This window comes from Lynx rufus, unplaced genomic scaffold (genome assembly GCF_022079265.1).
Source record: "Lynx rufus isolate CCGP_SWC_20201006 ecotype Redwood Valley unplaced genomic scaffold, mLynRuf1.p SCAF_6, whole genome shotgun sequence".
Classification (NCBI taxonomy): Eukaryota; Metazoa; Chordata; class Mammalia; order Carnivora; family Felidae; genus Lynx; species Lynx rufus.
Genome location: NW_025814878.1, coordinates 129728413 through 130016770, shown reverse-complemented (window position 1 = coordinate 130016770; position 288358 = coordinate 129728413). Strand labels below are relative to the sequence as shown.

The 288358-nt window shown below is 43.2% G+C and overlaps 2 protein-coding genes and 1 long non-coding RNA gene across 9 annotated transcripts in view; all 3 read right to left on the bottom strand.

The window, feature by feature from the left end:
* The window catches only part of EDN1 (endothelin 1), a 6652-nt gene extending 114 nt beyond the window's left edge, over positions 1-6538 (bottom strand). Inside the window, exons 1-5 of the mRNA XM_047102887.1 lie at positions 6160-6538; positions 4464-4632; positions 2905-3063; positions 2634-2747; positions 1-1029 (exon numbers count right to left, since the gene is read on the bottom strand). The exon at positions 1-1029 is cut by the window's left edge and continues 114 nt beyond it. Of these exons, the coding sequence (XP_046958843.1) occupies positions 927-1029; positions 2634-2747; positions 2905-3063; positions 4464-4632; positions 6160-6223 (609 nt within the window). The 5' untranslated portion in view covers positions 6224-6538 and the 3' untranslated portion in view covers positions 1-926. The remainder of the gene's footprint in view (positions 1030-2633; positions 2748-2904; positions 3064-4463; positions 4633-6159) is intronic.
* A 97032-nt stretch (positions 6539-103570) lies between these two features.
* Positions 103571-117217, bottom strand: LOC124529415 (uncharacterized). 2 transcript variants are annotated; one of them, XR_006966327.1, is made up of 4 exons: positions 116880-117217; positions 109475-109667; positions 104333-104494; positions 103571-104203 (listed from the first exon to the last, which is right to left on the bottom strand). It is a non-coding gene; the product is annotated as an uncharacterized LOC124529415 (long non-coding RNA). The 2 variants fall into 2 exon arrangements; XR_006966326.1 differs by having other exon boundaries at positions 103571-104494.
* Positions 117218-120473: 3256 nt separating this feature from the next.
* HIVEP1 (HIVEP zinc finger 1) lies at positions 120474-268428 on the bottom strand. 6 transcript variants are annotated; one of them, XM_047103126.1, is made up of 9 exons: positions 268343-268428; positions 261296-261438; positions 191322-191375; positions 154003-159956; positions 150572-150705; positions 149681-149856; positions 144964-145065; positions 123540-124051; positions 120474-122269 (listed from the first exon to the last, which is right to left on the bottom strand). In XM_047103126.1, exons 2-9 carry the CDS (start codon positions 261333-261335, stop codon positions 121091-121093), a joined length of 8151 nt encoding a protein of 2716 aa, XP_046959082.1. In that variant the 5' UTR covers positions 261336-261438; positions 268343-268428; the 3' UTR covers positions 120474-121090. The 6 variants fall into 6 exon arrangements, with proteins under 6 accessions (XP_046959082.1, XP_046959085.1, XP_046959083.1 ...); XM_047103129.1 differs by lacking the exon at positions 268343-268428 and adding an exon at positions 265102-265260; XM_047103127.1 differs by lacking the exon at positions 268343-268428 and adding an exon at positions 264572-264813.
* Positions 268429-288358: the final 19930 nt, after the last annotated feature.

Here is a 288358-nt window from a genome sequence, read left to right as displayed (position 1 = left end):
GAAAATAATTTCACTGCTTTAAAGCATAACCAAATGTTTACTTTTCAATGTCTTCCATAAACAATTCTATACCATTGTGTTTCCAAAGATCAAGGCAAGGGAACCTCCTGTTTCAATGATCTTTTTTCTTGTGGATCAGAGCTAGTAGATTACCATGAAACGTTACATCTACTACTGACGTGTTAGACTAGACATCTATGAGGCCAAGATTTACAACGGGGGTTTTGGGGGGAGGGGAGGGCAGGAGGGGGAAGAGCGAAGGGAGGCAATAATTAAAGGTGGGGAAATACTTCTTGCCAGAGTGCAATATAGGTGAGGTAGACTCATATTCATCAAACCCATCCTGATTTTACAGTAGTAACAGTGTCTTTCAGTTTGCATTTTTGTGAATTAAAAAAATAATAATAAAAGTCTTTTGCTTTTTTTCTTTTTTTTTTCACTTGAGTGTCCTTCGAGTGTGTTTTCAATTTGTGCATTCCTTAGAAAATCTTTGCATGGACTTTGGAGCTTCTCCCTGAAACGTGCCAGGCGCCTGAGTGAGACACAAACACTCCCTTCGGACCCTCTTCAGAAATTCCACCGCGTGTGGAATCTCCTGTCCTCCCTCTGGAGGATGCCACCCTAATCCACAAGTCACTGTGTCTCTCTGCTTTCTGCGTGGTCCAACTATCACCCCAGATGAGGAAAGACGGAAGCGGTCACCACTGATGGAAGCAAATGAAGACAGATTGGGGGGACTCCTTAACCTTCCCTGGAATGTTTACAGTGAGGACACTGGCCTGTTGCCAGTCTGGAGCAAGAAACGGTCTAAGCAGGGAGGATGCTCTGGCTCTGATCCCAGCCATGTGGAGAGAGTGCAGAATCAGCCACAGGGTTCCCTCCGGGGAGGAGATGGCATGTGACAGGCCCCGGCCACCTGCCATCAATCAGTGCGTTCGGTTGTGGGTCACTTTCTTCTCTCTGTAGACCTCCGCTTTCAGCTTTGCAACACGGAAAGCTGTTTTGATGCTATTCCTGATGGCGTCCAACCTATTAAACAAGACAAGAGAAAACAAATGTTATTTTCTTAAAAATCATTGCCGGGCAAAAGAGGCATCTAAAATTAGAATCTAAGTCCAGTGCCTGAACTTTCGCCGCCGACCGCAACAGCATGCTTCCCTTTGTTAACCTCAAGTGAAAATAAAGCCTGCCCCTTATGCTTGGAATAGGGGGGAGAGGAAGGGAGCAGCGGTCATATCTAAAGGGAACTGGGCATTAAATACAAATTTAAAGTACAATTTCAAGGTAAGCTAGAGATATCGTCTTGTCTCCTGTGCTCCGTCCGAACTACGACCACCACGGGACGCTACAGAGAAACTGACTCAACGTAGGCTTCAAATAATCATGGATATCTGCTTTGTCACGTAAAGAAATTAAAGGTAACTTGATGGGAAAGAAACTTTAAAAAGAGAGGAGGAATATATAGCTTTGCTCCAAGCAAATATGGTACCGCAAATAAAAACCACATATATATACACACACACATATATATATATACGTATATGTGTATATATATGTGTATATATATGTGCATATATGTATATGTGTGTATATATATATATATACATATATTGCATTGACATGAGTTGCTATAATAGAAACTAATAGAAAAACAATAATAATTTCCAAGTCTGTTTACCTAACCCTGTGATCTGGGGGAGGAGCATCAGTGGCCTGAGATTATAAATATGGAAAGTGCAATGGCAAAGTGAGAAGTCACAGACAGCTAAGGATGTCCCACACACCAGCAGTAAACCCCTCAGAAGTAGTTCATGGCTGTCAGGACTGTGCTCAGAACACTTTGAGCATAGAACCTCCTGCCACTGGATTTCTAGGAAAAGTGCCCGCGGACCACGATGGGGAAATGTTGAACACGTGACAGATCTGAATGCAGGTTTCTCCCCTCCAGCTTGTGAATGCTGACATGTCTGGGATATGGAAGGGTCATCACTCAAGAGGTCGAGAGCCATCACAACCCTACGGTGTTGCCTGATCTACGTTCTTTCTCTGCCCCAGCTCACGACCTACTAGAAAATGGGAGAGCTTTTCAGAAAGACATTGGCTTTCCACCGAATGCACTTCCCTGTTTAAAAAAAAATAAATAAATAACCCCCCAACACAGCTCGTTCTAATTCTCACCAACCCTACCTAATGACTTTATTCTCCCTTGGGCCATTGGAATAACTGCTACAACTTTTGGAAACCTTAATTATGTGGGACACCTTGATTTAAAAATAAAATAAAATAAGCAACCAAAAAAAAAAAAAAAAAAAAAACAACCCCAAAACAAAAACCCTCTCCCTGAAAGGACCGTTAATTTCTCAAGCAAAGCGGTAAATACACTGATGCAGAAAAGCAAGGACTAGCTATGACCAAATGACAAAGGTGTCTGTAGATGTATTCTGTTTGGACAATCTACCTTCAGACTGGGCGGCATGTGCTTAAGATCACCAAAGTGCGTAGGGGGCAAAGGTCTGCATTCAAGGTCTTCAAAAAAACATCTGGGAGGGATTCCTCTGCTCTTTTTAATCCACAGACTACGAAAATCTGTGTTCTCTTCTTCCAAGCCTTTCTCCTATTTGCGAGTCTCTTACCTTCTTATTTTTCTTCCCGCCACCAGCTGGTGATGAGTACACTTTTCTCCAAGCTCAGAACAGTCTTTTCCCTTCTTCTGGTCATCCCAGCCCTTCTCCATACTGTCTTGACCCCTGTTACAAGACAGATGGGGAAATGTACTTCAGCAATGGGACTCTCCTTCCTCACAAAGTCTCTGTTAATTTCTCTTAAGCAAAAAGGCAGCAACATCATGACAGGACGATCGGGAGGCCATAAAACTGATCGAAAGCAAAGGTGTTTCTACCTCACCTGAGCTCTTTTCCCACTTGGCAAAAAGTCCAGCACTTCTTGTCTTTCTGGCTGGCACACTGACATCTGTTCCTGTGGTCTGTTGCCTTCGTGGCAAATAAGTCCTTTAAGGATCGCTTAGACCTAGAAGGGCTTCCAAGTCCATACGGGACGATGTGCCTGTTATCAAAAAAGAGGAATACAAGATATTAGCATGATTAACAGTCTTCAAAACGACGCATTCTGTGGCGCAAACTCATTGCAGCGGGGCACAAGGCTCTCACCACACAGCTCCCGGTAGCCCAACTTAGGAGGGTCAAGTGTGAAGGTAGTCAGGGTCCCACACCCATCAATGGCCCTGAGCACGTGTACCCCTCCAGGAGAAAACCATCTAACTCGACGAAATTCCATTTTAATTTCTAACAACGTTCTCTTTGGGGTGTTTCGTTTTTTGTTTTGTTTTTTTTGTTTTTGTTTTATTTGTTTTGCTTTGGTATCTATTTCTTTTTTTTTTTTTTTTTCCTTTTTACTTTTCTAACTTTCCATCTAGTTAACAGTTCTTGGGAGGGGGGGCGGGGGGCAGAATTCAATGCAAAATCATGACTCACAAGATTTTGAAAATCTCTTTCCAGTTCAAGTCACGTGATAATGCTAAAAGTGCCCCCTGCCGGGGGCCGGGGAGGACACACTGCTGCACCCACGTTTGCACATCTCCTGCAATTGGTGACACCAGGTGACTAGTAGAAGGACTCGTTTGCCAGAAGGCTCTCTAGTAATTTCCAAAGTGTCCCTTTTGAGTCTCACCTAAAAGGGATAAAGTCATCCCCTTGGAAGGATCACCTTTTAAGTTATTAGGGTCACTGTGGGTTTTGTTTGATTTGATTTTGTTTGGACTCTGGTCATGCCTCGCCAAAATGGGACCCGGCGTGTTTTTGTTTACGGCTGCTTCTGACGGGTGAGCTAGTTTCCAGGGTGAAGGGATGGGAGACTGTTTTCTTCGAGCTGGAGGCAGAAGAGAAATCTATGGGCCCTGTTTCTATTGCTGTCTTGAAATAGGCTTTTCTAAAGGGAAAGCACAGAGGGGTCAGGACATCCACCTTCTGGGTCCAGCCCTGCCACGGACTCACTCCTTGGGTTTTTGCTTTTCCCTAGGTAAAAGGAAGGGATTGATGATCACTCTCTACCACCCTTTCTGCCTCAAGAGTAGCACAGGTTAGACTAACCCACATGCCCTCAGTAGCTTATTCCCGAAGCGCGGTCAGACACCACCAGAACATCCCCCTCCGAAATGCGTGGCAATGACCTGCCTGTCACCACCATTTTCCGTCTCTCCTGTCATGAGTGTTTGAGCCACAGGGTCTCAGAAGACCCCCCCCCCTTCCCTGGCTGTTGCAAAGACCCAACCTGCCTGGGAATTCTCAGGAATAGAGGGGCACTGTCCCCACCCCCCGAGGCACCTTCACGTCCTTCAGAATCCAGACCAGGGGCTCCCCGCAAAGCGACTAGCAGGAAGTGGGCTCCAGGCTGGAGCGGCCAGAGGTGAGGGATAGCTAGCGTTCCGACGCCCTCTAGAGACTCACTCGGGAGTGTTGACCCAGATGATGTCCAGGTGGCAGAAGTAGACACACTCCTTATCCAACAGGGAAGAGCAGGAGCAGCGCTTGGACCGTCGGGGCCGCCAGGGCGCACTGGGAGCCGGCTTCTCCCCTCCGCTGTCCAGGCCAGTGCTGAGCTCCGCGCCCAAGACCGCTGGGGAGAGAAAAAAGCCGGTCAGCCGGGCACTTCCCCGGGGATCTAGCCGGGCAGATCAAAGCCCACCTTCAGCCGGCCTTCGGCAAGAAACACAGAGCGGAAAGGGCTCTTTATGTGACTTCATCTTTGCCCCCACTGGCTTACCCACTTTCAGGGAGATGACACGTGTGCAGGGGAAACAGCCACCAGAAAAGGGGACCGGCCCCCATGAAGCAGCCCCCAGAGGAACGCCCAGACATGCTGCCGGTGGCAAATCTGGGTGGCTTCTGCATGGGATTCAGGAGGACGGTGCCTTCAAGTTGGCCGATGACCAAAGAGCTAAAGTTGAATAAATCGTCTGCCTCTTCCTCGGTTGGGAGCCACGTCCCCATGCAGGTGAGGGGAGTACCGACCACTTCACGCCTGGTGGAGGGCAGGGACTAGCCCAGGTGATACGCAGCCCTCAAAATTAGGTGGAGGTCAAGAGCTTTCGGGGGGTGAGTGGAGAGAAAGAAGAGAAACCGGCTGTACGATACTCATCGCAGGTGGTAAACTCTGAGGAAACCCCTGATCTCGGGTGAGACTGAGCAGCAGCTTGGGGACCTAATCAAGGTTCTGTGGGCTTCGAATTGGGAACCCCGGGAGAAGGATGGCACGTGTCGGATTCACCACCTCCCCCTTCCCCACCGAAGAATCGCCTCTTCTCACTGACAAGTTAGCCATGTGGCTTATCTGCCCAATTTTGTACATTTCAAATGATCAGACACATTCCAGGATTTTCATTCCCTTGACATCTTTTCTCTTTAGTCAGGGTCATGAAAAGACACACACAAAAAAGGGCATTGACCCTCAGAAGGGGGAAACAGGCAGATGCACACAGACTATCTAAACCCTTAAGCAGCCAGCCTTTATCCTAGCTCCCCTCCCACGACAGGTGAATACAACTGAAAATAGACCTCACGCTGTTTTGGGTGCCAAAAACCTGCCAAAAAGGCCTAAAGTCAATAACGACAAATTTTAAAGAAAACATCTGCTTCACCCTGAAACTGCCCCGGGGGGTTGTTCAGCAGACCGTTCGGCAGGTGATTTTACTGCTCATATATTGCTCGAATGACTGGAATAAAATTCCTTGGCTCTGAGCTGAAATGTTTAAATATTTTACACCTTCACTCGCTATTTAAACGGTCTTGAAATAAAATACAGAAGTTCCTACATGTGCTGTTACCTGTACGAACACCTACACCGCGAATATACCTCCGGCGAAATTGTATCTTGTCTTTACTTTTCTTGAATTGTATTTTTAAAAGCCAAGGAAGGATACTACACAAGAATAGTATGTTACTTTAACGCCATAGGAGCAATTGTTTTCAGCAGAGGGATTTTTTCCCCCCACTAAAAAAAACTGAAGTAACTTTAGGCAGTTATTGCCAGGCACTTGATATCTGACCTGCCGTAATAAAAAGAACGGGAAAACAGAAGCAGGAAAAACACGAAGGTGGACAAGAAGACATTAACATTCAGAGATTTACAAGTCGCCGTGCCTACCTGCTTCTGGAGCTCCTTGGAAAGCCACAAACAGCAGAGAGAAAATCACGGGGAAATAATCCATTGTGGTGCAAAAAAAAAATTAAAAAAAAAAAAGGGGGGGGGGGCGCGGATCAAAATCCTCCCCTGCCAACGAAACCCAGAGGAAAACGAAGAAAAAGAGCTTCAGTTGCCTCAAAGCGCTTCTGGTTATTCAGATCTCAACGCGATCCTTCAGCCTCAGGGCGCTTTTAACGGGCAGCAAAAGAAGTTTCTGCCAGGAGGGCCGGCAGTGGGAGCGGTCTGAAGACGCACGCGGCGGTGGCGTGCGGGGGGGACCCGGCAGCGCGACCGAGGACCCTCTGCGCGCTCGCCGCAGCGCCAATGCAGAAGCGCGTCTGACTAGGACAGCTCTCCGCCGGCTTTTTATATTGAACCCCTATAGAGTGGGGGTAAACAGCTCCAACTTTATTCCAGCCCCAGACAATGTTATTGTGTTATTAGTCACCAGCAGGCAACGTGCAGCCGGAGATAAGGCCGGGCTCTAAAGGAAATCACTGCTAACTTCAGAGGCAGACGCCCGCCGTCTGACAATTCAGGGGCAGGGCTAAGAAAAAGAAAATACCCATTAGAGAGACCTTTGGTAAACCTGCCCGTGCAGTGCTTGAGTCTGCTTCCCCTTTGCGAGCTGCCAGCCCCAGAGTTCAAGAATCAGAAGAGGGACTCCAGAAAAGTCATACCATTGGTATGAAAAGTATGAGCTACAGTTTAAATAGATTGTATTGTTGTGCGCGGGGTTTTTTTTTTTTAATTGTTGTTCCCTGCATTCTCCTTTTATGTCGCCCGATTCCTTAGCGTTGATCACACAAGGGAACGCTCTCCCCCTTCACCCCACCCCACCCCCACCCCCGCCCACCACTGGGGGTCACATTATTGTGGCAGATCAACATATTTGTCCCTTACTCCCGGCCCCCTCTCCCCCCTCCCCCCCCCCCACCCAAGTCTTTTTTGCTGAAGTTCTTTGCGTGCGCAGTGAAAAAGATCCGTGGAGGAACAGCAAGGAAACGACGTTAAAAAAACAATTAGAGTCCTTGCGGGCACGCAGCCCGGTGGCATGGAGTACAAGCCCCCGTAAGTTTTCTTCTGTGCCCCCACCCTCTTTCCGCTTCCCCCCCCCAACGCCCCAGGTTCGGTAGCACCCACCGGTGTTAAGAAATAGCGGGAGAGGACCGCCAGGGGGCGATGCAGAGCCACAGGGGCTGATGTTTCTTGAGAACAAAAAGTAAAAACCTTGGCTCCCAGATAACAGAGGGAAGGCAGCCCAGATGACCGCTCAGGAGTGGCAAGGAATAGAAGGGGCTGCCTCTCGGAATATGTGCTTACTGCCAGCGCGGGGACATCTTCCCTGGATCGTCCTCTCCCCCCACCCCCCTCGGGTTCTTCATTTAGGGCAAAGGGGCGTTCTTGTAGGGGGGGTAGGTGAATGTGCGATGAGGGTGGTGTTTGGGAAGGAGGAAACGGCCATGCCGAATATGGAGATCAAATAACAAATGCCTCACATTTCAATAATGGGTTACATTTTCCAAGCGAGGTCTATTTGCCCTCGAAATGCCCCCTGAAGTACCCACCGGGCAGCCTTGAACGTTTGGTAGTACACAAAGCAAACCGTAAATGGAAGACGTTGGCTTTCTCAGGTAGCCTCGCTTTGCAGGTGGGTAAACCGAGGCACCCAGGGTTTCGATGCTCTACCCAAGTTCCTGCCGTGCCCTGAGTGAGTTCGGAGCGTCTCCCCTGCCCAGGAGGAAGATGTGTCTACACCTAGCACTTCGGGACGCCATCAGAGAGATGCTTCCTCCAGTTCCTCACCCTGTTTAACCCCAATCCCCTCCCCTCCCCAGGGTGGACGAGGGAGGGGTAGTCACATATACCCAGGAGGATCCCGTCAAACCCTTCCCTCCTCCCCCCTGCTCACCCGTCACCTCTAGAACCAAAAGGAGATTTTATCCCAGCACGAAAGCTGTGGACCTGGGCACACGTGGGAAGTGTGGGCCTCCCTGGAAGTTACAGCTGGGGAGACAGTTACAGTAGCCGTGTCAGGCCTGTAAGGAGATCTGTCCCCTAAAAGGGACGCTGCAGCAGAGCTGGAGATGGGGGAGAGGCAGGTACCCTCCCGCCCACACCCACACCGGAGAGGCCTCCACCCAGGCCCCAGGGGACTCTGCCTGGGCCTTCTGCCTCTTCATAGGCTTACCTCAGCCCAGCCCTGGGGGGCTGGGGAGGGCACAGCTCCCCCTAGAACGGGGGGGGGGGGGAGGGAGGTGACATCAAGCCGGAAGCCAGCTTTGCCCACCTCAGCTCTGGCCCGTGTGTCCCCACCTCCTCCCCCCACCCCCCCACCCAGCAGACAGGGAGAGCAGAGGAGGGACAATGACAATGATGTCATTGTCACAGGATCCAAGCTCCCCCTCCCACCCCCCCCACCCCCGGGTGAGGGAAAGGAGGCCTGGGATCCCTCTCACCCCTTCTTTAACTTCTTGGCAACTTTGCCAGAAGCCTGGCAGCAGTCAGGACCAACCTGTCCTAAGCTCCTCGAGGGGAAACGACCGCCCCCGCCCTCCCCAGTCTCTGCAGGTGGAGCCCGGGTTACCCTCCAGGAAGCCCCTCTCCCCACCACCCCCGCCTGAGTGAGGCTGCCCCTGGGGGTTGCCAGGGGCACCCAGCAATCAGGTGGAAAGGAAGCAAAATCAAACTGCCCACACGCCTTCCCACAGTCCCCCGTCCCCTCCTCTCCTGCATGGGTCACCCTGGGAACATATTTGAATTATAAATACAGGGATCCGCCCCCCCTTCCCCCCAGGCCCTCTAGGGCTCTGTAAAGTAAATGCACCGGGGGGTTTCAGATCTGGGAGAGTCCCACTGTTCCCCTGTACAGTCTCGCCCCCATCTCTGAATTCCGAGTTTCCAAGATGCTCATGGGCAGGCACGCGTGTGTGTTTCCATTTCTCTTTCCTTCTGCGGGAGGAAGGGGAAAGCCCCTTGCAAGCTCAGTGAAGGCAGCTATGGGCACGGCCTGGCAAGACATTTTCCCAAGAAGCAAGACCTGGAGGGAGAAAGAACCCCAACAAACCAGTTTTACAAGCTCCATGTTCCCACCTCTCCACATACAGCATTGCTAGAGAGGGAGATGGGAGAGGCGGAGGCTTAAAAAGCTGGACAGAGTAATACGTGAGGACATCCCGCACCCCCCACCCCACCCCTCCAAGATCTAGGAGGGTGTAGGCTCTTTGTGGCCGCGGTCCTCAGGGAGGGAAGGGAAGGGAAGGGAGAGAAAGCACAAGAACACGACTTTTTTCTTCCACAGACCAGTTTGCCGTCGCTGTTCTTGCTTTGGCCCTTACACTTGAACGCTGGAAACTATTTGATAAAGCCGTTTTTTTCTGTACTTCTTCTGTATCTCTTGCTATGTATTAATAGATATCTATAAATAAATGCTGTACTACACAGTAGCAAAGTGTACTGTTTTTAGCACTCCTCAGCTTTGCTCTTTCTCAACTTTGGCGTAATAAAATTTGCAACTTTGCCAAGCCCAATAAATCTGGCGTGAGATGTTGCATTTAGCTCAGCAAAGAGAACAGCCGTTAGGTTGCTGGATGACAGCACAGGGGATGGGAAACACGTTTATCACAGGCACGGTGAAGCCCTCCGGGTCACTAGACTCGCTTCAATCGTAGACGGTTGACTGTTTCACATTTTCAGGCCGCAGAGCGCGTTTGTGAAAGATGGTGCCCTGCAGACGTTACCCCCCGGTTACGGTACGCCCCTCCAGGAGTCATGAACAACACTGCTCCTTCCTAAGGCCCAGAATATAATGGTGATGATTCAGCCCAGGAAACAGCATGACGGTCAGGAGAGACTCATCGCATGCCTTTTACAATCATGGAAGGCATGCGACTCAATTCCCTTGACACTCTCATCCATGAGACAATGACAGCAAGTCTTTAGTTTAATGGAATAGGCGCAGTCCTTGAACCTGGCACTCCCCAAGCCTCAGTCGTTCATAAACGTCTTTCACAATGTTGCCGTATTCGTGTGCCTTCTGTGCATTTTTCCTGAATATTCTCCGTTGCCTCACTAATTTCTTTTCCTTGATTAATTTTAAGGCAGCTTACTATTGCGGCCATAATGGACATGAAGTCATGGTTTGCATGGGTGAATAATGTACATGAAATCATAGTTTAATACATGTTAAAATAAACATAATTATTGTGTGTTCATTAAGCTATTGGGAAAAATTACTCAGCCATGTGCTATCACCTTACGTATGAACACCCCTGCCCACGGTTCCCGTGCCCATGACGGTGTCTTATACTTTATTATGTTAAGAATGAAACACTGGTTTAATTCAGCTCTCTTGGGGACACCTGGGTGGCTCAATCGGTTAAGCGTCATGAGTCGGCTCAGTTCATGAGTTCCCGGTTCGTGGGTTCGAGCCCCGTGTCGGGCTCTGTGCTGATAGCTCAGAGCCTGCATCCTGCTTCAGATTCTCTCTCTGTCTCTCTCTCTGTCTCTCTGTGCTTCCCCCATGCATGCTCTGTTTCCCTCTGTCTCAAAAATAAACATTGAAAATATTAAAAAAAAAAAATCTACAAAAACAGAGTTCACATCCAAAAAAGTTCCTAGTTGCTATTTCCCCTTTTGCTTACCGCTTTAGTCTTTGGGCATCTATTTTATTTTTGACCCTCTATCCTGAAGTTAAATACCCTCTTTGAGTGTTTTCCCTGGCATCTCGCATGCACGCACACACGCACACACACACACACACACACCCCACATATGGACCTGTAAATTGGAATGGGAGAGTAATTGTAATATTTCACACATCAGAGAGACCAAAACAAAAAAATGTGTCTGCCGGTGGCTGCCACCCCATCTTTTTCTTTTTAATTTTAATTCTGTGTAATTTGTGACATGTGGAACTAATGAGATTCTGATGCAGAGGTTAAAAAAGAACACCACTTGAGAGTGAGTGGAGTAGAATCAAGTCACTTTATTAAACCCGATTTATGTAGTCATTCTAGGCAAGCTTTGCTTCCACAGTTTTGAATGAAATGGTAAAAGAAACTAATTCTGGAGGCAGGTTCCATAAATATGGTGGCTTCATGTTTTCTTAGGCCGACTGCTTTCGTGGGAGAGTCAATAGGCTGTATCTTGTTATGTGTTGTCATAACTCCTGTTCATTAGTGATTGTGCATTCCTTTTTTGTGTTTTAAGATTTTTTTTTTTTTTTTTGGTAGAATGGTGGTTACCAGGGGTTGGAGGGTAATAGACACGGGGAGAGTAGGTCAAGGGGTATAAACTTCCAATTATAAGATGAACAAGTTCTGGGGATATAATGTACAACATCGTGTCACAGTGGACTATACTATTATATTACATACTTGAAAGTTGCGAAATGAGTAGATTTAAATGTTCTCACTATAAAAAAGAAATGGTCATTTTTTAGAAGTTTATTTATTTTGAGTGAGAGAGAGAGAGAGAGAGAGAGAGAGAGAAAAGCAGGGGTAGGGGCGGAGAGAGAGGGAGAGAATCCCAAGCAGGCTCTGCACGGTCAGTGGAGAGCCTGATGCGGGGCTTGAACTCACGGACCGTGAGATCGCGACCTGAGCCGGAAATCAACAGTCAGACGCTCAACTGACTGAGCCACCCAGGTGCTCCTAAAGAAGAATGATATTTATGTGATAGGACAGAGGTGTTAGCAAACGCTACAGTGGTAAGCAGGCTTAACATAAGCCACCAGGTAGGGGCACCTGGGCGGCTCAGTCGGTTAAGCATCTGACTTCAGCTCAGGTCATGATCTCTCAGCTCATGAGTTTGAGCCCTGCGTCAGGCTCTGTGCTGACAACTCAGAGTCTGGGACCTGCTCTGAGACCAGATTTGGTCTCTCTCTCTCTGCCCCTACCCCACTTGCACTCTGTCTCTCTCTTTCTCAAAAATTAAAAAAAAAAAAATTTTTTTTAAAGCCACTGGGTGAAAAGCAAAACTGTGGATGGGTGGGGAGGCCAATCATTGAGGTGGGAAAAGGGAAGGTATTTATAAAGAAGCAAGGCTGTGAGGATACTAGGCACAAAATGATTCGAGAATAAGCACGGAGGGGCACCTGGGTGGCTCATTTGGTCGGGTGACCAACTCTTAATTTCAGCTCCGGTCGTGATCCCAAGGTCGTGGGATCAAGCCTTGTGTCTGGCTGCATGCTGAGCATGGAATCTGCTTAAGACTCTCCCTCTCTCTCTCTGTCTCTCTGTCTCTTTGTTTCTCTCTCTCTCTCCTCCCTGCCTTGTGTGCTCCCTCTCTCTCTAAAAAATCATCATCATCATCACCATGGGATGAAGGAGGCAGAATGGAGGTTCTAAAAGATTACAGGAAAGATCTCCAAAGATGAGAGGATTTGGGAGCTGGGACAAAGGACAGGAAATAGCTAAGAAGGGGCAGGGAGTTTTAATAAGGTGGTTATTGGATTTACAGTTTCGGTACGACCAGATGGTTGATGATGAAAGAGAGAAAGACTGTGTAGGTGACATATGTCGTCAATGTTTCCAATATCCCTATAACGTACCAGTAGAATGTAGAATGTCTACAGTTTTCACACTGGGGTTTCCGAAGTCCTGATGGACGTTGGCCACGAAAAGAAAAAGCCACAGGAACCAAGAAGAGCTCCTTCCTGGTACACAAGCTCAAACGACGTTGACAGTTCATTGTGCAGACAATGTCGCATTAGAAGGCCTGGATTCCATTTGTATTAGAAAATATTAAATGAGTTAAAATTATTCCCACATTTTGCAGTTCTCCTTTTTTGGACTCAGTTATTTTCCAGGGGAAAGAAGTGTCCAATGTGGAGTTCTAGAAAGGGTCTCTGACTTCCTATATTTCTTCTTGATTCCACTCCTTCGGCGAGAAAAAAAAAAAAAATCAACACAAGGATTATTTTTGTTTTCCTTATCTGCTGTCTACCTACAAGTAATAATTCGAACCTCACTGTCTAAACTATACCTCTGATAAAAGTAAATTTCTCTCCAAATAATAATCTTTTTCCCAAGTATGAAGACGCAGTGAAAAGGGGAACAATATTTATCACCCGTTGTCATCATAGGAAAAAAAAAATGAGGGAAAAAGTGGGTTAGGTTTTTAAAGGGGCATTTGGATCCATTTAAACATGCAAATTTAATTTCACAAGCTCCAGAATATATTTAACGCTAAGGGTTTTGTTTTATTTGGCATTGGCACTTTTTCCATTTGTTCTTTTGATGAAGAAAAAAAAAAACAACTTTTGGAGTGGTTACAAGAATAATTTTCCTGGAAATCGATGTCTTTGCTTTTTTTTTGTTTCTGTGAAACTTAAAAAAAAAAAAAAACTCCTGCATACTTTTTGTTTTAATATTATTTAACGTTTATTGATTAACTGTCTTTCCCTAAGTGTAGTTTTTATTAAGGACAGCAAGCGAAGCCAAAAGACCTTGAAGTACGTGTCTTTCCTACATATGACTCACAAGAGCAAAAAACGCAGTGCGGGGACATGGTGTTTGTTACCACCTTAGATTGCTTTACTTTAGAGAAATATGGAGAAAAGAAGACTGGAATAAAATGAAGGAATATGGGAGGTGTCTGCTTATAGCTGAATTTTAGGCCAGTGGAGGTCCTCAGGGAAAGCAGTGTTGAAGGTTCGCTTTAATGGGGCGGGTGGGGAAGGTAAGGGGAATTGCACGGGAGGGGGGGAGGGAGGGGAGGTGGGGAGGGGGTGGGGGGGGAAGGTCAGGCACTGAGCTGTGCCTCAGTTCTCCGTCCCCCTCCTTCCTTGGAAATGAGGGAAGCAGAGAATTTGGAAACTGATAATGTTCACGTAAAGCGCATTATCTTGCTACAAAGTGGAAAAGATTTTGCGAGCTGCAAAGTAGCTTGTTTAAAGATTTTTTTTTCCCCCCAAGTCGTTTCAAGACGAGTCGGGGAGGGCTAACATTTTCTAGATAAAGCATTTTAACAGCATTGTTTCTTTCTGGCTCTTTCTCCCCCAACATCCATTCTATTTTTGTACGTTATCTCGAAGAAACTATCTTTTGGGACTAATGACCAGGTCTCTGCACCAGCGGCCTCCTTCTCCCCACTTCGTTTCCAATACCCCTCACCCTTATGAGGAGCATTTTGTTACTTTATGGTGACTTGGACCCAACAAAATGGGACAAAGAACACAGGTTCCCAACATGCACAGAGATTTCAACCCGTCTCCCTTCCTTGACTGGTTAACATCTTTTTCTATGTACGGACATAGAGCTATGGGCTGTTCATTTCCTGCTCTCAAAGGATGGCAGGGTAACATATAGGACATTTTAAGCCTGATTCTGTTTTCACTTTCTTTCAGTCAAATCTATTCTGACTTCATTCTTTCGTTTTATGAAACATAACATGATGTCACTTCAAAACCCTAGATACATAACGTAGGAAGTGGTAACTAAGGAATAAATTCTCAATAATTTTTCAAGGGCTTCCAAGGAACACCATCTGAAAAGGGCAACCACTCCGCCAACGGAAGGATAACATTCGGAGAGGAAAGCTTCACCCGGGGAAAGTGGCCCAATCTCTCATTTCATCAGAGCGCCAAATTATGAGAACACCCAGTTCTTAGGAAAGTGAAACTCCTAATGGTGACGTGGTCCACATATAAGTTCTACAACTCAGTAGGAACCAGTGTGAGCTAACTGAACAACCCCTCACTTGCACAAAGCATTTAACCTCTCCGTTTTCTCCCATGGTGAAAGGAGAACATATCATCTGCTGCTTAGCTCAAGACGGCTAAATAACACAGTCAAGTTGAGCTGTCTGTCAAAGAAGGCAGACAACCATACAGACTGGAAGGGTTTAACTGGTGAAGTATATGAAGAGATACACTTGTGATTCTTTTCTTAAGTCAGGGGTCCACTAAAAGAGGAAAGAGCAAGACTCCCCCGTGCATAATGGAAATAAAACAGGCGTCAAGAAGGACGGAGGAAGACCAGTGTTATCTCCGGCCATTACTGGATGTTGACTGGGCGGGCGTGGGGACGCTTATTATCAGAATCGTAATGGCAGAGATCCTCAGTTTGCAAAGGCAAAACACCTGAAACACAAGAGACTGTGCACAAGCACAAGTGTCCGAAAGGCCGGGGCATTCTCAGGAAGATACAGTTTGGACACGGAGCGTGTGAGGTCCTCCGCATTTTAGCAGAAAATAGAGGATTTGCGCTATGAGGTGGCAGTAGAGAAAACAGTTTGTAAATATGTAAAGAGGGGAAAACTTACTCTGAGGGGAAAATCCCTTTCATTTTAATTACCTATAATTGTTTCTTTTTTTTTTTAAGTTTATTTATTTTGAGAGAGAGACAGTGGGGGAAGGGCAGAGAGAGAGAGGGGGGGAGAGAGAGAATCCCAAGCAGGCTCCACACTGTCGTCTCGGAGCCTCACATGAGGCTCGAACTCACGAACCGTGAGAGCATGACCTAGGCCAAAATCAAGAGTCGGTCGCTCAACCCACCGAGCCACCCAGGTGCCCCTTGCCTATGAGCATTTCTTGATCTGGGATGAAATTTGTTATAGGAATTTTCAGCGGGGCTGCAGAGACGCTAAACTAATCACGGATAAGGCAAAGCACTAAAAGGCCTTAGGTGGGAAGATAGAGAACGAAGAAGTTCGATTTTCCGATTTATGACGGTGTTAGGAGAAAATAGTCACGTCTTATTCAATGCAACTGTGCGTGCGAAAGGTTATTGTGGGGTATGAAGTTCTTATTAATAACAGAAGAACATGCTATTAAGAAGATTAAGTTATCACAGACTATAAAGGAAGACATTTTCTTTCCTGGTCTGACATTTTTTGTATCATTACAATTCGTGCCAAGGCCGAGAAAGCAGACTTGGTGGGCTGTGCTGAGAACGTAAGGACCCTTTTATTGTTCTACTTAAGTTTTGTTTTGTTTTCTTTGGGTTTTTTTGTTTTTGGGGGTTTTGTTTTTGTTTTTGTTTTTTTGTTTTTTGTTTTTTTTTTGCAAGCTCTAGTTCACTCCAAGAAACGAACTTTTCTCTTGCCTTATTTCGTGGCAGAATTATTTTTTCACAAATAGATTAAAGCCATCTTTACATCTGTCCTTGGTTATAGTCTCCTTGCATTTTTTATGTAGGCTTTTTATGAGCGATTCCAATAAGCCTTCTTCCTGTTTAGTTACACAGATTTCTACCCTTTTCCTTATTCATCCAAATTACTTGTGACTGGATTTCTTCTAGTGATGTATTTTTTTTTTGAGTCATATTTCTATCTCCCCATTCTTCTTGAACGCTTTCTCTTCGAACAACAACTGCAGGTTTACACCCAATGTTTGCCGTGGGTTTTGAGATCTCCTTTCCAGGAACCCACAGGATCTGTCTGCCCCCATTCTGGCGTTTCCTTCTTTCACTGTTGAAATGAATAAGAAGTCATCAGTTTCACTTAAGGTTCTTACCATTTTCGTTTAACCGGATTTTCCTCTTCCGTTCAGACTTTGCCGCGTGACATCTTTCTGAGAGATGGGTGTGCGAGGAAATGCAGAGAGACAGCACGTGAGATGGGCTCACAAAGGGAAATCTGTTCTCAGATGCCCTCGCTTAACAAAATTTACCCAGAACTCGCCTGATTCTGATCTCTCTGTGACCCCTGACCTCATCCTTCCAGCTTCTCTTTTGTGTCTGGGAGTAGCCGGTTGGCATCCTGGCTTATAGACCTCTTTCTCCTCCACCCCGCCACTCTGCCATATACTCCCAGCTCAGCTCTGGGCTGAGCTCCCCTCCCTCCAACTGACTCCCCAACAGCGCACTGCCCTGGACAACGTCAGGAGACAGAGCTCCTGGCCTTCGTGTCTCATTTTCTAGGAGCCATGCTTGTAGGCTGTATCTCCCCTTCTTGCCCCTGGTCCCAGTGTGTGGTAGTGAAAAAAACAAAACAAAAACAAAAACAAACAAACAAAAACAAGCAAAACAAACAACAACAAAACAAACTGAGCTTGGATTGTAAAGAGAATCTGCATTGCTGAGTGAAAAAAAGGAACCATTCCTGTCTCCTTGGATCCTCAAGGCAGCGAGAGAGACAGCCAAACAAGTAAATGGACAAATAAACAAAAATGGCCACGCAGCACGGACTATGACGATTTTATGGGTACTATCTTGAGAGGTTAGCCTCAAACCCTGCCAGAAGGGGGGTCAAGGGGGATTAAAAATACAAAAATTCAGATGGAAAGGCAGTATTCTTTCAAAAACTAGGCCAAGTACCAAGCTTTATAAACGACTCAAGCATTCAAGCTGGCTGTTGCAAGAGATTTTTGAAGTATAGAATTTAAAGGAGAAGTAAATACAATACATGGCATATATAAAAAGGCATATGTGGCTGTGACTGTCTTAAGAAGGGAGAGTGTCCGGGGAATCAGAGTTTTAAGACCCTGGAGAACCTTCAGGGGATGCCCCGGGAATATTTTTGCAAGGACAGAGACCACCATCAAGCATTTCCTTGAGCTGACACATCTCAAGAAGAGGAAAGGAAAGGACTGGCTAACCAGTGGCCTGAGGGAAGCACAGATTTCTGAGACTTCCTGTGATTTGCTAGATTTTCATTTGCAGAAAATAGTTCAGTAAGTTACCTTACTGATCATTATAAGTAGTAAGGGTTGCCAACAAACTTGGGAAGCTGGAAGCTATTGAGGTCAACCATACCAACGATGAGTATGTGGGGGATAACTGGTTCCCAGTAAGTGGACCCCAGTTGGGGTCTTCTGCTTCTCCTCCTTGATACTTTCTAGCTAGTTCTTATTGGAGAGAAAAGAAGAGATAGATTTAAAAAAATTTTTTTTCAACGTTTATTTATTTTTGGGACAGAGAGAGACAGAGCATGAACGGGGGAGGGGCAGAGAGAGAGGGAGACACAGAATCGGAAGCAGGCTCCAGGCTCTGAGCCATCAGCCCAGGGCCCGACACGGGGCTCGAACTCACGGACCGCGAGATCGTGACCTGGCTGAAGTCGGACGCTTAACCGACTGCGCCACCCAGGTGCCCCAAGAAGAGATAGATTTTAAATGAGTTGATTTTCTAACTCATGAAATGTCCCGGCAAAAGAGTTCATACACAGGAAACTAGACGAACAACAGGCATTATAATAAGGGAATAATCTGAATTTTAATTCATAACCAAGTCCCAATCTTTCATTCCTTATCATTCCAGATAACCAAGAGTCCAAAAATAAAAATCATGTGCCTGTCCTCCAAAGGCCACCTTATGTCACGAGGGGACCTGGAGCAGTGGGGGGAGGACGGTGTGGAGGACCGCGGTGACGCCCAGAGTGCATGTTCCCACCTGGAAAAGGCATGTGGCAAGGCAAGGGCCCAACCTGGAGGCCCTTGGCGTCTATCGAACCATTGTCTTCGGAGCTCTCGCACCTCTTGGGCTGGTCCAATTCCATCTCTCTCAGACGCGTCTCTTCCTTTGCCAACTCCTGAAATAATGGAATTTCCCGGGGTTCTGCCCTTGACTTTTTCCTTTCTTCGCCTTTCTGGGTCATTCTATCCATGTTCTTTTGCCTACAGGACCTCTAAATGAACTGACCACTCCTAAATCTGGTTCTTACTAATGACCAAACCTTGGACAAGCTACTTACCCTTGTTCTGGGTTTCCGTTTCCTCATCGGTAAAATGTGAAAAGGGTCGTGTTCACACCACTCATTGTGGTAAGCACTAAGTGAGTTCATTTAGGTAAGGCCTGTAGAATAGTTAGCACATAGTTAGTGCTCAAGAAATGTTAGCTATTGTTTGGTCTGAGTTGCCCAAGCCAGACACTTGGTTCCCTTCCCACCCCTCCTTTCCAGCTGTATCAATTCCATCTCCTGGTAAGATTTCCACTTGTTGGATTGCCCAAGAACCTTGTGGCTGACTCTTGCTGCCCGTCTCCACCATTCTCTATGAGGCATTCACCACCTCCGAGACAATGAACTTAAACCGATGTATTTTATAACTTACTAGAGGCTTCAAAACAAGTGTCCTGGGGAGAACATTAGCCTAACCACCAGCCTAATAATCAGGAGATCATATGAATTTTTATTTATAGCAAGGTCCCCTCCCTCCTTCCTTATCATTCCAGATAATCGAAAGTACAAAAACAAACCAAAATAATCCTATGCCTTGATTCAAGATGCTGACAGATTGATTTTTTAAAAAAATGCAAAACTGGTTCTATTTTGTTTTCCCCCACGTTAAATCCTTCACTGATCTCCTCACAGTCCTAAACTCAGGAATCTTGCTCTAAAATGGCCTTGTCTCCCAGCCATGGGTATGCAAGCAGCGTCCTTGACCGGGTCAGGCTCGCTCTAGAAGGCAGCGGCTTCTTTGTCTGTGTGTGTGTGTGTGTGTGTGTGTGTGTGTGTGTGTGTGTTTCTCTTGCCAGCAGCGATGCTCCTCTTCTGCACCAGGGTTTCCAGAGCCAGAGTGGATGCCACCTCCTTGGGGAAGTCTTCCCTAAAACCCCTCCACGCACATATTTACCAAGCCGATACTGAAGCTTGTCATTCTCCGGCTGAGACTAAGCCTCTCCTAAGCGCTCCTGTAGGATGACTCAGTACAGATGTCTTGCACAACACTTCCTACACCTGATTATAGCCACCAATTACTCTCCCACCTCACCTTCCAGACTGTACATTCCTTAGTGTGAAGGAATGCCCTGTATTCATCTCTGTTTCCTAGCTTTTACACAGTCGCTTACTTTTCGAAGGCAGTTGGTAGAACATATTTTTAAATACAAACCGAATTCATAATGAGCACAAAGTTCCCAGCACGGGTCTGGGCTAACCTTCACATAGTTCCCTTCTCTTTCCCCTGGTAGAAAATGCCAGCTGGAGGGGCGCTCAGTCGGTTAAGCGTCCGGCTTTGGCTCAGGTCACGATCTCACAGTTTGTGAGTTCGAGCCCCGCGTCGGGCTCTGGGCTGATGGCTCAGAGCCTGGAGCCTGCTTCCGATTCTGTGTCTCCCTCTCGCCCTGCCCCTCCTTCATCTGTGCTCTGTCTCTCTCTGTCTCTCAAAGATAAATAAATGTAAAAAGAAAACATTAAAAAAAAATGCCAGCTGGAGAAAAGTTCTCATTCCCGAGACTGTCCTGAAACCATCAACATCTTTGTGTGTTAGGATTCTTATTTTTTTCCACTTGCACGCATAGACACACAGGCTTGCCCGTGTGCACCTACACACCAAACACACACGCTCTGCCCCTTTCGCGGCCAAGATTTGATTTGACACTTCAACCAGATAATTAAGAAGGGAGATTTGGATGTCAGGCCTCTGCCCTTAAAATGTCCCCTATGATGATTCCAAAAATAGTGTTTGTGTAGCTTACCTGAAAGTGTCTGCCCTGGATCCTGTTATAAAGAAAGGGGGAGATTTTAGATTCATGTGATGAGGTGTCGTCTTCACGGTCAAGTCCAAAGGTTGGGGGAAAAGTGAATTTTGGTTACGGTAGCAAAGAAAAATATGAACTGCAGATCTGCTGTGTCAGGTGAAAGATGTCTGTTTTAATCAGGATTTTATAACAAAAGAGATACGTGTAACCAGGCCAAGTCTCCCTCTTCAAGAACTCATGCCAAGACTCCTTCCCATCCCTCTCTTGCCTCCTTAGTGAGAAGTGGCTTCAGGGCCAAAAATGACTCATCAGGACAATACTCTTTGTCCATGTGACTCTTAAGGAAGCATGTGTGCTAAGGAAGGAGCGGGGATGCCAGCAACAAGCAGCCAAGTGAGGGACCCTGGGGCCATACAACCAACGTAGGAGCAAGAGCCCCTTGGGAGACCCCATGGGGCACACTGGAGGTGCCCTTGGGCTCAAAGTTTTTTGAGGTTGCAAGTGTCCTGGTATATCGCTAAACACTTGGATCTACAAGGATATAGGCTGGTAATTTATCTAATTCACATTACAGGTGTTTGGGGATGTGTACCAGGAGAAAGAAGAAAAACTTCAAAAAATTTTCAAGCAGGCAGAACTCAGTCCTCCCACCAAAGAGGCAGAATTATTCCCTAAACCCAAGATAAACGGAGACATTACTGAGAATGAAGTTAGAACGCCTGCATCAAATCCCGGACCTGACACTAACTAGCCTCTCATCTTATAGTTAGCCTCTCTGAGCCTCAGTTTACACATGGGCCAACAGCATGTCAAATAAGACAACGATCTTAAAGCAACCAAAACAGCGCCTGATTCAAAGGAGGTGTGGAAATATTTATGGACAGGCTGTGATGGACAGGCTGTGTTCTAGACGCTGGCATTACCGTCACGAGCAACAGAGCCACTGATCCCATGCCCTTTCATCCTAACTGGGGAAAAAACACAAGAAACGAGAATCTGGGCTGAACTGCAAAACTAACACTTTGAAAATAAATTGCCACTTTTTCCCATCAGAAGCTATGTTCTTTTGCTGGGGACTTTGCATGATTTATTAAATATTCCCAATGTTATTTTGATGGCATGATAGGGTTCTGGGCTAATATGCAGCCAATCTGCTCTTGAAGTCATGGGGCCTTTTATTTTTATAAACTCTTAAATAAAGGGGGCACCTGGCTGCCTCAGTTGGTAGAGCCTGCAGCTCTTGATCTCGGGGTTGGGAGTTTGAGCCCGGCATTGGGTTTAGAGATTACTTTAAAAAATCTTAAAAAAAATATTTTTTAACGTTTATTTATTTTCGAGAGAGAGAGAGAGAGACAGAGTGCAGGGAGGGGCAGAGAGAGAGCCACACACAGAATCCAAAGCAGGCTCCAAGCTCTGAGCTGTCAGCACAGAGCCCGGCATGGGGCCTGAACCCATGAGCCGTGAGATCATGACCTGGGCCAAAATCGAGAGTCGGCCACTTGTTCTTGACCGAAAAAAAAAGGCACTTACTGGGATTCAAAGATAGCACAAGACTCTCACTTGAACTGTGAGTCCATTGACATCGTTCCTACCATCTGATGAGTTGGGATGCTTACTCAGACCCCTGCAACTTGCAGGTTCCTGAGCTATTGTTAGAACCGGGAGCTTTTCAGGGAAGCCTTAGCCTTCACACATACAGTCCTGCCCACCATTCCAGTCGCCGTCTCTCATCGGTGTTTAAACATATCCCTTTAAAAAAAAAAAAAAAAAAGATATTGCTAAATTTGGTGTTGACCTAAGTTATCTTTATTGTAATAGTCCTTGCATATGCAAATCATCCAGATGATTCATCGTATTCATACATTTATTTACATTATTAAGATGAAGACATTTTTGAGTTCTGAGGGGGGACACTGGGTCTTTTCTCTTGCCCTCCCTTCCCACCACTGAGAAAAGACTGAGATTCAGAAATATTGTTTTATGCCCCCACTATAACCTACTTGTATTTGCATGAGCGAGGCATGTTCTCCCAACTTTACACAGTGCCTGAAATGCACTTCACCTCTCTGTTTCCCTACCCCCCCTACTTTCTCCTAGGACTTGGCTTAGGAGGCTGTGAAGCCCTCCTCTGACTATCCCCTTCCCCCACCCCCCCACGAGCAAGTTGCCCCTTCCTCTGTGCTTTCAATGCATACTATTGTGTTCCCCCCTTAGCACTTGTAACACTGTAGTATATTCCTAATTTATATTCCCAATTGATTATTTATACATCTCCCACTGGACTGGGAGATCCTTGAGAGGTTGGGCCATATCTTTCATGACTGGATCCCCATTAAATTAATGAAAGCAATTCAAGAGCACTTAATAAAAACTGGAATAGCACCCATAACATTCTGCCCTCCACACCCTTTCTCCGTCTCCCAAAACCCCCATGGGCCACCCTTGACATTCAATTTAGAGCTTCTGGGGTATCTTCTCCCCACTTCTTTGCCCTCTCGAGGCTCTCTTTGACAACACATTCTAAGAAGAGCTGAGGTCAATAATTATGAGCTCCCTCTTCCTCGATGTTTGTCCTACATTATGTTGCAGATATGAAAATGTGACAGTCACATGATTGATTTTCTCTGACCCAAGCTCTTCCTCAGTTCTCCTTATTTGCCTACCCAAGCCCAAATTCCAGTTTCTCCTCCTCGTGACATTCCAACCACCCCATCTGGAATCTGAAAGAGGAAGCTAAGGAGATGGCCCTGATTTCTGCCTCCTCTTTGAATCCTGATGAATTCTTCAGGCAAGTATTCTGCCAAGCAGTGACCAGTCTCTGAGTCACTGGAAAGAGGTGGCGAGATTCCCTCAACCTTATATCATGTTGGCCTTGTAGCATCTCAACTGCGATTTTCACATCCCTTTGTTTCAGCTTTCCATCTACGCCTGTTCCTATTTCTTCAAGTTAGTTTTCTTCTCTTGCCCTAGCTTAGTCATTTAAGACATTAAAAAAGAATGAGTGGCTACCATGGGGATAGACAACAAATATAACAAAGGCACAATTGTCATCTGAAGAGATATTAAAGTGAGAAGTATAGTATATTCGTTTGTTAAGACCGCCATGACCGATTACCACAGACTGAGTGGCTTGAAAAACATAAGTTTATTGTCTCACAGTTCTAGAGTCTAGATCAAGATGTCAGGAGGATTATTTTTTTCTGAGGCCTCTCTTCGTAGCTTGTAGATGGCTATCTTCTCGCTGTGTTCCCACATGGTCATCTCTGTGTGCATGCACATGTTTGGTGTCTCTCTGTGTGTCCTAATCTCCTCTTCTTATAAGGACACCAGTCCCTGGATTAAGACCCACCATAAAGACCCTACTTTATGTTAATTGCCTCTTTAAAAGTCTTATGTCCAAATATCGTCACATTCTGAGATAGTGGGTGTTCGGGCTTCAACGTATGAATTCGGATGGGACACAACTCAACCCTTAACAGGGAAATTTGCATTTGCTTAACAAATTCAGAAATCTTTATGTGTTAGTTCAGGCCCCTCGCTGGGCCCTGGACAAGGTCTGCTACAAAGCGTCCTACAAGCAGGGAAGACCTAACATCAAGACGCTCCACTGCTGTTGGCATTCAGGAAGCTTCCTTCAAAGTTTTTTCCTCCTTGGAATCTTCTACAATCCTCAATTTCATGTTCATCTGTGACTCAGCATTTCTATCCACTTACAGTGAGTCTCAGTGGTCTAGCCCTTTACTCTCTCCATGTTCTTTGGGTGTTGAACTTGTCACTTCAGGCAAGTGAAGTAGAGAGAGAGCAAAGTTGAGGTTAGGTTTATAAAGGGAATCCCTTATTAAGAAATCAACACTCTCTGATATAAAACTGTACTAAAAAGATACCATTGTTAATATTATGGAACACATGTGGGCAGAAAAGACTGCCTTGGTCACTGTTCACTTTCCTCATCTCCTCTCACCCCCAGCTGATCGTCCCTCTACTTCTCCCATCTTCCATCCCGGAAGACGCCATGATGCCATGTCTTATCTTTAGAACATCCTTTCTTCAGCGCTCTCCCTTCCAACCTGGTTGATGAATTTAAACAAGAAACTCAAATCATGTCCCTTTTTCTATATTCTTCCCTCATCTTAAGAAAAATGGTTATCCTGTCCCTCGGGACCATTACTTGAAATCCACTTGACCGCACCTCCATCTATCACCTACACACATTGAAGTGAAAGAGGTTTAGAAAGTTTTTCAAGTTTTTACAGTGATTAGAGCAATGGATTTAAGCCCCAGTTGCTCTATTCTAAACCCCAGGCTCCTAATCATGAGCCCCTACTCCAAACGACAATCTTCTGGGTTTCTTCTCTCAGCAGAGTCCTTGGAGTCTTGATGAGCAAAGACCTAGCCATAAGAAAGATCAGAATAATCATACTCTTATCAGAGCTTGCATGCATCTTAGTTTTCCATTAGATAGTACTCTTTATTCTTTACTCATTAGAAACTCTTGAGTGTTACAGGTAAAAATAGTTATGTAGGATCTGTTGGTAAATTACATTTCGTTTCCCAGTGAAAATTAAATCAGATGTTTCAGTGAGGTTCAAAACAAAAAGTAGTTTACTGAGTTCAGTGCTGAGTTTAGGGAGAGTTAGACCTACAGGATCACAGCCCCTTCCATTCTCTTTAGAAATCAAGACAATGAAGCTGTAGTTTGAAATGCAAAGATCAGTTCACAAAGACAATTTCTAAGAAACGCATTCCTTTCTTTTGTTAACAAGAAACTGGAAAGGAGAGAGAAAATGATTCTAATGAAATTAAGAAGCCGCTCAGAAAAGGAAAACACAGCAAAGAAATGCGAGGAGGATGTAACTAACTCTCATTGAAGATGGCCAAAATAATCCATTTAACCCCCTCTTTCAAGATCTCATGGTGTTTGTCTAACTTTGGGCCAAGCATCAATAATGGCCAAGTTGATTTATGGTGGTGAAAGATCTTTCTGTGAGCACTCTGATGATGGAAATCAAGTATTAGGAAGTTAGAAGCCTCTTTGCAAACCCAGAGTGGTGGACTGGACAATGTCAAAGGGGTGAAAAATGAGCCCTCTTTGTGAATGCCCAGGATCTTGGATGAGGACCGAGGTAACAAATGGAACTTGGATGTGTTTTTGTTCCCCATCAATAACTGGCATCTGTACGTCCTTTGGAACAGATTCTTTTTGTGCTAAGCCCTCAAGGAAATTGCTTCCATTGGTTTTGGTAGATGTGGCTGTGGGTATATAATACAGACTAAGATTTCTGTTGGAGACTGCACAGACTATGTTTCTTAGATTTACCAAACAATTGTATATTTTACAGGGAAAATGCAGAAATGCAAGTGTGGCTTGCTTAGAAATCTGGAATGAGGTCACAGGCTGGTTTGAAAGTGAGTTATTCTGAGTCTTCTTTGTCAGAAAATGCATTACATTAGCTATTATCTACATAAACCATTTCTCAAAATTTGGGCCATGGAATCATTAAAAATGCCAAAGATTCTAAGAGGTCCGGACTGTCTTCTTCACAGTTCTTCGGTCTGCTCTAAAAAGGGTGGTGCACATTGGCTGCTGATAATTTCCAAGAAATAAGAAAGTACATGTAAAAATACTCACCTCCCACAATTCCACCCACTTTGACTTGTGCCCTATGTTACAACTAAACATTTAGGGAAATGGGAGAGCAAAAACATCACCAGGTGGTTAACTGAAGCATTTCATGTGTCTACTTAAGAATCTTTTTCATTCCCAGGGCGCCTGGGTGGCTCAGTCTGTTAAGCGTCCGACTTCAGCTCAGGTCATGATCTCACAGTCCGAGAGTTCGAGTCCCGCGACAGCTCAGAGCCTGGATCCTGCTTTAGATTCTGTGTCTCCCCCTCTCTCTGCCCCTCCCCTGCTCGTGCTCTGTCTCTGTCTCAAAAATAAATTTAAAAAAAAATTTAAAAAAAATCTTTTTCATTCCTTCTGTTGGTCTTCCTTACCAATTGACTCTTTACCCCTTCCTTTAGTCCAAACGCAGGGCCATTTCTGACAGATTTTTGCCCCAACAAGAGAGTGAGGTCCATTCTGCTCGGAAGCCAGATCCACACCTTGACTCTCCCGGACCTAAAATTTAGCCAGGGTTCACACAGTCCCAGAGCACCCCCGGGCAATCCACCTGTTCCCTCTGGGTACTCAGCCCGTCCCGGCTCTCTTGAACCAATACTGGATTTTCGGCCTTTGATTTGTGCACCTCAAGCCCTGTCTCGTATGTGTTTTTCGCTCTAGTGAACAAATAATCCTAAATCTAAACTCGCTAACGTTTCATCCTCTTGCCAAGTATTCAAACTACTTAGCCATAGGATTCTCCCTGAAATCTTTGTGCATGTGGCCAACCTTGAAAAACCTGGTAAGCCCAAGGCAATTAGGTGGACTTGAAGCAGCTGAGACAACGGTTTGTGGAGGCATTTTCACAAGCTCAGTCCACTTTCTGTTGCAATCCTAGGGCTGTAGGTCCCATTCTACTGATGCTGTTAATGCTGTCCATCTTCAGCCCTCAACCCCCAGAATTTCTCATACTGGGGATCCCTAAGGGGCCACATTCTGTTGGCCCACCTTTGGGAGAGAGTCTGTTCTCTCCATTCCATTCAGAATGGCCTCACCCTTCTCTGGAACATTCTTCCCCTCTGACCCTCCCTCAACCCCCCGGCCATGACGTTCCCCTGTCGGCCTACTCTGCTGCCGAGAAGATTTCAGAAATGTGGAACCTCCTTATCAAATACACCCTTCTCTGCCTCATCCCAGCTGAAACCTGGATTTCCCCTGATGACCTCATTTTCCCTACAATCTGCAAGGTGAGCCTTCACATTCCCCGCACACACCCTTTCCCCAGTCAGTGTCTCGGGGCGAGGATGACTGTGGCTGCCTTGGGAACTCTGCGGGCCTTTCTCCAAGGACATCTCCGCTCCTTGCCAGTTTCTAACTCCTAACCCACCTAACTCCTGACACCCTTTCACTCAGAGCTGTCCGCTGCATGGCTTCAGAGCATCACTACCATCGTGAACTTCTGGAATAAAGCCCCCGCCACCCACCTGGAGCCTGCGTGCTGCCCAGAGCTGCCCATGTGGAGACCCACTCCAGAGGGATTAGCACTTGGGACTTGGTAGTGTGCGTACCATCCGATTCGCACATCGCTTTGAAAGCCGCCTTCGCTTGTCTCCGTCTTCTCAGTGTGCGTAACATGGCTCAGTTGGTTGACCATCACCTCGGTTTTAGCTCCCTGAAGACAGCCACTTGTCCCTTTGAGGTGTGGCCCCAAGGCAGAATTCTAAAAGCACTCCACCCATGAAGTTTAACGAATCCAGGCTACTCCATAATCTGGGAGCAGCTACCCAGGAAGTGGACACTTAAGTCGCTTCCCATCTTTCACGGAAACACGGTCCTCGCGATCATAATCATCGCTGAGCATGACTTTGTCTAATGTCTCTGGCGATTGTCTTAGGAGAAATTTCCAGAAGTAAGCCCTGGGGTCAAAGTCTTTGAATGTTTATAGTTTTTGACAAATATTGACAGTTTGCTGTCTGGAGTGGTTGTAAACACAGTTTACACTCCACCGGCCCTGGTGGAGTGTCTCACCACACCCCTTTTTTCTACATAATCTTTTAAACAAATCTTTGCAGGGCAACTACCCCAGACCGGAGCAAAAAAGATCTAGGATTCTGGGAGGGTGGTCTAAGTCCAAGTGAGGATTTGCTAGCGTGCCTGGTGTGATAAAGAGTTTGAAAAGAACTTGACAATGTGGTAAAGACAATTGGCGTTATAAAAAAATAAAGGTAAGCAGAAACTCCAGGGCATGAGGGAGCAAAAGACTGTAAAAGGTATATAACCATAAAACATGACCTGGCTTTGAAGGAAACAGTATTTACATGGTTCCAGTAATGTAATAATTTAACTTTAAAACATGATATAATTGCATGGGTAGAAGGGAGAGGAGAGGAAGGTGTGTTGCAAGAGAGCTGAAATTTTATTTGTCACCTTAGACATCAATAATTAAGGTATAAAAGCGACGGAAAACAAGGAAAGCAATGTACGCTTATCAGTAAGAGATATGAAAACAAACATGAGAAGAAACAAAGAAGTAAGTGCTTGCCTTCAAGAGAGTGGGACTTGAAGTAGAGAGAAGGGAAGGAAACCTACGGATTTTCCTCACAAGACCCTTTTCACCATGAGCTCTGGTAAAAGATATTTTAATAATATTCTGAGACGTTAAGTTGATTTGAAGTCTCTGTTGATTTTTAAAATTGTTATTATTTTGAATTACTATTTTTCTAAGTCAGAATTTCACACTGCTCTTGTAACTCGTGTGTTCATGACCCTTATCAAGAAGTGTTACTGGCTTTCTTATTGATTTGCAGAAACTTTTTATATATTTGCCTACCACATTTGCCAGAAATATTTTACCCAGGTTGTTGTTTACTTTGTATTTTCTTTCTGGTGTTGGACAGAATGTAGACAAATATAATTTTTTTTTTTTGCCTTTCTATAGAAATTTCAGATTCACCTGTATTTTATTTCTAAAGATTTGATTTTTTACTTTAGGTTCGTCATTTCTCTTGATATCTTGTGTCTTATTTATTTACTAAACACTTAAATGGAGTTTAGTATGTGCCAGACGCTAATATAATCTCTTCTGAAATATTAACCCAATTCATCAGAGAGGTAGGCACCTCTCTTGATTGTTTCTCTCCAAAGAGCTCAAAATCACATGATTTTACATACTGTTACTTTATAATATAATTTATATATGAAAGAGCAGTACTCTATCTAATTTTAATTTAAAAAAAGTCTTAGCCACTTTCACTCACTGATTCCTCTAGACGACCTTTTGACATTTTTAAAGATTTTATTTTATTTCATTGCATTTTATCTTTTTTTATGTTATTTTAGAGACAGAGAGAGAGAGAGAGAGAGAGAGCGCACAAGCCGGGGGAGGGGCAGAGAGAGGGGGGAAGAATTCTGGTGCGGGGCTCAATCCCATGACCCTGGATTCATGACCTGAGCTGAAATCAAGAGTCAGATGCTCAACCGACTGAGCTACCCAGGCACCCCTCTTTCAACATTTTAAGTTAAGCTCCAAAAACAATTCTGGAATTGTGACCAGAAGTTAAGCCAACAAATTAATTGAGAAGTATTTACATCTTTACACTTAATTTATCTCCCTACTGAAAGTTGTATCTTTCGATTTATTTAAATCTTATTTTAAAACTCCGAGCCGCCAAAATTTGGGTTGCTAAAGAAGTCTCATTAACTCTAAGAATATTTCAGTGGATGCTCTTAAGTTTTCAAGCTTATATTTTTGTCATCTGCAAATAGTGGCAATTTTATCTCCTGTCCTTCAGGAATTAGACTTCATTTCCATTTCATGATTTCATACATTAGCCAGTGTTTTCAAAACAGTATTAAGCATAGAGAAGCTGATGAAACATTTTGAAGGAACAGCAAAAGACCAAATGTTAAAAATTAGTATTGAGCCAAAGACAAAGCCATCTATCATCAACAAAATAAATTGCAGGAATAGAAAATTACTCTGAAATTTTATTTAACATTGTTATTAAAATTTTACCGTTTAACTTTATAGCAGTTAATGTTTTTAAGTTGACAAGTATGAGAATATTTACTCCGTTTCAGCAAGGTTGGTAAAGGGGAGAGATTTTCCGGATGGTTTTACCAGAATAGGAACTGCTGATAGACATGCTGCTACCAAGCTTTTTTTCTTCTCTGACAGTAACAAAGAAGGGAAATTACCTCCCGTTCAACTCCCGGCCGTGAAGATTTGGTTGGCGGTGACGATGTCGTTTCAATGAAACAAACCATCTTACCAACTGAAGTTTTGCGCTCTGCCGGAGGAAGATGCTTTCTCTACACTTTCAGGATCACATTTGGGATTTTTACATTCACTTATGCTTTTACTTTAATACATTTTGCATTCAAACAAATCATCTGATTAAAAAAAAAAATCCCTCCTTGAGGCTTGGATCTAAAAATGTTGCAATGGAATGCAATCAGCTCTCAGGGTAACAGAATAATCTCTGATTTTCCCTCCACATCTCAGCTTCCACTGCCCATAAAGTAATTATAGCATCTTTTCTGGAATGAATTGATAAGAGAATTTTTATAGCAGGAATCATGCAAGAAATATGTGCACTCTTCAGACTCATCAGTTTGATTATTTCTTGAGCAGACTCCACTGGACAAACTACTTTTTCTGGAAGAAAAAAAAAAAAAGTTCGTGGCTAGTATGTCTCCCAAGTCTGGTACCATTATCTGTAACATGCAGAGCATTGGGGCTTTATTTGATTCAAGCAGCCTTTTTACACATTATAGCTGGATTACCACCTTTTTAAAACATGGCAGACCAGTCTCCAAATCTCCTGAAGACCATGTAGTTTGTCTTTGATCAAAGAATGAGAAGAGTCCTGTGATCTTTCTTCTCGGGTAGGTAATCCTGTTAAACTACTCTGTACTAGAATTAGTCTTCAATGACAACAGAAAGGAATGGTTAAAACAGTGTATGCGCATGATTCCTAAGTGTTTGCCCATTGTTGATAATTATCTTTACTGATGTTCCATTCTATAAATATTTCCTCAATCAAATTCATTGTCTTGTTAGCTAGGTATCCTCAAACCTTTCATTCAGCACCTTAAAGACAAACGTAGCTAATGCTCCATAACCCCACCAGGCTGTCAAACTTAAGAGAACTTCTAGTGGGTTTGCATCTCCCAACAAATGAGACGCGAAATACAGAAGCAGCACATCTTATAACACGAATGGCTTTTTCTGCATAGTAAAATGGAATGCAGGAAAATATTTTTTAGTACTATGTATACAAAGAATGGACTTTGTAGCTAGGATTTATAGATCGGGCAACTCTGAATAATACTTCATTTTCAACTACTGAAAATTGCCGTCGGTAGCAATCATTGCGACCAATTTTTTAGTAAAAATTTTTGACCTCGGAGGACTCAGAAATATAAATGATCATCTTCTTAGAGCGTTCTTGTTAAATCTATTTTTTTTTTTTTTTTAGTGTAGGCTGGCAACATCCAACTGTGTTTTTGGTTTCTCATTTTTCTCTTACACGCTTGTAAAAATACTCTTCATCATATAAATATAAATCATCAAGATTGTTGCACACGATTTTAGAGTTTTACCTCCTTATGAAAATTGAAGGTAGCAGAGTAGACATTCTGCTGCTAACGCATCCTCACAGGATGTAAAGGGTTCTCAACCAGCACATTTTCTGGAAATACCCAAGGTTTAAGCGAAGTAAAATTAAATACAGCTCTTAATGATTATTTTATTTCATGATATGAAGACCAGTACGCAAACAATCCTATGATTGTTAGGTAATTAACAATTAGGTAATTAGGTAATCTAATTCTTTTATTCCCCTTATATTGTGATTTAAGGTCTTTTATTAACTTCACTTGGTTCAAGATGGGTATTGTTACGTCACAGACTCAGGCACACTGCAACCAAGGTCTCCTGGTTCAGGATGAAGCTCCCAGGGAGTAAGTCAGCTTTTTCTCACCCTTTCTTTGGCATCTTGGGTGGGGGAGGGGCCATGCTGTCCCCAGTCAGAGCCACATGCACCCGGGATTACCTGCCAGCCGAGGGACCCCCTATTGTTGCTTTCCCGTTGCTACCGTGAGGGTTCCTTGGGGAGTAGGGGCAAGTGGTATGGAAGAATATTTTGAATTCGGGTGCCAAGAAGTCTCATTCTGTGCCAGCTTTTTAGGAAAGTGCTGGGAAACAAGGGTTCCTAAGCACTGCGTAAGGGAAGTTGAGTTTCGATTGAGACCCTCCTTTCTGTGCACCTTATAACAATTTCTGGCTCATTCATGAGACGTGGCTGTTTATCTCTACAGGTGCAACGCCCTCCCTCAAGTTATTTAGCAAACCTACTGTCTCTCAGTTCTTGCGCCACCCAGGCGCCCCAATAAGAAATATTTTTCAAAACAAGCAAACATTTAACCGAAAAACTTAGAAAAGGGAAGGACAAGCCAAAGTAAACCGTAAGAAATGGCTGATCTCTGATCCTTTGGCCCTACAAAAATGAAACTCTCATAGGGTTTAGGGCAAATTCATTGTCAATCATCACTGATTAGATGTAAGGGTCATCTACATAACAGCATGATCTTTGATCAGGCAGGCTCTCAGGATACCAGAAACCTAGTGAAACAGATGTTTGTCTCTGCAGTCTTCCATAGCCAAAACCAAAGCAGAAACATGCCCGCAAATTTTGGTCAATGATAAGCCAAACCTGAGGTTCAGAGCTTTCCTACAAATAGTGATGGTGATATTGGGAGTTTTAGTTCGACTCCTAGTTTTAACGAGCGTACTTCGGCTGGGTAGCCGTTGATTTTTATAAGCGATTTGAATAAATGTCCCTTGTGTTTTCGTTTCTAAGAATTTTTATCCAGAATGTGTTGAAATGGCTTTATAATCTTAATTTCTTTTTAAATTACATCCATTTATGTAATGTGCTAACCTATATCTCTCACTAAGTCATTCTTGAATTCCAGGAATAACTCCTATTTGGACGCAGTGGGTTATTTATTAAGGCGCTGCTGCATTTGGAATTCCATTATCTTAAGGATTTTTGCAGCTATATTCAGAGATGAGATTGCTGTTCAGTTTAGGACTTTTGAGTTTTTTCTTCAGCCTTTTGAAGCAATTTCATGTACACGAAATTAATTTGAAAGATTCAAAAATCTTATTCTATTCCATGGAACAATGCATCTATCAGAAATGATCTGCTTCTTGAGAATGTGAAAACTGTAAAGTTTGTCCAGCTTAGGTTTTTTTTTTTTTTTTACAAAATTATTTAAGACCTTTTTTTCATTTCTTCCATAATTACTGGAGTTTTCAGGCTTCTTAATTATTGAGACAAGTTTGGTTATTCATATTTATTCAGGAAATTTGCATGTAAAAGGATGTTCTAAATTACACTCACAATTTTAAACATCTTGATGTATGTTGTTCTTTCTCGTACCAATTTTTCAATTGCGTGTGTGCTTTTCCTTTTCGTTATATTTGCCAGATTTATGCATTTTATTTTGTGCATATTTCTTTTCAAAGAAGTACTGTTTTTTCTGCTTTCTGATTTTGGGGGTTTGTTTTTGTTTTTGTTTTTATCTCGGTTGGGTGCTTCTATTGATTTACTTTGGCTTGTCCTTCCCTTTTCTAAGTTTTTCGGTTAAATGTTTGCTTGTTTTGAAAAATATTTCTTACTGGGGCGCCTGGGTGGCGCAGTCGGTTAAGCGTCCGACTTCAGCTCAGGTCACGATCTCGCGGTCCATGAGTTCGGGCCCCGCGTCGGGCTCTGGGCTGATGGCTCAGAGCCTGGAGCCTGCCTCCGATTCTGTGTCTCCTTCTCTCTCTGCCCCTCCCCCCTTCATGCTCTGTCTCTCTCTGTCTTAAAAATAAATAAACGTTAAAAAAAATTTTTTTAAAAGAAAAAGAAAAATATTTCTTATTCAATAATAAAAGCCCTTTTGGGTAGAACTCTGGCCTGGAAATATGGCCTAGAGCTTCATGGGGTTTACAATCCGGTTGGTTTGCAGACAAATTCAACAGGTGCTCTGATAGAGAGTTCAAGTTTCTGATGAAGCCCTTAGAAGGGGAACTCAACCAAATCTGGTAGAGATGAGAGTCCAGAGAGGTTTACAAGTAGAAGCGATGTTCAAGCTCACACTAGTTAAGTGGCCAGCCAAAGGAAGATAGAAGAAAAGGGAAGGTTCCAGACAGAGGGAAACAGCCTATGCAGGCCCGCGGGATGAGAGAGCCGGATACAGGGGCAGGCAATCGCAAATTTCACGTGGCGAGATATAAAGGCAACAAGATCGATATCAGCCAGGGAGGAGATCATCAGGAGTCAGGCTACAAAGGGTGATATGAAGGAGTTTGGACAATGGAATGCCACTGGTGTTTTATGCAGAAAGAAATGACACAATCATTTTTTGAAATGGTTTTCCACTTCAGAAATTTTTGAAAGGCTACTTTGATCTCTCTGTGGAGAAAGATGACTTTGAAAGATTGCTTTGATCTCCCCGTGAAGAATAGATTTGAAGGCAACAAGACAAGAGGCAAGGAAAGTCGTTTCGAGGTTGCAGTAAAAAGACAGTTAAGAGATGCCGATGTCATACAGAAGCAGGGCAGTGGTAAGAGAGGTGGAAAAAACAGAATTAGGAGAGTGATGGATCGTAGGGAGGCTGGGTGGCTCAGTTAAGCGTCCGACTTCAGCTCAGGTCATGATCTCATGGCTCGTGGGTTCGAGCCCCACATGGGGCTCTGTGCTGACAGCTCAGAGCCTGGAGCCTGCTTCGGATTCTGTGTCTTCCTCTCCTAGCCTCTTCCCCACTCATGCCCTCTCTCTCTCTCTCTCTCTCTCTCAGAAATAAACATTAAAAATTTAAAAAAGAAAAAGAAAAGAAAAAAGAAACTGAGCCAGATGAAGAATAAGAAGAATGTCTATGGATTGGCTGATTTTTATACTATTACTGTCATTAATAAATTGTTCTTCTGGTCCTGTATAATGCTATTTACTTTAATTTCTATATTATTAAAATTTTTTTTTTCAACGTGTATATATTTTTGGGACAGAGAGAGACAGAGCATGAACAGGGGAGGGGCAGAGAGAGAGGGAGACACAGTATCGGAAACAGGCTCCAGGCTCTGAGCCATCAGCCCAGAGCCCGACGCGGGGCTCGAACTCACGGACCGCGAGATCGTGACCTGGCTGAAGTCGGACGCTTAACCGACTGCGCCACCCAGGCGCCCCTAATTTCTATATTATTGAAGAAAAAAATGTTTCTACCTTTTGTTGGGTGGGTGCACATGTGTGCAAATCCCCGAAAATTATCAAGCCCTTTTTTCTTGTTTCTACATAAGGAATTTATTTCTCTTTTACTCACTTATATCCTTTCCTATCCAAACTCCAAATTGTGTTAATAAAATCTGAGATACTGTGCCCAAATAAATGATATTGGGTTACTTCATATTATGCATTTCATTTATTTTATCTTATTCATTTAAAAAAATTTTTTTCAATGTTTTTATTTTGTTTTTGAGAGAGACAGAGCGCAAGTGGGGGAGAGGCAGAGAGAGGGGGAGACACAGAATCCCAAGCAGGCTCCAGGCTCTGAGCTGTCAGCCCAGAGCCCGAAGTGGGGCTCGAACCCATGAACCATGAGATCATGACCTGAGCCGAAGTTGGACACTTAACCGACTGAGCCACCCAGGCGCCCCTATCTTGTTTGTTTTCTGATTCCTCTGCTAAAATATAAGTTCCCTGAGGGAGGGTGTATATTCTATTTACTTTTATCTGCTTCATTTTGTGCTATAATCTCACTGTGTTGGACAGTGCCTGGTGTATCAGAGGAGCCTGATAAACGTACCTTGGGGAAAAAAAAGATCATTTTTACATTATGTATTCTCTCTCCCTTTTGGACAGCCACCAGCAGTTTTGAAATCACTCATTTCATTGCTCATTGATAGTCTGTTTCTAACACAACTTCAGGTACCAAGTTTATTCGATTTGTGATCGGCTCTAGCGTGTGTTCAAGCATTTTCTCCCTTGAAGGAGTATGTGGGGGTATATTTTCTGTTCTCCATCCTGGAGACTACCAGTAGAGTATGGACTGGTCACAAACCCTCCCCCTCAGTTCCATAAGCTGCCCCATTGCCTTCGGCATTTCGAGTTTTGAAGATATCTGAGGTTATCTGGATTTCATGTCTTTACAGGTTTTCCGTTCTTTTCTTCTTTATGCAAATTGGGGATTTTTCTTTATCTTTTAACTTGAAAATTACTTGTTCCTTGGGGACACGTTTATTCATCTTCGTATACCCAATACCTCACAGAGCACATGGCTTATAGTAGGCATGGAGTGAATACTGGATGAATAAATACATAAACACACAAGTTAAGGTTAGCTAAGCTTAAAACTGAACACCGCGTCTCTCCCTTTCCATCAATCCCAAGGTCATTTTAATTCACTTGATGCACTTCATGAGAAGTCAGGCATGCTGCCTCATATTTCTCCAGAATTCTCAGGACCTGAAAGTTTGGAAAGTCATTATGACCATTCAGAAAGCTTAGAACCCAATCCGAATTAGTCCCTCTTTCAATTCCTGTATTATCTAGTCAACTTCAGAGCTAGTCACGATGAGGAACAAAGATGGAAACTAATTTTTCATGTCTTTTATGGTTTGGAGGAAAGACACAAATCATGCGTGAAATTAAAATCTCTCTCTTTTTCTTAATTCATCCTGTGGCTACCTCGAAGTTGGTTTCTGTCAGTAGGAACAGAATCCTATCAAAATTTTAGCAGCGATCGTTTATGTTTGCTGAAAATTTCTATTCATGGATAATGTCAAGGAAACCAGAACTTTGTTATTTGGGCAAAGAGTTGAAGTGAATTCATCCTAAGATACCTGCTCTGAGTCAGTTACCCCGCCAAGTTTTTAGCTGATTTTAACATGAGCAATAGTCATTGAGAGCTGCTAAAAGAATGCCAATTCAAGGGTCAAGTGTAACTTAGGAAAGAAAGGGAACAAACAAACAAAAATACCAAAAAAAAAAAGCATACCCCTTTTACCCAACTCAGGCCATTGACAACTAAAGTGACACCATATTATTTCCAACCGTCAGTAAACACACTTACGAACGACTCTGTGAAGTTGAATTCTCTTGCATACTTCTGAGGGATCTAATTCAGTAAGATTGGGTGAATAAAGCACTTTTTTTTTAAGTTTATGTATTTACGGGGCGCCTGGGTGGCTCAGTCGGTTAAGCGTCCCACTTCAGCTCAGGTCATGATCTCACAGTTCGTGGGTTCGAGCCCCGCGTGGGGCTCTGTGCTGACCGCTCAGAGCCTGGAGCCTGTTTCAGATTCTGTGTCTCCCCCTCTCTCTGCCCCTCCCCCGTTCACGCTCTGTCTCTGTCTCAAAAATAAATAAACATTGACAAAAAAAAAGTTTATTTATTTACTTTTTGAGACAGGCAGAGAGAGAGGAAGAGAGACGATCCCACCAAGCAGCCTCCGTGCTATCAGCTCAGAGCCTTCGTCGGGATTCAATCTCACGAACCGTGAGGTCATCACCTGAGCCAAGATGAAGAGTCAGACGTTCAACCAGCTGAGCCATCCAGGTGCCCCAAAGCACATTTTTAAAGTAAAAAAAAAAAAAAAAAAAAAATGCTCTTGAATTTCAATGTACTTTACTAATTACAATCTCCTACCTCATATTCATAGATGTGTGTGTATTTACACGTAGTAAGTGATCACTTCAGGTAGGAGTTTTAGCCTTCCCTTGACCCCTGGGAATTTCCTAGTTCCACCACAGGCGGACCCGGTTCTGGCAGTCTCTGGCGTCTGGAGGGAGAGCAATCCTGAGCAGGCCAGGGAGGGATAATTAGCAAAAGGAATTTGCTTGTCATAAATCACAAAGAAGTAAACAACGGCACACCCACATACTTACCAAGTCTCGCAAAAAAGGACTCCGGAGAGCCCTGCTCTCACCAGCCCTTGCGATGCTTTTCCTTCACTCCAGGAGGTACCCAGGCATAAAATGATGGAACAAAGCCTCCTTCCCATTTCCCAAACCAATTCCTCACCCCCCCCCCCAGAGCGCCTGTTTACAAAGCTCTGATCCGGTCTCATATTAGCCGGGCTCCCCTCACTGGCTCTGATGCTATTTATTCCGTCCCGTCCCCAAATGCACCAAAATTCAAGATCTCCTACTTAGGGGTGTATCATTTTGTATCCCTGGCAGACATTTGTCCTACATCTCTGAAGACCCACCTTCCAGACCAACCACCTAACCAAGCAGCATTAAGCACATATTCATGTCAAGCAGCTGCTGCCAGAATGATTTTATGATCCCTAGTTCTTCTAAGTGCAAGGTTTTGAAGCATTTGCGGGGGAGGAATTCCGAAGCGTTGCAAAATAAAGCAGCAACGGAATCTTGCATGGTGTTTTGTCCATGGAGAGGTCATCGGTCTAACGCACAGTATACCAGACCCTCGATAGATCAGTAGCCTCATTACAAGCTGACCTTGTGAAATGCAGAATCTGGATAAGGGGCCTGGGTGGCTCAGTCGGTTGAGCGTCCGACTTCGACTCAGGTCATGATCTTGCGGTCTGTGAGTTTGAGCCCCGCGTCGGGCTCTGTGCTGACAGCCCGGAGCCTGGAGCCTGCTTCGGATTCTGTGTCTCCCTCTCTCTCTGCCCCTCCCCCACATATACTGTGTCTTTCTCTGTCTCTCAACAATGAATAAACATTAAAAAAAAATGTTTAAAAAAAAATAAAGAGATGCAGAATCCGGGGCTCCATCCCAAACCCACTGGATCAAAATCTGTGCTTTAACAGGCTCTTCAGGTGATTTGCAGAAACATTGAAGTTGGAGAAGCTGTGATCGTCCAACTTTGACTCATTTATGTCAAATCATTATAATCTTTGTGCTTAAATAATGAGAAGACCGTAGCCCCAATCTTTCAAAAAAATGAGAGGTCGAGAATGAAACCTGAGATTTCCAAATTCAGCCTTCAGTCTTGTTCTGTCACCATGTTGTATGAAACACGGTTTTTCCACTCTCCCAAAGAGTCATTTCCCTGTGCGCGCCTGCTGGCAATATCACTTAGGTGGGGCTTCAAGCAGCAGTAACAGCGGTGCGGGCAAAGTTGTTTTGCCATAACTAACTCTGGAAAGGTCGCTTTAATAAAACCTGGCACAACAAAAAGTCACAGACCGTATCCGTGCGGTTTGCAAAAAATTCCGTAGGCTGGCTGAAATAACCTATACCTTTTCACTTCCAGAAGTTTAATGGAATATGCCAAAATTATCTCGGGCCAGACAGGTAACAGAGCTGCTCGCCACCATCCATTGTCATTCAGTGGGTTGTAGCTGTTCTTTTCTCTTCTTTTCCGCCATGCTCGGATCACGGGGATATTCAAACACAGACACCCAGGCCATTCCTGGGCTGCAACGTGCCTTTGCACGTAGGATGGAGACAGAGGAAAGGATATCAGTGGAACTACCCACAAGAGAGCCTGACAAACAGAGAGGACAAGAGAGTTTGACTAGTCATCTGGGGCGCCCATAACAAAATACTATCAACTGGGTGGCTTCAACAACAGAGATTTATTTTCTCAGGGTTGCAATCCCAGATCAAAAGATGCCTGCCAATGAGATCCTGGTGAGAACTCTCTTCCTAGCTTGCAGACAGACACCTTCTTGGTCCATCCGCACGCACATGGCCTTTTTCCATGGCACATGGGGGGTAGGAGAGAGGATTGGAGACAGAGAGAGAGAGGGAGACATCTGGTGTCTCTTCCTCCTCTAATTAGATTGCCAGTCCCATCAGATTAAGGCCCCAAACCTTATGACATCACTTAACTTTTCTTATTACCTCCTTACAGGCATTGTCTCCAAATACAGTCACATATGAATTTGAGGGTAACACAATTCAATTCATTATATTCTACCCTCTGACCCCCCAGATTCACGGTTTGTTTCACATGCAAAAGGTATGAGTGAAACTCATGCTGAGGCAAAATACCTCTCTGGTTGTAAACATGTGAAACCAGATAAGTTATGCGTTTCCGAGATCTGATGGTGGGACAGCCATAGGATAGACATTCCCATTCCAAAAGGGAGAAATCAGAACTAAGCGGGGTGCCTGGATGGCTCAGTTGGTTAAGTGTCCGGCTTCAGCTCAGGTCATGATCTTGCGGTTTGTGAGTTCGAGCCCCGCGTTGGGCTCTGTGCTGACAGCTGGGAGTCTGGAGCTTGCTTCGGATTCTGTGTCTCCTTCTCTCTCTGCCCCTCCTCCCCTCTCAAAAATAAATAAACATCGAAAAAAAATTAAAAAAAAGAAAAAAAGAAATTGGGAAGAAGAAAAGGAGTGTCAGGTCCCAGGAAAGTCCAAAACCTAGCAAAGTCAATTTCATGGAATCTTAAAAAAAGCTCAAGAAGAATCCTCTTTGGCTCAATGCTCCTCCTGCAGGACTATCGGGGTGGCAGTGTCACCCCGTGGTGGCCTTGCTGCTCAGGCTCTGGGCAGGGGTAGCCTGGACTGCTGATACCTAAGAGATGGCCCTCCACCCTTTGAAACCAATAAGGAGGCAGCCCTGCCCCTGAGTCTATGGTGGGAGTGATGTAACCCGAATGATATCTGAGTCCCCCTTGGGGTCCTTCTCTTTTTTTGAAGGATAACACATGTTTATAGTTGAATAGCTCTGTTGTCCCATCCTATAGGATCCCAGAACTCTGGCAGTCTTCCTTCATTCTGCTTTATTTTCTTTGTTCCCTTTAACCCCGGATGGCTGCGCTTCTGATGGTATAATCCCATCCCTGTACTAGGCTTTTCCACCTTGACTGATTAAATCTGTGTTCACACCCATCTCATCTCCTTATCCAACGATTGTTCAGCTACTCCCTCAGTGTTCTCTTCAGAACACCTTCTTCATGTTTTGCAATGTGGACTGGTTCAGAATTTCCCAAATCTTCACCTCCTAATGCCCTTTTGCTTGACAATTCCTTCAATTTATCACTCCTTTTGCATTTTAGCGTAAGTGGTAAAGAGAAACCCAGCGCCTCCTTTGACACTTTGCCTAGAAATATCCTCAGCTAGGGGCGTCTGGGTGGCTCCGTCGGTTGAGCATCTGACTCTTGATCTCGGCTCCCGTCACGATCTCCTGGTTCACCAGTTCGAGCCCCTCATCTGACTTTGTGCTGACAGGGTGAAGCCTGCTTGGGACAGCAAGGCGTCGGCTTGGAATCCTCTCTCCCTCTCTCTCTCTGCTCTTACCTCACTCATGCTCTCTTTCTCAAACTAAATAAAAACTTAAAAAAAAAAAGTCCTCCGCTAAATTTAAATTTGCATCACTCGCAAGTTCGACCTTCCACAGAGCACTAGAACACAAATGCAATTCAGCCAAGTCCTTTGCCACTGTGTGACAAGGCCCGCCTTTCCCCCAGTTTGCAATCACTTCCTCCTCCTTTCCGTCTGATATTTCCACAGAATGGCCTCGAAAGTGCCTATTTCTGCCAACGTTTTCTCGCGATGGTACGTATCCTCTCAGGTAATAGAGACTTTCTCCGTAGCTCTCCTCTTTTCTTCCTGAGCCCTCCCCAGAATTGCCATTGGTGTCCACATTTCTCCCAACGGTCCTTTCCAGGCAATCTAAGCGCTTTTCCGCCATGCACCTCAAAACTCTTCCGGCCTTGGAGTGCCTGGGTGGTTCGGTTGGCTAAGCGTCTGACTTTGGTTCAGGTCACGATCTCACTGTTCCTGAGTTCCAGCCCCACACGGGGCTCCCTGCTGTCAGCGCAGAGTCCCCTTGGGATCCTCTGTCTCCCTCTCTCTGCCCCTGTCTCTCTCAAAATAAATACACACATAAAAAAGAAACAGAACCTCTTTCGGCCTCTTTTCAGCACCCACCTCCACATTTTCAGGTATCTGTTATAGGAGCACCCCGCTTCTCTGTACCAAAGTTTCCGTCTGCGCAGGTCGCCATAACAAAGCACCATAGACTGGTTGCTCAAAACAATGGAAATTCGTTTTCTAGAAGTCCAAGGTGAAGGTGGCAGCCAGTTGGGCTCCTGGTGAGAGCTTTCTTCCTGGCTCACACACAGACACCTTCTTTATCCGTCCTCCTGTGGCCTTTCCTCTGCGGCCCAGGGAGGGAGTGGGGAGTGGGACGGCCACTCTGGGGTCTCGTCCTCTTCTTGGAAGGATACCAGTCCCATCAGATGAGGGTTCCAGCCTTATTACCTCAGCTAACCTTCATTCCCCTCTTACAGGCCCTATCTCCAAATACAGTCACTTTGGGATTTAGGGTTTCACCATAGAAATTTGTGGGGGACACGGTTCACTCCACGACCAGGGTATAAATAGAAATTCCCCTTAAGAATGTTTCCAAAATGATTTCTTGGGCCATAATACTCTACTAAGTGCGGCCCCTCGTTTGATCTGGAACTCCCTTGAGATTTTCCAGACCGGTAAAATACCCAAGGCCAGTATCTATGTCATTCGTGGCATATGAAAGGGTGTTAATGAATTCCTAAGGCCAGCCCTCTGGGGACCAACATTTGCCCTCCCGCCATCGCAATTACACACCAACGTCCCTTTAGCGCAACCTCCGGGCAGCAGGTGGGATCCGCCCAAGGAAACGGGATCGCAGAGACCAAGCAGATGCTGTGGCCTGGAAGAAGGTTCACCGTCAACCCTAGTGAGGACAAGACGTGGCCTGCTTATACACCGCACACAATAGGCGCCGGGGCCTGAAGCGCTGACTGCTACCTGTGTCATCCGTGAGAAGTCTAACAAAAACATTTGTACAGTGCTTTTACAGTTCGCAAAACATTTCCCAATACAGCCACCCATGTAACAAATGTTTATTGAGCAACTTCTGCACACAGCACTCACTGTTCGAGGCACTGGGATGAGGTACCTAATACAATAGTGCCACATGATAGCACCTGATGCTTCCAAGGATCTCGCACAGGGGACAGAATAAGTATTGTTACTCCCAGCTTAAGACAGAAAACTCAGGCAGGGAGAAGTTAGTGGCTTGGGCAAAGCTAACAAATGACCATGTAAAGCTGGTCTAGGTCTGGTGGTCTGGTGCTTCTCAATCCTGCCCAGGTTTTATATCACCTTTCATCCCACATGGCTCATACTCTTAAGCAGTAAGTATAGAAACAAAAAGGATTGGGCGTGGCGGTGGGGGGTCGGGGGAAGTCCAGAGATCATGTCAAAGGGGCCTGGGTGAGCGGGAGAGATAGGAAAACCAGAGTGTGACAGAGAAAGCAACACTCAGCCTTGACATTTACGCGAGCCCCGATCAGCAGGCTTACAAATTCTCCTTGCCCGTGCATGCCCCGCATCTCACCAATGGCTCACGGGAGAGGGACTTTAGACTGATATTCTTGGCACACAGAAAAACATTGTCATTGCAACTCCCAGGCAAATTGCTGTCTGAGGAAACGCTTTTCCACCCAGCAGGTTTCTGCTTCCCGATGGTAAGAAGTGATTGTCTCTGGACAATGTGAGTCTTGTGCTCTCTTTGACCCTGAGGCGTGGGGTGCAGAAGTGAGCCTTTGAGATGCTGCCCTGACCTCCAGGTGGCTTGGGTCAGGCACACTCACCAAGAAACGCATGACCCGTGCTTTCCATTGAAATCCCGTGCCAGGACTTAAAGACTGGAGGGCACAGTGGCAATGACAAGAAGTAAAAAAGAACATTTTCGGGAGGGGATGCCTGGGTGGCTCGGTCGGTTAAGTGTCTGACTCTTGATCTCAGCTCGGGTCTTGATGTCAGGGTCATGAGTTCAAGCCCTATGTTGAGCTCCAAGAGCATTTTCACAAGGAAAGGGTTGCGTGACACAGGAGGGGAGGGAAAAGAGTTGCCCTTCTGCACGTATTAACTGGGGGCCTATATGTTTAAAGATCTCCCTCTGCCTTGGGGAGGTGAAATACGGCTCACATAAATGCAACGGTGGTATGGCAATTACTCACCGGTGACAGGTAGAGAAGATTCTGTCACCTGTAACAGGCTGGTGAGTAAAGATAGGACATTTTAAAAACTGCTTCTGTGTATAGGACCAGGGGTCACATAATCCCTCTCTTCCGCTCATCCCCGGTACCCACCCACTCCCTCCTGCCCTTCAACACGTTCTGCCTAAATCTCCAAATAACATCCCAGTCACTTACAACAGGCAGCCAACTCCTTAGCCAAGTTTCCCCTCTGGCTCCAAAGGGGAAGGAAAAACTGTATCTGTACTTTCAGAATGAGCCCCAGGACACGGGGATTGAAAGTCTCGGTGGCTCCAGGGTGTTTCTCTAATGTGGAATTCCAAATTTAGCAAGTGGCGTGGCCCCGGGGCGGAGAGAATTTCTTCTTTTCTAAGACCTTCCACCCATCAGCAAAAGGAACAGGGAGAAGCTGGGCAGAGTCACACTTTCCCTGCAGGTTTTCAGTTTTTCTGCAGACTCCTCCACCTTCCGGATTTCCACAGCCTCTGAGCTCACTGCGATCTTCTCTTTTGTTGTTGTTGTTTTCTGGTTTTTGTTTGGGTTTTTTGGTTTTTTGTTGTGTGTTTGTTTGTTTGTTTGTTTTTGTTATCGGGGTTGGTGTTGTTTTGTTTTTTGTTTTTGTCTTTTTCGTTCAAGTGAAACACGTTTGCTGAGGTTGGACAGATCAAGTGATTCGGATGGCAGAAAGGGAAAGGCATTGAAAGGTTAATCAGGGGGGTAGCCCTGTCCCCATGGGTGAGTCTTCTCTTCTCAGATTCCCCGCTAAAATGAAAATGCTGTCAAGCCCTGTGCAGCTGTATCACGGAGATGTTTTCAAGTCACAAGAAAGTAGTGCGAGATGAAACCTTAGGGGAAAAGCCACTGAAAGGGCATGCAGAGGGGATTTTGTAATTAATCACTGTAATTACGACTGCCACCTATTAAAAGGCTGAGATGTTTTCAGGGATACGAATTTTTAAAAAGACATTCTGAGACTTCTTTTTTACATTAATGATTAGTTTAAAGACATTTCTTTTTGTGTGTTTGTTTTTCATTTTAAATGTTTATTTCTTTATTTTGAGAGAGTGTTCGAGCAGGGGAGGGGCAGAGAGAGAGGGAGAGAGAGAGAGAGAGAGAGAGAGAGAGAGAGAATCCCAAGCAGGCCCCACTCTGTCAGTGCAGAGCCTGATCGGGGTGGGGGAGTGGGGGTTGGGGCTCAGTCCCACAAACCATGAGATCATGACCTGAGCCGAAATCAAGAGTTGGATGCTTAACCGACTTGAGCCACCCAGGCGCCCCTTAAAGACATTCCTTGAATGTCGGTCTAAAACCCAGTCATTATAAACTTTTGTAACATTTTGTTCTCGGTTTATTTGTTCTTGACAGTGGAGGGAGTGCAGAATAGATGCTTAATTAAAAGATCATATTGGTGTAAATGTCATCCGTGTGATGTTGATGAGTCTTAATTTAGTATTAGAACACCCGACCACAGTGATTCTCAAAGCATAGTCTGTTGCCCTCGGGATTCCCTGAGACCCTTTCGTGGCTCCATGAGATCAAAACTATTTGATTAATGGTACTCAGATGTTCTTTGCCTTTTTCACTGTGTTGACATTTGCACTAATTGTGCAAAAGCAAAAGTGGCTAAAACAAGGGCCACCTTGGTACGAAGCCAGGCAAAGGCTCTGACTGCATTAATAGTCACTGTGTTCTTTCTTTCTTTTCTTCTTTTTTATTTAGAGAGAGAGAGAGAGAGAGAGAGAAGAGGAGGAGGGGGGACAGAGAGAGAATCCCAAGCAGTCTCCACACTAAGTGTGGACTCCAGCACAAGGCTCCATCCCACAATCCTGGGATCACGACCTGAGCCGAAATCAAGAGTCCGTCGCTGAACTGACTGAGCCACCCAGGTGCCCCTTCTCTGTGTTCTTTATCACCAGAAAGAAAAGGGGACACGGTTTCATGTCCTAAACAAACAAACAAAAACAAAACAAAAAACCCCAGACGAAATAATAATTTTAATTAATCTCAACCCTTAACTAGATGCCTTTTCAATTTTCTATGTGATGAAATAGGAAGGCTGCATAAAGCAGTTGGACACTTTACTCTCACAACGTACACAATTGTTTGAGTTGCAAGTTGAAATCGCTTCTTTTTTCGTGGAACATCATCTTTGCTAGACAGACAACTGGCAGCAAACGATTACTATTTGAACTTGGCTCTTTGACATACTTCTTGAGATTGAATACAGAGAGCTTGCCACTTCAAGGAAAACGGCAGACGTTATTTGTTGCCCCGGATAAAATGTGAACCTTTAAGGAAAAATTAAAAATTGGAGGCAACTTGTATCTGCTGATGCAAACCTGATAGCCTCCTGGTGCTTACAGACTTTTTTAAGGAGATTAATAATATTAACAAGTGTGATTGTTAGATATCGGTAGCCAGTATTTTAAAGATTGAGTCTTCGAATATTCACTCAGTGAAGCAGTATTTGGCAAAAGTCACACGTGGGCAAAAGATATGTTAGAAAAATATAATTAATTTCACTAAAATTAGTTCTTTTTTGTTCATGTGTGCTGAGTTTCTCCTTGTTGTTGTATACAAATAAATACCTTAATTGTTTCAGCATTCCTTGCATAAAACCTATTTTATGTTAATATGTATTGAACTTCTCATTGTCACTTTAAACAAAGAAATAAATATTGTACATATTCTTCAGTCTTATCTTCTAATATATCCCCTATAACCCACCTAAACAAAAGCTTCTTGGGATCCTCAATAATTTTTAGGGGTCCAAAGGGATTCTGAGATCAAAAGCCTTTGGAACCACTATCCTACAGACCTTAGTCTTATATACTTGGCAGTGAGATATTCCTGATATAAGGAGAGAGGAATTTTCCATCACAAGTTAGTACATACTTTCCTTTTTTTTTTATTATTTTTTTTAATGTTTTATTTATTTTTGAGACAGAGAGAGCGTGAGCACGGGAGGGTCAGAGAGAGAGGGAGACACAGAATCCGAAGCAGGCTCCAGGCTCTGAGCTGTCAGCCTCAGAGCCCGACGCGGGGCTCGAACTCATGGACCGTGAGATCATGACCTGAGCCGAAGTCGGACGCTCAACCGACTGAGCCGCCCAGACGCCCCAGTGCATACTTTCTTGATGAAGAGAGGCAAAAAGACAGCATCTGTATAGATGAGGTTATATTCAATAAAAGCCTCTCCGAGGAGACGATGGACGGAGCTCACAGTTTCTAGGCCAGCAGAAGAGGAAACTCTGCTCGCACTCGTTTTATGTATCTGTGTACTTGTTCAGCAGATATTGTCTACTCTGAGCCAGACACAAGTATAGATACCGGACTGACCGACCGACACGGGCTCTGTTACCCTTTCCCAGAGCTCAGCGTCTCTCAGCAAAGCTCGGGACCATTGCACAAATGGATGTTTCACCGCGATCATGGAGAGCGCTCTGGAGGAGAGATACAGAGCGTTCTGGGAGATACGTCGGCAACTGAACCTGGGCTGGGAGGATAGAAATGGCCCTCCTCAGGAAGTGACTTTTGATAATAAGAGTTAATAAAGAGCATCCCAACCAGGGGAAGTATTATATACAGGCTATGAAGAGGGCTACAGAAACCAGAAGAAGGTCTCTGCCGTCAAAGCATGGACAGCCAGGGGCGCCTGGGTAAGTTCGGTCAGTTAAGCCTCCGGCTCTTGCTCTCAGCTCAGGTCATGATCTCCGGTTCACGGGACCCAGCCCCGTGTCAGGCTCCGTGCGGACAGCTTGGAGCCTGCTTGGGATTCCCTCTCTCTCCGTCTCTCTCTCTCTCTGCCCCTTCCCTGCTTGTACGTGCTCTTTCTCTCACAATAAGTTAATTACTTAAAAAGAAAAAAATCATGGACAGCCAGTGGCAAATAAAGAACAGGGGCCGACAGGGTCAGCAGAGATCCAAGGTCAACTAGTTAGTAAAAGTAGCAAGGCTGAGATCCAAAGCTACATCTTCCTCTTCACAGGGTTTAACCAACACCTCACTGACTTCACTTAAAGGCGTAAATGATAATTTAGGATTTACAACGTGCCATATGCCGTGGGGTACACTTTACAATACGTCTGCACGAGCGTCTCACTTCCACTCTCTGAGTTCGGGGCACATAAACCCCCCCTTTTAGAGATGAAATGACTCGGGCACAGAGAGGTAAAATAACATGGCCGAAGCTTGGGGTCGGAGTTCGAACTCTGTCTCTCTCTCTCTCTCTCTCTTCGCCTTCTCACAGTCCACACACTTAGCTGGCGCAAGACCCAGTCCTCACAACCGGGTCTGGGTTAAGTCAGGGCCCCTCACTGCTCTTCTGCGTGGCCATTTCCTGGATTGGAAACCAGCTGGGTGAGGACTGGCCGTGAGATTGTGCTGTCTACTGAGCAACACCCTCAAGGGCCCCGATGACTGCACACCTCCAGGGAGCCAGTGACACGGGACGGTTGAGGGATTCCAGGCTTCTTCCTGTGTCTCACCTGACATTCCAAGGACAGCTTTGCAGCAGAGAGGAATATGCTGTTGAGGAAAATCTTTCAAAGCGGAATCTGCCTTCCTCGTTCCAGATAAATTATGTGAATGCATAGTCCATTACCTAACAGAGCTGCGGTTTAACTTCCTTCTCTCAAGCCTTTTATGGAAAAGCAGTAAAGATGGGGGAAGCCCACACAGTCTATACTCGACTGTTTCAGGAGAAATTCCCACCACCACATCCCTGCTTTCTTTGGTTTTATTGAGTTTAAATTTGCAATCAGCCGTGTGTGTTGATGCAATTTGCGAAAGTTGCTTAAGATAAAGCGATTGCTGGGGAATAGACTGGAAACAATGACTAAGTCTTCAAAAACAAGTGTTCCACATGTGACCGCCTCCTATTCAAATGAGTAAGACGAGAAAAAGGACTGCTTTCAATTCTAGACTGCATTTCATTTCCAAAGAACAGAAACACGTGAGCGATCCCACCGTTGTTCTGCTGACCGTAGAGCAACGGGCAATCTCACCGGGCAAGAATGTAAGATCCGTGCTCTTTTGCAAATAGTTTTTATAAAGCAAGGGGTGGGCTCGTGGACGCCACAGTGCGCTAACGTCTTTCTTCCTCTCCTCGGGCCATCTCTCCTACCACGATGTCTTCAGGTGCCTCCTTGCAGATGTACGTCTTTAACTCTCCGTGGTGACAATGTCTTCTTAGAGCCGTTACAGCCGGGAGCATCCGGGAGCGACTGAAAACTCAGAACGGAAGGGGCTTAAACTGGGTGGAAACTGATGTCATCTGTCACGTGAATGTAGTTGATCCAGGACTAGAGGGATGGCCCCGCGGTGGCCAGGGCCTCCAGCGCTTTCTACCTTCATGTTTCATATTCTCAGAACAACCAGCCGCCGCAGGATACAAAAAAAGGGAGGCAGGACAAGGCCACGTTGTCTCCTTTAGTGACTCTTCCTAGATAAAACGTACACGCCACTGCTACTTACCGCCCTTATTTCTTTCACTGAGAGGGGAGCATAGATGCTGGAGGGCGCGTGGGTCTCTGGTCATCCAAGCATCTCTGTGTACCTTTCCATTTCTACGTTTAAGACACATTCAACTCCTCTCCCTCAGACAAAGGACCCCTAGTTCCGCGAGGTTCAAGTACCTAAGTCCAGGGCTTTCACATAACCCTTAATGCTCTTCATCATGTCTGGGCCTCGCTCTTCATGTTTTGGGGGCCTATTAAAAAACCTAAGTTGGGGCGCCTGGGTGGCTCCGTCGGTTGGGTGTCCGACTTCGGCTCGGGTCACGATCTCACAGTCCGTGAGTTCGTGCCCCGCGTCTGTGTCCCTCTCCCTCTGCCCCTCCCCTGCTCGCACTCTGTCTCTCTCTCTCTCTCCGTCTCTCTCAAAAATAAATAAACATTAAAAAAATTTTTTTAAAACCTAAGTTATCTGAGGTAACTCACCCAGTAGTGCAGTAAGAACAGGATAAAGAACAAGCAAACATTTCTTCCATTTAGAAAAAGAGGGTAAGAATTATGTGATGGTCACTTATCCTTAAAATTGGTCAGATCCCTCTGGGCAGAAAAAGAAACAATGTATAGTCTTTTGGCGAATGCTCGTTCTTACTGGGAAGGACTCCCTGCCCACTGTTATGTGTGGATCCTGGCTGTCCTCCTTGGGAAATACTTCCACCTCCGTGATCCTCTAAAGCACACGCCCTTCTCAAAGCCCCACAGATTTCATGGCGTCCCTCTTGGTGCTGGCTGGATCATCTCACGTGTTGAGGGGTTTGTAAGCAGGGTTGTGGCCTCTCAGTATAAAACTCAGTGGGTTCTGCCCATTTGAACGCGATCAATTCTGCTTCTAAGCAACCACAAAGATCTCATCTGAACATAAAATTTATGTCTGATATTTTTGTTTTATTTTACTTCATAACCTCTATAGTCTCGCTCAACCTAGGCTCCTCTTATGATGTCGTTCCGCCTATTTTCTTTTATTTACGTCTTAAAAAAATTTTAATGCTTATTCGTTTTTGAGACAGAGAGAGAGAGAGAGAGAGAGAGAGAAATCGTGAGCAGGGGAGGGGCAGAGAGAGACAGAGACACAGAATCCGAAGCAAGCTCCAGGCTCTGAGCTGTCAGCACAGAGCCCGACACGGGGCTCGAACTCACGAGCCGTGAGGTCATGACCTGAGCCAAAGTCGGACGTTCAACCAACTGAGCCCCCCAGGCACCCCATTCCACCTGTTTTCAACAGAGTTTCTACCTTGTGGTCCAAGATGGCTCCTCTGGTCTCAGCCATCCTCATTTGGGCTCTCGCCAGCAGGCAGGAGGAGAGAGGAAGGAAGAGGGCCGGCCCGCACCTGGGGAGCTGGACACACACCTTCTGTTTATGTCTGTTAACAATATCTCAGTCGCCCGGCCACATTTATCTGCAAGGGGGGAGTCAGGGAAATGTGGCTTTTCTTCTAGGTGGCCATGACTCTGGCTTTATTACTGAGGAAGAGGGGACACATGAATGTTCCAGAATAACTAGCAATCCTGCTATACTTATGTGTATATTTTCTGGCGAGTTTAGAAAAACAGTTACCATAGAGATGGTAACATATATCTGAGCGAGAGAGAGCAGGCACTAATAAGGCAGCATCCAGAAAGAGACGTGGATTACCTCCTTTGTCGACTCTGGGCCCAGAAGTGTAACAGCAGTAGTCGATGATGGTACTTCAGCCAACGCACAGTGAGGCCTACTGTGTGCCATGGGGACTGGGTATGAGATTTCTCCATGCATCTGTGCAGTTTATACTGAAGAAGTTTCTAAAAGTTAGAGTCGTGTACAAACCACTAAAAGATCCATTGAGGGTGGCGAAACTCGCCAGTTGATCTATGCAGTTTTGCAAACAGTTGGCCTCTGCACTGTGCATATTGACCAAGAAACAATACAGGGAACGGTTCTCATGTAATTTCTGATTCATCTTACTGGGGAATTGGAAAACCTTTAGTCAGGTGGAACTAAAAGGAGATGCCTCATTGCAGAACTTGCTTGAATTGTGTTCTTTCATTTTCCTCTTTGCTCTCACTCCTGTGGTTGTGATGGCGGTCGCATCAGATCAAGGCGGGGAAACTGATTACAGTGGAAGATTCTCAATCTCCCTTCCTGCAGGAGCTAAATGTCCATGCTTGAACCATCCTTTGCATCGGTTAAGGTCTCGGGAGGTTTGCCTTCCTCCAACAGGACACTGGGCAGTCGGAGGGTCACGTTAGTTAACCCTGGACAAGGTTTCATTTCTGTGCGTTTCCCTGGCAGCTCTCTGACAGATGTTCTTGACCAACTTCCTCATGGTTTTGAAGGTCACTGAGTCTAAGGCACTTCCTGTCCTATGGTTCTGATGTTTTATCCTCTGCTGCAGCCCTCTGTGGGGGAGCAGAGCGGGCAGGGAGGGACCTCCATTTCCTCCACATGAGCCACATGACACAGGAGTCGAAAATGGCCAGCTGGGATTAAGACTGGTTTTCTTCTCTTTCCTTTTTTTTTTTTTTTTTAAGTTTACTTATTTACTGGGGAGGGGGGCGAGAATGGGCAGAGGAGGGGCAGAGAGAGAAGGAGAGAGGATCCCACGCAAGCTCCGCACCATTATTGAAGAGCTCAACATAGGGATCAACCCCACGAACTGCGAGATCATGACCCGAGCCAAAATCAAGAGTCAGATGCTTAACAGACTGAGTCACCCAGGTGCCCCTGGACTGTTTTTTTTCCATGACGTAAATATGACTTTGTACCCCAGTGTAACTTCACCATCCTCTCAAATACAACCACCCCTTGAAAACCAAATTGCAAAGAAATAGAAGCCTGGACTTCATTTGTCTTCCTACAGCACTTTGCCTCACGGTAAGGGCCTGAGGTTGATTTGCATTTATTTGCCTTTGAGCGCATGAGGAATGGTCATTCTCAGGAAACGCAGTTTGGGGGGACTGAATCACTCTCTGGAGTAGAGATGATTTTCTGACCAAGGGTAAAAAGACAACAAAAAATTCTTCAAACAGAGGTCTCCTAGAATAAAGATGTCCACTTGTCCTCATCACAAAGCAAGAGGAGGCCCAGGGCAGCAGGGTATCATATGGTTCCAGCTGGAAAACCTCGGTCAAGTAGCAGATGAGAAAAGACATTAGGGTGCCCCTCCTTCATTCCAGATGAAAGTCAGAATCTCTTCTATACCCAACGTCACTCACAAATTCGGAAATGCATCAATATGCGTTCCTGTGCAAGCCTTGTGCATTTCCCACACTTTTTACAGGACTTTTTAGACTTCTTTTCCAGCCTAGGTGTCAATTTCTCAGGACTGGCACCTACCTGAAAACCTCTTTATATTCTTTGAGGATAGAAGGTCTTATTTTGAGATAACATAAATGGATAATGTTGTTCAATCTTTGTTCCAGTGAAGAAAGACCGGGCTAATTAATGAGGACCATACTTGGAATGGACCTTGAACTCATTCAAGATAAGAGTTATCTAGTAAAACATTTAGAACTCTACCAGTTGCTTTCCTAATTCCATCCTCCTATCAAATATTTTAGGGAAAATATGCTTATATATAAAGCCCTGCTGTTGAGTACACAATCTATTTTTATTATTAAATGTTTAACATCAAAAATAGTCATTAACTGAAAGACACTCTGAGATTAAACTCATTTGATTTAAACTCATTATATTATTGACTATAAAAACCTGCAGAGTAAGAAAATGCTTTTCTTTCCACTTGCAACCATGGAATAAGTTCTATTCCCATGGGACCAAACAACAATTCTCTCTCTCTCTTTTAGTGTGAAATTAAGAAAAAATTCAGTCATTTCAAAGACAAACTACATTTCACAAAGAGGGCTAGATCATTATTTTTACGTAATCCTCCTTTCAAGGAAAACAACATAGAGAAACAATCTTTCAAAAGTCTTTAAAGTCAGTATTTAGGATAGTTCTGTTATGATACATGCTTAGCGGCCTAGACAAACCACAATGTCTGCAAAAAAAGTCTGTGTTGGAACGATGTTATAAGACTGTACTCTCCAATGTGGTAGCCACATGTGATGACTTCAATTAAAAGTTAAATTAATTAAAGTGATGTAAAGCTTAAAGCTTTAGTCCATCAGTCTTACTAGTTTGAACGTTCAATGATCGCTTACGGCTACTGACTACCACACTGTAGACCACAAACGGCATTTTCAACACTGCAGAAAGTTCTCTTGGGCAGCTCTGTTCTACAGTCTACTCTCTTATAGATGACCTGTGAGAAGAATGACCCAACAAATAGACACCCAGAGAAAGAGCTGGAGAGTGAGAGCTCGGGAAGGAAATCGAAGGGGAGTGGTTTTGAAACAGCACGCACTCTCTTGATGACTAGTGGCCATCCAAGAGCAGAAAACTCATAGCAGTGTTTCCTTTGACAGTTTACAGTTTTATAGTTTGATTTTTAAAATGCTTTTTATCTTTCTTTCTGATGGGTGGAGAGGGGCTAGGAAGTCATGCACTATGTGGATTTCTCTCTTTTTGGAAAAACAGAAAAGCAAATTCCCGCCCCCCCCCCCGCCCTGTCCAAAGTATTGTTAGTAAAAAACAAAACAAAACAAGAAAAAGCAAAAAAAAAGAAAATTATTATTATACATCTCTGTGACACTGTGTTACCAACATTAGCAGTGGATTCTGTTGAGAAAATAGGAAGGAAGTATGGGCAGGACAGACTTTCTAGGGAAATGGAGAAAGTGTAGGCCCCAGACTCATATTTTCCATACTGTTGAATTGTACTCTGTCTTAGAACCATCTACCTGTTAGGGAAGTTCAACCCCCCTGTTCTACACATGAGAAAATAGAGACCTGGGGACAAAGCAGTGACTTGCCCAAGGACACTTATAACGTCACTGGAACAATAACCAGGGCAAGTTCTCCTTTTTAATATTATTTTACCCACATTACTACTACTTTCTTCATAGGCCAGCCAAGCAGATACCACAACCCCTTTACAACTAAATGATAAGACAATTACTTTTTACAGAAGATAAAATATCATGGTTCAGGAAAGCACTCCAATCTCACAAGTGAGTATTTGTCATCTCCCTGGTTGTGTTTCTTCACAGGACAATTTGGAGTCTGGTCACTTGCTCAGTTGTTCTCTGGCCCATCCTCAAAAGCCAAAATGGCCCCCTCATCTCTGGCCCCCTTAGAAGGTGGGTTGGCAGCTGTGAACTCCTTACCTCCAAATACAGACCGTCCCGACCAGGGTAACTTTGGAGAATGGGTTATTTCCAGGACCCCCAAATGAATGAGTCCCATGTATGGTGAAATCCAGCTACTTCTGCTCTGGTTTAGAGCCCAGAGCCAAAGTCCCCTAGGAGAGCCCAATGTGGTCTCTATTCTCGGTCTTGGGAACCAGCAGAGCTGTGGTTAAGAACAGAGGAGTGTTGGAAGGACTTGACTTCCAACCCAAGTGTTCTACCTATGTGTGGTCAGACCACTTGGTGACCTCAGCCTCAGTTTCCTTACTTATTAACATGGAAATAATAAGACCCATTTCCCCGTGGCTTTGAAAGGAAGAAATTGGTTACTACAAGTGGATAGCATAATGTATTCATGTGAGACACGTGAGAATCCCTCCCTGGAAGGTGATGCGGTTCTACGCTGACATGAGAACCCTAAGAACTGGTAGAAAGACATCTTAGGGTTCTTGCCTCCAGTCTGCCCCCCAAGTCAGTTTTCTGATCATGGCCTCTCGGCCACCAGCTGAGGGAGCATTTCCAATTCTAGCTCTCTAATTTTGCCACTTTAATAAATGCATCAGACCACAAGGTGGTGCTTTATTCTAAAGTTTGATATGAGGAAGTTTCTCCAACTACAAAAAGGGAATAGCAAAGCACCTTCAACATCATTTTCAAGTGCTAACGTCTCAACCCTGGTACAAATACCCAGCTGGGCTCGTGCCCTCTCCGACCAACAACCGAGGAGCACCGGCCACCTAGGGAACATCCAGTCCTCTTTGTTCTTCCATTCTTTGATGGAGAAGGCACCACTTCTCCACTTTGATGGAGAAGGATGTGGGCAGAGCCCCAGCAATGGTGAGAGCTTTATGTGGTTCCTGTATCCATCACATTATGTAAACTCCTGTCCAACCTATACATGCACCATGTGTGTGGTTTCCCCCAGTCTTGTTCCTCAATCTTCTGGTGAGCAATGCTTCACAGAGTGCAGCGATGGGGAAGAGAACGAGGATGCCCTTGTGTGCCCTGAGGGGATGAAAAGTCCGCTTCTCCCTTGTAGTGCAGAGACCGAAGCCCGTGGCCAGAACAGATCGCGGGGCCCTGTGTGTAAAGCAGATGACTGCCTTGCTTCTTTTCAGCTTTCAAACACGCAGGCCACTGGGTCTCATTGAGCTGGCATCACACCAACAATAGCAATGTTGTCCGCTGGGTTAACTACCTCCGATTAGTAGAGCAGTTTGGACTGTTTAAAGGACTGTGACACCAATTTGCAGCCATCACTGAGAGGTGATAGAGAATCAGCCATCCTGAGTACTAGACCTGGCTCGTTCACTACCTGGCTGTGTGACTTTGAGCAATCCCATGAGTTTTATTTACCTATAAAAGGGTGGGAAAAGAAGGCGGGTAGACCAGATGACTTCCAAGGTCCTCTTTAATGCCAGCCTTGTGTAAGTCAATCTCATTGTTCCAGAAGAGGCTCTATATCAGCTCAGTTTTTGGGTAATTGTAGAGGCTAAGAGGGTTTTAGGGAGAATACTGGAAAAAAAAACAGGCAAAGATGTAAGGGGACAGAGAAAGGCAGGGAAAGGACAGAGCTAGGAAGAGCTAGGCTTGGACACCAAGAGGGTACTGTGGGGGCTGGGGGGAGAGCTGAAGAAATGGGAACTCGGATCCTATAAATTGGGCTAAGACGTGAAGGCAAAGTGAGAGGCTTTTTTTGTGGAAAATGACCTCTGTAAAGGGAAAAAAAGGTGGGAGTGGGGGGAGGTAAAGGGTTCTTTTGGGATCCAGCCGAAGGATTAGCCCTAAGACTGTTTTCTAGCTGATCCTCTGATAACAGCTTTCTAAACCTTGTGTAGACTTCCCTTCACCAAGTTCTTTGACCTTTTAATCCTTCTGAAAGTGACCTGCCCTCTCTTTCTACTAATGAGAACAGGGACAAATCAAAGCAAGTTTGCCAGCAGCCATTCCAAGAACATTCTGTTGATTTTCTCATTGCTCTTAAGGCTGCACCCAAGAACCTTTCATCATGAACTAACCAAAAGGCCTTGCCATGAGTCACCACGGCTGCAGTCCGTAAGCTGCACCACAAATTCCTATCTTACACCGTTCCTCTTCGGTCTACAGATACTTTGAGTGAAAGAAGCAATTAGGATCCATTAGGATCAACTTTATTTTAATAGACTCAGTTCCCTTGTAAGTAAGAAATTCATGAGTCCTTCCTCTAACAAGGAAAACACTAACACTTGTTGGAAGGCGGGATAAAAGATGAGCGACAGAACCAGGCTGCCTGGCTCAGAGAAAATACAAGGCCATGTTGCCACATTCCGCAAGCTCCTGCTTCTGGAAGAGCTCCGCGTTCACCCTTTCGAAACGATCTGACTCAGCTTCTTGGGATCCAATGAGCACTCTGGTCATGTTATTTGGGAGTCAGATGACCCTTATTTATATGAGACTGGACATTTTATTGTCTGCTGAGAAAAACAAACTCAGTGACTTAAAATACGGACCAATTTTCCACATGGGGATCTAGTCCGGAATTACCTATTGGTGGAGATTCTAATTGTGCTACTAAAAGTTACATGTTTCTAAGCTGTATCTAAGTATATGTAAATATATATACTTAGATGTTACATTCTAAGGAGATTTATAAAAATATAGAAAACTGCTACCTCTTGAGGGAAATGTCCACATTTTACCCTTTCTTGTATTTAATCCAAATGCTAATGAGTGCCTAATGATTTTAAGTCAATGGGTTGTTCGAAAACTTGTTTTAATGCAAATTCATCACTGAACATGTCTGACTTACACAAAATACCAAAACTTACCAAAAAGAAGGAGTTATACTGGTATGTGTCTTGAGTGACATTTCTGAGTAAAAACTAAAGGAATAAATCAGACAAGAATATTATTCCAAGAAAACAAGGTCAGGGTTATAGAGCTCATTCCCCTTCTGTTGAAGAAAATAAATGGATATCTTTAACTTACAACTCTGCAGATAACCATGTGTTTTCTCTCACAAAGTTTGTCTAAAAAGCCACTGAAATAGTTTTATTTTGCTTCCTGTCAGCACACAATCCTGGAAGAATCTAGAAGGCAGATTATAATTTGTTCCAGTAGAAGAAAAAAAAGTAATGTTCTTAAAAAAAATTTATGTTTATTTATTTATTTTGAGCGAAGAGAAAGAGGAAAGGGCAGAGAGAGAGAGAGAGAGAGAGAATCCCAAACAGGCTCCACGCTGCCAGTGCAGAGCCCAATGTGGGGCTTGAACCCACGAACTGTGAGATCATGACCTAAGCTGAGATCAAGAGTCACACGCTTCACCAACTGAACCACCCAGGCGCCCCTAAAAGTCATTTTCAGTAGTCAGACTTGAGCAGCAAAGGCATTTGGGAGAGACAAGCGTACATATTTTGAATGGATTTCACTGCCCAATTTTCTCATCAGTGTTCGGATTTGTTGCCATTCTTCTCCATCAATAATTTCATCTTTTCCTGTTAAGTATGAGCTTGACTTTTGATTCATCACATTGGAATTCTGATAGATCGTGGGCCTTTACATTTAAAATGCCAAGCAGGGGCGCCTGGGTGGCTCAGTTGGTTAAGCATCCCACCTTGGCTCAGGTCATGATCTCATGATTCGTGGGTTCGAGCCCCGCATCAGGCTCTGTGCTGACAGCTCAGAGCCTGGAGCCTGCTTTAGATTCTGTGTGTGTGTCTCTCTCTCTTTCTGTCTCTCAAAAATAAATAAACATTAAAAAATGTTTAATATACCAAGCAAAGGATAAGTAAGCTTCATGAGAGTGCCCACAACCACTTTGGGATCAGCGGCGTTCAATCCCCCACCCCTGGCCTGACACCAGCACTGCTGTGGGGGCAGGAAAGTCAGGGTTGGAGGGCTGTAAGTCCACAGCAGCTTCTGGGCTGTTCAATCTCATGGTCTGTCTGGCTATAAATCTACTTTTTATTAAAATATAATTACACGTACATGGTGACAAAGCTCGTGTATTATGGCAAGCCATTTTTCACACTAGGAAAGGTGCAGACAGATTGCTGGAGATGCAAGGAATTATATTTCTCCACCTTAGGCCAGTTAGCTACTGTTCTGGTACTGTACCTCTCACAAATCATTTTCAAAAGTCTCCTGGGTCTCCGAAAAAAATGCCTCGTTTCCTCCTCTCGTCCTTTTTTCTGCCATCTGCAACAGGCCCCCATTACTTAACAGAAAGGAGCAAAGACAGGCAAATCCGCCTACTTTCTAAAGTCTATTTGTAACCCCGAAGTCAATACCTTTCATCAATACCTAACGCTGCTTTTCACGGTGATTCATGAACATGTGTAGAGCAGGGGAAAATATGAGATACCAAAGCTCATGTTCCCAGCTGGACAAGACGAGATGCTCACCTTCTTGTTTCAGTTCTCATACTCAAATAAAGTGTCCCCCCGCCCCATCCGTTTAGTGCCATGTTTTTTGCAAGCTGTGCTCTGTTTTTTTAGATGATTTCACTGTTTCAAATGGGACCCAAGTAAAGTGCCAGAGTGATGTCTATTGTACCTAAGGACAAGAAGGCTGTGATGTGCCTCACAGAGAAAAAATACGTGTGTTCACTCAGGTGTGAGTTACAGTGCCGTTGGCCATGAGTTTAATGTTAATGAATCAACACAATGTATTATATCAAGCGTCCTTCAACAAAACCACACATAAAACAAGGTTAGGCATTGATTGATGAAAGTGTGACCGGGGGCTCATGGGAAACTAACCTGTGTTTCCTGTGGGAGCCATGGTTCAGTGGTCGCTAATTCAATGTTCACACAGAGACTTTAGAGAATGTAACTATCACTAATAGCGGGAATAACTATAACTACCATTGGTAGCTTTTCTGTTTCCCAAAATGCATATTCTTGCTTTTTTTTTTTTTAAGAAAGGAAACTGGAGGGGTGCCTGGGTGGCTCAGTTCGTTGAGCATCGGACTTTGGCTCAGGTCATGATGTCAGGATTCACGGGTTCGAGCCCCGTGTCTGGCTCAGTGCTGACAGCTCAGAGCCTGGAGCCTGCTTCGGATTCTGCGTCTCCCTCTCTCTCTCTGCCCCTCCCCACTTGTGCTCACTTTCTCTCCCTCTCTCTTAAAACTAAATAAGCCTTAACAAAAAAATAAAGAGAGAAAGGAAACTGGAGACAGTTCAGACAAGAGAAACAAACATTTTAAGAGAAAATGAACCCTACGGTGAAGAGTAGACATCACTGAGGTTTGCTGGGTGTACAGAAGAGATATATTTTGGGTTTTTTAAAAAAGTTATTTATTTATTTTGAGAGAGAGAGAGGGATGGAATCCCAAGCAGGCTCTGCACTGTCAGCATAAAGCCTGACGCGGGGCTCGAACTCACGAACTGTGAGATCATGAGCTGAGCAGACGGAAACCAAGAGTCAGACGCTTAACTGCGCCACCCAGGCGCCCAGAAGAGATGCGTTTAGGACCCTTCCTGACCTCCATTCCAAAGAAGGGCAAGATGACTGTGTAGCATTGGTGGAAGAGTGATGAGTATAGCTGCCTTCCAAAGAAGGGAGAGATGGTCCTACCTTAAGGCAGATGGGACTGTGTTTGGAACTTTTTACTGGAACTTGGGAACATTTTACTGGAACTTGGGAACACTTAGTTCACAAAATTGCTAGGCTGAGTTCGAGAGCCCCCAATCAGGCACTCAGGCTGGCTTTGTACAGCCCCAGGATCCTATCAACGGCACCTATTTATTTACAAGCGACCTGCTAAGCCGAGAGGCAATGTCAGTGATTATGGAATGTTTTCCCCTACGACAAGGTTATCTAGTCTGAATAAGCCCACGTGGGGATTAAAGCTAGGCTACTGGCCATATCCTGACCAATATTTTCCAGGCAGCGCTTCCTGGAAAGTGAGGTTTTATTTCACTCTGTGTGTGTGTGTGTGTGTGTGTGTGTGTGTGAAATTAGTGATTTGTCTTTTTTATGTTCACATTTCAGTTTTACGGATGGGCGTATCATTTGGCACTTTGCTCTTTTCTCTGTGGTCCGAGCACGGGGGGGTTTATAATCACACAGACCTGCGTTTGAAACCGTGTGGCCTCGGGGGAGTGCACTTAATCTCCCTTACCTTTAGTTTCCCCACCTGTAAAATACAGACGACTGTGTCCGCCTTATAGGGTGCTTTCTTTCTTGAGATGTCATTGACAGTCCACATTAGTTTCAGGTGTAGCGGTCGGACGTTCGTCCACATGGCGAAATGGTCTCGTTATAATCGGTCAGAGTTAACTGCAGCATCATCGACTGTAGTTCCCGTGCCCCCCCTTATACATCCCCAGGACTTCTTTTACAACCGGAAGTTCGCACTTCATAATCTCCTTCACCCATTTCACCCCCACTCCCCAACAATCCTCCTCTCCCCTGACAGCCGCTGATCTCACGGGTTGCCTAGAAGAGTCTGTCTCTAGTACAGCCGGCGGTCCCACTCTCCCTGTTCGCCCTTGCCCCCCTGGCCCACTGCCTCACCACCAAGCCATAAGTTCGGCCAGGATAGGTAACCCATAGCAGCACGGCTCTCGCCCAAGCGGGAGCTCAAGCAACGTCTGTTGAATGAATTGTCAGTCAATCCCGGGTTAAAATTCTTTAAAAACTCATCGATGCCCGCAGAATGAAGCTCAAACTCCTTGGCGGCCCGGAAAAGCCATAAGCTGCCCGCTTACACATCTAGCTGGCCGCTGGCCCCCTGCTCCCCTCCCAGGGCCGCCGGGCTGCTCCCTGATGGGGGTGAGGCATGGTGCACAGGGGAGAGACCCGGTCATCCTGGAAGAAAAGTCTCTTTTTTCAAATTACCCTTTTGCAATACCTCCCCCTTGGGATGACACTGTTTCCTAGTTTGCACAAAGGCCCGTGGGCAGAACGGCGTCTCCGAGCTCCAGCCATGAGGTTCCCTCCCGACTCACCCAGCGGGCAGGCCTCCCGGCCTTTAACGGATTTGCTCTTTCCTTACCTGGGAAACACCACTTCCCCGGTCGGTTTCAGCTTAAAAATGGCTTCTTCTCCGAAGCCTGACCCCCCAAGATCAAGTTAGTCATCCCTCAGCCCCGCTCTGCCATTCGTTCACGGACATTTTCAGTGATTCTTTAAGTGCCTGCCAGCCTCTAGCAGTCAGCAACATGGACATGAGTCCTGTCGCTCTCGGAGCTAACAAGACACTAAATCATCACGCAGAAAAAGTGCTTTGATTTTAACTTTGAGGGAGAGCAGAGGACGATAGGATGCCATCGGGTAGAATGCAAATACTACTCACACTTTCCAGGCTGTAGGCTAATTGCCTGAGTTCTTGCCAGTCTCCCTGCTTGGCCAGAGGGTGCTTGACCCCCAACTCTATTTTTCTCAGAGCTGTAGCCCCGGGGCGGAGTACAATACACTTGATGTGCACTAAGGGACCTACAAAGGTGACTTCTGTAGGGCGCTGCATTTGCTCACTTGTGACCATAGGGGATTTTGAGTTACCTCCATCCACAGTTTTCGTTTGTCCCTGAATAGGTGGATGTAAGTGGCACAGGTACGGGCAAAATCTTGTAAAGCTCGTGGCATTTGCTTTTAGACTACCTGACCCCCCTTCTCGTCTGCTCCCCAGTGGCCGCGAACACCTCCCCCCCCAGGACCCAAGTGCCTTTCTCGTTCTCTCCCTCTTGAGGTGGAAACCCTGGGCTGTCAATGTTTTTATGCTTTGCCTGAAGCTCGTTCCTTCCAATGTGTCGACCCTCCCCGTAACTGTATTTTCATTTTTTCAGTGTGAGCGCGAAAGCTTGTGCGTTCCGGAGGAGGAATTTCAGATAACTGTGAAAAGTTACGGGGAACGGAGAAACAAGTCCCACCGCTGATGCGTGAACTTTATGGCCACTGGTACTTATTATTACGGGACAAAACGTACGCAGGTACGTATGTTCTGTTGTACGACTCACGTTCTACAAATAATACAACTTTTCCGTCAAATGACTCCTGGAGCCCTGAAGGTAAATTTGGTTTCGTGACTGTAAGGTATAAAACTGACTTGGATGTCTGTGAGTCCGGGGTTCAGGGTACCGGAGAGGAACTGAGTGAGTTCCTCACCACCAGTCTTCACTGCTGCCCTCTCCCCTCAAGCACTCAGGACTCCAGGGCTCAGATCTCTGTGTCCCCCATCCCGTTCTGTGTGCGTCTGAATTGCACCTTCACTCTGCCGTTGGGCATGCATGCCTTATGCCCCAAGATGGCACATCTAGGTTCCCTGGTCCCTGAGGGGTGTGGCCCCTTAGGGATCATGGAGTGTGTGTGCCTGTGTGTGTGTTGGGGGCCTCCTGCAAGAAGACAGGTGCAGTGGGAGGACATTAGCAGATGGAAGATGCTCTTACAAGGAAGAACATTTCGGCGCTAGGAGATCCCAATGATTGGTGGTAAAAAATAAGGATGTGCACCTGTGCACCAATGGGGGCTCCTAGAGCCAATAAAGGTTTTGGCTATTGGTGCCCATGATAGACACCAAGGAAGTGATTTTAAAAAAAGAGAAAATATTTATTTGCATAAATGATCCCCGTATCATATATACCTACTGGGTCAGATACATGCGTACTGAAAGTTGCATTGGATTCAATACGGTAACATCTGTACCTGTTCATGGAACATAGGGATCAGTAAACAGACCAGAGTTGGGGCGTCTGGGTGGCTCAGTCGGTGAAGCGTCCAACTTCGGCTCAGGTCACGATCTCAAGGTTCGTGAGTTCGAGCCCCACGTCGGGCTCTGTGCCGACAGCCCGGAGCCTAGAGCCCGCTTTGGATTCTGTGTCTCCCTCTCTTTCTGTTCCCCCCCTGCTCACACTCTGTCTCTGTCTCTCTCTCAAAAATAAATAAAGATTAAAACATAAATAAACAGACCAGAATTAAACACAAGCACACATCACAGAAGCATGCTTGTTCCGGACAACACCAGCCTTTGAACAGGAGCATTTAGCCACAGTGAAGAAGCTCAAACTTGTCTGGTCTTGTGTGCCGGGGTGATGATCTTTCTGGAGGGCTTTTCTGAAGTGGGTGGTTTCTCCCTTTTTACCACTGCCCCCTCTAAAGGGGAGAGCCAGTCAGCCAGGAACAACTCCAAACAATGGGCAAATTCCAAGCGTATGAGCCGCGTGTGTGGAAATCTCTGATAGAGAGAGGGCTCAGGGACCAAGCCCAGAGACAGGCAGGAAGGGCAAAGAGAGCAAGAGATACACTTTTTTTGCTATTTCTGGTAGTGGAAGGGAGAGACCACAGTAGAAGAAAGCGTCTGCCACAATGCAAGAGGCTGCAGCCTGTAGAAAAAATATTTTTACTCGTATGAGGCAGGGATCATGCATTTGCAAAAATGTACATAGACAAGTAAGACATAAAAAGAGATATGTGGAGGCGCCTGGGTGGCTCAGTTGGTTGAACGCCCAACTCTTGATTCCGGCTCAGGTCATGATCCCAATGTTGTGAGATTGAACTCCGGGTGGGACTCCTCACTGGGTGCGGAGACTGAGATTCTCTCTCTCTTCCTCTGCCCATGCTCTGTCTCTCTCTCTCTCTCTCTCTCTCTCTCTCAAAATAATAAAAATAAATTTAAAAAGAGATATGTGATTGATTAGTGCAAAGATAACGCTAGGTCTTTACGAAACTCTTCAAAATTTTTGCTTTAATAAGATGTGGCATAGTCCATTTGCTTACTGAGTGCTGCGAGCTAGGCATTGGGGAACTTTGATTAGCCAAGCAAGACATGGGGTTGTGCTCTCGTGGATCTGACAGTTCCCTGGGCCTGCGGGTGACCACCCAGGGGGGGAGCGCGAGCCTGAACCTCGGATCATCTTCGATGGAGAGCTCCTCTGTACCATGCCAGCGTGTCAGAGGGGGACTTGCCCTCTTGGCAGGGTTAAAAGAGGGTCAGGGAAATCTCCCAGAGGGAAATCACAGTTCTTGAGAAACAAAATCGTGATGGCCAGGGTTATTATCCCATTTCATAACAGAGTCCTTGTTCCCTGGTCCCGAGTTGTTTTTTTAATTGGGCTTTTATAACCACGCGTCTGTCAGGTGAAATAAGCAAGTTGGAAATTGATTAGAAGTGTTGGCTCTTGGTTTCTTACAGACACATCGCCAGAATTTTAAATATCTAAGATGGGACTTCGGTATTGTGTTTTTTCTTATAAGTTTCCATGCAATTTTTGTTAATGTTTGGGGTTGTTTTTTTTTTTTAATTCTTTTTAAAATGTATTTATTTTTTAGAGACAGAGAGAGACAGAGCATGAGCAAGGGAGGGGCAGAGAGAGAGGGAGACACAGAATCGGAAGCAGGCTCCAGGCTCTGAGCCGTCAGCCCAGAGCCCGACGCGGGGCTCGAACTCCCGGACCGCGAGATCGTGACCTGGCTGAAGTCGGACGCTTAACCGACTGAGCCACCCAGGCGCCCCTTGGGGGTTGTTTTTAATCATTTACTCACTTACCCATTCAATGAACACTTGAGCTCTAGACACATGCTTCACCCTGTGCTGTGTTCAGAGCACAGAAGCTAGTTGGAGACAGCAGCTAACAAAGGAATGTATGAATGAATATATAACTACAATTATAGTCAGGGTTTCTCTCTGGACCAGAGTTCTTAATTATAGACACAGGATCCACTCTGAACAGTTTAAGCAGAAAGGGGTGTATTAAGAGATACAGCAGGCTTGGGGCGCCTGGGTGGTTCAGTCGGAGAAGCGTCTGACTTCGGCTCAGGTCACCATCTCGCGGTCCGTGGGTTCGAGCCCCGCGTCGGGCTCTGTGCTGACAGCTCAGAGCCTGGAGCCTGCTTGGGATTCTGTGTCTCCCTCTCTCTCTGCCCCTCCCCTGCTCATGCTCTGTCTCTCTGTGTCTCTCAAAAATAAATAAACATTAAAAAAATATATAAAAAAATAAAAAGATACAGCAGGCTTCACCCTGTAAAGAAGCTTAAAGAGACAGAGTCTAAATAAGAATTCCAGTATCCGTGTCCCAAACCATACCGCACAACGAAGCCACAAGTAGGCAGCTGCTACCTTTGCCAAGGTGAGACTCACATCTCTTCTTCCAGGATCCCAGTCAGTCAAATGAACTCCTCTATCCACCCCTCTCTGCATGTCAAAACCGCCTCCTGCATGCATGTGTGATGGGCAGGATTCAACTCTTTCTAGAACCCAGCTTCAAGGTTCTCGCCTTGCGAGTAGGTCTCACCTTCTAGAAGGAATGCCCGTTGAGTGAACCCACCAGTCAGCCATAGTCACCAGGGAAGGAGCAGAGAGCTATCAGAAGGAACCGCATGAGAGATCCGCTTTAGGCTGGGTAATAAAACAAGACTGTTCTGGAAACTGGGTTTTACAGTGGGGGTAGAGGAAGAAATAGGATTTAGCCAGGTGTGCAAAGGCCCTGAGGTAGGAATCTGGCAGTGACAGCAAACAAGAAAATGAAGGATGGGAAGAGAGCAAGGCCTGAGAGCTTCCAGAGAGATGGAAGGGCTGGTTGTGCAGGGCCTGGCGGCCCTTTGGACTTTATTCCACTTGTGACGGGAAGTCCCGAGGGGTCCGTACTAAGAGAGTTGTGATCATGCATTTCATTAATACCCTGCATTAATAAACATGTTGTAATGCATTGTTAATGTTCTCTGCGGCCAGAAATAAAGTACGTAAAGGGGGCTTGGATACGTTTCTTTTTTGTCACTTAACAAGCAGCCGAGGGAGAAGCGAGATCGGCTCAAGTTGCTGAGCGATGTCTCGGATCTGGGCCAGCTTCTTCATGATCCTCGGGGCCGTTCCCACCTGCTCACAAAACAGTGGCTCTGGGTTCCAAGCATCACATGCTTGGAAGGGAGGAAGGAGGCAACAAGGAGGAACCTCTCCTGGGCAATTCGGAAAAGAAAGACACCTTCCTGAATCCCTCCAGTTTCCGTGGCCGGCGTTGGGTGCCATTGCCCTGCTGAGCTGCAAAATACACCAGGAAAAAAAAAAAAAAAATGATTAGCTGACATTTTCCGATTCTGCAGTGGGAGGCAATCTCTGCCAAGAAGGGGGAGGAAGGAGTGGCTTTCGAGAGGGAGCTGAAGCAAAGCCAGGGCTGTATTTTATCACAACCCGCGCTCCACACGTACTCGGGTCATCTAAGAGAACGAGCAGGGCAGGTTAGAGCCCAGAGCCAGAGCGCTGTTTGCCTAGACCTGCCTGGCTAGACAATACTAGAAACTCCCCAAGGCATGGAAGGGGGTGGTTAAAACAAATAAATCCACACTTGTATAAATCCATCATTTTTTCTTGTGTAATTGTACCTCCTAGACACTTTGCTTATAAATTTATCCATAAGCATATTCAGAGGATGATGTCAAACAGTGATGCGGTTCTCACGATACACTGCGCCTGGACGTTAGACACACGCTTCCCTGCACCGCTGTGTCTACCCACGAACTTAGGCGTGAGTTCCCTCAGTCTACTGGCTGGCCGTTTGACCGTTTGCACACACAGGCGTGTGCAAAACCTTGTTTCGCCCGGGTGACGGGGTGCTAGTGGGAGGGGATGCCACTTGGACCGCTGCACTCTTGGCCGACGGGGCTTATTAAGGACGAATCTTTTCTCTTTTGCCCTCCTCTTCTCTCTCTATTCTTTCATCGCCTCAAAAACGGTTCCAAATTTCTCCCTCCCCCATGGCGGGGCTCGGTCATAGTTTCCAGTTGTTGTTTGCACAAGAGAGAGGCAGGCAGGCGCACCCCCAGGTTGAGGTTATTTTCTGTTTCTTTCTCATGCTCATTGGAAATATGCTAACGACCCTGCCAGACCCCAAGGCAATGACAAATCTGGAATGCTGTTCTCTTGCCCGTTAGGATGGAGTGGCGAACAGTCGTCTGCCCCTTTTGTTCTCATCACAGACTTTCGCCTGATGTATTCCCCAACTCCCTCCACCAAATCCCCGCTCCCGGCTGCTCTCCATCTGGGAAAGCGAGGCATACAGCTGTCCCTGCATCTGACAGTGAGGTTCTCTGGCTCCAACTGCAAGATGGGCTTGTTGTTAAGCAGGGTAGACTCCACTGGAGAGATTTGTTTGCGAAACGTCCAGTCGGAGGGGGAGAGGGAAGAGGCAGGGGACGTAGATGAAGAGAGAGGAGAAATTCTCTAAAACCCTTTGGCTAAATTCAAGATACCTCGTAGGCCATCATGCCTGTTTTTAATGTTGCAAAGGGAGCGCTGGCTGTCTTGCTCCCTCCCCCGTCCCCCGCACTGCCACTCGGAGCTTTACTGTGAAAACCCAACCTGCCGCCCCAGCCCCCTCCTTGATTCTGAAGGCTCCTAGGAGTGACAAAATGGGGGTCAGAGGGAGGGAGAAGTAGAAGTGAACAGAGAAGGAGGACGGAAATGGGCTGAGAGAAAACGAGATCGATCCTCGTCAGCAAGTGACGGGGTGCGGCTGGTAGGAGGTGAGGATTAATCCAGGTCCCAAAATCACCTTGTCCCGAACATTTGAGTGTCTGCTAAGCATCAGACAGTCCACCAACACCAAGCCCCGATGGATGGGTGACGATCAAGGAAGACAAGGCCCCTGCCCTCATGAGTGGCATTCTAGCCGAGAATAAACAAACGCGTACATGACATCGTGTCAGGAACTGACACGTAAGATTAAGAAACACAAAGCAGGGTAAAGATGTAGAGTGAGGGGTGAGTGGCAGGAGTCAGAGGTCTCTCTAAGTAGGGGATATTTGAGAAGAAAAGGAAATGGGAGAGTGAGGGACCCAGCCGCAAAAAGAGCCCACGGAGGCGTGGAAGAACGGAGAGAAAAGGCCCAGAGGCAGAAACAGGCTGAGTAGACGGAGGGGTGGAACAGGCGGCAAGGAGGTAGACAGGTGGAAGAGGAAGTAAGACCCAGAGGAGACAGGCCCTGCACCAAATGTGATGAGAAGCCCCTGGAATCTTCAGCAGGACAAGGATGTGCTTTGGGCTTTATTTTATTACTATTGAAAAAAAATTTTTAGGTGACTGTGTGTGTGTGTGTGTGTGTGTGCGCGCGTGTTTTAGAAAGAGAAAGAGAGAGTATCTTAAGCAGTCTCCATGCCCAGCGCGGATCCCAATGCGGGGCTCGAACTCGCGATCCAGAGGTCATGACGGGAGCCCAATCAAGAGTCGGCCGCTGAACTGACCGAGCCACCCAGGCGCCCCTGATTTTTATTTTAAAAATATTCCTGTGGGGCCGCCTGGGTGGCTTGGTTGGTTGAGCGTCCAACTTTCGATTTTGGCTCAGGTCATGACCTCACGATTCATGAGTTAGAGCCCCATGTTGGGTTCTACGCTGAGAGCGCAGAGCCTGCTTGGTGTTCTGCCTCCCTCTCTCTCTCTCTCTGCCCCTCCCCCGGTTGCTCTCTGTAAGGCTCTCAAAAAATAAAAAATAAAAAATAAATACGTTTGTGACTTTAGAGAATGGCTCAAATTAACACGTTGCTCTAAGGATGTGGAGGAACTAGAATTTTCTGTCTTACATGGGAGTGTGAGTTGGTGAAGCCATTTTGGAAAGTCAACCGACTTTCCAGCTAAAGCTGGGCATGTACACCTCTTACCAAGCTGTTCCACTCCTGTGTATATACCCAAGAAAGGAAAATGTCTTTGCCAAAAATCGTGTGCGAGAGCTTTCATAGTGTATTTATTAACGATAGCTCCAAACTGGAAATGACCCAGATGCTCATCAGCTGTAGAACTGGTAAATAAATTGTGGTATATTCACACAATGGCGATAACACAGCCATGAAAACCAGCAAGGTACAGCCACGTACAGCAGAATGAGTAATTCTCACCAACCTCACGTGAAGGTGCCAGCAGCCAAGCACGAAAGAACACATTCAGTGGGCTAAGCATCTGACTCTTGGTTTGGGCTCAGATCATGACCTCGCGGTTCACGGGTTCAAGCCCCACGTCAGGCTCTGTGCTGATGGCGTGGAGCCTGCTTGGGATTCTCTCTCCCCCTTTTCGCTGCCCCTACCCTTCTCTCTCTCGAAATAAATACATAAACTCAAACACATTAAAAAACAAGGATTTCTCCATTTATATGAAGTTCAATAAAAGAAAATAATCGGTAGTAAGAGACACACAGGAGTCATCACATTTGGCAGTTATTGCCCGGGAGAGGTCGTGAGCAAGTCTTCTGGGTGCTGGAAGTGGTCTATACCTTCGTACAGATTGCCCCGATGTTGGTAAACATACCAACGTAAAAACTGACTTGAATGCTTAAGACTCGAACGCCTTACTGAAGGTATGTTACACCTCGGTAAATATTGTCCAAAGGGGAAAGGAAAACGTAAAAGACTGGTTGGGTTCTGTAAAGATACCGTGTGGGGTCCAGAGTGGAGATGGGGGGGTATTCGGGAGGCTACTGTGGTAGCTTGGAACAGAGTTAATGAGTTCTACTAGAACGGTGGTGGGGAATGTTCTGCAAGTGGGTCCAGCCTCCTGCTGTAGGGGAGCACACCATTACTACGTTAATGATACACCTCTAAGTACCTGAGACTACGTTGTACAAGTCATGCCACTTCATATAAATCTTGACTATGAAATTTACATTGTAAAATTTATATTAGCTTTAAAGGTAGTGGAGAAAGGTTTCCAGATAAATACAGTGAAATGACGTAGGATTACAGAAATCGCTTTCTCTGATACCTATTTTTTAAAATTTTTTAATGCTTATTTATTCTTGACAGAGAGAGAGAGAGCGTGAGCAGGGGAGGGGCAGAGAGAGAGAGAGAGAGAGAGGGAGACACAGAATCTGAAGCAGGCTCCGGGCTCTGAGCTGTCAGCACAGAGCCTGACGCGGGGCTCAAACTCACAAACCTTGAGATCGTGACCTGAGCCGAAGTCGGACGCTTAAACAACTGAGCCACCCAGGTGTCCCTCTCTAATACCTATTAAATTAAAATTACAGCTGACCCTTGAACAATGAGTTTGAACTGTGCAGGTCCGCTTATATGCAGTGTTTTGGTTTTTTTTTATTCTTGTTTGTTTTGTTTTGTTTTGTTTTGTTTTTTATGAGTACAGTCCAGTACTGTAAATGTATTTTCTTTTCCTTATGATTTTCTTAATCACCTTTTCTATTCTTTGACTTATTTTGCTGTAAAAATACAATATATAAGACATATAACATACAAAAGATATGTTAATTGAATGTTTATGTTATTGGTAAGGCTTTTGGTCAAAAGTAGGTTAGTAGTGGTTAAGTTTGAGGGGAATCAGAGGTTGTATGTGGATTTTTGACTGTACAGTCTGGGGGAGATTGGTACCCCTAACCCTGCATTACTCAAAAGTCAACTGTAGAGGCACCTGGGTGGCTCAGTTGTTTAAGCGTCCGACTTGGACTCAGGTCATGATCTCACGGTTTGTGAGTTCAAGTCCTGCCTCGGGCTCTGTGTTGACAGCTCAGAACCTGGAACCTGCTTTGGATTCTGTGTCTCCCTCTCTCTCTCTGCTCCTCCTCCACTCGTGCTCTGTCTTTCAAAAATAAATAAATTTTGGGGTGCCTGGATGGCTCAGTCAGTTGAGCGTCCAACTTCGGCTCAGGTCATGATCTCGCGGTTTGTGAGTTCCAGCCCCACGTTGGGCACTGTGCCGACAGCTCAGAGCCTGGAGCCTGTTTCACATTCTGTGTCTCCCTCTCTCTCTCTGTCCCTTCCCCGCTCATTCTCTGTCTCTCTCTGTCTCTAAAAAATGAATAAACGTTAAAAAAAAAAAAAAAGAATCTTATAAATTTTTTTTTCAAAGGTCAACTGTAGTTTTTTAAAAGGCAAGAATTTCTCCAGCAGGAACCAACTAAGGAAAAAGCATAGGATTATTCCATAAATTTTGCAAAGTAGTGGTCAGGAGAAGAAACAATATTCTGGAGAGCCGTGGCTCTTAGCTACACCCCCATCCCTGGAAAAATACCAAGGAAAGGTCAATCAACATTATGAGAGTCTCATAATATTCCACAATTTTGAGAAAAGTAGACTAAGGGTGATAAGATAGTCTGAAGACAAACCAAGAAGAAAAACGATCTAAGGCGCCGAAACCTTCCCAAAGTTGGAAGTAAATCAATGATCGTCTAAAACAGAAGCGTATCGTAAAAATACAGTGATACTTACAACGATAAAGTACCCAGTGTCTTCAATGGTTTTTATAATCTTTTCCTTGAGTTTAGAGGCATTTTTGGTGGTGAAGAAATGCTTAATGAAGTCCAGCCAATTCTTTCAGGTGAATGCGAAGATTCAGTAAAATTAACCGTGATTTAAGGAGGTAAAGAGCATCCCTACGATGCTTTCATTTGGAAACAATTATTTGATATGCTGATCGTGTTTTTTTTTTTTGTTTTTTTTTTTTTATTTTTGGGACAGAGAGAGACAGAGCATGAACAGGGGAGGGGCAGAGAGAGAGGGAGACACAGAATCGGAAACAGGCTCCAGGCTCCGAGCCATCAGCCCAGAGCCCGACGCGGGGCTCGAACTCGCAGACCGCGAGATCGTGACCTGGCTGAAGTCGGACGCTTAACCGACTGCGCCACCCAGGCGCCCCAGCTGATCGTGTTTTTACCAATCTATTGTTTGTCCATACGTCAATCTAACTGTCAAGAACAAATATCAGTCAGCAACCCACCTGCCATATTTCATCTGGTCTGTGTGGTGTTTTCAAACAATCTTGAGAGAATATGTTTTTTATGCTTATTTATTTATTTCGAGAAAGAGAGAGTATACATGCAGGAGTGGGGGAAGGGCAGAGAGGAGGAGACAGAGAGAGAATTCCAAGCTGGCTCTGTGCTGTCAGTCTCATGAACCATGAGATCATGACCTGAGCCTTCATCAAGAGTCGGACACTCAAGCCACTGAGCCACTCAGCCCTGTGAAAATATTTTAAAATGAGGAGATTTCAATTACAAATGCAAAAGCCTCATCTCTTCTAAGGAATCAGAAGGATGGTCAACACTGGGGCCACACTCCCACGTGGCAACAATATGCTCTACCTGAGTGATACCTGTGTCCTCTGGGTGGGGGGCTTCTCTCCAGTCTGCCATGGCTGCCACTTCCCCTCCCCCAACCATTGTCCTCGGCCACAAGGAGAACATTGGCTCTTACTTAACCATTTCCCTTGCACTGTGATTTTCTCAAAGTAGAGAAATATTTTTCAATATCCACGTGGAAAATCCCAAAGAAGACTAAGAAGTTTGAATGAGTTTTATACCCAAACCGTCTTGATCACTGAGGGTCCTTTTGGTTGCTGAAGGCATTTTAGTCTACAACATAGGCCTACGATGATGTTCACCTGATTCCAATACTAATTTCCTTCCCCCTTTGGGGGAGATAATTTTGTGTGAGGGGTTACTTTCTTCTTTGTACTTAACTTCTTTGTACTGCTTTGTACTTTGTACTTTCTGCATTCTTTGATTTTTCTTTATGATAAAAATGCCCCATTTTTATAAAAAAAAATTAGGTGTGGGGCGCCTGGGTGGCTCAGTCGGTTGAGTGTCCGACTTCGGCTCAGGTTACGATCTCACAGCTCATGAGTTCGAGCCCTGCGTCGGGCTCTGTGCTGACAGCTCGGAGCCTGGAGCCCACTTAGGATTCTGTGTCTCCCTCTCTGTCTGCCCCTAATCCACTCGCATCCTGTCTCTGTCTCTCTCAAAAATAAATAAACATTAAAACGTATACATATACATGAATATGTTTAAAAAAATAGATATATATATATGTAAATATGTTTGTGTGCATATATATAATACAAAGTGGTAAAGAGGAAATGATACAAGTATTCTTGTAAGAAAGTCAAGTACAGATTCTTGGAGACAATCTGTGTACTTTCCCCTGAGTGAGTAAGATGGGTTTTTCATTATAATCGTCAGACATACCTCTAGGAAATCCTCTCTCCTATATATCAAGGCGAAAGTAACTTCCAAATGAGGCATTCATTTACCAGGCATTAAGACTTCCAGGCTTTCTAAACAGCAGCATAAAATGCTACTTTTGATACGATAGAAGGAATCTGTTAAAAAAATAATAATAAAATAAAAAAATAAAACAGGTCTATTCCAAGGGAAACCATATCTTAATTAGGAAGGTTTTTTTGTTTTGCTCTTTTTTTCCTGGAGACAGATTGACAAGGAACTTAATCTGAATATATAATGAGGTTATAGTTAAGTTGTGTTTAATCAGTCTTCCTGGAAGTGATGTTTAATTTACAAAAGCATATTATTTCCTCCCTCAAAGTAATCAGTTCCGTCCCCAGAGGTGGTGGCCAGCACACCACCAGCCAGAAGCTGACAAATGCACTGACGAATAAAAGCAGCACTTTTTACACCCTTTATGCTTTCAAATTGCAGTTCGTTCGATTTGTTTCTTAAAAAAAAGAAAATTCGTGGGGCGCCTGGGTGGCTCAGTCGGTTGAGCATCTGACTTTGGCTGAGGTCATGATATCATGGTTCATGAGTTCAAGCCCTGCATCGGGCTCTGTGCTGATGGCTCAGAGCCTGGAGCCTGCTTCGGATTCTGTGTCTCCCCTCTCTCTGCCCCTTCCCTGCTCACGCTCTGTCTCTCTCTCAAAAAGAAAGATTAAAAAAAAAAAAATTGAACAATGGTAGTGATGTTTCCTATATTATAATTGACCTTAGCGACTCTAAACACCTCTAAGTAGGGTGAAATAAAGTAAGAGTCCCAGAGCATGAAAGCAACAGAGATTGAAATTTAGTGTTTCAAAGATATTACTCGCTTCAGAATTATACTGGCTAGACATTTCCCAGTTTGATGGGATGGTAAGAAGGCTAAGAATTGTTTGGACTGTGGCATCGCTTTATTTATTTTTTATTCCATCTTTGCACTTCCTGTTTGTGGTTTCTATTTTTCAGACTGTGTTACCCCTTCTCTCCCTGGCCCCCTAGTCAGGGACTCTGCTTCAGGTAGAGTGGGTGCTCAACCATCGGCATCTGATAAATACTGGCTCCCACTACCATGACCTCCATTTTCAGCGAGAAGACAAATCTTTTCTTTGTCCTGAATCAAGGTTTCCCTCATAGGCTTTATCACCAACTATTTGACTTTGGATGAATTCCTTAACTTCTCTAGTTCTCACACTCCCACAGTACGTGATAAAGAGAAAAATATCCATATTGTGTTTGCCACACAGGAATATTTTGATGGTATGCATGAGGCAATTACGTTTTATCAGATAAAATATATTAAATATGTATCTATGCATATTTAATAAGTCAACACATGTAAGGCCTCCATTGCTCAATTCCTGGTCATGTTTACATCAAGAAATCATATTATTTATATATTCATTCAATAAATACTTCTTGAGTGCCTATCCCTTTTTTTCTAACATTTATTTATTTTTGAGAGAGCGAGCAAGGGAGGACAGAGAGAGAGAGGGACAGAGAGAATCCCAAGCAGGCTTCACACACCAGGACAGAACCTGACGCGGGGCTCAATCCCACGATCGTGAGATCATGATCTGAGCTGAAATCAAGAGTTGGACGCTCAGCCAACTGAGCCTCCCGGGCGCCCCTTGACTGCCTATTCTAATACTGGGCCTACATCAGTGAATAAAATAGACAAAAGCTTCTTCCTTCATGGAGCTTCATGGAGAAGTCAGCTGATTAAATAGGTATATTACATAGGATATTGGAGGTGCTAAACACTATAGAGAAAAATAAAACAATAAAGGAGAATAAAGCGTGTTGAGGGAGGGTGGAAGGTGATTGGTTTGTAGTTTTGAATAAGGTGAGAGAAGGTCTTGCTGAGAAGGAGACCTTGGAACAAAGACTTGAAGGAACTAGGGGGAAGGAGCAAGGAAAGTAATTGGGAGAAGTATGTTCCACACAGAGGGAACAGCATGTGCCAGGAACAGCAAGGAGACCGAGGTGGCTAAAGCAGAGGGAGCAAGGGGGCAAGCAGCAGGAGATTAACCACTCCACATTCTTGAATGATGCCTTGGTGGCTGCAAGATTAGACTATCTTTTTTTGTTGTTTTTCATGGGCAGAGTCTTGGTAAGCATTTATCTTCTGCATGGATAGCAAGTCAGTCGTCTCAAATTCCATGCCCTCCATGGTCTTCTCATGCTTTACAGAACCTGGAAGTACTCATTAATCAAGAGCATCCGCCTGAAGGATTGGTTTCCACCCTGTTAAAGAAGCTTCCAGAGCTAATGCTCAAGACGAGGTTAAGTCTTTAATCTAGATCACACCATTCTTTGGAGACCTTTGCTTCAGCTCAGGATGAGCCTTTGGCCCAATCAACACCCTAGACACACCTTACAGTCAGCCTACAAGTTCAACTCTTACCACAACACAACTACAAAACTGTCTTTGGTCTTCTTTTTTCCCTCCTCGGAACTAGTTCCTGAATTAGAAGAATCCTCACCCCTACCTTTCCGCATCCGGTGTCTCAGGGCAAGTCCAAATACAATAAAATGGAAAATGCTAAATCTGTAAGCCATTTCTTTGTGATTTTTGCCCAAATTTCATCATACCCTATGCATGGGGTAAAGATGCATGTATTTTTACGCCCTGCACAAACTCTTTGGGTTCCGGTGTTTTGCCACTTACTGGCTGTGCGTGACCTTGAGCAAGTGACCTAAGCTCTCTGTGCCTCAGTCACCTCAAGTGAAAAAAAAAGGGGACAGATGTGCCTACTTAGGGTGATTTAGGAGGTTTCAGAGAGTAAATATATATATGGTAGCCCCCTCTGATCCACAGGAGTTATGCTCCAAGACCCCAAGGGATGCCGGAAGCCACAGATAGTACCAAACCCTATCTACACCGTGTTTTTTCCTACACATGCATACCCCTGATAAAGCGTAATATATAGACGAGGCACAGTGAGAAATTAACAAATGACTAATAATTAAACAGGACAACGATACGGATATACTGTCATGAAGGTTATGTGAATGTGGTCTCTCTCAAAACACCTATCGTGCCGTACCCACCCTTCTTCTTGTGACGGTGTGAGATTATACGATGTGACCAGATGCAGTGCGGTGGCCAACGCAGGCGCTGTGATGTCGCATTAGGCTACTGCTGACGCTCTGACCAGGTGTCAGAAGGCAAATCACCGGCTTCCGAACTGTGGATGACCTCAGGTACCTGAAAGTGCGGAAAGGAGACCGTGGACACGGGGAACCACGGCAGTTCCTTAGATTAGCGTCTGGTCTCCGGCAGACGCTATCAATATTCACAAATTGATTATCGTCATTGATTGTTGTCAATTGCCATATTGATTGTTGTCATTGCCATCATTATTTTCTTCTTCTGGAGAATTGCTCAAAGGGCAGGGACACATTAGGTGCTACAAAGCACCCACCTAAATTAATGGGACGGGTACATCAAAGAATGAGAAAAATTGACTGTGTCCTGTGTCTCCTATTGACATAACAGTGATGGAGCATTGACTTAAATCATTAGTATGGATGTTCCTGCTTTCAGATAATCGATAATGGCTCCTTAAGAGGCAAAATATCTATATTCCTTTTTTTATTATTATGGGGGGGCGTGGCCTCAGAAGGTACTTCTTTTTTTTCTTTTTTAATCCTTATTTATTTTTGAGAGAGACAGACAGAGTGCGAGCAGGGGAGGGGCAGAGAGAGAGAGAGAGAGGGAGACACAGAATCCAAAGCAGGCTCCAGGATCCGAGCAGTCAGCACAGAGCCCAAGACGGGGCTTGAACCCACGAACTCATGAGATCATGACCTGAGCCAAAGTCGGACACTTTGCCAACTGAGCCACCCAAGTGCCCCAGAAGGCATTTCTAAGAATGGTTGTCACTTTGTAACACCCTGTGGTAATAACCACAATAGCAGCCGTGTGAAGGGTGATTGCTCAGTGTCACGCATGTTATGTATACTATTTCATTAATTTTCAGGATAATCCCAACAGGGATGTTATCACCGCCCTTATTTTACAGTTGAAGAAGCTGAAACCCAGAGAAATTCAATCACAGCTGGTGGGCGACAGAGCGGAATTCAAATCAAGAGCTCTAGTCTCCCACACCTGGCCCCTTGAATCTAGAATCTTGATTGCAAAGTTAGTTATGAAATTACCGAACAATGGTTCAGACTTTCAGTTGGAAGCCGCCCCCAGCTTCCGAGGCTGCTTCGCCAGCAGAGCGAGGGCAATTCACCAAGTGTTTCCAGAAAAGTGTGCAGGCTATAGCAAGTGAGTGGAAATCATAGGTCCTTGAGCTTATGATTAGGAAATTTAAATAATCTAGGGGAAGAGATCAAGGTTGAGGGAAAATAGTAAGTATAATAACGAACATTATACTCATTAAACATTCGTATGCCCCTGCAGCGCACAGATGTTCAAAAAACAAATAAAGAGAGTCCCTGGCAAGATCTCCTTAACAGATAGTGTAGTGTGGTTACATCCATTCCCAGCCGACGCATTACCCTTCGGTGTGCGTGCTACAGAAATCACGGGTAGGAATTAAGGTCTCGGGCTGAAATGAAGCCACCCAGCCGGCAGTCAAAACGAGGGACCCCGCCAGACGACCCGGTGCCGCCCGCCTCCGCCCATCAGAGATGATCTGTCTTCCTTAGAAAGTCAGCAGAATCAGAACGGATTGTTTTAAACACTTCTGCAACTTTGATGTGACGTTTTTCCACGGGATCCAGTTTTGTCGCCTTGCACTTGATCGGTGTTGGCAAACCCCTTAGGTTTATTAGCAGGTGGTGTTGACAGGTTAATTACAGGAGGAAATGAGCGCACATCAGAGGCCGCAGTAATCGCGCTTACTTGCAATCACCTTTCATTGTAAATGATCTGATACAGCTTGTCATTCACCTCTGGGGCTAAGGGTTTGAACAATAAGGAAGGTCCGCGCAACTCAGGCCTCTTAGCCTGGCTGGGAGTCTAGCCCTGTGTCTTTGCTAGAAACTGAGAGAGAGAGAGAGAGAGAGCAGGGGAGGGGCAGAAAGAAAGGGGGACAGGGGGTCCCAAGCAGGCTCTGCACCATCAGCCCAGAGCCCGATGTGGGGCTTGAACTCACGAACTGTGAGATCATGACCTGAGTCGAAATCAGGAGTCGAACGGATGCTTAATCGGCTGAGCCGCCCAGGGGCCCCAAACCTCACACATTTACCCTCTCGCAGGTCTGGAGGCGAGAATTCTCAACTCAAGGTGTTGGCAAGGCCATGCTTCTTCTAAAAGCGTCTGTGTCCAAATTTCCATTTTTTTTATAAGGACATCATCCATCACATTGGGTTAGGACCTACCTCGGTGACCTTATTTTAACTTGAATACCTCCGGAAAGACTCTGTGTCCAAATAAAGTCACATTCTGAGGTCCTTGAGGTTCGGACTTCGATACAGGAATTTGGGGTGAGACACAAGTCAACCCATAACACACTGTGACTATCATGAGGGCTCTAGCAGCCGAGGTGGCTGAGGGAAGGAGGCAGGTACCCCGTTGTATGGTCAAACGGGCTCAGGGTCGTGCAGACCTGGATACGAGTCCTGACCTGGTCACCTGTGAGATGGGGCCTTCGGGAAAATACTTGTATTAATTGCTGTAAGGTAGGTCGTAACTGAGTTCCTTGCAAAGTGTGATCCTTTAAATACATTTATTTTATATGTGTAACAAATACGTAGTTTACACATATTCTTTTATAAAATCCTTCTAACAACCCTAGGGGGTAGGTACGCTTGCCACACGGAAGGCAAACCAAAATTAAGTAACTCACCCTCAGCCACACAAGTAGTAAGAGGCAGGGCCTGGCCCAAGACCTAAGGACTTAACTCGCACTCTCTCTTCTGCTTATCAACACCAGGGCGGTGGCCCCCATTCCACGCAGGAGGTCATGCCCCACTTCCCCTTGCTCAACATAGTTGGCGGGCTTCCCATCTGACTCGGAGGGAAAGTCAGGGTCCTGACCGCAGCCTAGGAGGTTGTCAGAGATCTCACCCCCGCCCGCTTGTGACTCATCTGCTGTCACTTCCCCTTCATCACTTCCGCTCCTGCCAAACTACTCTTCCTGAACACTCAGGCACTCTCCGACCCAGCCCTTTGCCTTTGCCTTTCCCTCTGGCTGTAATGCTTTTCCCTATACAGCTTCTATAGGACGTGCTTGAGTCCCTTGCCCAGAAAGCACCCAACTGTATGCCTGGCCACTCTCTCTGCACCTGATACCGTTTGTTTTCCTTCACGTTGCTTATGGCCACCTGACATAATATGTTTATTGCTTGTTTGCATGTTGCTTTTCTCTCTGACCGCCAGGGCTTCTGAAGAGAGAGTCTCTGTTTATTCACCGCTGTGATCCCAGGGCTTTGTGACTGGGTACATAGGTCAGTGGCTTGGGTGATCACCACCAGACTTGATCAGGCTTAATACGTAACAGTGGTGATTTTTTTTTTTTAAATGCAGAAACCAAAAGCCATTGAAAGGGGCACAGAATTGGGTTGAGAACAAAATGATTTGGGCTGGGGGAGTTCTTTTCTTAATATTGAGGAGGATATGCAGGCACTGAAATTCACCATGCATCAGGCTTTCCAAAATGTACTTGGGCACAGAGCCCGGCATATAGGAAGCACTCAGTGGCTAGGGGTTGAGGAAGAAAGAACACGAGGAGAAAGAGCTAGAAAGGGAAGAACACGGGGGGAAGGAGAAGGGAAGGCCAGCAAAGGAGAAAGAAGGGGAAGGGAGGCAGGCTGCTTTGTGCTGGCGACAAAGACGAAAAGTCAGGGCGGGCTCACGGGAAGCCCACTGTCTGGAAACCGGGGAGGTGCCCGTGACAAAAGCTACAGCATGACAAAGCCACTCTACTTTTCTGCCGATCTGGTCGTCTGCATGGCCCTGAGTGCCTCCCTTCTTCACTTCTCCTTTATGCAGAGAAAGGATTTTCTCGGAACCCCTGAATGCCACGTTTCTACGCCAGGGGGGCACCCAAGATCAGCAGCGAAACTCCTTAGACGTGCGGTCACGTCCGGAGGCACTTTTTGTCCTTGGTGACACAGGGCAGTTCACTCAGCCTCGTGTCAATTCGTTTTGTCACTGGCTTGCGAAAGTCGAGATAAATTATTTTCTGATGGGCTTTTTTTTGGTCTCTTCCTGCCGTTCTCAGCAAAGGGAAACAATAGCTTGCTAGTGACTCTGAGTCTCTGTCACCCCTGTAATAATAAACTACCACACTGAAAGTCCAGCAGAGGCAAACTCACTCCGCGGGAAGTGCATTTTGGCTTGCAATTCCAAATGTTTAGAAGAAAAATGGGCCAAGCCCAGGTCAGAGCGTCTATGACCAATAAAAACCCTGCCAGCTGCCATCCTTCACTGGTCTGAAACAAGAGCCGACATTTAACGGGTAATCATGCTTCAGGGATCCTTCCTTAACCCGACCCCAGCATTCTCTTGTGGAATGTCCTTATCAGCATGAAAAGTCACCGCATTCCATACAGATCTTTCTAGCACAGGGAGTGTGAAGCGAAGTTACTATATAAGGTTATGTCCAGCCGCCAAAGGGCCACTTTCAGTGACAAAGCTTCATGTCTCAGACCATTCTTCCCCAGCCCCCAGCCCCCCGCAACAAACCGAGAGCAAGAGGGAGAAACTTCTTGGATGAGATCGTTTGGAAGCTGGACCACAAAATGCAGAAACAGGCTGCTGTTAATGACAGCTGACGATAATATGCATGCGACATCTGAAAATACGTGCCCTTTTTTGGCATCCGGAGAGCCAGCTCTTCGGGGTCATGGTTCACAAAGGTACATTTCACGGATTGCGCAATTCAGGAATGCACATATGCACATTCACGGTAGAGATATGGGAGGGTCCCCCGATGATTACTTTGTTTTCAGAAAATTGAAAGAGGAATGAGTTCTGATTTCTAGGTAGTTTTCTAGCAACTAACTTTTCTTGTGAATTCAAGGTTCACACTGTAGAGGATGGCTGGAGGGAGGGGAGAGAGACAGGCAGCATCCATTGTATTTGATGTAGGTTATGGAGTGGAATACATCTACCTTCCATGGGATATGTTTTTAAACTTAACATGACAATACATTTGCATATTCTGGAAAGGTACCAACTCCTCTGTTTACTCAACCAACGCTGATCTGCCCCATTCTCTGCTGCTTTGAAACGTTTGGAAAGAAAAAAAGAGGTCGGCAAAAGTGATCCAGAAACGTCCTAAATAAATTGTGAGGGATAATTAAGAGGTGACAATAATACCCACAACAATCAATAATTTTGCATTCCTGGAAACGTAGCCAGAAAATAAGAAATGCAAATGCCCTCCGAGTTATTAAATAGAATAAATCTCTCAAGACGCGGAGGAAAAGATTTTCTCTATAATATAACGGGGAGGAACTTAGCATGTCTAAATCCACAGGGCTTCCATTTCCCTCGCTGCTGTGGCCTACAGCTTAGAAACTTTTGCTTAGCCCTGCACGTAGGCATGTTGCAGCAAAGATTTGCAAAAACCACTTTTACCCAACACCAACATCACCCTCGGAGATAAGAAAGTGCATACAGAAACGACTCTGCTATGTTTAGGAGTTACAGGAACGACGTGACCAGAGTCCTGTTCTCAAAGATCAACTCGACCAAGGACAAAGAAGTTACACCACCTTCCTCAGATGTCTACAGATGTCAGTCACCTTTGGACTCCAACCCCCTTCTGATTCCCCCTTTTGCTAACACAAAAGAAGCTCAAATTCCGTGCCTAGTCGAGGTGGTTCTTTGGAGCAACGGTCTGCCACCTTTTTGGTTTGTTGGCTTTCCCAATAAAATAACTTTCCTTGCCCCAACATCTTTCCTCTTGACTTATTTATTGGCCTGTTGTGGGGCAAGTCAAATGAGCTTGGGCTTGGTTACAAGAGAAGAGAATAGAAAATCAAAATCACCCCTGTCATATTTAAAATTGTCTCAAAATTTTTTTTTTGCTGCTAGGCAATACTAGAAGATATGGATTTAGATCGAAGTGCTTTTCCAAATCATAAGAATTACAGAATTATAGAAACCGTTTTGGTTTCCTAAGTGTAGAGGACATGGTCTTTGGTAGAACTCATTTGGTTTTCTTCCCATTTCCTTTCATTCTCAAAGTCAGTAAAAGGTTACTTTCGTGAGCCCTCCCTCCACATGCATAATCATAAAACCAACGTCTAAACACATCGTAGAGAGGAGGCAATTAGGAAAACTGTTTTTAAAAGTAACTTCTCACATTGGATCTCCATAAGAATTATTTTCTATCTCCACAAACTAAGTTTTCTTCACGTTACCATTAGTGAAAGCAAAACATGATGAAAATTATTCCAAGAATATAGGATTCATCGTGCAGGACTGGGATCAACAGAGAAGAAAAGATGATCAGAGAAGTCTCTTAGGGAATTCTCCCCAAGTCATTGGTGAAAATAGAAATTATGTGCATTGGAATCCAAGGCATTCATCTTGGGAATCTCCAATACGACGCACCATGCCTTATACACATTCAAAACATATTCAATTAGTTCTGAATCTATTTAAATGAGTAGAAATGAACTTCTACTGGGGGCGGGGGGAAGCATGTGCTTGGAAATACCCAGATTCAGATAAGAACGTGCAAAAGCCTAGATGAGTAAACCAAGATTTACTGACCATCTGTCTACTAGATACCTACCTCTTCAAGGTATATAAATCACAAGGCCCCCAAAGTATGATGGTCAACTAATGTAATCGGTGGTTTGGTATTAACTTCTATGTTTATATCACTCAGTCTGAGCTAGGCATGCGTTAGGTAAGGTTGTTATGCCAAGGAATAGGAGTTTCCTGACGTGCCCATCTTATGCCAAGACATTTTTGAGGGGGTTATTAAGCGATAGTAATATTATAAAGTAGAATACAGAAGTCAGAGGCATTTTTAAATAAAACAAAAAGAATTCATAGCAATTTCAGGCATGAGGCAGAGTTTGGAGGGTTATGTGTTCATTCTCTTTGGTCCGAGGGAGTCTTTGGTAGAAAGTGTAAGAAGCGTATCTCTGGGTAAACTTTCAATGGATCTGGAACCCTCAGTAGGAATATATGCCAGATGCCTAGAAAGAGCTAGACCACATGACAGTTTTTCTAGACTCTGGGTTCTAGACTTCCTCAGAGCTCACCACCCATTTGTGTTGAATTGAGCCCACTTCATTCTTGTGGCGTCTTGGTGTTATGGACTGAACGTTTGTGTCTCTCCAAAGTTCCTATGTTGAGCCCCTAATCCCTAACGTTGAGCGTGATGGTATTTGGAGGTGAAAACTTTGGAAGGTGGTTAGATGATGAGAACAGAGCCCTTCTGTTGGGGTTAGTGTCTTTATACTAAGAGACAAGACAGGGTTTGCTTTCTTGTTCTCTCTCCCTGCCATGAGAAGACCCAACATGAAGACAGCCATCTGCAAACCAGGGAGAGGTTCTGACCGGAGCCCTGGCATGCCGGCACCCTGATCTCTGACTTCCAGCTTCCAGAACCATGAGAAACAAATTTCTGTGGTTAAGGCTGCCCAGTCTGTGGTAATTTGTTATAGCAGCCGGAACTGACTAAGACACTTGGCCTCCAACATTCTTCCCTCTTCTTCCCCATCTCATGCTTTGGCTTCAGAATTGGATTTGGAACTCTCCACCTTTGACCATCCTCCCTACTCTGTGTATATTGAAGGTGAATAGGTTCCCGTGTCTTGCCATAGTCAGTTCAGTCCCCAACCTACCTGAGGATGGTGATAAGACAGCACAGCACTGATGTAGGGAAGCAAAGGTTGGGCTCTGCTCTGGCAAATCTACCAGAAGGGCCAAATGTGTCCTATATACGGGTTTTATGATTTCCACTCAAATATCTTGATATAGTATGCTCAAATCGTTGTGTCATGTGGAAAAAAGCAAAACTTCTGTTAAAAAAAATGGTGAGTTTATTCACCATGAAAAGGCAGGAATGTGTTTACATCGAATTTTCTTTGGGTCTCTCCAAGGGCTGCTTGTAAATAGTCACTATCTTCAAATGTGCCCCTTAGGGTAGGAAGGGAACTAACATTCGCGGATTTCCACCACACTGTGCCAGGAATTAAGCACCGCCTTAAGATACATACTATATTAATATGTATGTATTAATACATACTAATATTATACATACTATAATAGTATCACCAAGGGTTATTTTTAGCACCATCTCACAGATGAGTAAACTGAAGACCAAAAAAGACTCAAGTCCAGTTCTTTCTGGCTCCAAAGTCTGAATCCATGGTCTTTCTACATTATATTGCCTCTCAAAAGACATCATCCCTTTTTTTTTTTTTTTTCATGCCCAACACAGGCTCGAACTCACCATCCTGAGATCGAGACCTGAGATCAAGAGTCAGGTGCTAACCAACTGAGCCACCAGGACACCCCTCCAAAGACATCACTCTTAAGTTTGCTCCAGTTCCCAGGTAAGACTTAAAAGCTTAAAAAAGTCAATTCTCTGCCTCTGCATCTCACGCGATGCAGAAATCCCCCTGCAGCGTCCAGACAGATTACTTAGCCTCCTTAACATTCCGTAGGCTTGGGATACCTCTGTCAACAGAGAGCTCACTACCTTAAGAGACAGTCCATTCCACCATCTGGCAGCTCCAATTGGTTCTGGTAAGTTGATTCCACTCAATGTTTGTGCAAACCCATTAAGGACTACGGGCTTAGGAAACAAGAGGAATAAGGGAATGTAATTTTTTGGTGATATTTACAGCTGAATGAAGGATTCTGAATTTTAAATAGATTTTTTTAATAGATTTGTTCTTTAGCTGAATTCTGTGTTCCTGAATTTTTGACAATCTTGGCATGTCTTCTCAGACCCCCCAAGACTAGGTTAGGGGTGTTTTTACGTGCTTCCACAGCATCGAAGACCAGCACCCATCACAGTTCATAGCGCACCAGGTGAAAGCTGACATTTTAAGATCTGTCACCCAGGGCGTCTGTGAGGCGTGCAACTCTTGATCTCAGAGTCATGAGTTCAAGCCCCAGTTAAGCGCCTGACTCTTGGTTTAGGCTCAAGTCATGATCTCACAGTTTTGTGAGTTCGAGCCCCATGTCAGGCTCTGTGCTAGCAGTAAGGACCCTTTTTGGGATTCTCTCTCTCTCTCTCTCTCTCTCTCTCTCTCTCTCTTTCTCTCCTTGCCCCTCCCCTGCTCATGCTGTCTCCGTCTCTCTCAAATTAAATACACAGACTTTAAAAGAACAAAACAAGACAAAAAACCTTTGCCTAGACTAGTCCAAGGTTTCAAAAAATAATAAAAAGAAGGTTGAACTAAAATCTCTGTCACTCTTCCATTTTACTACAACCATCCTTGAATGCAAAGAGCTGAGTTTGATTCTTTTTTGTCGAAGACCTAGCCCCATCTGGCAGATAGTAGGGTCAAAAAAACCACTTTTGTTGGAGGAATGAATATACCTCTTCTCTTCACTAAGTTAGCCATTCCAATTTATTTGTGAAATCCCGTTTTGAGACCACCCCCACCCCCACCCCCACCTTCTTTGGATTATCTCTAGCTCCTTAAAAAGTTGGAGGCCAGTCCTGAGAAAATCACTTTAACCATGACCCATGACCTGATAAAGTGCACCGTGTTATCTCCTGCTCGGGACACCAACCTACCCTTCCAAGGTGATGGAGTTTTGCTTGGTTTCCGGCGCACTCTGTGCGGGATCCAGTGAATTCCCAGTACTCGTTGTGATGATTGTGAATTATGAGCAAGACGGATAGCAGACAAGGATGCAGTGGACGGCATGCCTTTGGATTGGTAGGCCCCCTCCTGTGCCTTTCTGTTGTACATGTTGAGGATGATCCTTTATTACTCATAACCTTTGTTATTTGAACCACGAAGATGATAGAGTAATCCGAAATGCCATGGACAATAAGCAATCACGGTTTTGATAACTGTTACAAAGCATGAGTACTTCTTCGAGCTCAGGGACGATTTCTGGTCATCTTTGTCCTCCAGCAGCGTGACTGCCACAGGCAAAGATATCCAGGTGTCGACCACGTCTCACAACCTCTATTGCAACATCCTGGCTGGGAACCGCCATCATCTCGCCCCTGTGTGAATACAACAACTTCTTAATTGGTCTCCTTGTTACTGCCGTTCATCGGCCTCTGTGATGACTAATTTTATACATCAAATTGGCTGGGCCACAGTGCCCGGGAAGTATTTGGGCATTTGGTCAGGCAGTATTCTAGATTTTCCATGGAGGTAATTTTTGGATGAGATTAACATTTAAATCAGTAGACTTGGAGCAAAGTTGGTGGCCTTCCATAATGTGACTGGGCCTCATCTAATCAGTTGAAGGCCTGATGAGAAAGACTACCCTTCTTCAAAGAAGAGGGAATTCAGCCAGCAAACTGCTTTCATACTCAAACCTCAATTCTTTCCTACATCTGCAGCCTTCCAGCCAACTCTAGATTTTGGATTTGCCAGCCTTCACAATTGCATGAACCAATTCCTTACAATAAATCTATTGTATGTGTATAAATATCCTACTGATCCTGTTTCCCTGGAGAACCTTGACTAATACGGCCTCCAACAGTCTATCTTCAATGCAGCCATCAAAACAACCTTTTAAAAGCTAAGTCAGGAACTGTCTACCCTTTGCTCACAACCCTCCAGTGGATTCCTATTTTACTCCGAGGAAAAGCTATGCCTCCTACAAAAGCCTCTATGTGATTTGTCTACCTGGTACTTCTATGGTCTAATCTACCCTTACCCTTGCCACTCTGCTGCAACCACACTGGCCCCCTTGCTACTCTTTGAGGTTCAGATTATTTGTACTTGCTATTGCGCTGCCTAGAATATTCTTTCCATGGAAATCTGCCTGGCTCTCTCCATCTCTCCTCACTTTCTCAAGGAATTCTTCCTTTAATCACTACTTCAAGCACACACACACCCTCCTCCAACTCTCCTTGTCCTCCTTAGGTAGACATATTTTTCTCCGCAGCACTTGTCGCCCCCTAACACGTTCTATCATTTACTTCTTTCCTGCTGGCTCTCTCTTGTCACTGCTGTCATGGAGGCTGCACGAAGGCAGGGATCTTGTGTTCCCAGCCTCCTAGAGACCTTCAGGAAATATTGAACAAACAAATGGATGAATACTTTTTGCCCTCTCTGAAAAAAAAAAATTACTCTCTAAAAAAAAAAAAAAATTCTTCTAGAGTCTCCATTTTAGCAAAACAAAGCAAGACAACAAAGACCAACCGTGAACCTCTTCCAGGGTTCCATTCTCAGTCCTCAGTCCTTAGCACTCTGTCCTGGCTTCCTGGGTGACTTTGTCAAAACCCAGGGTTTCAGTCACAAGGCATGCACTGATGGCATCCATGGGCGTCATGATCTCTGGACAACCCTACACATCCCTCCCCTACACTTCATAAACATCTCAGACTCAGTGTTTCCAACAGCAAAGCCATTGTCATTCCCCTCAACCTACCCATCCTGGGTGTTGCTGGTAGGTGACACCTTTGTCCACCCAATTCGTTCCAGCTGGAAACCCACGTTCCCTTGTACGTCTCCCCACCTCCTCATCCCCAAATACACATCTGCGTGACGTTCTTTCAATTTTACCCCCTAAATCACTCTCGAACCCATCTTTTCTTCAGAGGCCCAGTTAAGACTCTCACCAGTTTCTGTACGTAGTACCACCTAACCCCTAATGGCCCTTCCTTCCTCTTGTCTTCTCCCTACCCCCCCGATCTTCCATGGCCGCCAGAGGCAGTCCTTCCAAAATGCAGACCAGATCTTGTCACACCCCAGCTTAAAAAACCGTCCCTCGGCTCCCCACAACATTAAGAAAGAGAGTCTAGGGGCGCCCAGGTGGTTCCGTCGGTGAAGTGTCCGACTTCGGCTCAGGTCATGATCTCGAGGTTTGTGAGTTCGAGCCCCGCGTCGGGCTCCGTGCTGACAGCTCAGGGCCTGAAGCCTGCTTCGGACGCTGTGTCTCCCTCTCTCTCTGCCCCTCCCCTACTCACACTCTGTTTCTCTCTCTCCACTCTCTCTTAAAAAACAATATTGAAAAAATAATTTAAAGAAAAGTAGAATCTAAACTCTCTTATGATCCCAAGCCAACCTGGTTTGCCCCCGCCACACCCCTGACCTGTACGTTCCCCATTCCAGACAGATCGCAGGTCCCAAAGCATCGCCTCATCAGGGTTTCTTGCCTTTATTCATGCTGACGCTCCTGCCTGGAACACGCATCTCCCTTTTATTTACACAGCGAACCTGTACTTAAGACTTCACCTTGAGTGACTCCCCCGTCAGGATGATTTAGAAACCCTGTCTCTGAGTGTGCACAACATCACACATATAGTATGGCCAGCACCTGGCATCCATTACCCTGAATTGGAGCTGATTTACTTACTTCCTCCGTCTTCCTCAACTTTACGTTTGTTTTTTTTTTAAGGGCAAGGAATATATCTTTATGAATTTTTTATCTCTCATGCTTAGCTCAGTTCCTGGCATAGAGTAACTGTCCAGTAAATCTTATTTAAATGAACTAACTGATTATCTTGTCCGTTCCCAGCATAGCATAAAGCTAAATAAATTGTAATTAAAGGCAATAGATGGACCGTGACACTCAGGGCAGCTTGAGATGAACTGAGAGCGAGGGCACTTACCCCGGGAGCCTGGGGAAAGGATTCTACCATGGATAGAGTAAGGGCTCCTCCCATATCTCCACTGGGGCCATGGGTCAGAAATGGCAAGAGTGATTCAGAGCTCTGATGGGGGTGGCCAGTGACAGTGGGGGAGATGGAGAGAAAGGAATGGTTTGGAGCAGGGAGTTGTGTCTGTGTGACAGAAATGACAGTTCCCATTATCAAGAAGAATAGTAGGGATATTCCAAAGTGGGGGTGGGGGTGGGTAGAGAGAACAGGACCAGTGGCCTCAGAGAACTGGAATGTTTGCCACAGAGAATGTCTGGTTGATGCCCCAAAGACCCTTTTGGAGTAATGATAGGAATGGACAGACTCAGATTCTCTTGGTTCTTTCTTGTGGGCTAAAGAGCCAAAGATTCCTTTTAAGGTGTGCAAGGAAGGTGCATGGATTAAGTGTCTACATAGAATGCACTTTCCAAAGGCAAATCCATTGAGCTCACATCTTGCTCTACCAGAGGAAGAAGCAGAAAAGAAGAAAAGAAGTAGAAAAGGAGAAAAGAAGTAGAAAAGTACATGTAAATGGGAGTGAAACACTAATTGTCCAAGTGGAGGAGTGGGTATAAAGTCGTGTGATCCACTAAAAATGGGGGTGGGATTACCTTCTCGGAGTCACTGACCACATTTTTTAACACAGAAAGGTCAAGAACAGAGCTCTATGCCCCACGACTTCCTTTCGGCTCCACAGCATATCAATAACTCCCCGTGAGAGCAGTGTCCCCACATACTTCCAAATGGTCTGACCATCACACTGCCCTCATCACAGCCCAGCCTTAGTGGCAAGACTATTACAAGCGACCTTATCAAATGACCAGCTGAAATGTGATTCCACTTTGTTTATGGCAGTGGATTAGAACCTCTGCAAAGGCGAGTGGGTAGCTATCTGGATAAGTCTCTGAACCTCTGTTTTACCCAGAAGAGCTAGGGAATTCTTCTAGGAACTTTATATGTTCAGACTGGAAGGGTTTCGCCGATTTTTTTTTTTTTTGAGGTATGTAAACCAGTTATGTATGGCATCGATCAATGTAGCCAGTTAATGAAAAAAGAAATTAGGAGAGTTTAACACAATCGTCTTCATTGTGTGTATTTTGGTTCATGATTTCCCATTCCAAGGACAACCAGTAGAGTGAAAATAACAAGACTTTGGAGCCAGATAGATGTATTCTGTAGGGCCGCTTTTCTGCTTGTCAGCTATATGAACCCTAAACAAATTACTGAACTTTGAGCCTCAGTTTCCTTATCTGTAAAATGTGTATAATATAATATGCATAATATTATGTATAATAGTCATTAATTGTGTTATTACGTGGGAGGTGCCTGGCTGGTTCAGTCGGTAGAGCATGAGACTCTTGATCTCAGGGTTGTAAGTTTGAGCCCTTTGTAGGGTATAGAGATTACTTTGAAAAAAAAAAAAAAAACAAAAGCCTTAAAAAAAATTAAAAATTGTGTTACTGTATAGATTAAATTAGATGTAAGTTCTAAAAGAATCTTGGTACATCGAATTTTTTTAATTAGTCAATTGTAAAAAAAAAATTTTAAACTATTGACATCTCATCTGCATGATGTTTGGGTAGCTATACAATTCAGAATCCTCACTTCGCCATTTTGATGATCTGGTTGTTTTCCCATTTCAATTATCTGGCCATTCTATATTCTCTGTGTACGTATACTGCATATATTTACTGATATATGCCAGGCAAGAGTCTAGGCACTGGGGGTACAGGAATGAATGAAAGAGATTACGTCCATGCTCTCATGGAACCGATAATCTAGGAACTAAATGAGGTCAATTTTGGAACAAGTGCCGAAGACTAGCATTGATTTCATTACCCAGAAATAACATTTATCTGCAGTTAGAGATGAATGCTTACTTCTAACACCTGGATATTCTTGACTGACTTCCCTTCTATCTTGTGTCCATTTTCCTCTTGAGATGTTGTATCTCTTTTCCAGCGTAAAGATGGTTCATCTTTATGGAAAGGACAGAAGCAAAATCGGAGATGCATAATTCCATCTTCCTTGTTTCCTATGGTAATACTCTGCCGGGTTCTACACGGTATTTGTCCTTTGTTCTTCTTGGTGCCCTGGACAGAGTTTCCAAAGCTCCTTTGGCTTCTAACCCAGCTCACCCAAAGAAGAGTCCTGACACTTACTGGTTTCACTCCTTTACGTTTGTCTTTTGTAGCAAGTCCTTTAAAATCTGAATTTATTAATAAATATCTAAGCTCATCAGAGCCCTCCTGGCTTGTCATATTGGTTGATGCAATGCCAATCTCTTTACTTAATTTTGTCATGCATCCTCTCTCTCTCTCTCTGTCTGTCTGTCTGTCTGTCTTGAGTCATATACCCTTTTAGGTCTCTGGCTAAAGCACTGAAATTTTGTATTGGCCTTCCTAAAATCTGAGCTCATAATGATTCTTTAGACCTGTGCCAGCTGATATTAGCCATATATGCAATACGAATTCTCCAGATCTCCTATTTAAAAAAGAAAAGCTGAAACAGGTAAAATTAATGATATGTTTTATTTAACCTAATACATCCCAAACATTGGCATTTTAATGTGTAATTAATAAAAAAATTGTTAAATTAAAACAATTTTTTAAAAATATTAATGAGGGTGTGCCTGGGTGGGTTGAGTGGCCAGCTGTTGATTTTGGCTCAGGTCATGATCCCAGGGTCTTGGGATTGAGCCCTGGATGGGGCTCTGCTCTGAACATGAAGCCTGCTTAAGAGTCTCTTTCTCTCCCTCTGCCCCTCCCCCCAACTCTCTCTGTCTCTGTCTCTCTCTCAAAAAAAACCAAAATTGACATATTTTACATTCCTGTTTTTGCATGCTAAGTCCTCAAAACCAGGCATCTATTTTATACTCATAGCGCATCTCAATTCAGACTAGCCCTATTTCAAGCATTCAATAGCCACATGCCCCTGCTGACTACCATATTGCCCAGCATCGCTGTAGACCCATCATGCTATGCATGCTTCCTTTTAATATTAAATTAATCGCTTTACATCAGTGCATTTAGTTTGTAAAACTTTAGCAAAGGATAGAAGCCCCTTACGATCTACAACTGAGTCAGTCTGAAGTAGTTGGACAGTATTATCTGTTCAAATCTCATGACTTTTGTTTCCTCGCTTTCTCATAATTTGTATATTAATGTACCTGACAATATCATCTGAAATAATCATCACCTTAGTGGGGGCGTCACTAACCGTTTCTGCCTCTCTCTGCTCTCCATTGCCTTTCATCTTCAGTGTCTTAGCTTATCATTAAGATAAAAAGATAATGGATTAATCTAGCCTTAAAAGATATCAGGAAAACAAATTGGAAAATGTTTGATCTCATGAATAAGTAAATACACGCAAAATAAAAGAACGATTGGGAGCTATTTTGCCTGTTAAATTAGTGACTTATTTTTATATTTTTTTAATGTTTATTTATTTTTCAGAGAGAGAGAGAGAGAAAGAGCAAGCACCCAGGGGAGAGGCAGAGAGGAGGGGGGGGGACAGAGAATCCAAAGTAGGCTCCTCACTGTCAGTACAGAGCCAGACGTGGGGCTCAAACCCACGCACCATGAGACCTGAGCCAAAGTCTGAGGCTTAACCGACTGAGCCACCCAGGCACCTCAGTGATTTATTTTTAAATGACAGCACCTGCTGAGGATAAACCTTGTAAACCCTTTCTCACACACTATTGTTGATACTGTCACATCCTTTGAAGAAAGCCCTTTGACAGTGTGAGTCAGTGATGTTAAAAAAAAATCTTCATTCCTGTATATCATCCTACAGGAAATTTGTTCTATAGGAATTGCCAGGGATATTGACCATGAATTCACATGGAATGCTTACTCCAGAATTATTTATAAAAGCAAAAAGTGAAAACAACCTCAACGTCCAAATGGAAACGAGATAAGTAAATTACAGCACATTCATTGGGCAGCATATTAAATATGGAGTGAAATTAAGCTCATGAAAACCTTTCAGCAAGAAAAATATAAGAATGGCATGTTAAGTGAAAAGCACACAGTGAAATTTTATACACATAGAAAAATCTATTAAAATCGTACGCAAGTCAAAGAAAGATACTAGAAAGTAATATTTAAAAACAAAAACAATGGGGGCACCTGGCTGGCTCAGTGTGTGAAGCATGTGACTCCTGATCTCTGGGTGGTGAGTTCAAACCCCACATTGGATGTTGGGATTACTTAGAAACAAAATCTTAAAAAAAGACGAAAACAATGATTTATTTGGGTACTAGGATATAGATGATCTTTTCTACGCACCCATGCTCCATGTATGTATACATTTTACAAGTTATTCATACGATGTTAAGGTGCTGCAGAAGCATTCGGTTTCCAGCAGCCCAAGAAAGGGCCTGGGTCGTGCCCCTAATGAGCTATGAGGCCCGAGCACACAGAGTGCTTCTCGGCCTCAAGTTTCTTCTCTACAAAATGAAAAACAGAGCAAAGCGACCCTGTGAATTTTTGCAGCTCGAAAAGTCTATGATTTCACAAAAGCATGGGCCAAATGAGGTGGAGTGCCAACCTGGGTCCCTGTTTTCCTGTTTTCCTTGGGGACTGGTGGACAATGGAAGATATTTCAACAAATTCATGTCAAATCCGTGTCGTTGAAATAAGAGACCTAAACGTGTGTGTACATCAGCTTGTGTCTTCCTTTCCTCGCGCAGGAACAGTTAGCTGAGAATCACACTTGAGAACAACATTTCTTGGGGGTGTTTTAAGACTACTGCCGGCGTTATGCATCCGTCTAGTGGTTTCTATGATTACGTGTTTCTGCGCTCTTTTTTTTCTGATTTGGTTATCAAGGCGCGGACATTGTCAGGACGATGCGTAGAAGTTCTGTGTACAAAACGGTAAAAAAAAATACCGGGCATCATGAGTTTTAAATACTAAAAATAGGGGCCATGTTTGACTACCAATTCGCAAGGCCTTGATTCTGTTGAGTTGTAACACAAATTTGGGTTTTCACGCATGACTTAATTTATTCAAGAGATGGTTCCGTTCCAACCAATTTCGAATGTCATGGGCGTCCGCCGACTAAAAAATAAAATAGGAATGTTACCTCGAGGAGTTTACAATTTGAGGAGGGGTGTAGAAGGACACTAACGAAGCCAACAAATAGATAAAGAAACAAAAAACATCTATGGTAAGTGTGAATAGAAGGTGTTAGGTGTCGCAAAAAGACTACTAAAAAAGGACTCTCCTTTTTTTTTCTGAAGTTTTTATTTAAATTCTATTAGTTAACATACGGCGTGGTGTTACTTCCAAGTGCACCGTGTAGTGATTTGACATTTCCATACGGCACCTGGTGCTCATCACGACAAGTGCCCTCCTCCTTCTCGGTCACCTGTTTCACCCAGCCCCCCACCCCTCCTCTCTGGTCACCATCAGTTTGTTTTCTAGAGCGAAGAATGTCTTTCTCGGTTTGCCCCTTCCGCTCTCATTTTTTCCCCTTTGCTCACTCGTTTTGCTTCTTAAATTCCACATAGGAGTGAAATCATATGGTATCTTCCCTTCTCTGACTTATTTGGCTTCGGATAATACTCTCTAGTCGATCCGTGTCATGGCAAATGGCAAGATTTCATCCTTTTTGTGGCTGAGCGATATTCTATTTTACATATATATTTATATGCGTATGTATTTATATATGTGTGTGTGTGTGTGTGTGTGTGTGTGTGTGTATACACCACATCTTCTTAATCCACACATCAGATAACGGACATTTGGGCTGCTTCCCCATCTTGGCTATTGTACATAATGTTATAAGGAACATAGGGATACTTATATCCTTTTGAGTTAGTGTTCTCATATTCTTTGGGTAAATGTCCAGTAGTGTAATTGCTGGATCATAGGATAGTTCTGGTTTTAACTTTTTGAAGAACATCCATACTGTCTTCCAGAGTGGCTGCACCGGTTTACATTCAGTGCAAGAGGGTTCCTTTTTTTTCTCCACGTCCTCACCGACACCTGCTGTTTCTTGTGTTGCTGATTTTAGCCATTCTGACGGGTGTGAGGTGATAACTCATGGTAGTTTTGGTTTGTATTTCCCTGACGATCAGTGATGATGAGCATCTTCTCATATGTGTGTTGGTCGTCTGTATGTCTTCTTTGGAAAAATGTCTATTCGTGGCTTCTGCCCATTTTTAATTGGATTATTTGTTTTTTCGGGTATTGAGTTGTATAAGTTCTTTATATATTTTGGATACTAACCCTTCAATGGATATGTCATTTGTAAATACGTTCTTTCATTCAGTAGGTTGTCTTTTAGTTTTGTTGATTGTTTCCTTTGCTGCACAGAAACCTTTTATTTTGATGTAGGTTAAATGGTTTATTTTTGCTTTTGTTTCCCTTGCCTCAGGAGACACATCTAGAAAGAAGTTTCCACGGACCATGTCAAAGAGCTTACTGCCTATGCTCTTCTCTAGGATTTTTATGGTTTCAGGAAAAGGACCCTACTTTAGACTGCACGGTTAGGGGGTGCTCTCTCTGAATAAATGACCACCATTACTGAGAGAATGAGGGAGAGAGGGAGCCAGCCAGATAGAGGTGGCAGAAAAGATCCACCAACAGAAAGCAAGCAAGCACAGACACTCCTAGGGGCGATAACTGACTTTGTTATCTCCCAAATAAGCCATCACTTCTCTAACGATAAAAAACTCATGTATTAGAATATAGTAAAAGCAGATTCAATATATATTTTGGTCTGTTTTTACGCTCCATCGTCTTGCTCCCTTATAGGGATATATATTTGCCAATAATAACATATTTTAGTTATTCTTCATAATATTTGGCAGGGATAGGCACCTTTCATTATTCTTTCTTCAGAATCTACTTGGTTATTTTTCCACTACACTTAAAATTACTTCATACAATTGCAAAAGTAATTTCCTCTGGTGTTTCTATTGAGATCACATCAAACTTATGATTTAATTTTGAGGAAATTGAACTTTACACTATTGAATCATCCTACCCACGAATAGAGTACATCTCTCCATTTGGACAGGTATTGTTTTTACTTATTCAGTAGTATTTGAAAGATTTCTTTATAAAGATCTACTACATTTCTTATTCTCTTTATTTCTTGCAATTTTACAGGCATTACAGTGATTTTTCTAATAGATTTTCTAACTGATTTCTTGTATAAGTAGTTAATTGATTTTAATATGAACTTCATAGCTTATGGAAGTTCATTTATTGTTTTTAGGGTTTCCAGATAGACAAATCATAGAATCTATAAATGTCAATATGTTTCCTTCATCTCCTCCTAGTTTTTACTTCTCATTTCTTTTTTCTGCCTAAATGTACTTATTCTTCAGAATAGCATTAAACAATGGTGATGATTCTGGACACTCATATGTTTGTGACGAACGTATCCATCTAGGGGCATCTGGCTGGCTCAGTCCATACAGCAGGTGGCTCTTGATATCAAGATTGTAAGGTTCAAACCCCCACCTTGGGTATAAAGATTACTTAGCCAATACCGTCATAGAATGTAGGAAAATGACACAATGAATTTTCATGTTGGTAACACTGTGGTAAAATTTGGAGCTATCCCTGGTACAAACCCCACTTGGTTGTGGTGTGTATTCTTTAAAGATGGACCTTGACCTTATTAACTACTATTTTATTTATGACTTTTTTTTAAGTGTATTCATTTTTGAGAGAGAGAGAGAGAGCATGAGTGGGCGAGGGGCAGAGAGAGAGGGACAGAGGATCTGAAGCAGGTTCTGCACTGACAGGAGGGAGCCCATGTGGGGCTCAAAACCACAAACTGTGAGATCATGACCTGAGCCACAGTTGGACGCTCACCCGGCTGAGCCACCCAGGCGCCCCTTATTTATGACTTTCATCTTGCTATTCATAAGGTATATCTGTTATCAGTGATAAGCTAGTTTCAAAAAACTTAGACAAAAAAGTTTTTCCTCAATGCTATGAAATAGTTTAATGATGCGAAAATTGTATGTCCTCCAAATTTTGGTAGAATTCAACTCCAAAACTAACGGGGCTTGAAACATTTTTGCTGGAAAGCTGACTCGTTAACAACTTCGAAAGGTTTTAACCTGTGGTAATCGGTCTGTCTTCATTTTCTAACATTCCTAGGATCAGTTTTGGTGGTTTTGTTATTATTGTTATTTATTGATTATAAAATAATCAATTTATCCAGACTTTCAAATTTATTTTCACAGAGTGAGACAAAACTTTTATGTTTCAATTTCTTTACTATTTGTGGTTATTTCTCACTATCAGTTTTTTTTGCATGTGTATTCCTTCTTTTATAGAGCGGTTTTTTTTTCTCTCTTTCAAAAGGCTAGTTTTTGGTTCATTTTTTCCATGACATTGCTGTTTTCTAATTGACTGATTTCCACTTTCACCTTTGTAACTTCTCTATATTGTTTCCTGCTGGTTTGTACTATTTTTCTAATTTCTTGAGGTTAAGTAGAATTGTTGGGTGCTTAACAGATTTATCATTATCACGTAAGCTTGGAGAACTTTCTTTAATATTTTCCGTTAAGCGCTAGTGACATATGCTCTCAACTTTTAACTGAAAATGTCTTAAACTTTATTTTTGAAGTATAATTCTTCTGGATTCAGAATTCTAGGTTGAAAATGTTCTTCTTTCAACCCTTTAAAGATCCCAGTTCTTGGGGCATCTGGGTGGCTCAGATGGTTAAGTGGTCAACTTTGGCTCAGGTCATGATCTCACAGTGTGTGAGTTCAAGCCCCGCATTGGGCCCTGTGTTGACAGCTCTGAGCCTGGAGCTTGCTTCAGATTCTCTCTCTCTCTCTCTCTCTCTCTCTCTGCCCCTCTCCCGCTTGCTTGCTCTTTGTCTCTCAAAAAAATGAATAAATGTTAAAAAGATTAAAAAAACAAAGATGCCAGTTCTTGGTAGGCTGTCTCATACTGTTTTTAATGAGAAGTTAATAGTCATTCTTACCTTTGGAAAAATTTCAGCCATTATAATGTTTCTGATTTTTTTCTCTACCTTCAACTCTCTCTATGTTCTTCTGTGGCTCTAGTTATACATATGTTTTATGCTTGATATGTCTCATGGGTCACTTCATTTGTAAATCTTTTTCTGTGTTCAAATTTAGGTTTTCTGTTCCCCTCCATTAAACTTACTGTTCCCTCCTGTATTTTCCTACCTGCTGTTCAACTCACCTAGTGAATGTCTCATTTCCGATTTGTTTTTCGTTCCAGATTTTCCATGAATTAAATTTTTATGGTTTTGATTTCTCTGCTGAAATGTCCTCTCTCTTCCCTCAGTGTGTTTATGCTTTCCTTTTAATCCTCAAACAGATTTATAATACTCTTTGGAAGTTTTTATTCATAATTCCACCATCTGAGTCATCTCAGATCTGTTTCTGTTGACTTGTTTTGCTCCCGGTTATGGGTCACATTTTCTTGCTTCTTTGTATGTCTAGGGGCCCTGTATTGCACGTTCGATAATGAAGCCGCTATGCTGCATAGAGTCCAGATTGTGTTTCATCCCTTTAAATCACGTTGAGCTTTATTCTGACAGGCAGTTAATTGACTGATGAATGAACATGACTTTGGCTTCACTAAGATGGCTCTAGCATGGCACTTACTCTATGGTTAGTCTAGCCCTACTGTGTGTGTGTTTTTTTTAAAACAATCCAATGATTTTAGTACATTTATAGAATGTGTCACCACCACCACAGTCCAATTTAAGAACATTTTCATCATCCCCACATGCTCCTTTGTGCCATTTACAGCTAATTAAAGTTTCTATCTTCAGTCCTAGGCAGACACTGACCTGCTTTCTGACTATAAATTTGCCTTTTCTAGACATTGCATATAAATCCAATGGTTTTTGTATCTGGCATCTTTCACTTAGCGTATTTTTAGCTTCGGACATTTTATAGCATGCATCAACAATTCGTTCCTTTTAATTGCTGAATGCACCATTTCCCTGCATCCATTTAGGTTTATTCCATCACCAACTGATGGACATTTAGATTGTTTCTTTTTTTTTATTTTTTTGGCTATTATAAATAATGCTGCTGTGAACACTCATGTACAAGTCTTTATGAAGACCTATGTCTTTACTGGTCTTGGGTAGATTTCTAGAAGTGGATTTGCTAGGTTGAATGGTAAATTTACGTTTAACCCTTTAAGAAACTGCCAGAATGTTACCTGAAGTAGCTGTACTGTCTTCATTCCCACAAGAATACATGAGGTTTCCTGGTTCTCCACATCTTTGTCAACACTTAGTAGTATCTGACTTCTTACCACAGTCGTTTCAGTGTGTATGTAGTGCTAGGTCACTATTGTTTTTTGGTTTTGTTTGGTTTTATTAATGTTTATTTATTTTGAGAAAGAGAGAGTGAGCAGGGGAGGGGAAGAGAGAGAGGGAGACACAGAACCTGAAGCAGACTCCAGGCTCCGAGCCATCAGCACAGAGCCTGATGCGGGGCTCGAATCTATGAACCGCGAGATCATGACCTGAGCCAGAGTCGGAAGCCCAACCGACTGAGCCACCCAGGCGTCCCTAGATCGCTATTGTTTTAACACACATTCCCCTAACAGCTAATGATAGTGAGCAAATTTCCATGTACTTATTAGCCATTCATCTATCTTTGTAAAATAAAATGTGCATTCGAACATTATGCTCACTCTTTAGTTCAGTTGTTAGCCCTACTTTTTTTTTTTTAGTTAGTATTTTAATTCCAGTTAGTTAACATACAGTGTAATATTAGTTTCAGGTGTACCGTATAGTGATTCAACACTTCCATACAACCCCTGGGGCTCGTCAGGATCTCCCTCACCTAGTTAACCTCATAACCCAAACTCCTACCCTCTGGTAACCAAAAGCTTGTTCTATAAAGTTATGAGTCTGTTTCTTGGTTTGTCTCTTTCTCTCTCTTTCTCCCTTTTTCATTTTCTCCCTTTGCTCATGTGTTCTGGTTCTTAAATTCCACATATGAGTGAAGTCATATAGTATTTGTCTTGCTCTGACTTATTTCACTTAGCATCATACTCTCTAGCCCCACAAATTACAGCGGTCTTAGAAGCCCTGATCTCTTGACATCTGTTTCCTCCACTAAGCAAAACCACTGCTCTCAATCTGGGTTAACTTCCGTGTCCTATAGTTTGGAAAGTGCCCCAGGCAGAAAGCTGAAGTGAATAGAGGAGATATCTGAATTCATGTGTTTTCCTTCTTTTAAGAACAGAAGACCTGCCTGGTATATGGTCTGACGTCTGAAAACAGCTAGCTCATATCTTTTGTCTTTTAGGTAGTTAAATCCAATAGCTGTTATATGGTCATGTCCATAACCAAAAGTTCCATCTTTATTTCAGAATGATTATGTATTTACTTTGGGGAGGGGAGGGGCAGAGAGAGGGAGAATCCCAAGCAGGTTCCTTGCTGTCAGTGGGGAGCCTGACGTGGGGCTCAATCTCACGAACGGTGAGATCACGCCCTGAGCCCAGACCAAGAGTTGGATGCTTAACGGACTGAGTCACCAGGCACCCCAGAAGTTGCTTGTTTTTTAACACCCAAATGGTTATCTCAGAAATTTTACTTTAAATGTATATATGTACGTGTGTGTGTGTTTATTTATTTAAACACACCTTAAACTAGTCTGAAGTTTTATAAAAACATTTTGAAGACCTCAACTGCTTTTCATTTTCAAACAAATAATGCTCTCTCCTGGGGAGATTTTTAATGTTTCCATAAAACAACAATACATATCACTTTCCAGCTGAAGTTTTCACTGTTCTGGGACAACTAAGTAATGACTTACAAAAGCTTGTTTTTTTTTTTTTAGGTGAAGTTTAAACTTATGAATCTGGATTGTTTTTGTTTTGTTTTCTATTCTAACTGCTTCATAGAAACAGAAAATGCACGCTAAAAAAAACCTCTCCCCGAGAAAGCAGATTGATGCACAAAAGGGCTGCAGTTCACATTTAAGAGGCTATTAAAAAGGAAAATAGAAGAAACCATCAGTAGCCTCATTGATCTAATCATAATGAAATTAAAATGTAAATATAGTCTTCCAGAATGGGATTATTTGTGAACGCCACATTAACAGATGGCAATGACTACAGATGAAAATACACTTTGTGTGCGGGGCTGGAATAGTGGAATGCAGAGAAGTGTGTTTGAGTCTGGACTTAGTGCGATGGATAAGGACATTTTTTTTAACGTTTGTGCCAGATGTCACTACAGGGATTCATATCTAAACATTTTGCAGCTAACGTCCTAGAAAATCCCAGATCAGCCCACCAAGTGGAGACAAGTCAGTCAAATTCTCAATACAAAGGCTTTGAGAGATTCCAAATTAGGATCTCGGCTAAAAACACTTTGCCTAGCCTCTCCTGAAGCCAAACAAGAAAGACAATTCATGTCATTTCAACTGTCTGCAAGAAAAAATGACCTGATGGAATCCTAACTGTCCCATTTACATTCTGACAAATAACTCGCCCTACCCACAAAGACTAGATATCTATGTATGTATCCATTTTATTTATCATCTATCCGTCAATGCGTTCATATCAATAGCATGATTTAGTCTAGCATTTCTGCCACTGTAATTTGTTAAAGCCGTTTAAGTTAATAACTGGAAATTCTTTATCATTTATTTTTGTTAGTGATTTATATTTCAAACTTTTTTCATTCACATGGAAAAATATAAGCATAGATTCTACCCTTTGTTTCGTATCTCTAATCTCAAGGGGCGGGACAAAATTATTAAGATACAGTTAGTTTTGATTCATATCCCTATAGAGGAAATGTGTACTGTAATATAATTTTGAGTAGTGGCGACTAGACAGGGTCCAAAAATGAGTTGAAATCACTGTCCCATAATTAAATGATCATATCTTGTAAATGTGAAACATGATGAAAGGTGGCAAAAAAGATTAGGAATCAGGAAATCTGAATTCTAATCCAAGCAGGACAAGATTAAATTAAGTGATTAAATCTTCGTTATCTCCATTATGTTTTTCATCTAAAACTAAGGGCTTTTATCGGAAAGATCACTGTGGAACACATCTCCAAGAACTTCATTTTATGGCTTGCAACCCAGACGTTTGCACAGAATATTTAATAAGCACAAGAGGGTGCTGAAGCCAGCCCCGGAAGAGCCACACCTTTCAATACGCCTTTCCTTCTCTCTCTTTCCCTCCTTCTTTTTTCTCAGTGTGCTTTCTGAGCACGTAATGTATCTGATTTCTCCTGCAGAGGGCATTAAGATCAGTTCAAACCACAGCTTTGTTTTACCATTATTTATGAATCCACTAATTCTCAAGTTTTTCCTGCTTTCCACAATGATTACAACTAGACTTGGTAGGCTTCTAACATTTCTTTTGTTTTCCTTTGGCTTAAAACTTGTCTGGAATTTAAAAAAAAAAAAAAACATTTCTCTTAGCTGTTCTTGTTGAAAGCACATTTTCTTTGTAATACATAAATCTTCCCTATTTGATGCTGGGGACAGTTACTATATATATATATATATATATATATATATATATATATACACACACACACACACACACATTCAATATAATATAATGTTATTATAGATAATATTACATTGCAGTTTGGTCTCTAGCATGATTCTTGTATCTCCACTTTCAAAAAATCAGATGATGCACACCCTTTCCTGAGTTACTCGGGAGGGTCACCATTTGAGCTGACACCACATCCCTGCAGGAAGCATTCACACAGTGTCACTCTCATTAGTAATCGCATAGAGTTTCTAATATTAGTAATGACATCTTCGCGTACAGCACTGTCTGTTTTGTTAGATGATTCTAATACACGTCTTCACTGACTCTGCCTCTCAAAGCTCTTCCGAAGGGGGCATGGCGGGCACTCCTCTTTAAGAAGAAAGAAAAGGAAGATCAGAGAGAGTGAACCACAGCGACTACAAGTAATGGGATTGAGGGGAGAACCCACGTTCTACAGCCCCTGGTTCAGGACTCAGTCCAGGGGGCCATCTTGCCTCTCTGAAGAAACAGCCATTTCCTTCAGCCCTGAATGACAGTGAAAAATCTCACTGGACATCTCCATGAAAATACCTTGTTTCGTATTAACTCACACGCGATCAGAACTCTTGCTCCTAGTTGGAAGAATGATAGATCTCAGAGTTGCCAATGATCTGCTAGCCTTCTGATTGGTATACTGATTGTGCTGTCTTTTTACTTCACATCCCTGAGGCGTGACGTGAGGAAGCCATTTCAGAGAGTGATGTTTTTATATATATATATATTTTTGGCTTTTATTATTTTTTTTATTTACACAAAAGGCAAATTTCAAAGAATGGGGGGGAAATGGTATTCCAATGTGATCCGATTTCCCTTTGACTTCCCTCCATGATGAGTTCCTAAAAACAGATGTCCAAATTTCCAAATACCTGCTTTAATCTGCATTTGAAATGGTTTTTCTCTTTTGCATGGTTTCCGATTGTTAATACGGGAAGTGCTTGAGTTTGGGGCCCCATGTATGGGCTAATTCCCAAATCTTACGGAGTTGGGAATAAATGAGAAAATAATTGGATTATTATTCTGGGAATAATAACATGGGGATTGTTATCTGGGGAATCAAGTTTTGGGAGGAGAGCTGTGAGGTATTCCATCGTTTCTATATCTTGGTTTTCAATCTCGATCATAATCTCAGTCGTTTGGCAGGTAAAAAAGCAGCTTTTCTTTTTGCCAGGCTGTCTGGCAAAATACGTTGTCGTTACCCAAAGAGAAGAAAAGGATTTTAAGGTGAGTCATCAAGATGTTAGCTCCCATGTTTTATGACTCGAGAAGAACCAAATCTGCACTTTGACAAATATAAGCTCTTACCTCAACACACTTGGGTTAGCACAACGGCATCCAAAATAATATTCACATTTTCACATATTGACTTTAGCGAGGGAGTGCTTTGGCATTGGGGTATATTTTTGTTGGCTCGAGAATCTTCTGGAAGTCCCCAAATACTTTCTTTTGGATTACCTCAGTTCTTTTCTGCAATAACAGATTGGAGAAAGCTCACAAGCCAAGCTAAACATATGTACAATCAGAATCATCAAGTGGTCCGTACATTTGGAGTATCAGCTCGTACCCTGACATATCTTTGTTGGCCGGTGAATCTCACCAAACTGCCATCATCGCTTTTCCTGATGCGTAGCCAATGGAGTCATATGTTGTTTGCACCTATATGTGATATAGTCTTTATTTGGGATTAAATAGCATTTACAAGAAGAAGGAGAGACGGAGAAGGAGGAGGAGGAGGAGGAGGAGGAGGGAAAGAGGAGAGAGGGGGAGAAAGGAGGAAGAGGAAAAGAAGAAGCTTTGATGCAAATGAAAACAAAGATATGCTCATGTATTTGATTATTAATCTCTTATGTAAATTTACGACATTGTGGAGGAAGATCTGAAGTAATTGAGAAGGAAAAGAATGTGAGAATGCTTCCAGTAGACTTAAGCCCAGAGTGTGGCCTCGCACTGTTTCATATTAGAAAATGGAAATTGTCGGGGCGCCTGGGTGGCTCAGTTGGTTAAGCGGCCGACTTCACTCAGGTCACGATCTCACAGTCCCTGAGTTTGAGCCCCGCATCGGGCTCTGTGCTGACAGCTCAGAGCCTGTTTCCGATTCTGTGTCTCCCTCTCTCTGACCCTCCCCCATTCATGCTCTGTCTCTCTCTGTCTCAAAAATAAACAAACAAAAAAAAAAATGTTTAAAAAAAAAAAAAGAAAATGGAAATTGTCATGGATGGAAATTATATGGTTGTTTATGAAGTACAGGAAACACTGAAGATCTTTCCCATGTCTTCATACTAAAACATCTATTTATAATTATTTGTTAAGAAATTTAAAGAACCATAGTCATCTGGAGAAGCTGACAATTAGAGCAAATCTGTAGGTGATTATTAAATACCTAGCACAAACAGAGACATTTTTCTCTCTAAAAATATTGAGCGCTTATAATTATAGTTTACAAGAATAAAAGCCTCTTTCTTCTTTGTAGATGAAGATTCAAGTTTGTGAATCACTGCAAGTGTATATGCCAAGAGAATAACTGAATTTATCTTAATTTTAAACACATATGTTCAGCTTATCCAATGGTGGCCTGGTAGCTGGGAGAGAATTTTGGTAAAGAACAAGGGAGATAAATATGCATTGAAATGGGCTCAATTTTTCTGGGACCTTGGAAAAATATTTATCCATTTTAAGCCTCAGTTTCCTTAACTGAAGAAGCATGCAAACCCCATGGTGCTTAAAAAAAAAAAAAAAAAAAGAAAAATGAAATGAAAAAAAACCATGTAAAGTGTAAAACATGTAAAGTGCCTTGCACACAGTACTTTTCATTTTAATATTTATTTATTATTTCAAAAATGCTATTCAATAATTTGAATGTATAGTGGTGTTGATATAAAACTTATTGAACGTCTACATGTTCAATTTCATAGAAATTTCCAGTCCTTTTGAAGAAAATTCATGTGATATCTTTTGAGCTTTCTTTTTTTTTTAATTTTATTTTTAAATGTTTTTAAACTTGTCTTTTTAACATTTATTTATGAGAGACAGAGAGAGAGTGCATAAGCGGGAGAGGAGCAAAGGCAGAGGAAGACACAGAATTCGAAACAGGCTCCAGGCTCCGAGCTGTCAGCACAGAGCCCGATGCGGAGCTCGAACCCACGAACCGTGAGATCGTGACCTGAGCAGAAGTCAGACGCTTAACCAACTGAGACACCCAGGCGCCCCATTTGAGCTTTCTGTCTTGTCTTTAATCTTAATTTTTATTCTATTACATAACTTGTACAAACATATTTTTTCCTTGGAAGTATTAAAACATTACTTGTACGTGACCACTGTTCTGAGAAAAAGCTAACATCCTTTCTAAATTTCTATTTAAATTTTGGTTTTGTTCACTTGTGTTGCAAGAATACATTTCCTCTTTCTAAAGCATTAAAACATTGCTTGTTAGCAACGCTGTTAAGGGAGGCACTCATTCATCACCATGGTGGGACAAGAATAACAGTAACATTAAAAGCAGCAACAAGAGTAATGCTGACCTGGCTGCCCCATCCTTTCCAGACTTACTCCTCCAGAGGATGTGAAAGAAAGATGCGTTACCTACATGGTGGGGACAGCATTGGTCCACGTTTTTAAGTCAAGTGGAGCCCGTCTCTTAAAAGGTTATGAGATTGAGGAACCGGCCTTTTAACTCCCTTCTCTGGCTCTGACCATTATGAGGTTATGAAGAACTGAACTCTCTTGCAGAATGTCCCCAAGGCTTGGACTGAAAGGGAGAGGGGACATGCAGGGGGTAAATGTGATGGGAGCAAGACCTCAGCAAGCCTGTTTGCTTGTGGACCGAAGCCATCGGCTCCGTTATAGCCTTCATCCATCATAAAACTGACATTTTTGTCCCTGTCTACATATTAATCTGTTCTTGACTTGCTGGGCCCATAAAACCCGATGAATGCCCACCCCCCAATGCCTTTGCCATGATCCCCAGCTCTTCAGCTATGAGTTGTATCATTCCATGACTTTTCTTGTGCTTCTACGTAAAGACATATGACTCCAGGGGTGCCTGGGTGGCTCAGTGGGTTAAGTGTCTGACTTCAGCTCAGGTCATGATCTCATGGTTTATGAGTTCAAGCCCCACGTCACGCTCTGTGCGGACAGCTCAGAGCCTGGAGCCTGCTTCAGATTCTGTGTCTCCCTCTCTCTCTGCCTCTCCCTCTCTCTCTCTCTCTCAAAAATAAACAAACATTAATTTTTTTTTTTAAAGACACGTGACTCCAAACATCTGTACTCCGTTTGGTTATATCTTTTTATATTCTACATATAGACTGTACCTATTATATGAGTTTTCCTGCTACTGGTTACTTTTATCTCAAGCTAGGCCCTGGAGATCTATCCCTCTGTTTAATACTTTCCTTTTTAATCATGCTTAGCATTTCAGAGAAGGAATATGCCCTGGTTTATTCAGCATTATTCCATCGAAGGAGAGTTAGGTTTTTTATAATTTTTCAACATAGAAAAAAACCCCAAAACAATCACACATTATTTTGGTTTCCGTTTGTCTATGTGTTTCTCTCTGTGTTCCTCCGTATTGAGCATTGATACGGAGAAGGAGGGACACAGACTGCATTTTGGGTTTTGGTGAAAACTGCTAAATTGTTCTTCTCAATGGCTGCATCAACTCAGACCTCGCCAGCCGTGTCTAAAAACAGCTATGGCCTGTCTCCATAGCCCTAGCCACACTCGATGCCATTAGGCTTTTAATATCTACGTTCCTAGGGGGAAAAAACATCTCATTTTAATTTTCCTTTTCTCATTTTTGTTGAAGGTGGACATTTGTCATATATGCGTTGGCCATTTGTATTTTTTCTGTGAGTTTCTTAGTCTTACCTTTTGAACATTTTCCTACTAGGTCTTTTGACTTTTTTTCCTTACCGGCTTATAAAATATTTTAAATACGTTTTGGGTGAGTATCTTTTGTGAGATATCTAAGGCAAATCCGTTCCCCAGCTGAGTTGTCTTTCTTAACATTTTAATGTTTTTATGTTGAACCAAAGTTTGGCATTTTGATGAACTTGAATTTTTAGTTCTTGCTTCTTACCTAAAAAAAAGGCTTTTTCTACCTCAGTGTCATAAAGATAATACCTTATATTTTTCCTAGTAAATTTACAATTTTCCTTTTTATAGTAATACTTTGAAGTGCCATCTTAAGCATTTGAAGTCCCCAAAACATAAAGAATTAAATTCTTTCAAACACTGTTTATAAAATAATCAAATTCTTTAAAAACATTCCAAGCATAACTTTTATAACCTAATCCTCTCAGGTACTCTGAATACTGCGCTGGGAGGCAAAAACAAAAACAAATAACCCTGAGTATAAAAATTCTCCTTATCATTTAGCCAGCTCATTAGAGGTCAAGAGTGAAGATCAGAGCATAAAGCAATGTTTGACTGTCAGCCCATTGTCTTCTGGTTTCTTTCCAACTTAGGTTTCCCCAAAGTAAAACCAACAGGTATAATTGTAATATAAGAATGAGGCAACCTTGATTGAATACTTATTATAGGCTAGGCAGGTTCATTACTAAATACCCTAATGAGATGTCATTAGATCTTCCTGCCGATTTCTGAGTTTTGGATTACTTTTATCCCCATTTTTAGATCAGGAACTTGAAGTACAGGGAGGGTCAATGACCTATTCGGGAAAGCTTGTAAGCAGAGGAGGAAGGAAGTAATCTCAGGAACTGTCCTGGGAACCTGCGTTGGTAGCCAGTGGCCACTTTGTATCTTTCCTTTATTTTTTTTTGTTTATTTATTTATTTTGAGAGAGACAGAGAGAGGGAGAATCTCAAGCAGGCTCTACACTGTCAGCCCAGAGCCCGATGCAGGGCTGGGCTTGAACTCACGAAACTGTGAGATCATGATGCGAGCCGAAATCAAGAGCTGGACACTCTAATGCCTGGGCCTCCCACGTGCCCCCCCCCCAACTTTTTATCTCCCTAAAAGGATGTAGAGTATTTACCCTCTTGGGACATCATTTTCCTCATCGATTAAATGAGAAGATTGGAGGAGCTTTTTATATCTAAATTCAGTGATTCTTAAAAGCACACCCAAGACTCAAAATAATAAAGTGACCTACAATCAAACCAGATCAACTATTTCCAATCACCGCTTCAACTGTGTAATTTGGATGTCCTCCTGTCCAATTGGGTGTGACCTTGACGTTTCCAGGCAGTGAGAGCAGCTCCAATTCGGACACAACCGGAGATGCTGAGAGGCACCAGCCTAATTCCGCTGGGTGGGGCTTCTCTCAGCAACCTGAGGTTTAGTGGTTCTCTAACACCGGTCTCTGGGCAGGCCTGGGCTCTGTGGAGATTCCGGCTGTGATCTTCCCTAAAGAAAACTCTCTGTGCCTCACTTCCTGCTAGATTCCACCAAGAAAAAAGGCAAGCACGGAACAGCCTCAGAAATATGTACCTTTCCTTGAGTGGTGTACTTTTCATTTGCAAATATCACACAGCTCTTTTTGCCAGCCAGCCGACAGCCCATCTTCCTGGGGATGAACAAGAACAACTTCCCTTTTTCAAACTTGGAGACAGAAGAGTTCCCGTAAGCTGTCAGCAATAACCTGTTCGGCTTATTCATTTTCCTTCTGCCTTGTCTGGTTTTCCTGCAAAGCAACAACGTTAGAAAACATTGTAAACATGGGGCGGCATTTACAAAAGGGCGCGGGTGGGTTTTAGCGGATTCGCAGACAAAGATCTGACCGTGGTCTTGCGCAGGGAAGGTGCTTGTAAGTATTTGCTGGATGACTGTTGGCATCTGCCCTGTTGCAAAGCATCCCAACTCACTTAAAAACTCGAGTCATCAGCGCTAACATTTATTCAGATGTTTCTATGCACCAGGAATTGTTAATTTCTGCGTACTTGCTGTATTTTTAACTGAGATATAACTGACAAATAACATTGTGTACGTTTAAGGTGTGCGCTGGGTTAACTTGATACGTTTGCATATTGTGATGCGATTGCCGTCGTAGCATGAGCTGACACTTCCATCACGTCATGTGATCAGCGTTTCTTTTTTGTGGTGAGAACAATTAAGATCTAGTCTCTTAGCAACTTTGGAGTTTATAATACAGGATTGCTGACTGTAATCACTATACTGTGCATTAGGTCTCCAGGACTTACGCATCAACTAGTCGCAAGTTCATACCCTTAAACAACATCTGCCCAACCCTCCATTCTACTGTTTTTTCCAGTTCTGCTTTTTTAGATTCCACATGTAAGTGAGATAATACAGTATTTGTCTTTCTCTGTCTGACTTATCTCAGCATAAGGCCCTCAAGGTCTATCCATGTGGTCATAAATGGTAGGATTTCCTTCTTTCTCATGGCTGGACCGTACTCCACTATATATATCTATATTTATATATAATGATAAAACAATAATGGTTATTATTATATATAAAGATCACATTTTCTTCATCCATTCCTCCTTTGATGGACACTTGTTGCCATAAATCTTGGCTGTTGAGAATAATGGTGCAGTAAGAGGCATGGGAGCACTTACCGTTGCCCTAAATGACAGATGAGAAAATTGAGGAACAGAAAATAATTTGATAATTAGCCGGGAAATTGTGGAGTTGGGATGTGAATTTAAGCATTCTGTTCTTAAGATTACTCGTTTCCATACGCAAGATGTTACATGCCTCTACCCGTAGTACCGAAAAGAACTAAGACTGAAGCTTCTGTTTTGATTTGACAAACAGGTAAACTCTAGAACATATAACACCTACGCTAATAATAATCTATGGGCCTGGAGATACTCTTTGCACATTCACTCTTTCTTGTTCATATTCCATACGGTCATACATTTGTGGGACGATTTACAGCAGTTAGGAATGCAATCATTGGCCACTGGAATAAGTCCTGAGCAGAGACTGAACTGAAGTTCAATCACACTCCAGCCAACAGATCTAAGTGGCCCCTAACACCGGGCTAAATTTTAATGAAATGTGCAGGTTTTACATATCAGTTACACCATATTACAAGTCATTTACAAACACACTCAGAATGTATGCCATATGCTGAAGAGGAAGTTATTGAAGTAGCAAGAGTAAAAACAGCAATGAAAGCTTTAAGTGCTTGTAAGAGACAATAACGAAAGTATGTTGTGAAATATTGGCTCTAGTTCAGCTGAAACGCTAAGGAACATAGGACTCTCCCTATAGAAGAAACTTTAAATGTTTTGACGCCTCAATCTGTTTTGTCTTCCAAATCCCTCTTTTTTTTTGAAGGATTTAGAAAAATGACAACAAAGAGTTCACAGGAATTTGTTTAGTTACAAAACAAAACAAACACAACATTTTCTAGGATAGGCCCCTGGGGTCCCTGTGTCAGTTCTGATCTTTATCTCTATTTAAAGAACCTTCGTGGGCATTGACCTGAAGGCATTCAGGGTTGCTTAAGCATCAAAGAGGATTGATGTACCATGTACTAAACATTTTACAACTATTTCCAACAGAGGCTGAAACAAAGAAAAAATATCTTTTATCAAGCATTTAACTTCGTGGTCATTCACCAAAGGAAGTCATTAGTGATTTGGGTCTGAAATTAATTTTTAAAAAGGTGAGTTTTAAAAGTTATTTTTTCTCCCATAGATTACTTCCTAGGTTCAGTTTCTTACAGTCAACATTATGAGTTCAAAAAGTTGCAGCCCCTTGTAGACTATGAAATGGTGCAAGTTACTTTATCAGAATAGTTACTATACTTGCGATGAAGGCTGGATCTTTCAATAATTATTATAATGGTACATGGTACATTGGTTGGTTATGAATAAGCAGACTCTGCATGAAAGCTTACACTACTTTTGGTGAGCTACTTCTAGGGAATACGAGTGTGGAAGTAACGGAAAAGGTCTCAAGGTATAATGTATAAAGATATTCCAAAATAACAAAAATCAAAGGTATCAAAGGATGCGATTGCTGAATCAAAACCAGTCTTAACATTTGACCCCACGGGGCCAAACTAAGCCTTGCTATTAGCAAAGAAAACTAAGCATGCCTGGCTAATTGACTGATCTCAAAGCTGGCTTTTCTTTCCATGATTGACCTCCAGGAATGTAAACTCCTGTTGTCTTTCACCTAACATGGTTTCCTTAGACCCCATTTGGCAACATTCATAGGTAAATAACCAAACATAAGGTCTTTCAAGTAACTGGAAATGACTGAATGAAAGGTGTCCTGTCTCCAGCAAAACCAACCACATAACAAATGTCTATTGGTCCTTATAACGTTATAAAACCCACCAATACGTGGACTTTATGAAATTATTCACTTCTATGACTCAGACACCGAAAGTAAGAACTGGCCAGTCGGCAAGGGTTAGTTCTATAGAGTGACCTCCACTGGTTTACTCTGAGATATGGAATCACTTGCTAAGGAGCTCAATTATTTCTTTTTCACTTTTACTGCTTCTGTAAAAGGAATTTATTAATGTCTTCATTTCCTTCTGAATTCCTATCTTTGCTTTCTTGACATTATATTTAAATAGTACAATTTAAGATATTTTTTAAAAGTACAATTTGATGCTCCCTTTTGCCCGAGAAATACATTTAAATAATTTTCTCCTCTGTCAAAAATCATAGAAAATTGCTCTATTTCTTCTTAAAAATATTTCCGAAAGGATCAAATTCAGAGACTTTATGATATAATGTTACACTGTGTTTAAACCATGTTTGTATCCAAAACAATGTGGATCTATGTTCAACTTTCCCTTTTCGCTTGACTTTAACTACCATAAGATAGGTAACAAAGACATCTTTCTGAATGATGATTAATAATTGACACCTCATATACTTTGGAAATTTGCATGTTTTATGCTTGATTAGAATTGTCACTTTACATGCTATTTTATCTCCTATTTAAATATTTCTTCACTAATATTTCTATGGCTCCTGTTATCTCAATGATGAGAAAAGGCATACAAAAAGGTGATAAAATCTAATATCTATACAAATACTCATGGCACTGGACCTATTCATTTCACTTGGAAATTTACATGGGATGTTTTATGAATACTAAGTAGACTTTCACCTAGAAATGAATACAATACAACACAATTACCGTGTAAATCATTACTGAAAAGCAGCATGGTTGGGGTGGGGGGGACACGGAGCTAGTTTTCAATCCTAGTTTCACTCACTACTTTGTAACCCTTAGATATATTCTCAACCATAAAATGGGATTAGCATCATATCATATTGCAATTATCAAAATTAGAAATACTGCATTATATATAACGTGACTTGTTCAGAAAATACTCTGTTGCACCCGTGGATGATCTCAAAACAGATCTGCATGGATACCTTATTAGTTTAAGTCAGAAAATTGACCTAATTCTGAAAATGAACGTATCGTAACTTTTCAAGCCAGGAAATTTTCACATGTGATTTGGAGTTTCATAACAACAACCTAAGTCAGCTACTTCTTTTCAGAGTGGGGGATGGCCTAGGTGGTGGAGAAATAAAATGTAAAGCTTTCCATCATTATCTCAACAAGCAGCCTCACCTCTGCCAGAATCCAGAGCCTCAAAAGAATAACTCTTCAATGTGCCGAACTAAACCCTTCATTTCCAACGGAACCTCAGGCATTAGGGAACGAGGCAGCCCTAACTTCTCCGAGCACAAAAGCATAGTGATGAGACTTTTGTTATAGGGGCACCTGGGTGGCTCAGTTGGTTAAGCAGCCGACTTCGGCTCAGGTCACGATCTCACAGTTCGTGAGTTCAAGTGCCCTATTGGGTGCCGAGCCTGCTTCCAATTCTCTGTCTCCCCCTCTCTCTCTGCTCCTGCTCTGCTTGGGCTCTCTTTCTCTCTCTCTCTCTCTCTCTCTCTCTCTCTCTCAAATAAATGAACATTAAAAAAAATAAAATAAAACTTTTGTTATATGTTGTGGGGACTTTTTATTTTAAAAAGGGCCCCAGCTACAAAATAAGCAAAATTTGATCCGTGACTTTGAGAGAAACACCTGCCTGGCCCTTCTTCCTGGTGTTAGAATGTGGCTGGGTCACCGATCCTCGTTTCTGGGGCTCCTCTTTGCTGCACCTGCACATTGCCAGAGCAGAGAGGTCCTAAGCACCCAAGCGCCCAGAAGTGGTGTTCTTTTAGAACTTGGCTTCAGCGTGCAGACGCAGGGACAAGAGTCAAGCATGCCCTCCCCTGGCTTGTCCTGATAGATCTTAATGGATTGGTGTGAGTAATACTGGAATTTTTAATATCCTGGTCTTCCCTGAAGATATATTCCTCTATGTCTGGTTATTATGCAAATGTGAGTTTTCCTTTGTGAGCCATGAATTCCCGCCAGCTGCTTGCTGGGAGGCTAATCCTGTTTTACGTAAAAGTTAATGGAGACAAGGCATTTCCCTCACAATGGCCCACTCTCCTTTATTCATACTCCCCAGTCTCACTCTCTCATTCTCCCTCTCTCTTCTCCTGGAAAGACAACGTTACGGCTATTCTTTATTTATTATTATTATTTTTCATTAGGATGCCTCCTTATTCTTGCTGCTGCTGTGACCTTCCTGAAGCCTGAAGTGCTTTCTTGGCTGCCTGACGGACCATCCAGGCTGTCCCGCCTCCGGCCCTCTCACAAAGGCCCTTCTCTAGGCTTGGTTTCCAGAGCTTGATGGCCTCAAAACGTGCGCATTTCTTTCTGTATTGTTCAGGCTTGGGATCCAAGCTTGGGATCCAGAAGTCACAGTTACAAAAAAGACTTCCATGATGTTCTCTGGTCGTGAGGAAGAGAGCGTGGCTATTTTTTTAATATGGCTCTAACTAATGTATTTCTAATATCCCAAGACGATGTTGTTTTTTTTTGGGGGGGAGGGGGGGTTCAGAATGGCACACACTGAACTTTATATAAGTGAATCTGCTAAATTTTTATTTTTATATTTTTTAAATGTTCATTTATTTTTGAGAGAGAGAGAGAGAGAGAGAGAGAGAGAGAGAGAGGGGGAGGGGGGAGACAGGGGGACAGAGGATCCCAAGCAGGCTCTGTGGTGACAGCCGAGAGCCCAAAGTAGATCTCAAACCTATGAACCCTGAGATCATGACCTGAGCCGAAGTCAGAGGCCACCCAGGCACCCCCAAACCACCACATTTAAAAAAATTTTTTTTAATGTTTATTTTTGACAGAGAGAGAGAGAGACAGAGCATGAGCGGGGGAGGGGCAGAGAGAGAGGGAGACACAGAATCCGAAGCGGGCTCCAGGTTCTGAGCTGTCAGCACAAGCCCAACGCAGGGCTCGAACTCACAGACCGCGAGATCATGACCTGAGCCAAAGTCGGACACCCAAGTGACTAAGCCACTCAGGTGCCCCCCAAACTGCCACATTTTTAAATGCAGTTTCATTTTTTCCTGTTAAATTTTGTCTTACATCCAGCCCCTCACTCCAGTTGGCCCAATCTTCTTGGACATTGATCCTCATCTATCTGAATTGTCAACAAATGTCTTCTGTAATTTTATTGAGTCTTCCAATTAAAAAGAACTGTGGTCAGCTTGGTAACGGGTACTGTGTGTATACCTTCATGCTCCCGGCGTTACTTCCTTTCCTTCTCACCTTTCTGTCCTGTTATTGCCAGTTCCTGAGCTGAATTATTAGCACATTAAAGAAAGGACTCTGACCCACCGGGTGCCCTTTCCACTTGAAGAGCCCACACACTTCTTTTTAATCTTTTAAGTTGATTTATTTATTTTGAGAGAGAGCTGAGGAGGGACAGAGAGAGAGAGAAGAGAGAGAATCTCAGAAAGAATCCCGATGTGGGGCTTGAACTCATGAACTGGGAGATTATGACTTGAGCCCAGACCAAGAGCTGGACGCTTAACCCACTGAGCCACCCAGGTGCCCCGAGCCCACACACTTTTAATCATCTTCAATTCTGTCCCTTGTTCTTCACAATATTACCACGGCGTTGCTGGGTTCTTGCTAGACCACTGAAACACTGTCGGCTCCCTTCGTCTTGATTCTTCACGATTCCTGCACCACTGCTTACGAGCAACGCTGTTGTCACGCAAACTTTTTAAATACCACTCCTGCACCAGCATGATGAAGATGCAAAACAATGAGAGACGCAGCCTTCTTGTCTATAAAATGGGAGAATAACACTTGCCTTGGTTAAAATGAGATTACATTTTTTTAATGCTTATTTATTTTTGAGACAGAGAGACAGAGACAGTATGTGAGTGGGGGAGGGGCAGAGACAGAGGGAGACACAGAATCGGAAGCAGGCTCCAGGCTCTGAGCTATCAGCCCAGAGCCCGACGTGGGGCTCGAACTCACGGACCGAGAGATCATGACCTGAGCCGAGGTTGGCTTAACTGACCGAGCCACCCCGGTGCCCCTAAATGAGATTATAAACAGGACGTAGTAGGGATAAATCTTAACCACATCCTCTCTGTCGGTGATGTCCTTCCTTTCTATTGTTTCGGCTTAGTGAAGTCCCTTCGAGGCCACGCTGGAATGTCACATGCTCCATAAAGCGCTCCCTGATCAATTTAACCAGGAGCTCTTCCTTATTTGTACTAATGCTCTTGGTTATACATATCCCCGTATTAGTGGACGCCTGAAATCACAGAGTAGTACTGACCTCTATTTACGATGTTTTTTTTCCAATACATTGATGCCTGTGAAAAAGTGTAACTTATCAATGAGGCACATTAGAAGATCAACAGGGAACTAATGATAAAATAGAACGATTGTAGTATACCAAAATGGAAATCAGGTGCGTGGTCGCTTTCTCTCGAAAGATCTTCCTGTACCATACACACCCCCTTGGGATGATGAGAGGGGATGGAGGGAGGCGAAAGACACAGGCACCACTACTGACCTTCTGGGGATGGGCCAGAGGGAGACCACCTGCTTCTGGGCCGAGGTAGGCTGCGGTAACCGAACCCGTGAACCCGTGGAAGGTGAAGTTCCTTCGCCTCTTGAGGTCCTCTGCGCCTTGTGCTTGTTCTACTAGGACGTAAGCTCCTAGAGAATAGATGCTATTTAGTTTGCGTTCAATTCCTATCTCCAAAGTGCCCTCTACATTCTCGGTGCTAAATATTTGTGGAAAGCCCGAGCGAAGCCTCTTTTCCACTTAGGTTGGTTCCCAGACACAATTTTATTTATTTTAAAGTTTATTTATTTTGAGAGAGAGAGAGAGAGAGTGCAGGAGAGTGAGCAGGCAGCGGGAGAGAGAGAATCCCAAGCAGGCTCCGAGCTGTCAGCAGACCAGGCACGATTTTAAGTCACAGAGTCATCTCAGCTATTTTTTATTGTACTGCGTAGCATTATCTCTAGAGCCCCAAATCCCATGCCTTCTTCAAAATACAGCAGTCCCTAACATAGACAAATCGCTAATTACTGCAGATAAAAACTTTCTTAACTCTCAAAATGTTTACAGTCTGTGGTTTCTAAGATATGTGTGGTCTGGTATTATTCTCTAGTTTATATGGCCTAAGTCTTAAGCAAGCATGCTCCTTTGGGGTAGAAAGCGTGCTTTCTAATTTCTTTTGTATCTTGCATGGTATTGGAGTTTGTTGGTACTTACTACAAGTGCTGGGTTTTGGATGCCTAAATCTGCTTCGGACCCGAGCCTGGTTCAGAGGAGAGGGAACACCAAGGAGTGGGTTATATCTCTGCTTTAACTCTTATGTCTACAGTGCCTGCACAGAACCTTGTATGTATTCAAGGTTCTGGATGAACCCGATATACGTAAAAGCCTCATGACTTTCAGATTACATAATTTGTAGAAAAAAATGTTTTACCAGTTTTGCTTTAAATTTCTTTTTGTAATGACGGCAGAGAGTCAGGGTCATTAAAAGATAAATATATAAATAATAACCTTCATTGACGGTTAAAGAGATAACTCCAAGTCATGGGAAATCAGTTCGGCAGAAGATTCTTGTCTTAGATTTAATATCCCGTGTTTAGAATGGATAGATAGTTTTGAGACAAAACTACTTTAATAAAAGTCACCTTTTGGTGTGGCTGAAACTTGATCTCAAAGTGTAAGCTTAAAAACAGAAAAGTAAAGAAGCTCATTGATGTTATATTTTGACCTGAGCACACATCAAGAAATATCAACAGTCTTCCAACAAAAATAATGAACATCTCCATAATCCTTGTTAAGCCCTATCATTTAAAATTCAGATTAGAAATTAAGAGTATTATTTATACTGTTTCTGTGAAGTGAAATGAAAGTCACAGCTGTATTATTAAAAAAAATGAGAAATAAAATCTCTACATGAAATATTATCAGTTAATTATCATTCTGAAAACATTATCATTATAGCCTAAAGTTGAGGGAATGAAAACAAGTTACTTGAATGTCACTGACGTCCATTAACTCAACATTTTCATAAAATGGATCTAGCAACTTTTGAAAACTAGAAAGATGAACTTTTTTTTTAGAAGTTTTATTAGGTGAGATTTATTTATTTTCTTTAATCTCTACCCCCACCATGGGGTTCGAACTCACGACCCTGAGATCAGGAGTCACATGCCGTACCAACTGAGCCAGCCAGGCACCCCAGACCTTTGGCTCTTTAGCTACAACACTTCTGAGAGTGACATTGCTGTGGGTTTATAAAAGAAGATACTGAAATTGACTCACATTATGCTTTTCATAAACGCATAACTGTTTTGCTAATAACATCATCGGGATTCGCTACGGTCATTGTGCTCTCGGTCTCTAGTGACCTGTCTCTTTCATGACAGTACAAGAGAATAAAAGTCACGTGTAGTCTCACTAGCTGTCTGGATTGCATCATTTGAAAGTCACGCATGTTTAAGAATAACAATGCTCCTTAGGAAAAGATGACTTTGCAGAAAGTGTTCAACATTATTTCCTTGTATTTTGTTTACATAACTATTTCAAAATATAATGGCTCACACTTAGGTTATAACGGCTCAGACTTAGGTAATGTTTCTTACTTAGCTGTATATTTCAAATGCCAGCAAAATATTTGGAAGCCACATTAGAGTACTAAAGTCACTAACATTAAAGGTATGTGTATAATGTAATGAATCTTAAAAAGTCAAGCCTGCAAAAGAAGCTTAAGATACATGGCAGCATTAGACAAAATTCTCAAGGGGCATCCAATTATATCACAACATTTGGTATTTGGTTAAATGTAGGAAAATTAAGAAAATTCTCCCTCTACAAACTAAAAAGAAAAACCCAATCCTGAAATTCTGAGCATTACTTTTGAATTTAGAGAAGTTATACATACCTAAAATGTGATTACACAATAAAAATGTTACACTGCTTTAAAATCTTTGGCCAAGTACAACAAAAAGTGTAATAGAAAGCATGACATGAAGTTAAGACAGTAATTTTGAGGTATTTGATAATGGACTTCATTTTCAACAACCGTATTGATAGATGGATATAATAGAAGTTTCTAGGATTCTTTTCAAATCTATCTTGAAATATAAAGTTTGTTTTTTTTATATTTTTGAGAGAATTTTGGTACTTAATCTGTCGGTAAGTGTAAATAAAAATTTAAGCATGCGTCCAAAGCATCACAGACCCATCAGAGCCTGCTGCGGCCAGACTGCCTTCTAGAGATAATTTAGGTTTAGGGCATGCCGACCGAGATGGCAGGTGCCTTTCCCAAAGTCACAGGAAGTGGGGGCTCACCAATAGCAGGTCTCCAAACTCCTTAGAATAGTTCCCCCAAAGAGTCTGTGGTCTCAACGGCTTCAGAGCCCTGGTATCCCCACAAAGGAAGCCGCCTTTAAAAAATGTGAATGCATTGCCTTCACGATGTGCGACATACTCAATTCCAACGTTAAAACACGTTCTCACAGATCCAGCATCTGTAACGCTTAGGTCATAATGCCAATCGCTGCAAAGGTAACTGAATTTTTTTCTGAATAAGGGCAGTTAAGCCTCCCAGGACAGGAAAGCATCATTTCTAAAGAGAATCACGTAAATAATTCAAAGTCTGAATTTGGTTCTTCTGTAAATCTTGGGCCCTCTGTGGTTTGGTACTGGTCAGAGAGCTCTCGGAGCGTAAAAAAGCAGGCCTTATTATGAGGGAAAGAAAGAGTCCGCGGCTACTGGACAGACCTGGGGGTGGAGCACGGGCCTCGGCCAAGTTCTCAAGACAACTGTTTTTGTAACTTATTTTCTGCTTACCAGAAATGGTCCCACCTGCATTGAGGAAGTTTGCCCATTCCAGGCTCTGTGCCATATGCATTTACAAAAAGAGTTCTAAGTAGAGAACCTTCTAGGAGTTCATGGCCATGAAGTTACTCCTCACAGTTGGGTGGGTTTCACGGAGTTTCGCACGGCAGTAACACCAGTAAAGCCCCCGTTTCTCAAAACTAAGGGTGAGGCTGAGCGTAGACAGAATGTGACCTACGGCTATTTTCGGAACACAGATTACTGATCGCCAAACATATAAAGAAGGCACAAGTGAAGCAAAGGTAAAGTCAGTAAACAATATTTTACTGAAACATTTCATGACACAGAAAATCTGTCTGAAGTGTAAAGTTACTGTCTTACACAGGAAGGACAGACCCATTTTCAAAGACTAATATGAATACAATAAATATGGAGTTTACATACTAATTTATACACAGAAACTCTGCCCCACAGCCATAAAAATTTATATTTAACAGTGCAACATATAATTTAATCATTTGATTTATTTGACAGGGTTTTTTTTTCTTTCTAAACACAAATAACTACCTGGTTTTCATATACATATATAATATATATTTTATGTATATAGATATTCAACAATCTGTACAGCTTCTAAACATAAACTCCTAAAAGGCACAAGTGTCTATACAACATGTACAAAAATGGCTGGAGCGGACACAAAACAATTATTGGTCAAAAGTTCATGATTGCACAAAGATTAGTCATGAGTTTATGTCAGAAAAATGTGCTTTAAGGAAAGGAGGGTTTTCAAAGAAACCTTTAAGTGTTATATAAAAAAAAAACAAAACAAAAAACCCAAAAAAACACAAAAAAACCCAAAACCAACCCCACCAAAAGCCCAGACCAGACCAAACCAAACCCCCCCAAGTCGAGGCCCACTAGGTGGCGATCACGAGCCTGTCCTCGTCGTCGTCACTACTCACGTCGCTGAACTGCGCGGTGGCCTGCCTTCGGGGCGGCGGGGCGGGCCCGGGCACCTGCCCCTCGGGGGAGCGAGTCCGCAGGCCGCAAGGCTCCAGGGAAGCTTCGGGATGCACCTGCAGCAGAGGCTCGGCCGAGGCGGCTGGTTTGCCCTGCAGGGGGGCGAGCTCGTGCCTGGGCTTCACGTGATTCACGGCGGCGGCCTTGCCCGCGTCCGCTTTCCTTGAGCCGTCGGGCCGGACGGGGTCTCTCGCGGGGGCAGACGCATCTAGAACGTGTGTTGCATTTTCCCGCTGGACTTGGGGGGACCCCTGAGGAGACGAGGCCCCGCCGCCCTGATCTGCGCCGGCTCCCGAAGTCGGCCTGGGGGGCGCCTCCCGCGCCCTGGGTTGGGAAGGGGGCATCTCGGGAAGCCCCGGCGGGTCGGCGGGCACTTGACCGACAGAGGGGATTAAAGTGGGCAAGGCAATGTTCAGGATCTGGAGGCCTGGAATGTGCGCCTGAGGGGTGGGGCTGCTCTGCGGGGAGGGGTTTGCGGTGAGAACCTGCAGGCCCACGGCACTGAGCGCCAGCCCCGGCGGGTGCACCTGCGGGGCCACGTTGGTGTTGGCCAGGCCCAGGATGTTGACGGTCTCCACGCCCAGCGACGGCAGCGGCTGCAAGGCCTGCGTGCTGAGGTTCTGAAGGCCCGGCATGCGGATTTGGCCAATGGGTATACACGGCACCACGCCGCTCAATTCGGCCACTCCCGCGGGGCTGGGAGCGCCGGAAACTTCTGCGACCGAATCCCCGGGCGGGCCCACAGTTCTGTGAATCACATTGACGGCGGGGATCGTGAGCTGCATCGGCCCCGCCTGGATGGGCACGAACGTGGAGTACGTGAGGCCGGCGGGGACCACGTGGATTCCCCCGACTGGAACCATGTTGTAAGGTGTCCTGGACTGCTGTTGAGAATGCAGAGGGAGGTGGCTGAACAGATGAGTCTGGGGAGAGGGCAGGCCCGGAGGCGGCTGGAGGGTCACTTGCTGCTTCTGCTCTTGGGCGTCAGGCTGAGGCGAGGCCCCTGAGGGAGCCCCCACTGCTGTGTGCGGGCCGCGCTCAGCGGCAGGAGGGGGTCGTCGCACGCAAGCGGTGCCCTGAAAGACAACAGACAAAACCCCTTTCCAGCGAAACCGCCAGCCTAAAATCTCCTCTTCCTAACGAGGAGAAAGCATGTATATTCACATAAAAATGACAGGCCTGCTAAAAAATGATGTCTTCGTTATAAAAAAGAAATTCCCAACTAAAAAATCTATTATGTCTTTAATCTCCAGGGCAAGGGACAGCGACGCATTTCATGGAATACTTTGCAGTTTTGCAAATTTCCTCCTTCCCTTTCCCTTTCCCTTCCCTTCCTCCCCTCCCCTCTTTTCCTACCTTCACCTCTTCCCTCCCTCCCTCCCTTGCTTCCTATGTTTGTGAAAGGTCTACTGAAAATCAGATTTCCAGGCACTGGCAGGTATGTAAGTGATCTGGGATAGAGAAGCTGAGAACACAGGTGACCAGTCTGGAAGTAATTTAATTTAAATATCAAGTATAATTTAAATATTAATGCAATTATGTTAAATTATGTTAATTTAGAATAGCCTATAGAAATCTGAGCTTTCACAGACTTTTTCGTTTTCTCCAGTGTTACCTAGCAAACCAAGATCTGCCACATTTAGAAATAAACCCGATGGCCATCGTCAATACATACAAGACATAAGAGAAGGTAAGAGACGTTAAGAGGTCAGTGGGATGAATATATTCGGCATAGAATTAAACACTCCTCATGAGCCACCAGGGGTAAAAAGCACCCGGAGGGAGGCTTTCTGCAGGCCCGTGTCTGGCCCCGAGCTGGTTCTCCGGCAGGAAGCTTTCCCAAGCTGTCACAGCAATTTCATCATTCAAGCAAAGTGAACTTCTTGATACATTTTTGGGGGCCACATTACCTTTGCCACAGACACTGGTCGCTGTCGTGTCGACAGGGGCAAAGTGCAAAATGTTTGGAAAATTTAGCACAGATCCGTCACATCAATCGATGCCACTGGAAAAACAATTCAGGGCAAGCGAGGGGGATAAATAGGTCCCAAGAGTCAGGTTCCCAATTGGAACATATATATTTTTCAAAAGGAGTGTAGTTTTAGAGAACCATTTGGTTCTTTCACAGATTTATGTGAAGTAACATGTGACCTCTGATTAAAATACCTAGCAAGAATCCAGGGGGCATAAATAAAGTCCTTTGCCTTTAAATACAACCAAAACTTGCGCTTGAACCCACTGACTTAGCCATAAATTAAAAAAAAAAAAAACAAACAAACTTAAGTACATTATTTTCTTGAGCCATGAGGATCCCCCTGTGGGGAATCCCTACAACAAGACATTTACCTGGGTTAAAGTAGTGTTCTTTCCGGCCACAGAACTTCCCAGAATTTCTTCTGTTTCAGGGTAGTCTACAGACATCTGGTGACACGGGGACCTGGGCGCGGCCTCAGGTGACCTAGAAGAGTCGACGGGAGCAGCCGTTTCTTCTCCGTCTTTTGCGGCGTGCGGCCCGGTCTTCACCGGAGACTCCGTCTTCCGGCTGTGGTCTGACTGCACCGTGCTAAGTACGGTCATCTTGGTGGGCAAGGCTCTGGGTAGAACGTCCATCGGGTCCGTGTGCGCCCCAGAAAAGCAGTCGGCGATCCTGACGTCCTCCTCTGCGCTCCCAGGATCCTGGAGGCCACCTCTAGACGGAAGATGCTGCGGGCTGGCTGTAACGGAGGGAGCCGCTGACAAGACAGATTCAGCCTGACTGTCTTCATCGTCATCTTCATTTTCGTTATCGTCCTCATCCGGGCCATCCGACTCTTCAAGGTCATACCCAGACCGCTCGAAACCGAATCTTTGCTTCTCATCTAATAAAAACAACCGAGGGGTGATGTTATAGCATGTTTCGCATGTGGACAGGTGCAGCCTTTTATTTTCTTTTAGTTTTCGTAAGCTTGGCAATGCTGTGAGGACCATAACAGAGAAGGGCCCTACTCACAGAAAGTCTCCAGTTTAGCCGAGGAAGGGTGGCAGGGGGAAGAATAAGTCAGTCGGGCCAGGAATCGGACAAGCGGGGCGCTGACAGAGAGTGGCATGGCCAGTACACTTGTCAGGGACGCAGAATGTGAAATGGGCCTCGGGAGGTTAGGCAGGTGAGGATAATATACCAAGAAAATCAGAAATAAAGGCCTCAACTATTTTTTTTTTAATTTTTTAACGTTTATTTATTTTTTGAGTGACAGAGACAGAGTACGAGCAGGGAAGGTGCAGAGAGAGACACAGACACAATCGGAAGCAGGCTCCAGGCTCTGAGCTGTCAGCACAGAGCCCGTAAAGGACTCAACCGTTAAAGAAGACGGGAAGATATAAAAAATTTGACAGAGTTCAACACAACTCTTCCTGAGCTCTAGCTACTTCTCTGCCTCTCTTTTGAACAAACTGAAACAAAAAGCAAAACAAACTGATGGCATTTGGATTTGTGAGCCCAATAATTTTATTTGATAATTCTATGAAATATGTGAACTGAGATTTGGATAGTATTTTAGAGAGGTTTCCATTGTGCTCTGGGTAGTAATACTCTCTAGGACTTAAGACTTCTACCTTTTTCTTTTCTTTTCGCTAAGAGAGGTGCTAAATTTTCCTGTCATTTTTTCCCTATGGTAATCCAACTCGCTCCTCACAGGAAGAGGAACCATAACTAATAAGAGTCATTAGTATCAGCCTCATAATGTCACACGGGACCGTGTTTAACAAAGAAGATTCAGGAAGGTCCAGGGAATAGTTTCTTAATTCTCGTGAGATCATGTGGAAACTGGATTTAAATTTTTATCTGTTCAGAATCCCACAAAATTAGAGGTTCTTTCCCTTAGAAAGCTAATAAACTTTTAAAAAGTTAAATGGTGGATGAATGCGACACCTCTACCCCAAATCTCTGGCGCTGAGCTATAATAAAGAAGGTATCAGAATGTATTCAGCTTAGCTGCAAACCGTTCTGTCATTTACGCGTACTTTTAACATTCTGCATTTATGTATACTTTCTGAGCAGGAAAAATAATAGGGAAATAAGCAACACGTTTGCTTCCTGCATATCCCAAATGGTCTGCGTATTAACTGATTTTACTATTCCTTCTATATTACCAAGTTCTTAGAGAAAAGTCTCAAAGGATCGACACCAAACCATTGGAGGCTGATTATTTCAAGAGGATGGAATGGACTAGAACTTTTCTGCTGTTGATCTCAAGCACGTTACTTTTACAATTAAAACATTCAAGGACAAAACACATTCATTTAGGTTACTTTAACACACGATTTCATATGCTTTTTGCTTTGAGGGTTCTGCTGGTTTTGCTATGAAATAATGCTAATATCCTGAATCCCGCCAGGCGCCCGTGCTACAGATGGAATGGGTGATTTCTGGGTAAATGGCCTGCCCCCTGCCTCACAGATAGCTCTCCTGACCCCTATCAGATGGTTGAAATTCTAAAATTGGAGTCACTCCCAATTTGTTTTGAATTTGCTCCAACAGTGCCGAGTCAGACATATTTTAAGAGACTGAAGGGAAAGTGGGAAAGAAAATCCAAAGACATGAGATGACCAGGGAACAGGTTACCAGACAGGGGGGCTGACTTCACCAGAGGTGAGCCCAGCTCCAAAGTCCAACTAGGGTGAGATGTGCTTTCACTTAAAAATTATTATCTTAAACAAACAAACAAGGCTATCTTCATATTGATGACTTTTTCAATATTCCCTATAAAGCTGAGGTCCCCGTCAATCAAACACTCCAAACTGTAAACAGAGACGGTGTCTGTGGGAAGAGAGCAGACATAAGCCAGCATCATCTGGGGTGTGTGCGATGGGACACTGGCCGGGAGGTTGCTGTTCAACAGATGACAGGCTGGTCAGAGCCAAGTATGGACTGCCCACGTTGTGTGAATCCTCTGAAGCTACTCTTTCCTGCAGGTTCTATGCCATGAACCCCATTCAAGTCCTCACAGGAAAGAGTGTGAAGTATCCCCTGTTGTCCAGATCTGGGTGACAGGCGCCGTAGCCAGAGAGAAGGAAGAAGACATTCCACCTGGGTCCACTTCCTCTCGCTCCGTTAGGGAAAAACACTGCGGAGGGAAGGGCACAAGCACTGCTGCCCTTAGGAAACTAGTGAAAACTTACTGCAGTGCGGAGAGGGGATGAACAGGAGAAAAAACACAGCTCTACTCCTTGAGGAAGGACAAGATTACCAGCTGAGTCCCCCACAACAGCTGAGGGAGTGGTGGGAGAACACAAGCGCCACGGCCCAGAAACCTAAAAGCATGGCGCATGTGGGAGTCTGAGGCTGAACCGGAACCCGAGGGCATCCTGTCCTCCTCCTCACCCCTAAATGCCAAGCTAAGACCTTTACGTAACGGGTAACAGCCGAAAACTGTTGGGAGAGGGACAGGAGATGAACGGGAATGTGTAGAGCGACACTCACTGAGACACCTAAAACTGGGACTGAAATGGGCACTGCCCTCCTAATCAACCCCTCCTCCCCCAAAGACAAGTTAAGTCTAGAGGAATCTGAAGCCTCTGGTGCTGGAAGCCTGCCGTATATATAACGTATCACGCACCTGCAGCCCCACTTCTAACTACAAAAACTCTTGATGCCCACACTAAAGGCCCGGCAGGAGAGGCACACCTGTCAAGAGGCAGGAAGCCTATTTACGTAGTCTCCACTGTCTTACACAAGATGTCTAGCTCTCGTAACAAAAATTACGAGACATACAGAAAGGCAGGAAAAAAAAACGTATGCAGAAGAGAAAAAGCAATCAGAACCAGTCGGATAGGACACAGATGTCAGAAGCATCAGAGAATTCAAAATAATTGATGGGTTAAAGGCTTGTGGGCCACCCGCAGGGTCCAGTGGGAATTTCAGCTGAGAGCTGGACACAGGTGACGGAGAAGGCAGTGAGATGCTACAAATGAAAAACAAAGTAACAATGACAACAAGAAAATGGCCAAACCCAGAGTTCTATGCTCAACGGAAACAGTGTTCAAAGACGACGGAGAAATGCATACTTTCTTAGAAAAATACAAACGGAGGGGATTCACTGCCAGTAGACTTACTTGACAGTAAATGTTCAAGGAAACTCTTTGGGTAGAGAGGATATGGGCTCAGAAGGGATGTGGATCGACACAAAAAGCTGAAGAGTATCAGAAGCAGAATAAGGATTCTTTCTGTAAAGTTCTAATTGCTTGCTCTAAAAGACAACTGAACATCTGCGGCAGACATAATGGACCGGGTGTTTACGGCACCGGTAAACGTAGACAGTATGAACACAACAGCACAAACAACGGAAAGGAGGTACTGTGAATACAGTTACAAAGTCTCTAAGCTGCATGTGAAGTAATGCAGCATTATGTGAAGGAAGACAACTAAATTTTCTAAAGGGGGTAAATAACAAAGTTAAGGAGGAGATAAAACAGAGTCATAAAAAAAATGCGCAATTAAGTCATAAAAAGAACAAAAATTAAATAAAAAAAACACACCCACGTGGCAAGGTGGTAGGTTTTTTTCTACTACATGAAAAACAACATTAAAAGGAATTCAAGTCTAACACCTTAATTAAAAGAGAGAAATTGCTAGACTGGATTAAGCAAGCAAGTGCCAAGTATATATACTATATACAAAAAAGCCCATTTTAAACAGAAAGACATAAACAGATTGAAAATAAAGTTTGGAGAAAAGTGTACCTTACAACATTAACGGAATCACAGCTGGAAAAACTGTATCAGTACCAGGCAAAGTAGATTTCAGAACAAAGAATACTATCAAGAATGAACAGGAACATTACATCATGATAAAAGACATATAATCCTAAATGTATATCAACTAATAAACCAGAGCCTCAAAATAAATGGGGCTAAAACTGAAAAAAGTAATAAACCAATCCATAATTAGAGTTGAAGATTTTAACATCCCACTCTTAGTAAGTGATGGAACAAGCGTACAGAAAATGAGTGACAACACAGAAGGAAGACCTGAAAAACACTACCAATTAACTAGTCCCAGCTGACAGTTATAGAACATTCCAAGCAATAACACACTCTGCTTTCCTTATAAGTATACATGGAATGTTCACCAATCTCTGCCATATTCAGAGCTACAAAGCAAACCTCAACACATTTAAGTTAATAAAAGTCACAGAGTAAGTATTCAGATGAAAACAGAATCAAACTAGAAATCAGTAATTGGAAGATACCTGAAAATCTTCCAATATTCCAGACTTACGAAACATATTCCTAAATAATCTGTGGGTCAAAGAGCAAGTCTCAAAGAAAGGTTAGAAATACTTTGAGGTAGATGAATTTATATTTTTAAAATGTTTATTTATTTTTGAGAGAGAGAGAGAAAGAGCATGGGGGAGGGGTAGAGAGCGAGGGAGACAGAGGATCTGAAGCGGGCTCTGTGCTGAGAGCAGAGAGATGGATGTGGGGCTTGAACTCATGAACTATGAGATCATGACCTAACTGACTGAACCATCCAGGCGCTCCTGAGCTAGATGAATATTAAAATATAACACTCAAATTGTGGCATGCAGCTAAAGAAGTGGTTATTGAGAAACTTACTGTATCAAACACTTCTGTTAGAAGAGAGGTCTCAAATAAATAATCTAAGTTCTCCCCTTTAGAAATGAAAAAGAGAAACCAAAACTAAACCCAAAGCAGGGAGCAGAAAGGAAATAACAGAGATGAGAACAGAAATAAAGAAATTGAAAAAAGAAAAACAGGAATCCAATAAAACCAGAAGCTGGGTCTTTGGGGAAAGAAATGAAAAAAAAAAATTGACAAACATCTAGTAATACTGGCCAAGGGGAAGAAAAAGATACAAATCACCAGCAATAGGAAAGAAAAAGGGGATATTACTACAAACCCATAGATATTAAAAGGATAATAAATCTATTAAAAACTCTATTGCCCACCAATGAACAAAACTAGAATTCAAAATTAAAGACACAATACTATTTGGGGCTCCTGGGTGGCTCAATCGGTTAAGCGTCTGACTTCAGCTCAGGTCATGATCTTGTGGTTTGTGAGTTCGAGCCCTGCGTCGGGCTCTGTGCTGACAGCTCGGGGCCTGGAGCCTGCTTCGGATTCTGCGTCTCCCTCTCTGTCTGCCCCTCCCCCATGTGTGCACGGGCACGCAGGTGTATGTGCACGTGCACTTTCCCGCTCTCAAAAATAAACAAACATTGAAAAAAAAACCACAATGCTATTTAAAATAGCACCAAAAGAATAAAATTTAAAAATGTGCAGGATTTGTAGGTTGAAAACTACAAAATACTAGTTAAAGAAACCAAAGACAGAAGTAAATGAAGACATCTAGTATATTCATAGACAGACTGGAAGTTTCAATACTGTTAAGGTAGCCTTTCTCCCAAATTCAATCTATAGATGCAATACAATTGCAATAAAAATCTCACAAAATCTCACAAAAAAGCTCAGTCAGTTAAGCATCCGACTCTTGATTTTGGCACAGGTCATGATTTCACAGTTTGTGAGTTGAAGCCTCGCTTAGGGCTCTGTGCTCACAGTATGGAGCCTGCTTGGGATTCTCTCTCCCTCCCTCCCTCTCTTTCTGCCCCTCCCCAGCTCACACTCTCTGTCTCAAAAGTGAATAAATTAAACAAAACAAAACAAAACAAGGTAGCTCCATGGGGAAAGGACAGTCTTCTCAATAAATATCACTGAAACGAATGGACATCCACATAGGAAAAACATGACACATACTTTATATCTTCCACAATCACTCAAAACCGATATCTAAATGTAAAATACACAACTGTAAAACTTCTCAAAGAAAACTGTAGAAAATCTGTAACCTTAGGGTAGACAAAGGTTTCTTACGTAGGACACCAAAAGCACAATTAAAAAAAAATTGATAAACTAGGCAACCTGAACATTCATTTTTTTTTTCCTCTGAGAAAGACATTGCAAAAATGAACAAAAAGACAGACATAGATGGCGAGACCACTTCTGCAAATTACATTTTTGACAAAGAAAATATTTCCAGGATATATTTTTTAAAAATATTAAGATTCAACGATAAATAAATACATGTCCCACTTGAAAAATGGGCAAAATTTCTGAATACTTCACCAATACTTTTCCAGACATCTGGAAAACAAATAGCATATGAAAATATGTTCAATATCATCAACTGAAGAAATGCAAATTAAAACTGCAACGAAATACCACTGTAAACCTGTTAGAATAGTTTTTTTAAACTGTGCTGGGAAGGTCACAGAATAACTCAACTCCCATGCATTGCTGGTGAAGACTGTAAAATGGTGCAGGCACTTTGAAAAGCAGTCTGGGCAGTCTGTTATAATGCTAAACCTATACCAGCCACATGATCCAGAGATTCCTACCCCTAGTATGAAACCCTGCAGAAATGGAAATTTAAATTCATATAAAAACCTATACGTGAATGTCTTTAAAAAAATTTTTTTTTAGCGTTTATTCATTTTGGAGAGAGAGAGACAGAGTGCAAGCAGGGAGGGGGAGAGAGGGAGACACAGAATCTGATGCAGGCTCCAGGCTCTGGGCTGTCAGCACAGAGCTCGATGTGGGTTCGAACTCGTGAACTGCGAGATCATGACCGGAGACGAAGTCGGATGCTTAACGGACTGAGCTACCCAGGAGCCCCATGAATGTCTTACAGCAAGTTTATTCATATTTGCCAAATACTAGCGGCACTCCAAATCTTTTGGCTGGTCTGTGGATAACAAATCATGGCACATCAATACAATGGAATACTACTTAACAATAAAAAGAAATGAACTATGGATAACTCTTACTTGCCTTATGCTAAGTGAAAGAAGCCAGACCCGAAAAGCTACTTACTCTATTTTCCCTTTTATATGCACTCTGGAAAAGAGATCAGTGGTGCTAGGGGTTGCTGGGTAAGAGAAGCAGTTGTCTATGAAGGAATGGCACTAGGGGAGTTTTTGGGGTGATGGAACCGTGGGGGTGGACACACCATTCTCTGCATTTGTCAAAGACTGCCATAGAGTGAGCTGTAAACCATGAAGTGAACTTTATGGGATGTAAATAGAAGCATAATCAGCCAGGATGTGGGAAGAATCCAAGATAAATGCAGGCTGAGATAGATGACCTAACTGAAGTACAAGTGAACCACACACCCACTCAGTAGGGATGGGAAGAAAGGTCCCACCCTAGGTGACCTTCGCAAAGAGGGCTCTGACCAGGTGAGGTGAAGGCTAAAGACAAAAAGAACTGCACACAAACACTGCACTGTAACTTAAATCTGTCTTTCTCGGGTGGGTTAGGATTTTGGGAACTGGCTCACTGATTAACACTAGAGTTGAACAAATACGTAAACGCATTGTAGATGAGGACCGGGTTCCTCATTGTGGGTGAAAGAAAAAGAAGGAACTAGAAAATGCTAGAATCAACTTTGTGGTGCTGGCCTGGAATTGGAAACATGTATGGACTCGTGTTTCATTCATGTATATGGCATAACATGTATGTGCGCGTGTGTGTATTCACACACACAGATACAGAAATAGTGTGTAAGTAGGAGTTAGCACATGTACATATACTTCCTAGCGCTTTCCACTGAGAGGGCTCAGAAGCAGTGACAGGTCAGTAGCAATGAACACACCATCCAGCGAGATCTTGGTTTCTAAATACCATTCTCCGGTAAAGAGAACCAGAGGCCTTGAAGAAATGGTTGATTTTGGGGTTGAAACATCTTGGGGTGCTAGAAAATCAGGAACTTCTTAAAGAAAAAAAACAACAAAACATGGGGCAGGTTGAAAGGGCACAGGAAGAGACCTCAAAGAGCTCTCGATGGCCCGCTTTATTGAGCTGTACACAAGAAAACACCATAAAAGATTATAACCCAAAGAATACAATACATATCTTTGAGTCCATAGTGATATAACTGAATAAAAGGCTGAGGGGACAAATGGAGACATGGTAACTTCTCCCTGCAGAAAAATTCTAATTAATAAATTAGAACGCCCTAGTAATCCCCTCAGCAAGGTCCGCCAATGTAGAAATAGGACATCTACATATTCTCAAAGCATCTCCCATAAACATTTAACAGTGACAACAGGCAGTAAGTTAACAGTAGAGAGTCCTGGTTAACATGACCAACAATACCTACTGACGTAATGTACCTCCCGATATCAAACACTAACAAAAGTACAGTCACCCTACGGCACCTTCCCAATACTGCCAACCCCAATCCCATCGTGAGCGTACATCAGAAAACCCTGAATTGAGGACGTTCTACAAAATAACCGATCAGTATTCCCTACAAACATCTAGGTCACGGAAGACAACAGCGACAGGGGAACACATTGGCAGAGTCTAAAGAGGCATGGGCCACGAAGGGCAGTGTGGGATTCTGAAGGAGACCCCGGGGCAGGAAAAGGACAACGGTGGCAAAACTGGTGAAATTCAAGTCAGTTCTGTCCTTTAGTCAGTAACGCGGAGCTGGAGTTAGTCTCTTAGGGTTGGCAAATGTCCTGCGTTATGTAGACGCCGACACAAGGAAAGGCTGGGTGAGGAGCTCACGGGAACTCTCTACACTCGTTTGCGGCAGCTTTTCTGTGAGACTAAAATAATCTTTTGGAAAACTGCGTGAAACAAACAATTTGTCAGTACTCCAGGGTCTTGTCCTTACTCTATCGACACGAATATTCCATCTCATTCAGATAGGCTTGCATGAAATCCACCTCCCTGCTGTTCTTACAGTCATAAAGACTTCTCTTTCTGTGAAGCAATTTTTTTCTTTCCTATTGTTTAATAAGAAACTATTAGTTCTTGAGACCAAAGCCAACACTTCTCTTGGTCAATTTAAAAGCACAGGAGATTTCTCCAAAATATACCAGGATCTACATACACATGTTAAATTTTTAGCACCTGAACGTGTTCCTTCCTTGTATCTTGCACCTATTTTTACATCTCTTGGTTCGTTGTGCATAAGGGGACTGAATGGCTCTACTCTGGGTCTGGCCACCGGGACTCTAGTAGAATCTAGCTTAGCACGTCACATAGCTCAATCCTATTTGATCATAACTAAAACAAGGACTAGTTAAGGACGTGACATTTCCTCAGATGATAATTTTAAAAACTGTGAAATGCAGTTAATTATTTTCAAGTGTCAAGCCCACAGCTCACAAGTGTCGGGGCTGAGATTCAAACCCAGGTTATGTTTGGCTCCTGAGTCTGTGCTAAACATCCCCCATTCCAATGTCATATTTTAAAAATCTAACTACAGAGTGATACGAAAGGTCAACAATAAATTACAGAAATGCAGCTAGCTTATGACTATGCATGAGTTGAAATGTTTATAGGTACACACATTAGAATCTTTGATTATGAATAGGAGAACATACAAAATGCAATCCCCAAGAAGAATGTAAATTAGTAACTTAACCTTTTATATTTCACCACAAATACACTGCAATTTATATATAGGTACAGATTTTCAGTGTATGCAATTTATGTGAGAGATTTTTAAAAAAAACAACAAAAACCATACACTGTTTAAGGAGAAGGGGGTAAAACTATTTGGCTCCATTTTAATCTGATTTTGCCTCGATCACACTGAGTTTCAGACCAAAGTTGGAGGTATGATGGGTAGGAAGACACACAGGGTGGTTTTTCGGGACCTTCCTTTCTCCCTGGACACAGGCCTACAGCTTGGGAGGACTTAACAAGGGCTGGGACTCCTTTCTGCAGATTTCCTTCGCCAAGACAAGGAGAGAGTAATGTTTACCTCCTTGCATGCACTGTGTCTTCAAACTCCTGAAGGGGGAGACCACTGTCCCTGTTTGGAAACCTGAAAATGAATTCTGGATCATTACATACTTGTTAAACAGGGTTGATCCTCTAGGGTGACAGAGAAAAGATAGACCGGAGAGCTTAAATGAATGGAAGACGATGGCATCCTTTTAAATATCCGTAGCACCGACGCAGAGCCCACCCACTCACATGAACACGAATTTGTTTATGTGTGCTAATAAAAGTCCTTTCATGTAACCCCGCGGTCCCCTTAGCCCCGCTCCTACCCCCAAAGACGATGATTGCTACTGCCCCAGAAATTAGGCTGACAGAAGACAAAGCGGGGAAAAGGGACTCGTCTGTCATCACAAGCCAGCGGGGACGAGAACACAGACTTGTTAACCACTCCCCAAACTTAACCATTTAGGACTCTGCGGTATCGCTCATTTTGCTGTAGCAGGTTACAGTGTAGTAACTACTACGCCAGACCACGCCGAGCACCTGTTACATCAGAAGCCGGTAAACTACGGCTGCTGGGCTGGCCGCGTGCGGCTTGCTGCCTGTTCGGGTCAGTCAAGTTTCAGCGATGCACAGCAGGCCTGCTGGTTTACAAACCGCCTAAGGCAGCTCTTGGCCACAACCACAAGCGTCAGTAGTCACGGCAGGGACCGTATGACCCACAGAACCTAAAAATATTCACTATCCGGCCCTTTCCAGAAAAAAATTTGCCCACGTCTATATTCTGCTGTCATGCTTAAATCTAACAAGCACGTCATAGCAGCACCGATCATCAAATTCATCCTAGTTCAGCGATTTCTATACAGCTCGGGCGCATCAGAGTGGAAATGTGGAACCAGGTTTCCATGTATCTAGGAGTCCTGTCGTTACGCCAATAAGATGTACTGACTTCGCACTATTCTTGCAACCGTTCCCTTCGTGGTGTGGACAATACAGAGTGTAATATTCCAGGAGCGTCAAGGCTGGAGCGTCTGACCCCCTGCATCACCCGGGGAGCCCAGAACAGATACAAAAAAAAAAACCATACTTGTTCCCAAACTCATAAATGTGTGGCCCTTAAGACTTCTATTACTTCCTATTTTTCCAATACTCAGTAAAATTTTATGCAAGTGTAAAATTAACTTTATTTTCTGTGAATTTAAATTCACGAGGGAAAGAAGAGGTATTCGGTGCAGCGACCTTGCTCTTCAAGAGTAAATGTTTCGAACAATTTCCCTAGACATGGATTTCAAAACCCAGCGCGAGCTGGATGAAGGGTACCCCGCCCTCCCATCCTTGCCAGACAGTGACACCTGCTGGAAGGTGCTCAGACTCACGAGAGGTCAGCACCACCCCGTCCGGGATCCACACTCTCCTGCTGTCATCTGTCTGTTTTTGTTCTTCTCACATGTTTAGAAACATTACTTGGAGATCCAGACAAACAGCCGCAAAAACTGGGGAAATTTTCCCTGAAAGCCCGTAACTACTGCAGTAATAAACTTCTGTGTTATTTTTGGATGTTTTTAAAGATGAAAACATCACTAAGCATGTAATGGGCCAGAGTTTAACGTTTTACTTCAGGAAGTACACCGAAAGACTCTTATCTGTGTCGTTTGTTAATGACATTAAGACTTATTTATCTTAAATATAAATCTTAAGAGCTCTTATGGTCTCACATCGTACACGGAAGTTTTTCTTAGGAGTACTAATGTTTTCCAACAAAATCCCAGTGACAAAAACATACTGTGCAGGTTTCATGTAGACAGGATTTCATTTAGAGAAACACACTTCAATTTATTTTAAGGGTAAATGTGCTACAGGTTTTAAATCCTGCGAGCTAACATCGTTTTCTTACACACATTATCCTCTACCTCACCCCCAGCGAGAATCACTTCTGCAGCTGCATTTTGCCACGCTGAATGGCTCTCCCAGTTTGGCAGCTGAGGGCACATATTAACATTCCTAGCACTGAGGTCCGGCATTCTGTTGACAAAAACATTCTTTGGATCAAGGCATGAAAGCAAATAGCCAGCAGCGCGTTTTTTGACATAAAAGGTGAAAACGAAAAAGTATTCACTAATACCCCAAGAACACAGGGACCAAATTCCTGAGGCAGTGTAATTTTGCACGACAAGACGAATAGGAGGGCCACGTGCAGCTGGCTTGAGGGATGAGACTTTTCGTGAGCACATACTATAATTACAGCTCGAGTTGCTGGTTTTAAGCTAAACAGAAACTTCTTCACAATGCCAAATGCCCGTATTTTACTTCCTTTTAATTAAAAAAATCTACTTTTTTAAAATATTTATTTTTGAAAGAGAGACAGAGAGAGAGAGGGAGACGCAGAATCGTGAAGCAGGCTCCAGGCTCTGAGTTGCCAGCACAGAGCCGGATGAGGGGCTCGAACTCAGGAACCATGAGATCATGACCTGAGCTGAAATCAGAGGCTTAACTGCCTGAGCCACCCAGGCGCCCCTTGGCAAATGTCCTTATTTTAATGGTAGGCTTAGAACAGTTTGTAATTCCTCCTGCTTCATTCAAAGTAAATGTTTCCAAGCATCTGTCCATTTACTCCACTTGGACATCAGCACAAGAATTACAGGCTAAAATGGGCAGCCATGCAGCCTGCTGTTACTAAGAGTAGTAAGGAATTGAAACTATCCAGGGTCTTCAGTCCTTCGTCCACTATCCTTTTCACATCGATCCTCAGTAAGTGCTCTTTATCACCCAGCGAGCATGCACGTGACCCCAATGAAGGACATTCCCAGTATCATGTTGGTGGGCACAGAAGAGAACAGGTTTAGGATCATTAAAAAAAAAAAAAAAAAAAGATTGACGATAATACCAGGAAAAGAAACACCGAGGTTAAGGAGAAATAAACCCAGAGGAAACCTTTGGTGAAACTAGACAAAACGAGGCAGACATCCAGAAATAACTATACATATAGCATAGGAAGCCTTGGACTTTTCCCAGAAGGCCCTAAGCTGGCCAAGACATTACCAAATGGTAATAATGGTTAAGAAATAAATACTCGGGGGCGCCTGGGTGGCTCAATCGGTTGAGCGTCCGACTTCAGCTCAGGTCATGATCTCCCGGTTCGTGAGTTCGAGCCCCACATTGGGCTCACTTCTGTCAGCGCACAGCCTGCTTTGGATCCTCTGTCCCTGCGTCCCTATCCCCCTCCCCTGCCTGTTCTCGCTCTCTCTCTAAAAAAAAAAAAAAAAAACAAAAAACCCCACAAAAAACAAACAAAAAGAAATATTCTGGTGACATACTCTAGTAATTCCTGCCTTTCTGAGCCTTTGCTACATTTTGTTGAACAAATAGAAGCTCAGAGAGGATAGTTCTTGGTAGCAATCACACGTGTGCTACAGAAAAGATCTATTTAAATGGCCAAACCCCTAAATTTTTCCTGTAAACCTAAACACACTGTTCTCAGGATAGGGTTTTGGGTGCTATTCTGGCAAAGTCTGGCATTTAGAATCCGGTCTCCCTAATAACATCATTGTGGGTTACTTTCTCCTTTAAAAAGATTGACCCCCATCTCTCAGAGGTCTGAGGTGATTAAGGTTTAAAGATATGCTGTACGTTATTACATGTCCTGTTAGCATGGGCAGTCTGTCTGCGATGGTCGTGAAGGTAAGCCTTCCTACGGCACCATAGGACCCCACTGCCCATGCCGCTCCTACACTGTTAAACCAGGAAATCTGTCACGCGGCTATAAAAACTCCGTAGGAATTTAAACCAGTACCCGGAGAAGACAACGTCACAAATTTTCATGCTGATCGAGCCTTGACGTTTTAGAGGAATGGGTTCGGTTCCCAAAAGACAAGGGGCTCCTGAATCTCACTTAGTTTTCTTGAATCACTATTCTCTTTAGTAGGCATCTACAACCTGTCAGCGTAACTAGTGACCAATGTCAACTGTGTTTAGGAAGAGCCAGGTGCTGCTAAAGGACAGTCAACTGGCTGAGTTTACTTAGTTATTCCTGACTTCCACTTTTCACCTGGCTGGACTAGCTGGCTCCCGACAACCTGAGGCTGTGTCGGCAGGAAAGGCATCTGCGAAGCCACCGTAACCACTACCTTTCTGAAATACAGGTAAGAAAGCTAACCGTGCTAAGAGCCGTGCACCTCACTGCCGGCCAAGCCCTTCGCACTTTCCTGAATGTTTACTGTGGACACGCGGCAGCTGGAATCCCAGTGTGGTTTCTGACAGTGCGCGTGCACAGGCTTAATACTGGATTTATGTTAGATTACAAATATGAGAAACGATATCAAGACCCCAGGATGCCACAGAAGCATTTGAGAAAGCTGTTCACCACTGAAGAACAAGCACAGCACGTTTGCTCGTTTTCATCGGTGGGGCCATGAAGACGGAGAATATGCTCTCAGGCAGGAATGTCGAGATGGGCAGGGGATCCTAGGTGGCAGCTAAAGTCGCAGAAGGAACCACTGCCATGCATCTGATCCCTACGAGGGGGAGGCTGCCCTTGTGGCCAGGGTGATGGGCAACCCCAGCGGGTAAGGAGGGTGCAGAGAAGCGAACTTGAATGGAAGATCACTCGACACTGACCAGCCTCAGAGCCCCAAGCTCCGGGCTACCAGCAGATGTACACTTCAAAATTTAAAACTGCAATACCTGAAAGCATTGACTCTCCTTCCTAAGTTTTTAAAAGGCAGCCACTTCATCTCCTACAAATGTATGCCTGGTAATTTGTATGTTTCCTCGGGAAGGGAAATTGACGGTAAAAGCGAAACACTTCATAACAAGCTGCTAGGCCTTATCACATCCTTATGGAGTCGATAGGGGCAGGGTTTCCAAATATACACAGAAACCTTAAAAGCGGGAACAAATCAGGCCCTTACCTTTTAGGACAGTCTATTCTATGGGGACAATTCTATACCAGAGTGATGCTGGGTCAGAGTAGAAATTAATTCCAGGGGAAACAGTGCTCCCTAATTTAATAAATGAAGAACGAGATTTCTAAGTTAGTTGTCACACATGTATACATGCAATTGGATGTCACGAGAGAGAAACCACGCCAGACTTTCCACCCAAACTTGTAAACTCCATCTACAGGGGAATAAGGGACATAGAAGAACTGAGGCACTTTCTCTGTAGAAACAGCCTTCCAGAAAGAGGCTTTTGCTCTATGTTACGGTTTTATTGTTGCTGCTGAACGGGACCATCCACTTAATGCAATCATGCTTCTTTTAGTCACTATGGTCTAATTTCTCACTACAAAATAAAATCACATCATCGGTGGGGGCGGGGGGGGGGAGAACAAAAATAAAACCAAAGCAAAACAAAAATAAAACCAAAGCAAAACAAAAAAAGAGCTCAGCAATGAAAATTCCAGAGTCACGGATTAAAAGCCCCATTATCTTTTCTTTTGTTTCAAAAACATTTGAAAAAATAATCCAGATTGAAAGACAGGTGTATGTGGGTCTAAGGAGGCAATGGCTTTAAATGACTGTAGGTGACATTAAAAAAATTAAACTTTTTAAGTCTTGGGAACACTTCACATATTATGGAATGTTTAAAAGAATAAAAATATGGGGGTGCCTGGGTGTCACAGTTGGTTAAGTGTCTGACTTGGGCTCAGGTCATGATCTCACAGTTTGTGAGTTCAAGCCTTGCGTTGGGCTTTGTGCTGACAGCTCGGTTTTGGATTCTGGAGCCTGTTTCGGATTCTGTGTCTCCCTCTGTGTCCCTCCCCCATTCGCACTCTGTCTCTCTCTCTCTCAAAAATAAATTAAAAAACAGAAGAGTGAAAGTACTAGAAAAATCATAGCAAAGAAATAATGGTTTTCGAGTGTCACAACATCAAGAAATCTGTACCAACTGCCACAGCAGAGACTCTGATTCTATCTAAGGGTAAGTGAGCATAGTTTGCACCTGGAGCAAGTGCTCCCTTGCATAGTCGGACCCGTCCCTCAGCACTGGTCAGCTATGTGTCCTGTCCAACTCTCTCACATCTTGTCCCAGTTACATGCTTATCAGCATCCTACTTCGCTCTCCTAACCTCGGGGCTTTTGCCCAAACGACTCCCTCGGTCCAGAATGCTGCCCCCGTCAGCTGCAGGTACGTCGCCGATAAAGCAACGTATGGATAGATAAGCCCCTTCCCCTACTTCCGGGACACCCTCAGTCATCTTTCTACAACCAACGAGGCATCTCTGCTCCTTCCCCAACCCCAGCCTTGGGGAGCGAGCCCTGCTGAGTCTGTGCCTCCTGAGGGCAGTGACTGTGCATGTAACAGCTGCTCAAGTGCTAAGTACATAAATGGATGTGTCAGTGAGAGAATTAACTTTTCTTCTCTGGAACTACTGAAGAACAGAACAGATCTTCACCCATCTGGAATGGTGGAATCATCGGAGAACTTGAACCAACTTCTAGTCTTCTGATCCAATGACCAATAAATAACAAATTAACACATGCCGTCATTGCCTCAATGTCACCTGTGTCTGCCTAGGCCATGTCACGTAAACACTGCTTATAGTAAAGGCATTAAATACTATATTAGGGCTACCACCGGATTTGAGTGAAGGGATTTCATGGAAACTAACATGTCAAATTCTAAACATAATAAAATGGAACAATTTTCTGAGAGCTAATAGGTCATTTTCCCCTCCAGTCCCTCATTAAATCAGCAACTATTTACTACCTGTCACTTGCCAGCCACCATCCTAAGAAGCTGGAGATATGGCAGTGGGCATATTACAATCCGTGTCCTTATGATTTACTTCCTAGTTGAAAGGAACAGATAATGACACACACGCACACACACACACACCCTGGGTAGGGGTAAGTGCGATAAGAGACAAAGCAGAACAGAGAGGAGCAGGAATTGCTGGCAGGAAGACAGTGAGGGTGCTTTCGGCCCAGGGGGGTCAGGAAGCCCTCCTTGACAGGGCGGCACTGGAAGAGAGCGCTGAAGGAGGTGATGAGCGAAGTCCTGCGGGATCTGGCGGAGGGCACTCCGGAGAGAGGAAATGAGCGCAGGCCCCGAGATGGGGCCTGCTGGGCTGTCTAACGAAGAGCAGGAAGGTGCGTGTGGGTGTAGCTGACTGAGCCAGGGCAGAAGACACGGGAGACGAGCTTGGGAGAGACAGTGTGAGGAAGGTGAGTGGGCTGGAGAGCCCCGAAGCACACAGCAGAGCAGAGCTCTGAATGAGACGGGAAACCTTTAGCGGGTTTTAAGCAAAATGATGACGTAATGAAAACAAAACACTTTGGCAGCCGTGTTGAAAGAGTCCGTAGGAGGCTGGAGTTGGACACAGAGACCAGTCAGGGTCTCCTCCAAGCGATTTCATAGAGGTGGTGATAGCTGTGACCAGGGTTGGGCGGTAGAGGTAATGGGATCCTGAACACCTTTTGAAAAAAGAAAAAAAAAAAAAAAAGCCAAAGGTTCTAGGGGTAAATTGGAGACGGAGGGTCTCAAGGATGACTTCAAGACTTTTGGTTTAGTAGCTGGAAGGATGGGAGAAGACGAGAGGGGAGGCGTGCTTCTTGGAGGTAAGGGGGGGAAATCGGAAGTCTGGGGCTCGTCCGACTTGAGATGCCCATCGGATTCGCGAGCGGGGGTGGCCGGCAGCCAGATGGATGTGCCAGTTTGGAGTGAGTGCTGGAATCGGCAGCAGATAGATGGTATTTACGGTCAGAAAATGGAATGAGATTAACCCGGTGAGTGGGTATAGACAGAAAAGAGATTAGCCAGCCCAGCCCCAGGGTGGGGAGGTGAGGCCAGGGAGGTGAGGAGGGGCAGCCAAGGAAATGGAAAGAGAAGAGCCAGCTGGTGCATTCTGGGGCTGTGTGCGGTCAGAAAACAGGACAGCCTGCAGACAGGCAGCGCCCCACTGCAGGCTTCTGGGCTTTCTCCCCTAAAAGCACAGACACCCGAGGAACTGTTAAGCAAGATCCCCTGGCTAACTCTCATTGATTTAATAGAGCGGAACTTCTTTCCAAAGAATAATAAGACACAACCACCTTAGGAGAGTAATGAAGAAAACACAAACAAAGATGGCAGACTATCACGCATCTAATCGGCCGAAATGTAAATTCCTGCAACGTAAGTATGGTTAAGGCTGTGCACAAAAAGAAATGGCTCCGGAAACCCATTCAAAGTTATCAAGCAAAATTCATTTTCTTGGCATCGACATACAAGGTGATAGATACCGTTCATGCAAATTTAAAACACGAGCCAACCAACCACATACTATTCACGGATGTGGAAATAAATGTATGTCACACGAACTGAAAAGAGAACCCCTCAGCTCAGTTGGCGTCCGCCTCTGGGAGGGAGAGTGACCGGGAAAGGTGACCTGATGTGTAATGACTTGTTTTGCTGTTTTTGTTTTCCAAAAACACACTGAATTTATGAAAAAGACTTGAAGCAAATAAGAGAAAATATAATAATCAACTCTGGCGTGAATACATGAATACAGGTAATAAAACTCTTTGTAATCTTTTTGTATTTAGAAAAAAATCAAAATATTGTTCTTTGAAAGCACAATAGAGTGAAAGGAAAACAAGACCACTGGTTTCAAACAACAAATTTTTACTACATTTACACCTACATTCCAAGCCCATAATAAAGCGAAGGAAGAAGAGATTTGTTGGCATATTCATTAGGAACCGTTAGGTCTCCAGAATGGCACGACACTTGGCAAAATCCACCTATGTGCCAATATTGAATCTACTATTCAATAAAAACGGTGAAAAAACAAAATATACTACCCATAATCACAGTAATTAAAAAAATGTAGCCAAGAGAAAAACAAGTAAAATACCTAGCTTTAGCAGAGGGTCTCCTCTGAATATGCAATTAGAATATCAAGTTTGAGTTATAACCTGAACCCTGCTTCATGTGCTTTTGGAACAAGCTGCGGAATAGAAAAATGAATGAATAGATGTGTAAGTCGGCCTGTCAGCCAATCTAAACAATACATGATAATTCATGGAAACCACACTTGATTGTCCTATGCAAATTCAGAATATAAACACTCCCTTCCTTTAACTGTAGAGGCTCTTTCACTTACTTTTTATAAGACAGAGAGATCTTCCTCAAGAAGTAAAACCTGTAAATGAGCATATATTGTGATAATACTTCCTGTGTGTCCGTGTTTTTCAGACAGTAGTATTTCCCATTTCTGCCTCGTACCTTTCCTAGTCAGTGGGTAATAATAAACCTGCTGAAACTCTTATTCATTCTTCCCAGTTTTCTACTTCTGAATGACTCGGTAGAATAGCAATACAGCAAATAATAACAAAGCAAATCGATAATAAAGCAAATAAAAAAATTTATTCCCTTCATGATGGTAGGTCACTCACTGCATGATTACTAACAGCAGAAAACAAACCAACTGTCTATATTAGAAGTGAATTATAATTAATTCTATCAACTGTGTCAGTGTCTTTGTTTCAAGACACGGGCGTAGAACTCAATTTCTGGCAATTCAACAATCGGCTTTTAACAAATAAGTTCCTAAGAAAAGTGACATGTACATTAATGTGATATGCACTTTTAAATCCTGATCTGGCCACCCCTAACATGCATCAAAGCAACAAGGGTGTCTAAAACACTTAAAAAACTCCTTATTGTCCTAAATTTGTTACGATTATCTTTTTTCTTCTATCAAGAATGCATCAGTTTATTCCCCAAAAGGAGTTAAAGGCAATCCTCTCCATGTGCTTAAAATACTGAATCATATCAGCTGTACCACTTAAGACATGAGTCACTTCCTCTGCATATTTAGAAATAAGTTCAGGCTCATTCATTTAGTGTGCTACCGGTTGTTAGGTGGAATTAAAAGCGTTTGACTTTTTACCTGTATTTACCATGGTGTGCTCACCATTTACTCTTTGGAAATATTCTACGTATCAAACTAATGCATGTTAACTAAGACATGGCAAGCAGGTAAATGTCTAATTTAGGGCACTTTTCAAAAACAGAAAGTTTCTTTTTTAAAGAAAACTTATCTCTTTGATAAATTCTTGACCTATGTAAAAAGTCTCACGAAAGAAGAATTCTACTTTCTAATTAGAACAGAAGAATGGGTTTATTTTCCCTCAAAATTGGTCAGAGATAAACACTAAGATTTGTTAACACCGTTATGAAAACCCCCAGCCAACGTTTTCAAAATGACAAACATTTTGGGGAAGCACACAAGTGTTTTACTGCACAAACATTCCCAGAGCGGCTGCTACATGCAAGGCCCTGCATTAAGGGCTGCGGGTGCAGCTAGGATCACTCCGTCATCAGTTCTGCTCATGATCTGCTTAAGAATCTCCGTGAGGAGGAAAGGTCGGCATGTAAATAATCCAAAAATGAGGCAGAAAGAGATTCAATGCTTTCAGAGAGCAAACTCGGAAATACTACAGGAGCTGAGAGAAGAGAAAAATGGTTTCCCACAGTGTGGGAAGGGAAAATCAGAGAAGGCTTCATGGCAGCGGTGGATCTGAGGGAGACCTTGAAGGAAAGTACGATTTTGTCCGATGCGCACTGGGAGCCACGTTTTGCGTGGGGACTGAGGGCGGGGTTTTGAGGGAGGGCCGTACAGGCAGAGAGCCAGATCAATGTCACGTAAGCAGGAAATTTAAGCATTAGGGTAGGTGAAAGAAAGAAAGGAGAAAGAAGGGTGGTAAGGCAGGCGGACACCAGATCATAAAGGATTCGGGGGATGCGAGCTCATCATTTATTCAGTGGGCAAATGGAAACCAATGGAAGACTTGCAACAGAGTAGTACGACCAGACGCAGGCTTCACGAAGATTAATTTAACATCCGTGGGAATGGATGGATGGGAAGGAAGACAAATTAATGATGGGGAAACGGAGCAGGAGTCTGTTGTACAGTGTAAATAAACAGTAACGAAAATAAGAACTAAGCAGTATCAGTGGGAATGGAAAGAAGAACATGGACGCAAAAAAAAAAAAAAAACAGTACATCGTAAATAGCATTTATGAAAAATATGGAATAAAGCCTTACCTGATTCTTCTGTATCTTGTTCATCTATTAAACCTACTGAGACGCCTAAATCCACACATTTCTTGCTATGTGTCTTGGACTTCATGTGTTTTGTCAGATTTCCTTAAGGGAAAAGAATGTTTACTAAGCTTATGCAGTAGTATTTTGCTGCTGCATTTGTCAACACTGGCAAATTCCATTCCTACTTCAAATGAAAGCACAGACTGTGGTTATACAGTTCCAAGACTCAAATTTGGACAAAAGAAAATACTGGTATCTGTATGTTGTAATAACCTTGTTATTTACTACTAACAACTTCTCTTTTCAATTCTGCCTCTTCTACTCGGGTAATGTCTACTTTTGCCTTTGGTCTCTATTCTGTCGTCCTTATTTATTTTTTTAAAACATTTTAAACATCCTCAATTTAAAGTCCCTTTTGGATCGCACTAAGATGTGTAGTTCCTGGCGTCCAAATTCTCCACCACTGTGCCTGCCGGATCTCCCTCATGGTACTTTGTTTCCCTGCACGCCTTTTAGTTTTTATCGTAAGCTTATCTTTAGCAAGACTGTTTTCCACGGAGCCTTACATACCCTGAGTTGCAGAAACATCTCTGTGGGTCAGTTTTCCAACTGCTTCTACTCGGGGCTGAAGGTTTCAGACCTCTGATTCTAGACCAGTTCTTTCTTTCTTTATTTTTGCATGGCATAGGTATGGGATTTTGCTCTTCAGCAGAAATGTTTTTCCCACATGGTCCAAAGTCACTGGACAGGAGGGCCAGGCTTATTTCAGAGGCCTCGGACTCTATTCCAGTATTAACATGAAAATCCTTGAGCTGTGGGCATATACCTGGCTTTGCTGTGCCCATGAATTCCTGTATTTTAAATTTTATTTATTTATTATTATTATTATTTTTATTATTAATATTATTATTATTATTTTAAGTGTCTATTCACTATACTAGCATGGAGTTTCTTTTTTATTTCTGTTACCTGGGAATTTGCCTTTTTTAAATTTCAAGCTTGACTATCTATTAAAAACTACATTTGTTATATCATAAACAGCATTTCTGTTAGTTGGAACAGGAGAGAATTTCCTGTGTTAATTTCACTTCACCATATTGACTAGACGTCTCATAACAGTATCTCTAAAGATGTGTTTCCTTTGGTGGCTAATGTAGCTAAGTATTATCAGGTTAACTGGGACCCACTGGGAACGTCCGTCCCAAGTGACCACGAATGCATGGGAAGAGCTCAGATTCTAAGGATGCCAAGCAGTTTGAGTGCAGAACGCCACACACACAAAACATCGCCAACAAGGGAAGGTCCTCTCTTTTGAGAAAACAAAATCCAGATACTTAGCTTGGTGAGCAGGGGCGAATTAGTATTTGAGAATAAGCCTTGAGGTAAAGATGTCTGAATCCTCGGTCTTAACTTTGGGCTTGCAGTAGCTGAAGGGCCTGTGAAACTGCTGTATTTATAGAGCCTCAGTACCACTAAAACTTCCCTAAGTACTTGGAACTGGTCACACTGTTCAAGCCACTTCTTGCACTTCACAGTGTGCAGCATCTCAGAGCTTAGTGCTTAAAGGGCTCAAGGGTGACAGGGTTACCTGGACTAGATGATATCTAAGACCCAGCAAACCCTGACTTCTGTAATTCCGGAGATGACACCCGGCTTAAATGGCTTGGCCATGTCTGATATTTACTTGAAATACACTTAAAACAAACAAACAAACAAACGACACATGAGGTAAATATGGCAAAATGTTAACAATTAGTAAAAGGTGGACTGGTTGGTAGACTGGTGTTCATGATACAAATCTCTACTTTCCCGTAAGCTTCAAAATGTTCATATTAAAAAGTTGTAAAAAAAGATGCTTTGGCCATCTCAATACGGCTTAAATTTCCATTTACAAGCCAAAGCACTTCCTAATACAATAACAATATTACAAACCAAATCACTTTACCGAAAGTGCTTTCGTTCCCTACATGAACAGTCACGGAAGGTTATTTGCTTCTTAGAGACGTTAATGGATAATTGTAACCAGATAAATTTGGGACTATAAGCTTTTAATAAGCATATCTTTTCATAATTCGAGCTATTACTTACTACTAACCTACTTCTTAAATAAGTTAAAATAAACACGACAATCTGCATTTTAACATGCAAAATAGATGCATATATCCCTTAGCAATGCCATAAACTCTGTGCATCAACATAATAAGTAAATTTTTTAACAGACTTAAGAAACATTAGTCTAAATCGTCTGGAAAGCATGTGAGGTTTTGTTTCTGGGCTCCTACAGCTACACAGAGAGTCTAGCTTTCTGTGGTATAAATGGTAGTAAATCCTGCAGGGGTGCAAGCTCACTGTGTCTTTTCTGCTGACTGACCTTTAAAGCAGAACAGTGAAAACAAATCAATTACAATTCTTTTGGAAGTGTACTCATCAGATAAATTAAGGGGACAAATGACGAAGTAGAGATTTATAGGCACGAGGCATCAGAAGCATCAGTTTCTAGCACTGCAGACCGTTTAGCTGGCCGCAGCGCGCTCTTTCTCGGTACCCATATTTATGTGGCATGCCATTACATCACTGTTTTTCTGTTCCTATCCAGACACACCCAGTGGGGAGTAGAGTTGCGCTGGCTAGGACGACAGAGTAAATCAAGGAGGACAACATCTGCAGCCTAACCTAAAAACGAGTCGACTAGTATTCAGCTGCATTTAAAAGATACTATGGAATCTGTTTTACAGATATTCACAAAAGGCAGACTTCTACGAGGAAGCTGACCTGTAAAATAAAGAACTATCACCCTGAGAAGAGGGAAATACTGAATTTCTAATATTTTCTTCACCGGTCTCCTTAGCTAGGGTCGCTTTCCTCAAATACGTATTTATCGCATAATTGCAATGGATTTTCTGACAAAACAAAACATCTAACGTAAATTCAGATCGGCAGCATATCCGAGAAGTTGGAAGATGTGAAAACTGCAAAGATCTAACGCTCACTCTTCAGGGGTCATTATGCTCTGTCCGCCTCTTGGGAAACATTTATCTAAACCTTTACGTGACGCTGTTTGGAGTTATTTCACTAAGATTACTTAGTTGGTGATTCAGAGTATTTTTCTTGGCCAAGAAGGTTCATTTGGTTTTCCACACCTAAGTTTCCCTCCCTTTCTTGCCCTCATTTTATGAATATCATTTAGGTATCCTGATTTCTTCTCTTCTTTCTATTGAGAAATACACATTTCACATTATACCTTGATCCTCTTTTATTTAGCAACATCATTCTGTACTTGGTAATCTTTTATGAGTTATATTGGCCCATTTCTGGTCTCCTGGCTGTGTACTGGAAATTCGCAGATGTTGCATAATCACAGGATCAAATCCAGTGAAAGGGCAATAAATTGGGTTAAGAAATCATAGTACCTTCTCCTATCAAAGCCTGCACACAAGACCAGGAAAAGCATCCTGAAACCCACCCTCCATTTCCAGAAGGTGAATCCACATCACGACCAGAGGACTACAGACAGTGAACCTCTCAACTACTCATGATGTCCCAAAGCTACTCAGAAATATTCAAGGCTAGCTGAAGAACAATTCTGTTGTTGTTATTTCTATTATTCTTGCTTCGGGTACTCCCAGCATCTAAGGAGAGCTAATGTGAATGTTTAGTTGCTATGTATCATAACTCTCCTTAAACGCCAAAAAATTCTAGCCAAATAACGTAGTGAATTTTGCTGACGAGTTGATCAATCTCTAAAACAAAAACCCTGAAGGCAGCCAATATAATCAGAAAAAAGTGAATGTTTACTCAAAGGGAATAAAAATAAAGTTTCTGTAAAAAAATCGTCAATTAAATATTTTTTACAGATATCACACTTTCAGACAGAGAATTTTAGGATGACATTGTTTTCTTTTAGAGAGGTTCTTATTTTTAAAAGGTAGGTAGGAGATTGAAGTCTCAAGTAACAAATTTTTATGTAACGATTTGTGAGCAAGGAGCCTAATGGAGAAAGTGGGCATTATTTTTTAAGTAGTGTTCTCGTTATATGTAGCAGGGAATCTGGAGAGGGTAAAATTACCTTAACTATAATAAAGACTTGCAATTTAAATAAAAACATATAAAGCATACAGAAAGAGTACTAAATATAATTTTAATGACTAGTTCTGAGTTCTATGCACATTAAATAGGACAACAGAAGTTTTCTGAAGCTGAAATTCAATAGAATTTGGGTAAAAAACAAAAAGCATCATGGAAAAAAAATGGCCTTTCATGCCTAAAATTAGATAATAAGACATGAACGCAGTCATTGTAAGTTTACTACAGTTATTATTTAAACTTTCACTTCAATCCTGTAGCACAGAAAGGAGTTTCCTTATCATCATGAAAATTTCTTTTTCTTCTTCAGCTCCAAAGTATTTTTGAAATGTATTAGTCATCACGTTATGCAACTCTAATCTGGGGAGGGAAATAAAAAAGGGTAGTTGCTCCTTTTAAAATGTTATATTTATTATCTATATTGTGAAAGTATATAATTAAAAGAAAACCTTTTTCTTCCTTTCCCTGAGAGGTCTAGAGACATATAAAGAGACAAGGCTACCGTGTTGACAAGATGTTATTTCTATCAGTCTATCCAAGCTACTGCATCCTTGGTCACAGAGTGTCAAGGTGGATCTTGGCTCTACTAACTCAATGCATATCAAAAGGACCACCGAACAATGCCATTTCATACCTTTCGTCTTAAAGGAGAAGTTACAGTAAGTGCAGTGGTAGGGGCGGACATCTGTATGGGTCCGTATGTGTTTCTTTAACATACTAGGTTTCTTACAACGTATTCCACATTCTTCACAAATGTACTTTCCTCTTCCCCTGCCTCGGACATATACATACTCTTCATTTGATTTATATCTAATTTAAAGAAAAAAAATAGGGAGATTGGATACTAGGTCTTTGAGAAAATATCGATGATTAGAATTCAGCTTACAAAATACAAGAAGTCACAATTTTTACACTCAATCAATACAAATTTTATGCACAAGTAACGATATTCCAGCTTTTCGCATCAACATTTAATATGCAAATAGCTAATTCTGATCAAACCACCTTACTGGATACCAGGTTTAATTTTAGAACAGAACTCCCTCTTTCTCAGCCACTGGCTCCAAAGTTTTCTTTATTTAATATTAAATTCAATTACAGCAACTCTAAAAGTACTGAAATTTCTCTTGGCTTCACTAGAGCTACAATCAGCTTTTACAATGTGTTTTTCTCATAACCGAAAACACAGCGACATCCAATAAGCAGTGAATTTGTCTCTCTTCGAGCAGATTTCCCACGGAGCTCCTTATTGTAAATCAACGTGAAACCCAGAGTTTACTCTGAAAATAGTTCTTAGCTGCCTCCTAGGACCTATGATGTTTCCTAAATATTTTCTTGATCAAAATGGATTTATTTAACATGACATCTAACATATATTTTGCCATGAAGATTCTGTTAATAAGCTGAGAAACCTTGTAACATTTATATAAAATTGGCACTGGTTAAGTCTTCATTCACATGAAAGCAAATGTACATTTAAAAAGTAAGTTTAAATGTACATTTAGAAAGTAAAATTTGTACTTGCCCTCCATCAAATATTTTAATTCTTCTTGGTTCACTTTTGATTAAGGAATTTTCTTTATCTTGCTCACTGTTAATTTCAGAGGCATCTTTATTGCTGAATTCAACTACTGTGGACTTTTGATTACCTAATGCTCTCTGAAAGGAAAAAAAAAAAGAGAAACTAATTTAATAAAACTGAAAACACAAACATGCTAACGTTTCACTTGGAAATTAAAACATGGCAGAGTACCGTACGCGTAGTTAACTTAATGGAATGCATTTCAAGGAAATAACATGTTTAAAGGTCATTTGCTCTCTCCCCTCCCCTATCTTTAACCTATCTGTCTGCACCACTGCAAACTGATAAATCCTATGTTGTTTTAAGATCCCACCACAGTCTCCTGACCAATCACTCACACTACACTGTATTTCTGAAACGAGCTTTATTCTTCCAAGATGGGAAAGCGCCAGTTACCCCGTTTGGTATAATAATGTCTCATACTCCGAAGAACGTGACCAATTCCCTGCGACGTCGGTGGACTGTAACTGTGCATTTCTGTTCAAGCAAAAGTCCGTTTGCCAACATTCTCGCCTTCTCCTGTCATTTTAAACCATAATTACGTTTCCCTGCTGTATCTTCTCAAAAGTTCCTGAATACCGATAACTGTGACATACAGGCAGGTCACAAGTCAGGCTGTGCACTGATAATAATTAAATTGTCTGGAAAATGGTAACACACATCAACATGGCGAGTGTTGGGTGCTTCTCCTCTGGGAACACTACCGTGACACCACCTGAGGATTTCACAAGCGTCCCCCTCCTCAGCCCCTACCATTCTCACATATCCTGCGGTGCCAGCAGCACAGGATCCAGTGTGGAAGGACACTCTCAGGGTGAAGTCACTTGTCCAAGGTCAAGCTTAACAGCAAAGGCTCAAACTCCAGTTCTCTGGCCAAATCCAAAGTGAGGCACAACTTTTCTGATCAAGGGGCCTCTTTGTCACAAATCCTTAAAAACCACATCCCCAAGCAGATGGCTCTGCACTGAGATGACCTGATTCTAGCAAATGAGAGAGTGTGCGCCATGGTCAGAGGGCCCGCGCAGCCTCAGAAGGTGCACCCTGGGGAGCTCAGGAAGGCAGTGCGAGGAGGTAATGACACTGACCCTAGCAGACATGAAGGCATCGGTCTCCTCTTGTCCTAGCAAACACACCAGGTGTCCCCACAATCTGGAATGCATACGCACACTACTCCTTGACTTTATACCGTTAACGCTAATCCTGCTTTTTACCTTCTTTTCAACACCAAATTCCCATTTCTCTTTGCCTCACTTTCCTACCATCGAATCTGGCTTCTGTTCACCAATTACCAACGAGCCAAATGCCCAAATCCTTATCCCTTCCTTAGTCTTTATGTGCTTGGCCACCTGTGCAGTTTATGTTGTTGACACCTCGCTTCTCTTAGAGACCCTTCCATTTCAGCACCTTTCTTTTCCATTCTCCATTATAAGTACCTTAACATCTGGGTTGTGAGTCAACCCAGTACCCAGGCCTCCACAGCCACCTGCCCATGTCCCCAACACTCCAGCGATATTGGGACCGCTTGGTCCAGGAACCACGTTAGTCTCCATCTTTATGTGACCTTTATTTGACCTCTCTGTCTGAGTATCTTTCCATGAAATTTCCTCCTTGATCTATGTGATACCGCTTTCTCCTGGTCCTCCTCTTTCCTTGATGAACAACCTCTCAGTTTCCCGTATGGACTTTCTTCATCCATTCAACCCTTTAAGTAGTGGTGAATCCCAAATCCATTCTGAGATCTTCTGTCCTTCCTCCCGCTCTGAGCAAGCTCATTAACTACCCCCATGCACCAAGGAATCCCGACACCTTCCACCAGGAGTCCTCGCCTAGCTCCAAATCTAAGTACACATTTCCAGAGGCATTTCTACCAAGGCACTTGATGATGAAGGGGAACCACTTTTCCAGAGGCACTTTGGGAATATTCCAGAAGCTCTGTCTAAATTCTCATGATCAGGTCTCATCTTCCAAGATTCTGATTTTAGTAGGTCTAGAGTAAAGCCAGGTCATTTAAAAATTAAATTCTGAATGGTTGCCTGCACCCTCCTTTGTTGAAAACGTATCAATGGCTCTCCACCAGTGTGCATATTTTTTTGGTTTTTGTCTATATTTCTAACTTGGAAGCATGTCAGTGTTTCAAACTTACACCTTCTAGCCACCCATGGCAGACTCCTCAGGATTCTTTAAAATGAACTAAGTTCTTTAATCATGTCCATGTCATGTCAGCAGACTATTAAAATTTCTCATTCTTTTTACCTGAAACAAAAATCCCTACATTTTTTTTTAAGACTCAGCTAAAATATCACCACTTTGGGAAATTCGTCCCTGTATCCATACCTCTTTAACCTACCGGCAAATTTAGAGACTTCCTTCTTGGTAAGTATATGTGTGTGTGTGTGTGTGTGTGTGTGTGTGTGTGTGTGCATGCGTCTATATATATATATATATATATATGTATATGTATATATATATGTATATATATGTGTATATGTATATGTACGTATATGTATGTGTGTGTCTATATATACGTGTATGTATATACATATATATATATATGTATATATATATAGACACACATATCATATGTCTATGAACCTATATTGTATGCTCATGAACCTGTAGAGGTCACGGACTTAATCTATAATTCTTAATGTCAGGAGTCCACCATGATCCCCTTACCTATTTATTTATTCTCACTTAAATTATTTTTCCCATTTTATGCCAACATAAAATGGTTGTTGTTAAGCCAACAACTCTAGTAAAACTGATTACACAAATAACTCCAAATTACAGTTTTATGACCCTATTCTAGACATCTTGACCAAATCAACTTAATTATATCAAGTGTATGAGTCAGCTATTCTGTGAGTCTTCTCTCTAGCACTAAGATGATTCTAACACCGGGTGGGAGTTGGGACTAGCATGGCCAGGGGAGGCTAGTCAGGTGTACAAAGACAAGTATGAATGGCTCTCTGCTTATATTTCAAAATGAAATGTAACAGTCTTTGATTACTCACACCTCTATTCCCCCGCACCAGCAGGGACAAAACACAAACATAATCTCTTTTCACTTAATACAAGAGAAAGATGAAAGTTAAACCGTGATGATCTGTATGTACCATTACGTAAGGACTTAAACATTCAGCTCAGGGCAAGTTATTTCCAAAATATCTCAAGACAGAATCACCGAAGGATTCCATGTAACCCTTATCAGTCTAACTCGCGGGGTAAACTTCTCATCCTTTCGTCTGGGTGACTTTATACTTACACAGCACAATTTGTCATTCAAAATTCAAGATACACTTTCCAATTAAAACATTTAAAGGCATCAAGACATCGCACAAACTATTTGTGAAGATAAATGATATGTCAAGTACCTTGCTTAAGTTGCTTTTCCACTTGCTTGAATAGACCAATAAATCTGATTTGGAATGGGTAGTTATTGCTTGACAATATAGTGATTTTCCAGTCTTCTGTTTTGAATTAAGGAGAGAAAGGGCAACTTTTGTAGGCAAACCAAGTGGGTTTGGATTACTGGCACTAACTGTCCAATCAGTATAGGCTGAAGTTTTCTGGTCATTCTGAGGCAAATGCAATGCCTTCTGCTTTAATAGGTAACACCATGTAAAGTTGGTTGAGGTCTTCAGGCTGGGGAAAGGCAGCTGCTGTGCACCTCCCGCATCAGACACTAAAAGTGTGGCTTGACTTTGGTCTTGGATGCTCTCTTTGTCACGTTGAGTTTTAACCCCTGGAGACTTCCTTTCTTGGTTACCGTCTACACGTTCCAAAGGAGAAAGGTGAATGTCTTCTGCAGGGACAGGTGAATTTCTCACTGTAAGAGTGAGCGACGTGGAGGACTTGATGTTTTCAAACTCCTGTAGTTCGATTATAGGTTCTGTAACTACAGACTTAGAGTGTTCGGATGACAAATCATCAGCTGGTAGGACATCTGTCAAACTAACAGCCTCACTACTAATTTCAGGTTGAGAAAAAACATCCTGTTCCGACAGCACACCATCAAGAGGCTCCGTAGTACAAACCTGCCTCACTAAAATAGGTTTCTTCTGTTTATTAACTTCACTAGGTCTTGAACTCCCTGGTTCAAAGGGTCTGATCTCTGTTGTACAAATAGCCCCATTCTCATCTTTAGCACGCTTCTGGTGCTTTTCCATGGCAATGTCTAAACTGTTTGCTGGGGAAAGCATCCTTTTACTTGAAGCTGAAGATTCTTGCTGGGGGGAAAGCCTACCAACAGACGTTTTCTGGGTTACGGGCAAAGGTTCTGATGGAGGGAGAGTCTGACCCATCTCTGAAAAAACATTTTCACAGACAGGTTCTGCCTCTGGGTTTGACAAAGCATTCTGGTGATCCGTCTGCAATTTTGGCACGGAATTTTGTTCCTCGCTGATTGGCACCATGCTACAATTAGCCTGGCAAATTGGCTGGTTGGACAGGTCTTGGGTCACCAGGATTTGTGGCAGAGGAGTGACTGTGGCAAAACAGTACGCTGGAACGTTACTCTGCAGATGCACGGGCAATGCAAACGACGTCGGCACGTTCTGCGCCTGCCCACCTAGCTTCAGTGGTGGTGGAACACATGAACCGGACATGGCATCTATCAATTTGGTTGGTAATGCTAACGAAGTCCCGCGATGGTCAGCAGCCCCAACTGGATCCGAGAGAACTTGCTTTGGCAAAGAAAGCACAGGATTGGAAGCGCAAGACTGGCTTGAAGTGAAAACCTGACAATGAAGTTGGTACTTGGGAGCAAAGCAACCTTTACTTTTAGAAGCTACACATAAACTGGGATTTGCATCCGGCTGAACACTCTGCATAGACACTTGCAGAGACGTCTGTGTGTTTGGGTGGCTATGGGGGGTGTGCACTGGACTTAACACGTTGATACCGAAAAGCTGTTGAACGGGGAAGATGTTAGTAGAGCTGGAACTAGAGGTTTCTGTTCGCTGATCCTTAACTTGAGTCTGGGAGTGCAGAGCGTTTGCAGGAAACTCGGCTAAAGATGCATTCGTGAGCTGAGGGCCCGGAAACGGTGCTGTGTTCACGCTCGCAAGAGCGATTGTTTGGAAAGATGGTGGGTTCCCGGGAGACACACGACTATCTGGGGCTAGGTTTAAAGATATCTGCCGCATCAGCGGGCCCCTCCTTCTTTCTAAGAGAGGCACGTGCCCGGTGACCCCCATGCCCGAAGGGGACGTCAGGGGCTGCGATTCAACAGGTGGTGTTGTCTGGGGTGGAGTTATGCTTCCACAGTCAAACGATTTACTTCTGAAATCGGAGACCTCCATCGACGTTTGCACGCAGCTAATGTGTTCTGAAGCGGTGCGCCTCATTTCTCGGTGAGTTCCAGGAACGTTCAGTGTATTCGAGCCAGCTGGAATCATGAGAAACTCTGCTCTGTTTAGAAAATCCATTTTGGGGGAAGCCTCCGTTTTAGAAACCTCCTCAACGTCCAATGAAGCTGAGAAACTCGAAGTGTGAGATAAACTACTCTCCCTACTTAGGCTCCTGGACAGAGTGGAGTCGAAACTCGATTCTGTGGACGAGTGCTCCATCTCGGCAAGACGGAGCCTCTTCTTTTTGGGTGGCAGCTTCTCGGTTGGCAACTTTGACAAGGTTTCGCTACGCTGAGGCCAACTGAACTTCTCTGACTTTTCCTGATCATAGCCTTGGGCTTCGAGGTCCCGATCTGGCTCTTCGGTGACCAGAATTTCTGGGACTTGGATGTTGTGCTGCCGAACGAGTCGGGAGGGCTGTCCCAACACATGTCGTTCACTTGGACTCTTCCTGGGACCGTCCTGAAGTTCTGCTCTCAGAGCATCTGATGACAGCGCAGGCTGGTGAGGGTGAGACGTGTTCTGGGGAGGGCGCCCTTCTTCTGGGGAAATTCCCATCACTTTCAGAGACCCGGGCTTCACTGTCCTGTTCAGCTCCTGGAAGGAGACTGGGGAACCTCTTTCAAAAGACTCAAGCTTGTCGAATGAATTGGGTCTGCTCAGCGAGTTTGTGTGCTGAATGACGGAGATTCCAGTTCCGTGCCTCTTCGGCTCCGTCTTGTCCTGGGCAGCTGAACTTATGTGTTGCTCCATGATGGTAGACAGCTTGGGATCCATGGTCTGGTCGGGACCTCTGGCCGCCAGCTGGATTTGGGAGGCCTGCAGCTGTATCTTTCTGTGCTGTTCACTTGTTATTGCAACGTTATGCTTAGACAAAGTGGAAGCAGGGCCCAGAGAATTCTGGAACTGGAGGCCTTCGGAGCTTTTCGGGGACGCCCCCCTTTCATTTTGCTGAAGTTCATCGTCATCTCCAACACTCTTCATCTTCCTCCGTTTTCTGATCTGAGGTGTCTGCTCCCACACCCCTGCAGGGCCCGCAACTCGGTAGTGCAGAATCTGAGGCTGTGTACTACCAGCAGGCACAGGGCTGTGTTCAGGTTCCCTCACGGCCACCTTTGTTTTTGGTCCATGTAACTCTGAACAGTAAAATTTCTTGTGGTTTTCAAAATTCTCCAGTTTTCTATACCTGTTTCTGCAGGTTTCACACTCAAACATTGTCCCTCGCCCTTGATGGGACTTCTTTTTCTCCAAATGTGAGCCTGGGGCCAAGGACTTGCCCCTGGCCGGCCCAGTGTCACTGGCCGCACCGCATCCTGGATAGCTCTCGTCTAGGGACTGTCCAGCACCGAGAAGGTGGTTTTCATTTGCTGAAGAGTCTTCTACTGCTGACTGTCTGACAAGGGTCCGTGGATGTGCACTCTGGGGCACGGCAGTGTTAGGGCCTGACACAAAGACGTCATCGTAGAAAGCGCCGATTTTGTCATCAAATGACTGACTTCCTCTCAGGGGGTGAGGGGGCGGGATGACGCTCGCAGGTACTGCTGAATAACCTGTGGTAGGCATGGAGTTACTTCTCGTAATGGGCAAGCAGTCAAGGGAAGGTACAGACAGAAGGAAGACTTGCTTCGATTTCTCGGTAGGGGTGAAAGGGGACTTTGGTATATCCGAGCTGGAGCTTGTTCTCCGTCCCATTGGTTTCAAATCGAACTGGAAAGAATCTTTAAATATGTATGACTTGGGAGAGTCGATACTTCCTCGCCTCGAGAGAGAGGTTCTCCGTGGCTTTACGCTATCCAGCTGCTTATCGTCAACCAAGGCTTCGTTGTCTGAGATCAGCTTTGATATCCGCTCCTCAAGTGTTTTTGTCGCCAAGGGTGGGCGCATCTGACCCGGTAGAAGCAATGCTTTTTCACTTGTTGACAGAGCAGAAGGTGCTGGTGTACTGATCCGAGGTGCAGAGGGCCCATTATTCTTATTTAAGTCTTGGTCCGTGGTGGGCAACGTTTTGGCAAAGGGAGTCGGCGGACTCGCGGTCTGGTCGGCACTTTCCGAACGTGAAAAGTACCCAGAATCCGTACTTCCTAAACTCCGAGGACTCAGAAGTTTTCCTTGCTGCTCTTGGGAGCAATCAGTAGCCTGCTGCCTTTGCAGCTGGGCGTGTCCTGTCCCCACGTGAGGTTCCTGTTTCCCTTCTGGCTGACTCCCGTCCCCTTTCTGACGGGACTTCTCGTCAGTCTCGAGGGAGGATGTCCAGGCTGAGTGGGACAGGACATTAGTTCCCTGAAGGTCCTTCGGTGTCTGTGCACTAGACAGTTCAGGTTTGGAATCCGGGAGCTTTGGGCTGTCGACTCTTAAAGGGGACACACCGACAGGGTGGACCACGACTTTTGGTAACTCTGGCACAGCCTGTGATTCTGAAGATTTGTCCTGTAGTGGAAAGTCACCTACCACATGGTCTGGATTGCTTGGAATGGAACTTGATTTTGGTAACGCTTCAGAATGGGACATCATTTTCATTATCTGCACAGGCTGCGGGTCCATGGAGACTGGGTCGTTCTGTCTTTCCTCAGCAGCCCCCTCCTCATCGCTCTCCCCACTGTCTTCTACGTCCGATTGGATGCTAAGTGCTTTGGGGGACTCCTGTGACAAGAACAAACCACCAGCATCTGGTTGCAAGACAAGACCCAGTTTGATAGTATGTGCATGGGATTTTTTGTGCTTGTACAGATTGCTTTTAGTCTTAAATGAAAATCCACAGGTCACACAGGGATAGGGTCGCTCTCCAGTATGGGAGCGGATGTGCTTCAAAAGCACGCTAGGCTTTGCACAAGCTCTATTGCAATACTCACAAATGTATTTTCCTTGTTTTTTTGGCTTCTGATCTTTCAGAAGAAGATTGCACATTTGCTCCACGCTGTGGTTAACGACAGAGGCGACAGGAGCTGAGTTATAAATTGGCGTGGGGGCTGACGGTGTCGAATGGGCTGGACTCACGGACATCGGTGAAGCAGAATCCATTTGCTGGTTTTGAGGAGTAACCTGAGTTCTACTGGAAGGCGGAGTCAGACCCACAGATGACGTCGCTGCCATGTGATAAACCTGTTCAAGTTTGGCATTCTCTTGATTTTGCAGATTCACCAGGGACCTTGGGAAACCTGAACGCGCTGGAAGCGGCTGATTTTGTTGGTGAGGCTGAGACACGAAGTGTTCGTGTTGGTTACACGGGTGAGACACTGACTGAACCGTGGCTGGCTCACTCTTCTGAGTTGCAGACACGTGCACTGTGTACGAGGGACAAGGAGAAGGCTGCGATTCAGAAACAGATTCTTGGGAAGTCTGAGTTGGGGCGTCCGGTGAGCTGCTGTTTAACTGAGAAGGGGGTTGTACAGTTTTATTTGGTCTCAGTTTTTCTACCTTAACTGCACAAGATGAGCCCTTTTGCGACAAGGTGCTCAGCTCTGGCTCCATTGCCTTCAGTAAGACATCAAATGCGGTGTTTGTGTAAGAGGAAGTGGGACTACGAGTGGAGGAGATACATTCACTGCGGTCAGTCCTGGTTTTACTCGACAAAGATCGAGAGTCACATTTTGCATCCGGGAAGCCCGACCTGCTGGGGTCAGAGCCTGCCGATCCCCATCGGCGCAGTTCAGATGGGTGCTGCAGAAACACGGGCTTCTTTGGGGACGCAGGATCTTCGGATTTGGAGGCCTCAGCGACTACCCCAGGTGTTTCTCCATTGTGTTTGGCAAACTGCTTCCCATTTTTCACGGGGCTAGGATTCTGCTTCTTGTGAGACTCCGGCGCGCTCTGAAGAACAGCAAAAGCAGGCTCGTCTGTATTTTGTTTATGTTTTGCCTGAAGGGGACTCCTCAGGGGGGATTTTGGTATTTTTTTCAGGTGGTTCTCAGCTACAATCTTTTTTCGTTTCACACCTTTAAGTGATTCTGAAGTTGCTTTAATACCAGCCTCTAAGATTTCTGTTAAAAAAAAAAAAAAGAAAAGAAAAAGTTAAAAAGTCAATTGGTAAGACGATAGACATGCCAACCACGCGTGTATATATATTTTTTTAAATGAGGATTACAATCACGAGGGCGTTATGACAACTAAAGAAGGTAGTTTAAGGAAAGCCCACTGTGGATAAAACTGTATTTTGATATCTTGGCATTTGTAAGAACGATGGCAATCAAAAGCTATTGGAACACTCGTGCAGAGACCTTAGTGTCCATTTCCGGAATGCTTTGTTCCTCCCTGGACCCCCAGCTCACCAGCGTCCTAGAACCTGACCTTTCAAAACTACGTTATTCTCCCTCTTCCCAGTGACAGCTGAGGACTCCGTCTATCCAACAGTCTGAGACACCTGCTGCACAAAGAAGAAAACTCAACCTTTTAATGCGGGGTATTTGACGGTCTTGTCGCAATTTAGTATCTTTTATTTTTATTTATTTTTTATTAGACGGAGAGGCAGAGTGAGCAAGGGAGGGGCGGAGGGAGAGGGAGAGAATCCCAAGCAGGCTCCACGCTTAGCACGGAGCCCAATGCAGGGCTCGATTCTACAACGCTGGGATCATGATCTGAGCTGAAATCAAGAGTTGGATGCTCAACAGACTGAGCCACCCAGGCGCCCCACATTTAGTACCTTCTCGAGAAAACTTCTCAGCAAGTTTTAAAGTAAGAGGATTCCAAAATAGGCAATAGTGCCATTTTTGTGAGGAAAAAAAAAAAAGCTAGTATACAATAATTTTTGGAGCAAACATATCTCAGATGCTTATGAGATATTAAGGTTGGTAGAATCATAAAGAACTACTATTGCAGTAATTGTATCAGTGAACAAAAACTATGAAAGTAAAAACATCTCCCTTATTTGTGGTTCTCCACCAACACAATTTAAAAAGTCATAATGTTGTAATGGCCCTTAGTTTTAAAAAAAAAAATCCCCATTTTAACGGAACAAAACATCCAATGGCTAGGTTTCTTTGTCATTAATGACAGGTAGATGGAAGGCAGGTGGACAGGTAGGTACAGCTAACTGTGGGAGACAAGACAGGAAGCTACCTTCATTTCTGGCTGTGTTGGAAGGAAATCCGTGTTTAACTGGCCTCAGCCCCCCACAACCTCTGTCAACTACGACGTTTGTGAGCAGTAAATACCTGTCATAATTTCATTTGTTTCCATTTGTTGGATTCTTGGGCACAGAGACAAAAACTCATTCAAGCTCCTCTTATTTATTTGTAGAAAAGTCAAATACTCAAATTCCTGGTTATTTTCAAATAGCCGTTGCAACGGACGTATTTGAAATTCATATCAGACCAAATGCCTATGCCATAATAACCACTGGAGATAAAAAATTTACATAAAATAAAATACCCTAGTCCTCTTGTGATGATCGGTTTATGTGCTGTGATAGATTAAGTTAATGAAAAAACACAGGACTAACACGCTAATGATACGTTTATCCACCATAATCAGAAGAGCAAAAATTTTAAAAAGGGGAGGGTCCCTCATGACTAAAATGCTTGAGCTAAGAAAAACAGAAAAACAAGTATCAGGTTTGTTGATATGAAATGATGTTGAGCAAATCTTTTTTATGTTTCGATCTACTCATTTACAGAATGCTTCCCACTGTTTTTCCCTTTTCAAGATAAATGCAATAAACTGAATGTCATATGTTGTGCCTACCGGGCTAATGGACACCATGAAAAACGCGAATCATCATCTAGGATGAGTAGTTTCCCCAGTCACTTTCAAAAGGCTTGGAGTGGGTTGTAGGAAAGGTGAAAGCCACCAGGCTGTCAAAATACATATGAAGACACAGAGCGGGGCGCCTGGGTGGCTTAGTCGGTTAAGCCTCTGATTCCATTTCAGCTCAGGTCATGATCTCATGGTTCTGGGGTGGATCCCCATGTCAGAATCCCTGCTTGGGATTCTCTCTACCCCTCCTCTGCTCTCCGTCTCTTTCAAAAATAAACGTTAAAAAAGACTGTATGTATGTGTATACACACACACACACACACACACACACACACACACACACACACCCATGCCAAGCCCCTTCCAGAACCTACGGAACCAGTGGCTTCGTTGGGTAGATAGGCTTATTTTGTTATGTTTTACGTGGTTTTTGGAATAAGCTTTTATGTTTAGATAGAGTTATTTGTAAAAAAAAAAAAAAAAAAAAAGAAAAAAATTAAATAATGTCTTACACTTCAAAAAAAAAAAAAAAAAAAAGCAAAAATTCAACCCACGAGCAGAAACACCCGGAAATACCACATTAAGTTTTAAAGGGATTCTATAAGCCATCCTATGTATGTTTTAAACAGAAAGGGTAAAATTTAACTTTGTACTTAAAATGAAGCTGAGTGAAAATAAAGGAAAAACCGCCCTTAAATCTGTATTTCTTTATGGAGACACCACTTTCCTAAAAATTCTTCTGAAGTTAAGAATTTGGACAACCGTATTTTAAATAGATATTCTGAACTGCAGGCTTCAATTTTAGATGATTCAGCTCCCTTTTGTTAGTGTCTAACATTTACATTCTATTTGCATAGTTGTTGACTCTTGGTCTCTCTGAATTTTAACACTTACTTGGTGCTAATGCATCAATTCTTTCTTTCAAAATGTTGCAATCTCTTTTGCTTTGTGGCAGGAGCCTGGAGCCAGCCTGGCTGATGGCCTCCCCTCCTTGGCATGACTTGCCTTTTTTCTGTTTGTCTGTCTGCAAAATTCTTTTACTTCTGAAATCTGTTAACTGCGAGTCAGCTCAGAGTTTGTTACTACACAAACTTTAAGCCTTTCCCCCTAGAACACAGTGTCCTTCTCCATGAGGAGACGCGTTTTGTTTCTTCCAGAAAATTTTTCTTTTTTTTTGCATCTTCAAGTAGATCTATCTTCTGGCCAATGTTTTCTTTGGGATGGGCTCCTTTATGGACACTAATTATCTTTATGCTGCACCATCTTTACAAGGATTTAAACTGCTTCCACCTTTTTGGGGTTTTCTTGCCTTTCGCTTTCTCTAGAACTATCTAACGCTTTTCCCTATGTCAGTCACTCAATTTTCAGGCTATTAAATTCCTTACTGTTTCAAATGTCTTTGTTTTGGACGAAGATTGTTTCGTTCTCATCTTGTTCCCTTAGCTCCATACTTCCCGTTTCATCTCATTTTATTGTCTCATATCATGTTTGAGTTGTCGCTTAAGTTTATGATCTTGGGGCACCTGGGTGGCTCCGTTGGTTAAGCGTCTGAGTCTTGATTTCGGCTCAGGTCATGATCTCACAGTGCGTGGGCTGGAGCCCAGCATCGGGCTGTGCTCTACCAGCGCAGAGCCTGCCTGGGAGTCTCTCTCTCCCTCTCTGTCCCTCCCCCCCGTCACGCTCTCCCCTCTCTCTCAAAATAAATAAATAAACATTAAAAAAATTATAACCTTATTAAGTTCAATGCTTAGAACACACTTCTGTTTCTGAGGGAATATTTCAAGGCTGAGCGTTTAGTCTGTCTTTTCATGTTCTGTGTGCTTTTCTAAGACTGCCTGAGATCATGGGGGAGGGGAAGGGGATGGCGTTCACTGGAGAATACGGTCCTAATCGCTTTTGTTCTGAGCTGCAGTCACACCTCTAAGATTTTGTCATGTCTCCTTTAACAGAGTTCACACTCCTTGCTCAAGGGATAAAGCCCATTCCATCATGGGTGGCTGGATGGGGATGACTTTGCATGTTGGATCAGTCTCTAAATCCAAGGACTTTGTGGTCATTGTGGTTGTGAATGGAGAGGGCAGCGGACGGGATCGGAGAGAATGCAAACACAGGGAGGGGACCGGGCACATCTGAGATGAGCACCACACTATCATCCCAGGGCTGGGACTGAAACAAGTTGTGTGCCTCACTGCTGACCATTACCTTGGTTCTCAAGATCGGGGCAGGCGTGCACAGAGTGGATGGCTAAGGTGTGCACAGAGTGATTCGGGCTACGAATCATAGACAGAAGCCTCCTTCTGGCAACCAAGGCCTGGAGTAGGAGGACGTGGCCGACCCTGGGGCCCTGGAGAACGAAGCACCCGGCATACTTTTTAATCCCGATCAATCTCCAGTGTATCCACCAGAGAGTCACGGAAGCTGCTTTCACCTGCCCTCTTATCTACAGGAAAGGGCAAGATCCTCACACGCTGTGGCTGCATCTACCATGTCGGGTATACAGTTGCCAGAGGCCAGAGTTAAGAGGATGCACAGACCAGAATGCCTCAAGGCAGAAATACGGTGGGGATGAGGGCTGGGAGGGGCTGCTGTTCCCATCAGGGCCTGTGCTCACTTTAAAGGCGATCTGGTATTACGGCGTACTGAATGGAAAACTAACTAGAGGATCTGAGAGACCACAGGGTAAGTGGCAGAAGGCAGCGTAAAGGACGGTGGCTTTCCGATACGCCCACTCCCCACTGGCCAGCGCGCGGGCCTACCTTCCGCTCGCCGTACGGGCGCCACTTTGTATTTCTACCACAGGGTTCCAGGGCTGCTGGGGTTTTACTGACACTGGGGTTGGAAACACCTGGGGCGCGTGCCCTGTTTGTGTGAACGATGAGATACCACCCGCTTTCCTTACGCAGTGCTGATGTGCAGTCAGAGTGGGCAAGGGTGGGACAGGCCCCAAAATGGGAGTCAACCAACTGCTGAACCCTGCGTTCTGGGGGGGGGGGGGGGGGGCGTGCTCCTGGAAAGGGCCGGCAGCCAGGGAGAGGCTCTGAGGCATCAACGGGTCGGAACCCCAAAGAGCAATTCATTTAACAAGTACCAGTCACACTGAGGGGAGGGACCGCAGCGGGCAGCGAGACCCTGTCGGAAGCTTCGATCTGCAGGGCTTCGTCAGAAAGCCATTCCTCCACTGGGGAGGCGGCCGGAACAGCTCGGAAAGATCACAAAGGCCACTTGACGGGGGAGAGGGTCGCAGTTAGAGAAACAGGGGCTAAAGCTCCCACCTTCTCTGAAAGGAAGGCACTGGCACCTCGTGTGCCAAGGACAAGCCTAGTGAACGTGAGGCCTCCTCTAGCTTTTGGAGAGGAGCACCAAGGAGCGTAAAATGGCACCATCCGCGGGTTTCCAGGATTACTTTAGAGAGTAACAGAATGAAAACAAACACGTTTCCTGAGACAGAGCATCTGGGTTGCCAGTTAAACGCGGCAAAAAATACTCCCGAGGCTGGTAGTAGGTATCGGGAACTACAACCCAACGGTGTGTTTAAAGAAAAAATAAATTATTTTAATGTTTATTTATCCTAGAGGGAGATAGCGTGTGAGTGGGGGAGGGGCAGACAGAGAGGGAGACACAGAATCCAAAGCAGGCTCCAGGCTCTGAGCCGTCAGCACAGAGCCCGACGTGGGGCTCAAACCCATGAACCGTCACATTGTGACCTGAGCTGAAGTCAAATGCTTAACTGACCGAGCCACCCAGGTGCCTCTCAACAGTGGCTTTAAAAGCCCGCCTTGCCGGAAGGTGAATCGCTATTCTGGATTTACTCAGAGACGCATCAGTGTGAAAAACCTTAGGGTCTTCTGGGTCTTGGGGACACAAGGACTACCTGTCCTCTAACAACACAGAGCATGTTGTATCAGAAAGTAAAGAGACCAGGAGTGCCTGGGTAGCTCAGTCGGTTAAGCGTCTGACTTCAGCTCAGGTCACGATCTCACAGATCATGGGTTCAAGCCCCGTGTCGGGCTCTGTGCTAACAGGTCAAAGTATGCAGGCTGCTTCAGATTTTGTGTTTCCCTCTCTCTGCCCTTCCCCACTTGTGCTCTGTCACTCTTTAAAAAAAAAAATTAAAGAAACAAAAAAAGAAAGTAAAGAGACCGGAGACATGGACAGCACACAGAAGGCCCTTCCGGAGTTCACGTGAAAGTTAAAACGCTACCTTGAATCCAGGTAGTTGACAGAGGGGCCTCTCAGCTGATTCAAAGCAAGAAAGCCTAAAAAAGATTTGCCAAAGATTCTGCTCAGTTCCTGTCTTTATCTGTGAGGCCCAAGCCAGTTTGGGAGGGGTAAAAAAAAAAAAAAAAAAAAAAAAAAAAAAAAAAAAAAATTCAATTCACTTTCCATCCCACCAAAGCTCAAACTCAATATACATGTGGAGAATTCTAAAGTGTAGCTGCAAATCCAGGGCTAGAAATTTTCAACAGAGAAATGCTTAGGCTAATTACAGCACAGGCACTTAACAGAACATTACACATCCATTTAAAATAATTACAAAGATTACATAGCAATACGAAAATTACGATCTATTAAATATAGATGCATATTCTTTTCTTTCCCTAGAGAGAAGTCTGGGCTACGGGCATAGATCTGGAAGTACACGATGAGAGCTGTTTTTTGTAGAAGTACATTAATGATAAGACAGAGAGAATATGCCCGGTAAGGAGAAAAGTGTGACATCAGCAGAGAAAAGTCTGACATCATGGGTAATCCCTCTATTTAGGGTGAACTAGAAATGAAAAGAAATGGGGTAATAAAAAAGATATAACAAAACTTGTGACAGTGAGGTGCCAGGAAGTCAGAGGTTAGAGACATTAAAAAAAAAAAAGTTTATTTTTGAGAGAGAGAGAGGGAGGGAGTGGGGGGAGTGGGGGGTGGGGCTAGAACATGAGTGGGAGAGGGGCAGGCAGAAAGAGACAGAATCCCAAGCAGGCTCTGCACTGTCAGTGCAGCGCCTGATGCAGGGCTCGAACCCATAAACCATAAGATCATGACCTGAGCCAAAATCAGGAGTCTTACACATTGAGCCACCCAGGCACCCTAGGGTTTGGAGACTACCAAGGAAGATGTGGCCAAGAGTGTATTTTTAAATACTCCATTTGGATCCAGAAGCATAAACAAGAGGGTGCTGGGTTTGGTGGCCACTGGGATTAGGACACTGTGATGGCAAAAACCAGTTCACAGAAGGGGAAGGTGGGAGCGTGGGCAAGGTGAAGTGCAGGCCAGCAAGCACGGAACACTTTCTGAGAAGTGGCTGCGAAGGCACTGAGAAAAGGGGGGCGGTATCCGGGGAAGAAAAGGACGGGAGAAGGTGTTGTTAGGACAAGGGGGGTGGGGGCTGAGTGTGCTTATGAAGAGGAAGGAAAAGTCAGCACTCAGAGACTGAAAATGTAAGCCAGGTAACGAATAAGCTAATGTGAGATAAACAAGGACACAAGAGGCACACAGGCACACCTTGCTTTATTGTGCTCTGCACTGCGCAGAGAGTGCTTTTGTTTTGTTTTTTTTCCCCCACAAATTGAAGGTCTGTGGCAACCCTGCATCAAGCAAGTCGATCGGTGCCATTTATCCAGCAGTGTCTGCCCACTTAGTGTTTCTGCGTCACAGGTTGGTAATTCTTGCAATACTTCAAACGTTTTTGTTATTACTGTATCTGTTATGGTAGCTGTGATCGGTGGTCATCACTCACTGAAAACTCACAAGATGGCTGGCATTTCTTAGCAACAAAGTCTTATTTTTTTATTATTTTTAAATTTACTTTTATTACATTTATCTTTGAGAGACAGAGTGAGACAGAGCATGAGCGGGGGAGGGGCAGAGAGAGAGAGGGAGACACAGAATCTGAAACAGGATCCAGGCTCCAAGCTGTCAGCACAGAGCCCGACGTGGGGCTCGAACCCACGAACCGGGAGATCGTGACCTAAGCCGAAGTCGGACACTTAACCGGCTGAGCCACCCAGGCGCCCCAACAAAGTCTTTTTAAAAACTGTATCTTGAAGGGGCACCTGGGTGACTCAGTAGGTTAAGCGTCTGGCTTCGGCTCAGGTCACAGTCTCGCGGCTTGGGAGTTTGAGCCCCATGTCGGGCTCGCTGCTGTCACTGCAGAGCCCACCTCAGATCCTCTGTCCCCCTCTCTTTGCCCCTTCCTCACTCTCTCTCTCTCTCAAAAGTAAACATTAAAAAACAATAATAATAAATGTTCAAAATTGTGTCTTTAACTTTTGCTTACGAATAATGCTATTGCACAGTTGAGAGACTACAGCATAGTATAAACATAACTTTTATTCACACTGGGAAGCCAAAGACTTCATTTGACACACTTCACTGAGATACTCGCTTCACCGCGGCAGCCTGGAACCCACCATGCCTCTGGGGTGTGTCCGTAATCCGGAAGCTACTGCATCGACGTGGGAACAACTACGAGCAACAGGAGCCACGTTCGTCACCACGTTCTTCCCCTTCCTCATGTAATTCGAACGTGGAACGCGGCTGGAAGATGGCACGGCCATCCGGCTCTGATGACCTCTGCGACCTCCCTTTGTAACATTTCCCCCGTCCTCACTGTTTCGGCCACGTCGGTGAAGTTCTGATCTTCCACCAGGGCCCATCTCCTTCCTACCTTTGGGGATCTGTACTCGCCAGCTCCTGAAAAGCCCTCCCCGCTCTCAACTCTTTTAAGTGACTGGATCCCTTCTGACCTTTAGATCCTAACACCAGTGTCATCTATCACCAGCTGGTCTTGTCCACCCACCTAAACTAGTTGCCCCCACCGCCCACCCACCCTGTTCATTTCCTTCCTAACTATGATCACAATCTAAAATGTCCTATTTATTGGGGCACCTAGGTGGCTCAGTCGCTTGGGCGCCCCACTTTGGAATCAGGTCACGATCTCGCGGTCCGTGAGCTCGAGCCCACGTCGGGTTCTGCACTGACAGTTCAGGGCCTAAAGCCTGCTTCGGATTCTGTGTCTCCTTCTCTCTCTCTGTTCCTCCCTGCTCATGCTCTGGCTCTCTCTGTCTCCCCAAAATGATTAAACTTAAAAAAAACAACACTTTTTAAATGCCCTATTTATTTATTTACATGTTGTTTTTGTCTACCTTCTGATTACAGTGCAAATCTGTAAGACTCTGTCTTTATTATCCATCCCTCTAAACCCAGTCCGTAATAGGTATCAAAGAAAGATTTGCTAATGAAAAAATTCTTCAAGTGAGAGAAGATAAGGGATGAATTTTGTATGAGGTAACCTACTCGTATGATTCATCATGTCAGGAAGAATAACTTAGAAATTCACATGGCCATTTTCAATAAGGTTGAATGCTATTTAATAAAATTCAATATCCATTCCTGATTTTAAAAAAATAAAGCTAGATGAGTCTGCTTTTGGATGTAGACGCTTGAAAGGAATGCTGCCCCCACCACAATGGCACAAAACAGCCAGAGATAGCACAAAAGTCCTAACTTCTTTTGAGCCCATCACACAGTTGGGGTCACAGAGCAACCAAAGCCTGAACTCCATGGAGGGATGTAGGAAACGGCTCACCTGGGGTCAAGCAGGGAAGATGTGGAGGACACGAAAGCCGTGCAAACAAGCAAAATATCATCTAAAACTACAGCAAACTATGAAGGGCTGCGCATGGGCTGGATTCGCCTGGCCTCAGGCCCGGGGGAGTCCATACTCACACCCAGGCTCTTTCCCGTGGGCCCCCAGCAGATGCGGACACAGGGGCCGGGGCGGGGGACCAGAGAGAGCACCCACCGTGGGAGGCGCCAAGCAGGGGGTGCAGCTGTGGAAAACACACAAAGCCCGAGGCCCCGAGAGCTTCTCTCATGTGGAGCAAAAGCCTTCAACTTTAAGCTGCTGGGAAAAGGACAGCAGGCACATCACCCACAGGGCACAGGTAAATGCCACAGTGGCCTGGGAAAGGGCAGAAGAAGAAACCTTTTATCCCAGGGGAAGTAGGAAACTGTCCCGGGACCAGAATCCCATACCGGTAAAATGAGAGGTCTGCTACCATAGGAGAAGGTCATGTCTGAGACTGAGAGTGGAACAGGACAGGACAGCAATCCTCACCAACCCCCACTACCAGCCCGGCAATGAGGAAGAAGTAACAGCGGTCTACCGCTAGGAGAGGCAAAGGGGTAGAGACTTCCACTCCCACAAGGATATAGGCGGCTTAGCTCAGTATGGAGCACCAAACTGAGAAAAGCCATCCAGGCCCCCGGCTCCTCTGCATTCACAGGGAAATGGCAGATCGTCACTGGAATACCTGGAGGCCAGTGTGGCACACAGAAGACAAACACAACAATACCAAAATCTGAACCCAGCCCAGCTCCTGAACAGACAGCCTCAATTCCCCTCCTGATGACCTCACAAAAGAAAAACAGTGCCCATTTCTAGCCATTAAAAGCTCGTGACCCCAGTAACTACTGTTATGCACACAATATCCGAACCTCAATAGAAAGTTAAAATACAGGCACGACTGACCCGCTGTCAAGAGACAAAATAGTCAAGAGAACCAGACTCGGGGATGACATAGGTGCCCGAACGCTCAAGACAGGGGATTTAAAATGACTATAATCAACGTGTCAAAAGGGCCGGAGGAAAAAGTTGACAACATGGGAATTTAAACTCAGTGAGATGGTCAAATGAAAATGTTAGAAATAAAAGGAAAAGTAATAGAAACAAAGAAAGCCGTTTATACACTCATTAGTATATTTGACAAAACTAAGGAATCAGTGAACTTACAGATTAACCAAAAAAAAAAAAATCACACAAAGAAGAAAAACAGCATGGAGGGGTCCCTGGGTGGCTCAGTCAGTTAAGAGTCAGACTCTTGATTTGGGCTCAGGTCATGATCTCAAGGCCTGAGATGGGCTCTGCATTGAGCATGGAGACTGCTTAAGATTCTCTCTTCCTCTTCCTCTGAACTGCTCATGCTTGCTCACTTTCTTGGTCTCTCTCTCTCTCTCTCTCTCTAAAAAATAACTTAAAAATGTAGGGGCGCCTGGGTGGCTCAGTCGGTTAAGCTGCTGACTTCAGCTCAGGTCACGATCTTGTGGTTCGTGGGTTCGAGCCCCGTGCTGGGCTGTGTGCCGACAGCTCGGAGCCTGGAACCTGCTTCAGATTCTGTGTCTCCCTCTTTCTCTGCCCCTCCCCCACTCACACTCTGTCTCTGTCTCTCCAAAGTAAATAAACAATAATTTTTTTTTTAAAAGGAAAGAAAAACAGTATGGAAACAAAACAAAAGAATAGCGCATCCAAGACCCATAGGACAATGTCAAATGGTCTAATGTAGAATTAGAATCACAAAAGGGGGGCACCTGGGTGGCTCAGTTGGTTAGGTGACCGACTTTGGCTCAGGTCATGATCTCACAGTTTGTGAGTTCGAGCCCCACGTCAGGCTCTGTGCTGACAGCTCAGAACCTGCAGCCTGCTTCGGATTCTGTGTCTCCTCCTCTCTGTCCCCTCCCCTGCTCACACTCTGTGCCTACCTGTCTCTCAATGATAAATAAACGTTAAAAGAAATTAAAAAAAAAAGAATCACAAAAGGGAAAAAGAACAAATAGGGTAGTAGAAATAAGTGAAGAGATAACAGCAAGTATTTTCCAAAAATAAACAAACCATAGATCAAAAAAGCTTAGAGAACTTCAACTGGATGAGTAAAAATAAGGAAAGATGAGAAGAAAAACCAAAAACTAAAAGTAAGAAAAAGAAAGAAAGGAGGTAAAAACACATAGCTAAGTTATATTCAATGTGCTGAAAACCAAAGAAAAAAGAAAATTCAAAACTTTGAAGGTACCCAGAAGTTAGAAAAATGTATTACAGACAAAGAGAAAAATTAAAGCAGATTTCTCAACAGAAACTCTGCAGTGATATTTTCACACTACTGAAAGAAAAAAATAAATGGCCCACTCAGAATTCTCTATCAAAGGATAACAGTTTGCAAAAATGCAGGCAAAACAAAGACTTTCACAGGAAAACAAAAACAGAGCATATTGCCGCCTGGCCTGTGCTGAAATGTTACAACTTTAATTTGGATCTCCATATATAAATAAAGAGCTCCGAAAATAACAATAAAAGGAAATTTAGAAAAGAATTTTTAAAATTGCATCACTTTAAAATATAATGCAGTGAGGGGCACCTGGGTGGCTCCGTCGGTTAAGCCTCCGACTTCAGCTCAGGTCATGATCTCGTGGTTTGTGGGCTGAGCCCCGTGTCGGGCTCTGTGCTGACCGCTCAGAGCCTGGAGCCCGCTTCGGATTCGGTGCCCCTCCCTCCCTTTCTGCCCGCCCCCTACTCACACTCTCTCTCCCTCTCTCAAAAGTAAATAAACGCTGAAAAAACCTTGAATATAATGCAGTAGGATGCCACACTGTCCTACATGGTAGTGTGGCAGACAAAATGATGGCCCTGCAAAACGTCCACACCCTAATCCCCAGAACGGGCGACTAGGTTCCTTGACACGTGCAAAGGGGACCTTGTCGATGTGATAAAGTCACGGACGTTAAAATATGGAGCCTACCCTGGATTATCGTAGGATCTCTTCAAAGTGAATCCACTGACAGAAGATGTGAGAGAGAAAGAGAAAGGAAAGGGAGAGAGAGAAAAAGAGAGATCTGAAGTGGGACGACCCCGAACAGCTACTGCAGCCAGGATCCAAGGAAAGCAGGTGACGTTAGAAGCTGGGAAGGCCAGCATGGCCACGAGGAATTCAGGCTGACAGACACAGGAGTTTAATTCTGCCCAGATCTGAATGAGCAAGGAACCGGATTCTCCCCCAGAGCCTCCGGAAAGGTGGCCCTGCTGACAGACAGCTTGGTTACAGCCCGGTGAGACCACTGCAGGCTCTGACCTAAAAACCGTAAGATAGTAAGTATTTTTTAAACTGCTAAGTTCACAGTAATTTGTTCTGCAGCCCCGGGAAACTAACACAGGTAGCCGCTGGGCACAGGTGACTTTAAATTTAAAACCAAGGTCTGTTGCTCCAAAAGGTTACAAGGACACAAAAGGTATGGTCTCTGTGACCACAACAAAATCAAATGCGAAATAAGAAGCAGAATGGCATGTGGAAAGCCCCAAATATTTGGAAATGAAACAACATATTTCTAAGCAGCCTAGGGGTCAGAGAGGAAGTCACAGGGAAATCAGAAAAATCTAAGCAAAACTCTAGGGAACTAGGAAAACACCATAAAGAATATTTACCTTGCCCACGATATGCAACACTCAAAATCAGACACCAGAGAAATCTCTTTTGAACCATGGGACGACAAAGAGATTTTTGCCATAATTGCTATGATTTAAAAAAAAAAAAAATTTAATGTTTATTTTTGACAGAGAGAGAGAGAGAGAGAGAGAGAGAGAATGAATGAGCGAGGGAGGGGCAGAGAGAGAGGGAGACAAAGAATCAGTCCAAAGCAGGCTCCGGGCTCTGAGCTGTCAGCCCAACGCAGGGCTCGAACTCACAGACCATGAGATCATGACCTGAGGTGAAGTCGGACACAATCGACTGAGCCACCCTGATGCCCCGAATCCCTATGATTTTTAATCAGAAGGTAGGTGTCCACCAAAAGCATAAAAATATCAATCTTGTCATTTGCACCAAAAACAACTAGTTAGAAAATACAAGGAAAAAATATTCTATCTGTAACAGCAATAACAGAAAAATGTCTAGGAATAAATTTGGCACAAAATATTCAAAACGTACAAGAAATTAAGCGTTTTCTATTTTTTTTTTAAAAAGACTTACAAAACAAAGAAACACACCATGCTCCTGGAAAGAATATTTTGAAGATATTGATTCAGTTCTTTTCAAATTTCTAAACTTCACACAATTTCCAACAATAAAAAAGTTATTTTTTTATTATATTTTTATTTTTTGAGAGAGAGAGAGAGGGCTCAAGTGAGCGAAGGGCAGAGAGAGAAAGAGAGGGAGAGAGAGAGAGAATTCCACAAGGGGCAGAGAGAGAGAGAAGCTGGGCTCACCCAATGCAGGCCTCAAACTCACAAACCACAAGATCATGACCTGAGCCAAAGTCAGATGCGTAACCAACTGAGCCATCAAGGCACCCCAAAAAAGTTGTTCTTTTTAAATTCTTTTCATTATTTTTTTATAAATCTAATTTTTAAATATTTATTTATTTTTGAGAGAGAGACAGACCACGAGCAAGGGAGGGGCAGAGAGAGAGGAAAACACTGAATCTGAAGCAGGCGCCAGGCTCTGAGCTGTCAGCATAGAGCTCAAACCTACACAGGGCTCAAACCCACAAACCACAAGATCATGACCTGAGACGAACTCGGACACCTAACTGACTAAGCCACCCAGGCACCCCAAAAGTTGTTCTTTTTTTTAATTTTATGTGACTCTAATCTTCACTTGGGGAAATAAATATTCTAAATTATACTATAAAATTCTGAAAAAGAATGTTATAAGGTCACCGACATGGAGAGGCATTTAATGATTAAACAGTAAAGTACTTTTCCAAAATCAGATTAATAGTTAAACTGAAAACTCAAAGAAAGATCCCATCATATGTGTATTCAGTACACGAAAAATATTTCAAAACCTTGGGGAAAGGATGATCTAATTTTTAAACACATGGAACAAAGGGAAGGTAAACAGTAAGCAAACACCACATTCCACACTAAGCTCACTCACATTCAAGGTAAGCAATAAAACCACAGAGAAGTGAACTCTCTGGAAGAAATCTGGGTGTGTATAAAAAAACTCTTTGATATGCAAAAAGGCAAATGACAAAGAGAAACATACTGCAATACGTAACGCAGATAATGGGTTGATACTCTGAAAATAGAAAGAACTGTACAGTGATGGAGAATTAAGTAATTTAAGCAATTCAAATGATATTCCTTGGAAGATGACAGAATAGCTAAATAAAATATAAATATTATCAGCTTGAAGGCAGTGAAACAGTAGGAAGGTAGTGCAAAGTTAGTGGGCCAAGATCCAGGGGAGGGTACAGGTCCAAAAGGGTGAAGTCAGCATGTAGGGCTCCTTTTGCTCAGGGAAGGTTTGTCCAGAAGGAGCAGGTAAATGGCTGGGGCAGTTCTCACGACAATCGAAAGGAGCTGAGTAGATATGTGCCAGAATCCGGGGCACGCCAGGCGTGGAGTCCCTATGAATATCTACGTATTCCCTGTTGGGAGACTGAATGGCTTTATGCTAGAAACGAGAGAACTGGATGTAGACCAAGCAAGCTTCATATGAACTGCCAACTTGCATCCAGTGCCCCGGAAAATCACAAACCCCCAAATTGGATTAAGTGGATACTGGATCGTTAGCTCTCCTGGGAGCCTCACAGAAGTGAATTCAAATCTTTTCTGGTGGAAGATGTCAACCAGGACTTCAAACCATTCTGGTAATTTTTACTTGTTCTTTTTTTTTTTTAATGTTTATTTTTGAGAGAGAGACAGAGTGCGAGTGGGGTGGGGGGCAGACACACACACACACACACACACACACACACACACACGCGCGCGCGCACACACACACACACAATCCACAGCAGGCTCCAGGCTCCAAGCTGTCAGCACAGAGCCCGATGAGGGGCTCAAACCCACAAACCACAAGATCATGACCTCAGCTGAAGTTGGTGCTTAACTGACTGAGCTACCCTGGAGGCCTGATAGTTTTTAACATAGAATGTCTAACTATTCAAAGACAACGAAGCACCTAAGAAAGAACCAACATCACAAACAGATCAACAAGGGTCCAATATATTGGAACTGACATACAGAGACTTTAAAATAAATGTACTTACTTTGTTTATATTGAAATATTATTGAAAATTCCAGAGGGATAACTGGAAAGTATAAAAAGAGATAGTAGTAGAGGGGCTCCTGGGTGGCTTAGTCAGTTAAGGGTCCGACTTCGGCTCAGGTCATGATCTCATGGTTTGTGAGTTCGAGCCCCACATCCGGCTCTGTGCTGACAGGTCAGAGCCTGGAGCCTGCTTCCGATTCTGTGTCTCCCTCTCCCTCTGCCCCTCCCATGCTAATGCTCTGTCTGTCTCTCTCTCAAAAATAAACAAACATTAAAAAAAAATTAAAAAGAGATAGTATAGTTGAAAAGCCAAATATAAATGACAGAACTGAAAAATACTTGCAAATTTAGAACTCACTGGATTGATTTAAGTCCAGATTATGACAGGGAACTGGGAGAGGAGTCAAAAAGAAACAACAGAGAATAAAGTACTAGAGACAAAAGGCAAACAAAATGGAGAGGTTTTGAAACAAAGGATGAGTCGAAAAGACTGGAAGTGGAATCTCGGAAGATGAGGACATAAATGATTGGGCACGACTGAAACATGTGACTGTACAAATCCAAGAGTGCTGTAAAGCACACGCATGGTAAATACAGAGAAATCACACCTATTCGCCTCACTCTGAAACTGCAAGGCAGGGGCGAGGCCAAACTCTTAATTAAAAGTCTCAGGAAGCCACGTTAAAATGAAAAGACAGGTTACCTTCCAATGAGCAATAATCAGACTCACAAGTGACAATCTCAACAGCAACAACGTGCTCAAGGAGATGAACTGCCATGCCGGAAGGCTCTGGTTTTATACTCAGTGAAAGTATTTTTCGAGAATGAAAATGAAACAGACATTTTCTAATAAATGATACTTGAAGTGATTTGTCACAACAGACCTGCGCTAATGGAAAACTGAAGACTGTTCTTGAAGTAAAATAAAATGATCCCAGATGGGAAACTAGAGATGTAAGACGAAGTGAAAGAGCGAAAGTGTGATGAATATTGTGGCTAAGTCAAAATGAGCAGCGACTGTATGAAAAAGAACGAAGCCTACGGAATTCAAACACACGGTAACAGACGGCATGGGAGTCAAAGGCGGCGGGGGGGGGGGGGGGGACGAGCTCCTAAGAGAAAAGAACTTCAAGCTCTGTGACAAAGTTCTAGAAGCCTGGAGTGAGTACGGACACAGCAGCGACTTCTGAGAGCATCAGGAAGCCTCATGAAGGGCATCTCTCCAGAAGATTAGAGCAATTAGTTCTCGCGGCATTCAGGGACATGTGAGTTGAGTTTTACCAACCAAAGTCAGTTCAGAGGCTTGTTAATATTCCTAATGGAGAAAAACACTGAAAAGCAATCAGAAGACAGCAGCATTCCTGAACAAGAACCTCAGCCCTGAAAAGAAAAGCAAGGATAGAACGTAAGTGGAATTTGAGGTTAGCTCCCATCCCGAGTAAGACCAAGAATCGTCTGGCTAAAGGTTTGAACAGTGCAAGAGACAACATTACTAAACTTCTGTAACATAATAGATGGGCAACAACGTACATTAAAAAACTGTTCAAAAGAAAAAGAACAATAATTATGGGGGAGGGTCTGAATTCACGAGCCAGCTATGGCAGACATAGTGAAAAGTCGCTTTGGAAACAAACTTTGTATTTCTCGGTCCTCTTAAATTTATTGATAAATCATTCCATGGCCTAAGTTAGGACCTATCTTGGAGAATGCTCCACGCACACCAGAGAACATATGTGTTCTGCTGCTGTTGTGTGGAATGTTCTACAGATAGATGTTAGGTCCAGTGGGTTTACTGTGCTGTTCAAGTCTTCGAGGCTGACCTTTTGCCTAGCTGTCCCATCCATTCTGGAAAGTGGGGCACTGAAGTCTCTGACCACACTGCTGAATTGTCTACTTGGTCCTTAAATTTCTGTCCGTTTGCTTCGTGTATTTTGGGACTGTGTTGTGAGGTACATATAGGTTTATGACTGCTATGTCTTCCCAAAGGATTCATTCTTTTGTCATTAGAAAATACCCCTCTATTTTAAGTCTCTAATATAACTACTCGGCTTTTTCATGCTGGCTGTTTACATGATAAGTCTTTTTCTACCGGTTAGTTTCCATCTAGTTGCGACTTTGAATCTAAAGTGTATCTCCGTGTAGGCAGCACATAGTTGGATCTTGTTTTTTTAACCGGTCCGACAATCTCTGCCTCTGATAGGATTATTCAACCAATTCCTGTGTGATGTTTTGGTTGACACTGCCGGGTTCCTGTCTGCCAGTTCACTTTTCGTCTTCTATTCATCTTGTGTCTTTCTTGGTCTTCCACTTCTCCTTTACTGCTTTATTCTATATTAAGATGGTATTTTCTAATACAACATTTTAATTTCTTTAATGATCTCTTTTCAGAACTTTTTTGAGTGGTTCTCTTTGTAGTGATCTAGAACTTAACCTTGCATTCTAACTTATCGGAAGCTAATGCAGATTCTAATACAATATGGAAGCCTTACGACTCTACAGCTCTGTTCTCTTTTGCCGTATTACGGTTGTGCATATCACTTTCACAAATATTACACTCCCACAAAACACTGTAGCCATTACTCCTTCACATAACTTACATCTTTGAAGATGCCACTCAAAGAGGAAACCAAGTATATACTTCCAGATTTGTTCTATTAACCTTATTTACCATTCCGATAAGTACTTCTCCTTACTTCTAAAGAGCACCTCAGAAAAACTGGACTTCTGTGGCTATGCTATAGCCAGGTTAGCAAAGGTAGAAAAGTTAACAACAACCGAGAGGAGGCGTTATGAGTAAGTACATTTTTCATTTTTATAAGTTGTTCTAATGTCTTATGACAGGGCTTGTGCAAAAATAGTGAGCTGGAGAGGCAGGAGATAAAAATCTGACTGTTGTTAACAAGAGAGCTGACACGGAGAATAAAATCAGATACCCGGATGTACTTCTGCAGGTTTAAGAAGGTCACCTGGTAGGAGGCTGACTCAGCCTTCAATACAAATAAGAACTTTTTAAAAGACAGTCAGATTTCCTTGTCTTGAAGGTCATTCAGGTTTGTATCCTGTTGCACTTTCATAAGAAAGATTCCAAAAGCTCTGGCAATTTTTCTAACAAAGTCCTAAACGTAGGACTGGGGTCCGTTTCGTTCTGAGTCTTACTCTCCCTATACTTGAAACCACAAGAAAAATACTGCATGATGATAATTTCTTTGAGCAGTATGTGCTCAAGACAGCTCTATTAAATATTCAGGAATTCTGGAAGCCACACAACCCTGGGCAGCTTTAAAGTCAAGTCTTGGCGGGAGTATTTTCACCACAGGGGCAAATGCTACCAATTGTCCCTTCCCTACCCCAGGGACCAGCACATGACTGGCCCTCAATCGAAAAGAAAAGAAAAAGAAAGAAAGCTTAAATTGAGGCTAACGCTAACCAAGACAAGAAAGTATGAAATCCATTTGATAAACATTTCTACCACGAAGGCTCTCGGGGTTATAGCGTTAAACCTTCAGAAAGGTGAAATCCTCAAATCTTCATTCAGAACATCACAACCTCTCACCAGGTTAACGAAGATATTGTTATCTTACCAAAGTATCCAAGAATAGTTTTAATCTTAGTGCTCAAATAAAATCATAAGAAAGGATTCATTTGCAGTGGCTGTCCGCAGTCTCTATTAAAGGTTAGAGAAGAGCTTTAATTTTTACTCGATATACTTAAGTGAGTTCTGTGGTTCACCGCGGAGACATACAATTAAATTATACAGACAATTTAATATAATGAAAAACTTACTTCAGATACGCAATCTAGGTTATACCAGAAGAAATAAAAAATGTGTAACCACACGTAAAAAATAGGAAGAAAGTAATAGTACGTATTGTTTAAAACTCCTGCCTGTAATGCGAAGGAAGTCACTCTCTTCTCTCCCTCATGCACGTACACACCCACCTTCACCTATTCAGTGACCGTCTGCCAAGTGCCTACTACTCTATGCACTAGGAACTGGGGCAAGTACTGGTGGTGGGGCAGTGGGCAAAAATTAACTGGAGGAATCCCAGCACTCACAGGAGGCAGGGGTGAGTGGGTGAGGGGCAGGGCTTAGCGAGCCGAGGTCTCTCTCATTCGCTGCGTTTTGGAGACTGTCTTCAGGCTAAGAGCCACAGACAGCCATTAAAGGGTTTCATTAAACAGTTTCTGAGTGGCTAACCCCATGCTCGGTGGTGGGCCTCCAGAAATAAACACCCCACAGCAACCCCCTCCTTCCCTGCTCCTGTGCAGTTAGCGCGCTGCACCCCCAATACGATCTGTTCTGCGGTCTGGTGGAGTCTACTTCCCACTAACCATCGGACGACGTGTCGATGCCACTACCTACATTTGTTCTCACTTAAACATTCTTCAGTGCTCTCTGTACCCTTCCTCCCTCATCCACAGAATCTCATTTGCTGCTTCCGAATCTCTTCTTAAAGGAAACAGTTAATTTTGTGCTTGGTGCTCAGGGCAAAACTCTTAAGGCATCGCCACTCACAATTTTATACTCCTCCCATAGGCGGTCCAATCCAGTAAAACACACTCCGAGTCGTGAAACTGACAAAAGGATACCATGTTTGGGTGAAATGGTACTTTGCTATTTCCACAACAGTGTTTAATTTTTTTTTTCTTCTTAATTTAGTTTCCAGAGTTTCTCTCAGTTGTTTAATCCATTTTCAATTTATTCTGCCTCCGCTCGCTTTTATTTTCTATTCTTCCTTTCCTGGGATTCTATTCCTTGGTTTCATGCCCACACTGTCTAGTGCCTTCTCTCATCTGTGTTAACAGAAAAGAACAAGTCTCTCTGTAGGCAATAAGTATCTGAGCTTGCTTCCCTCTTTTTCCTTTTGCCCCACACGTAGATTACAGCAGCCAAGTGGAGAAATGTCTAAATAGATCAGCAGTAACACAGATTATCCTGTTAAGTCACCGTGCGACATTATTTACATAGAAAATACGGAGGCATGTGCATGGGGTCGGTTACCCAAGAAGCAAAGAGTGTAAGTTGAACATAACCTGTTCCCCCCCCCAGCACACACATCATTCTTCCATGAGTCCCCAAGTGAACCAACAGAAAAAGATCCATTCCTTTGTTCTTCACAGTCCTCCGGGACGCGGTCCTCAAAGCCGCTCAAATCCACACGTCGTCATCTGAACCACTTCATCTCTCGTACCAAAAAATGAAGCGGTGGATGTAAATATGTACTCTGTGGACTCTCAAGCAAACACTCTTTGAAATTTTAATCTCCCTGAAATCAGGATTCATTTTCTACTCAATTATAAGAGCACTGTGTCACGATTCAACCGGCAGTGACTTTCCCTTTCTAAATGGTGCATGAAATCAGTGCGCATCTCACCATCAATAGCATCTTGAAGTCAATGGAATATGCCATAAAAATGCAAGAGAATGCAAATCGATGATATCGTGAATCCCATAAAATAAAAATCCTGTTAGCTACTGAAGTTTCTAATTTAATGAATGATTACTCAACAGATAAGTAATCAGTCACAGAATTCGCATTCTGCTAAGAAAGTAGGAAGGATTTTTGCCTGTCGTATTCTACGGGCAACAAAGTGTTGGGTGTTTTTGCATTTAAACACCACGGGTACGGAACGCTGAAAGACATTTATTTTACACTGGTGTACTAAAAAATGCTTTGATTTACCGTTGTGCAAATCATCTTCTATGTGGCTGGCACAGTCTATCTGAACAACAATGATCTCTTAGCACCTGGTGTTTTTAAATCTACAAATATTGACAGGATTGACCTATGGCGCCTTTAGGCCAGACACACTGCCCATATCATTAAAACAATTCTAATCCTTCCATGGTTCAAATTAGCATGGTTTGTTACACTAGGAGAAAACTTCATGAAACCTGAATGTTTAAATCTAAAATTCCAAGTAATAAAATACTAAAAGAAGAGGGCTTCTTTTCCCTAAAAATCAGAAAATCTGTTGCCGTTCTCCCAAGGGAAATTTGTTAGGCATCACTGCCAGGCTACATAAAACCTCATGAATTTTGATTCTACCAATTCAGATTTCAGGATAATTTGGCCAAGAGCTGAGCTAAGGTGATGGGTTCTTTTGAGGGTTAGACTTTTTCTTTCCTATTTACTCCCCAGGGCTACAAAGAATGTCTGAAGCACAATACAAATTTATTGAAAAAAGAATGAACTAACAACCTTACAGGAAAAACATGATGCATTTTTAGGGCATTTATTAAGAACGCCGAATTTATAAGTGTTTTTATTTTTTTTTAAAAAAATTTTTTTTTTTTTCAACGTTTATTTATTTTTGGGACAGAGAGACAGAGCATGAACGGGGGAGGGGCAGAGAGAGAGGGAGACACAGAATTGGAAGCAGGCTCCAGGCTCTGAGCCATCAGCCCAGAGCCTGACGCGGGGCTCGAACTCACGGACCGCGAGATCGTGACCTGGCTGAAGTCGGACGCTTAACCGACTGCGCCACCCAGGCGCCCCAATATAAGTGTTTTTATTGAAAATAAACATCCATTAACAAGCTCGTTTAAACACATTATTTCCTAGCAATTAATTTATAAACTCAAGGACCACAACTTGTCAAGAATATATACTTGACGAGTGTTACTATATACTAAAGTAACAAAACTGCATTCCTTTAAAATACTCTGAAGTTCAGACATCTCAATGAGAAGTACACCAGCCTTTCCTCTGGCTGGGAACTTGCATTTAGTAAACTGTTAATGCCCTTCTAGATTTATTACATTTTGATAAAGCCAACCAGGTTTTGTTTTATTGCACAAACTTTCTCCCAAACTATTTTAAAACCTTTTTATCTTACTTTTATGGCATTAACATTATTCATTTTAATTTAATGAAATGAGTCCAAATTTTCCATAATGCACCTCAATTTTAGTCTCAGGAAGGACTTCACTGTCCCTAACCTAAGAACAAGCCCTTATATTTTCTTAAATATGCTTAGCAGAATTCTTAAGGAAGAGAATGTCATTAGCATTAAAGCACATTATTAATATATAATATTATTCCAAATCAGCCTCATTTTTTAAAGTAGCATATGCTGTACTTAAAAAAAAATGGGAGTATTTTTTGTACTTCTCACAAACTTACTCATCTTATAAGAAGCTTAAAAAAATTAGGAAAGTAGGTGAGCAAAGTCTAGGTTTCTTATGTACACACTAATTAGAATTCCACAACCTAGTTTTCTGCTCATTACTCTGTTAGTCTCACTTCAGAATTACTCTGTCTAGTTTTTCACAGAAACCTAACTTCCCTCAAGCTTCCCCGGATAGCAGGAGGGTAATTCCAGGGCATAAATTATGCCTATGTTAACAAAAATCCTACTTGTCAAGTGATTCCTCGGAGCAAATCTGAAATCACAAAGTTACTTGAGCAGTCAGTATGGATTCCTTACACTGTCTCTTAAACCATACAAACCATATATATATACATATATATGTATATACATGTATGTATATATATACATATATATGTATATATATATGCTTAGGACCTCCTTACTCTCAGATCCATGGTAAAATGGATGATTAACAGAAACTATTTTGTACATACAAAACTTTCTGGTGGCTGGAGTATAAAACTTCAGAGTGATACACCCCAGGTGCTGGAAGGAGATGGCTGGCGTTATGACGGCAATGTCAGGATTTTGCTGTTTGAGACAGAATTAATGTGAAAAATTCCACTGCAAGCTGACCTACGATCTCTACCTTCTTCAGTACCCACTGTCTGAATCCTATTTTTTCCTGCATTATCACAACATTTTTAAAGGAGGTGACTTACACACTATCATAATCTCATCACTCAAAGGGTCATTTAGAATAGGACTCATAGATTCAGCTCTCACCCAGTTAGGACACGAAATAATGTTAGAACAGCACAGTCCAAGACAAGGACTCGAGGGGCGCCTGGGTGGCGCAGTCGGTTAAGCGTCCGACTTCAGCCAGGTCACGATCTCGCGGTCCGGGGGTTCGAGCCCCGCGTCGGGCTCTGGGCTGATGGCTCAGAGCCTGGAGCCTGTTTCCGATTCTGTGTCTCCCTCTCTCTCTGCCCCTCCCCCGTTCATGCTCTGTCTCTCTCTGTCCCAAAAATAAATAAACGTTGGACAAGGACTCGAAGCCTCCTCATTTCACTTCCTGCTTGCATTCTCCTGGGGGTAATGTTATTTGACATCTTTCAACTGCAGCTATTTAATCTTTGTAACCCTAAAGTTTATAAGGCACTGAATTCTAAATTTCTAGCTTAAAATCCAGGAGCGTTTGTGTAGAACATTTCCCGAAAATCTTGAGTTCACAGTGTTCAGATACAGAGAGCAAATTATTTTAGAAATACAAACTGGTTTTAAAAAAACAATTAATATAACATGCAATTAAGTGAGAAATCACTAACAAAAACATAAATAAAATCCCCAAAAATGTGAGGAAAAAAACTGTCAAGAGGGTAAAAGAAGAAAACAGCATAGACATTAATGAAAGCAGTAAATATGAAGTCGTGTACAATTTAACTAAAGCAATAACTTAGAAGGTAATTAATACCCTGAAGTGATTTGAATTAAAAAAAACCAAATGCTTAAAATAAATTAGCCCAGATTCCAACCTAAGAAATTTGATAACAGAGCGAACCCAAAGAAAAAGAGGAAAAAGTATAATAAAAAAGCAAAACTTACTGATAACTTAAAAGGATGCTACAAAAGAGTATGAAGAAAATCAGAAGTTGGTATAATTGGAAGTGAAGCAGACAAGCCTTTTGTAAGACTAATCAAGAGAGAAAAAGCACAAACGAACAAAATTAACAATGAAAAAATCCAGCAGCAATGAAAGAGTAAGAGAATACCACAAATGACTTTTTACCAATAAATGTGAAGACTTAAGAGAATGTATAAATTACAACAATATAACGTACTCTCTGATAGAAGAGAAAAAAGAAAACTTGAGTAGATCCATACTATTAAATATACTGATTTGACACTTAAAAATCTACCCTCAACTCCTCTTGAAAGTCAAAATAGGGGCACCTGGTCGGCTCAGTCAGTTAAGGGTCCAACTTCGGCTCACGTCATGATCTCATGGCTCATGAGTTCGAGACCCATGTCGGGCTCTGTGCTGACAGCTCAGAGCCTGGAGCCTGCTTCAGATTCTGTGTCTCCCTCTCTCTCTCTCTCTCTCTCTCTCTCTCTCTCTCTCTGCCCCTCCCCTGCTTGCGTGCTCTCTCTCTCTCTCTCTCTTAAAAATAAACATAAAAAAAATGTTTTTAAATCAAAGTCAAAATATATCCTACGACCTTCCTATAAAGCTATCATTCCAGTATTAAACAAATACGTCCATAGGAAACAGGAGGATAGTTCTCAGATCACCTCTACTGAGCTACTATAATTGTGAAATAAATCAGGCATGGATAATTAAAAGAAACTAAAACTACAGACCAATATCTTCAATTTGAACCTGGATATAGAATACTTCAACAAATATATATTTTTCAAATTTTATTTATTTATTTTGGAGACAATCTTAAGCAGGCTCTGCACTATCAGCGTGGAGCCCAATGCAGGGCTTAGTACCGTGAAACTTGAGATCACAACCTGACCTGAGACCAAGAGTCCGAAGCTCAATTGACTGAGCCACCCAGGTGCCCCAGAATTTTTCATCAAATATTAACAAATTAAATCTAGCAGTGTATTTAAAAAGATAAAAATCGAGACTAAATTCATTGTATTAAGAGGATGCAAGAGAAGTTTAAACACTAGAATGAGAGAAGGGAGACTATAAGATTAAGCTCTACATATGAAGAAACACCATTTGATGAAAAAAAGATCCACTTATGATTCTTTTAAAAATCTCAGTAGAGATTTACTTAAACAAGAGCACGCGTGGACGTGCGCACACACACACACACACACACACACACACAACAAACAAAAAAAACCCTGACCCTCCCTTCCCCTAAAAAGACTTTAAACATTTTCATGAAATATTAGAAGCATTCCCTTTACAAACAAGAACAAGTTAAGGACGCCAATACTACCATTCTTTTGATTTTACCAGAGCCTACTGGGTAAAACAATAAAACTAAATAAAGGAACAATAATTTAAAAAGGTGGAAACAAAACTTGCATTACTGCTAGCATCAGACTGTTTACAAGAAAATCTAAAGCACCTGCAAACAAATTTTTGGAATGAATGATTCAGCCAAGTGGCTGGATACAAGATGAATATACAAAAAATATACTGCATTTCTATTTGCCAACAAGAGCTAAAAAACAATTTCACATATATACACACACAATCAATGTAATCAGTAAAAAAATAAAGTTTCAAGAAATAAATTCAATAAAATAAGTACAAGATCCATATGGAAGAAACTATAAGACAAAGAAAACACAAGTATCAAAAATATATTATTTTTGGAGATAGAAAGCCTGAAAATTGTGACAATCGTCAGTTTGCCCCAAATTCAATGCAATCCCAAACAAAGTCCCAACAAGTTATTTTAAAAGCTGATTCTAAAATTTAAATGGATGAGCAAAAAACTAGAAATAGTCAAAACACTTTAGGAATTTTCCCTGCTGTGTATTGAAACATGTAGTGATAGTAATTAACACATTGTAATATTAACTCACAGATTAACAGAAGAGAACAGAGAGCCAAGAAACAAACCCATACCTATCAAGAAAATTAAGATGAAAAAGAGTAAAAGGAGAATCAATGTAATAAATACTCTGGGACAAATAGTTATCCATTTGGGGTAAAAAAAGAAAGAAAGTGGAACCCAAACTCACACTGTATTTTTTTTTTAAATAAACTTCAGATGTATTTTTTTATCTGAATGTGAAAGGTTTTTTTTTTTGTTTTTTTGTTTTGTTTGTTTTGTTTAGAAGAAAACAGAGAAAAAACATGTAAGACCTTGTGGGAGGGAAGAATTTAAGGCAAGCAAATATATTTAAAAATCTCCAGAAATACAACAACAAAAAATACTAATCATAAATGAAAAAGCTTAATAGTTGATGATATTAAAACCAAGAACTTCTGTGTACCAAAAGGTACTTTATTTATTTAGTCATTTTTAAAAATTTTTAAATGCTTATTTATTTTTGAGAGAGAGAGAGAGAGACAGAGACAGAGACAGAGCACAAGCAGGAGAGGGGGAGAAAGAGGGAGACCCAGAATCTGAAGCAGGCTCCAGGCTCTGAGCCGTCAGTACTGAGCCTGACGCGGGGCACGAACCCATGGACTGCGAGATCATGACCCGGGCCGAAGTCGGACACCCAACCAACTGAGCCACCCAGGCGCCCCCCCAAAAAGTACTTTAAAGAAAGTAAAAAAGTAAGCCCAGAACTAAAGCACATAACATGAATAAAGAGCTGTTATCCAAAATATATTTAAAAAAAAGAAGATGTTTAAAATGCATAAAAGATACAAGTAAGCATTTCAAGAAAGTGGTATACAAGTGAAGACATGTTTAACATTATTACTAATTGGGGAAAAATAAATCCAGAGCAGAACAAAATACTATTTTTTACCCATCCAACTGGAAAAAATAAAAACAATGACAATACAAGTACTGGATAGCACAAAATGAATTCTTAGACACTGATGGAGGAAATGTAAAATTTCCAAAAAACTCTGGAAAACCATCTCGCATCATCTTATGAAGCTGAACATCTACGCTCCCTGTGTATGTCCCGGAAAACTCACACATGTGCACTAGGCTATGAGAGTATTCGGAGCTGCGCTGTTTGTGACAGCAAAAAGGGAGAAATAACTGAAATCCATCAACAAGAGAATGGAGGTACATATTGCGTCATGTAATAAAATATTGTTACAGCAATGGGAAGAAACAGCTACTTTCAACAACATGCATACATTTTAGAAACAAGGTTGAGTGAAAAAGCTGTTAAAATTAGGGAACATAATTTTATTTTTAAAGCTCAAACTCAAGCAAAGCTAAAAAGTATACTGTTTGAGAATATGTAATTATTTTCATGAAGCATTAACATGATGAACACAAAGTTGAGGACGGTAAATACCTCTAAAGAGCAGAGGGAAATACTGACGAGCATGCAGGTTGATGCAACGGTATTGACGATGCGCCACTTTTCACACTGGGTGGTGGAATGAAAGATCACCATGTTGTTTTTATGCTTTATAGCACATTACATACAGGGGCACCTGGGTGGCTCAGTCGGTTAAGCGTCCGACTTTGGCTCAGGTCATGATCTCACGGTTCATGAGTTCGAGCCCCGTGTCAGGCTCTGTGCTGACAGCTCGGAGCCTGGAGCTTGCTTCGGATTCTGTGTCTCCCTCACTCTCTGCCCCTCCCCCTCTCGTGCTCTGTGTCTCTCTCTCTCTCAAAAATAAACGTTAAAAGACAAAAATTTGTAATACATTACATATATTAATTTACATATGTCAAATATTGTAGGGTAAAAATTTAAAACAAAGTATTAAAATTAAAGCTTATACAAAAGATAGACTATGAAAGCTCTCCTGAAAAACCGATCTATTTATTTCTTCCTAGTTTATACATTTTCCATTCCCACATCCGTGACATTCACTATTTTATTTAAATCCCATGTGGGGCGCCTGGGTGGCTCAGTCGGTTGAGCGTCCGACTTCGGCTCAGGTCACGATCTCACAGTCCGTGAGTTCGAGCCCCGCGTCGGGCTCTGTGCTGGCAGCTCGGAGCCTGGAGCCTGTTTCACATTCTGTGTCTCCCTCTCTCTGACCTGACCCTCCCCTGTTCATGCTCTGTCTCTCCCTGTCTCAAAAATAAATAAAACGTTAAAAAAAAAATAAATCCCATGCAATAATTTTAAGAGTAGTGTCAAATATGATGGATGTTAAGAACAAGTAAAGAGCACTGTAAGGAAGAATATAATGACATTATGGAGAATTACGTGAATGTTACATGTTACGTTTATCCCCAAACTGATTAAAATTAAAATAAATCAAAGTCATCTAATTTTCATTCATGTATTCTTTCTGGCTAGAAAGAGTAAAAGAAACACATTAACATAATTTAGTGCCCTTCTTTATTTTATTGGTGCGTAATGGGCAAAGTCACTTTTTTTGCCACCCTATTACACTAAACAGATTAATCTTTTCTTAAAATGTTAGAAAACAATAAAGATCTATCAATAACCGAGGTGTTTTTTCTTTTTTTGTGGGTTTTTTAAGGGCTTGCCATTAATGCTAGATTCAAATTAGTTACTTGTACTAATGGTTAAAAAAAAAAAAAAGAAGGAAAGGAGAAAGAACAATAAATAAATTGAACAATTACAGTATCTTCAATGGAGAAAAAAACCTTAGAACCACAGCATTATAGAACAATAGCTATATATAGAAGAAAAAAGTCAAACTTTCAGGGGGAAAAAGCAAAGCCTGTTGAAAAAATAGTGAAATTAAAATAAAATTAAAAAAAAAAAAAAAGGGGCGCCTGGGTGGCTCAGTCGGTTAAGCGTCTGACTTCAGCTCAGGTCATGATCTTGCGGTCCATGAGTTCGAGCCCCGAGTCAGGCTCTGGGCTGATGGCTCAGAGCCTGGAGCCTGCTTCCGATTCTGTGTCTCCCTCTCTCTCTGCCCCTCCCCCATTCATGCTCTGTCTCTGTCTGTCTCAAAAATAAATAAAAACATTAAAAAATTTTTAAAAAAAGAAAAAAAGAAAAAATAGTGAAAAAGTGATCTGCCCTAGATGAATCATCCTAATAAAAATAACAACAAATTTTTACAGCATATTATCCAAAGGAAGAAATGAATTTCCTTTAATCAGCAGCTCGGCCAGCAAAGATTTGAGAAATCTCAATACTTTTATTACTGAAAGATTTTTATCTCATATTGTTGAAGACAAAATGATATTATTCCTTAATTATACTTGAGAGAAAAACTATTTCATTTAAACAAAAATTTTTTTTAAATGTTTACTTACTTGGGGGGGGGAGGTGTGAGCAGGGGAAGGGCAGAGAAAGGGAGACACAGAATCTGAAGCAGGATCCAGGCTCTGAGCTGTCAGCACAGAACCCGATGCAGGGCTCGAACTCACAGACCGTGAGATCATGACAAGAGCTGAAGTTGGGCGCCTAACCGACTGAGACACCCAGGCGCCCCAAAAACTACTTCATTTTTAATTTGCCCCGAATGTGTGCGTAAAAATGAAAGCCAAGTAGTAATTCTAGGCAGCGAACCGCACAGAACAATGCTCACTTGGTATTCATCCTCGGTCTTAAATAAGTGTAGCCTGCCAAGTGTAGCCCACTGGATTATTCTGAAACTCATTATCCAATTTCTTTTTCTAGAACCTTTGTTCGCTTCCTCCTTCCTATATAGGCATTTAGTTCACTGTTCTTAAAATTCTTTGCCACGGGAGTAAGAAAGAAGGAAATGCAAAACAAGCACACATTTATTTTTCTCCTTGCAGCAGCTCTAAACCATTACTGGATGTAAAGCATCTCTTACAGCCTGTGTGTCTTAACATGCTTTATGTCTACAGCAATGAGGGAAGGGACCTTTAGTCAACCTTGGAAAGGGACAGCATGGCTATAGTGATTTCTCTGCTCTTTCTAGGCTTTTCTGCAAGAATATCATTAAAGGATCCTGTTTGTTATGCGAGAAGAAGAACATGGAGAGACACTTCAAGGTGGCTGCACATCACAACGTAACTATTCAGACCAACGCCACAGCATCTTGGAGGTTCACAGGTTGGTCCAAGGGATGGAAAACCTGAACAGCCAGAAATATTTCTACTAAAGGTACTTAGCTAAGAACCTAAATCGATTTAAAAAAAAAAGAAAATAGACTTTCCGTTGGATTCATATATAGCTAAATTACTGTCAAAATATTCCACTATAATTAGAAAATATAATAAGGACAAAGAAATAATAAGTCATGAAATATAAATGCTATAATGGGAGCTTTAATTATATCCTTTTAATCGATTTTACTCATTAACATACAGTGTTGGGAGACGATCCACCTGTCTTCCCCTCTCCACAGACTATTTAATATTGAATGTATTTTTCATATTATCTGGAAAAACGAACACTAGGTTTTCTACCATGAAAACCAATTTTTGCCTTTAAATTTTTTATACAAAATTACAACCATTGTAATTAATAAAAACCATAAAGCCATATAAAGGAAAGTTAAACTTCCTCAAACCCTTCCTTCCACCTTTGTAAACGTATTTGTGTGAAATGTGTATAAATATGTAGGCGTGTATGCCTTTGAAATTTGATGAAACTTATAAACTGAGATATTTTACAAGCTACCGTGCAATTTCGTTTTCCTCATTCATCCATAAACCACCGTCAATTGAAAGAATTAACGTTTCTTGAAAAGATGCATAATATATCCCAAAATACAATGTATTAAACTGATTCAACCATTCTTCCCCCTGACTAGCATTCATATAATTTTATCTATCTTGGGCTTTCGTCATTAGAAAAAAATACTGCATCACAAGAACATACAGAGATAGGCACATACATGTTGAAACACAGGCATCACATTGGTACTTTTATTGCTGCTATGGGACAGTCTCATAAATAGGACTTTCGAAAGAGCTGCAATGATCTCTCATAATCCTACCAGCAATATCTTAATTTGTAGAAACAGTTACAGAATAGCTACAGAAGTAGCTAAAGCACTTCAGGAAGTAAAGTCCATATACTTTCAGGTATCAATCAGTCTAAGGTGATTTCTAATTCCGTGATATGTTTTCACTGATAGATTTAGTAAGGCTGCAATTATAGGGATCTGAATAGGAATCTCTGTTAAGAATACAGAATACATTGGGGTTGACTTTAATTTACCTTTTTTTGACACTTCTGCCCCATTAAGCTCTTTTTGTGCTTCTTCAATTTTATCTAAGAAAAACAAAGAGATTTTACAAATCAATGCATCATATACAAATAAGAATGCAGTAAGACAAACACACTACTTATACAAGGAGCCTCATACATAGTAATCAATATTTATTGAATTACTTATGAAATAAATATGTGTAAACTGTTAAAGTAATGACATATTCCCTTATTTTAAAACTGAATATACAATTTCAATCACATTTTTGTCACAAGGACCAGTTGCAATCAATGAATGTTTCCATAATGCAAATAATTAGTGCGTTTTAAATACTGAACGATAATTAACACATGTTTAGGTGCCTAATAAATACCTAAAAATAAAGCTTTCCTTATAAAGACACATGAATGCCCAGCAGTGATTTTATTAGAGAGATGTACCAAATGCCTGCTAGCTTAGAAACAAGTCTAAACGAAGTCCATGGATGGCCTAAAACCTATGCCAAACATGGAAGAAGGAAAAGGAAGAACCGGGCAAGAAATGAAAGGAGAAGCAGAAGAATAGTGGAATACCCGTCCCTCTTGCCAACGCTTGGTACCAGGATAGTTACGTATGAAGTGTGTGGGTAGCCGACTGCAACAGAGAGCCACTCTATCAGAGTAATGACTCTAGAACTGTTACACGTGAGCCAGTTCTGAACGATCAGGTGTAACCCACAAGCAATAAAGGTGTAACCCACAAGTAATAATTACCAAGGCGCGGGGAGGGCTGCCCCAGGAGCGGACAGGAGAGGGTGATGAGCGTGGGCCCAGAGGCTGCAGTTGTTAGAGCTGAGGCTCGGAGCACAAGTGGATTTTGTAAAAAAGCGTGTGTTCTCCTTTGGTTAACAATTAATGTAAGGGCGCCTGGGTGGCTCAGTCGGTTAAGTGTCAGACTTCGGCTCAGATCGGAGTTCGAGAGTCAAGCCCCATTTCCAGTTCAGCGCTGACAGCGCAAAGCTCGCTTGGCATTTTTCTCTCTCCCTCTCCCTCTGCCCCTCTCCCACATGCGTGCGTTCCCTCTCTCTCAAAAGTAAACATTAAAAAAAAAAAAACAACAATTACTTTAAATTGTATAAGGATGTACTTATTTGATGATGAAGACAATAATTCCAGCTTTAATACGGGGGCCTAAGTACTCGTTATAATGGTAGAAGTTACAAAATTCCCAGGTACTTTCTTGCACTGAAAAGAATACAGTACCAATAATTACATAATATTTTAGTTAATGCATGGAAGTATCATTTAACAATTTTCAAAATATTGGTACTTCAGCCATTTACGCCCTCTGGCGTCTACCGCCAGTTTCCAAAATGGTCTCCAGTGCGAGGCCTACCGCCACTGGCCACGCAAGATCAACTTCCAAAATGTATCCTTTTCCAAACAAATAAAAGACACGGATCCCCACCACAGGGGCCCTCTGAACCACCTGCTTCTTCTCCCATTAACCTTGAGGAAGAAGCCAGAAAATTCAGAGAACCTTTCATTTTCTGATCAAACTTCTTTTAATCACAGGTTGATTCACCCGGTCGGCAAAATAAAAGCGGAGGGGGAGCAGCAGGAAAAACGGAGTCGAGCTAGCTTGAAGTATTAGACACTGTCAGCACTGGTCAAAAATAAACTTTCATCCTGATAAGTGTATCCCCACAGCAATGTCCTATTTGTTTGCTAATTATCAGATCCAGCATGAGATCTACAAGTAGAGGTAACCTAGAGAAATATTACAATTTTTCTTATTCACAAATTTTAGTTATTTCTCATGAAATGACAAGCGAACTGGAAACGGTCCTAAAAAAAGAAAAGAAAACAAAACAAAACGAAAAGCAAAACACCTCTTATTAAATGTAGAAAGTGGACCCTGAATCAGCAGTAACTTTATTTCAAAAAGAAAACTACCAAGTGCATGGATGAAATCTGTGTTAACATAAGTAACAAAAGGACAAGGGCCGCTTTTTATAAAAGTAAAATATATGAAGTATGCTGTATACTTTAAAATGTAAAGAAACAAACCATGAATTTAAATACACAGTCCTTGAGAAACATAAAAAGGAAAAAACACTCTCATTTCTATGCCAGCAGTCCCTCCAAACTTAAGAACCATAAATATATACATACATATTATATATATTCTGGTAGTAATGACTGCGTTTAAGAGTTTACGCACACATAATTTGGCATTATATAATAAAACACCTTTTTTTATTAACAGAAGTGATTGTGGCTCAAAGCAACAAAAACTCATGATTTAACACATATTTAAGAATAACTGCTATTCAGTACACTGAGGTTTGGCCACCTTCTGCTTGCACTGGTAACATAACAAATTCTTAAAAAAATGACCTCAATTTACATGTGATCACAAAATACTGGTCTTTGTTGTTGAATTTTCAATTAAGTTGCCTTTTTCTCTTGATAATAACTATGCATAAATCAGCAGATTTAGGACATCTACTTTGGTAGGTATAAGTATCTACTTAAATTCTTTTACCGAAAGCCCCAGTGCAATAGGTAAATACAATTTTCATTTAGAGAGCTTGTAATAGTCAGTATTAAAAGCCTTTGCTTCAATTTTTAGACAAAGTCCTGTTTATATTTAACCTATGCTTTAGGATTTTTCAGGTCAAATATGTTTCAGAGACACTCCAAAATCACAGAGAAAGGACTCATACATTGTCTGCTCTTAATTGGTTCATACAAGGCAACTCACTGATTTTTAAAGCACTATTTATCATTTTTTCACTATGACTCAGAGCAATAAATGTGGTTTTAAATTTCAACCAATTACACATGTGTACACAGAATTCAGAAACAAACTTACCCACACTCCATCTTCCATCTTTTCCTATTAAAAATGAATAATGCTCCCTTGCCCAGCCAGCTACATTGATTTTACAACCCACTGCTGGATTCAGAACCTGATATAAAAAGAAGTTCCCTACGCATCTTTTTTACTTTTTATTTTTTTCCCCTTTTCCCTTTACCAAGGGTAACACTTCCCAGCAGTAATACACGATCTCACTTGTAAGCCTTGATTTGGGGGCCTGGGGGTGTTACTTAGAATGGGATCTCAGATTCGGAGACACCTTCCATCATGCCCTCCATGGCACTGTTATCTGAGGTAACAATCTCACAAAGAAATACACATCGAGGAATAAACTGTAGTTTCTCTGTTGCTGTTGTTTAAGAATAAAAATAGATATGTAAGCAAAATGGACATTCACACCATGTCGGTCAGTCTAAAGTGAGTAATGCATTCTTACTGTAATGAGTTTTTAGCGTATTTAAGATGTAATTCTAATTAGTTCAATTTTTACTAAATGTATTTGGAGGAGCTGTCACCTGGTAAAGACTCCAGCAACATGAATGGATCCATAATTTTTTCTACAATCCAGAGGGGCCCATGGCTGAGCAAGTAACAGGCCAGGAGAAGGGAGAAGCTACTAATCATGTAAGTCGTATTTTGGTTCTGCAACTGTTGAAAATTTACAACTTCTTACAGATTTCCTTCCCCAATAAGGCACAGAAATTGTGAATGGTAAAGATTATGAACAATTTTGTACAATGCCTCACATATTTAAAAACTTTTGTACACGCAAACCATGTAAAAATATTTTATTTCCATCATCCATAAATAATTAAAGGGAAAACATCTCTTTATTTGTGAAAGATAATCTGAAACCATGGAGAAAAAAAAAAAAAAAACAAAACACCCCAAAACAAAAAACAAAACCAAAACCAAATCCCAGAGCCCTTAAGAAACAACCTTTCTTGGGGCACCTGGGTGGCTCGGTTGGTTACGCGTCCCACTTTGGCTCAGGTCATGATCTCACAGTTTGTGAGTTTGAGCCCCATGTTGGGCTCTGTGCTTACAGCTCAGAGCCTGGAGCCTGCTTCAGACTCTATGTCTCCCTCTCTCTGCACTCCTCCACCGTTCACACTCTGTCTCTCTCAAAAATAAATTAGCATTAAAAAAAAAAGTTAAGAAAAAAAAAGAAACAACCTTTCTTGGGGCACCTGGGTGGCTCAGTTGGTTACGCGTCCCACTTTGGCTCAGGTCATGATCTCACAGTTCTTGGGACTGAGCCCTGTGTCATAGCACAGAGACTGCTTAGGATTCTCGCTCGCTCTCTCTGGCGCGCGCTCTCTCTCTCTCTCTCTTTCTCTGCCCCTCATCTGCTCACTCACTCTCTCTCTCAAAATAAATAAATAAACTTTAGGGAAAAAAAAAAAGAAAATAACCTTTCTTTTAGGGCTCTGGGGAGAAGACTGAATAATTCAAACAAATCACAACAGTAAAGCAATCCTCCTGGTAGGTTTCTGCTCTTGACCATTTCCACCCCGTGGTGAAGTGGGGTGGGGGTGGGGCTCCCTGAACACCACCCCTCAAGAGCCTCAGGATGCAGGGCATCCCAGCTTCGGGGACCAACACACAAAGTTGTTAGGATTTGATTCCACAAAAGCTGTGTTTTCACTGTGGTGAACATCCACCCCGTGTCAGGAACAACAGGAGGGGCTGAAGATGGGAGAACAAGCCAAACCAAACAGACAGGCTTTCCTGGAGGGGCTTACAGATGATCATACCCTTTAAACAATCCCTTGACTCTCAATTTGAAGGTAAATATAAAGCCCGGGTTCCGCTGTGTGGCCAACTCACAAGGTCCTCCTCCGCCTCACCCCCAGCCCCACTGCTGTTTTCTTTCCAGCTTCAGCCGCCCCCTCGGGGCGTCAGCTCCCACCCCATCCCTTCTCTTAACACCCTCATTCACAGTCTGTCACTCCCTGCTCTGTGCCACCACCAGACCTTGCATGCGGAACCCTGTCTCTCTGCGGTGACCTGTCTCATGATCATTAGTAATCATGACGATACGACGGCCCTGCATGATTTACTGATTGGAGAAATGCTGGCAATAACCTGCCAGGCTGCAGAGAAGCGCTGGTGCATTCTGAGAAAGAGAAAAAGGGATCCAGGCACACAAACTTACAACCAGCATTGGGTGGTGTCACTGAAGAACCCAGCATCATATCCTCTTTAACGTTACAGATGATTTCGACATTTGGGAAGCTGTATGCCTACCGTGAAAAACACTTGAGTAAACTCTTTCTTACTCCATGCGATCAAGAACAAATGATCTCTACCTTCATTTTACTAGCTCATCCTTCTCTGCCACTTTTCGGATCTGTACCTAATAACCCCGGCTCTAACACCACAGACTCTGCCTCTTTCCTTGGCCCTAAAAGCACAAAGCAGAAAAGCTAATAGTAGAATCGTATGAAGTAGATCCTAATGAACTGTAAAAGGCACCTCTATTTACTGAAAGAGAAGCCATCTGATTGAAAAAGGATCACCATATGCGACTGTACTATTTTTACTACTAAATAAGCATAACTCCTACGTCCCCTCGTTACCCGTCAGCACAAGCTCCCTTACTCTTACTGTTAACTGCTACAGCTATTTCAGTAAGACTAAATATAGACAATGATGTAATGTTAAAAACGCATCTAATACCCATACATGCTTTTAATTTTTTTTAATGTTTATTTATTTTGAGAGAGAGAGAGAGAGAGAGAGAGAGAGAGAGAGAGAGAGAGAGAGAGAGAGGGCAAGTGCCAGGGAAGGGCAGAGAGACAGGGACAGAGAATCCCAAGCAGGCTCCATGCTGTCAGTGCAGAGCCTGATGCTGGGCTCGATCTCATGACCTGAGCTGAAATCAGGAGTCTGACTGAGCCACCCAGGTGTCCCCAATACATGCTCTTTTAAATGATACTTGTCCCTGGTGTTCACTACTAAATCAGCTAAGTAAGCCCACATTTGTAAGTCACACATTTTAACCTGTAGTTACACATCTTTGTGCCTCTGGACCTGTGTCTTTCAGGAAGAGGACACTGTGCAATAATGCTGAAAATGATTATCCAGACCAGTAATATTTCAAATTGGAAAATACCACCTGAAGTATACAGGGAAAAAAATACAAGACTCAACTCTGTGCTAATGAATTTGAAAATTGTGATTGATTAGTAAAAGGTTCCAGAGAGCATGAAATTACTCAACTTGATCCAGGAATAACCACGGATGAAACGAAGAAAGTTACCAGAGGACGACAAAGAACTACCTTGTTTAAAGGTTCCAGGCCCAGATGCTTTTGTTATCAAATTCTTTCCAATTCTGAAAAGTAAAGCATTTCCTAAAAAGTTTCAGAGCACAGGATAACACAAAAGCTGTTCTAAGTCATTTTATAAAGCTGATATGGCCCTGACATCAACGTGACCAAAGGGGAAGAAAAATCAGCACCACAGACAAGTTCCATATATGAATATGTATTTAACAATCTATATCAAGGGGTTCCTGGGTGGCTCAGTCAGTTAAGCATCCGACTTCAGCTCAGGTCATGATCTTACAGTCCATGAGTTTGAGCCCCACATCAGGCTCTATGCTGACAGTTCAGAGCCTGGAGCCTGCTTCATATTCTATGTCTCCCTCTCTCTCTGTCCCTCCCCTACTTGTGCTCTGTCAAAATAATAAAAAAACATTAAAAAAAAAATCCTTGGAACAGAACAGTGAACCCAGAAATGGACCCACAGATGTATGGCCGGCTAATCTTTGACAAAGCAGGAAAGAATATCCAATGGAATAAAGACAGTCTCTTCAGCAAACGGTGTTGGGAAAACTGGACAGCAACATGCAGAAGAATGAACCTGGGCCACTTTCTTACACCAGACACAAAAATAAACTCAAAATGGATAACAGAACTAAATGTAAGACAGGAAGCCATCAAAATTCTAGAGGAGAAAGCAAGTAATAACCACTTTGACCCCGGCCGCAGCAATTTCTTACTCAACACGTCTCTGGAGGCAAGGGAAACGAACGCAGAAAGAACTATTGGGACCTCGTCAAGATAAAAAGCTTCTGCACAGCGAAGGAGACAATCAGCAAAACTAAAAGGCAACCAGCAGAATGGAAGAAGATATTTACAAATGATATATCAGATAAAGGGGCAGTATCCAAAATCTATAAAGAACTTATCAAACTCAACAGCCAAAAAAACAAATAATCCAGTGAAGAAATGGGCAAAAGACGTGAATAGGCTCTCTTCTAAAGAAGACATCCAGATGGCTAACACATGAAAAAATGCTCAACATCACTCATCATCAGGAAGATACAAGTCAAAACCCCACTGAGGTACCACCTCACACCACTGAGAATAGCTAAAAGTAACAAGTCAGGCAACAACAGATGTTGGCGAGGATGCGGAGAAAGAGGATCTCTTTTGCACCGCTGGTGGGAATGCAAGCTGGTGCAGCCACTCTGGAAAACAGTATGGAGGCTCATCAAAAAATTAAAAACAGAACTACCCTACGACCCCGCGATTGCACTACGAGGCATTTATCCAAGGGATCCAGGTGTGCTGTTTCGAAGGGACACATGCACCCCCATGTTTAGAACAGCGCTATCGACAATAGCCAAAGTAGGGAAAGAGCCCAAATGTCCATCGATGGATGAATGGATAAAGAAGATGTGGTGTATATATATATATATATATATATATATATATATATATATATACACAATGGAGTATTACTCAGCGATCAAAAAGAATGAAATCTTGCCATGTGCAACTCTATGGATGGAACTAGAGGGTATTATACTAAGCAAAACTAGTCTGTCAGAGAAAGACAAAGATCATATGACTTCACTCATATGTCAAATTTAAGATACAAAACAGATGAATATATGGGAAGGGAAGCAAAAGCAATATAAAAACAGGGAGGGGACAAAATATAAGAGACTCTTAAATACAGAGAACAAACTGAAGGTTGCTGGAGGGGTAGTGGGTGGGGGGATGGGCTAAATGGACAAGGGGCTTAAGAAGGACACTTGTTGGGATGAGCCCTGGGTGTTACACAAAGGGGATGAATCACTGGATTCTACTCCTGAAATCATTGTTATGCTGTATGCTAACTAACTTGGATGTAAATGAAAAAATAAAAATAATAATTTAAAAAATAACAATCTATACCATGAAGTACAGGGACGCCTGGCTGGCTCAGTGGAGCATATGATTCTTGATCTTGGGGTCGTGAGTTTGAGCCCCACGCTGGGGCATAGAGATCACTTAAGAAAACTTAAAAAAAATTAATTTTTTTAAAAGAAGTATATTCAAAGTTTGGAAAGCCACACCCAAGTAGGGTGTGAAATAAGTATGCAAAGATATTTCAGTATTAGGAAGGATATTGTTGTAACATAACTGCAGCAGGACAATGGAGGAGGAAAAAGGTAACAATGTCCAGAACGGACTTGACTAAATCACATCTATCATTAGTATAAAAACAAAAAAACTACAAACAAACAAACAAAAACCCGCCAACAATAGAAAAGGACAGACTTCACCACATAAACCAAGTATTATTCTAATAAACACGCTAAAACAAAGAAACTGACCACTAATCATGTTCTCATTTCCTTGAGGAAGTCTTCCCCAACCCAGTCTCCTACCACTGGTCTGCACCCCCAGCACTGTGCTCTCACCCCCAGAGCAGTGTTCACCACCGCCAGATCTTCTGGGATGATTTCTACAACGTTAACACACAGGATTTATTCAATTCAGAATATATTAGCTCCCCGTGCGCTAGCCTAAAGATACACAAAGATGAGCAATTCTACGTGCAGGAACTTACAGAAGGAAACAAGCCATCTCTCTACACGCGTAACAGTGTGACTCTATCCACAGGGTGCTAAGGGAACACAGAACGGGGAGATATGGCCGTCTTGGCAATGGGAAGAGTCCTGAAACAGCTTCATGGATGAAATACACAGGCTGAAAATAAATAGATGAGTGGTCTCACCATGGAGAGTGAATGAGGGCATTCAGGTAGGGGATCATGAGGAGGTTGAAAGGCAAAGAAGAAGACAAGAAAGTGTGTCAGGAACTCAGAGCAGTTTGGAAACAAACCTGGAGAGAGCAGGTCTAAAGATACAGGATTTGGAAACTGCCGTCTTACACATCTAGTAGTTAAAACTATACCACAGAGTTGGTGGAAGCGAAAATACGACTTACTCTATAAAGTGATCTGGCCATAGGTAGTGAAGATCTTTGAAAACCCACTCGTCCTTAAAATTGTGACTGAACTGCTGGAAATCTAGCCTGAGACCATGAAAGGAGTGGAGCAAAGGCCATTCATCACGGTGCTTCTTCTACTATGAAAAACTAAATCATCCACAGAGCCTGGGATAAAGTAGGTGTTCAATAAGTATCTGTTGAGTGAATACTTGAGAAATGGTCAAGTAAATATGGTACCTCCATATGACAGAATATTATAAAACTATTATACTATACGTTTCTGGAAGGAGGACCTACTGAGCCAATAACTACAGTAATGGTGACCCCAGATTATATAAATTTTAAAAGATTTGACAAAAGATTTTAATGGGCCACCTACTCTCCAGTTAAGAATCGTGGCACACTGAGAGGCAGCTCCAACTGTTCACGAGTAGGTAGAAGAAAGGGAAACCCAAGAAAGAGACAAAAACAAAACACAACAAAAGGAACGCATGAAAAAATTAGAACCAGAAATAATTTTAGTCACAGAGATCAAGAGAACAGTGTTTCATTGTCAAATCAGTAGATGAGGCAATCCAGAAAGACTGAAAAAGCTTCCACTGGGTTGAGCAATTAGTAGGTCCTGGCGATGCTTTGCAAAAGCAGGAGGTGAGATGAGGAGGCTGGGGGGCCGAGGGCGGAGGCAGTGATGGGATGGGAGGCAGAGAAGAGACCGGGGCAGAACTGTATTTCAAAACATTCAGTGGAGAAGAAGAGAGTGAACTGGGGAGCCACTGAGAAACACTGGGTTAAGAGAAAGACGTTTGGTATGGTTTTCAAAGACGTTTATAGGCACAAGGTGGGGAGCCCATAAAACGAGAGCAAAAATAAAGGGAAGAAGAGGACATACGCAGGGGCAAGACCCTTAAGGAAGCAGAATAGAGCATCCAGAGTCTAGGAGAAGGGCTGGTTTTGAACAGGGGGAGAGCCAGGGCCATCCTCTGATGTCACAGGGAAGGAGAGGAGAAGGTATGTCAGATGAAAAATCTACTGATGGGAAGGATGAGTTTGACGGAGCGCAGATCCAATGGACTGGATTTTACTGAGCGAAGAGGCATAGCGTAGCTGGCTACAAAGGAAACGGAGCTCAGTGTTTCTGGGACAGGTCTTCCAGACTGGCTAAGGTGAGCCAAATTATTGACGCGAATGGAAGAGCTGACCGGTTTTAAGGCCCTTTTATTTAAGGACAAATAAAAGCTCTTGATGAACAACAACTAGGGAATCTGTGAAGTAGAAACCCACGTGTATCTGACGGCTCCCATGTGCACAGCAGTGCTGTTTATCCTAACAAAGTCTGGCAACCTGCATGAAGAATTGGAGAAGGAATGCCAAATTTGGACTTTACCAGGGGGAAGGACGAAAAGAATTCCGCCAGATGAAGGCGCTAGAGGATGGTTCCTGCAAGCAGCCAAATACACAAGATGGGGTAGTGGCTCGGTGGGTAGTGGGTCAGGAGGAGCCGAGGAAGGAAAAAATGGAAAAGTGAAGGCAGGGGACAGGGAGCAGGACCAAAATGTACCACAAAATTCCAACTGTGAAATGCCTAGCCTTGCTGTACTTCCACGCATATGGAAAAGTATACCTTTTATGTATTTTGCAGAATTGTCCATTTATCTTTTGGAAAGCATGTTTCCATTGTGACACTGAGAAAAAATTAAAGTTGTTCAAAGAGAAAAGTTAAAAGCTTCACCATGCTTTTAAAATTATGGATCAAGGGGCACCTGGGTGGCGCAGTCGGTTAAGCGTCCGACTTCAGCCAGGTCACGATCTCGCGGTCCGGGAGTTCGAGCCCCGCGTCGGGCTCTGGGCTGATGGCTCGGAGCCTGGAGCCTGTTTCCGATTCTGTGTCTCCCTCTCTCTCTGCCCCTCCCCCGTTCATGCGCTGTCTCTCTCTGTCCCAAAAATAAATAAACGTTGAAAAAAAATAAAATTATGGATCAAGGGTGCCTGGGTGGCTCAGTCGGTTAAGCGTCTGACTTGGGCTCAGGCCATGATCTCCCTGCCTGTGGGTTCGAGCCCCGCGTCGGGCTCTGGGCTGACAGCTTGCAGCCTGGAGCCTGAAGTCTGCTTCAGATTCTGTCTCTATCTCTTTGCCCCTCCCCTGCTCACGCTCTCTCTCTTGCAAATATAAACAAACATTAAAAGAAATCTTTTAATAAATAGATAAAACTGTGGGTCGACGAAATGCAACGTTTCTTCTATAAGAAAATCATCTTGATAGCAAAACTAACGATGGGATAACAAAATGTACACGGACACACTGTGAATATGTTACCACTAAACCATCTCAGGCTTTTGAATTATTTTTCGTCTCTTAATAACATATACCTGGTTTCACTTTGCAGACAGTTCCTTAGCCTTGATGAGCAGAGCTAAGTATTAGGCCACTGTATGCTAACTACTTATAATAGTGGGGTAACTATACCTTTCCACCCCTAGAGGGAGCTGGGAAGACCACTGGTTTTTAGAGCTGAGCACACGTTTCCTAAGGAGTCAAAAACTAAGCAAACTCCCAGAGTCTCCCTCCTGAAACTTCACCCAGGTTCAGAACCCACGAGAAGTTCCATCGAGGAGGCTAAGTCTGATGCAAGCTCCTTCCTCAGACGGCTGCCAAAGCAAGGTCGGGTCCCTCAGGGCCACCCTTCCGGCTCCTGGCTTCTGCTCTTTCGTGCATCACCTAGAACAGCAGAACTCAAGCTCTGCTCCCTTAGTATTGGAGTCATTTTAAAGGTCTTCATATGAAGGCTGCACCCCACATCAATCAAATCAGCATTAGAAGTTTCCCAGGTGATTCTACTATGCAGCCAAACCTGAAAAATCAATGTTCTGTAAATTACAGATATTATCAGGTCAAGATTCAAAGTTGTACAAAACGCAAGCAGTTAGGGAAAAAAACGTCTTATCAGCTGGCTCCTTGAAGCAACTTTTTATCAAGCCACAGGGACGGGGAGCAGGCAGCGTCTGCCTTATCAAGGGAGCTGCTGATGTTGGGAGAGACCAGGGAAGATAAGGAAGGTCAAATTCCATGTGTAGTTCATGGCTAAGGGGGTGCAAGCAAAGTATACAGCTAAGGTGCAAACCCAAAGCATACATTCCTAATAAGCATTATATCACAGATAGATCCATTTATTACCAAGATGAAAATCGATCTCCACCTGAAAAAATGTATGTTTGGAAACACAGAAACTATTTAAATGTAATAAGCTACCGCACAAAGATGCTAAAATTGACATGGAATAATACAGTTTTCCAATAATCACATTAAAACACGTGGCCTATCTTGGTTCAGATATTATTATTGTGAGAGTATGGCAACACTGGTATCCTCATCCCATTTGATGCTTTCTGATGTCGTGGATGGGAGGAGGTAGTCATGGTAACTATGATGGGGAGAGAAAGGAATATGAAGACAGAGCGTTCTTATCCTGAGACATTAAATGCCAGGTTCCACTGAACTTGAGTTACTAACCAGTAACAGATTCACACACACACACACACACACACACACACCAAATTCAGGGGTAAGCATGTAAATATAGAGATGGCTGAGAGACACCCAAGAGGTATGGATCTCAAAGTCTGAAAAGAACTCTTCTGCTTTTCAGGCTGGCTATCTGCCTCATACCTAGTCAGCAAATAACACATCTATTTTCCCTTTAATTTTTTAAAAGCCTCTTACTGAAAGAAAGAGAAGGGGTGGGGGAAGGAGTGAAGAAGGAAAGGAGGAAGAGAGGGAAGGGAAGGGGAGGGGAGGAAGAGAGGGAAGGGAAGGGGAGGGGAGGGGAGAGGAGGGGGGGAAGAGAGGGAAGGGAAGGGGAGGGGAGGGGAGGGGAGGGGAGGGGAGGGGAGGGGAGGGGAGGGAAGGGAGGATTTAAATACAAAATGAAGGCCTGAAACACAATTAATAGCAACACAACTGCTATTACAGGCCAAAAGCACAGAAACTAAGCACAGTGAGCCACACACCTCCTACGTGCCTGGGGACCCTTCCTGGGATAGCCTCCCCACCTCTCACCGGAAGCCCCTTACCAGGAAACGGTCAGCACTCACAGCATGCCCAGGACCTTGGCAAGTATAATACGGGCTGGGGTCAAGAAGTTTGCTATTTCAGAGTTCTGGTTCCACTGGTTCCACGTTGTGATCTCCAGTTACTTCAGATACAAATAAATCTATATGCTCTAAGAAGTGGGAAAAAAGGTTGGGGTGGGAGGCGGGTGATGAAGACTAGAAATGTGAGGGAAGAAGGAAAGCAATACTGGAAATAACCGCCCGTATTCCCTTCGGGTAGAAGAAAAGTATTTAGAGACTCACAAGACTGGACACGGAAGTGCGACTACATTTCCTCTAGAATTCTAATTGGATGAAATGTCAGTCTGGCCTAAGGAATACTTGCATATCTGGGTTTCCCGCTGTACATCTGGCAAAGAGCTATGACTTACGGTCTTCCCAGCTACCTGCCACTGGATTTATCACCACTGTGTTGGCTCCTTCTGGGCCCGTGCCCCCTCCACCCCCTCCCCTCATGACTCTAGACGTTATGTTGCAGTGGTTCAAGCCCTGGCCTGCTGGTTCATACACAGCATCCCTTCGGCAAGATTCAATGCTATGGAAAGACAAACTCCAAGACATCTATGCCACAGTGAAGAGACCCTGGAAAGGCCTCCCTCTGTATGACATTGAGCAGTTAACTGCATTCTAATGAAAAAGGAAACAAGATTTTTGTTTTGTTTTGTTTTGCTTGTACCCCTACCACAAATTTAGCAGATACAATACACTTATCATGTAATGCATGGGTATGGCCACCTCTCAGGATTGTATTTAAAGTGATTTTATCTGGGGTGCCTGGGTGGCTCAGTCAGTTAGGCGTCTGACTTTGGCTCAGGTCATGATCTCAACGCTCCCGAGTTCGAGCCCCACTTTGGGCTCTGTGCTGACAGCTCAGAGCCTGGAGCCTGCTTCGGATTCTGTGTCTCCCTCTCTCTCTGCCCTTCCTTCCCCTACTCATGCTCTGTCTGTCTGTCTCTCTCTCTCAAAAATAAACATTAAAAAAACTTTTAAAAATAATTTTATCTGATTTTGTCTTTTATTTCCTTGTGAATTTTTATTTCAAAGAACATTCCATATTTCAAATCTAGAAACATGCATTTAACTACTAACTCAAACAAAATAAAGCCATAAATGCCATAACTGGACAATTATTTTTTTATTTTTTATTTCTTTAACGAGAGAGAAAAAGAGCAAGTGCACAAGCAGGGGAGAGGGAGAGAGAATCTTAAATAGGTTCCACACCCAACATGGAGCCCAACGTGGGGCTTGATCTCACAACCCTGAGATCATGACCTGAGCTGAAATCAAGAGTCGCACACTCAACCGACTGAGCCAACCAGGTGCCCCAGCTGAAACAGTTTTTAAAGAAACCTATTTATGTATTCAACCATTTACAAACAGAACCACTGGTAGCAAAAGTCTAACAGAACAGAGAAACTAGTTTCTCTGACAAATGTGCAAAGAATAAAAGAATTAGGAAGGGTACCAATACATCAAAAGAACATAAAAGACATATCAAACTATAAAATACGTGGACCTTATTATTAATGCCCTGATTCTAACAAAATGCTTTTAAAAATTATAATACTGTGGAGAACTGGAAATTTAAACACTGTGGACATTTGATCATATTAAGGAATTACTGTTTGTTGTTTCTTTATAAAGATGTTGTGATTATGTGAAAAAAGTATTACTTAACTTTTGGAGTTTATATAAAAAAGCATATTAATGGAATGGTACATCTGAGGTCCGCTTGAAAACATTATGGGGTGGGGGCAGGGAGAGTGCTCACAGAGTAAATGAAACCTGACAGGCTATCAGCTGTTAACCGCCAAAGGTAGATGATAGGTAAGAAGAGGTTTATTATACCATTCTATTTTGTAATCATTTTAAAACTTCCGTGTTCAAAAGTTTCTAAAAGATGCGCAATTTAAAAGAACTGAAAGAGTACCGAAGTATTATTAATGTGTTGTTATGGCATCATAGTTCAAATAATAACCATAAGCAAGAAATGAGATACAACAGGGTTAAGTAAATGAAACAAAGCATCCATGGGCTCAGCACGCAGGGGTCATTCAATGAAGGTCACTGCCCCCACGAATAATCAGAAGCGATTATTCTGATCAAATAATTGAGGAAATCGATAATTTCAGAGGAAATCAAATAATTTCTGAACTACCACTAGGAGTCAGTTTTGTACACACCAAAGCTGAAAGGGGTATCCAAAAGAAGAGAAAATGATTTCTAGAAATTTGATATCCAGTGTTCTTAATTCCTTTGGGTGTGGCAGGGGAAGGATAAGAATTTGAAGACTGGCAAGTTTTCTAAGATACAAAATTAATGTACATAGTATTCTTCCAGTTGTGTCAAAACCAAATGAGTGTGTGTGTGTGTGTGTGTGTGTGTGTGTGTGTGTGTTATGGAAGGATACAGAAGTCACTTCTGCTGGTATTCAGAGCCACCCCTGAGGAAAGGGGTCCAGATAAGAAAGATATATTTCATTGTATTTTTAAAAGTCTTTTCTGTTTGAATCTGTTAACATTGTGAGATTTACTTAAGTTCTGAAACTTAAACAAAAATATACGGTATGAGAATAAAACAATATTTCAACTACATAAATTGACCATTGTTAGTATACTGGCACATCAGATTTCAGGTTGTTTTGGGTGTGTATACACACACACACACACACATGCACGCGTGTGCGTGCACGTGAAGTGAACACATACTTTTTAAAATGAATTGATGCAAGAAATAAACAAGACACCTTTTTTAAGATTGGAATATCTTCATCCTACTCCAATACTGATCCATTACTTTTTAAAATTTTTTTAAAAAGCTACTTAAAAACAATAAAGTAAAATTTCAAAACGTCTCTATTAAAAAATCCTATGACCATCATGTAGCCTCTGCTAGACAGTGACACACACACACACACACACACACACACACACACACACACACACACACTTCCATATGATCTCAGGGACTGCAGCCATCTACAGAGATCCTAAACCCAGGTTAGGAACTTCTGACGCGGACCTGATCTACACTATTACTACTCTTTTGTATTCTAAGTGAGGAAAAAAGGTAAATTTTCACAGTGATACTAAACATGTTTTCATTTTTTCAATTGTTAAATTTCTCCCCAAATAATGTAACAATATAGCTCTTACTAGTACAAACTTTTCTTATGTGGCCACATGAAAAAAAAAGGGGGGGGGAAGAGTAGGTGCTTGTAATAAATCTGTTCTTTTTCTTAATTTCCCAGTCCTGTTATATTTAACAACTCTTTACAGAGCAGAGGAGAGTAGACAGAAAAGAAGAAAAAAATCACTGTTCTCAGGACATCAGGCATTGTGCTTGGCACAGTACATTTCATGTCATCCTTAGAACCTACCCTATGCAAAGATCTGATCTAGATACAGTATCTTCCTTGTGGAGCCCAAGCTCTAGTGCAGATGAAAATATATGAACCGAGGAAAATACATGACTGTAGTAGTACCTATAGCGTATGGTAAAAAATGGTAACCTCACAAGAGGAAGAGGAAAAAAGGACACGAAGCAAAGCTCTCCTAGTACATGCTCACCCCATGATCCATCTGCTTTTGCTTACAATGGTGTGCGATGGAGAATGCTGTATGGTAACATCTTCCTCCACCTCACCTACAACCAGCTGCCAGTCAACCTGGGACACCAAACTCACAAACCAAAAGGATTAGAGGATGGTCTTATTCCTCCACCATGCCAATCGGGAGGCTTCCCAGAGTCTCTTAAGTCTTTAGATAACCATCTTACTAATATTATAAGACTGTTCCACTGACAGCAAGAATTTATTACCTACCTATTTAGGATTTCTCACTTCTGGAAATGGCAGAACGGCTTACACGGGACTAACTCTCTTGTCAATACAATAAAAGCGTGTACAAAATATTAAACAAACAACACAAAGAAGGGTACTGGAGAGTGACCAAGAGCAGGCAGAAACCGGATGGGACTTGACCTTGGAAGGGTAAGCAGCAAACAAGGGAAGGTCCACATTTCATTGGCCGTTTCCCCAGGGGCAGCCACCAGTGCCTGAAGAGCCGCGGCTGGAGCAGACAGCAGCAGTTACCCTGGGCTGAGGAGATAGAGCTACAAGTTGGAAATGCCGCAGGAGCTGGGCACTGAGGGCAGAGGGAAATCCCAGGAGAGAGGGAGCCCCGGAGAAGAGCCTAGAATCTGTGAACAAGCCCCTCAAATCCTTGGCGGAGTCTTCAACTACTTGCGCGGAGGGTAAGGCTTTGAGGAACCTAACGGAAAGCAACCCAAGGGTGGGCTGAAAGAGCCGAGCAGAGTAACAGCAGCACCTACCGGTGTCGATATGGAGGACACCAAATTTGGAACTCAAATCTTGCCACATTAGAGGACCCACGTTAGAATACAAGGCAAACACCTTGTGCTTCCAAAGAAGTCCCAGTAGGCCACGCCTTGGGATTAACATCACATCCTAGCCTGAAACAGACCTACTCTGGGGGCACCTGGGTGGCTGTGTCGGTTGAGAACCTGACTCTAGATTTCAGCTCAGGTCACGATCTCACGGTTTGTGGGTTCAAGCCCTGTGTCAGGATCTGTGCTGATGGTGCCCTCTCTCTCTGTCCTTCCAGCATGTGTACCCTCTCTCTCTCTCTCCCAAAATAAATAAATAAACTTAAAACATTAAAAAAGAAAGAAAGAAAGCTACCTACTCTGAAAGCCTCCACAAATTTTGGAAGATCTGATAGTACTTTCACTGTCTGCTAGTACAAAATTCAACAACCCTCAGATGACGATAAGGGAATCCAGACCTCTAGAATGTATCCACACATCGTTCTGTATACAACAAAAAATCAGGACGCATGTGAATCATGAAATTGTTACACTTTAGAGAAGGCAGGAAAAAGGATCAGACCTACAGACGACAAAGATGTAATTAGCAGACAAGGAATTTAAACTAACTATAATATATGCCCAAAAAGCTAGAGGCAAAAAAAAAAAAAAGGCAAATCTTGTAAAGAATGAATAGTAGGAGAATTTCAGAACACATATAAAAACTCTAAAAACGGCAGAAATAATATCAAGAAAAATGCCGTATCTGGGGGGGGGGGGGGGAATTCACTGGACGGTATTAAGAGCAGATGAAACGCTACAGAAGAAAAAATTAGTGAACTTGAAGACAAGTCAAAAGAAATCATCCAGGGGCGCCTGGGTGGCTCAGTTGGTTAAGGTAAGACTTTGGCTCAGGTCACAATCTCACTGTTCCTGAGTTTGAGCCCCATGTTGGGCTCTGTGCTGACAGCTCGGGGCCTGGAGCCTGCTTTGGATTCTGTGTCTCCTTCTCCCTCTGCCCCTCCCCCCGTCAAAAATAAATAAACATTAAAAACATTTTTTGAATTATCCAAACTGAAGCAGAGAGAGGGAAAAAAACAGAAAAATAACATAGTTTCAACACTCCATGGAACAGTACCAAATAATCTAACATATATGTAACTAAAATCCCAGAAGGAAAGGAGAGAGCAAAATGGGAAGAAAGAATAGCTGAAGAAATAAAGGCTGAACTGTTCCCAAATATGACTAAAAACATCAACCTACAGATCCAAGAAGCTCAGTGAGCCCCAAGGAGGATGAACAGACAGAACGATACACAGGCATGTCCTAGTGCACCTGCAGGATATGGGGGGGGGGGGGGGGAGCGGCAATAGATTTTAAAATGCAGAAGAGAAAAAAAATGTCAAGCTAGGATACTATGTTTAGCAAAATTATCCAGCAAACATGAAAGCAAAAGAAGGCATTTTCAGGTGTTAAAGGTTGAGAAAACCCGTTACTAATATTATAAGCAATGCTAAAAGTGGTGATTTAGACCAAAGGGAAATGGTAACAGATAAAAATATGTATTTATAGTAGGGGCCAGCAAACTGTGGCTCCTAAGTCAAAGCTAGACCACATCCAGTTTTCGTAAGGCCTGTGCAGGACTTTAAATGTTAAAAAAAAAGTGGGGGAGGACAAGATGAATATGTGATGGGGAATATATGAAGCCACAAAGCCTAAAATGTTTACTATCTGGTCCTTTCCCAAACAAATTTGCAAGCCCCTGATTTATAAGAAGAAAGAAGGCGGGGAGACTTTGGGAGGGTGAGAAGAAGAGAGACAGGACAAATAAAAAGACTATGGTTCTCTTTCCTTCAATTCTCTAGGACAATTGGCCATTAAAGCAAAAATAGAAACTGTGTATTAAAGGGTTTATAACATACACAGAAGTAAAATATATGACAAAAACATTTACTCATCTAAAAATGTCCTCAAGCCCAAGGCCATCCCTAAATAATGAACTCATCCAATTCTGAATCTTAGTACCTCAAGCTATTTTGTAGTATTTCAATAAGTTTTAAAATAGTAGATTGAAACGATTATTTTTTTAACTTTTTAAAGTTTATTTATTTATTTTGAGAGACAGAGAAAGCGTGCAGAGAGAGAGAGAGAGAGAGAGAGAGAGAGAATACCAAGCAGGCTCCGGACTGTCAGCACAGAGCCCGATGCGGGGTGCGAACTCACAAACCGTGAGATCATGACCTGAGCCAAAACCAAGAGTTGGACGCTCAACCGACTGAGCCACTCGGGCGCCCCTGAAATGATTATTTTTTAAAAAACACAAACCTGAAATAGATGGTGTGTTCCCAACCTAATTTCTAGTACACATTACAAATAGCAAGTACGTTATCAGCTATGGCAATCTTTCGAGAAACTGAAAGCATCCTCTCTTTTTCAAGTGCTTTTTAAATAAATTACAAATTATTTCATCCTATTAAAATCTACTGGCAAAGCATGAGCTCATGTAAATCCCGGGGGACGTGAAAAAGCTTCTGGGAGGCAAGAGCATGAAGAAAGCAGGAATAAGCATGGAGCATGTGGGGCACGGAGAGCAGTAGGTGGTGGGGTGGGGCAGAAAGCAAGTCTGCAGGGTGCAAGGAGAATGTGGTGAGAAGTTAACGTATCAGGAAAGGCATCAGAGCGTCTCAAATGACATGGAAGGTTCAGGTTTGCTGGCGGGGTGGCTGATGGTGCCACTCTGCGCGTCACAGAGGCAAATGACCTGCTTTCCCCCACGTCCATCCAACACCTGACAACGCGCACATATGACAGAGCAAACATCCTACTAAGACTTAAGCATCCGCCGGTCAATTACCAAATGAACAAATGAATAAAGAACCAACCATGGTTTATTAGGGATGGGAAGCAGTCCATATGCAGACATGATAATGAGCCTGGAACAGGAGTCCAAGGGGATAAGGGCTTATTCCAGGAGAGATACTCGAAGGGAAGCTGAATAGAACACTACACACTGGTTGAGGCTGGACATAGAGATTTGGAATTAAGAGTCTAGACTCACTTCGTGTTTATTTTTAATAGATTCTGGTCTGTGTTTTAGCATGTTTCATCACGAGAGACAATTGGAAGTACTTTCTCACACTATTTCAAATATATATTCTGTAAATAATACTATTATGAGTGAGGAAACTTTAAAGATCAGCAATAAACTGACAAAGACAGTGACCTAATGGGAATAAATGAGAACCTAAAATCCTGCAGGAGGTTTGCGGGAAGCCAAATTTGATCAGTCATCAGCTCAAGAGGAGATGTTTTCCTACCGGTATGGCTTTTGCTTTCAATTTCAGTTTATAACTGCGGGGATTTGGGTGATGACTTCTTGGAGTATGAGAATCCCAAATTTAAAAAGCATCAGAGCTTCAGACCAGCATATATGATGTAATTCAGCTCTTTTTTTTTTTTCTTTTAATGATGTTGCCATGTCTACAGAAACATTTCTGGAAAAGTGACAAAGAAATTAGTATGAGTGGCTACCTCTCGGTGTGACAGGTTCTTTATCAGAACAGGGGCAGGAGAAGGGAGGAATGATATATACATTTTTTATTATACATGCCTCTGTACTAGTTGATTTAAAAAAAAAACAAGTGTATGTATTATTCATATTGAAGATGTATTACTTACTCATTTAAATATATATGCAAGTAAGAAGCTATATGCATGAACATGTATAAGCACGGGTAGCCAAATCAAAAACAAAACATGAATGCCTCAATCCCCTAAGTGTATGTAAGTGCTTACTTACACGCTTAAGAAATACATATACTACATATATGTGTATTATCCGTATATTATACACACACACACACATTAAATAGATATTCATGCTTTCATATTTTGTGTCAGTATTCTCACCTAAACTCTACGTTATTCCATGTTTTCAAAGTATTTGATGTCAGTTTCCTCTTTGCAAATTGGGATACTTGAACATTTGCCAAAGGGCAAAAATAACGTCACACATTGCAACACACTGTCCTTTACGCTTCCCTTTAATTCGTTCAATTCAACATGCTAGTCAAAATATTCAGAGGTCACATAACAAATCTGTTTTTCCACCTCAAAGCGGTCCAATTTGCATCCGTTCCAAAGGGTAATTCCCTCAGCAGCAAGAATCAGAAGGTAAACGGATCTGAAAAAGTTGAAGTAGGCGGTAGAGGGAAGGGAAAGGAAGGTGAAAACAGACAAAGCCTACCAATTTTAGTCATCAACTACAGATACAATCTGGAAGGGGGCAATCAGAGTTGAAATAAACCAAAACACCCCAACATTCTGTAGTTCACCAGGACCAAGTTAGGGGCCACCGACAAGTACGGACTCCTGTAACACCTAACCCCCTCCGCTGTCCCTGCCACAGCAGCCAGCTCATTTGACTGTGAGCAATGGCCTGCTAGGGGGTCCGCGTCCGCACTGGCCCACAGGTGGGTGCCAACCGCCCCTGAGTCCCAAGCACAGCGCTGGCCACACAGCAGGTCAACTGCCCAATAATCTGGACCCTGGCACCTGACAAATGCCATAACTCCTGACCATTCGACACTGCATAAAGCTACTCAAAAGCAGGGAAGAACTCAAATGCGATAACCCCAAGAAAAATAACCTTACAACATGTCCACAGTTAAGATCGGCTACCTCTTTTAAACAATCCTTATTATCTTTCCTGTGCTGTAAGTGACTAAATGATCTAGAGTGAAATAGCTTTCCAGTCAAGAAGTCCTAGGAGAAAAACTCCCCAACTTTTCACAGTTTCACAGAGATAGATGAAAATATATAAAATACAACTACTTCCAGTTACTAATATTCTATGCCATACTTTTTTTTTTAATTTTTTTTAACGTTTTATTTATTTTTGAGACAGGGAGAGACAGAGCATGAACGGGGGAAGGTCAGAGAGAGAGGGAGACACAGAACCGGAAACAGGCTCCAGGCTCTGAGCTGTCAGCACAGAGCCCGACGCGGGGCTCGAACTAATGGACCGCGAGATCGTGACCTGAGCCGAAGTCGGACGCTTAACCGACTGAGCCACCCAGGCGCCCCTATGCCATACTTTTTAATGTGAAAGGTATTAACTTCTGAGTGATCTAGGTCACTACAAATACAAAATGGTGGAGAAACACAGAAATGTACAGGTGGTCCACCGGGTGATCCGCAGAACTGACCATGAGGTCAATCGTGAACTTAAGAGTTAGCTTTTGGGACGCCTGGGTGGCTCAGTCGGTTGAACGCCCAACTTCGGCTCAGGTCGTGATCTCGCAGTTCTTGAGTTCGAGCCCCACGTCGGGCTCTGTGCTGACAGCTCGGGGCCTGGAGCCTGCTTCAGATTCTATGTCTCCCAATCTCTGCCCCTCCCCCACTCGTGCTTGGTCTCTCTCTCTCAAAAATAAACAAACATTTAAAAAATTAAAAAAAGCGGGGCGCCTGGGTGGCTCGGTCAGTTAAGCATCCGACTTCGGCTCAGGTCACGATCTCATGGTCCGTGGGTTCAAGCCCCGCATCGGGATCTGTGCTGACTGCTCAGAGCCTGGAGCCTGCTTCAGATTCTGTGTCTCCCTCTCTCTCTGCCCCTCCCCTCTGCTCTGTCTCTCTCTCTCTCTCTCAAAAGTAAATAAATATAAAAAAAAAATTAAAAAATTAAAAAAAGAGTTAGCTTTTTATTACTGGCCAACACACTCAGAAAGCAGTTCCCTAAATTGATTTTTAAATAAATAGCACTTACAAAATGTATCACCAAATCCTCTGATTACATTCAATTATATTTTAGGAAAATAAACTCAAATTATTGTTTGAGGCTATTAGCCTGAACAGTCAAATCACAGTTTATATAATTTTAGATGCTTCTGTATGTAGTTGTGTATAATGGATGATGTATGTGTTTGTATTATATGTGTGTTGGGTATATACATATTACCTTATTTGAAATATGCCCACCATGCCATTTTAGGTGTACACACATATATATGTCTTCCATTTATTAGCCTTCATTGTTATCAAGTAATAACACATAAGATAATGATAGCACTGGGCCCTTAGTACATTTAAGTGATTCTGAATAAGTATTCATGATGAATTTTACAATGCATCAAATTCTCAATCTAAATCTTTACAATTCACACACACACACACACACACACACACACAACTCATGCTGTAAGCAATCATCACAATTGAAACAATGAACAAATGTCATTTTTTTCCACAGAGGAAGTACTTGGCTACCTCCCACACTTGCAAGGACTCGGGCCAAAAATAACAGTAATTAGGCTTGTAACTTCATATGTATGGATCTGATCTAGTCGAGCCAAAAATAGTTTTTCAGTCATTTGTCAACTGTTGTCATTTGCTTTAGAGGCTACTGTATTATTACAGACCGAGTTAAGCAAATCATGGTGAAAACACACTAGAATATAGCTAACCTCGAGAAAATGTACAGCTCTTTTTCAATTATAATATTGTAAACCCTGAGAGATCCCCGTGATGTAATTACTTTGGATAGCTAATAAAGCTAACTCTTTTTTGCAACTCCCTAAAACATTAGGTAAATAAACTAGCAAAACAGGACTGGCACACATACACATTTCTTAAAACTGATGGAGAGATCACAAGTTATCTGTTCCAAGCCACCTCTAGGAAACCTTCCTCTTGAATGAGTGCCACTGCCTTTTGCGGATGCCCACAACATCGGCCTGCCTTTCCCCACCTCTGTTTCGAACTCACGCTGTTCCTTCTGCTGCTCCCCTCACACCTTCCTGGAAGCCTCCAGCCTCCTTCAGACCCTACCGGGGAAAGAGCTCTCAGGAAGAGCTAAAATGTATGTGTTCACTGGGTGCTGGGCACTGTTGGAGGAATTCATGTGCACCAACCGAATCAAGCCTCAGGAAAAAAAAAAAAAAAACCTAGCTGGTGGCTGCTTTCCAGAGGAGCGAACTGTGGGGGCACACAGAAGCCGACGTCACAGAGCTAATGAGAAGTGCCAGGTCTGAATCCCGGCACACGGCCTTCCAGAACGTGAACTGCACCCTACGCCTCTCTCACGGCTATACCGCTTCTGCATGACTAGACCGCCACACCACTTCTCCGCGTATCTGTGCGCCTCGAAATGGTGTCGTGCCTGGGCTGGCAATGCCCTGTCCTCTTTCATGTCTGAACTGGGAATACCACATGCTCTTGCGGCCCTTTCCGGAGCCCCTACGGGGGGCAACCTACTGTGCACCAATGCTACCCTGGCTCCTCCTGCATGAAATATGTGTGTGTGTGTGTGTGTGCGCGCGTGGTGGCTGCCCTCATGTTTGTTTCAAATCATGCTAAAGTCATCAACTCCAAGGCAAAGGTCCACCACGATCACTCTATCGCCCAGGCCCCCAGTATTGACTCAGACCTCACCCACATTTCATGACCAAGCTTAAAACTCAACTCTCGGAAACTTCTAACGGATCCAGAAAAGAGGGTTTCTTACCTTCCTCTACATCCCACAGAACTCGATTTATTCCGTGCTCCTGTCTGTAATGAAGCACCTCTTCCCTGGTATCGAACTGTATCCCGTTTGCCCCTTATCAGTGGTCTCATTTATTCCTTAAACTCTCTATTACGTGGAAGTCTCTTTTCCATCTCTGTGATTGTTAGGCTGCCTGAAGATAGGAAACGCGATCCCCACGGCACACTGCAACCCCAGAAACACATCGTGTGTCCAAACGTCGTTGAATTCACGTCTGGCAGAGCGAATGAACGGGCTAAGGCCCACGGGGGAGATGACTCAGGATGGGAAATCGAATTCAAAAAGTCCTTCTGCCAGAGGGAAATAAAGCAACCAATAGCTGATCTAGCTGATCAATAGACCTGGAGTGAGGATGTGGAGGAGGGGAGGGGGAACCAAGAAATGAGAACTCCATGCAGCTGTCGGGAAAGGTGGCTTCGTCTTCTCTTTCCTGTCTGTCTTCCCTCAGGCCAGACCTACGAACTGAAGAGCCTCAGTTCTGGTGCAAAAAGGAATTTCTCCTTTACTATTGTAGAAATCACTGACAGACACGCTCGGCTACACACAGTTTCGGCAACATACTTTTGGTGGTGGTGGGGAGGGGGGTGCTTTTTATCATCACTGCTGAGGTAATGGGCACGACAATCGTGTAATCCTAGCATTTAAAGCATAATCACAACTCTTAGTGATTTACCTACGAGTATTAACAAAAGATCATTAGATTACGCTCCTATGATCTTACTTTTACTAAAATGGCCTCAGAAAACAGCCTGTTGAGGTTATCTGCTGCATAAAGAAAGAAAGGCCACCAGGTTTCCCTGAACGCTGTACCCCAGAAAGGGTCGGGGATGTTGTGTCCCGACCGTCTGTCCCATGTATGGTATACACTTGTGACCACCATAGAGACGCGCTGCTTTGAAGCAACTTCAAAATTGTGACTCAAAAGCAAGATAATCACTTGACGTCCAAAAACTCATCTACCAGAGGATGGTTGGGGAGAAAGCTCCGGGGCCCAGGACAGAAACCTGGGTAGGGTGGGGCAGGGGCCCAGGAAGAAGCAGCAGTGTGTGTGGAGGCCACGCCACCAGCTAAAATGGGAGGCCTCCCATCTCTCAAGATCTCACAGAACCTGGGAAACCAGGCAAATCCTTCCGGTTTTAAACACGCGCTCAGCTGGGAGTCCCAGACGTAAGACTCGTGGTTGCCAATATTCACAAAGGTCTAGGACATTCAGTCATTTCTGACTTTGCCGAGACCCAAGTGAATCCCAGGCACGGCCGAGCTGACACACAGAGGGTTCACGCGGCGGGTGAGGGAGTCCTGCAGCCTGGCCAGCGTCCACTTCTCAGACCCTCATCGTTCCTTACTCTTCGTTGGCAACAAACCCCAGACCCTCCGAGTCTCTCGCAGGCACCTCTCCCAGCTGTCCACCTCCAGCGACTGGTCCAGGCCCTCACCTCTCACTGAGACCTCTACCACAGCCTCTGTGCTGGCCTCCGTGTCTTTGCCTGCCCTTCCCTGCTGGCCAGCACACACTCCACGTGCAGCCACACTCGCCACCACGGCCAGCCTGGTCCCTCACATTACTCTTGCTTAGAGCGTCCTGGTCTTTTCCACCAGAGTTCTCGGCACCCTCTGTAATTATATTATGCTTACTTACTCGGTTAACCCCTGTATATCCCTGGTGGTTTTTAGCCAGGATGATGTGGTCCCTCAGAGGTCACCTGACAATGTCTGGACACATTTTTGGTAGTCACAACTGAGGGGGAAGGAATGCAGGTGGCCTCCAGTGGGTAGAGACCAGAGATGCTGCTAAACACCCCGCTGACACACAGGACGGCCTCCGCAGGCAGGAATGATCCGCCCCAAAGGTCCTTCGTGCCGAGGCTAAGAAATCCTGCTGTGGAAACTGATCCATATTTGAAAGGCTATCTGAAAAGTGGTTCCATATTACTTTAATCATATCCTTTACTTCTCTTTTATTCTGTTGTTTCCAAGCAGAATAAAATAGAATTTTGATTACTATTCTATATTTTAACATGATGAATAATAATACTAGTTAGCAAATAACTCCTACCATGGGGGTGGGGGGGAAAGCCTCCACGTTAGCACTAAAATCAAATATTCATGGGGCGCCTGGGTGGCGCAGTTGGTTAAGCGTCCGACTTCAGCCAAGTCACGATCTCGCGGTCCGTGAGTTCGAGCCCCGCGTCGGGCTCTGGGCTGATGGCTCAGAGCCTGGAGCCTGTTTCCGATTCTGTGTCTCCCTCTCTCTCTGCCCCTCCCCCATTCATGCTCTGTCTCTCTCTGTCCCAAAAATAAATAAACGTTGAAAAAAAAATTTTTTAAATCAAATATTCACATGGATTCCACTACTAAGTACCTACCAAAAAACTTAGGCACGAAAAGGTCTAACTTCCACTGTGTCACTTGGCGAAGATGTGCAAAGCTGGGATTCCATCCCAGGATGGCTAAACACAAAGCTTTTCTTTTCTCTCTATGCCAGACTGTAGTTTTCATAGGCAAGAAACAATAGTGTGCTGGTTAAGAACTTTCATAGGTTCAAATCCTGGTCCACGCCTTCTTAGCTCTAAGATATTGGACAAGTTACTTTACCCTCTAAATCTCAGTTTCCTCATCTGTAAAATGGGTAAGAAAACAGCATCCCCCCCTCCCCTTACAAAGTTGCATGAGATTTCTGAGAAAAGACAAGGGTAAGTGTTTAGAGTAATACTTAGCTTGTAGTTGATACTCATTAAAAATTACTTATCATTTTTAAGACTTTTCTTTTAATTTTTTTTAATGTTTAATTTTTGAGAGAGAGAGATAGAGAGAGAGAAAGAGGCATCGAGTGTAAGTGGGGGAGGGGCAGAGAGAGGGAGACACAGAATCCGAAGCAGGCTCCAGGCTCCGAGCTGTCAGCACAGAGCCTGATGCAGGGTTCGAACTCACAGACCTTGAGATCATGACCTGAGCCGAAGTCGGACACTTAACCGACTGAACCACCCAGGACCCCCAAAATTACTTATTATTATCTAACAAATAAGCCAACATTTTACACTTCACAGCCCTTTGACTTGCATAAGTGATTTTGGTTTTCTTTGCTGAACTGGCATACCTTGGAATTCATTTAAAAATTAAGAAAAATAATGAAAATGTCAAATTCATCAATATCTGTACCTAATAACTCATAAACTTGTCTTTAAATATTATACGTAAAAGCTAAAGAAATTTATCCTTACTATACAGTATTCCCGAAACAAAAGAAATAGAAATTTTTAGTAAGCCAAATAAGGTTATCATTTAAGGAGCAGTTTTATATATATAATCTCCAATAAATATTTATGGAACACTTTCCAAAGTACCCTAACTTGAAGTAATATTTTCCAAGTAAATTCTGCGATACAACTGTACATTTCACAAATCTTTTCAGAAGCACTGTGTCACCACTCTGTGTGACACTGTGTATACATTTTAATAATGCTACCTTACAAAAAAAATAAAAAGACTTGGTTTGGCATTTCTCTCAAGGACCAAATCAGGCAATTAGTTATCATTCTTTAACTAATAATATGCATTAAGCAGTCAAAGATGGTAACAAGCCCCAATGTATTCTTCACCATTTCTGACTCAACTACTCTAAAACAATATTAATACTCAGCTCTCATTCAGATTTCATTGGAAAACTGAGAAGTCGAGTAAGTTTCTTTAAACTTGGTAATTTGAACACAGTATATGATTTCCTCAGGAGTAACATACATTTGCTTAGAAATACTCTCAACAGTGGTTCTAGTTAAAATTACCAATCACAATTGTCCTTAAACAAAGGCATTATCCACAATGATATCCATGAGAAAACAAAAGACTAATATATCATCAGATTCAATTTACCAGTTACGTGAAGAAAACAAAAAAAGAAAGTCCTAAAATGATCATACTACGCAGTCAGTAACAACCACTCTCTATTTGATCTAAAACTGTTCCCAATAAAATACACTAAGTGATGACAACATCCCTAAAATTCGGCTCTTAAGATCAAGCAGATTCATCTACAAAACACGCAATTGATTTTCTTCTACCTGTTAATGGAGAAGAATCCTGACAACTTTTCTTGTTGTCATTTTTCCTGTATTATCTAGCTACACACGGCTCTCTAGCCTCTGGAAATTAACGACTCCAGGTTAGTAACACATTCATTGCCGGATGCAGTTTGAGCTACCATATTAGATTTCTCTGAGTGTGTTATTCCCACCAGAATTTATTTGACTTCCTGCTGATGTCATTTATCTATATGCAAACATGCCAACCGAAGTTAGTTTCTTATTACAATGAGGGTGTACCTTTGGGTCAACATGTGTGAACTCTTCTCATCAAATCTCGAGTGTCAGAAATCACATGAAGGGTGGAAATACATACAACATCACAATCCTTCCACTTCACACTGAGAATCCACAGGCACGTCCACAAACATGTCTGTCACACCCAGGGGTATGTGCACGGTCACGTTACCAGCCATGACAGGTCAGCCAGCCCCCATTATCTGTGCACACCTGAGCTCCCTGCCCCTCCACGTCACGTTCTGGAGCAGCTCTAAGACGGAATCGCTCTCCCGGGCTGGGTCCTGGGAGTCCTCCCCCACTACCTCTCCATGGCAACCGCAGCTACAGAGAAGCCAGTCCACCTCTTACGCAAATGAAAAGAGGCCACAAATGTCAGCAGTCACAACATCCCCCTGTTCCCTCCCGGCTTAATTTCCTTCTTAAAGTAACAGCGGTGCATTCCTCTTATGTTGCATTTTAGAGCACCTTCCACCGTTTAATGGATAGGCAAGCAACTTAGGGGAAATCAGCGTTAAAAATCCATCTGTATGACCACTTACATAACATGACTGAGAACCCAGAGAGGCTTCTGATTTGCTGAGTTTCATTTACCAAGCCAGCCTCTCAGCAAGTCCCCTTTGTAGCTGGGCATCCCAGTATTTGAGGTAAGCATCCTTTAAGATATTAACCATCCTATAATTTGGCTTTCCTAGAGAAAGACAGAGAGAGAGAGGCCACACATTATGATTACTCAGTACTCAATATGCATTGTTTCTTCCGTAAGTTCATATTTATACACAAAAGTCAGGGCTTTTTTTTCCTTTAGTTTCTGAACCAAATGGCCAATTATCTAAATCACTGGCAAAAAGGACACTGGCAAATGCTCCCTGATCAAAGTGCCTTACAAGACAGCAGCGTCTTGGCTTTAAAAATGATCTTCTTTCTGGAATCCACGTTTACAGCCTTATGGATTCTACATAAAAAGGAAAGCAACACACCCAGCCCTCCCAAAGACTCTGAGACATTTTTTAAAACAGACACAACAGTTATCAGAAAAAAAATCTGATTATCTAGATCCCTGCCTTCCCCCACTAAAGAGACATGGACTCCATGTGCTGGCTTCGGGGATTTCTCAAGTTTACACCTAACATCCTGCACATCCTACAATTGCTGAATAATGATTATTAATTCTTAGGAAGGATTCTGAAGAAATATCAACCCCCCCCCCCCCGCCCACCCTCCAAAGAATAATTACGTTTTACATTCACCATGCTAATCCGTTTAGGTTAAAGTCGTAATATTAAATGTTCAAGATTAAATAGTTAAGAACGAAGCATCTTAAACACCCCTGAGCATACCAGAAAACAGTATTAACTCAAATGTCCCAGAGCACTAATGTGCAATTGATAGTAAAGCTTTACAGTGAGTTATTTCATGAGACTATAATGCAATCATCAGATTTTTGAGTCTTAGATAACAGAAAATAAAAGGTCTGAAAGCTCCTCTCATGTCTGGCACTGTAGGGTGTGCAGATTAAGGTCACGATCCTCTTCTAGATAATGGACTCCTCTGCGAAACTACCAGAATGAGAGCAAGGAGGAGCATAAGATTTGTTTTTAAGTGTCCAGATTATGAATTCCCAACCACTTCAAGGCTGAGCACCTCTTTTTAACCAAGAATTCTGTGGTCCTCCTTCCTCCCTGTGACAGGAGCCATACTTTTACTATCTGTTGATGTAACAAGCATATTAATGATAAAAATATGGAAGAACAACACTTCTAAATGTATCTGCATTTCATTAGTCACAGCAGCATCCACATCCACTGACCTACTTAAAATATAGTAGCACCAAAACATGTTAAATGGATAAAAGACCATCGCCCATTAGGATTTATCTCAGGAACGTAAGGACAGGCTTGACATCAGGAAAATCTATTACTACCATTCACCACACAGGTGTATTAAGGGAAAATGTAACTATAGAAACCAACTTCAGGTGATAATAATTCCATACTCGTTCCTAGCAAAATACCGAAAAAGTTATGATTAGAGGATAATCTCTAAAACTACATGAAGAATATCCACCAGAAGGTAACTGCAATCATTGTATTCAACTGTGGGCTGTAGGAAGCATTCCCAGTAAAGTCGGAATTTTATCAGATACTATGTAATACTTCACTAAAGGTTCTGGATAATTCAATAAAATAGGAAAAAAATTTAGGACTTTTGAAAATTGTAAAGGAAGAAACAGAATTGTTTCTTCGTAGCTGATAGGATAGTCTAATTAGATAAATGCAAGAAAATCAACTGAACTGGTAAGAGTGAATGATAAAAATTCAGTCAAGGGGCCATATACAAAGTCAACTTACAAAAACCAATAGTTTTAATGTGCTTTCAAATATGCCACAAACAAAACCAAAAAGAGTACACAGAGAGGGAGAGGTGGCAGATGTGACAAGATGTAAACAGCTGTGAATTTAAGTGACGGACACATGGGTATTAATTATATTAACTTTATCATGGAGGGGGGGGAGTGGGGAATGCACACATGTGCACACAAGCAGGGGAGGAGCAGAGGGAGAGGGAGAGAGAGAACCCCAAGCAGGTTCCACGTCCAGCATGGAGCCTGACACGGGGCTCAATCTCACAACCCTGGGATCATGACCTGAGCTGAAATCAAGAGTCGGCTGCTCAACCGACTGAGCCACCCACGCTCCCTTTAACATTATTTTTAAGAGTATCACACTCGCCCAGTCTAAGACTCCATACAACATGCTAATAAACTCAAGACATCTTCCTCTTCAAATCCTCTCATCCTGCCCAGTTACCTACTCTCACTTTATAGATCCTACTTTACCTCCAAATAAATCCAAGGGCATTTAAGTTGATTTTCACTTCTGTATTCTTCTGTTTCTTCATTAGCTAATCACTTTGTAAATCTCAACTTTTCTTCCAACTTTGGCATCAGATCAAGACTGAATCTAACCTGGACCCCAGATCAACTGCCTACAGGCTTTCTAATCCCATATGTGACTTCTGCTAACTAAACTGCTGAGCCATCAAATGTCTAAGAACCACATATTAACTCACCCCTTCCCATGAATATTCCATAAAGTACAGTCCTCCTAAATGATGCACAGTATCCTCCCACGTCTCACTATACTAACTTCATCAATGGCACTGGCTTACTAGGACCCTTGTCTTAGGCACATGTCTATCTATATCATTTTGCTTATTTTGTGCCTAACTCGCTTTGTGATCGGGCCACTGCTTTTTAATCGTGGTGATGAAATCTCATGCTTCAAAACCACAACGCTGGCTAGAAGAATTCAACTTATACCCTGAAATTTGCTAGCTCAGAAGAAATTCCAGCTCAGAAGTCAAATACTCAACCGAAAGGATTAATAGTTTCTTCTCCTCCAGACTGGGTATTTGGTGGGAGCAAAACACATCAATAAAGGTTGGTGGCGGCCCCTCAGAGGAAGCACAGAGGCGTTCTGTTTTAAATGCAAGGCACAGAGGACAATAAAACTAACAAGAAAGCTTTTAATTGAAGAATTGTCTTTTTCTTTCCAGTTTAGATTCCTCAAGTATATGTTCTAGTGCCACACTGTAACTTTTGGTATGGAACAGGTATTATAGGTGTGATTCTATAATTTGATTATTTAATTGTTTACTATAATGATTAATTATATTTTTGCTAGAATAATTAATAATTTATTTAATATAATTATTGGGTAATTATTTAAGATAATTCTTCCCAACCAGGCAGTCCGTTCTAGGAGAACAGGAACCTCGTCCATCCTGGCTGGCCCTGCAGTCTGACCACCTAGCACAATGACCTTCAATCTATAGTTCATGGAAGTATGAATGAACGTAGATCAAACTGAAGCTAACAAAGACAGCTTTTTAAAACAGGTGTTTAAAATTCAAGGATTTTTTTTTTCTTAAAATGACTGCAGGGCAAATGCAAAACTGGAATACCACCGTCCCGAACGAGGTTCTCAAACGTTCTTTAATGAACAAGAAGTCATTTTTGATCAAATAACAGGTTATGCCATCAAATCAGCACGCTAATGATAAAAGTGAAAAAGAGGTTCCAGGATAACCATCAGATAAAATGGAAACAAACCAATCAGACGCCAGGCAAGAGAATGTTGAATGTGGCAAATTCCTACGATGCAAAAATCATGGAGTCATTTGAAACTGATGTCTTTAAGGAATTTTAATGACATTGAGACACTCTAGTGACAGAGATAATCAAAGGGGAGCACCACAGAATACCTCCTATGTTATCCCAGCCGTGTTTTAAAATTTATACCTATGCGATTATACGTTCAAACTGTTAGTAGTTGTTACTGGATGGTACAATTAATTACGAGTGTAATATTTTGTGAGTACGTGGATCGTTCCGATTTGCCACAGAAAACATCCTAACGATATTTTTTTTTTTTGATAAATGCACGTAAGGAGGGGGAGAGAAGATGGACCATATTCTGTTCTTCATATCGTAACTTCCGCAGCACAAACACCGCCATCAATCCAATTATTCACACTCTCATCAGTCAAATGAGTCAACCAAGCATTATACTCTAAATATAATACTCCAAGTACCCCGGACTGGCATTACAATGGACAGAGTAAAGGACTGAATGCAGAGTAGATGCTTTCTAGACGTTGCCGAGGGCCAGGAGCTGTGAGGGCCAATAGCGCTCAAGCACCGCACACTCGACTCGACACACAGACGAGAAAGATACCTCAGTTTTTCCAATACCCACAAGTTGTAGGCGCTATCTCTGCACGGAGAATGATGAAAATGTATATTCCTTTTCTGTTATCCTACTTGTGGAATCCTTCGTCGAAACAAAACAAGACAAAACAAAACGCTCTTAAACGCAGAACAAGCACTCTGCATCAAGATGTTCAACACGACAGTATTTATTCTGGAAAAGACCTGGAAGCCACCGCACAGCAGAGCTTCTGTGTTTATGCCTTGTGCTCGTATGCTGCCTCTTGTTTTGCTTGATAAGGTTGGAAAGGAAAACCCGGTGTTCTCTTTTCTCTGCAAACGCATCCTGGCTGAATCAGTACATAACCTCCATACGCATTTCCAACCACCGCCACCTGGGTTTCAGTCAAGGCAGGGAGTCAATTCTGCCCTTACTTAGGGCTGTGCAGTCTGATAACGCCCCACACCATCTCCCCAAGGTCTTAGAATATTTCCTTTGGTCTCTTGTCCCTAAGACCTGTGGGTATCTTTTTAGGTTCCTCTGTTACGTCCCAACCTTTGGGTTAGTTATGATTAAAAATGTTTTCCTACGATAGTCCTTTATCCCCCATAGTTTATAACACACTTCCATGCTGTTTCTCTTAGGTTTACCCTTGATCTTCTAACGACCAGAAGAAGAAAACCCCAGGCTTCTTTTTAAACAAACCATAAACTGACAGGACAGCTTAATGTTTGAAGAGTAACAAGCAAAACTAGACATCCCTGAGAACATATCGACACACAAAAGAACTAGCCATTAGGAAATATTTACAAAAACTGTGTATCTGGTCTCCAAATCTTTGTTCCGAAACACCACTCACGGTGCAGACGCATGTCCTTTCAGATTTTACATCCCGGAACAGCGATGTAAATTAAAGCAGCTGCACAGAAAGTCTCCCGATTTAGGGAAAAAGTATCCTGTGAAGTGTAACAGGCACACGAGTCCAGTTACAAGGAAGTGTACAGCTTTTCCAATAATGAAAATAAACTCCTTTAAACTGTGCCAATGAGAATCTTCACCCCCACTCCAAGAAATTAAGTGCCTGAGCATTTGTGAAGTCTTCAAAAGTAACACTTCCTAACACTTTTGGCATGCATTTTTCTATCACAGGCACAGAGGAAGGTTACGTCAACTAAAATTTCTAGCTTACAAGCAGTTACCTAGTTTTAATCTGGTGAAATGGCAACCCTGGGTTTCATTTTTGGATAAGGAAGTGTATCGAGAGAACATGGTGCACCGGGAACAGCATGGGAACAGCATGGGAACAGCATGGGTTTTGTTTCCAGGGAAAGGGAGGCTCAATTCTGGGTTCTGCCACTTACTAGCTGCGTGACAACAGGTATGGGTTCTGGCTCTCCACACCTCAGCTTTATCAACAACAATAACAAAACCAAACAAAAACTAATTTGCCTCACAAGATGGCTTTAATTCCTGAAACTGATATAGAGGAGATATTCAATATATGCTAGTTCTCTCCCCCCTCTTCACAGATACAAATATTTAGAACTTACCAAACAATTTCACACAGGTAAAGGTCAGACATTATTGTTAACGGCCTCACGTACTACGGACGGTACATTTAGAACACTAGTTTCTGTTTTCGTTTTTGTGTTAAATAAAGTTTAGTGAAGTTAAAATGTAGTAACACAAATCCTCAAATATTCCATCGTGCTGCACAAAGCTATCTCTAGGGAGCCCCTTAGGTATGGATTTGCCTCCTTTGGGTGCTTCTGGTAAGATACGTTTCACGATTTCGGCTTGTGCCTTTGCTAGGCAAAACATAATATAGAGGGAAAGAATAAATGCATTCATTACCTGAATAGGTGTACCATGCTTTGCCATAGAAGACATTTCTTTATGCATCTAAAGCTGTGTACCAATGGAAGTCAGAGTTTCCAAATACTGCTTTTGACCCAAAGGCATGCTTCACAAGTTAGCAACAGCTGTTACAGTCCCTTAGATTTGTATTGGCTAACCACGCACCCTGGCACGCTTTGTTCATTTGGAAAGTCCCCACACACTGCTTAAACTCATTTTGAAACTAGAAAGGACAGTTCCTCCTATAACTCATCTGGGCAAGTTTATATAAAAGAACAATGTTTCAGAAAGCCATAGAATTTCTCTCTTAAGACTGCTCAAGCATAATTATGAGCAAGTGTAATTATGGAAAAAGAAGCTAACCCAAGGCACAGAAAAATAGAGCATAGTGAATAAGAGTTATGAAGGAAAAAAAAAATAAAGACGATAAAAACTTTAATCCCTCTATTGAAACCCACTCATGTACCTTCCTCCCCCATAACCTCCCCTCCCCACAGGGAAAAACAAAACAAAACAAAACAGTTAGTCTGTATGTTAACTGGAAAAGTATAACCAGGCAAGTTTCCTTTCCTTTGGAAATATAAAGCACAGATCAGTATACACATACAGACATGTGTATGGTTTTTGTGTTTTACTTATGAGTTATATAATATATACATACATATATATATATATATATATATACACACGCATACACAATAAAGATAAAAAGGGAAGAATAAACTAATTTTTTAGACACCTACCACATTTTTTAATTGAGATATGCTAAATATATATTACAAATTAATGATTTCAAATATATATATATTGTGAAATCATTAACATAATAATACCATGGTAATATTCATCACCGCCATAAATTTTTTTGTGATGAGAAGGGTTATTTAATTTTTTTAATGTTTATTTATTTTTGAGAGAGCGCGAGGGATACAAAGCGTGAGCAGGGAGGGGCAGAGAGGGAGGGAGACACAGAATCCGAAGCAGACTCCAGGCTCTGAGCTGTCAGGAGACAAGTGGGGGTGCCTGGGTGGCTCACTGGGTTAAGTGTTCAACTTCGGCTCAAGTCACGACCTCACAGTTGGTGGGTTTGAGGCCCGCATCGGGCTCTGTGCTTACAGCTCCTATCATTTGATAACCTAAGCCCCATAATAAGTATTATGGTTATAAATGGTTTGGGAGATTCACCCTCCTGACATGCATACCTTTTTCTGTATTCTCGCCTCTGCTATTCTCCTATGGATAACCAAGGGTTGACTCTACGCTAGAACCCCAAATCTTATGGTGCACAACGAATCCCTACTTTCACGGTTTCTTATGCTGACATTCTTTTTAAAAGGCAGCAGGCAGCCAGTGTGTTCGGTAGATATTGCATAAACACTCTTGAGGTTTGATTTTGGTTTGAACGGAGCAGACTAGTGGTGAGAAAAATAATACAGAAGTGTTCCCAGGCAGAAAGAACAGCCTCATCGGTTTGCTCAAAGGCAAGCCAGTACCTGGGTAGAAAGCATCACGAAACAAGCATATGTGCAGTTTCACAGAGGCTGAGGGTATGTTTATTTAAATAATATCTAAGAACAGAAAAAATCTGTTTTTAACTTCTAGGGTTCTTCAACTCAACTGGAAAGATCTTTTGAAAAACAGGCATTCTATTTTGGACTTTTATATTGAATTATCCAACACAGAGTATATTCAGGTCCCATTAACAATAGACTGTGTAACACAAGTAACATCTTGATTAAAACACACACACACACACACACACACACACACACACAGGTAAGAATTTTGGGAAGGATGGTGGATTATTTTCGGTTCGAAGACAAAGAGACATTTGTAGAGACACAGCATATTGAAAACATAAGGTGTCTCTCTCAAATGCGACATGATCATCTAATGTCCAGGTGACAAAGTTCAAAAGCTACTGTCATTCTTTACTCGAGCCAATTTTCATTCCCTTATCTAACAATGTGGAAGAATGTGGACTCACAGGGCCCTCTAATACGCTGTTTTCGGGAACGGCGTTGAGATGCCTTCCCATGGCCAGTCATATGCTCTGCACCGCCCACCGGCTCTCGCCACCGGGGCCTAGGGTACCTAGAATTCATGACTCCACGTGAGGATACCTGCTTAACAGAGAGCCTGGAAAGAGCTTAAAACGTCCGTGGGCATAAAAGTCCAAGTCTCCAATACAGGGGGTGCCAGGTGCATCATAATCACTGAATTAGGAACGGCAAGAGTCAAGCGCAGAATTCACTTATATACTCAGACGGTCTCTAGCCACATCCCTAAATGATGCAAACTGCTCACGCACTCAGATTTTAAAAAGCGCGGAGAGTGCTGTTCACAATAGAAGAGCGCAATGAAGCCCGAACGGAGGCCTGAGACTCTCCTGGTAGGCTTACTGAGAAGACAGAGTTTTCCACGACTGAAGGTAACACGTCTTACAATGGAGAGAGCAGTAAATTAAAATGCTCCCTGCTTGGTATATCAGTAAGACTGAGGTGGCCTGCATGGAATGGCCTAGAATGTCACATTGTTACTGATGAAAACAAAAGGAAGCACCACCCTAAGAAGTCACCACCACAAAGGCAGAGATGAGGGGAAGGCCAAAACCTTACACAGCGATCAGCCCTGTGATGCGGTGGGAAGACGTGTCTGTGGGCAGATGATCGGCGTGGGCAACAAGTTTCCCCGGGTGGCTGAGGGTCGTGGGGCAATTTACCCCAGCTGCCTAGGGCTGTGAGGAACGTGCCTCCCCCAGTGCTGGGCGCAATACGAGCTGACAACACACGGGACCAGCACAGCGCGTGGCGAGGGGGAGCACTAGACATAACCCGTCCCCTCGCCTTTATCCCGAGGACTCCTTCCAGAAACACTATGTCAGCCGCCGGCCAGCTGTACAACTTCCTGGTTCTTCTGACAAGGATCCTGGCAGAGTGCCTCTAATCATTTAACACAGTCTCTCTGTGCACAGCCTCTCGGTGTTCTGGTACATCGCTGTACAAGGCTGTCCTTACACTCACGCGTTCCCAGACTCGTAAGACCTACGCACATCTGAAAGGCGTGCAGAATTATGTTACTATTAAGTCATTTACAAATTATGGTGAAATGTACTTGAGTACTGAGTAGCATTTCACGCACTTAGAAGCGGTGGGACAGCGAGTGGAGGTGTAAGGCTCCGGGTAAGACAGAGCAGAATTCTACTTCTAGGGGCCCCTGAGTGGCTCAGTCGGTTGAGCGCCTGACTTCAGCTTGGGTCATGATCTCACAGTCCGTGGGTTTGAGCCCCGTGTCAGGCTCTGTGCTGACAGCTCAGAGCCTGGAGCCTGCTTCCAATTCTGTGTCCCCCTCTCTCTCTGACCCTCCCCTGTTCATGCCGTCTCTATCTCAAAAATAAATAAAAAATTAAAAAAAAAAAAGAATTCTACTTCTAGTCTCCCACTCGATTCCTGTGGCTTCTTGGTCCTTTATGCCTCAGTTTTCCCCCTTCTGAAACAGGGACAACACGCTGGCAATGTGCTGCAAGATATTTTTTTGAGGATTAAATGAGGTAATGAGATTAGGACAGGCCCAGAGACACAGTAAGAACTCAATCAATGCTGATGACCGTTATCCTTAAAAGTATATTGCAAATAGTATCACCATGGGGATAATTTTTAAACTTCTCATCGACGTTACAATATCAAAGTGTTTCAAATACATAAGGCTTTTGAACACAATCTTAAAATCTATAAAATCTCCCAAGGTAGTCCACATGGTCAGGACACCCAAGGTGAAATGTTTCTAGTTTCTGTTTTGCTAGAACTATTTAAAAAACCCTTCCCCGGTGAATTCTGGGTAACTTTAATCGTGTATTTCACCTCCTCACTCAGTGTTTCTATCAAAAGCTACCTAACGTTCTTGAAAATCACATTCATTTATTTAAAAAAAAAAACCCTTTAAGCATTAAAAATATAAATTACTGGATTTCAAATTGGTAGAGTGTAAAGCATGGCTTCCCGGTGCTTACAAATGTTATAATCAAAATTTTATTAGGCATGTTTGCACCACTACGCAATAGAGAAAGCATTTGCTAAGCACGCGCTGTTGAAATGATAATGTGTTTTTCCACCGGTTAATAAACGAGGTTTGAGATGTGTCGTGAAAAGGTGTTTACACGCTGCGAACACCACGACCACACCCTCCAAGGCCTGCGTGGGTCAAGAGCCAGCATCCACCTCCTGCATAGAGGGGTAAGCTTCCCTGGCGAGAAGTAACTCCAGATGAGCTTACAGGTAAAAGTCAGGGGACAGGGCAAGGCTGTGCGTAAGGCACAATCCTAGGGGACGCGACTCCCACGGTCTCCTGCAGTGGTCAGCACCATGGCCCTGGGCCACCTTCCCACCCTTGACAGCAACATGAAATATGCGCCCAACTCCTGACATATTAAAGGAAATCAACAAAGCAAACATATTCTCGATGGAGATGTCAGAGTCAACACACCCCCCCTTGCCTTCAACGGATCCAACGCGTCAGCGACCAGTGCTGACGCGGAGCAGAACTGCCCTCTTCCTCCGTCTACCTACCCGCGGAGCCTCCGAGGACCCCGGGGCCACTGCGAGTCTGCGACGGCCGGTGGATCTGATGGCTCCACGTGCACGCTGGCCCGACCTAATCGTACACACACCGTTGGGACCCACACGGCATGGACGAAAACGCGCAGCCGCTGCCCAGGGCGAGGAACAGAGCTGGAAAACTGGAAGCCAAGGCCCGCAGCGGGCTTCGGCCCGCAGGCGATCCCACTAGGCCGGTGTTCCCGATCACTCAGCTCTAACCAGAAATAAGGGGGGGAACTCCTTACGAAGCACATTCACCTGAGATCTGCAGGCGACGACAGCTCAGCCTGACAGTGGAGGCTCCGGAATGGCTGTAAAGAAGGGGCGCGAGGCCAGTCTGCTCGGGGGAGGTAGGACGAGGCTGCTGAGACCCGGAACCGGCAAGGGCGCTCGCAGAGCAAGGCCTCGGCTGTAGTCGGAGGCCGTGTGGCCGGAGGGGGAGCTGACGGGGTGAGACCAGCAGCTCTAGAGCGCCCCGAGGTACACTCGGGTGCCCCCACTCAGTCCCTAATTAAAAAGCTGCAGTTTTTTAGGGGCGCCTGGGTGGCGCAGTCGGTTAAGCGTCCGACTTCAGCCAGGTCACGATCTCGCGGTCCGTGAGTTCGAGCCCCGCGTCAGGTTCTGGGCTGATGGCTCGGAGCCTGGAGCCTGTTTCCGATTCTGTGTCTCCCTCTCTCTCTGCCCCTCCCCCGTCCATGCTCTGTCTCTCTCTGTCCCAAAAATAAATAAACGTTGAAAAAAAAATAATAAAATAAAAAAAAAAGCTGCAGTTTTCGAGTTCAACTGAAAACCCTTTTGTTCAGAAAACGGAATATGTTTTCCCTAAGCAAAAAATTACACATGTTGGCGTGCTGACCAGCTCATAAAGAAGTCCGTAAGTTTATTAAAGTAACAAAATATTAACAGAGATCCCAATTTTTCATTATCACGATGTTCTGTGGGGACAGCAAATTCATTTAGAATTCTTATTGATGAAGCCAGAAACCCATCTTTCCTGGCTTCCATTCATGGCTTTAAAACAGTAGTCTCAGGGGCACCTGGGTGGCTCAGTTGGTTAAGGGTCACACTTCAGCTCAGGACATGATCTCATGGTTCGTGAGTTCCAGCTTTGGGTCACGCACTCTGCTGTCAGCACAGAGCCTGTTTTGGATCCTCTGTCCCCTTCCCTCTGCTCCTTCCCCACTTGGGTGCTCTCTCTCTCTCTCTCTCTCAAAAGTGAATAAATATTGGGGCGCCTGGGTGGTGCAGTCGGTTAAGCGTCCGACTTCAGCCAGGTCACGATCTCGGGGTCCGTGGGTTCGAGCCCCGCGTCGAGCCCCGCGTCGGGCTCTGGGCTGATGGCTCAGGGCCTGGAGCCTGTTTCCGATTCTGTGTCTCCCTCTCTCTCTGCCCCTCCCCCGTTCATGCTCTGTCTCTCTCTGTCCCAAAAATAAATAAAAAACGTTGAAAAAAAATTAAAAAAAAAAAGTGAATAAATATTTAAAAATAAATAAAAACACAACAGTGGTCTCAACAGGGGCAGTCACCCTGCAGAATGCATCATTTACATGTATGGGACATTAAACACACACACACACACACACACACACACACACATACACACACACACACAAACTCTTTATCACGGAAAATTCCAAATGTATAAAAAATAGATAAAATGCTATAACCCCAATCCTCTCACTCTTGCCTATCTTCAGCGATTATCTAGACTCTCCCGCCACGCCCAAGGTCCACCTGTCAGTTTATTCTGAAGCAAAGTTCTGGGAATTTTTGTTTGTCATACTGACTGAAGTGCCCCCGGCATTCAGAAGACAGACATCAGAGGTTGTTAGAAATTCCACAAAGTGTAGGACCGTCTCTTAATTTTTATTAACTTCTGGAGGTACCACTAATAATCCAGCAAGGAAACACTGGGAAACACCGATTCACTGGGACCCTCTCTTGCCCCGGATACAGAAGTATCTAACGCCTCCTGAGGTACAGCCAAACCCAGGAAAATCGGAGACGCTGTCTCATGAGCACTCCCGATCATGCAGATAACATACGAAATGCCTGCCCACCTAACCAAAACTTTAAGGAAAAAGAACGGTTCAGAGCAGACACTTCGGAATTGAAATGTGGGGTATTTAAAGCAAACGTTAACGACTGTTACTGTTAAAAACACAGTGAAGACAAACCTACCCTTTTGGAATTTAAAACCCACTAAAAGCCATTGCCACCAAAATGGTATGGTATTAGCACAGGAATAAGTAAGTTGGTAAACTAAGCCAGGAGGCCAATTCTATATGGGAAATCACGGCAATTCTGTGAGAAAAGGATTCTTCATTTAATAAACCATCCTGACAAACTGGCTTTATTTTGGGGGGCGGGGGGAGTAGACTCCCTACCTCACAATGTACAGAAAAAATAACCCCAAATAAAGACCTAAACACAAGAAATGTCACATTCTAGTGAATTCAAAGCATCGGTCTTTACACAAACTGTTGTTTTATATGCCACCTAAAGAAAAATGCACCACCAGTTAAACTATGACCTGCTATTAAAACAACTTTGGAGATGTGAAAGCATAAACAAAACACACACACACACACACATCTGTGCATCTTAGAATAAAATACGGTATTTCTGTTAAAAATGGTACAAGACACTTCAGAAGAATTACTTGTGTGACTGCAGGTTAGAAGAGAAAAATGTTGATGGATTGGAGTATATAAAAGCTTTAAAATTCTGTATAATTAAAAGGTGCCATGGGCAGAACTACAATACAGGCCGAGAGAAACATATGACAACTCATATGACTGACAAAGTGTTAGGGCTCCCAACAGAAAGAAGGAACACTCCGTCAAAGTGATGGGTGAAAAGTCAACTAAGACGAAGTGAGTTAAGGGCAAGAAGACGCAACAGGGAAGATCAAAGGGAAGTAACAAACATGTTATGTTTGTTTAAACAAGAAAATGAGTAGCATGCACATACCAAGGATATTTACAGCATTAGTTTGTATCGGCAAAGGGAACAACAAAAACAAACAAAAAAGCAACACCCAAACCAATTAATTTGTTCTATCAAAGAAATAATTGAAAAAACTAGGCAAATTGATATTTTAGATTACTAATTATTTTAGATTAAACTAATCAAACTGTGAATTAAGATCTATGTATGATGAGCGGAAGGCTGTCCCTATCAAACTATCAAGTTAAAAACAAGGAAATGTTAAGAGTGTAACATATATAGCATCCCATCACTTGGGGCAAAAAATTGAAAATTAGCAAAACTCTCTGTGTATTTATTTCTAAAGATAAAACGATGTAGAAAGAGATACAGTAAGCCGCTAACAGCTTAGAGGGGTAAAAAACAAGCAGAGAGAGGCCAGTTCAATCTACAGATCCACACTGCCCATCACTTAGATCCTTCCTCTGAACAAATCCAATCAGAATCCCTGCCGTGCCTCTAAGCCAGCGCATGTAGGTACGAGATGCAACTCTGCTTCGGACGGTTCCATGTGCTCTGAGTCTTTGGCTAGACCTGCGTTTCTTACACACAAAATGACAAAACCAGACAAAGTGGATCCATTTCCAACATGCTACTCCACTCTTTTTGCAAAACTGCCAAGAAAAGCATTGGAACCTTTAAATTGTCTACTTGACTTATTCTCCAGCAAAACACAATCTTTATGACAAAATAGACAACACAATTCTGCTTTATTTCTCCTTCTAAACACAAGTCCAAAGAGAGTACAAGGTAAACGGGAGATGTAGGGGCGCCTGAGTGGCTCAGTCGGTTAAGCGTCCGACTTCGGCTTATCGCATGATCTCACGGTTCGTGGGTTCGAGCCCCACACTGGGCTCTGTGTTGACAGTTTTGGCGCCTGGAGCCTGCTTCGGATTCTGTCTCTCTCTCTCTCTTTCTCTCTCTCTCTCTGCCCTTCCCCTGCTCGTGCTCTGTGTCCCTCTCTCTCTCTCTCTCTCAAAAATAAATAAAGATTAAAAAAAATTAAAAAAAAAGAAATAAGAGAATTCACTCACATCTCACCTGAGAAAATGTCTCCAAAAATTACATTGTGTGGGTCCACACTGGTTTGGGAGGCAGGGAGTCCAAGACCCTCGATACCCTCTGGACTCAAGGAAGATCAATAAGGTATAATTGAAAAGCACATTTAATTTCCAGTCCTTAAAACAAATGCACCATATAAGCAACTGACTTGCAATGCCCCTAGAATCAGAGCACAGCCATTCGTTTGCATCATAGACATGCCACCAATAAAGAAATGGTTTCAAGGACAATATACCCTAGATCATGCTTTTTCCACAGGGGCAGCAGTGCCTCAAATGAGGAAAAAACTAGTTCTTGGGGGGCAAAAACATCTTGGATATTACCATGGTTTGTGGCCATTCGAAACCCACCCTACCCAACAAGGTCTTCCTAATATTTAATGTTCTTCATTAGGTGGAAACTTCAAGATAATTAATGGTCAATTTTTCTCTCTAATGAGATAACAAAAAAAAAGTGAGAAACACTGACCCAGATCATACCTACAGAGCAGAGTTACAAGTGCTATCAAAAAAGATCATATTTAGGAAGTTTTCACCTGAACTCTAGACACAGAGGATGGACCTTGAGGATATCTGGTGGGCTTGGAATATTTTAAATGTTGTTAGGTGTAAATTAGGTGCACCTGGGTGGCGCAGTTGGTTAAGCATCTGACTTCGGCTCAGGTCATGATCTTGTAGTTCGTGGGTTCGAGGCCGGTGTCAGGCTCTGTGCTGACAGCTCAGAGCCTGGAGCCTGCCCTGGATCCTGTCTCTCCCTCTTCTCTCTGCCCCTACCCCACTCACGCTCTGTCTCCGTCTCTCAAAAATGAATAAACGTTAAAAACAAAAATTAAAAAAAAACCTGTTACTAACCATTGGTATACACATCCGAACTATTAAATAATCAAATTCAAATGTTAAAGTACCTTTGAATTATTAAAAATTAATCTTAGCAATGTGTATTTTAAGCAACTCTGTTAATGGTATGTGTGTATAATATTTAAATTTAGTAAGTGTGTTCAAATAGTTTTCTCCAAAATATTCAAAACATGTTAAAACTGAAACAGTCCCAAGTTTCTAAGACAACTGTAAACATATTCAAACACAAAATTCATTCTTGTCTTCATCCTAGCAATGAAATATTTATACTTGGCTTACAAAGATCCTACACTATGTTATTTCTACCTCTCACAGATGAAAGATGTTGTCGAGGGACCTGTTCCATTCAGCGGCCTACCTTCCTGTTTTGATTACGATCCCACTTGTCATTTGGGTCACATTAGGAGACAGTTAAAATATCCGACATGTTTGCCACAATGCACTTTCATCTTCAAAAACTGAAATCATACAAGTATCAAGCAAAAAGTTACAAAACTGAATGAAACAATCAGCATACTGAATAGATGACCACTTTTTCCCGAGTGTTCTTTCTCTCTAGAAAGAGCAAAACGAAATAGCGTGGTACGGTCTCAAAAATCTACAGCTAGTTTACGTCAATAGTCGGTATTTTGTAAATTATATAAATCCACCTATTTCTTTATGAAAGACAGAAAGAAGGTGAGAATCGGATGAATGATCCTTCGTTGCTGTGTGCTAGAACTAAACTCTTAAGAGAGAAAATGATTTAATTTTAAATTTTCCTTCTCTTTTAAGAGGATTAACTTCTGTGATCATAAAAGATTTGCACCACCTGGTGGAAAAGCAAAGATTCAAACGCAGTTAAATCTCTTTATTATAGAGCATTTCTTAGTTCCTCTGGGATCAAAGGCCCTTTTAGGCCCCTGATGAAAGCCACGGGTCCCCCTCCTCTCCCAAAGCAGGCATGTGTATGCATACTCGCAGCAGGTGCACACTCGAACACACAAATAATAAGCACTTGCAACGTCTCCTGCATCCAGCAGTAGAAAACATTCATTTTTCTTTTTGTTTGTATTTTCTCTGGGCTGCCCAGCATCTGAATCTGTGCCCCGGGGCCGGGGAATCCACCACTGGGTAAGTCCTGGTGGGCGGCCAGGCCCTCCCTGCTCTCCTTTGCCACGATCTCCCGTGTTCTGGACGCACACACAGCCTCCTCCCTGACCTGTAACCACAGATATATCCACTGTGTTGGCAGTTACGTGGACTAATCCATCTGCTTCCAATGAACCCCTTCTCCGAGTTTCGATTCTTTGCCATCGCAAACCCTGACCAGATGCGCGTACTTTAAGTGTCTGCCAACCGCCCGGCCGCGCATCCGCCATCCACCAATCAATCCAACCACCTTGGATCGATCAAACGGGGCTTAAGAGGCTACTGGCGGGGAAGATTAGGGAGCGTGGGCTGCCAGTCACAACGTGCGTTAATACCACGTTTAGAACTGAAGCGGGATTCCCGCCAGCCAACCCCAAAGAGAGGCCTGTTTACCAGGACGGCTTCCGTACGGCTCTAGCCGGTACCTGAGACACGGGACTTGGTTTCCGCCAAAGGTGACTGGCGGGCATTTAATGAGAGAAAACTGGTAAAGAGAAGCTGGTACAGAAACAAAAGACCAAAAATGTCCATATGTGCCTGCTTTAAATCAACAAGGTAAAGGTCTCCGCCTGCTTCCCTGTGGGGGTGCCACAGGAGGACGAGGCCATCGATGCTCCTCAGCACGGCTGAATTAGTCCCCCAATTTGCAGAAGGCAATCCTGATTTTTGGAATCATCTCCGGTTTCCTGTTTAGTTGAAATAGAAACAGCCAGGTCTGAATCCTTTTAGTTCAGATGAACACACAAGACCAAGAAATGAGAACTCCTTTGCCCAAGGACACACGGCTAGCTTCTGGGAAGAGGGCCGAGCGGTAACAACATCGTTCTACTTGCAGGTTACCCCGCCGGGTATGTTAACTAGAGCATCTATTTTAATCCTCATCACGAACCTGGGCTAGATGGATCATACTCATTTTACAATGGAGAACGAATCTCGGAAGTTAAATGCCTCAGCCACAGAGCTCTTAAGAGGCACAGTAGAGATTCACAGAGTAGAAATCTGTTCATTTCGAAAGGTCGTCCTGGTCCCTTCCCCTCCTGGCTTTGGGGCTTGGGGGACGGGGCGGGAATGAGAGGGTTCGCACCTTTCCGTGTGCCGTATACACCATCTTTGCACTTGAGTAAAAGCTGTGGATCTCTTCTCGGAATGCTGTTTTCATTTTTTTTCACGGTGAATTCTACCTAGTTTTATTTTTAAGTGAAGTACAATTCACAAAGTGTAATATTTGTTTCAGGTGACAACACAGTGACTCAACAGTTCTATCCGTGCTCGGTGCTCACCGCCATGCGTGTCCTCTTAATCCCCCACCCACCTCCCCTCTGGTAACCATCTGTTTGTTCGCTATCATTGTCTGTTTCTTGGTTTTTTTTTTCTTTGTTTGTTGGTTTGTTTTGTTCCCAAATTCCACATATGAGTGAAATCATATGGTATCTGACTTATCTCACGTAGCAATACACCCTCTAGATCCGTCCACGTTGTTGCAAATGGCAGGATTTCATTCTTTTTTGTGGCTGAGTAATATTCCACTGTATATCTATACTACACCTTATTTAGCCATTCATCAGTCAATGGGCACTTGGGTTGCTTCCATATGCCTTTAAGTGCATAGAACATATAGGATAAAAAAAGGAAACCAATTACACCAAAATACAGTCCTTAAATATTACAAAACACATTTCGAAATTATAATACCTGTGCTTCTTTATGAGAGCATTAAATAAGATCTAATAGACCACCTAATAACTACTGTTATTTGCTTTCAATAGAAAGGACATCAATAGATCAGAACATTTAAACGTAAACAATTTGCATGATATTAATGTCCTAAGAAATGTATCATGCTCCTTAATTTTTCACCAAACATACTTAAAATAAAAAAAGACAAAGAGAAACAATAAATGGCAAAATTTATCATTTAGACTTTACAATGAAGAATTTAAAAAAAACACAGCAAAATACTGCTACTCCTTCTTGTGTACACAAAATGCTTTCCCATAATATTCAATAAAACTTATTTCCCAACCAAATAAAACTGCATTATCCACAAACATGTTCATATTCAGCTATAACCTGCAGCCATAAACTGCAAAAGGAAATACAGTTTCGTGCATCAGGAGTCAGAAAGTTCCATTTTTGCCACCAATTCACATACGGTCTCAAGAAAATCACCATAGATCAATGGATGACCACCACAGTGAATGCAGAAAGAAACTGACACAAATGAGTACCTGTTTCAATTCTCTGCACTTCACCTGTGTTTCCTGTACAGCCAGGCAGCCAAAAATGTCCAATTATGCAGAGGCTGGAGCGGGAGAAGCAAAGCGAAGAGTGTGTACAGCACTCTCGAAGAAGAAAAAGCTGCATGAGGTGAAGACACGAGTCCTTTGCCAGCCTTAGTAACGTGCACACCCTCCATGACCTGTTCCTCACCACCCACTCGGTGCCCTCTACACCACTCATCACTGTCCCGTTCGCCCTGGAAATAAGACGGTCCTTGTAAAGACACACATCCCCCAGGAATCACACTTCACGCCTTCGTTTGCACGGCCACCGCTCCTCAGATCACTTCCTCCCAGATGATTCGGCCAACTCCTGTACATTCTCCAAGACTCGGCTCACAAGTAACCTCCTCTGGAAAGCCACTCTTTCAAACCGTAGTGTCAGCTGTGTAAGTGTCCATCCGCACGACCATACAAAACCACCCGAGGAGCGCTGCCTCCCCACGGTCCAGAGCAGTGCCCGGAAGGCAGGCTGACAAATGAAACGGAGCCACGGGCCAAATGCTCAATGTCTGCAGTGGTTTAAAATTCTCATGTTGCATTTCCACAAAGGCCATATAATTGCACGTTCTACGCTACACATGCCTTTTCACATACAGCAAGCATTTTTCCTATTGCCACTGGATCTGAAACTACCATTTTTCAATCGGGAGATTTTTGAAACAGAAGCTCAATCTCCTATTCTACATTAAAGGGCATTCAAGTCCCTTCCACTATTTTGCTATTAAAGGTAACAGTAAAACGAGTATCTCTAGGGAAATATCTTTTTTGCCCCTGACAAATTATTTCCTTGGGATAAGTTTCAAGAAGTACAACACCTGGGTAAAGGAGTTTATGCTGAGTACAAACGGAGCGTGTGCGGAGTAGAAGCGCCTTTAAAGCTCCACCACGTCATTAACAACAAATAATTACACCTGTTCCACCAACATCAGGCACCCTCAGCGCTTTTTTAAAAAAATATATCAAATGCTGGGGCACCCGGGTGGCTCAGTCGGTTAAGCATCTGACTTTGGCTCAGATCATGATCTCCAAGTTCGCGAGTTCGAGCCCCACGGTGGGCTTCTGACATCAGCAGAGACCACTTTGGATCCTCGGCCTCCCTCTCGTTTGGCCCCTCCCCTGCTCACTTTCTCTCTCTCAAAAATAAACACTAATGAAAAAGTTTTTTAATCAAATGCATTGGCAAATAAAAATTATCTCCAGTTTCTAGTTTTCACTTTTTATTACCAAGAGTAATGTTTTCACGTATTACTTTGACCATTTCGAACTTCCTTTGTCCACTCACCTATTACGTTTTCTTATACGTAAGAGCAAACACCTTTTTAATCTTGACTTTATCATCTCTGAGATAAATACTTTATATTTTTGTATCTGCCGTGCTTTTTATTTCTGGATTGTAATTCCCTACACCTGAGAAATGTAACCCCTCCAGACGTCTGGGATGTTCTTCCACATTTTCGATACTTTCCTGTATCTTAATTTTCTGTATGTCGCTCTTTAAAACGTCTGTTGATTTCTGGGGTGACGTTTCAGTACCTTGCCCCCAACAAACACCTACTCGTCGATGTCAACATCTTTCCTTGTCTTGGGGCGTTCATGCGTGTAGAAGACGATTCCGAAATTACAAGTGTTAGAAAATAAGATTCACTTTAGAAATAGATTTTGGAAACAACCAACTTGGCTGATCTGCACGGAAGTCCACAGAGCAAGGCATACATGAAAAGTAAAATGAACTCTGTGCCATCCTTCCATGCAGACTTATCTGGACTCGCCTGGCAACGGGTCCTCAACGCCACCTCTCTGCACTGTCCTTGTTACATCATTTTAAAAAAACAAAACCATGATTGTGATTCTTTCCTTAAAACAATAATGCCCATAAATTTGAAAAGGGTAACGAATTATTTAAATGCTACCTTGTTTTCACTTTGAGTAAGTCCTATCAGCAGAATTCTGTAGAACAAATATGGATGCTTTGGGAGAGATTAAGCTGTTACTCAACAGACATACTCCAACTTTATTTTATTTTTCAAACAACTTGGGAATATACTGAACAGTTGTCATTGTCACAGATTAAACTCACAGATCGGTTTGAGCCAAGACCGTACTTGTGTACGTCCTCGTACTCAGATTAGACTCTGCGACATATGCACACACGCTTTATGCGACTAAAAATAATAATATCCACATCCATGAGGTGTCAGTAGTTCTTCATGCATTTGGTACCAACAGCTTGATTCACACAAACGGTATTTCTCCCAAATCCATCTAGCATGTGTCCAGCCCCTGAGCTTACGCGAGTTATTTTTCCAGGATCTTTTCGCTGAGTGAGATCCTGCACTTGCAAGGCTTTTCCAGGGACATGTCCGGTCAGACGCCACACGCAGCCTGGCACAACCCTCAAGTGGAGAAGCCACACCAAGCGTCCAAGCGACGCTCCTTAGCCAAGTCTCTCACCAATGAACCCCTCTGCTCTCTCCTTCAGGCTACCATGGGGAAGGGCAATCAGAAATGTACGTGCAAGTCTTGCGCACTCAAACGGGGACTCGGAGAATTGGTCTGGGAGGGGCAAGGAAACTAAAAAGGATTCTGGGGGACGGGGGACGGCTTTCCCACCAAACCAGAGAGCGCTCCTTCCCTTCCCAGGCTCCCCGGGCAGCTCTACTCCCCCCAGGGCACTTCCCACCTCGTACCTGTTACTGTTACCATTTGGGGCTTGTCTTACGGCTCCTATTGAACCGCAGGGCCCTGGAGGCCGGATGCCGGAGTCACTTTCGTACCCTCCACAGCGCCCAGACGGCCCGGCGCTTTGTATGGTTTATTTATCAGACGTTCGCTGAGCGCCCAAGAAAAAACATCCACTCGACACAGAATATAAAGTCTAAACCTTCATTTCATTTAACAAGACTGTTACACGTTTTGGTCATAAATTACTGGTTTGATTTTTAAAGCCTGAGAGAACAAAAGTAATTTTTGTAAACCTGTTACAGACCTGTCTCCAAGACCTGCATTTGTGTCAGTGTTTAATAGAAGCAGCACGCACATACAACTTCACACTTCATTCCTGCAACAAATGCGGGTGCCAAACGACCATTTAATGTTGACAAATCCATGATTTAGCTGCAGAACTTTGACTGCATCATGTAGGTTACAGGCCTGTATGAGTTGTTAGATCAGATCTCATTCCGGAGAACACACAGCTACAACCACAAGTGCAGGGTGACTGCCTATAAAACACCCGCGTCACCCTGGCCCCTGCGCACCCGACTTCCTGATTTCATTTTACAAGGAGAGAGCTCTACATCCCGATTTCCTGCATGTGTAAATTCTGCAATGTCAATATTGTGAAATTTATAACTTAAGTACTTTATTTTCAAGAATTACTCGTGATAAACACCTTGTCCACAACACGCACATTCTTCAGGAGAAAATTAAAGCTTCCAAGAAGAGGCGGTGTCTAGAAATTTAATTTTTGAAAATTTAATAAAAAGCATTTACAAGCTATTCTGGTCCAAGATGCTCTGAGGGTTAAGTAAAATGTTACGTAAGAGGAACTGTCAACTTCTCAGTTCTGAGAATCATAGGAAAGGACGGCTGTTCATAAAAGGATCTGGATTTGCCTTCGTCCAATCATATCCCCTCTAAAACCAAAAATGACATTACAACTAATGATGCAACGGAAGCCACTGCCTCCTCCGTATGCACTTAAATATCTGAGAACAGAGACTCCGAGTTGAACGGAGTGAGCTTTGGTCCAGCAAGGTTCAAGAAAATTTCTCTGTAAAAGTCTTTGATCATCTCTACTAGAGACCTTGTTTTTCCCCTTCCAATCATGTCCTGAGAACATCTAGATAATGATCCACTTTCTTTCATTTTACAGACCTCCTCATTTTACAGCACTGGGTTCACTGGGTGAGCCCGTTCACCGTAAAGTGGCCATACAGAGTTTCACTGCCACTTACAATCACATAAAATTTGGATGTTACAAAGGAAATCACTATGAAATATCAGGAACACTTGGATTTCTAGAAAGAGCGTTCAACCAACATGTACTCCGAGGAAAACACACTATATGCTTCAGTTACTTTATAAAGTACCAAAATTATTCCATAAAAGGAAAAGGAATCTTAGGAAGCAAAGCTAGGTAAAGTAAGAAGCAGATAATTTGAAAAAGGAAAAGTTATCAAACCTGTATTCCCAACCACAAACTAACATTTACTGAATACATGCTATGTTCCAGATGTTTCCTCGATGTTACATTTAATCTCCAGAATAACTCATCAGGTAGGTATTATCATTCACAATTTAAGATGAGGAAACACAGACTCGGAGAGATCAAAAAGCACTCTGTAAATCACAGACCTGGTAAATCACAGAATCAGGCTTCAATCCCAATTCCACAACTCCAAAACCCCAAAGCCTCTGCAATTTTTTTTTCCAACTAAACCACACAGTTGATAGATGCTTAGATGAAAAAGTTATCAGTGGGCTAGTGTTTTTAGGAGTAGTATGGATGTAAAATATCAGTAATAGTTACACTAGTATGCTAAGGGCACAATCATTTCACTTTTTCTATCTTTTCAAAAGCAACCAGATTTTCAGCCAACTAGATGGGTCTCTGTGAGCAGTCCTGGGTAGAAAGCTTGTTAAAACATGTCATGAAACTGATGTTCTGAGGACCCAGGATGGAGCTCAGAAGACCTTCAGAGAAAAGGCAGTGATGACAGAATGAACAAGGTGGACAAATCTTCCCCCCAAAACACAACTTACAAAGCCACACAAAACTCAAAAACAACAAGCTCAGCGTTCTGGAAACCAACCAAAGCCAATCACAAACTGGAAAGTATTTAAAGTACTGAAGTTCAGGTAGGACCAGCACAGCACCAGCCTATGTCATTTCTGCTGGTGGCCGTTCCCATCCCCTCACCCCCAGCTCCATTGGTGCCACAGCTCAGCAGTGAGAGTGGGTGGAGAAAACCAGTGGCGTCACTGCCACCGCCAGTCCCAGCCCACCAGACAGGGAGCAGAGCACTGTCAGCTCAGGTGGCAATCCTATCAGCAAGAGAACACAAAGGCCCGAGCTCTGCTGGCTGGAGGCTAAGGTCCCATGCAGGGCGAGCAAGAGATCAGCAGACTAGCCAAGATGGAAAAGGGAATTCTGGGAGGTAAGGCAACCAGAGTGCACTTGAAAAACTCTCTATGGACGTCCCAGGTTGACCAGAGATTCTGTATGTGCGTTGCAGACACCAGACTGGGCTCATGGCACCCACACACCCCTTGCTGACAGATCCCCCACCTACACACCCCATGAAGATGTAAGGGGGTCCGGCCAAAAGTAGAAGGCAGGGGAGACATGAGGACTGCCTGAAATCTGAATGTGCCTCTCAGCCTACACACAGACCCGTCAGCCGAGGGAAAGCTCTACTGAGTTGAGGTCAACCGCTCATCCATCTTTGGCTGAACACAAAACTAGGAGCCAGGAGGGTGACCCTAAGGGAAGCCAGGCTTACAAGTAACAACGAGAAAACAAACAACAAACCTGGGCAGACAGCAGCAGCCACACGGTATGGGAGAGACAGCCTTCGCAGATGTATTCCAGGCAAGTTACTAAAGAAATAAACAGAACATCGAAAGCAACAACAAAATACACAAGTGACAAGAATCAGAATAAGAGCTGCTACAACCTGTTACCTGAAGCATAAAAATTTGACAAAAGACTTGGGAGACAGGAAGAGAAACAGGGAAGTGTGACCTGTATGCAGGAAAAGGTAGTCAATATGAGCTGTCTCCAGTGTCCCCAAATGTTGGATTTAAAAGATTAAGACTTCAAAGCAGCCATTATATGAATATACACATTTGAAGGAAAAAAACATAAAGAACTGAAGGAAACCATGTTTAAAGAATTAAAATAGGGGCACCTGGGTGGCTCAGTTGGTTGACCGTCCGGCTTTGGCTCAGGTCACGATCTCCCAGTTTGTGAGTTCGAGCCCCACATCAGGCTCTGTGCTGACAGCTCAGAGCCTGGAGCCTGTTGCGGATTCTGTGTCTCCCTCTCTCCCTGCTCCTCCCCTGCTCATGCTCTGTCTCTCTCAAAAATAAATAAATAAACATTAAAATAATTTTTTGTAAAAGAATTAAAACAAAATATGATAACTCAACAAATAGAGAATCTCAATAAAGAGATATCAATTTTAAAAAAAGGGAACCAAATGGAAAATTCTGGAGTTGAAAAGTAAAACACATGAAATAAAAAATTTACTAGAGGGGTTCAATGGCAAATTTGAGCTGGCACAAAAAAAAAAAAAATCAGTAGAGTTGACGAGAGCACTATGGAAATTAACCAATCTAAGGAGAAGAAAGAAAACAGATGAAAGAAAAATGAAAGGAACCTCATGGCATGTGAAAAGACCCCAGGCTTACCAACATATGTGTGATGGGAAAAGAGAAAGAGGTAAAAAATATATTTTTAGAAAAATGGCCTGAAACTCCCCAAATTTAAAAAAAAAACAAAAAACACTAACGTCCATATCCAACAGGTTCAACTCAAAATAGGATAAACATAAAGAGATCCACACCTAAACACACAGCACTCAAACTGCTAACAAAGAAATAATTGAAAGCAGCAAGCAAAAAATCTCATCCTGCAGAGAGGAAAAAAAACAACAACAAAAAACCAACATGAAAAACAGCTGACTTCTCATGAGAAACAATGGAGACCAGAAGGCAGTGGAAGGTCCAGAGTGATAAAAGAGGAAAAACTCTATCAGCTAGGAATTCTATAGACAGAAAACTACTTTCCAAAACTGAAAACGGAGGGGGGGGGAAGAAACATTCCATGATTTTTTTTAAAAGATCATTTGCCACTAGAAGACCTGCCTTATAAACAACGTTATATGAAGTCGTTCAGGTAGAACAGAGGTGACACAGAGGATTACTCCAACACATGTGAAGAAATAAGGAGCACCAGAAAAGGTAAATAAATATGTGGGTGGATACAAGACTCTTACTTTTTCTCATTTCTTGTCTTAAACGCTTTAAAAAAACGTTACGATTGTGTAAAGCCATAATTTAACACAGTAGGGCCAGGTTTATAACACAAAGGGATTTAACACCTCTGACAATAACAGCATAAAGGGGAAAAGAAAAAGAAACTGGGACAAAGTTACTATGTCTTCCCAGGTTCAAGCAGATAGGGAGACATGAAGATGCATATTATGATGTCTAGGAAAATTAGTCAAAAGTATAGTCAACACAACAAATGCAACACAGAAATAAAAACTGCAGACTAAAAAATACTGATGAGTGAACACAGAAATCATACTCAATTTACATATGTAAGAAGGCAGTGAAATAAAAATTGTACACTAAAAAATATTTAATACAAAGGAAGGCAGTAACATACAGAAGGACAAAATTATGAGGCAATAGAAAAGAAATAACAGGGGCACCTGGGTGGCTCAATCGGTTGAGTGTCCAACTCTTGGTTTCAGCACAGGTCATGACCTCGTGGTTCTGTGCTGACAGCATGGAGCCTGCTTGGGATTCTCTCTTTCCCTCTCTCTCTGCCCCTCCCCTGCTCATGTTCTCTCTCTGTCTCTCTCTCTCTCTCTCAAAATAAATAAATTAAATTTAAAAAAAAAATTAGAAAAGAAATAACAAAATGGCAGACATATTTCCAACAATAAGTACATTAATGTGAATGGAACAACCCCCCGCCCCCACACCCAACCAAAGACAAACTGTCAGATGGATGAAAGAGCAATTCCAACAACACACTGTCCACAAAAAAAAAACAGCCCTTAGGTTCAAAGAATCCAAAGGTTCAAAGTAAAAGGGTAGGGAAAGATATACCATGCAAACAGCAAACCGATTCCTGAGGGGGTTGGAATCGCTATAATTACGTCAGGTAAAACTGATGTTAACAACCAAACTTGATGTAAATGACATTCTAGAACACTCCGGCTCATTGCACACTTGGGCATGGCTGCTTACAATATTATTCATAATAGGCAAAAACTGAAAACACCCCAAATGCCCATCAACTGGTGGACGGATAAAACAAGGGTGATATATATACATATATATATATATATATATGTATATATATCACATATATCATGCAGGGATTTAGGGAGGCAATGAACTCCAGTCTGGAGACTGAAAAAAGGCACTCTTTCCGCGAGAACTTAACCAAACTCTGGCTTCACTCAGCCGTTACTGTAAATGCAAAGCGCAGTGGCATTAATTCCACCAAATAGAACAGATCAACCTGAACTATCAACAGACAGAAGGCCAAATAACGCACTTAACCCCTCTGCCGTGCAGTTACGCATCTGCTCATGTATGTAAATTGAATATTATTTCTATGTTCACTCATCAAATGTTTGCACAGCTTCCTGGACGGTCACGTGGCAACCACTGTGGTCTCTAACTCTTCAACTACAAACGTCCTGAAAGCCAGGGGCAGAGCTGTTGAAGTCCACAACGTGTCCAATCCATCCCAGCAGGGCCTACAGAGGTCCAGGCCGAGGCTTCCAGAGCGGCCCCGTGTTCTCACTTCACTTCATGTCCACTACAGGTTCTGCCTTCCACTTGAGAAAGGGGACAGGTTAACATACCGAATCTCATACCACTTCTGAGCCACATGCTAACACTGGCTGGTTCCAAAATAACAAGGCTGGGGGCGCCTGGGTGGCTCAGTCGGCTGGGCGTCCGACTTCGGCTCAGGTCATCATCTCACAGTCCGTGAGTTCGAGCCCCGCGTCGGGCTCTGTGCTGACAGCTCAGAGCCTGGAGCCTGCTTCCGATTCTGTGTCCCCCTCTCTCTCTGACCTTCCCCCATTCATGCTGTCTCTCTCTGTCTCAAAAATGAATAAACGTTAAAAAAAAATTAAAAAAAATAAATAAATAACAAGGCTGACGCTCCAACGTGTCTGTGGAGAAGCGGCGTTGCCATCAAAAGTGTTTCTCAAACTCTTCCAACAGCCATTACGAGCTCGACCGAGCCTCGCCTTCATGCAGAGTATTTAATCGTAAGCAAAATAAAGGACGGCAAAACCCGAACGTAAGACATATCTCCTCTCATTTCACTGCCCCCAACACCACCAGAGAATAAAGCACTGCTCGGAGATTAAAGATCGTGGTGCGGGCTAATACTGAGAATTCGGACACTCCGAAATGTAATCGTGTTCTCTGAAACCCGAAGTTCCAATCGCAGAGCCTGATGCGTGAACAGCAGGTATCACAGGCATCGTGCAGATAACGGGTCCCGTTCTCAGCGCACGACTCTCAAGTGGCGGGCCTGCCTCTCACCGGCCACTTTTCTGAAGGCACTCCTCTCAAAGCCAGCTCTTTGGCTCTATTTTCCTGAAGAACGATCCTTCACAAAATGCGTGGGGGTACTGCCCTGGGAATCGTGCCTAACCGTATTTTTCTACCACCGTGAGTTAAATACAGAGGTGACTGATGGACACTGTACAATTAGAGAGAGGACACTCCGACAGAACGGCTCCCAGGCCTTCTGAGTGGAGACCCATGATCCTGGCATCAGAACGTGGAGACTAATTAAATCCTCTGTCAAGACCAACTCAACCTCTGAGGCCCTCCCACTTCCCCTTAGAACCAAATGAATGGAAATTCCCTTACCATGCTTGGCGGGCAGCGGACCCTAACATGCTAAAGCAGCCCCTCTAAATTCCCCTGGAAATGCATTCCTACAGTCCTCCAAAGAAAGATGGAACATTCTAACTTATTTCCAACCATAAAGGGGTTTATAAATAAATAATCCAATTCCCCTCTATTCCAGAGACAGGGGTCAGCAAACTGTTCGTGTCAAAGGTTACATAGCCAATATTGTAGGCTTTCTGAGCCGTTTGCAATTACCGGACTCTATGGCCACAGCAGGAAAGCAGGTACAAACATAAGTAAATGGATGGGCGTGGCTGAGTTCCACTAAAACTGTATTTACAAACACACGTGGAAGACTGGCTTCGACCATTCGACTGTGGTTTGCTGAACCCCTGCCTTAGAATAACCGCTGTGGAAAGCTAAAAAGAAAATTCCAGATCGACATCACCCCACCCCCAACTCCTGCCCACTCCCATGCCTTATTCTCAAGGAAGAAACTAAATTCAAGTCATTTGCTCCAGGTTCTATATTACTCTTTGGCTGGTTTGTTCATACGTAGCAAGATAATTTTCTGAAATAGAGACAGAGAGACAGAGCCTGCCTCATTTGTTTAACCTAACATCCTTTTCCTGGATGTCACCAAATTATACCGACCCTAGGTGGAGGTGGGTTTTTTTTTTTTTTAATCTACTTTATTTCTTAAAGCAGTTTTAGGTTCGTAACAGAGATTTCTCATACACTCCCTTCCTCCACACATGCACAGCCTCTCTTACAATCAACATCTCCCACCAGAGCAATAAACTGCTTACAAGTGATGAGCCTGCACGGACACATCATCACTCAGAGTCCACAGTTTACATGAATATTCACTCTTGGGGTTGTACATTCTACAGACGCAAACAAACGTCGAATGACCTGTATCCACCATTACAGTACCATACAGAGTAGTTTCACTGCTCTCAAAGTCCTCTGTGAGGAGGTTGTTTTTAAATTTCAAAGTATTAGAAGAGAGTCTCTAGCCTCTGACATAACCTTTTACAAATATTCAACCTAGCAGAAAAAAAACCTCAACTTGGTGATCTTATAATTATCGTAAATACAAACTGCACATGTCAAACCTAAAGGGCTTCCTTTATTCTTCCCTAAAGTTTCAAGTTCATCGAGAAATCCACTCCAATCAAGCAAAGTAGACCAACAACCACTTCTCTGTGATTTTCTCCCCCTGTCCCTTTGTTCTTGCCGACAAAGTCTCAAAACAACTTATTTTCCTTACCAACCTATCCTTCCTTTCTTCAAAAGTCCATCTCAGAACTCTACTTGACTCTGTTTTCACTAAGAAAAAAGTTCACTCCTCCAAGAAGTACTTTCTGATTGCTTTCTCTCACCCAGATGGTTCTTCCTTCATGTTCCTTGTGAGATGCCTATACTGCATGTTCCATATTAATCTTTTTTTTTTAATTTTTTTTAACATTTATTTATTTTTGAGACAGAAAGAGACAGAGCACAAATGGGGGAGGGGCAGGGAGAAAGGGAGACACAGAATCTGAAATGGCTCCAGGCTCTGAGCTCGACGCGGGGCTCAAACCCACGAACCGCGAGATCATGACCTGAGTCGCAGTCGGACACTTAACCGACTGAGCCACCCAGGCGCCCCTCCATATTAATCTTAAATTATGTATTTGTCGCTTATATTGCCCTGAGATCTTTTTCATATGTTTGGAGACCCATTATATTAAAAACCCTTAAAAGGCACGTGTGACATTTTATTTCTAACAATAGCATACTTACTGCACATTCATGGTCAGAGGAATTACACAGAAGACTAAGAGAATCTCCTAACCCGGATCCCTTACAAGTGGTTCTTTTATTTGCCCTACATCTACACCACAATCTAGAGGAGTCCGAACATAACTGAAATAGTACATTTTCTATATTCTTCTGTACCTACTTCATGAAACACAAAATGTTTCCATCTATATTTTACTTAGAATTTTACTGCTTTCACGTTAGTTTTCCCAGATACAGTTTTTAAGCACTTGTGTCTGAAATTTCAGCTATTAGGTGGAGACTTCCATTGAAAAGATGCCATTCTTCTTAAAAATAGACATACTAGGGGTGCCTGGGTGGCTCAGTCAGTTAAGTGTCCAGCTCTTGATTTTGGCTCAGGTCAAGATCTCATGGTTCATGAGACAGAGCCCCACACTTGGGATTCTCTCTCCCCCCCCCACCCCGCCCTACTTTCTGTGTCCCTCCCCGACTTGTGCTATCTCTCTCTCAAAATAAATAAATAAATAACTTAAAAAAACAACAACAGAGATACTATCCAATAATTCTACTACTGGTATTTACCCAAAAGAAACGAAAACACTAATTCAAAAAGATACACGCACCCCTATGCTTTATAACAGTCAAGATATGAAAGCAACCGAAGTGTCCGCTGATAGAAGAATAAAGAAGATATACGGTACACGTATACAGTGGAATATTACTCAGCCATAAAAAAGAATGAAACCTTGCCATTTGTAACAACCCGGACGGATGGAGAAGGGGATGGAGAAGGTATTATGCTAAGTGAAACTAGGCAGAGAAAGACAAATACCATACGATTTCACTCATATAGGAATCTAAAAACAAAACAAGCAAACAAACAAAAAGCAGGAATAGATCCATAAATACAGAGAACAAATTGGTGGTTGCCCGAGGAGATACAGATCGGGGGGATGGGCAAAACAGGTAAAGAGGGCTAAGAGGTACAAACTTGCAGTTATCAAAAAGTAAGTCACAGAGATGAAAAATACGTACATACAAAATGTATTCCAATACATAAGGAATACAGTCAATAATATTGTAACAATGTTGGATGGTGACAGACGGTGACCACACTTATCATGGTGAATGCTGAGTAGTGTAGAGAATTGTCACATCGCTATGCTGAACAGCTGAAACTAATATAATATTGTATGTCAACTATATTTCAATCAAAAAATGTTTAAATAATAATTATCAAAAATAAATACTGCTGCTTTCGCTTTTAAGCAAGATAGCTCTACTTTCAATATATATTACTAAGTAAATACGTAAGCCAACATCTTTGATGGAACAACTACTCTTTCTCTCTTGAAGAGCCTGGAAATTCCTTTCCTTCTAATAGCAAATCCAGCGGGGGGTAATATATACATAACCAACTCTGAAATGAATTTCAACAATTAAAGACTCAGAGAGGGAAAATCAGCGTCCTTGGAATTCTGACCTTCTGAGTAACCTTGGCCCCAGGCGCTGTGCTTGACAAGCTTTATTTTGCAATTAGGAGGGGGAGGCATTTGCCAGCTCTTACTAAGCCGGAAAACTCTACCACCAGCAATAGCAAGTATAAGCGTGACAAACAGTCAAGAGCAAAGGCCCTGGAGACTCCCGGCTGCGGGACCTCAGCAACCAGCAACCTCTCTGCTTCATCCCCCTGTCTATGTAACAGGGGCATGAATGGCACCTGTCTCGCTTGGGTGTAAGGATGACATGAGCAAAGATCGTAAAAGCATGCTGCAAAGAGCCTAGCATCCAGACCTGTGGACAGGTACGCGCTTTCGATCGTAAAAATGACATAACACAACGTCCCTCTTGCCACGAGTCCATAACAAACCGTAACTATGGGAAGCGGTATGATTTAAAAAAAAAAAAAGAAAAGAAAAAAACACAAATTCCTCAAGACCACTCCGCGAAGAAGCTGCTTGAAGCCAACTCACTTCAACTTCTCTGGTTGGACTTTCTCATCCATAAAATGAGGGAGATGAACCAAATGACCTCCGAGGTCTGTCCTTCCCAGTTGTAAAATCTGTATGGCTCTCTTGGAGAGGCAAATGAGAAACCAGCCTGATACCCCTCTGGCACTGTCCAACCACCTTCTGGGTCCCTGGGCTATCTATCATCTCAGTTCATTTTCATTTCTTCTTAAACTGTCAAACATGGCCCCAACTGAATGCTTAATTTAGTTCTATTTGAATAGTGCAATATTAAGCAGTTATATGCTGATCTGGTCCTGTTTTTCACTGATGAATCTTTGTAATTGGAAGATAAGCACGTATAAGGATACTATTACCGATGCAAAACATAAATATGTTTAAGAAAATACATACTCTACCCATATGGGCACACAGAAATACTACACACGCACAAACACCCACGTACCATAAAAATCAAGCTTTGCCATCGATTAGGCAGGAACAACTCTTAGACTACACGGGTTCCCCTTCACCGGATTGTGATTCTAATTAATGATGTACAACCAACTAGTTTATGATCACCATAGTTTTTAAAATACTTTTGCATGGCAGCACAGCCTTAGAATATTTTCTAGAACAAAATTCATCACCGAAAATTTCTTAAGAATCTTACGTTATTTTAAAAAGTCAAAACTAATGCAATGCTACCCCAAATAAAAGCCCTAAGCCGAATAGTCAAGAACTTCCTTCTGAAGAATGACCTGAGTATTGAGAAGAAAGGACACTATTTGGTGATAAGTTTCTGCTCTGCTCTTACAAATATCAAGAGTGGGGTTGCCTGGATGGCTCAGTCGGTTAGGCATCTGACGCTTGATTTTGGCTCAGGTCATGATCTCACAGTTCATGAGATCGAGCCCTGTATCAGGCTCTGCCCTGATAGCATGGATCCTCTAGGGATTCTCTCTCTCTCCCCCTCTCTCTGCTGCTCCCCACCACCTCTCTCAAAATAAATAAATAAACTTAAAAAAAAAATAAAAACTTAAAAAAAAATCAAGTGATTTATAAGAATACCTAAGCACCATTTGAAATTTTGGCATATTATTAATATGCAAAAGAGGACTGTTAAAGTGTTTTAAAATAATACATATAGGAATGAAAAAATAAGGCATTCAATTTACTCACAAAATATTTGTTCAGATAACACAAGAACCAACTTTGTCCCGGACTTGTTCAAATTACATGGCATTCTAAATGTAGGGCTTAAAAATGTACGCATATAATGGAAGACTTTTATACACATTATGTATTTTCCTATTCTATGGTAAGATAAAATTACACCTCATCAGAACATACTTTGTGCAAAGACGTTCTAAAATAAAATCATTACCCTGATTAATCTTATTATTACATTTTGTATTTGCTTTTAAAAAGAAAAAAGCATTTGGTGAATGTTAAGCATTCAAAAAGCACCAAATAAGCTCTCAATATGAGCTGAAAAGTAATTATCTGAAAACAAATGGGAGGCTTGCTATACTAAATCTAGTCTTTTTTATCCTCGTCAAAGTAACAGCTACCTATACGGTAGCTGCTAATAACTTCACTACTTTTCTTACCTTTAGCACCAAAAACTATAGGTGAAATTATTTATTTATTTCCTTTCTAGCTGCAGTCATATACAGAATTTTTTTTCAATAAGCCATGGGGTGTTTACCCTACAAGATTTCTGACTTCTCAAATCTTAAGGTTGTCAACATAGAACTGCTGACTTAACATTTAAATATATATATTAAAAAAAATGTAGAAACGGCTGGAACTCCATGTCAAAATCATCAGAATTAAATTTATTCTACTTATAAGCCCAATGAGACCATCCCTACATCACAGGAAAACAAAAGACAGATGATTTACCCAACAAACCACTGGAGTGGTGATCCAACAATCACTCCACACGCTGACAACAAATGAAAATAACCACATTCATCAGATTATTCCTGAATACACCTACAGGGTTTCCGAGGGCCCACACAGGAGGGGAGCACAGGGGACAGAGGGAGTGGTGCCATCTCTCAACCTAAACACAAGTGAGGGCTTTTGTCCTACAGGATCATGAATGTCGCCCCTTTTAAATGCAGTTATAACACAACAGAAGACTTCACAATCAGTTTCCTGACAACTACATTCAACACAAGAGGTGAGGTTTGAATGGGTACAGACTGAGAAGGCAGTAAGAGTTTTCCTTCCCATATTCTTTCCTACAGTGATGTCTCTCCCCCACGTCCCAAGCCCTAGACAAGTCAGGACAGTAAGACCTATCGGTAATTAACGCAGACCCGTAGAAGCAGCATCACACCATGCTTCTGGGCTTCCTCTGTTTGCAAAGCAAATGCAACCCAGGAGTTTGGCATAAACCGGTTCTTTATAGTAAGCCACAACTCCGCATTGTTTACCTGGAGTCAGGCTTCCTGCTAAATGCTGCCGTATTATCTAATCTTCACGCATTATCCAATGCTTGCAGCTTGCCCAAGGCCACACAGCTAGCCAGTGATAACATGAGGCCAAACTCTTTACCATTATATTAATTAAACGTGCCAAAGAGATAAACTCTGGGAATCCTAAGGCAAAAACTCACGTAAAACAGAAGTTAGTAATAACTACTTGGTTCGGGTGATTAAAATTTTGTATTCTAACAGGTTTCTTCATCCGAGGCTACCAAATATCAGAAGAAGCATTTGCTAACCAAGGTCCAAAAGCATAAACAAATTTCCAGAGTGTAAATCATCTTTAACCCTCTACCTCGCTAATAAGCTAGCGCAGATACACTCTTGTTGAACACAGAGGGACGACCAGAACAGTCTATCTTGACACGTAAGTTATACCCGGCTAAGACAACAGGTCTGCAGGCAAATAAATATGATGCAATATCAGAAGTACGGTCAGGTACCTGTAGACACAAGCAACGGAGGCTTACTGTATTCTGGGGAGTGAGATGGCAGGGGAGAAGGGAGGAGAAGGGGAGAAAGCTCAAAGATGAAGAGAAAAATCTTTGGCAGAGATGTCTCCTACATGAAGAAGAAAACAGTAGAAATGAGAGAGGAAAAGAAATACTTTCCAGAAAGAAGAGCAAGCACAGAAACGCTGGGCCTGTGTGCTGAGCTCCTGAAATGGCAGATTACCCATCAGACACAGGAGAACGAGAAGGCCAAACTGGGTCGGAGCCAAACTCAGGACTTTGGGCCTCATCTGACAAGGTGATGGGCTTCCGCGGACCCCACGTGTGTGGACCTCACCCTCTGCTTCTCACGTCAAAATAAAGCAGTGCGTTCAGAGCCAAGTGCGCTCAACCATAAAAATGAAAAACAGCCACACCAAGAGTCCCCAAATATGTTTTGCAAAAGGTTAAACAAAATTCACCTTTTTGCAAAAGGTTAACACTTGGTGTTATCTAACACTGACTTCCGATCTTAAAGTAGATCAGTCTTTGAAACCCTAGGCCCAAATTCAACGATAATAGGTTAACACCTATTTTCTTTCTTCCCCAGAGTTTTGCACCACATTCACAATGATGCCCGGCACAGCAGAAAAACAGCCCTTTCTCTTAGGAGGACTGACATGGAACCCCAGCAAGTCTCCGGCTCCTCCATCAGGTTACCTGAGTCCAAGTAAAGACCTGGGAGGGCAGGGGAGACGGGGGATCAGAAGGGAGTGATGGTGGGCAGAGGTGGCACATTCACCAAGACCACACATGGGAGCTCCAGCCCGGGAGTCCGCCATATAGTGGCCAAGAGCCCTTCTCCGGGGAACCTAGGACAACACACAGCCTTTCTTCTGAACACCCAAGTGTTTCCCTCATGCTCTTCAGAAATTCTTATTCAACCTCGCAAAGGACATGTCCGTGTTAAACTCTACCCATCTGCTTCGTGCAGACTGGCACCGGAGACAAAGGTTCTATGTGGTTTGTAGGGCCAAGGACGGAGAATTCAACAACCCTCCCTCCTACAACCTGTACAGATTCCCCATCAGTTCTAACTCTGTTTCCGTTTTGCCCCAAATTCATGTCTTGCCCTTCACATGTCAGTTCTTTTCATACCTGTCCACTAAAGAACCTTAACATCGGAGAAGTGTAAACTCCACCTCTCGCAGGACTGAAGTGTGGACGTGCCTAATTTCAATCCATATAAATTTTGTATCCTCTATGACAGATTATACTTGCGTAATATTTTTGTACATGAACACACGCACACACACGTGTGTATAGTTCCCCCAAATAAAATTTACATTCCAAAAAGCTGTAATATGTTTACCCTCCAGCTTTGTATATCCACTGGACCACACCAATACCAGCTGAACTGAGAATAAATCAAAGGAAAATTGTATTTTAAGAATTAAAACTGCCACGAAAGCATAATAAACATATAATCCGAGTTTGAGCAGAAATGTTTTTATTGTTGACTTAATTACCAAACACAAGACAACTACTTTGCAAACTATTTTCCAAGGAGGCCTAAAAAGAAGAAATGCACTTAAAGCAGTGTGAGCAGTCCAAACTGGGCTGTGACTCGCTTTCTGGTCTTCTGATTTCCTCTCTCCCTATTTCAGAGCTAACTGACACAAGTCTTCTGTCAGTCAAAGCAGCGGGTGACAGGTAAAGCAAAACAAACAGGATATTTCAACTATCACAGTGAGATACAACATAAATGCTAAAAAATTCATCCCTAATGTTTACCAGCTTGCTTACTTTTTTTTTTTTTTTTAACCAGCAAAATGGACTTATTCAGGAATAGCAGAGGAATTACAATTCAGGACATACCTGCTTACTCTAACCCCTAAACTGTGCCTGGGGATACAGTCATCAAATACGTTTTTTGGAAGGGAAGTAGAAACTCTGAAAGTGTTACATCTTAGCACTTTCCTGCCTCTGTGCCTTTGTTTGCTTGGGTTTCCCCACCCAGAACAGCCTCACCCTCATCCTTCTCGGCTGACTAAGCTCACTGGCTGGGATACACCTCTTCCATGCTGCACTTCCACACCCCCAGTCAATCCACCCCCCTGCCCCTGCCCCCCCTTCCCCCCCCCACCACTCTGCAGGTCCCACCACCTTGGCTAATCTACTTTGATCTGCTCTTCGGTGCCTGAGAGCTCATTACTGCCTTAGCCAAACAACTTTCTGGACTCACTGATGGGCCAGACCCCAATTTAGTTCAAGTTCTCTTGGAGAGGGAGCTGGGTGGCTCAGTCAGGTCGTGAGTTCGAGCCCCGCATCGGGCTATCTGCTGCCAGCGCAGAGCCCGCTTCGGATCCTCTGGCCCCCCTCTCTCAGCCCCGCCCCAGCTTGAGCGCGCGCACACGCGCTCTCTCTCTCTCTCAAAGATAAACGTTTAAAAAATAGTTAATTATTTAATTAAGACTCAGACGGGGTGGACCCTCAGGATCTGATTTCTAATTCTCCCCTTCCAATCTCCCACCCTCTCCCACTCCTTTGGCCCCTGAAGAGAACCTACTTCAGATGGTACCCTTGCTTCTCTTTTCTTCCTACCCTGCCCCATGCCAAACTCCCCCTGCCCCCACATCAGGGCACAGTAGGACGCCCGGCCTCTGTGGAGGCTTCATACCTCTGCTCTCCCCTCACCACGCTGGCGCAGGTATGCGTTCACCCATCTCCCCTCCTCAACTCCACGCTTCTTTCAGGGTCCACATTTGAGTATCATTTTGTCCCTACCTCCTAGAACAGTGGCACTTGAAGGCATCCAACACTACCTGCCGGGTTGTACATTTGGGGCAGGAGGGAAAACAGTCTGTGGCCTGACATCTGCATTTCTCTGGATAGCCATGCGATCTAGAACATGATAAAGGACAAGCACGCCTCATTTTATTGGGCTCTATTTTACTGCACTCTGCAGATGCTGTCTTTTACAAACTGAAGGTTTGTGGCGACGCCGTGTTTAACAAGATCAGCAGCATTTGCTCACTTTGTGTCTCTGTGTCATGTTTTGGTAATTCTCATGACATTTCAAGCTTTTTCGTTATCATTATTATATTTGTTATGGCGATCTGTGATCCAGGATCACAACTTGCTGAAAGCCCAGATGAGAACAAGCATTTTTTGCAATGAAGTATGTTTGGAGTACGTACGCTTTTTAAGACAGTGCTATTGCAAAATCCATCGACCACAGCAGAGTATAAACATAACTTTTACGCTAACTGGGAAACCAGAAAATTCATTTGACTCGCTTTACCGCGATATTCGCCTTATTGCAGTCATCTGGAACAGAACCCACAATAACTCCAAGGAATGCTTGTGTATATGAAATACGAAAAATGTTTACTATTTATGACCTCATGAATAATACTTTAAGACCAATCAGGCATTCCTGTCAACGAATATCTGGGCTCCTATTAGTTGCCAGGACCTGTGCGGGCCTGGGGCGCCTACAACCCCCAAAGCTGCCTTTGTGCACGCTGGAACAGGGCACCCTCTTCAGACAGATGAATTATAAAAGCTGGGCCCAAGACTCTAAACGCCCACCTCAGCTGGCACCCAGGAGCGTGAAGGCTCTGCCTACAGTAGTAAATGAGACAAAGTGCCTACTTTTCGGGAGCTCAGATGCTAGCGAGGAGGACGGGCAAATACACGGTTAATTTTCAGCATTTTCTATGCAACTCTGAAAACTCAGACTTCAACGCACAAGACTTAACGGTCTCCATCTAGATCCTCACCTCATTAAACACTGGTGCTATAATCATCAATTTGAACTTGGTCTGAGGCAGCCACCTCTGCCAGCAGAAAGTCCCAGTACTCTTTTCGGTAGGAAACCAGCACTGTTCCAGATTCAAGTAGGCCACAAGACTGACCACATTTCCAATTACCACCTCATAGTGACTGGCTAAATTGATTTCACAAAGAAACATTCCAAATTAATTGGTTTGGTCTTAATTTTTTACCTTGCGTGTACCTGAGAACGCCTTTTTTTTTTTTTTTTTTTTCCTGTAATGGTAAATATTTCGCTAAGCTACTTTACTCAGTTGGGAATTATTTGCTGTAACCGTTCTTTGCTTAGCCCTGCTAGACCCTTACCTGCTGAAACTGAATGTAAAAGATAATTGTCCCTCCCAGTTGCTGTAACACACTAACCAATATACTATTTGAAAACCATAAGCTAAAATAAACTCCCCTTCCTAAAATTAAAATCTCTCTTCACAGCTAAGGGGAAACGCGCATGTTTTCACCTTTGTACGGAATATATACAATGTACGTAATTTGGAACGACTGCTTCCTCATGGAAACATAGGTCATTTTGCCTCTGAGTTCTGCAAATGATGGTCTGAGTTAATGGCCACCACAACCCTCTTCACTTCTTGCCAATCTAATGTATAGACCAGCACAAAGACAAATCTCAAAAGCAGTGTGGGGGAGGGGCACAAAAATTCCCATTAATCCGGTTGGCAGAGGATATCCCACTATTCATTTCAGACTCCGCGAAGCAAACACGGTCCCTGTTAAGAGAAAGTAAATCTCTCATTTTCATACCCACACTGATGGTTGGGAAGGCACTGTCATTTCGTCAAATTGGATTGATTCATTCCACAAATATTGACGAAGCATTTCCTGAGAGACGGGCATCACACGGGAAAAGTGGCAGTAAAACAAGAGAAATGGCACATTCCTGGCACTCACCATGGGGCAGGGTTGCCATCCAGTGAGCTGCCGTTTCTGATACCCAAGAAATACTTTATCATACGATTTATTGTGAACCATCCCTCTACTTAATGCCGAATCTTACCTCTTAGATTTCTAGGATGAATCTGTTTGGTGCGAGGCATCTTCTTTGATTCAGGGGCTCCTTTTTCTTCTCAGAAACTGTGGGAAGTGCAGGTCACAAAAAGGTAGCTCCATAAACTCAACATCCATCAATTAATCCATGTGCTAAAAATGAAAAAAAAAAAAAATCACACTTTACTACCTTCAAAGGAAAAAGATATTTCAAAAGCATGGCTTCGTTTGGCACTAACCTAATCTCCACAAAAGATAACCATGCTAGAAACACCTGCAGAAGATCACTTACTAACTTTTAATTAACCATAGGACATCTCATTTTGCTACTATCTGGGCTTTCTCCTTAAGAAAACAGAAAAAGAAAATCACCGTACCTTTACCAAACAAGAGCAAAAAAGATTCACTCAGCTATGTTTACAGTAACATCACAGGGTACAATTAAAGTATAGCGTTAGGCTATACAAGGGTTATACATATAATATGTATACATATACACACATATATGTTATACGTGTATATATATATATATATATATATACACATATATATATAATACTTCTGCTTGTCCATAAGCACTTTGGGAACAAGGACCATGTCTCATTTATCTTGTTTTACTGAATTAATTCAGTTAATATATGTGGTTGCTACCGGAGCTGCTCCCCAATTATTCCAGCTTTCTCTTCTAGGCTTGTGGTAGGACTGTACCTTCTGCCTCCCTGCATTTAGCTACAATGTGCGACCAGTTCTGGCTAATGACCTGTGAGTGGAGGAGACACCCACTGCTTCCAGGCTGTACCATTTATTACCAAAGCAAAATCCTCTAGCACTCTCTGTTCCTTCTGCTGTGGGACAGGCACCGTTCCAGACAGTGAGTGTTGCAACACAGAGCTGAGGTCATCATCACATAGCATAAACAAGAAAGAGACCTTTTGTTGTCTTAAGTGGCTGAGCTTTGGGAGTTATTTGTTACTGCAGCACAACCTAGTCTGTCCTGACTTCTGTCCTTTGAAGACGGTGATCGGAAACGCAATGTGCCAAAACGTTAATAATCCCAAACCTGATCATCCCTCTTCCCACACTGGCCACCTGTGTCTCCTCTGCCACAAGATCCTCAAGGATCCTCCAGCTTAGTTTTAACTTCCCGGAATGAGGCTGATAAGCAAAGCCTAATGCGATGATAAACATGAAATTATGTTTAATCACGAAGCAGACACAAAGAACGGGATGGGAATGCTTTGTTTAAAACTTGTTATATCCAGTACTACAGAAGAAACTGAGAATACTTACTAAGCACCTGCGGCGTGCCTATGTACTTTCTACACATTACCTAATCCGATCTTAATAATAACTGGTAAGATAGCTATCATTTATCTGCTCTACAGAGAAGACGACGAGAGACGAGAGGTTGACTAACCTGCCCATGGTCAGCGACTAAAAAATATGGCACCGAGTGACTTGGTTACTCTTCAGTGCTTCTTCCCTCAGCGGAGGTAATACCTAGTCTGTGGTTTTATTCAACAGGCTGTAGGACACAAGTCAGGACTATACAGTTTGCTGTCAAACCAGATTGGGTTCAAAGCCAGGTTTTTACCCCTTACTGTGTGGCCTTGTTCAAGGCACTTAACCTCTCTGAAGATCAGATTTCCCAACACTAAAACTAAGAAATAGTATCCACCCCATAGGGTGGTTATAAGGTCTAAACTAAACAATGTTGATGCTTTGCCCACTGCCTGGCACACAAAAACACTCAAATATTAATACTCCTTAAGAAAGCCTATATGGGAAAGACTGGATCTAATACTCCTGTATAAGGTTTTGGAAATTTATTATTTCATTATAGCAGTGAAGAATTGGAAGGAGGCTACAATTGACTTCAGTGTTTTACGCCTGGTAAGGCCTTGTGTGGGTACTGCACAAAATTATTTGCAATGTTGTTGTTTTTTTTAACTGCACGGGGAAGAATACGAAATATGATGGCAAAATACCATCACAGGGCTAAATGATCTATAAAAGATACGGTTCCTCAACTCTCTGCATTAAATACATCCACCATCCGATTCACGAAGCTTGATTCAATAGAGAATTCTGAGACGTTAGAGACAAATTGCGCGAATGCTTAACTAAAAGCTTTTAAATGGTCATGATATCTGGAAGTTTTTAAAGCGTGAACTCCGAATGTAATACAATCACGTGACCCCGAATCAGGAGCCTAAATATAAAATATGCAAATTCCCAATCAGTAACAGCTCTTGGCTACCCGGTTCCCTACCTACCCACTGTCCCTAGCTGTCCATCCCATGTTTAAACCCTTGTGGGGGGGAAGTGAGTATAGGGAAAGACAGCGGCACTGGAGCGACTAGGACGAGTAATAAACCGTTCCTTTGCAGGAAAGAAATAAATACTACATGGAGCAAAACCATGACAGGATCAAAAAGCGTAAAGACAGTTGCAAGGAGAAAAAACATGAATGAATGTGGAGGGCGGAGCCTGGGAAAACCCCTCTGCAACGCTGCACTGAACAAAGCGCTTCGCATGCCAGGAGGAGGGGGAATGGAAGTGCCAGCTCAGGAAGGAGCCCGGAGTGGATGCGGAGAGCATGAGGAGGAGGAGGAGGAGGAGGAGGAGGAGGAGGAGGAGGAGGAGGAGGAGGACGGGATGAGGCGAGCGCGGCAGCCCTGAGACTCCTCCTCGCCGCCGGCTCCGCCACCGCCCCCTCCCCTCTCCAGCAACTCCGTCCCCAGCCCGACCCCAAGGCGAGCCAGAGCCGACCCGCGCCCAAACCCACCGCCCACTTCCCAACTGCTGCAGGCGCGTACTCCCAACCCGGAAAGAAACTACCCAGGTGGCTGGGAGTAAACAGGCACTTAGAGCAAAGAACGAAAGGAAAAGAAAGCCACAAAGCCGGGAGGTTGGGAAGCCGAGGCCTGGTCTCCCTCACCCCCCACCCTCTTGCAAAATGCGTCTGAGGCTGGAACGCGGGGTGGGGAAGCTGAGTCCCTCCGTACCTGCTCGCCTCCCAGGACCGCAGCTCGGGCCGCTCGCGCGCTGCGAGGGCGCCCAGAAGTGGCAAGTGTCTCCCGCACGCAGCCATCCCCTCTGCAAGGTCGGCGGTTGCACACGCACGCACACACACACACACACACACACACACAGACACACACACACACACGCGCCCGCACGCCCCCCGCCCGCGGAGGGGGAAGTGGTCCTGCCCTCCCCCCCCCCCCCCGCCTCCCGCCGCCCTCCCAGCTGCAGCGCCCCCGCCGCGGAGCCCGCGCCGAACCTGCTGCCAGGACGCCCGGCGGAGCCGCTGCCGCTGCAGCCGGCCCTGGAGCTGCGCTGCTGATGGCGGCGGCCGCAGCTCGGAATCTCCGCGACCCCCGCGCGGCGGCGGCGGTGGCGGCAGCGGCGGCGGCGCCCGGGATCCCTCCTTCACTTGACAACCTCAAACACAAACATAGCCTCCTCCCGCCGCTGCTCCCGGCCCCCAGGCTCCGTCCCCCTCCCCGCCGCCGCCGCCGCCGCCGCCGCCCCAGCAGCAGCCACACTAGAGGCCGGCGACTGGCACTCACACCACCCAGCGCTGAAATATTAAACAGGGGAGCCGGCCGGGGGGCGGGGGGGGGAGCGCGGGGCGCGCGGGCGGGGGCCGCAGGCGCCGGGCGGGGGAGGCGGCCGCGCTCGCCGGCGCCCCGGGCCGCGGCATGACCGCCGCCGCCGGGAAGGGGGCAGCGGGGGGCCGGGCGGCGAGGCTGGGCGAGCGGCCCCCGGGTCCGTGGGGCCCGGGGCGCGGAGGGCGGGCGCGGGCTTTACCTCTCCCCGGGGCAGAGTAGGGCACGTTTAGCGTCTTTAGGGGCGACGGGAGGTGCGCGGGCCGGGCGGCGCGGGGGAGGGAGGGCGAAGGTCCGAGGCTTTCCCGCGGGTGGGCGGGGCGGCAGGGGATCCCCGGGGGCGGGAGGCGGGGAGGCCGCGAGCTGAGCCGCGCGGGCGGGGGAGGGGGCGTCCCCCAGCGAGGGCTGAGGCTGGGGCTCGGCGGGGGAAGGGCGAGGGGGGTTCACTACCGGCGCAGAGGCCCGAGTGGACAGGCGCGGCCGGCGGCCCTGCGCAGGCTGGGAGTGGGGTGGGTGCCCCGGTTGGGGCTCGCGTGGAGCCCGGAGCCCCGGGTCTCCCCGGCGGGGCGGGCCCGGGACCGCACCTCCCCCCGGTCGCCCGCCCGCGGCTCCGCCCAGCCCGGCCGCCGCGGGGACGAGGTGGGGGTGCCGGAGGAGGCGGCGGCGCGGCCCGAGGGGGGGAGGGGCGGAGTTAGGGACGCGAGGGGCGGGAGCCCGGGGTCGCGCTGGCTCGGGGACTGGCGCCCGGCGGGGGCAGAGGGGCGGGCCCAGCCGGTCACGCGGCCCGGGGAAGGCCTGGCCGGGTCGCGCAGTTGGGGGCGGTTGGTCGGGGAAGAGGGGCGGGGACGGGCGGGGCGGTAGTTTCTCTTTACCGTCTCTTTACTTTCTAAAGCAGGATGTGGGCCGGCCCAGTGACGTCATGGGGTCTCCCAGTCCCGCCCCCCGCCCGGGCCGAATGGGGGAGGGGAAAGGAGAAGGGAGGGCGGGGGGGGGACCCCAAGGGGGTTTCCTCAGCAACGCGTGGAGGGAAGGGGAAAGTCATTGTGAAACTTGAAACTCATTAACTTTGAAAAACAACTTAAAAAAAAAAAAAACAGGGAGGGGGGCGGGGTGTTGGTTTGGAGGATGGAAGGGGACATGTTATTAACCCTGAACTGAAACCACTTCTTGGTGGCGGATGTTCTATTAAAAGATTGAGGGAAGCCAAGGTTATTCCAGAGGCCGCTCCAAAGCCCGCTGGTGGTTCCCAGAGCCCGGGCTGCCAGCGAGGTTAACCCTTAGCGGTCCGCCTGACAGCTTGGGTCAGGGAGGAGAGGGGTCTTTGGGGTCAGAAAAGGAGGTTTGGTGCCGGGCAGCCGACTAGGCTCCTAGGACGCTGAGGAGGAGAGGGGGAAGAGGGAGTAATTACCATAAACCAGAGTTTGACCCTTGCTGCTAGAAAGCAGTAGAGGAAGCAAGGAGTGGTAATCTATGGAAATAAATCGGGAGGGGCTGGACCAGGGTGTCGAACAAGGTCTTTGGGGTTAGATTACTAAAGAAGGTTGGAAATCTGGGGCTCAGAAATTCCACACGTACACCTAAAGAAGCAGGCAAAAGTGAACTGGTTTAAGGAGCCGCGTTGAACTTGGGAGGAATAAGGCAAAACAAAAATTTTGATGCATAAAAATTTCTCAGATTAAACCAAACTGCTTTCCCCTTTTAAGGAATAAAAATGCTAAACGACCGTACACCCACTATGTGGGCCATCTGTGAAAACTTGAGTTGTTTTGTTCCCTGGGGCTTCCATAAAGACATCTAGGCTTTTCCTGCTAGGGTTGACCCCGAAAATTCCCTGAGGAAATCCTACCTCTAGCTCATTTGAGCTAAAAAAAAAAAAAAAAAAGCTTAATGCACCAGAATGGCAATGATTAAAAATGGAATACTCGGTAAAGGCAAGCTTGTAACCAAGTCATGTCACGTAAAGGGGGAAATATATCTGTTAAAAACTAAATTTGGTCATAAGAGCAAAGATCATCCAATAACTGCCTAAATTTGAAATGATGTTTTTTAGCATACTATGCTCCCAACCTTGCAGTGAAATAATGCAATCTTTAAAATTTCCAAGTGATGTAATCATCTCTCTTTTATAAAAGTAGATGCCATCCAATGGATTGCAGTCACAAAAATTAGGTAGAGTCCAACTGGGCATTTGAATAAAAAATAAGCCTTCATTTAAATGTTCAAGTATACCTAATCTGTCCCAAGATAAAGATTAAGGTAACTTGATAATTATTAATTCTGCCTAGTGTCACTTGCTAAATCAAAATGCTAACTGGATGAATATAATTTTAACCCAATAGTTGGTGAATCGATAACAAATACACACTGTGAACACAATGTTTACATGGGATTTGGCACTGTTAGGAGCTTTCTAACAGATTAAATCTGCAATTTGGAGTTACAGACAATTTTGTCATTTCAGCCTGTTAAAGAACTTTTTTTCTTAAATAGATTACTCACAATTTAACTTTCTTGGGCGGCAAATCAATATTAAAACTCTGCTTTGAAATACATGCAATACGGAACAGTTTCGTATTTTCTAGTTTCGAATTTCCTAAATGCAATTTCTCTTCCTAACTCTGCCTGCAGTTCTAACTTCCTAGTTATCAGAACGCAGGCAAAGCCAGCTGAACGGTAAAGTAGCTAGTTTCGGCTTGTTTTGTGGCAAATTAAACACAATTTCTCAAATAGTATCGGAATATGGGGGGGAGGTGTTAACCAGAAAATAAATGTGAAGGGTGAACAGCAGTTTGAACTGTCAAAAATTCTGGAACAATGGGGGAGGTGACCATACTCTGGGGGAGGGGGGGACACAGAGAGAGGGTTCCTACGGCCCCATTTCACTCTGGCTGCAACCCTGCCGGCAGTGTGAACGCTTCTGCAGCCCCCCTCGGGGAGTGGGGTTCAAGTGAGGGCAGTGTCACGGCAGGGCTCTACGCACATTTTCCTCGCTGAGCAGTTTTGGGAGAACACAAGTCCACGCTGCGGCTGGGTCGCGGGACCCAGCCGTCCCGCCGCGTCCACCGAGCCCCGCGCCGCCACCGCCGCCCGCGCGTCCCCAGCCCCGGTTCCCACGCGGCCGCCCGGCCGGGCCCGGCTCGAGCTCCCCCCTGGCGCGGCCCCGCGGCCCCGGCCCTCCGCCCTGCGCGCGGCCCGGCAGCGCCGCCGCCACGCGGAGATCCCCGAGGTTCCTCCCCGCCGGCCGCCGGGTCACGCCGCCGCCCGTCCCTCCCCTCCGCCCTCCGCCCTCCGCGCGCGCCGGGCTTTCCCGTCCACCGGCCGAATCCCCTCCTCCTCGGGGCGACCCGGCGACAAAACCTTCCCCGCCCGCTCTGCCAACTCTGCCCCACGCCCAGGCTACTGCCAAGCCAGACGCCAGACAAAAGAACCCAGAGAAAACTTACCCGAACTGCAACGCAAAAAGTCTGATCCAAAGCTTCCTGGGTTTAACTTTTAATTTTAAAAACAACAAAAGCAGAAACCAAAAGCCTCCTAGGTTGGAAGTGGGCGTGAGAGGAAATGCTAGGGGGAGGCGCTTCATTCCCTCGGCTGCTTTGCCCCCCCCCCCCCTTTTCTGGCCCCTGCCTGGGGCTTTGATGTTATCTAGTGCACCGCCTACGTTGGTTTATACCGTGGGCTCCGCGCCGAGAATGATATACGGGTATTTGGCACTTTCTGTGCCGGTTTGAAGCGAAGGAAGCAGGTGGTCACGGTAAAGGATTCCCACTTCTTCCCCCATGCAGTGAGAAAGGACCCTTTGCCCAGGCTGTCCTTTGTTACCGAGACCCAAATGAACAATCCACCTACCTAGTGATCCTGGAGAGCTGGACCATGTGGTATTTTCTGTTAGACACACGCACACACACGTACACACACACACACACACACACACACACAAAGGCCTTCTAAATTAAATTCCTTTCCCCTCCTCTCTTAGCACAACTTTGAATATTGTACGTTTTCTGAGGCTTTGTTTGCTTTGTAGACCTGTTTTGAAAGTAAATATTATTTCTCTTCTGAGATGGACCCCCAGCCTTGCAGAGACAAGTATATACCTCTGAAGAAAATAATCTCCATAATAACATGCCTTTCGTATCTAGTCTGACAGATCAGAATATGCCCTCACGGTCCCCCTCACATTATGGAAAACTTGGAACTGTTGATTTTATCTTCACTGGACACTAGCAGAAACCAGATATATTTTCACATTAGATGAGCAGTCTCAGGGCCATCAATACTAAGAAAGCATTAATGAAGGGTGTTTTTTTTTTTTTTTTTAACAGATTAGTAATCAACAAGGTTTGCACTGTCTGCCATTCAGTCCTAACTGTTCATCCACTTAATACTAACACCAAGGTGTGTTCAAGCTTTGCCCTCTGGGAGTTTACAAATTAATGGAGACAAGATAAACACATTAAAAAAAAAAAATACCTAGAGGGGAAAAAAAGATACAAGAAGAAGCTTATAAACAAAGCCAATTAAAGTTATACAGACTTATTTACATGACTGCTGAGAGCTTTCTGGATTGGGTAGAGGGCAGGATTATCAGAGAAAGTTCCATCCTGAGACTGAGCTCTGAGTAGGATTTTGAAGGCGAGAAAGTTCATGATTTGGCAATGGTATGACAGCAACATCCTGGGCAAGGGGAATAGCTTGGAGGGGAGAGCGAGTGAACTATGTGTGAGAGTGTTGCTGGCTAGAACAGAAGATCAGAGCAAATGTGAGACATGCAGAGTGGCCACATAAAGGTAGCCTCCAAACCAGGGAAGCTATTAATAACTCTACCCAGATGAGTTAGAGTAGATTTGTTAGCGGCATATACATTACTATAGTAATGGTAGCAGCATGCTGGTGGTGGTAATTGACAGTTTTTGAGAGCGTTTACGACTTGTCAGGCTTTCCTGTGTAAACTTATTTAATCCCCACTGTAAACCCATACTACAGGTGAGGGAAGAGAGGCTTAGGAGTGCCAAATACTCTACCTGCAGCCGCAGAGCTAGTAGGTCGTAGATCCATGCTTGGAGCCCAGAGAATATGGAGATGCCTAACAGCTTGATGACGATATTTTGTGAAAACACATTACAAGAGTTCCAGAATGTTCTACATCTGTGGAAAAAGAAGAAAAAGAAATGAAAAAAAAAAAAAGTTCCGTATTTGCAGGTTTTGCGACTCTGGTAGATTGTGTGATGAAAATGGGGGAAGTCGGGATGATGTGATGGACGAAGGCAAGGAGAGAGAATGACTAATTTTAACCATGTCTAGGTTTAAGAAGAATGAGTTAATTCACATTTATGCCGCTGTTGATACTATTAACCTTACAGGATACATTATTACAAGAAACCTGGTCTCTAACTTCATTTAAAAGCACCTAGTTCAATGCCAATGAATAAGAGACTTTATTGAGTATTATTTGGTGCACTCTCTGTTAAAGGGCTAAAAGAAGGCTAGAAATGACCGATGGAAGTGATTCTTGCAGTTCCTAAAACGATGCCTCATAAACTACGTCTGCAAGTGGCTTACTGACGAGCACTGGAAACAGGGATTGGTGGGGTGCCTGGGTGGCTCGGTCGGTTAAGCGTCCAACTTCGGCTCAGGTCACGCTCTCTCGGTTCCTGAGTTGGAGCCCTGAGTCAGGCTCTGTGCTGACGGCTCAGAGCCTGGAACCTGCTTCAGATTCTGTGTCTGCCTCTCTCTCTGGCCCTCCCCTGCTCGTGCTCTGACTCTCTTTCTCTCAAAAATAAGCAAGCATTTAAAAAAAAAAAAAAAAAAAAAAAAAAAAACAAAAGAAAAAAAGAAAGCGGCGATGGCATTTAACCTTATCTGTGATCTGAATAATTCAACTTTATCCACGATCTAACGATGTGGAAGCAAGCGAGTGCAATCTGAGACATTGTATTCGTCGGCTCGGGCTGCTATACCAAAGACTGGGGGACTCCAACAATAGAAGTTTATTTCCTCACAGAACTGGAAGCTGAAATTCCAAGATCAAGGGTTACCTGATGTGGTTTCTGGTGAGACCTCCCTTCGTGGCTTGTAGCCCACGAGCCACCTCTGCTCTGAGCTTCTTCCATGTGTGCGCATAGAGAGCCAGTGAGCCCTCGCTCTAGTGTCTCAGACCAACCCTAATCCTACAGAATCAGGGCCCCATACTTATGACTTCATTCAACTCACCTCCCGAAGATTCTGTTTCCAGATACAGTCACACTGAGGGGAAGGCTTTACCAGATGAACTTGGAGGTGTGTGTGGGGGGGGGGGCACATTGCAGCCCCGAGCAGACACGGGGACTATCTTTACACGAATCCATACAGACCTGGGAAAGAGTCTTGTCAGGGCCTTGAGGATGAAATAAGTAAGGTGGGCTTTGGGTTCATGCCTGGGCTCCACTCAGAGAGGTCACTGGTGACTGTGGCAAAGGTTGCTCTCATCTCTTTAAGTTCTAGTACCTTCCTCCTAGGGGTGAAGACAGGATTGAGTGAAATAGTAGAGTCTCCTATTTCCCGAAGAATTACTCCTAAGTACCTCTTAAAACAGTGCTGTGTACTCCACTTTTTAACATTTCTAGCAAGACGGTTTCAAACCTCCTGTGGAAAGCTGTTTTTGTATACACATTTACTGCATTATAAATAAAGGCCATTTTACTGACCGCGAAAGGATCGAAGGGTCTCATCTCGCCCATTGTGTCCACAATCGGAACACATGTAAATTAAGCATTCTCTACCTCTGCCTACCTAAAGTGTGGGTACCCCTTCCCCTACCCCATACTCTCTGTCTTATCACTGCGTTCATCTCCTTTATAACATCCAGCATTCTGGAATTATCCTATGGATTCACTTGTCTGTTATCGCTCAACCCTCAAGTAGAATATGAGGGCCACGAGTGAAGGGGGCTGGATTTCTTCCCCACCGAATCCCCAGCACCTGGAACGGTGTCGCAATAAATGTCTGTTGAAGGGCGCTTGCGTGGCTCAGTGGGTTAAGCGACGGACTCTTGGTTTCCACTTAGATCGTGATCTCAAGGTCTGCTTTGTGAGTTTGAGCCTCTGTGTGGGGTTCAGCGCTGACAGCGTGGAGCCTATTTGGGATTTTTCTCTCTCCCTCTCTCTCTCTGTCCCTCCCCCACTCCCACTGTCTCTGTCTCTCTCAAAATAAACAAACTTTAAATAAATAAATAAATAAATAAATAAATAAATAAATAAATAAATGTTGTTGCACAGCAACTCCTTTCCACCCGTGTGCAATCCCGCCAGTTACTTTCAGATCCCGCTTTATTGGTGGCAAGACCCACTCTCAAGACGGCCCCAAACTAATAGTTTGTGGTACTGAGTCCTGCTCATCTGTCGGTTTAGCTACCAAGATTTTCATGCCAGCTTCACTGTGTTCTTACTTCTGTATTTTCATTGAAACAACTTGGAATGTTTGAATTTCTGGACCCGATGTCATATAATCCGGTTACAAGGGATCTGCTTATTTTGTAGCTGGGGAATGGAAATACAAAGTGGCCATGTGTACCTACAACGTTGTCAAGCTGGTTCCTGGCAGAGCTCGACTGGAGAACCCCAGTCGATCCTTCTTTCTTTCTGCACCCAAATCCTTCTCCTTTTCTATCCTAACCCCGATTCTCACCCCCCAGCAACTCCATTGCCTTTGCTGGCTCTCACTCTTCATTCCCAGATTTAAAATAAAAATTAAAAAAAAAAAAAAAGGCTTCTCATTTGGTACAGTTTTGGTTGAGGTTTCGTGGCTTAAGCCTTTTATGTTGAAAGGAAGGAAGGGAAGGAAGGAGAGACAGACAGAAAGAAATAGGTGTGTATGTTTATAAAAGTGAGAAAAATACGGCACAGCAAGGGATCCATAGGGAAAGTTATTCACTGAGGGCTCCTGGCTAATTCAGTCCATATTCCATACCTTTTCTTTCTGGGTTGCTGTAACTGTGGGGTTAAAGAGGGCACAAAATCAGGCACATTCTTAGAAATGGGGGTTGGGGCGCCTGGGTGGCGCAGTCGGTTAAGCGTCCGACTTCAGCCAGGTCACGATCTCGCGGTCCATGAGTTCGAGCCCCGCGTCGGGCTCTGGGCTGATGGCTCGGAGCCTGGAGCCTGTTTCCGATTCTGTGTCTCCCTCTCTCTCTGCCCCTCCCCCGTTCATGCTCTCTCTCTGTCCCAAAAATAAATAAACATTGAAAAAAAAAAAAAAAAAGAAATGGGGGTTGGGAGATAACTTCTTGGTAATAACCCTGCTGCCTTGGACAGAATTCTCCAGTTCCAGAATCTACTCCCAATAACAGCATGTGTTAAACATTTACAGAGAAAGACAATCTGGTGATTAGAAGCCTGGACTGCATCCCAGCTCTGCCAGAAGCACGATCTTGGGCAACTTACTTGAACTTCCTGTGCCTCAGTTTACTCCTCTGTAAAGTGGATGTAATTAGAATCTTCATAGAATTATTGTGAGAATTGGGGGCGCCTGGATGGCTCAGTCCGTTAAGCATCCGACTCTTAGTTTTGGCTCAGGTCATGATCTCATGATTTCGTGGCTTCAAACCCCGCATCAGGCTCTGTGCTGACAGTGCAGAGCCTGCTTGGGATGCTCTCTCTCCCTCTCTCTCTCCCCCTCCCCCGCTCACGTTGTCTCTGTCTCTCTCAAAATAAATAAATAAAACTTAAAAGAAGGAAAGAATTATTGTGAGCATAGATGAAGGGCACTCGGTTGGCTCAGTTAGAAGAACATGCAACTCTTGATCTCGGGGTCATGAGTTCGAGCCCAACGTTGACTGTTGAGATTACTTAAATAAATAAAGCTTAAGAGAGAGAGAGAGAGAGAGAGAGAGAGAGAGAGAGTAGAGGAGCTGGTATTTCTAAAGCCCTTAGTGCCTGTCACCCAGTTATAACTGCAGCATATATATATAAGTGTCGACAAATTCCTTATTGCATCTCCCACACTCTGCTGAGTGTGTTTAACATTTATTACCTTTCCTATGTTGAAATAAGTCTGTGGACATGATAACTAAGTCCAACATGGTAGCTAGGATGGAATTCTGGGATTAAAAAGGGGACGTCAGTGGAGAAACTTGGTGGCATCCAACTAAGGTCTGGAGTTAACAGCAATGTACTCTCATTTTTTAAATATTTATTTTTATTTTTGAGAGAAAGAGAGAAAGAGAGGTAGAGGCAGAGAGGATCTGAAATGGGCTCTTCACTGGCAGCGGCCAGCCCGATGCAGGGCTCGAACTCGTGAACCTGACCTGAGCCAAATCATGACCAGAGCCGAAGATGGACACTTAACGGACTGAGCCACCCAGGTGCCCCTGTACTCTCATTTTTGACAAACGTATCACGGTCATGTAAGATGTTAACAATGGAGGAAACTGGCTGAGGGTGTATGGGAGCTCTCTATATAATCTTTGCCCATTTTCTGTAAATCTAAAATATTCCGAAGCAAAGTTTTTAAAGCATTTAACCAAAACAATAACTCGCTTATTACAAGTACTGTTGTTATCCACATGTTACTGAAAAAAGGAAGTCGGGTTTACAGAGGTTAAGTAACATGTCCAAATACAACCACGGGTGGCCTCACAAGGACCCTCACTGCCTGCAGAAAAGATCACATCCTGAACGTCGAGACCTCCCCCGCCACCTCCCTGTCTTCCCTTTGCTCGCTTATCTGCAGCAGCATGGAACCCGGGGACACAGGGGGGGACTGTCACAAAAATATACTTGATATTTTCGTAACTCTACTTTGTAATTCAGGCTTAAGTATACATATCATATTTACGTATGTATGCTGTATATTATATATAATCTCTAGCAATGTTTCATTTTGATAAGGGTCATGTCTATAATTATGGGATTTCAGCATCGGCACAGAAGTACACTAGGTGTGTAAACCAGGTTACAGGACAGGATTCAACGGCACATTAAGAGAATGTCGCATTTCCCATCTAAATCACTGGTTATACGTAGCCTTTTCTTTCTGTAAATAAACTGCTGACCCCACAACTCCACTCCCAGCTTTACAAGTGCCCTCTTTCTCCAAACACAGCTTCACTCCCAATGTTTACTTCCTACACTGATGTCTCTGTTACCCCAGATCTGACCAGGTCCCAAACTCACCAGCTTCTGGCTTTTTTTTTTTTAATTTTTTTAACGTTTATTTATTTTTGAGACAGAGAGAGACAGAGCATGAACAGGAGAGGGGCAGAGAGAGAGGGAGACACAGAATCGGAAACAGGCTCCAGGCACTGAGCTGTCAGCACAGAGCCCGACGCGGGGCTCGAACTCACGGACCGCGAGATCATGACCTGAGCCGAAGTCGGACGCTTAACCGACCAAGCCACCCAGGCGCCCCGCTTCTGGCTTTTTAAATACGTCGTTGGGCTCTCAGAAGTTTTCTCTAGATACCTGTCCACTGAATGAAATTTTGCAATTAAATTGCTTCTAGTAAACAACCCTTAAACCCATGATTTTTTTCCTTCCCTCCACTCAGGGCCGTACTATTCTGTACTGTTTCATTTAAGTTTCTGTTGGCGAGAGCTCGTGGTTTAATTTATGATTTTGAGGTTATCGGTTATCTCGTTTTCTTGGTGGTTCCTTTTATGCCAAGATGTCTCTGGGCATCAGTGTAAAGGAATCCAAGAATCGAGAGTCAAAGTCCAAATGGGGGCAAACTGGAGAAAGAGCAACAGACAACGAACTTAATAGAAACGAAGGAAAACGAAAGTAATACTAATATACAAGTAAGAGATAAGTAAGTGAATGAAAGATAAGAATAAGCCACGAATAATAGGACAATAACGGCTCACGGTAAACTTTAACATGTTTTGAGTGCCTTGTAAATTGCAACTATTTTCATTTTTGTAAGAGGACACAGAGATTCGTTTACAGTACATAACTGCATATGCAACAAGGATTATAATAAGGCATCTAAATAAGGCTATATATGTGTGTGTGTGTGTGTGCATAGCGAAAATCAGCTAACCAGATGGCTGTCTAACCTAAAGACAGCGTCGATATTATTTGTGAGATTTTTTTTTTCCGTTAATGGATTTTGCACAGGAGGTTTTGTAATTATAAAAAATATTGATACAAGCAGGAAATCTTGTCTTGGCACAGTCGTGCTGTGTGGTGCTTAGAACAGGAGGAACAGGACACACACATTTATCTTCTGCTTTGCTCCTTGTACAACTGTCGTTCCCAACTGTTGTGGAACCTTCTGGTTGCAAAATTCCAGCCCTCACATAGTAACAAGAGAGTCAAAACAGTCCCTCCCTCCCGAGCTCTAATCACACAACAGTTTCGTAACCATGTTCTCTCAGAAAGTTCCATAGTCCACCCCTCTGGAACAAAATGAAATGATTTCCAGAAAGGTAAATCAGACAGTTCTCTGACGGTAACTCTTCTCTTACTTGTCTTGTTCTAAAAGCATAGTTTCTATTACCCTACAGTCCAAGTGGGGGAAGGAATGTGGTTAGTTTCGGAATACGCTTCAAAAATATTTTTTAGCAGTCTCAATAACCATTTCTCTTAAGCATATGTTCTAAGCAACTGATGATCTTGTAGCCATTCTGATACCACTAAAACAAATCCACACAATTTTTTTTCACTCAAACCTCTAATGAGATTTCTTATCAAGAAATTTTTTATTTCCTTATTTAGGGAAAAAAAAAAAAAAGGATTGTCCCAAACGAATGAGTATCCAAAAAAGTTTTCGAACATCAGTTCTTTTATGACGTGACCTGTGATTCATATTCCCAAAAGGCCAAGCTGTTATTCTGCAAAAAAAAAAAAAAATCACCAGAAACTATTTGTGTCTGTTCTCACAAACTCAAAGAAAGCCAGAATAAATTTGGGCAACACTTAAATAAGAAATTCTAGGATGGTGCAGAAATATCAGCAAGTGATTCAATAGTATGGATTTCTTACTACTCCGATTTCCTTGAAGCTTGCCCGATTTTTCTGGTAATGTAAAACATATGACGGTGTTGAGGTACCATGATGGAACACTGACCAGTTGTGTGGCAGATAAGTCCAAGGAAACATTCTTCTGGGTTAAACTAAAGATCCTGTGTGGGGGTGGGGAGGGTGGGGAAAGAAACGATCCTGTTTCTCATCGTGGCCAAATTACACCTCAGATACATTGCTAATTAGCAAGCTGAGATCCATGCGCTAAAATACTAAGGAACAATTTATAGTATCCTCATCTGTAAAATGGGGTGATAGCCATGACATGTTTTCTAGGGATGCTTGACAGAAGAACAATGAGAGCCTGTTAAGTCCTCTGGATGTATCTACTTCTATAAAACTACCGAAGTAGCTCTTTCTCTTATCCTTTCACTATGTGCAATGTCCCCTTTATGCTGTCCTTCGGTATCTCCTCATTATCCTTCCTCTCCGTCTTCACTTCCACTGTGACCGGATCCTTTTAAGCAAAGATTTATTTCCATACTTGTAACTATTTTCCATTCTGCTGCTCTATTTTCTTTCTCTTCTTTGCTTCTGAATTTGAAGGTGAATGGTTTGTTCTTAAACCCAGAACAGTATTATTTTTAGGTGCCATGAAGTCTGTGAATTGGATACCTGTCCTTTTTCTTCTAGTTTATGCTGCCCTGACACCTGGGTTTTTGACTATAGATTCTCCAATGAAAATCAGATTAGCTCTTTACAACTACCCATAGCCTGCGATTTTGACGTCATTTCCAACCACGTTTTTCCAATTCCCTCAATTTTTTTTTTTTTTTTTTTTTTTTTTTTACCAACAACCCCCTGTTTTCCCAGCACCAACATTTAGAAGACTTGGGATTTCATTAATATTACCCTAAGATGTAGAGGTCAATGTCATAGATCTAAAAATATTTTCCTCACCAGTCTTCAAAAGATTGCCAAAGATGAACAGCAAGCACGCTCTATATTACATTAAATAAAAAGCTGCTCAGTAGTAGGTTAATCCAGTGGTACTCCACTGTTGCCAATATTAACATTGGAGGGTGTCTGGAGAGAGAACACAGTTGTCCACCAATGCATCAACTTGGAAAAGATAGGGCTACAGTCCAAACATTCCTAGCTTCTCTTAATCAGGCACTCCACCCTAATTATCTCCTAAAAATAATGCTTTGAGTGTGTAAGTCTCTTACTGAAGAAAGCAAGCAGCCCGCTGCTAACTACAAGATGAAGTCCATATTCCCTAGCCGCTTTCAAATCGCAGTGTGATCCAAGCGTACATTTTCACCGTTACTGTTAGCTGCCTCCCCAAATAAAGTCCTCACGGTCCGTCCATGTTTCCAATCATTGTCATCACACGGCATGCCTGCCTTCCTCCTCTTTGCTCATCCAAACCCTACCAGTTCTCTAAGATCTAGTTGAATTGTCCCTTTTCTGTGATCATTTCCTGAAGCGGTCCAACGGGCTCACAGAAAATTGGCATACTCTCAATCAGATAGGTTATCATGCCTGAAACTTTAAGTGCTATTATTGTTTTACTCTTTCTAGGTCTCTATTTCCTGGTCTAAACTGTTAGGAATAGAAAACTCTATCTTATTATGCTCTATAGCCCTCTCTTTAGTCTTCATCATTAATCAAAATTAATTAACAGCTAACTCTGGGTGTTATCCATAACATCTTTGCAGGAAAATGAGATCTATAGGCTATTTTACTTGTTTTTTTTTTCCTTTTTGATGAAAAACACAGTTAAGTATACCTTTCATCACTAACACTGACATCTCATTGAATTTTAGTTTCTGTTTGTAAAGTGACTCTGTTGGACTAGCTCACTATAGTCTACGTAGAGTAAAGAATCTATGATTTTGTTGGTTCTTCTTCCAAGGCTGGTGAATTTTCTAATCAGGTACATTGTGGTGATGTAAACTTTAATCACGGGCCTCACCTATTTTAGATGTTCTTTGACACACTCTCATACTATGGGCCCCTTCATTTTTTTTTCATTATGACCTTCAGGTGGCATTGTCCAAATTGCACAGCATTTCCGTATAGACAAACCTTCGACAATCCTCAGTTACAACATTTAGATTATGTATTCCAGGCTCTCTCCAATCCGAGATGACAGGCAAGATGTAGTGGCATTCATGGTACAATATTAATTTGAAAACAAAATTAATCTGTGCATTTGGCCCCTTCCTTCGGTACTATACAATTTTGTTATACCTGTAAGAATTATGTGATCATTTCTACCAATCTTACTGCATTTCAGTAAAAATTAAAATTAAAACAATCTCTTCTCATATTATTTCTCTTAGAGAATATTGAGCTATAGAGACTACTGGTTGGAAAATTTCCTAAAGGTAATACAAACATACAAAAAAAAAATCTTTTCTATGATTGCTTTGAAGTCCTGGTGAGAAGCAGTAACACACATGCAAGATCTAAATGTTCATTTCATCCCTTGTGAGTTTTCCTCAACTTAAATGTTAAAACATCAAAACTATCTTAGAGGTGATGTAATTAAAATAGGGGCGCCTGGGTGGCTCAGTCGGTTGAGCGTCCGACTTCAGCTCAGGTCACGATCTCACGGTGTGTGAGTTCGAGCCCCGCGTCGGGCTCTGGGCTGATGGCTCAGAGCCTGGAGCCTGCTTCCGATTCTGTGTCTCCCTCTCTCTCTGCCCCTCCCCCATTCATGCTCTGTCTCTCTCTGTCTCAAAAATAAATAAACATGAACAAAAAAAATTTTAAAAAAAAATGGTAGATTATGGGACGCCTGGGTGGCTCAGACAGTTAAGTGTCCAACTGTTGGTTTCAGCTCAGGTCATGATCTCATGGCTTCTTGGGTTTGAGCAACACATCAGGCTCTGTGCTGGTAGCTTGGAATTTTCTCTCCCTCTCGATGCCCTTCGCCACTTGTGCTGTGTCTGTCTCTCTCAAAAATAAATAAATACATAAATAAATACATAAATACATAAATAAATAAATAATAAAAACTTTAAAAAAAATTCCCAGCGCTTCTATAAGGTGCTAATATTATGTGTATATTTTAAAAAGATAGATTAAATGCTGTGGGTCCCCTAAAACTGTACAACACGAGGAAGGGAACACTCGTGTAAACTATGGAATTTAATTAATAATAACATATCAACATTGGTCCATTAATTGTAACACAGGTACCATACCAAGGCAAGGAGAAGTAGTGCTCTGGTAAAACTAAAACCACTCTTAAAAAATAAAATCTATTAGGGATGCCTGGGTGGCTCAGTCGGTTGAGCCTCTGACTTCGGCTCGGGTCATGATCTCGCATTTGACAAGTTCGAGCCCTGCGGCGGGCTCTATGCTGACCGCTCAGAGCCTGGAGCCTGCTTCGGATTCTGTGTCTCCCTCTCTCTCTACCTCTCCCCCACTCATGTTCTCTCTCTGTCTCAAAAATAAATAAACATGAAAAGAGTTAAAAAAAAAATCTATTAGGGATGCCTAGGTGGCTTAGCGGGTTGAGCATCTGACTTTGGCTCAGGTCATCATGGTCCGTGAGTTCAAGCCCTGTGTCCGGCTCTATGCTGACCGCTCAGAGCCTGGAGCCTGCTTCAGATTCTGTGTCTCCCTCTCTCTGCCCCTCCCCCCCATGCTCTGTCTTTCTCTCAAAAATAAATACACATAAAAATTGTTAAAAAATAATGAAATCTATTGATTTCTTTAAAAGCTATGGGTTCCAGTTAATGTCATATATAATAAACCTCTGATGAAACTGTCCCTTTTATCCTCTTGTCATTTATCCTGTGATATCTTTAAAGATAGGGTAGTCTACTTTTTTCTGTCTTCTTATCTTATCCAGTGCTTTACTTTTTGCTCTCACTTGAGATCCTGAAAGGCCTCTTCTCCAGAGATAATTTCTCTCTCTCTCTTCTTTTTTTTGCAACTCTTTTGAAACTTAAGCATTTTACTGTAAACTCATCTTCCTTTAATTTGATGATAGTATTTTAATTAAGAATAAGTTAACATTAAGCACCCCTGCTTTCAAACATCTCCTAGCAAGAGATGATTAACTATGGAAGCACTGGAAAGTAGGAAAGATAGCAGTAAGATTCTTGGACAACCGTAAAATTCTAACTTCAGTATATTTAATACCTAATTAGTATTAGATGATCTGTTTAAAAATTTCTCTTCCCACCCAATTGTTAGGAAGTTGTGCTTGTGCACCATAAGCACAGGCATTGTATAATACCAACCCAAACGATATCTTGGACAGTATCTTGGGCAATATCTTGACTTTATCTCCGACTTGTGAAGCTTCAACTTTCTTGCTGACCAAGGAACTATTCAAGAAAAAAACGCCTATTTCATAACTTCAAGAGAATGATTTCCTCCCACCAGTGAGCAAATATGATTGAAATTTTTATAATAGGAGACAAAAACCTACTTGCCCCGTCATTTGGGCAAGTTATTTCTTTCTCACCTTCAGTGTTCTTATTCTGTGATATGGTGATTGCGTATGAAGACCAATGAGATCAGGGCGCCTGGGGGCCTGAGGCAGCCGAGTGCCCTTGAGTCTTGGTTTTGGCTCAGGTCATGATCTCAGAGTTATGGGATCAAGACCCAAGTTGGGCTCTGCACTGAGCATGGAGCCTGCCGAAGATTCTTCCTTTCTCTCCCTCCGCCCCCTCCTCCACTCGAGCTATAAATAAATAAATAAATAAATAAATAAATAAAGACTAGTGACATCATGTTTTTTATTTTTACTTACTTATTTTTAAAACCAAGCTTTTTTTATCTTTAAAAAAAAAATTCCTAATGTTTATTTTTGAGAGAGAGACCTCGTGTGAGCGGGGGAGGGGCAGAGAGAGAGGGAGACACAGAATCCGAAGAAGGATCCAGGCTCTGAGCTGTCAGCACAGAGCCCACGACACAGGGCTTGAACTCGACAAACCCTGAGATCATGACCTGAGCCGAAGTCGGATGTTTAACTAACTGAGCCACCCAGGCACCCCTGTTTTGTTTTTTGTTTTTGTTTTTGTTGTTTTTGTTTTTGTTTGAGAGAGAGAGAGAGAGAGAGAGCACAAGCAGAGACAGGGCAGAGAGAGAAGGGGACACAGGATCTGACGTGGGCTCTGTGCTGATAGCAGAGAGCCCGACTCGGGGCTTGAACCCACGAACCATGAAATCATGACCTGAGCCAAAGTCAGACGTTTAACCTGCTGAGCCACCCAGGCACCCCCGAGATCATATTTAAAAAAGAAAAAAAAAAAAAAAAAAAAGGGGCGCCTGGGTGGCGCAGTCGGTTAAGCGTCCGACTTCAGCCAGGTCACGATCTCGCGGTCCGGGAGTTCGAGCCCCGCGTCGGGCTCTGGGCTGACGGCTCAGAGCCTGGAGCCTGTTTCCGATTCTGTGTCTCCCTCTCTCTCTGCCCCTCCCCCGTTCATGCTCTGTCTCTCTCTGTCCCAAAAATAAATAAACATTGGAAAAAAAAAAAAGAACATTAAAAAAGAAAAAAAAAAAAAAGAAAAACACACAACTGTTCCAAAAACATACTATGTTGAATAAACCGTAGCTGCAATATATTAATATTTTTCTTTGGTCTCAGCGAGCTCGTGTGTATTTACACTTGATGGTCCTTCTCATAGTTGGGTCTCTATCCCTGCCCTTTTGACCGGAAACCTGTCTGCTACTTTCAAACTCCTAACTCCTCCCCCGACCCACCGACTTAACCTCGCTTTTAGCAGAAGTCCTTGACTAGCTCCTGGAGAAAGTTAAGGCTATTAAAACAAGACATCCTTACCCCTGATGCCACAATTTCTTTGCTACTGCACCTCTGCCCTTCCACTCCCCTCCTCTTGAGGAAGTGGAATCTATTCACTTAAAGGCAATGTGCTTCCCCGATACCAACTGAGCCACCCAGGCGCCCCCAGAGATGATGTAGGTTAAATACACCTATTACTTGTCTAGCTCTTCATAGCTTACACAGTGCGGTCTTCGAATCTTGTGAATCATAATGGATTTGTAGCTTCGTTCTCAGCTGTGTTTCGTGTCCCCAGTCTTTTGGGTTTTTCTTCTTTTATCCTGTTTATGCTGCCTTTGTGCATTTACATATCCTTGAAAGGTATCTGGTGGGGCGCCTGGATGGCTCCGTCGGTTAAGCGTCCGACTTCGGCTCAGGTCATGATCTCACGGTCCGTGAGTTCGAGCCCCGCGTCGGGCTCTGTGCTGACAGCTCAGAGCCTGGAGCCTGTTTCCGATTCTGTGTCTCCCTCTCTCTCTGACCCTCCCCTGTTCATGCTCTGTCTCTCTCTGTCTCAAAAATAAATAAACGTTAAAAAAAAAATTAAAAAAAAAAAAAAGAAAGGTATCTGGTACCCTTCAGACAACAGGTAAAGGATTATTTTTAATTCCTAATTTTCCTAATAAAGAAACTGTTATTCATTAAAGACTTGTTCCCATGACTTCTCACGCTCATTAAATGATAGAGAATAGGATTTAAAGTCAGATTTCCTGACCCCAAACTTGGTATATTTCTACAAAATCATGGCTAGCTTTCACAATAACTGCTCTGTGTTTCTTCCTTTCTACGTTAGTGGCTAATGGATATCACTCAGACCTTTATTTTTCATTTCTTGCTGCCTAAATTGGCATCTCTCATGTTTCCAATCTATCCCGAATTCAGCCATCAAAATTACAACCACGATAATCCTCTCCTCAAATATTTTATTACAGTCTAAACTCTAAGCGCCTTAAATGGCATCACAGCCGTCTGTTAACAGCTCCTAACTTAGCTTTCCAATCTTATCAAGCCGTGCACAGGGCAAATGTTTTTGAGTATCTATTATGTGCCAGGCAATGTTCTAGATTGTTGAGGTCAAAATGGCAAGTAAGGCACCCAAGATCCCTGCTGTCTTGGAATTAACATCGTCATTCCTTGTCCTGCATTATGTGGAATGATTTGAACCCTCCAAGCTTACTGAAACATTTCCTTTATTCACGATTTTGCTCACGTTAGTACTAGTTACCTTACCTACCTCTTCCTTTGATACTCAATTCAGTTTGTTCCATCCGACAGGCAAATCCCTATCCCATTTCTTTTATATCGTAATATGTAGTTCCTTTGCCTCCATATCCGTCATCTATTCATGTAAACATGTAAAAACGTGTTTCACGTACCTTTCTTATTTGTTTGCCAACAACATGAGGAAGAAAATCACACTGTAGTCTTCCTGTTTACTTTTTCCATGGTGTCTTACATGATATCTTGCACGGGTAGTCATTTAATAAAATGTCCATTCACAGCTTTACTATATGGATGAATCAAGAAATGGACAGCCACCTGGGTGGCTCAGTCAGTTGAGCGTCCTACTCTTGATTTTGGCTCGGGTCATGATCTCAGGGTCCTGGGATCGAGCCCTGCGTCAGGCCAGGCTCCATGCTGAGTGTGGAGCCTACTTGTGATTCTCTCCTTCTCTCTCTCTCCCTCTGCCCCTCTCCCCACACTTGAGCTCTGTCTCTCTTTAAAAAAAAAAAAAAAACTTTAAAGAAGATAGGTTTGATCTTTGTGAGATAAGTTATCCACCTTAGTCATATCTCCTGAAATGATTTACTCAAAGCTTTTAAGAGTACATGTTGTAACCTGAACTAGTTTCGTTTTTAAAAAATTAATGTCCAATTTTTCATGGAAGTTTAAAGAGTCGGGCGGTTTTAATGCCTGCTATGAACGAAAGCTGTTTCCTACCATCTCCATTTTTCCCACGCCCTAGACACAAATATTTTCAGTTCAATGCTTTAATATTTACATTTGTAAACACATATAACATAATCATGTTGCCAATTTTTGACTTTTCAATTTAGACACTATTGACTTCTAACTCTGAAACAAGTGGCTTTGTGTCTTTCCCATCCCCACGCCTTCTATCCTGAAGTGACAAAAGTTACAAGGCCATCCCCCTAGGTGCCCCATGTAGGTTATAGTTTTGCTTGGATTAACAGTGTTTATGTGTATATTATCACCTTGACCACATGTATTACTATGAACACTATTCATAGCTAAACCATATAATGCTTTTTCTTCATTTCTCTGGTGAAAGTAACTGACTGATTTTTATATTTGCTTGGCTCTCCACGTACTTATTAATTCAGTCAAGAATGGGTAAATGCCATGTTAATACATTCAGACTCACTCAATATCGTATTGGTTTGCTCTCTCCTGGAGCGGTTAGACTTGCATTCTGGAGAGTAACCCCTTAGGCTTGACATATCACTGTTTCCATGGGGATCTCTTTCCCACCATTCTGGGGATTGCAGTCTCCTGTTTCTCAGGTGGGACACCATTTCCTGTACCCCATGCTTTCCTCTTGATTTCCTCCCATATTTTGGTGGCGCTTCATCCTCCAGAGACTTCCTAAGAAAGAGTTCATGGAAAACAAAACAAAACAAAAGCCTTGAGACTCGAAACACTCGAGAATGTCTTTATTTTACCTTCACACTTGACTTATACTTTGTCTAGATAAGAATTCTAAGATGGAAGTAACATTTTTCCTCAGAATTTTGAAGGCGTTAGTTTATTGTCTCCTAGCTTCCAGCACTACTATTGAGATATTTCATGCCATTCTTCTTATGAAGTCTCTTCCTTCTAGAAAGCTCATAGTATATTCTCTTTCTTTCCAGAGTTCTGAAATTCCATAATGATGGATCCTAGTGTAGATTTAACATTATCTCTGGTGCTGGGTTTATTTTGATCTGAAGATTTATGTCTTTCTGTTTGGGAAAGTACCGAGTTCTTCCTTTAGTGATTTTCTGTTGTCCATTTTCTCAGTTCTCTCTTTATGGAACTCCTATCACATGGATGTTGGACTTCCAGAACGTGTCCTCTGTTTTTCTTATCTTTTTCCATTTGCCTTTACTTAGGGACCCCTGGGTTATTATTTTCAGATCTTTTCTTTTAGGCTGGTCAAATTCCATAAAGACTTCCCATTACTGGCTAGGACGTGTGGTGTGTGTGTGTGTGTGTGTGTGTGTGTGTGTACCAGTGTTCTTGAATGGAAAGGGCAAAAAATACTGGGAATCTTAGCATTCATTATGTAGGCTCAACCCTTCTGTGCATCTGTCTACAGGAAATGAGTCTCTTCAGTCATCTGCTGGGGTATGTAGTTGGCCTATTGTGCGGAGTAGGGGAAGGTATCTGGAGGTCTAGTTCTTTTTTAAATGACCCCACTTGTTAAAAATGTTTATTTATTAATTTTGAGAGAGAGAGAGAATCCCAAGCAGGTTCTACGCTGTCAGTGCAGAGCCCGAAGTGGAACTCAAACTCACAAACCGTGAGATCATGACCCAAACCTAAATCAAGAGTTGGATGCTTAACTGACTGAGCCACCCAGGCACCCCATAAACAACCCCACTTTCAACAGAACTTCCAGAGGTACCGATGATGCCCATTCCTGGATCATTATTTGAAAATGATCCCAAAGATGAGGCTACTGCTCAGGTTTCCCTGCAGCAGGCTTAGAATTTAGCTTTCCCAAGCCTGCTCCAATTTTCCAAATTTTTGTTACTGTTGTCATCACTTTCATTTATCTTGTCTTTGTTGGTTTGTACCTTTTGAAAAAAAAAAAAACACATGATTTTCGTTTGAGTGGAGGAAATGAGTTAAATGCCAGTGGTTAATCTCCCACCTTTAATAAAATGTCCTAGGGTATCTATTCACGATGGAAAAAAGATCCAGATTATTGTTTAATAACGAACTATTTTTGGTACACGAGCTTCCATAAAAACAGAACTTAAAGAGTTGTTATTCTTATAATTCGTATTTCCTTGGGGAGGCGGGGGGGGGGGGTGGTGAGGTGGGTAGTGGGACCTGCTAGGCAGTTCCCATAAATGAGTACATTAAAAAAAAATCCCCCCAAATGTGAGAACTTTTTTTTAAAAAGCCAAGAACAATTTTTTTTTTAAATCTTCAAGTGTTGTCATTAATAGTTTAACAATATGCCCTGATTCTTATTTTCGTTAATCTGTTCCCTGTTTAACTGGGCCTTCTGAGTTTATGGCCTTTCAGCTGGCTGGCATTGCTATTCTAAAATATACCTGTGCCTCTGAGGTTCCCGCAGGTTAGTTTTTGCTGCTGAGGAAACTGCCATTACTCGTGCTGAATTTCAATGACTTCCTGCAGGCAAACACCTGGAGGCAATTACCTGTTCTTGTCTGCCAGCAGACACAAATATGCTTTGGGATAGGAAAACTATATGTCTGATTTTCTTAAAAAAAAAAAAAAATGAGTCCAGCTCCTTTGCGTAACGTTTTACTTGTGTCTGAGTGAGATGCTAGGTTATCCAGCCTCAGAACTTACCCTCTGACCTGGTACGTGTTGAGCAACCCATTTCTTTAGCATAGAATTTCTGAATATGGGAGATTTCCTACTACCCTTCTCCTCCATCTAATGTCAGAACTCGTTTTTGCTCTTCCAGGATATGGGTCAGGGACAATGAGTGAAGGAGAAAAATGAGTAGCCTAGATGTTATGAAGAAATGGCAAGACATTAACTTGAGATTCCTTATGAATAGACTCCCCAGTCTGTTAGCAGAAGGGAGAATTCCAGGAAGGAGTCAGAGAACATGTGAAACTGTATTCACTCTCTATGTACTTTCAGTTTATTTATTTATCTATCTATTTATTTATTTATTTATTTATTTATTTTGAGAGCGCGTGTGAGTGTGTGTGTGTGTGTGTGTGTGTGTATGAGTGGAGGAGGGGCAGAGAGAAAGTCCCAAGCTGACAGCGCAGAGCCCCACATGGGGCTCAAACTCATGAACTGTGAGATCATGACCTGAGCCGAAATCAAGAGTTGGATGCTTCACCAACTGAGCCACCCAGGCGCCCTTCACCCTTTATTTTAATATACACATGAACTTAGTAATATCTTATGTATCTAGAGATGGTCTCCAAGGATAATCTTGGTGACCACCACTACTTTAACTAAACCATGCAAGTTTTGCCCTTGAATATAAATGTAGATTTCAACTATAGGCGTTAGAAATACCTTCAAAATAGGTTTTAGAGTATTTGAATATATGTTTATGATTTTGTAGACTGCTACAGTGAGAGTAGACGCTTAAATCATTATGTATGCAAATGGGTCTCCGTGTTTATTCAGTGTAACTTCTAAAGTTTCACTTCTTTCTGAGTTTTTTCTTATTCAGGCAAAACGAAAGATGATTAACGAACTCTGAACTTCCTTTTTTAGCATGACCAAATTTCAAGAAAAATTTCATTCCTTTTTCTCATTCTTCATTCTGTAATCTGTCATTTTTTACACTTAAAGTATTTATTATTATTATTATTATTATTTGCTGTTTAGAGGCACAGCTTCCTATAGCCTTTACTCCTTATTTCATAGATGTAGTTAATAACAGTTCAGGTCCAAAATACATTTTCTAAATTTTTACCGTACACATTACTAATGCATAGAGTTGCTATTTTGTTTATCACAGGGCCTTCCTAGAGCTCCTGTGAAGA

Coding starts and splice junctions, on each gene's coding strand:
- HIVEP1 (XM_047103126.1), bottom strand. CDS start 261,335: ATGCCTCGCACCAAACAGATTCATCCTAGAAATCTAAGAG. Junction 150,706..154,002: donor GGAAAAGCAACTTAAGCAAG/GTACTTGACATA, acceptor TTTTCCTTTCAG/AGAGCATTAGGTAATCAAAA. Junction 122,270..123,539: donor AGAACACTACTTTAACCCAG/GTAAATGTCTTG, acceptor GTTGTCTTTCAG/GGCACCGCTTGCGTGCGACG.